The sequence below is a fragment of the Spermophilus citellus genome (genome assembly GCF_964194105.1).
Source record: "Spermophilus citellus genome assembly, chromosome: 12".
Classification (NCBI taxonomy): domain Eukaryota; kingdom Metazoa; phylum Chordata; class Mammalia; order Rodentia; family Sciuridae; genus Spermophilus; species Spermophilus citellus.
Window position 1 is genome coordinate 116996571 of NC_138198.1, and position 288358 is coordinate 117284928.

At 35.1% G+C, this 288358-nt stretch overlaps 3 protein-coding genes across 12 annotated transcripts in view; 2 read left to right on the forward strand and 1 right to left on the reverse strand.

The window, feature by feature from the left end:
- Window positions 1–2804: 2804 nt before the first annotated feature.
- On the reverse strand, window positions 2805–130232 carry PIGN (phosphatidylinositol glycan anchor biosynthesis class N). 3 transcript variants are annotated; one of them, XM_081263668.1, is made up of 31 exons: window positions 130055–130232; window positions 127424–127545; window positions 124931–125042; window positions 122786–123038; window positions 118678–118799; window positions 118127–118225; window positions 115587–115693; window positions 103768–103892; window positions 102242–102372; window positions 101244–101360; window positions 98000–98040; window positions 91434–91493; window positions 89432–89524; window positions 88732–88787; window positions 71485–71563; window positions 70127–70309; window positions 65473–65612; window positions 62573–62672; window positions 62373–62465; window positions 61127–61218; window positions 60082–60190; window positions 57500–57608; window positions 41963–42065; window positions 36149–36251; window positions 34102–34188; window positions 29719–29774; window positions 29159–29234; window positions 27063–27136; window positions 22058–22100; window positions 19802–19854; window positions 2805–3658 (listed from the first exon to the last, which is right to left on the reverse strand). In XM_081263668.1, the coding sequence occupies exons 4-31, from the start codon at window positions 123004–123006 to the stop codon at window positions 3535–3537; spliced, it is 2796 nt and encodes a 931-aa protein (XP_081119794.1). In that variant the 5' UTR covers window positions 123007–123038; window positions 124931–125042; window positions 127424–127545; window positions 130055–130232; the 3' UTR covers window positions 2805–3534. The 3 variants fall into 3 exon arrangements, with proteins under 3 accessions (XP_081119794.1, XP_081119795.1, XP_081119796.1); XM_081263669.1 differs by lacking the exon at window positions 127424–127545; XM_081263670.1 differs by lacking the exons at window positions 124931–125042; window positions 127424–127545.
- A 201-nt stretch (window positions 130233–130433) lies between these two features.
- RELCH (RAB11 binding and LisH domain, coiled-coil and HEAT repeat containing) lies at window positions 130434–243376 on the forward strand. Of its 7 annotated transcripts, none has more exons than XM_081263662.1 (30): window positions 130434–131197; window positions 143994–144083; window positions 169827–169898; window positions 170010–170065; window positions 170169–170282; window positions 174479–174682; window positions 174779–174870; window positions 175505–175798; window positions 178285–178360; window positions 180165–180260; window positions 180410–180433; window positions 188587–188699; window positions 194240–194330; window positions 197126–197197; window positions 202198–202338; window positions 202927–203091; window positions 204847–204994; window positions 208855–209011; window positions 209816–209939; window positions 212235–212283; window positions 213904–213983; window positions 216520–216626; window positions 217940–218039; window positions 223425–223507; window positions 223706–223769; window positions 225140–225278; window positions 229460–229576; window positions 233210–233298; window positions 234575–234645; window positions 241603–243376. In XM_081263662.1, the coding sequence occupies exons 1-30, from the start codon at window positions 130669–130671 to the stop codon at window positions 241721–241723; spliced, it is 3678 nt and encodes a 1225-aa protein (XP_081119788.1). In that variant the 5' UTR covers window positions 130434–130668; the 3' UTR covers window positions 241724–243376. The 7 variants fall into 7 exon arrangements, with proteins under 7 accessions (XP_081119788.1, XP_081119789.1, XP_081119787.1 ...); XM_081263663.1 differs by lacking the exon at window positions 223425–223507 and adding an exon at window positions 222620–222702 and having other exon boundaries at window positions 213913–213983; window positions 241603–243370; XM_081263661.1 differs by lacking the exon at window positions 223425–223507 and adding an exon at window positions 222620–222702 and having other exon boundaries at window positions 241603–243368.
- Window positions 243377–267808: 24432 nt separating this feature from the next.
- Window positions 267809–288358, forward strand: part of TNFRSF11A (TNF receptor superfamily member 11a) — a 53724-nt gene continuing 33174 nt past the window's right edge. For both annotated transcript variants that reach the window (XM_081263766.1, XM_081263767.1), the window contains exon 1: window positions 267809–267951. In XM_081263766.1, coding sequence (XP_081119892.1) covers window positions 267877–267951 — 75 coding nt within the window. In that variant the 5' untranslated portion in view covers window positions 267809–267876. The remainder of the gene's footprint in view (window positions 267952–288358) is intronic.

Below are 288358 nucleotides of genomic sequence, written 5' to 3' on the forward strand. Positions count from 1 at the left end.
CCAGTAGTAGTAAATGTTCCCACATGAAAAACTAAATGATACTAAACAATTTAAACAGAGGCAGGCAGTACATTTTGAAGTTTTCCCACATTAAAGGCTAAAGTAAGTATGATTTTGCTGTCTTCAGGAAAAACTATTCAATTAAACATACAACACCCTATTTTTCAAAACAGTGTGACAAATTGAGTATGAGAGTTTATGAGGACATTTCTATAGTATGTCATCAAATGGGAGGGAGACTCTCACATGGGGTCTGCGATCAGGTAAGCAGAAAGTCTGGCATATGGCTATCTTCTACTCTTCACAATACACATAAATTAAGCTTCCTTAATAAAGAAATGTACCTATTTAACTTTGATTGACTATGTGTTTCTCAAGTATATTTCATCAAGGAACGCTTCTTATTATGACTTACATTTGTATACAAAGGAACTGATGTTCTATGGGACATGTTTTCAGAAATGCTAGTTGGTGGCTCACAAATACTATAATTCTATTGGTGAGTAATCTACAACTGTAATACATTTTAATATGTGATACATCTCAAATGATTTTTTATTTCTTCATAGAAATACCCACTTTTACTCTCTTTAAAAACCATGCTGATGTGTGTTGGGGATGTAGCTCAGTGGCAGAGCACCTGCTTGGCATGGGTGAGGCCCTGGGTTCAATCCCTGGTACCAAAAAAAAAAAAAAAGTATATAAAAAAATCCCAAAACATGTTGATGAAAAAAATGGAAAAATGCTATAAAGATATTACTCTAGTACTGAAAGCATAACAATAATAAATGCTTTAAAGCATCTTACAGAGGACAGGAGGACTGTCAACAAGAATGACTGTGAAAAGGAAGGAAATTACTGAGTTATCTCTAAATATACTGTCATTTACATTATTTTCCTAAAAAAATGAAAAAGAGGCTGGGCGTGGTAGCACATGTGTGTAATCCCAGGCATCAGGAGGCTGAGGCAAGAGGATTACAAATTCAAGGCTAACCTCAGCAATTTAGTGAGACCCTTTCTCAAAAGAAACACAAAACAAAACCAAAAACCAAAAAGGGGTAGGGATATAGCTAAGTGGTTAAGAACATCTGGGTTCAATCCCCAGTACCATAAAAGAATCCCAAGTACCATAGAATAAAAAGAACTTTAAATAACTTTGTGTTCTCAATGTTGCACACTAAATGTAATAATATAGAAAATTAGTCTATTGGTAAATTATTCACAGGCTGCAGTTCATTTCCTAAAGCCTTAGTGTTCCCTCCCAAATTTAATCTTCATCCATGAGATACAGCATGTTTTTTTTTTTGTTGTTCAAGATTTTTCTACTTGATATGTCCACTTTACTTTATATAGCATTTTCTAATTTAAACCATGTGATTAGCAAATATCTTTAAGTCCTGATTCAGAAATCTAGTACATTATAGATAGAATGAAAAAATATATGTCTTAAACATAAATACATTTTGCCTAAATATCATTTCTTTTTTGGTTATTCAATACAAAAATATATATTTCAAACACTTTAAGATATCTGAGAAAATGTACCATAGAGAGGTTCATTTCTCAGTGAGTCTGAGGGATCCAATTATAGTGCAGCAACATAAGCCTGGGGCTGTGGGTGCACTTTCCTCTTCTGCCAACTCACACTGACCCCAAAAGGCAATGTGAAGAAAAAAGCAGGCTTCAAAGAACATAATAATTAAAGATAAGGCACTGAACACCTTTTACAATGTTGTAATAAAATATCCATTAATTTTTCTGTATGAAAATCTGGGAAAAAAACAAAAGGCAAAACTAAATATAAAAAGAGTTAAGTGATAAGTCTTTATGTAATGAATCTTATCTGATTAGTGAAAAAACTGATAAAAAGCTGGGCATAGCCTCCCAGAGACTAGAGGCTGAGGCAGGAGGAATGCAAGTTCTAGGCCAGCCTGGGTAATTTAGTGAGACCTTGTCTCAAAAAAAAAAAAAAAAAAAAAAAAAAAAAGGACTGGGGATGTAGCTCAGTGGTAAGCGCCCCTGGGTTCAATCTGCAGTTCCACAAAAAAAAAAAAAAAAAAAAAGAAAAAAAAAAGATATAAAACTCTCTTATGAAAGCTCATGGATTCTCTTTCTGCCAATAGCATTGTTTGCTATGGTAGCTTCTCAGATGTTCACCTTAATTTCATATTATAGACTGATGCATGCGGTCTTATATTAACATCAATAACTCTCTATTAGTATACTGATACTGCTGTATTCAGTGTCATGTCATCACAGTAAATTATATTTCATCATAAATAAAAATACAGAAAATATATTTTATCAAATTGAGTTTTGAGCTTTTAAAAATCATATCTAATCACCTTCAAATGTGAAAAATCTAGTAATTTGTAAAGGGTTTTCTTGTCACTAATATGAATTAATAATGCTATAACTTATTTCAAAAGCAATTATTTTTTAAAAATGGGACATATACCAATAAAGGTTACCATCAGCCAAATGCTTCTGGCATACCATGGCCAACTCTTCAGTGATATGTAAAGGTCACTTTAAGAAAAATCTGAATAAAAAATTACTCTCAAAAATATCTTGTCCATTAGAATTAGTTTACAAATGAAAAAAAGAATTAGTTTACAAATGGAAATCTAAATTTAATGAGATGAATTTAGGCCCTTGGATTAGAATCTCACAACCAGAAGAACAGTTTTAACAAGAATTCTTATGATATTGTTTTAACCATTGATTTGAAAAATTCTGTTGAAACAATATATGAAAAAAAAAACACTACAGAGGTAACAGATGTTGCATCTACAATTAAAAACTATTCCTTTTAAAAAGACACAAATACCAAGTATTCTACTTTTCCACCCCTAGAAATTCCATGATAAACCATAAATGGAGGAAAAAATGTCAAGGTTAAACTTGCATCTAACTATTGACTATGACACCCCTGGCAATAGCACTACGTGTAAGACAGTAAACTGCATACCGAAGAAAAATGACAAGAACTTGCAAGTATTTTTCCAGTAGAGCTTCAGTCAATTTGAAATAAGATACCCTAATTGTCTTATAAGTGATATTATTGAGCAGTTAGAATTGCTACAAAACCAGCGCTGAGATCGGATATATATTTACAGTGCCATGTGGTGAGTCCTTCAAGTTCAGCCACACCAGTGATTTTGATGCCACCACTACCGCCCTCATAGAAGCATGATCTTCTTCGGGCATATGGGGAGTGGTACCTTGATGATCAGATTGTGACAAGTGCTCTGAAACATCACTGAGACGAGCAGCTAGCTAAAAGAAAACAAAATGAGAACGGAGAATGCTTTTCTATAGACATCATTACTGTTTCACAATGATTGAACAATCTTAAAAAGAAAGAAAAGGAAGCTCCTTTATCCCAGATATCCTATAAGTTCAGAATTCAAAATATTATTTTTTCTACAGAAATATACAATGCATCAAAATGCATTTTCCTATTGAATCCTTAATGGGATTTTAGATGAGCAGGAGAGAGAATCCAGATGCTAAATGAAGGTGTCCATAACATCATATGAGATGGCTTTTGGGTTTGCGATACAGTCTGAGTTTCTTTGTTGTGAGCAGCTGTGCCAGGCCATTGAGAAACACCAGAAAGATGGTCATGGACATGACAATCACATAGTGGCTAATGCTGTAAAAGGAGAAAAACATGCAATCATCAGAGAAAAGAACACATGAGGAAGAGCACAAGATTCCTAAAAACGTTTTAAAACGGATATATCAATACATGGAATTACAAAGGTACCAATGATTTCAAAATAGAGGCCAAAATATTTTTTTTAACTCCAAACTTGTTATATGGTAATATGAGTACTGTATATACTTATTATTAACAATAATAAACTATATAATAAGATCAGATTATGATTTCCAACCTATATTAATGTACCTATTTCACTGACATAGTCTCAGAATTGCAAACTTGGGACTTAATGGGTTAATTTCTACTGGTGACAAAGTCACAGGAACTTGGTAATGTATACTGGACATTAATAATGCATACTGATTACATATTAATTTTAATTCCAATAACACAAACTACCATTATGCTAAAATAGTGATGAAGATATTTTGATATATCTGTAACAATTGTAATGTTATAAAAATGTCTGTTATATGTTATAAAAATTATATTATATAACATATAAAATAAAAAAATTTTATTATTTAAATTTATTATAAAAAATAACATATAAAATTAAAAAATTTTATATTACATAACATAATATAAAAATATATTATATAACATAATATAAAAATATATTATATAACATATAACAAAGATAAAATTTATATAACAGAAAAAAATTATTTATAACATATAACATATAAAATTTAGCAGTTCCTGTGACTTTGTCACCAGTATAAATTAACCCATTAAATCCCAAGTTTTCAATTCTGAGACTATTTCAGTGAAATAGGTGCATTAATATAGGTTGGAAATCATAATCTTATTATATAATTTATTATTGTTAATAATATTTTAATGAATATTATCACTAATAAATTCACTTATTACTTTTTGTAAAAGAATAAAACTCTAAGACCATAAATACTTATTTTGAAGTTACCATAAGTGATGTATTTGTTGCTCAATTTAAATTTTTTAGGTGTTCCATAAGTGGGACAATAGGACATCTGGGTTAAATTTCGAAAACTTGTAGAAAAACGAAAACGATTTTTTTCCCAATTCTTGAACCCTCTGGATTCTATCTTGAATCCCCAAAGATGTCCCTAGGTTAAGTATTCTGACGTTTTAGAGCATGCCATCTTATGCTCTGAAGTAAGTTTGGAAGTACTTTGTCAAAACTAATAGTCACTGTAAGTAAAATTTATAACACAAAAATCCCGTTATTATGTACAATTATAATGCACCAATAAAAAAAATGTGGGGAAAAAACCTTTTAAACTACCAGTCACTAAGAAAGAAAAACATTATCCAAGCTCAAGTTTTAGTCAAGAAATTTTAGCAAAGGGGAAACAGACACATCTCTTCATTAATCTCATAATCAAAAGCTATTATTATCTTCCAGACTATCAGAAAAAGAAGAGTGATACTATTAGAATTTCTTCATTCTTATCTATCAACAATAGCACATTCTGTTTTCCTTTTTAAGCACAGTACTTATACACCGCATAGAACATATTAAAAATTTTTCAAAGAATGGAAAGAAATGTAGGTTACAGATCTGACAAAGGTACAGTAGGGGGGAGAGGCTTCATGAAGTGACACTAGTACAGTACTGCCCATACTAAGCTAAGGTGTATATTGTAAAGTTATTTCTTTTCAATGCCTATCAGTTACATTTAACTATTTACCTTTACAATGGATTTGCATATATATATATATATATGTATGTATATATATATATTTTTTTTTAACACTGTTCAACAAAGAGAGGGGAACAATATTTTAGCAGGCCTACAACACAGCTAGTGAGGAAGGGATTCATATTTTCTTTCCCTTCTCTCATCTACCCCCAGCAAATGGGAGAATAGTTTCCTTCCTACTTTCCCAACCACTTCAACTTCATAGCTAAGCAGCCCCCAATGTGCCAAATTGCTGGTTTTAGGTCAGCTTTACCATGTTGTCATGTCTTTGCTCATTGGTAAGACTCTCAAGACCGAGAAAGAAGGGCTTTCTACTTCGTGCAATTTTTTTTTTTTAAGTAATGTTACAGTTTTTAAGAGCCTCCAATGGTAAAGTTTTAGTCTGACAAAACTGTCTTTGGAAAGGCTGAAGATCCTTATATAGAATTTCTCTAGGCTTACCCTGTAAAGTAAATATGAAACAAAAAAGGAAGAGCTGGAAAATGAAACAGCAAGGATTATAACCAGTTACATTAGAAATCTGGCTCTTGTCTAGGATAGACACCATACCCAAGAAGAAAACAATAAAATTAGATCCTTAATTGATGAACAAATATTAACACTAAAGGCAGTTTTTAAAAACTGTTGTTTTCACTATAAAAGTGATGTAATAGGTATTAGACATGAATTTTTCTACTTAAATTTATCTTAGTGTATGTGCATATTGTTTTTTTTTTTTTACCTAGAATGAATATGATTCGGATCTTATCTTCTATTTAATTAAATTACTGATAATTATTCAAAAATAAAAACAACTATAAGACTATTATTATCTAGATGTGCTGGGAATAAAATTATATAGAAATTTATTTTAACATAATACTTTGGAAAAACTCATGCCAAAATAAACAAGATCGTTAAAATTAAGTGAGCCATGCTGACATTTCATTACACAGAATTTGGTATGTTGGTAAATGGATCTTACTTTAAAAGTTTTCCAAAGCAAGGTAACTTAAGTTCATCAAGGCACATGGATGCTGGGAAAATGAGATGAAGTAGGTGTGCTATCCCCTACTCCTCCTGCTAAGTACAACTAAACATTTTGGACATTATATAAAACGAACACAAGAAGACTCCAAATGGCAGAAAGAAGGTGGCAGACTGGCTAGGGCTCCTAGAACCCATGGAATCCACCACTGTGGGTTTTCTTTTTGTCTCATATGTATCAGCTTGCAGAAAGTATAAGCCCTTGGGGTTGGGGCTGTGGCTCAGTGGTGGAGTGCCTGCCTTGCACCCATGAGGCACTGAGTTCGATCCTCAACACCACATAAAAACATAAATAAATAAAGATTAAAAAAAGAAAGAAAGAAAGTATAAGCCCTATGGAACTAGGAGCCATCAACTTTTATCTTTTTTCCCCATTGCATCTCTAAGGCCCTTTGGACATTCAATTGATGTCTATTATATGAAGAGGATAATTTGTAATTAAAATAAATAATAAAATATTCTTTTGTTTTCTATTACCTCAGCAGATTTAATAAATCAGACTTCCATAAAATAGTAGTCATAATCAAAATTAAATGTTTAAAAAAATTTAAAGAAACAAAAGAATCTCTAGTAAAATGAGTCTTATGAGATATTAAAACATGAAGTGAGGGCTGGGGTTATGGATCATCGGTAGAGTGCTCGCCTAGCACGTGCAAGGCCCTGGGTTCGATCCTCAGCACCACATAAAAATAAATAAAATAAAGGTATTGTGTCCAACTACAATTGAAAAATAAATATTTAAAAAAAACCATGAAGTGAAGTGTATTGCTGGTATTAGAATCATTACTTAGAACAATGGATGAGAACAGAAAGCCTTGTCACACTATAAGACAATAAGATAAAGGAATAACTGTGAAAACCCAAAACTGCTCTGACGGGACTCACTTTAAATTTGTAAGCAAGACTAGGATTTTTTTTTTTTTTTCTCATCAGTGGCAGAGAACTCTAAGGCTGACTTCATAATTACTACAGAAATCTTCAACTCTATTGTATCTCTCAGACCTAACAGGACATTTAAAATTTGTTGACCAGTTCCTGAGGTCAAAATCTTCAACTCAATAAACTGCCTAAAAAGTCACAATTTCGTGCTATAAAAATGTTTATTTCCCAGGCCGGGGACCTAAGTCTATATTCAAGTGGTGAGATGACTAAGTTAAGGGAGTACAAAGTGCTCATTAGAGAGCCTAAAAGATCAAATCCAGGAAAGCTCCATTTGATTTTGGAAACCAGGCAAGAAGGCTGGGATCTAGGTAAATGAAGAAAAGTACAAGGAATATAATGTAAAATACTACATTATGGAATGGATAAACAAAATATCAGCAAAATGGATCACTATTTAGCAAAGGAAAGGAACAAAGTATTGATATAAGCTACATTATAGATTAATGTCCCCCACCCCCCAATCATTACACAAAGTGAAAAAAATCAGGTGCTTATATAAATTGTCAAATCCCTGAGGACAGAAAATAGATCAGTGTGGATGGGTATATATATGTTTCAGTGGTAAAGCATGGGCTTCACATACAGGAGGCCCTGGGTTTAATTCCCAGCACTATGAAGGAAAAAGAGAGAAGGAGAGACAGAGGGAGGGGAAGATACAAGGCTGATTAGTGGTTGTCTAGGGCTGGGTATAGGAAAGGGGATAGATTGTAAACAGGTTCAAGGGAATGTTTTGGGTGATGAAAATGTTCAAAGACTAGATTACAGTGATGGTTGTATAACTCTAATAAACTGCTAAAAATTACTGAAATGATTTTAAAATCATTTGAGTAAGTCAAAACTTTAAACTGGATGAATTGATGGTATATAAATTATATCACAATAAAATTTCTAAGAGATAGAAAGAAAAAGCTACATGCCAGCAGATTTTTGTTCTGTTAAATTTTGTTACTATTTTAAGTAACAAAAAGGTCAAAATGTTATGACTATCTCTTTTAACAAAAATATTTTTTAAAACCAGTAAGTGACCCATTCTCAAATTTAATGAAAGTCTATCTATGGAAGGCATTCATACCACAGATCACTTATCTTCTTACAATGGCCTGAAATTACTGACTCTTGGCTCATTTAAACTAACATCATTGGCAGAAGACAGCTGTAAAGCTCATCAGCATCATGTCATTGAGCTGTTAAGGCATCCAGCTCGTGATATTTTGCATCAGTCAAGTCTTAGTGTCATCTAAGCATTAGCAGAGTTAAAGGAACATGAAGTCTCAACTTGAAATGAATTCAGCTGTTTCCACTCTCCCCCAACTACACAAACATCATTTAAGTCAGCAGTTCTCAAGGTGTAATATGTGATGGAAGAGAAGGACAGTGTACCAGTGGAGGGGCACATAGAACTGCCAGGCAGGTCTTTTTAGCCCACACAATAAGTGATATAAGCTTGACTATATTCTTCTCAGTCAGGGTGATGGGTTATAGAAGCAGGTCATATCTGTCAGATGTACTGCAGCAAAAAAAGGTTGAGAACCACTGATTTGAATATAGCTTGATATTTATTCAAAGAACAAAGACACTTCATTGTTCACTTATTAATTATATTTAGGACATTCAAGAATAATCGAACAGAATCATGAATTTTCATTATATCTAAAGAGAAATGATAAATACTTTAGCTGTCATTTGTATTTTAATAAGATATAACAATAGAGCATGTAGGAAACAATTAAAGACCAAATGAACACTGCTATCAAATCAAACTGCAGCTCAATCAAACTGATGATCCTGACTCTATTCACCTCACTACAAACACATTTAGAGCGTAAATTTAAATGTAGATTTTTATAGTTGTGAATATTACCTCACAGGAATTTTTCTCTAGTTTTAAAAATGCACTTTCAGTATGCCATATAAAAGGCAATACTCTGTAAAGTTTATGACCTGCAATAAATGAAGATAAAGTGTAAAGCTCAAAAGAAGAAAATACTAAATTAGCTCTGTCAGCTGAACACAACTTTATGGCCTGGGCAGGATATTTTTCACATGGTTGTTAAATGAATACCTGGATGCCACAGGTTCTCCAGAGGAAGGCTGCACTTAACCTGGGGCTTCAGCTGAATATATGGACTGCAGTGTATTCTCTTCAGAGTTCCAATTAAATTTTGGAAAAAATCTGCTCTGAAGACGCACTGTAAACAGAGAGTACTATACCTATAAATGGATACATTGTCTCATGTACTGGTAAGGTGTCTTTATTGTTAAAGAAAGTACTACTTATTGATTAACCAAAAATTAAAAGCGGAAGAATCTCAAAAGCATTGGAAATCTACTGCAGTCATTTCAACAACTCTATAAACATTCCAGACACATGCCAGGCTGCATTCACAGGGCTCCAACTCCTCTCTAAAATTCTGGGATAGATTCTCACCACTTCAGTATTCATAACACAATACAATACTGAGGATAAAAGGACAACATTCTATTCCTATGAATAACAGGCATGAAATGGCTGCAGTTATTAACTATATTACTAACAAAAAGGAGCTTGAAAATAAAATGTCACAAAGGGAAACCACTGCAGGAACACATCTCAAATAACCTTGGTTCCCACTAAGGGAACACTACCAGTAAGTTTAATAATAATGGGAGCAAGACAAGAAAAATCTCTGCTTTTCAAATATACTTTCACTTAGGAATAATTAGAAACCCCCAATCTTAAAAGCAACAGTCTCACAAATAAAAAGCAGAAAAAGTATGATAATGAAATTCTGACATGTGAACCCTATTAACTGGTGTTTTACTTTTTAATCTGGAAGTATATCTTCCCCCACTACCCAAGCCTTTTCCTGGCAATAAATTAGATGTTTATGAAAATGCATGAACCGCTCCTGCCATTAGACCAACACCACATGGTTCACTGAGGCAGAATATGCTATTAATGGTGTACAGGGTAAAAAGGAAAGATTTTAGGATTCTAACTTGCCAACAAGAGCAGGGGGGAGGGCTGGGGTTGTGGCTCAGTGGTACAGCACTTGCTTAGCATGTGTGAGGCACTGGGTTTGATTCTTAGCACCAAATAAAAATAAAGATCCACCAACAACAAGAGTAGGGGGAAACAAAACCAAAACCAAACAAAACCCTCACATTGAAGTATTTTTCAGGGACAATGCCATTTAGAAAGCCTAATTTCCCTAACTCGGATTTCATTTTGTCCCTTCAATCACATTCTCTTAAATTGGGCATTTTTTGGATGATACAATAAGAAGAAAAATAGAACTGGGAGATATTTCAATAGAATAATTTATATAGTTTAGTCCAAAGCCCTTACCCTGATGAACAGAACTGTGATCTGTGGTTCTTTACTGTATCTGCCTTCAAGAAGTTTTTGAGAACAAGCACCTATGATATGATATGATAATGAGATTTTGACATGTGAACCCTATTATATGGTGTTTTACTTTTTAATCTGGAAGCTAGATCTGGGAGTTAGATCCCTGAGGATAAAGCACTAAGGATGAAGCACTGAGAATGAGATAAACTAGGCTCTACCATTAACAGGTTTGCCCTTTATCCTCTTCCCATCCATTTTGGGCCTTTATTATTGTATAGACAAGGCCATCCTAGGTAAACCAGGGAATATGATCACCATATGTATAGTGCAGTTACCATTATTTTTAAAAAAAGAACATACACACATAAGATACTTTGATAGCATATTGTGCTCTGTATGCCATTAGTTAACTATGGAATATTTTAATGTGTATACATAATTTACTTAGAATACTAAAACATGGAGTTAACATCCATGTTTATGACTAGTACTGCAGAGAGGAGGGTCATCAAAACATTTTCAGTCTACATGTGCTAATATGCCATTCTGTTTCACTTGGTTTGGATGATGCTCACTATTTTATGCCTTGTATTTTCTCTTTTTGCTATATTTTATGCTCTGATGAATGTTTTATTTCCATAATGACTACATAAAAGAATGCAAGGAATAGGGTGGAAGTGTCACACACATGCCAGGAAGAATGTCATGCTAGATGTTAAATGCAAGTTTTGCAACAGCTCTTTTAAAAATGTATCAAGCAAACACACGTAACAAAAGCAAAATTAATAAATTGTACATCAAAATGAAAAACTTGTGAATCAAAGAATATAATAAATGAGTAAAAAGTCAACTACAGAATGGAAGGAAACATTTGCAAATAATATCTGATAAGGAGTTAATATCCAGAATATATAAAAAATTCCTAAAACTTAACAACAAAAAACGACTAACCCAAATTGAAAATGGGAAAGTGACTTGTGTAGACATTTCCCTAAAGAAGATATACAGATGTCCAACAGGCATATGAAAAGATGCTCAATAGGAGGAGTTATAGTAGTCAAATTCACAGAAGCAGAAAGTAGAATGGTGGTTGCCAGGTGCTGGGAAGAGAAAAATGAGGAGTTGTTTAATGAGCATATAGTTTCAGTTATGCAAGATGAAATGGAAATGGAAATCTGTTGTACAACTGTTATGGTTTAGATGTGGTGTCCCCGAGAAGCTCACATGTGAGATAACGCAACAAGGTTTGGAGGAGAAATGATTGGATTACAGCCCTAGCCTAATCAGTGAGTTGATCCCTGACAGGATTAACTAAAGTGGTAGGGTGTGGCTGGAGGAGGTGGGAATTGGGGCGTGACTTTGGTGTACATATTTGTACCTGGAAAGTGGAGTCAGTCTTTCTGCTTCTTGATCACCATGATGTGAGCTGCTTCCCTCTGCCACACCCTCTGCCATGATGTTCAGTCTCATCTTGAGCCCCAAGAAATGGAGCCAGCCTTCTCTGGACTAAGGCCTCTGAAACTGTGAGCCCTAAAATAAACTTTTCCTCCTTAGAGTTGTTCTGGTTAGATCCTTTAGTCACAGCAGCAAAAAAGCTGACTAATATATTTTCTCTTTGAAGACAGGACTTATACTCTGTACTTTAAACAAAGGTCTCTGGCCAACTTTTCTCACCTAAGATAACCTCATTCTTGGCTCACTTCCTCCTAAACAATATTTCTTTCTCCTTTACTTCCAAATTTACATTATTCAAAACTTTCTAGGGGCTGGGGATGTGGCTCAAGCAGTAGCGCGCTCTCCTGGCATGCGTGCGGCCCGGGTTTGATCCTCAGCACCACATACCAACAAAGATGTTGTGTCCGCCAAGAACTAAAAAATAAATATTAAAAATTCTCTCTCTCTCTCTCCTCTCTCACTCTCTCTTTAAAAAAAAAAAAAAACAACTTTCCAGTTAATAATTCCTTTGCAACAATAACAAATATAAGATTAGATACAAAGCCACTTTTTTAAAAAGAATTAATTAGATTACAATATATAGTCTTTGGGAAATTCTCTGTATGTAGAAGCAATGAAGGGCAGTTGGAACACTAGAACCTCAGTTACAGAAGTTTTACCTTTAACACCAATTGAACAACCGGGTATAATGGCATACACCTATAATCCCAGCCACTTGGAAGGCTGAGGCAGAAGGATCTCAAGTTCAAGGCCAGCCTTGAAACTTGGTGAGAACCTGTCTCAAAATAAAAAAATAAAAATAAAAATAAAGAAAGAAGAAGAAAAAAGAAAAATCCAGCTAAAATTTTTCAAGACCTGTGACATGAGCAAGTCAAAATCTCCATAGGGCCAACGTCCTCACCTGTCAAGTGGAGAGAGTAAATATATCTAATGTGAAAGATAATATCTATCTCACTGTCTTGTGATGAGGATGATATGAAATAATGTGTTGGAACATATTATAAATGGTATAGCACAAAACATTTTTGGCAGAGGTGTGACTGATGGCCATCCTTTGACTGACATCCTGGACTCCTACTCAAGTTGAGCTTCTGTCTTTGCCTTTTGCCTAATATAAATTGATTCTCTTGTCTCTGAACTTCCATTGTCATGCCTTTTCAGGACTTATATCTCGAACACCCAACTGTTGGGTATATGGATTCTGCAAGCACAACTTTACTCTTATCTTGAGGGCAGTTCTCTGTCTAATCTGTGAACAATCTTCCTCCACTTGGGTCCCATATATTACCTCCAATTAAGATCAATGAAACTAGTGACATTCACTCCTTCCACCTATAATTTTCTTCATGCTCATTAGTAATAAGAAATGAAAATAACATCTCCCTCATAGAAAGGTGGGAAGGTACACTCATGTGAACACTGCCCTATATTTCTTTCCCTTTCTAATTAAGCTTGAAAAGAATGATCTAAACTTAAAATTCTACTTCCTGACTTCCAATTCCATTTGTGACTTTTCCCTTTAATTTTTAGTGGAGTTGTACATGCAGTACCAAAAAAGCAATATAATGGAGAAAGATTTATAACGAAAAGTAACAATCTCTCCTTCCTTTTCACCCACTTCTCAGAGCATCCACTCTACTTCTTTTTTGGAACATCTGCTAGTTTTCTCCCTAACATGAATTAGTATCTTTATGTTGCTGTTTATTGAGCATCAATTTAAAGCATTATTTACAAGGAAAGAGGAGGATTCCTGCCCTCCTACTCATTTCAATTTTAGATACTTATCTTAGTTCTTCTGTTTTTCTTTATACATCAATTTTGAGGTATAATTTACATAAGAGAAAATGGAATTATTTGAAGCATCCAGTTAGCTGAGTACTGACAAATGGCATACCCATGTAACCATCATTACTGTCAAGATATAGAACATTTTTAGTCCCATAAAATCTCCCAATGAGCCTCCCCTTTAAAAAAAATTTAGTTGTAGATGGACACAATACCTTTATTTTATTTATTTTTTAGGTGGTGCTGAGGATTGAACTCAGTGCCTCACACATGCTAGGTAAGCACTCTACCACCAAGCCACAACCCCAGCCTCCATAAGCCCTTTTGTAGTCAAGTCTACCCTTGCCCCAGCCCCAGAAACTACCATTCAGTTTTCAGTGACTACAGATTAGTTTTGTTTATTCTAGACTTTTTTTTTCTTGGTGGGGGGGATTAAACCCAGAGGGTTTAACAACTGAGCCACACCCCCACCTCTTTTTTCTATTTTATTTATAGAAACAGGGTCTTGCTGAGTTGCTTTTAGGGTCTAGGTTGTTAAGGCTAAATTTGAACTCAGGGTCCTCCTGCCTCAGCCTCTTGAGCCACTGGGATTATAGGTATGTGCCACCACACCTAGACTATTCTAGAATTTTTTTTTTGGAGGGGTACTGGGGATTGAACCCAGGGGTGCTTAACCACTGAGCCACATCACCCCTTTTTTTCTGTCTTACTAAATATACCTCTGACTTCTAACACTTATTAGTTATATAAAAATTGCAATGCGTAGGGCTGGGGATGTGGCTCAGCGGTAGAGCACTCGCCTTGCACGTGCAAGACCCTGGGTTCAATCCTCAGCACTACATAAAAATAAATAAATAAAATAAAGGTATTATGTCCAACCTCAACAAAAAAAATAAATATATAAAAAATTTTTACAATGTATAGCCTTAAGCAACTTAGTGAAATCCTGTCTCATAATAAAAAATAAAAGAAGGGCTAGGGATGTGGCTCAGTGGTTAAGCATCCCTGAATTCAATCCCTCATAACCCCCCAAATACAATGTGTATACAAATATATGTGTGTGTATATATACATGTGTGTGTGTGTATGTACTTTATCTTTCCTAAAGCACTCCTCATATATAATCTCATTTTAATGTTATCACCAAATTTTCTCCTTTTGCTGTCATCAGTAAAGGAAGTAAAGTAAAGTCTAGCAAGATTAAGTGATTTGTTCTTAGTCACAAAATCAAGGTTAGAGGTGAAAGATAGCTAGGTTTCAAGATGAGCTAGAAGTACTTGATAGAAATAAGGTTGGGAATGTAGCTCAGTGGAATAGAGTGCTCACCTATCACGGTAAGACCAAAAAAAAAAAAAAAAAAAAAAAAAAAGCTGTCACTTACTAAGAACCTGTGTCTGTATCATAATCTACCAGGCTGACTTCAATATGAGGTTAAATTTATTTCATCAAAAAGCTACTAAATAGAAGTTAAGTTCCCAGAAAGAAGTAAGGAAATGCCCAAATAATCCTGTTCTTGTATTCACTCCTTGCTCCAGTTAAATTATTATCCTAAGAGGAATGTGAAGATGCCCAGGCAAAGCCAGGTGAACCCCCCTACCAACTGGGTGGCCATGTAGAAGGCTTGGATGATGATCTGGGGGTGAAAACCCTCTTCTATGTATGATTTCACTTGCTTCAGAAACTCTGAAGCCAGCAAGGTCACTGAAGTGGTACCATCAACAGCCTCAGCATCTTGGGACTTGGCAATGTCCACTAAAGGCTTTGCTGCAGGAAGGACAACATCAAGCAGTTTCAGAATAGTGGCCCCATCATTAGAAACTGTTGCTTTGCCTCAGCTGTCTACAATAAGTTTGTCCATGCTATGAGGACCCAGGGTGGTTCTTACAACCTTGGCCATCATCTGGCAGGCACTGCTATTGCTTACAAACTAAGGGATACCTTGGGAGCTATCAGTTCCCTCTTTCGACAGGATAATTGGTGTGGGCATCATTTTGGAAGCTTGATCAATGGCCCGTTAGTCCTCTGTTCTTCCTGTTAGGGCTACCCAGTAAACCCAACCGTACCTCTTTTTTTATATTTTATTATAGACAGGGTTTCATTGAGTTGCTAAGTGCCTTGCTAAGTTGCTGAGACTGGCTTTTTATGAACTCATGATCCTCCTGCCTTAGCCTCCTGAGCCACTGGGATTTAATAGGTGCATGCCACCATGCCCAGCTATAATTTTATACAAATGTAGTAATACATTATATACTCTTACATACCTGGCTTCTTTCACTCAATATAGTTTCTGAGATTAATCCATGTAGTTGAGTGCATCAGTCATCAATTTGTTTTTATCAATAAGTAGTATTCCAGTACATGGATGTAGAACAATTTGTTTAGCCATAGTTATGTGGTGAACATTTGGGTTGTTTCTGGATTTGGGCTATTATGAATAAAGACACAATAAAAATTCCTGTACAAGTTTTTCTGTGTACATGTTTTTCCTTCTTTTGGATAAATACATAGGCATGAAATGACTAGGTCACAACATGGTGTGTATTTAACTTTTTAAGAAAGTCTCTTCCCTCTAGGTGTCAGCCAGAAATAGAATGGCTACCAGTAAGTTCTATGTATGTGATAGAAATTGCTATGTCATGTTTTAGGCTGAGCAGTAGGGGTGCTTTGCTCTTTGGGTTATAGAGGGGAGGAAGCTATGAATGAATGGGGAAGAGATTTATTTTGAGTAGGCAGCACATATAACAAAGCAGTGAAATTCTCCCCAGACTTTTTTCAGTCTCTTTAGAGGCATCCTCTGGTTTTCTCCTGATGGTAAAACGCCTGTAACACTTTTTGCCCAGGAATGGAGGTAGAGACTATGGAGAGCTTGTTAATACCATTATTTGGTATTTGGTAGACAAGCATTCAATTAATCCCCTCTGGTTCCCTTTTATCACCCTTACTTCTACATTATGGAGTCTGGAGCCTTCTAAGTGTCTTACTTTCCTTTGACATTTCCTGCCTGTAGATTCTGGGGTGTTCCTTCTCTGATTATCCTTCTTCTGGAATTTGTTTAACTCACATTTGTGGATATTCCTTCTCTTGTCCTCTTCGCTTTTCCTAGTTATCCTAGTTTTTTTTTTTTTTTTTTTAAACTGGGGTCTTGGCAGAGAAGAAAAAACAATAACCTTTGGTCTGCAGCACTCGTCCAGAAATTGGTGGTCTAACTCAGTGTAGCAATCTAATACCAGATCATACCAGTAAACCTGTTCTAGCCAAGCTCATCAATGACCACTGCTGCTTACTCTAATGCTCACTTTCATGTCTTTCCTTAATCTCTCTGTAACACTTGACACTGTGTGACTTCCCTCCTTCCTGAAATACTTAAAAAAATCTTTATTTTACTTATTTCTTTTTATGTGGTGCTGAGGATCGAAAGGGCCTTGCACATGCTAAGCGAGTGCTCTACCACTGAGCCACAATCCCAGTCTCTGAAATACTTTTTGATCTCCACAATACTACTCCCTCCTGGGTTTCTCCTGCTGTGTGGCTTCTTTCAGTTTCAATTCCACACTTCTGTTCTCTGCTCTTCATCTTCTCTCACTTTACATGTTTTCCCTCAGTTCTGTGACTCAATATACTCTTCAAAACCTTGTACTTGCCATGTTCAGACAGCCCCTCACCTAAGAAGCCTTTTGTTACCCTGCAAGGCTGAGAAAGGCACTCTGTATGCCCCCACAGGACATAACAGACTGGTCTAGAACTTCTCCCATGGTCCCAGATTGCCTGGTTAGGGATGTTTCTTTCTCTAGTTATCAGCTCCCTGAGGCCCAGGACTGTGTTTTTATCCCCAATTCCTCTGACATACAGTTGATACTTAACACACAGTTGGTACTCAATAAATATTTGCAGAATTGAATTGAAATCATGGATATCAAAAGGTGCTTTGTATTTTATACATGTTATTATTGATGGTAAAAATTAGGTTTTGTACTGTGAAGAAAAAATATGCCAGGTAAAGATAAGCCTCAAGCCAATCAGAGAAAAATCTAAAATTCTTAATTAGTGTAATATAAATTAGTAATGCACATTTTAATGTGAAAATCAAATCCACTTCATTCCTTGGTACCTCTTTAACATCAAACCAATACAGATTTCTCCCATATAAAAGTCTTACTTCTATATCCATAGCACCATTCTTTACAATAACCAAGATGGTTTGTATGTCCACTGACAGATAAATGGATAATCAAAATGCTATACATACATATAATGAAATATTATTCAGCTTTAAAGGAATGAAATTCTGATACATATCACAACATGGAAGAACCTTAAGGATATTACACTAAGTAAAATAATCCAGTCACAAAAAGACAAATAAACAATAGAGGCTCTTGAGTAGTCAAATTCCTAGAAATAGAAAGTAGAATAGTGGCTGCTAAGGGCTAGGGAGAGGAAGAATGGGGAGTTGCTGCTTAGTGGGTTCAAAAGTTCAGTTTTGTAAGATGGAAAGAGATCAGGAGATGGTTTAAAATATGATTATGATGGTAAATGGTGTACATTTATCACCATTAAAGATAAAAAGTTAAAAAGAAGATAAAGAGTTTCACACAAAAATGCTATATTTTATCATAATATTTGTCAAACAAATAAAATTCTGACCTATGTCAAAATGAAAATAAATTAATTAAATTGTGGAGGGAGTAAGGAGAGGTACATTAAATACCAAAAATACTGTACAGTATTAAAAACAAACACAGAATAACAGTAATAATAGTGGACATCTATTGAAATGTATTAGATGCCAAGAAAATGCTTTAACATGAATTCATTCCTTCAAAATGACTATGCCAGAAATGCGAGCTTTGAAAGATTAAGTCACTTAATAGTGGCCTCACAGATAAAAAGTGGTCAAAGAGGGACTCAAACCCAGGCACTCCAGTCTAAGCCCATGCTCTGGCCTACTATCTGCCTGGGCACCTTGGGATAAGAAGAAGACATCAAAATGTTCCCTCTGCTTTTGTTGATGAGACAAAAGAAGATAAAGTTAGTGATCTAATAAGTACCTTCTATGTGTCAAGTACATATGGCATATCAGAGATTCATATCAGATGCCGATCTGAGGGAATCCACAGTGTATTGAGAAAGGTGAATATACATACGTGTGTGTGTGTGTGTGTGTGTGTGTGTGTGTGTGTGTATAAAACAAGTCAAGGCTATATAAGCCGTGAGCTGGCCAGAAAGGCAAAATGTCTAATGAAGTGTCTCATGCAAACATACACAATTCCTAGCAACACAAAATGAGACTAAATATAAACTAAAGCAAATAAAATCAGTCTATTAAAACATACTCTAAAATAATAATAATAAAAAGAAGAAAACCTCATACTCTGTCTCAGAATGTTTTGGGGGAAAGAAAGAAAAAAAGGTCAAGTTTGTGTTCTTTTCAAAGAGAAAAACTTAACAGATTCTGGTGACTGACATTCATATCATAATAAAGAGGAAAAAGATATTTTGTTCAGATTACACTTTCAGAAACAATTTTACAGGTATACATGTTAAAATATTCCCACATTAAAGATTCTAAAAGTCACAAAATATTTTTTTCCAAAGGTAGATTAAGAGAACACACCAGGACACTGTAGTGATCCACTATTAACCCTCCAATTCAAGCAGTTTCTTCTATATCTTTCCATTGCCCTTTAGTCCTCTCTAGACATAACATTCCCCCTGCCCACAGCATCCGAAGAAAACACTTGCTAATATGTTAATGACAAGAGTTAGATGTACCTTGCTTCCAGAGGCTTAAAATAATTGCTATTTTCTATGTTTAATGCAAAATCACATTGGTGCCTTCTGTACTAACATATAAGTTTTACTTTTTTACTACACTGGTAAGAACTATGGGAATATATACTATACCTTGTTCCAATATCAAGCCAGCTGCCATAGTCCTTAACCAGGAAAAAAAAATGCTGTAAAATAAAACAAAATGTGACTTCATTAAAAAAAATCTAAAAATAAAATTGTTTTAGAATCATATGTATCATATTTCTTTTGATCTTTCAGAATAACTATCTGTCTAGAATCAATAAGAATACACCTTTTACTGAAACTTTTGCTTGGACTAAAATGATCAATAGTCTAAAGCCAGAAACAGAATTGTCATCCAATCAAATAAACATAAAAGTGACATTTTTGAATAACTAGAAATAAAAAACCAGCCAACTTATATAAGACAAACTAAATATCAAAAATATATATGAAAAGAAGCCATATCATCTATTTATCAACTCCATTCACTTAAACTGCTTACTGTGTATTAAAAATCACTGTGTTAGTTCCTAGAGATAACTTCCCCTCATGAGACACATAATCTAGTGAATGATTCAAATTATCAGGTGTACCAGCATGTGAGGGAGGGAGGAAGGAAGGGAGGGAGAGAGGGAGAGGGAAAGGAGGAGAGGGAAGGGAGCAGGGAGGGGGGAGTGAGTTAGTTAATTACTAGAAAATACAAGCAATTACAGAATCACAGAAGGAGGGGTATAAGTCAAGGCTTCTCACTGAAAGGTGAAATCTGAGTGAAAAGTAGGAGTCAAATGAAATAGAGGATGAAGGGGAGACAGATGGAGAAGCATGTTTCCAGCGGAGGGAAAAGCCTACATAGGCATCAAACATTCAGATAGTTTTATAGGTTCAAAGTGAAAACCTGGTGTAAAGAGAAAACAAACATGGAGGGGTGAGAAGCAGAAGCAGATCACAAATGGTTTTGCAAGTTAAATTACACAATCTGACTCTTCATGTAGAACTAATCAGGGAATTTCAGCTCTCTTTTATTACCATGTCTTGCCCATTTCTTACTTGGTGAGCAAAACTAAAAGCTGTTTTTGAGATGCTGGGTATTGGCCCCAGAGCTTCATGTATACTAGGCAAGTACTCTACCCCTGAGCTACACTCCCAGCTCTGAAAGATGCTTTTTGTTCTAAAACTATGTATGATCAATTTCCACAGAACACAAAATGCTCCACAGAACACAAAATGCTCTCAACTAAATCTATTGACAAGGAAACCTGATTTGGAAGGTACTCAAATCTGTGTCTCTAGACACTTCTGACGTGGGATATTATATAGAAAAACATTAATCTTACTCCAAAAGAGGTATGGCCTTTGTTCTCAAATTACTGGAAGGTCATTTCTAGGCCTTAGGATGTCAATTCTGACAGAAGTATTTTGCTTGGGGCACTGGTCACCAGATAGTCTAACAATAGGATTTATGATGGGAGTTTTGGGCCACATAGTACCAGTTTTACCCTGGAAAGACAGAAATTAAAGATCAGTCTTGTGGGTAGTATGTGATCAAGCTCTGATAAAAGACCTGGACATCAAAGCTAAGGTAAGCCTGTCTGGCAATGGTGACATGTACTGTCATGCCTGAATGCTGAAAGAATAATGTTATCCTGATTCCACAGGAAAAAAAAAACAACAAAAGCTTTGCATCTGCTGTCTTCCTGGACTCTGCTCTATGCATCCTTTCCCTTGGATGATTTTAATCTATGATTTCACTGCTGTCAACCATAACTGAATATAATCCCGATCAGGGATGCTTCTAGTGAATTATCAGACCTACAAGGGTTTTGGGGGAATCCTCAAACTTATAGCTATAAAATAGATTCCTCTTTGTGTTAATACACTATACAGAAGCTCCTCACTCAGAACTCATTTATTATAATTATTATCTTGATAACTCTTCCTAATGGAAAAACTCTATTTCCTTTTTCCTTCCTACAACTCTTCCCTTTTTTCCTTTCTTCTTTTAATCTGAAAGAAGGGGGGGGAAGTCTACATTTTAAATTGGAGAATGATGTGTTACCTAAATCAAACACTAACTTCTGTTAACTTCCTGTGGAAGGTTCATTTCGGAAACATAGCAATATGGAAGAATAGCTATAAAATGACAGGCTTGAATAAATCAAGTAATGAGACTTTTGACACCTTAAGAAGAGTGCTTTTACTACACACATAGTTTAGAAAAAATAATTTATCTGTGTCAGTTATGTCAGCACTTGGAACTCAGTAACGATTTCATTTGCAGAAATACATTCACATGTCTCTTGATTAAATTATCTCAGCACTTAAATTCTCAATTTTATTTATACCAAATATACAAAAATGCCTTACCAAAGCCATAATGTCTGATATCACCAGGACAATGAGAAAAAGGCTGGGAATTAAAAGACAGAGAGAGAGAGACAGAGAGAGAGAGAGAATTTATTTATTTATTTTTGGAATAGTTGTCTTTTTTTTAATTGGTTGTTCACAACATTACAAAGCTCTTGACATATCATATTTCATACATCAGATTGAAGTGGGTTATGAACTCCCAATTTTACCCCAAATGCAGATTGCAGAATCACGTCGGTTACACATCCACAATTTTACATAATGCCCTATTAGTAATTGTTGTATTCTGCTACCTTTCCTATCCCCTACTATCCCCCCTCCCCTTCCCTCACATCTTCTCTCTCTACCCCATCTACTGTAATTCATTTCTCTCCTTGTTTATTTTCCCATTCCCCTCACAACCTCTTATATGTAATTTTGTATAGCAATGAGGGTCTCCCTTCATTTCCATGCAATTTCCCTTTTCTCTCCCTTTCCCTCCCATCTCATGTCTCTGTTTAAAGTTAATCTTTTCTTCCCCCTCTTCCTCCCTGCTCTGTTCATATTTGCTCTCATTATATCAAAGAAGACATTTGGTATTTGTTTTTTAGGGATTGGCTAGCTTCACTAAGCATAATCTGCTCTAGTGCCATCCATTTCCCTGCAAATTCCATGATTTTGTCATTTTTTAGTGCTGCGTAATATTCCATGGTGTATAAATGCCACATTTTTTTTTTATCCATTCATCTATTGAAGGGCATCTGGGTTGGTTCCACAGTCTAGCTATTGTGAATTGTGCTGCTATGAACATCGATGTGGCAGTATCCCTGTAGCATGCTCTTTTAAGGTCTTCAGGGAATAGTCCGAGAAGGGCAATAGCAGGGTCAAATGGTGGTTCCATTCCCAGCTTTCCCAGGAATCTCCAAACTGCTTTCCAAATTGGCCGCACCAATTTGCAGTCCCACCAGCAATGTACAAGTGTACCCTTTTCTCCACATCCTCGCCAGCACTTGTTGTTGTTTGACTTCAGAGTGGCTGCCAATCTTACTGGAGTGAGATGGTATCTTAGGGTGGTTTTGATTTGCATTTCTCTGACTGCTAGAGATGGAGAGCATTTTTTCATGTACTTGTTGACTGATTGTATATCCTCCTCTGAGAAGTGTCTGTTCAGGTCCTTGGCCCATTTGTTGATTGGGTTATTTGTTATCTTATTGTCTAATTTTTTGAGTTCTTTGCATACTCTGGATATTAGGGCTCTATCTGAAGTGTGAGGAGTAAAGATTTGTTCCCAGGATGTGGGCTCCCTATTTACCTCTCTTATTGTTTCTCCTGCTGAGAAAAAACTTTTAAGTTTAATTAAGTCCCATTTGTTGATTCTTGTTATTAACTCTTGTGCTATGGGTGTCCTATTAAGGAATTTGGAGCCTGACCCCACAATATGTAGATCGGAGCCAACTTTTTCTTCTATCAGATGCAGAGTCTCTGATTTGATATCAAGCTCCTTGATCCATTTTGAGTTAACTTTTGTGCATGGCGAGAGAAAGGGATTCAGTTTCATTTTGTTGCATATGGATTTCCAGTTTTCCCAACACCATTTGTTGAAGATGCTATCCTTCCTCCATTGCATGCTTTTAGCCCCTTTATCAACTATAAGATAGTTGTAACTTTGTGGATTAGTCTCTGTGTCCTCTATTCTACACCATTGGTCCACCCGCCTGTTTTGGTACCAGTACCATGCTGTTTTTGTCACTATTGCTCTGTAATATAGTTTGAAATCTGGTATCGCTATACCGCCTGATTCACACTTCCTGCTTAGAATTGCTTTTGCTATTCTGGGTCTTTTATTTTTCCATATGAATTTCATGATTGCTTTATCTATTTCTACAAGAAATGCCGTTGGGATTTCGATTGGCATTGCATTAAACCTATATAGAACTTTTGGTAATATCGCCATTTTGATAATGTTAGTTCTGCCTATCCATGAACAGGGTATATTTTTCCATCTTCTAAGATCTTCTTCTACTTCTCTCTTTAGGGTTCTGTAGTTTTCATTGTATAAATCTTTCACCTCTTTTGTTAGGTTGATTCCCAAGTATTTTATTTTTTTTGAGGATATTGTGAATGGAGTGTTTTTCCTCATTTCTGTTTCAGAAGTTTTGTCACTGATATACAGAAATGCCTTTGATTTATGCATGTTGATTTTATATCCTGCCACTTTGCTGAATTCATTTATTAGTTCTAGTAGTTTCTTTGTAGACCCTTTTGGGTCTTCTAGGTATAGAATCATGTCATCTGCAAATAGTGATAATTTAAGTTCTTCTTTTCCTATTTTTATGCCTTTAATTTCTTTCGTCTGTCTAATTGCTCTGGCCAGTGTTTTGAGAACTATATTGAATAGAAGTGGTGATAGAGGGCATCCCTGTCTTGTTCCGGATTTTAGAGGGAATGCCTTTAACTTTTGTCCATTCAGAATGATGCTAGCCTGAGGCTTAGCATAGATAGCTTTTACAATGTCAAGGTAAGTTCCTGTTATCCCTAGTTTTTCTAATGTTTTGAACATAAAGGAATGCTGTACTTTGTCGAATGCTTTCTCTGCATCTATCGAGATGATCATATGGTTCTTATTTTTAAGTCTATTGATGTGGTGAATAACATTTATTGATTTCCGTATATTGAACCATCCTTGCATCCCAGGGATGAATCCTACTTGATCATGGTGCACAATTTTTTTGATGTGTTTTTGTATTCGATTCGCCAGAATTTTATTGAGGATTTTTGCATCTAGGTTCATTAGAGATATTGGTCTGTAGTTTTCTTTCTTTGAGGTGTCTGGTTTCGGAATCAGGGTGATGTTGGCCTCATAGAATGAATTTGGAAGAGGAGACACAATTTATAGTTAATACAACAGGCACAGTCAGGTACGTTAAGATCCAAATGAAAATAATTAAATAACCCTTTAGGAAAAGCAATGCCCTAAAAATGGGAGAGTGAAAGGTAGGGTTACTCATGGCGCCACCCTAGCTCTGCGTGACTGACCTCTGGACTCCCTTTTACAGGAGACACATCTACCACCAGTTAGATTTTTGTTACAGCCAAAAACATTCCCAACAGATCATCCATCCGGTACTTTTCATGCCCCACACTCCTTCTTTTGGGCCTCTACCCAAAATATACAAAGCTTTGTTGATGAATCCAGTTACTAAGAGAAACTGGTATTTAGAAAAGTTAATTTTAAGTCATGAAAAATAAAAAAATGCTAATAAAGCTTTTCTTTCCTTTTTTCTTTCTTTCTTTCTTTTTTTTTTTTTTTTTTTTTTGGTGATGCTGGGGATTCAACCCAGGGCCTTGTGTTTGTGCAGCAAGCACTCTGCCAACTGAGCTATATCCCCAGCCCCCTAACAGAGCTTTTCTACTTTACCTTTGTTCAATACATATTTTAAGGAATCAGAAGAGTATAATTAGAATCATCTCAGTGGTTTGATGAACTCAGCCTTGGAATTATGGAACTAATAACCAGGTTATTAATAGTATAAGCTACACTCTTACATTAATCTCTATCCTTTCAAGAGCTATAAGAAAATGTTTAGCAACAAAAACCCCAGGAAAATGTGCAAATGAAGGAGTGATGGTATCACTGATATTTAAAAAGTGAATATGGCAGTAAAGGATAGATGGACTTAGGCTTGTGTGAAAAAGGAAACAAGAAAGGAAACTGCTAGGTTTAATATGTGATATTCAATCTTAGAAGTCTGTGTGAAATCCTGGGAGAAATGTCAATGTCTTGGAAGAATTTAATGGGTAAAAGAGAGTATTTTTATAAAACCTTAGTTTGGCTACCTTTTGCGTCAGTTCTCTCTCTCCCTTGGTGTTCGGTTTTTCATTGCATCAATATCAAGATATAATTACTATACACACAGGCATGCATACACACAAATATATACACACACACACACATCCTGACAAGCCTTTGACTTTTCATTCCACGTGTCCCAGTTTTCAATCAAGTCTTAATTAAAACCCTCTGTAAAAACGTTTATTCACGGAAATGGAGGGCAGTACTTGTCATTCATTTTTTTTATTGCATCTGAATAACACTTCCATGTGATATTGACAAAAGTGTAAATGCTTTCAATATGATATTCATATAGACATCCTGCAAAAGTATACTAACATTTCAAACTACAAACAAAATTTTTACTATTCTTACATATTAGAAAAACATGTTTTAAAAAAATTATGGCACAATAGTGTGCTAAACTAGTTTTAGGTTAAGCTCATCAAGAGCAACATTTATATTTATGTTAACGCTAGTTGTTTCTTTCAACATTTAGTATGCCATTGTGATTCAAGAATAACAAATTACGAAGAACCTTTATATTTATATCAAGTGTTTTTTGGAGAATGCCTATGCTGATAATGCAATTGTACTAGTTAAAAAAAAAATAAACAGATGACTTGACAGCTTCTCTCCCAGAATCTTGATTAAGACTGATTGCTCTAGAAATGCATCAAAACCCAGAAAGAATACTTTCTACCCCTTTCCTCAAATGTGTAAAAATCAAGACTAGAAACTCAATTACTGATATTTAGAAAAGTCAGTTTCAAGCCATGGAAAATGAAATGTTAAAAAATTTGTCTAATACATATTTAAGAAAAAAGCCAAAAGAAGTTAGAATGATATCCCTTGTTTTAGTAGGCACAGTTATATGTAAAAGAAACAATTAATTAATTATAATATTTAACATTAATATTTCACCCTTTGCTAGGGAAGTTCCTCACTAGTTAAATAATATTCTAATAACATTTTATTGCTTAGAAAGCATATCTGTCTGCTAGAGGATCTAATCAATTAATTTCCTCTGGCAACAATTGAACTCTGATTAGAAGGGTGAAATATTTTTCATTTTTGTAAGTAACAATCTATGTAGCAGGGTCTTAATAGCAATACATGAAATATCTTCAAATGTTTACTCTCACTTATTAAAAATGGGAAAACCCAATACTTCTCAATCATTAACCTTACCTTTTTGATGATAACTGTGTAGTTAACTGAACTGCTTCAAAAGCACACATGACAAGAACAAAAGGAATTAGAATCTGTTTAAAAGAACAAATGATGCCACTGGTAACTGAAGCATTTGAAACACTCTTTTAAACAAATACTTTCTCAAATAACTTTCACATATACTAGTGGGGAGCAAACACTGAAGTAAAAACATGATTCCAAGGACACAGAACAGTGATAAAATTGATTTAAAAATCTACATTAATATACACAGCATAGAAGATAACAAACATCAATACATACTCCAAATAAAAACCTATTATAAAATTTGCCGTGTTTAACTCATTTTAATAATTAGTATCAATTTTCAAACCATTCCAAGCAGCTGTGAAAAGCATAGAATGCCCAAATAAAATAGATTAAGCACCTGGTAACTTGATTTACAGATCTCTAAACTCATCTGGCTATTTGATACTGTAACACTATAAATATGATTCATGCTTTATCAGTGCCTTTTGTTTTTTAAAAGATACATATTTATTTCTGGTTATAAAATTCTTATTAATTGTAATACATTTGAAAATATATAGAGAAAGGTATAAGAAAATTTATACTACTTGAAAATTCATAATACAGAGCCAAGACTTTTAATGTTTTGAGGTATTACTTTTCAATGACCAATTAAAAAATATGTATATGTGTATATATGCATACACACACACACACACACAAACACACATGCCACACCACAGTGAGCACGACTGTAATCCCAGTGGCTCAGGAGGCTGAGGCAAGAGGATAGCAAGTTCAAAGCCAGCCTTAGAAACTAAGCAAGGCCTTAAGCAATTTAATGAGACCCTGTCTCAAAAAATATTTTTTTAAAAGATGGGGGAGCAGGAGATGTGACTCAGTTTGTGGCTCAGGGGTTAAGTGCCCCCCTGGGTTCAGTCTCTAGTTAAAAAAAAAAAAGACTTCATAAGTTTATTTTCCAAGTGAAGGACATATGAATAAAACAAGGGGGCCCTCACTGATGACGGATAAGTCAACAAAAGTCATCTTATGTATATGCTGTTAAAACTCACTGAATTATGCTGGAGATTACAGATCAGTATTCTAATGTGAACCAGTTTGCCAGCTTCTCTGTCTGTCTTTGTTTCTGTCTTATTTTTAATTAGGCCTATGGTCTTTTAATAGAGAAAAGAACAACCACCATTTAAAGAATGTGAATGAAAATTAAGAAAGCAATAACATGTTCTCAAATAATTCAATAGAGAATAGACATAAGAAAATCCAGAATATCTTTTCAACATTTCCTAAACTTAACTTTTGTATTAGTACATTAATGAAACTCCTTAAGAGAATATATACCTTTAATAATTGCTACTTATATGATCTGAAGAGAAGGTAATAATTTTAGGTAGGCATTAATTACTTTATTTAAGTAAATATGTACTAACTACATAAAATGTGCCAGAGACTATGGTAGAGGAAATTTGTTAGTGGGAACAAGAAAAGTAAAATGACCTTGGAGAAGAAAAGGATGAACATAAATTATACTCCACTGGAGAGTCTATACCCGTGGAAATCTGAGAATATGTCATTTTTCTACTGCCAGAACTCAGGTTGTGTCTGCCACATCCATGGATGAAGCACTCAATGACATATCTGTTGAGGGAGTGAGTCAATTCTAGGTACTTGGATTATGAGGAAAGATTGTAACATGCTGTCTGTCTCAAGGTGGGGATCAGAGGTTCAGGGGACTTTAGAATCCTGAACAGCACTGCAGTTTTGATCACAGCTTCTCCATAGGCTTTAATAACCTTTGATAGGCCTTTATGAAACTAGCATGGAATCCTCTTTTGGAATCAAATACTCTTTCAGAGTAGAGCAAGAAAATTAACTGTATTTAGAAGTAAAGGGAAGAATGTACTACCTCCAGTTTAGTATTGGTGTCAATGCCAAGTCTTAAAGGTACCTTCTTTCTATGGCTACTTAACTCTATTACAATGACTTTACAATTTTAATGTCAAATTTTATATAATCTTAACATCACAATGAATTCATAATCTTAGTCAACCAACAGCTTAATACAAACAATGAAAAAGAAAACTAACCTTCCACATCATCAGGGATCCCATCATGAAAGGACTAAATACAGTCAGAAAGCAATAGACAGAGGCAAGATCAAAGCTAGGGAATCATAAAAAAAAAAGAGGAATTTAGAATTCATATTGTAACTTTTAAAATAATATTCTGCTTAAATGATGTTTAAATTAATTCTCTATAACCTACTCTTATTAAAGCACAAGCAGGGGCTGGAGTTGTGGCTCAGTGGTAGAGTGCTTGCCTAGCCTGTGTGAGGCACTGGGTTCGATCCTCAGCACCACATAAAAATAAATGAAGGCATTGTGTCCCTATACAACTGAAAAAAAAAAAAAACCTACAAGCATACATTATACAGAGGAATATTGTAAAGCCACTGAAAATAAACAAGATAGGTCTGTGTGTGATGATACACACTAATCCCTAAAAGATATCACTGAGTATGAAAAACAAGGTACAGAACAAAAATTAGGGAAGTTCTAATTTGTATTATTCTTTTGGTTATGCATGCACACACACACACACACACACACACACACACACGCAAACACATACTTTCATTTAAAATTACCTGTTAATAGAGGCTATATTTCCAGTTCCAAAAAATGCTGTCACTAAAAAGAAAACCTAAAAAAGAGGTAAGGAAATGCCAAAGCAAGTTGGAATTCATACCAATTTCATTTAGAAAAGACACGCCCATTCAACATGAGGGGAATTTACTTTTTGACTTGTACACTGATCATAATTGTTTTAACTGAATGTTTAATCATATTCCTCATATATATATATATTGAAATAACCAGCAGAAGAAGCAACATACTGAGAACTGAGGCCTGGTAAGTCATTTTGGTCACTAGTCACTTTGGGAAGATTAGTTTCCTCTTCTTGAACATGAACAAGTTGGACCTTATCTGTAGTTAGCTGTTAATGACTTTTTATTTTTTTATTTTTATTTTTTTTAAAGAGAGAGTGAGAGAGGGAGGAGAGAGAGAGAGAGAGAGAGAGAGAGAGAGAGAGAGAGAGAGAGAGAGAGAATTTTTAATATTTATTTTTTAGTTCTCGGCGGACACAACATCTTTGTTGGTATGTGGTGCTGAGGATCGAACCCGGGCCGCACGCATGCGAGGTGAGCGCGCTACCGCTTGAGCCACATCCCCAGCCCTGTTAATGACTTTTTAAAAAGAAAAATACAGACCTAGAACATACAACAGACACCTTCAGATGCAAGACAATTTTAGTTCTTAACCACCTGCTATGTGCCCACAACATGTGAAACACATGCTAGACTCCTTGAAAGGCTCAGAAAGAAACAAGGATGTTTCAGAATAATTCAATTAGAGAATGAGACTACAGAAAATTTTGAGCATCTTCTTGGCATTTCTTAAAGTTAGATGTATATTAGTACAGTAATCAAAAAGAGGTATTAATCTTATAGGTGCCCAGAGTTTACTGCTAGTAACATTCTCAAAATAATGCCTCACCTATGAAAGAGCTCAATAAATGCTAGTTATCTTATTATTATATATGTAAAAATTGGTACAGAAACCCTAAATAAGAAATATGAATCACAAAAACTTTCAGTGAAATAGTGGCATATGAGTTGGTGAGTTGAGCTTTAAATAGATTCATGCATCCATTCATTTAACCAATTATCTAACCAACTAACATTTATTGTCTAGTATATGTCAGAGACAAAGCAAGGCACTACGACTATCTAAACAGACTGATACGGTAACTAAAATCAGTAAAGAAACAGTGGAAAAAAATGACACAGTCAAGAAATAGAAAGATATGATAGAAACTTAAAAAAAGAGTTTACTGAAGGATAGAGTAAAAAATGAAATATGAAATACAGATTGGAGACATATTATTAAAAACCCTGAACTTTACTGTAGAAAGAATGAAAAGTAGCAAGTATTTATGTGAGTCACATAATCAAGAAATATCAGTGATTGTATAAAATTCTGATCAGAAAAACAAACAACTGTAGGCAAGAAATCCACTAAGGGAGTTATTTCAATAGTCCATGTCAGAGATAAGGAAGTCTGAATCAGTGCAGTGACAGTGGACATAGAGAGACTGTGGGGAGGCAATGGGACTTTAGAAATAGGCAAGGAGCAGTTTGAAAAATTTGTGTGGTTGTGAACATGGTGATGGCATTAAATGAGAGGAGGCCTGTCACAGAATAATTCTGGAGAGGAGTAGAGCTGATAGGTTAGAATCTATATTTGGTGATGCCCAGGAGAATGTTGGACACGTGACACCTGACGTCAGGAGAGAAGTCAAAGCTAGATTAGCAGAGGTGAAGCTGTTAGCACAGAGGTGTCTGTCACCACTATAGGAGACGATGGCAATAACCCAGCCTCACAGAAAAAGGTTAATGGTGTATCTTGGAGAAAACATATGGTTCAAGGTCAGGGAAAGGAAGGGGTTTTAGAGAGGAATCATGATATAAAAAGTTAAAAGGAGAACTTGTATAGAGTCCTAATAGTCAAGGGAAAAGAGAAAAGAAAATCAATAGAATTAAATGTTACAGCATGGTCAAGTAAATAGATGAAACTTTGAAGTCAGGAAACCCCTATATACCATTCAGAGTACAGTTTCAGCAGAGACATTTGACGAATATTGATAGAGCACTACTATGTGCCAGGCACTGTTCTAAGGCTTGTGGATATAGTGAATAGATTATAAGGAAATAATGGCAATTACTACGGATTTTTCTTTGAAGAAGTTTGGTAGCAAACAGGACAAAATACAACTGTAACTTAGGGGGATGTAGTATTGTGGGGGAAAAGTTTTTTTCGTTAGCATTGACCGAGTGGAAAGAATCTGTGAAGACAGAGAAAAGTGAAATTAAGAATGAAAACCAGGGGGCCGGGGATGTGGCTCAAGTGGTAGCGCGCTCGCCTGGCATGCGTGCAGCCCGGGTTCGATCCTCAGCACCACATACCAACAAAGATGTTGTGTCCGCCGAGAACTAACAAATAAATATTAAAAATTCTCTCTCTCTCTCTCTCACTCTCTCTCCTCTCTCTTAAAAAAAAAAAAAGAATGAAAACCAGGGGTAGAGAGGGGAAAATGAGAGTATTTATTTTTTTGGAAGTAAGTTCAAAGGAAATATTTGTTTATTTTATAGTAAGTTCAAAGGAAATACCTCTGATACTTACAAGCCATATATATAATAAGGGGTAGATATCCAAAATATATAAAGAACTTGCACAGCTCAAAATCAACAACAGCAACAACCCCCACAAATAATTCAATGGAAAAATGGGCAAAAGATCTGAAGATATTTCTTAAAACAGACAACACACACACACACACACACACACAAAATGCCCAACAAATATATTAAAAAATATTCAACATCACTAATGATCAGGGAAATGAAAATCAAAACCATAATAAGATATCACCTCATACCTGTTAGAATGGCTACACTAAAAAAGAACTGTTGGCAAAGATGTGGAGAAAAGAAAATCCTTATAAACTGCTGGCAGAAACATAAACTGGTATAGCCATTATGGAAAACATTATGAAGATTCCTCAAAAAATTAAAATACACCTACCACATGACGCAGCAATTCCACTTCTGGTATATATCTAAAGAAAATGAAAGTATCTTCAAGAGATATCTATACTCCCATGTTCACTACATGATTATTCATAATAGCTAAAACATGTAAAAAACCTAAATGTCTACTGGTGGATGAATGGAGAAAGAAAAAAAACTATATATATATATATACATGCATGCAATGGAATATTACTTATCCTTAAAAAAAGGCAACCCTGCCATTTGTGACAACTTGCATGATCCTGGAGGACATGATGCTCAGAGAAGACATAGAAAGACTACTACTATAAGATTTTACTTAGATGTGTAAACTAAAATAGCTTTAGAAACAATGAGTAGAATCAAGGTCAGTAGGGGCTGGGAGGAGGGGGAAAAAGAAGGTGTTGCTCAAAGTGTATGAAGTCTTAGTTACCTAAAATAAATAATGTCTAGAGATCTAATGTATGGCATAGTGATGACAGTTAACAATGTATTAGCTATTATATTATATATTAGCTATTATACACTTGAAATCTGCCAGAAGAGTTGATCTTAAACGTTCTCACCAAAAAGGAAGGAGGGAAGGAAGTCAAGAAGGAAGGAAAGAAAATGATAACTATGAGAAGCAAGAGGTATTTATTTAGTTTGTGATGATCATTTTAGAATGTATATGTATATCTAAGCATCGAGTCAAGTTAAAAATTGTAAATATATATATATATGTAAAATTTTTGTCAATTATACTTCAATGAAGATGAAAAACATTAAATTTTAAAAAAGGCATAACTCCCTATGAGTTTCTTGGAGCTGGTCAGCCAGTCTTCCCAAAGTGACGCTTTATCATACTGACTTTTCTTTTTTTTTTTTTTTTTAATGAGTGATAAGATTTTAATTTACATTGTGATAACAATGCCTTCTTCTCTGACTTTTCTTTTTTACTGTATATACTTCAACAACATTGCCTCTGATGTGACCCCAAAACCCTTATGAGACAGATGTTATATAATATAAATTTCATGTGAAACACATATAAAAAGATACAAACCCATAACAGTGATGGCTTCCAGGGTGAGAGAAATTAGACTGGACTTAGGAGTTGAAAGGAGACTCCAGCTTTACTGTAACATTTTAATTTTTTGTAAAAAAAAAAAAATATGGCTGTGTGATAAAATCTTAATTGTTGATATCTTGAATGATGGAAAATATACACATTTATTTATTACATTATTCTTTATACTTTTCTGTATTAAAAAAACTTTAAAAATGTGAACTATATATATGAGAAAGCTATGGTTGAGATGAGTTAATACACTAAGAGCTATTACATTAATACCTTCCAAATATTCTCACACCATTAAATGGGAGGTAGCAGGTCTTAAAACTTCCAACAAAGGATACAAGGAAAAAAGCTCTACGGATGTCATCCAGACAGAGATGTCGAAACTGAATTATATCAGTATTATAGGAGAACTGGATACTTGTGAGCTGTGAGATAATAAGAAACACATTAATGCACATTAACAATTGGCTTACTTCCACCTTCAAAGGTTAAACTTACAATGGCCAAGTTACCACGGCAGAAATATACCATGTGCTAGCAAAATGATGGACAAAATTTTTTTTCTACAGCAAAATTACACCTTTAAAAAAATCTGCAAAGGCTGGGCATGGTGGTGCACACCTGTAATACTGGCAGCTTTGGAGGCTGAGATAGGAGGATCGTGAGTTCAAAGCCAGTCTCAGCAATGGTGAGGTGCTAAGCAACTTAGTGAGACCCTGTCTTTATTCATTTATTACTTTTATATGTAATAAAAGTGGGAATTCCCTTTTTTTTCAAAGGTAAGAAGGGGTTCTTCAGAGAAAGTCCTGATCATCTTCTTCTTCTTTTTTTTAATAGTTTTTAATTGTCAATGGACCATTATTTTAGTTGTTTATATGCGGTGCTGAGAATCAAAGCCAGTGCATCATGAGTGCTAGGCAAGCGCTCTACCACTGAGCTACAACCCCAGCCCAAGTCCTGATCTTCTTAAACCCAAGTACGGTATGATATTAAATGGCATGGTAAAATTAAATGTTTCTCTGTTTCTTTGTTCTGTTAATTCTATTGCACTCAAAATGTTATTTTTTTCTCTAAGAAAGCAAAACATCCCTGGTCTTGGTAAAATGGAGAGTCACTCATTTACAACAAGCTGGGTGTACTTTTGCTTAACTCCTCTGCCCAGGTTGACTTTACAAAAAGACCACCCTCACCACTACTTCCTCTTTAAGTTCCTGGAGTGCTTTAATACTATTTTCTAGAAAAAGACAGATTTGCTTTCAGTTAAAAATAGAATTTAAAAAGTGACAATGACCCTCAGTTAGTCTGTCAAAATATATAACTCTTACCATTTACATTATTCTGATCAAAACGGCTTTTTATGTATTAATATTCCAAGGCTGAGAGTTAAACACAAGAAATTATTTAATATACGTTCAATTAGGAGTCTTTGGTACTTAAATTAGTTATTCTAAATTATCAATGCTTCTCTATAAACTCAATTGAAACCATTTAAGGATGGATCAACTGTCAAAGTATTTTTCTGCAATATTCATTTATCTGACCTCAGTAAAACTGTAAATATTCTATCATCAATTTCTCAAGACCTTCAGTTCTAAAAAAGGCAACAAACATCAATTTAGTTCTCTAACTCAGCATGATCAAGGTGTCCTTAAAATGTGGTTGGCTTTTAGCCAATTCCAAGTATACTGTGTTGCATAAGCAGTCTAAGATGTGTGCTAAGGCCAAAACCACTAAGATGACAGAATAAACATCTTGGATTAGAATGTGGAGAAAAAACAACAGTGGGAACTTAAATGGTAACTTATGATCAAATTTATAAATTAATTTATGACAGCATGAAAATTCTTTTGACTAAAATATATTGACAAAAGGAAATGTTGGATGTGAAAACAAGGAAAAATAAAATGAAGGGCATTTTTCTCTATTCACTCACCTATGTTAATTTTTTATATCAATGATTAAGAAAAACTCAATGGAAGGCTGAGGCTGTAGCTAAGTGGCAGAGTGCTTGCCTTGCATGTGTGAGGCACTGGGTTTGATCCTCAGTACCACATAAAATGAACAAATAAAATAAAGGCATGCTGTCCATCTATAACTACAACAACAACAACAACAAAAACTCAACCTATCCATTGCTTTTAAAACTGTTAAATTGTGTTTTTCTGTGATAAGTGAAACTTTTTCTTGCAAATTATTTAACTTAATTGCTTATGTTAAATAAAATTTACTAAATAAATTTTAAATACTAAAATTTATTTTAGTAAATTAACTACTAAATTAAATACTAAAATTTCAAGTAGATAGAATTTTCGATGAAATATCATGACTTCCTTATGGTACACAGAATATTTCAACGTTCTCAGATAAATGCAATTGACAAGTCACCTTTTGTTTATAGCAAACACCAGATTGTTGTAGGGTTTCTTGTTCCATATGTATCCAGATGAACATCAAACATGATAACACTAATGGAAAGAGAGCTTCATACCTAAGTAGTGAGAAGTAGGGGGAGGAAGCGTAGAAACGAGAAGAAAAATACATGAACAAATAAAAACTCAAATTATACTGGAGGTCTCTCTTTAAATAATTTTGATAATACTCCTCAGCCACACTGTCACAAATTTAAATTTTCTAGGTTTTCTAGTAGAAAATAGGAAAAGAAAATAATATTTAAAATTTAACTCTAACATTATCATCTTTTAAATTTATTAAATCTTGAGATAATTACGTTTTAAAATAGTAAAGATATTTAAAAATAATTAATAAAATAAGTTATTCATAAAAGAGAAAGAAAGCATTAAGACAAAAGTAAAAAGATAATTTCTAATGCAAAATTATTTATATATATATATATATATATATATATATATAGAGAGAGAGAGAGAGAGAGAGAGAGAGAGAGAAGAAAAAGATGAACTTTCCAAATTTCCTAAAAAAATGACTGCAATACAGGAACACAAACTTCTTGAAAAAAAATAAAAGATCCAATAAACACATAAAAATGTTTGGCCTCATCAATAACTAATATGGGGCTGGGGATGTGGCTCAAGCGGTAGCGCGCTCGCCTGGCATGCGTGCGGCCCGGGTTCAATCCTCAGCACCACATACAAACAAAGATGTTGTGTCCGCCGAAAACCATAAAATAAATATTAAAATTCTCAAAAAAAAAACTAATATGGAAATCAAAACAATAATGAGATACTATACACTTATTTATCAGCATTAAAAAATATTCTTGACAAGAGTGCAATGAAAATGAACTCTTGTGTTCTCTTTATAGAAATATACACTTCTGGAAGGCCATATGGCATTAGACATAAATCTCAAAAATATTCATAATGTATAATACCATTTCTAGAAATGTACTCTGAGAAAATTCCAATTATAAAGATTTTGGATGTAATATTGTTTACAGAACAGAGAGTTCAGAGAAAACTACATGCCCAAGAGAATGATTAAATATATTTGTAGGCTGGATGTAACGTGGCCACAAAAAAGAAAAGTGCCCACAAGGTAACATGGTGACAGAAACTTTTTTAAGCAGCTTCTGCTGTAGTTTGGGATAAGTGTTCCACCTTTGCAATTACAAAATGCTTTATTATAGTACTTACACAGTTTTAATCACATGTCTATATGAAGACAGCACCTATTAGTTTATAAAGTCTTTGAAAAACAAACTCTGTTTTGTCACTATGGCAGGTCCAGCTCACCAGAAGTGGTTTTGAATGAGCTATTAACCTAATTGGAAGTTACAAGATAAAAGAAGGTAAACAAAGCTTATTTTTCTTTTAACTTTTCAACTACTGAGTTCTAGGCCATATGGCACCATTTTCTAAGCATGAGACACCATAAGAAACAAAATACTTTTAATTCTACCACAATCATAAAATGAAAACACTGAAGCTTGGGCAGGAACGCCTTTGAAAAAGCAAGCACAAATCTCTTGGTATGTAAGATTTAGAACATCCATGGATGTGAACAGATATTACATACATGAGAAAATATCATTAGTAAAGCAGGTATAGAAAACTGTACAAAGCAGTACCATTTGTGGCCTACTAAAATAGTATTTAATATTAGTTTGTTGGCAACCTCATGAAATGGCACTGTTGTTAAGACAAATGCAAGTTTCTAGAAAAGTATATATTCAAAGGCCATCTATGCTATATTGAGAATGAAAATAATTAAACTATGTAAAAAGCTTATGTATAATACTATAGCTCAAAATATTATTTATAATAACAAAAAGTATAAATAAATAAAATGATTAAAAACAGAGGAACTTGGGTGCATTCATATCATGAAATATTAAATATCTATCAAAATGAAGGGTAGTGAACTATGAGCCATTCAGGGAAAAAAATGCTTGTAAAATAATGTTAAATAGAAAAAAAAATGATACAAAGTAGTACATGTACTATGACAAATTCTATGTTAAAAAAAGATAAATACAGAGTTAGGGCTAGAAAGAAATATAGCAGAATATCAAAAGGAACATGTAATAATAAATTTTTCCCTTATCATTCTTTTCTAAAATATGGCAATACTACTTTTATAATGTCAGAAAAAAAGGAAGGAAGACAAAATTTAGAATGCCATTCAAGTTCAACTTCTACATGAGAGCTTGATGGCCCTAACTCAGTCCCCCTACTCAAATTCCTTCCTAGTCACTCTTCACATCATACAATCACAACTTAACTCAAAATAATTTGTTCCATTTTATAGTTTACCTAACAATGTAAAATACAGTCCTCATTATATAGCACTTTTTAACTCTGTTGAATGCCTATACTACAGTAATAATTCTCTCTTTATGACTTCCTAGTGCTCAGGACGTTGGAGATATGAAAGAAAAAACAATTGTTGGTTAGTTAATCAAGAAGGTACATATCTAAGCAAAAGGGGACTGTAATTTTTAAAATACTTGCAGTTATATATGAAGTTATTCCTTCCTAATGTATAAAAACAAATCCCTTAGTTCTACAAAAGGTGCTACAGATTTATTTCCTTTCAAAAAAGTATATACTATAATCACTTTTTTGGGGGGAGGGGGTAAAATGTAGATGAATAAAATCAGATCAAGACAATCTTCCTATGGTATATTATCTCATAAGACAATGATAATTTTGTGTAAAGTCTGCAAATATGAATTAAAAACTGAAATATCAATAAAATGTCATCATGGGTTTGAAGAGAACATAATAAAACCTTACTAAACTAGGATCTGCCGATTTGGTCTCTGTGCAAACTAAATAGGGCTGATAAAGTATTTAGGTTTATATTATAGTTTGCTATACAATGTGATAAGGTAAATAATATTTCAGAGGAAAATATTTAATCAACTTACAAGACGAACTATTTTCAAGCATTACCATATCTTTCATTTGCATAAAATAAATCTTCACTAAATAAAGGATTGCATTGTTAGGATTATTACAACTGTATTAAAGCTGCATTTCTTTCAAGTATCCTACATTTCTGAAAATTCCTTAATTTACATAGAGAAACCTCTAGGTTATCTAAAATAGTGATGCTGAACCCTAACAGGTAAAATAAATTTTGCAAAATTGATCTGACACTGAAAAAAATGTACTAACCTAACTGATTGGACTGCACTATTTCAAGATATTTTTTATTCTTTTGCAAAGCTAAATATAGGTTCTGATCTTGAATACTATATCTCTTAATGCATTCATTAATAAGGTCATATTTGGCCTTAATATTTTGATTTTAGACATGGACTCTGACATTTTTTTCTTCTTAAAATAAACATCCTTCTGATGATCTGTTTTATTATCTCTCATGACCACTAAATTGATGATTTAAAACCTTTAATATGCACCCCCAAGGTAAGTTATATGCTTAATTAATGCTACATTATAAAAGTTTTTCCACTCAAAATTAAACTTAAGTATCGTTCCTTTTTTCCTTCCCTCCTTCATTTCTAACCCAACAAACCAGATCTATTTCTGGGTTTGTTCCTATTTTTTAATTTACTACATATTTATTTGAACATATACTGCTTTAGAATTTAAAGGTCCAAAAAGGAAATGAATTTATTCATAATTAAGTGACTATATAGAAGCTAGCCCGTTATTTCTGGACCCACTCAAATATTTATTTCCTTAAGTCAACTTCTGGGTAAAAATCTAGGGCTGGGGTTGTAGCTCAATGGTAGAATGCCTGCCTAGAATGTGAAGGCATTGGGTTTGATTCTCAGCACCACATATAAATACATGTCCATTGACAACTAAAAAAAAAAATTAAAAAGAAAGATCTCTTAATAAAATTTGTATGTCATACCAAAATGGTGGGTTAGAAATTATTTTATTTTTTTGCTTTCTTGTTTAGATTAAAAATGTGTGCATATTCTAATTCATTTCTACCTTGAAGGGTGCTAATATAACAAAATTATTTATTTTAAAATTTCATTAAAAAGGAGGAAAACGTGAAGGGGTTTAAGGTCCTATGATGGTTAACACTCTTGAATATATGGTCACATACTTCAAATTTTATTTGAAAGTTCAAAGTTCTAAATCTCAAAGCAAGTCCATCTTAAGATCTTGTTAGGTAACTGGTAGAAATTTCTGTCATGCTCATATTATATCTTCATAGATGTGGCCCACATCTGGTTAGGCAGGGAAAAAAAGAGAAGTTAGAAGGTGTGGAAAGCTTTGAGGAGAAAAGAAGATTTAGAATCCTACTTCATTTCCTATCTGGGTCTACAAGAACTCTCAAGGTCACTTAGGATGTTAAGGGCAACTATGAAAAGATTTTGAGAACTTGTCTCTATTTTTATTTATTTATTTATTTATTTATTTGTATTGTTGGTTGTTCAAAACCTTACATAGTTCTTGATATATCATATTTCACACTTTGATTCAAGTAAATCCTGAATTAGAACAAGCAAGTTTCCCAAAGATTTAACCCAGGTTTTGGACCCAAATGGCTTTTAAAACTTATCTACAAGGGTAAATCCCTTGGTTTAGTCTAGTTTGAATCAAAAAACACTATTTGGGCCAAAATTTGAACTTCGAGTAGTATTTATTCAATTTGTCTGTACTACTGATCAATTTGTCTGTTCTATTGTTTGTTAAATGTAAATATTTCTCACTCTCATAAGGATGAAATTTGAAAGCAAGTGAAGTGAAGAATTCTTTCCTTCAAAGTAATTAGGGAGTGTACATAATTAAGTTCTAAAGAATGCTTCAGAATTCATGTTAAATCAAGCTACTGAAGACTTTATTTTATTTTGTAAAAAAAAAAATTTCAATAATAAATAAAATGAATTATTTAACTTTTGGGAAAATATTTTGAAATTTCCTTGAAAGAATATTTGACTGTAAAACATGTAAGAATAAGAATAAAACCAAAATATTATACTCAAATAACAACAAATAAATTAGACCATATATATATTTTCTTTTTTTGCAATACTGTGAATTAAACTCAGAGACCACATGTGCTGGATAAGGGCACGAGCTATACCCCAGCTCTAAAGCATCATTTAAAAAGCATGAGCCAGTATAGTAGCCCACACTTGTAATGTCAGTGACTTGGGAGGCTGAGGCAGGAAGACTGCAAGTTCAAGCCAGCCTGGACAACTAAGTGAGACCCTATCTCAAAATAAAAAATAAAAAAGGGATGGGGATGTGGCTCAGTGGTAAAGTGCCTCTGGGTAAATTCTCTAGTACCCAAAATAAACCAAAATAATAAAATAAAATGCATGAAAAAATGCAACAAAAATGAAATCCTTTTTTAAAAACAATATCTTTATTTTATTTATTTATTTTTATGTGGTGCTGAGGATGGAACCCAGTACCTCACAAATGCGAGGCAAGCGCTTTACCACTGAGCTATAACCTCAGCCCCCCCAAATGAAAATCCTTCTAAGTCTTTGAGACATTGTTTAGATTAAACATTTAGAGATGGAATGAATTTTCTAACACTGTAGTTGAATGAAAATTTAGCAACTTCAGTACAAAAAATAGAAAAAGACAACAGACAAGGTATGAAAATAATAAAGAAAATAGGAGATTATGGATCAGGTCACATACAGAGTAGAAAATATTTATAATTTAGACTTCAAGATTTACAAAACACTCTTTATCTCCACAGCTTAAATACTAATAGAGAAAATATCAATATGTCACTTAAAATTTGCTATTATGGAATTAAAAAATGTGTCTATGTTTATACCCTGTGCTTAGGAGCAAGTAGGTTGACATCAAGGAAAGAAGTATGCTAATCAATCGCTGAAAGAGAACTGGAGAACTCAGCAGTGGCACCACCAAGGAAGAGGCTGCAATAAAACAAAGCAGGCCATCTGTCAGCACGGAAGACACACACATTGCAAATTTAGAAGTTCTAAATCATCTATTGTCATTTATGGTGCTTAATATTTGTGTGACCTTTATCGTGGAAATATTTGCCTTACAGATTTCTCTAAGAAACCAGAGGCTTCACATTTTTAATTAGAATTACATTTTATTGTTTTAGCTATATTTTAAATAACTGAGATTTTCTCAATTTATATTCAGAATAAATGTACTATAATGATATTAACTCCTCAATGCCTAATTTGTTATTTTCTAATGAAGTAAGAAATATCACTCAAGATTCAGCAACTCATCTCTTAATTAGGCACTTATATCTCAGTTCAAGACAACTTACTGTCCAGAAACTGACTTTCCCTAATCCCTCCTCCTACCAAGTTTCCCACTATAAAGTATGCTTTGACAGCTGTAGTGGGCCACTTGGAAAATTGGAAATAGGAAAGAATGACTTCACTGTGCATGAGACTTATAATAAGAGTCCTTTTCCCCATAGGATAGGAAAAGCAACTACTTCAATGGAGACCAGGCAGATGTAAGAGGGTGAGGACAGCAAAATATATACTCTTTCCATCTCTGTTTGGAAAGAAAATGTACATAACTTCCTAATTTCACTCCAGAGTATGGAGATGGGATGAAATGCCTCTGAATCACTCATCAACTGTTTAATTGTAGGGCAAGTTTGTCAACATATAGAAGTTTACCCATGTCAAACAGGGATAACACTAAAAAGTTGTGAGATTTAAATACAATTTCACCTACTAATGCTCTCCAAGCATAGTTCCTGACACATAGTGCTTAGTAACTCTCAGCTGAGGGTGTTACTAATCAACACCTTGTAAGTTAATTTAAACGTAAAGACAATTTCATTCAAAGTCAAATTCCTGAAAGATTTAAATATGCAAGTTATATCTCTAACACCCTCAGATGAATAGTTTCTGAATTTCATAATGTTATTATCTGATACATACTTTAACTGGAGGAAATAACATATCAATATTTCTTATTTTAAAAGTCATTTCAAATGAAACTTATTCTATAAATTGTACTTTGTCCTTGTTTTATTTTTGCCTAAAAGCTAAGGTGCTAGGGGGGATTAAGAGTCCCCATTCTGAGTAACAAAAATTAAACCCAGTTTTATAACTTATCACCCATTTATAGTATATTAGCAAAAAATGCTTATTGTAGCTGGACATGAAGTGTGGTGTATTTTTTGGAGATGCTGATGACTTACCTATGATAAACATTTTATGTCTCACTTCATTTGGTAGTTACCTAATACCTACCTCTACCAGTTCTGAGGTAGAAATTTCTCACTTAAAATATATGCTTTTATATTGGGAAAACGACAGCAATATGTTGATTCTGCATTTTCTCCCCACCGTTCAAAAAATAACAATAAAGAATAAAGACAACGAATAAAAGTTTATAAGATATTCCAAATAGGGAAAAAGAAGCATAGAAAATATTATATAATATGTACATATGTTCTACAATGTAAGACAGTATGACAAAATAGAGATCAAGCTTAAGAGGTAAAGGTAATTCAAAGATTATAAGCAGAGATTACAAATAACCCCATCTGAGATTCAAGATGGTAGGCTAGAGGGAGGCTGCATTCCTTGTTGCTCTGTGATCTGGGATTCAAGCAGTGGGAATACTGTTCTCTGTGAGTTATTAGAGGGTCCCCAGCTGCTGAGCCTGTGCAGACCTCCCTCTACCAACTTGCAGCTCCCTGAATCATCTCCATCTTGGGACACTGCAACCGATGCCCTCCACATGGGAGCCTGCACCTGGGGACACGGGAAAGGGTCTGGAGACAGCTGTCCAATACAGCACTGCATGCCACAGAGCAGCATCTCCAAATACGCAGCCCCATGCCACAGCCTGGCCTACCCTGATGCCCCATCTCTGAAAGTGGTCTCCTCCATCTTGGGATACCTTCATTGCCATCTTGGGTTATCCTCGCTACTGCCATCACCATCTTTAGTTGGGGCAACTCCCATCTTGGGACACTGGCTGGGGCCTAGTAGCAATATCAAGGTGCCTCTAGTCCCCCAAATCCTCCCCACACCCAGCCACTAACCTGGCACAGCAATTGCAACTACATGGCTGGCCATAGCTTGCAAAGCCTGGTCCTGATCTGACAGATTCAAAATAGCTCTCCATGACAGATGCTTAGGTCCCAGAGTGCAGCCCATAGGACCTCCAGAGAGAGAGGTTCCTGACTGAGAAGTAGAAAGGGAGGGGGTGAGTGAGACACAGTTTAGAGACTAAATTAAAGATCAGGAATTGTGAGGTCTACAGGCAATATAAGAGGATAAGACCAGGTGCCCACATCACATGAACGGGCCCCAGAGGAGATCCTTGGGATGCAGTCTTCCACTGGAGACCGGAAAGTGCTATACCCCACCTCTAGGAGTTCCGCCTCCAAGACCAACCCTTCCACCCTAATAACCCTCACCATGCTGAGATGGAGATACCAGCAAAGAATAGACAACTCCACCTGCCAGATGAGAAGGGAAGCAGGAAGGATACTGGGCTCCAATAGAAACAATCCTTTAACTTTCCTTTGAGATTCATGCTACTGAGGACTGGGGTGTCTAAATAGTATATTAAAGTTGTGCTGCATATTCTTCTATCTTTTATTTTTACATTTTCTTTTTCTTAATAATTTTTTGTTTGTTTTTTGTATTCTCTCTACTTTCTTCCCACTCACCTGTCTCCCTAAAGTCTTTTTCTTTCTCTCTATTCTCCTGCTAGCAGCCAACTTATTTTGATTCTTCTTTCACGCTTCCGAAGATCTAATAACTCTATATTCTCACCTCCTATCTCCATAACAGCTCATCTTACACCTCCCCCTGTGTTCTTTCTGTCCACCATAAGAAACTGTTGACACTTTTGGAAACCTACTGTTTATACTGTGTAGATAATAATCGAATTTACCATTTCTGTCTATTGCGACAAAACTGTAACATCTTAATAGGAGCTATTTGATTTAAGGCTGCATATTGTTGCAATTGGGATCTGTCAATATTGATCTCACCCTTAAAAAAGAGGTATTGGAATCCTCCAGGGACACTCTAAGCCTACAGGGTAAAAACTGTAACACCTCAGATCTGCACTCCTAGAGGACTAGACACATAAACAATATGAAAAAACAAGAGAAGAAAGTGCCCCAAACAAACAAAGATACTACATTATTAGAATCCCTGGCCGGCAGAGCAGAAAAAATATCAAAGAAGGAGTACAAGATGTACATAATTAAATGTTCTATGAATTAAAGGGTGATATAAAAGAGTAAACACAGTCAACAAAAGATCATTTTGATAAAGAGCTACATAAGCAAATATGGGACACAAAAGATTAATTCAACAAGGAGACAGAGATTCTGAAACAAACAAACAAAAAACCCCAGAAATCCTTGCAATGAAGGAAACGATAAACCAAATTAAAACTCAATAGAAAGCATCAACAGATTAGATCACTTGGAAAACACAACCTCAGACAATGAAGATAAAATATATAATCTTGAAAAGAATGTTGACCACAATGAGCAGAACATTCAAGAATCATGGGATAGCCTGAAAAGACCAAATTTAAAAATTATTGGGGTAGAGGAAGGCATAGAGTTACAAACTAAAGGAATGAACTATCTATTCAATGAAATAATATCAGAAAATCTTCCAAACATGAAAAATGAATTGGAAAATCAAAACAAGAGGCTTACAGGACACCAAATTATAAAATCACAACAGATTTATAATTTATACAGAATAAGGAGAAAAATTTAAAAGTCACAAGAGAAGGAATCAGATTACATATAGGGGGAAACCAATTAGGATCTCTGCCAATTTCTCAACCCTGACCCTCAAAGCTCAGAGGACCTGGAACAATATATACTAGGCTCTGAAAGAAAATGGATGCCAACCAGAATCATATCCAGCAAAATTAAGCTTTAGATTTGATGATGAAATAAAAACATTCCATTATAAACAAAAGTTAAAAGAACTTACAACTAGAAAGCCTGTATTACAAAACATCCTTGGCAAAACATTCCATGAGGAAGAAATGAAAATGATTAAAGGGGGGAACTATACTAAAGGAAAAGCCAATCAAAGGAGAAACCAAGTCCAGTTAAAAACCAAAAACAAACAAAATGACTGAGAATACAAACCATGCCTCAATAATAACTCTGAATGCTAATAGCCTGAACTCATCAATCAAAAGACACAGACTGGCAGATTGGATTATAAAAAGGGTGCCCAATAATATGTTGCTTTCAAGAGACTCATCTCATAGGAAAAGAATCCACAGACTGAAGGTGGAAGGTTGGGAAAAAGCATACCACTTAACATGGATTGCATAAACAAGAAGGGGCTTCTATCCTCATATCAGATAAAATAGACTTTAAGCCAGTTAGTCAAAAGGGATAAAGAAGGACATTTCATACTGCTTAAGGGAACCATACATCAATAGGACAGAACAATTATAAACATATATGCCCCCAAATATGGAGCATCTATGTTCATCAAACAATCTCTTCTTGAAATAGAGTCAAATAGACTACAACACAATTATACTGGGTGACATTAACATACATGTTTCACCACTGGATAGATCTTCCAAACAAAAACTAAACAAAGAAATTATAGAACTCAATAATACTGAATAACTCAATAAATAATTTAGACTTAACAGACATATAGAATATTGCATCAATCAATGAGTGAATGTGCTTCTCAGCAGCACATGGATCCTTCTCTAAAATAGACCATGTATCTTTCCACAAAGCAACTCTTAGCAAATACCAAAGAGAGAGAAAGAGAGAGAGAGAGAGAGAGAGAGAGAGAGAGAGAGAGAGAGAGAGATATCCTGCATTCTATCACATCATAATGAAATGAGAATAGATGTCAATGATGAAATAAAAAACAAAAGCTACTCCAACAACTGGTTAACCACTTCTATTTAATGTAGTCCTTGAAACTCTAGCTAGAGCAATTAGACAGACAAAAGAAATTAAAGGAATATGAATAAGAAAAGAAGAACTCAAACTATCACTATTTGCTGATGACATGATTCTATACTAAGAGGATCCAAAAAATTCCACAGAAAACTTCTAGAATTAATAAATGAATTCAGCAAAGTAGCTGGATATAAAATCAACACTCATAAATAAAATGCATTTCTGTACATCAGTGACAAATCCTCTGAAAGAGAAATTAGGAAAACTACCCCATTCATAATTGCCTAAAAGAAAATAAAATACTTGGGAATTAACCAAACAAAAGATGTGAAAGACCTCTCCCATGAAAACTACAGAACCCCAAAGAAAGAAATTAAAGAAGACCTTAGAAGATAGAAAGATCTCCCTTGTTCTTCGACAGGCAGAATTAATATTGTCAAAATGACCATACTACCAAAAGTGTTATACAGATTTTAATGCAATTCCAATCAAAATCCCAATGACATTCCTCATAGAAATAGAAAAAGCAATCATGAAATTAATCTGGAAAAATAAGAGACCCAGAATAGGCAAAGCAATCCTTAGCAAGAAAAGTGAAGCAGGAAGCATCACAATAAAACCAGACCTTAAACTATACTACTGAGCTAAAACAGCATGGTATTGGCACCATAATAGACATGAAGACCAATGGTACAGAATAGAGGACATAGTGGAGCAGGGGAGTAGAGAATGAAGGATCTTTGATGGGCAAAGTGGAGGGAGGCGCGGGGAGAGGACACAGGGCAGGAAAGATGATAGAATGAGATGAACATGATTACCGTAGGTACATGTATGACTGCACATACAATGCAACTCTTCATCGTGTACAACCAGAGAAATGAAAAGTTATGCTCCATTTGTGTACAATGAATTGAAATACATTCTTCTGTCATGTATAACTAATTAGAATAAAAAATAATCTCATCCCTACAATATTTTTATCCTAAGACTTTTATTCTTTCAATACCTATATATCCACTTTTTGTTCCTTCTATACTTATATATTATCACTGGAAGAATGTTACCTCTTTCAATATAAGTATAGATATAAACATGGAATGAGAGAAGGCAGAATAGAACTGTGTGACTAGAATTTGAGGTATCAGTGTGAATGATGATTTCTAAGATACATACATATATGTACATGATATATATATATGTGTGAATGTATATGTGTATATATTTATATGTAATTGCAAATATATGCATATATACTACATACATGAGTATAATTTCTAGTTCTGTCCATTAGAAGGACAAGGAAGCAAGGATATCCCAGTAGTGAAGTGTACATTCAAAGGCTAGATCTTGGTTTCTAATATCATTTCCCTACTAAAAAGAAGCACAGTACTCAAAAAGTAGATGCCAGAACTGGGATAGATAGACAAAAGGTAAGCCTAACACATTATCTTAATACTAGAAAACAGGAAAATGCTAACAACAATTTTGGAGTGCTATTACAACACAAAATTAACTACAGTAATACATTTACAATCTTTGAAAAAAAAAGGAAGTCATGAGTCCACATCAATATTAAACAAAAAAGAGAAAAAATGAATAGGAAATAAGAGAAAACTTGAATACTTAAATATTGAGAGCCTTATGGTATTTGCAGAGGGAGCATCAGAGTTGGAAAAATCACCATTTTGTAGCCATCACTGCAAAGATTGGATCAGGAAAGAATTATGAATGGATGCTACATCTAGGGGAAATTTTGATAAGAATACTTGATGATCTTAAAGAGTGTCTGTCCCAGACAGCTCATTAGTAAGTCTGTAACGGAAAAATGGCAAAACCTTGATAGAGTGACCGAATTGACATTACCAATAAGGGACAGATCATGTACCAGATCTGACCCAAAGAAGGATATACCATTATTACACAGTACTCTGGCCAATAAGGCAAAATCTCAATTTAATTATAAGGGAACATTCAATAAACATAAATTGAGTGACAATCTATGGAGTGAGGTGCCATATATATTAAAAATGTCAATGTCATAAAATCAAAGGAAGGAAAATGCCATAAAGGTCATTACTAGGCAGCTGAAAAAATAAGAATGACAGGATAGAAAAAAAATTTAATCAATAAAACACTTAAAATTTTTATACACACAGATAAATGAAAAGCACAAGAAATGAGTGATAGCTTTCTATAATTCTTGTAATGTTCTGTTTTCTTGGTCTTTTTATAGATTTAAAATGAGATATAATGATATATGGATAAAGTCTAGGATTTTAATTTTATTTTGTCTTCTTCCTTGTGATTTATTCCTAGGTAGATAAGAAAACTAAGGAACTGAGTAAGGCTACACTGTAAGGACATGAGGTTATGCAGCAAGCAGGAGGTGGGCAGCTGCTTAAGAACACCTGATCTCCAATTATTATTTGCCATGTGCTATTTATAGCTGATATGTGTCCTATAGGACTGAATATTTGTGAAGTTACATGATATAAGAGAAAGACTTCTCTTTAATATTATAATTCCTATTGACAATTTTGGGGTTTTCTGTGTATTTCAAAACATGTCACATGAGAGATTATTATATATTCTCCTCACTAGAATATTAGCTCCTCTGTTCCTGCAAATATAAGCTCCAACAAAGCAGAAATTTGGTCAATCTTTATACATCTTAGGGACCAGAACAGTGCCAGAATACAGTACATACTGAGCACAATGTTTTTAATATGAAAGAGCAGTCCTTTATATTGCTTATGCAGAATAAACGCAAATATTAATCAAGATTATTTAAAAGTAAAGGTAACCTGTAGAATGCTTTTAATGAAATTTTCCATAAGTATTATGTATTCTTAAATATAGATAAATAGGTAGATAACTATTATTGTACAATAATAACTTTCATTTGAATACTAACCTGTGGGGAGCCATTCTGACACGTGATTGGGTGACTCCCGTTAAGGGCCTGAGGCGCTCTGGCTGTGTCGGAGCTATCCCGACCCTTTCCTGATGAGAGAGCCCATCCGTGTGGGGGTGTGCCTGACCACTGACCCTGGAGACCCAATCACTGACCCTGACCTTGGAGTACAGCCCCCCCCTCAACCTTCATTGGATGGAATTCTCCCCTGAATCTCTTGTCCCCCCAAATAAAAGGCTACTCCCCGGTGTGTTCGCTCTCTCTCTCTCCTGCTAGCCCAGAGTAATCCTCGCTGCCCTGCTGGGCGGCTTGAGGCGGGGACCAGGGAGGCGAGCCGTCTCGGACCTAGCAATATAAAATAAGGTACTGTCTGTGTGTTTTATTTTGATCTCTTCTAACTAACTTAATGCCAGAACCTCATTAATGAAACCACTGCGCAGGCCGCGTGGTAGAATTGGCGCCCAACGTGGGGCATTCTGAATTAGTTAGATTGAGTGGGAGCGCGCGCTAAAAAGATTAAGGGAAAAAATAAAAAGGAAGATAAGGAAAAGAAATAAAGAGAAAATAAAGGAAAGTAAGGAATAAAGAATAAAGAAAAGGAAGAAGTGACATTTGGGTCACAAAAGTAATAAAGAGGATAAAGAAAATAAGAAATAAGATAAGAGAAAGGAAGAAGTGACATTTGGGTCACAAAAGTACCGGGAGATATTGAAGGAAAGAGACGTTAATTTACTTAAAATGGGAAATTCTACTTCTTCGGATAAGGAAATGTATCTAACTATTTTAGACAGTATAATTAATCAGAAAGGAAAACAGATAAAGAAAACTCACTTATTGCAATTCTTAAAGATTATAAGTAAATATTGTCCTTGGTTTTGTGACCAAGAGTCTCCAAATTTACTTACTTGGGAGAAATTAAGAAGAAAGTTACAGAGAGTTTGTCTTTCTACTGAAATACCTGGAGGTATAGAGAATATACAGAAAACTTGGACAGCCCTAGAAGTCTGTCTCTTTGAATACATAGGCCAGAGTTCCCAACCCCCTGAAGACCTTATAAAAGCCATTCAAGGAGCTGTTAAGTCTATTCAAATGGAAAATCAGCCTGAGGCTAAGTTAATTACCTTTCCCTTGAGAACAAAAGCACTAGGGACCAAGGTTAGAAATGTGAACTTAAAATCGCAGCCCCATGCGGAGAATTCAGATGGCACGGATCAGCCCGCTTTCTCGCCGCCGCCGGCATTTCCTCCTGGCGGGAGCCCGGGAATTCCAAGAACGGTCGCACAGTGTGACGTCATCGCGCCGGCCATGGGGGCCACCATCTTTAGATTTACCGGAGCAAAACAAACAGTTTCCATGCCGACCATGGGGGCCGCCATCTTTAATTTTACCGGAGCGGAACCACAGTTTCCGTACAAACCCCTAATGATTTTCAAGGCTTTTAAGAGAGATAATTTAGCCTATGGGATCATTACAGCCAGGACTTCCCTCCCCCACAGCCATTCCTTTAGATTATAGCTTGATGGTAATAGATTTAAAAGACTGTTTTTTCTCTATAAGGTTACATCCTAAAGATTGTGAAAAATTTGCTTTCACTGTCCCAACAATTAATTTTAAGGAACCTGTTAAAAGATACTGCTGGAAAGTTCTTCCTCAGGGAATGCGTAATAGTCCTACACTGTGTCAAAAATATGTTGATCAGGCAATAGATCCCATTAGAAATAACTTCCCTGATGCATATATTATTCATTTTATGGATGATATACTATTGGCTCATATTAATCCACAAGTACTTTCAGAAATTTTTACTCAGTTAGAGACCTCACTTACTGCAATGGGTTTATGTATAGCTCCTCAAAAAATTCAAAAGGTATCTCCTTTTCAATATCTAGGTCAGATAATTCAAGGGAGTACAATCCGTCCTCAAAATCTTCAGATAAGAGTTAAGGAGTTACGTACCCTTAATGATTTTCAAAAACTATTAGGAGATATTAACTGGCTAAGACCATCCTTAAAGTTAACTACTTCTGAGTTAAGTCCTTTATTTCAGATATTACAAGGAAATCCTTCTCCAACCTCTCCACGTCAACTAACTTTGGAGGCCAAAACAGCCTTAAGGAAAGTGGAAATTGCAATTAAAAATACACAGCTTACTAGAATAGATCCTAAAGAAATAATGTATTTATTAATATTTCCAACTGAGCATACCCCAACAGGAGCCATATGGCAAAGATTAAGAGTTATTGAATGGATTTACTTATCTCACTCCCCTCAAAAAACATTAATTCCTTTTCATGATTCTATAGCTCAATTAGTTATTAAAGGTAGAACTAGGATTTTACAATTAATTGGATCTGAGCCTGATATCATAATTATTCCATTTTCTGTTCAACAGACTAATTGGCTTTTTCAAACTTCTAGCTCCTGGCAGATAGCTTTTGCAGATTTTCCTGGCCAGATAGATAGCCATTATCCTCGTGATAAGATTGTACAATTTACATCATTAACATCACTTATTTTTCCAAAGATTGTACGTTCTCATCCAATAGAGGAAGCTTTATCGGTGTTCACAGATGGTTCCAACTCTGGTAAGGCAGGTTTCTTCAGCCGTGTTCACACAGAGGTAATACAAACTTCTTATACTTCTGCCCAAAGGGCAGAGCTTCAAGCTCTGATTTGTGCCTTAGATTATTTTTCAAATGAGCCTATTAATATTTATTCTGACAGCTTATGCAGTCGGAGTTACCAAAAATATTGAAACCTCAGTTATTGGGTTTACTTCATCACAGGAGTTATTTAAATTATTTCATAATTTACAAAAGACAGTGCTAATGAGGAAGTACCCATGTTTTATTGGACACATCCGAGCGCATACTGGCCTTCCTGGATCTTTAATTACAGGTAATGACAAAATTGATAAATTAGTAGCTTTTTGTCAACAGATGTCTTCATATGACTGTGCCCTAGCTTCCCATTCCTTGCATCATCAAAATGCTTCTAGCTTACGTAAAAAATTTAGTATTACCAGACAACAAGCTCGTCAGATTGTAAGCCAATGTCCTAAATGTGTTATTCACACTCCATCTCTGCCATCAGAGGTAAATCCCCGTGGATTAAAACCAAATCAGATATGGCAAATGGATGTAACTCATATTCCTCAATTTGGTAAGCAATGTTATGTGCATGTCATAGTGGACACTTATTCTAGATTTATTTTTGCAACAGCACGTACTAAGGAAAATACTCAACATGTAATTTCTCATTGCTTAGCAGCCTTTTCCGTTTTAGGGTGTCCTATGCAGATTAAAACAGATAATGCTCCAGCTTATGTAAGCTCTGCTTTTCAACAATTTTGCCAAGAGTTTAAAATTAATCATAAAACAGGAATTCCTTATAACCCCCAAGGTCAAGCCATTGTAGAACGAGCTCATTTATCTATTAAGCTTCAATTACAAAAATTGAAAAGGGGGAATAAGATAATGACTCCCCAAAATAGCCTTAATCATGCCTTGTTTGTTTTAAATTTTTTAAACTGTGACACAGAAGGTCACACTGCTGCTGGGAGGCAAATGTCTCCCTCGGTGACAGGCCCTTCAGGCAGAGTTCTGTGGAAAGATTTACAGACTGGTCAATGGAAGGGCCTGGATCCGGTAATATCATGGGGCCGAGGGCATGCTTGTATTTTTCCAGAAGGTGCTTTTTGTCCTATTTGGGTGCCTGAACGTGCTATCAGACATGGAGGAAATAGAACCCAGACTCAAGCGACTGAGGATCGACCCAGAGGAGCCACAACCCAGAAGGAGGAGATATCGGAAAAGGATGAAGAAAAACCAGATTGAACCAGCCGAGAAGCTAATTTCGTGGAAAGATGTGAAGAAGCTGACAACCCAGGCTTCCCAAATACTTCGACGCCTAGGAAAGAACAGGACCCCAGTCTTGATGGTAGCGACAGTAATTGCCCTACTGGGCTGTCAGGTAAAAGGGAATCAAGTAGACACTTATTGGACATATTTCCCAGATCCACCCCTGGTACACCCAGCTGTGTGGACTGGAGAATCTATTCCAGTATTTACTAATGACTCATTTATGATGGGAGGATTTACAGATACTCATATTACTCCCAATCATGTGACTAGATTTAATTATTCTGGCTACAGTGCCCAATTACCTTTATGTTGGTCACATGATAAACATGCTGGCTGTCTGAAAGTATCATTTGAAGAAAAGACAGCAATTGGTAAACCTAGACTGACAAATAATTCTATTTATGGGGACTTAAAACCTAATACTAGATCAGTAATTAAGATGGGACTTTCCCATAACAAGCCAGTCATTTCTGCAAAACCTCCACCAGTACCCCACTGTCCAAATAGTTCTATAATTGAAATTGGCACCTTTCCTAAATGGATAGATTATGTAAATACCTTTCCTGTACTACATAAGGTGTCTAAAGCTAGTGGGTATATTTTAGACTGGTCTCCAAAAATTGATAAGAGACAATTACGAAGAAATTCTGCTATGACACCTGCAGGATTTGTTAGTAATATTTTGACTTATAGTGAAGGAGATGTTCAAAAAGATATTTGGCGTTTAATTGCTGCCTCAGAAAATTTACATTTTACAGATAAACCTTTACCAAAATTTGTTGGCAAGAACTGTAAAGAGGGATCTTGCTATGGCTTAAGAGCCTATATCCAATCTCCTTATGTTTTAATTATTGAAAATGTAAAAGTTAAATGGATAGATGACAGATATTTTGTTACTTGTAATAAGTGCAACCTAACTAATTGTATTTCTAGGTATAATGGAGGAAAAGGAGTGCTGATACTTCATCAGCCCTCTTTTGTTTTATTACCTGCTAATATTTCAGAGCCATGGTATGCTGATGCTGGTTTACAAGTTTTGCAGCAAATTCATGCCCAGCTAACAAGACCTAAACGTGCTATTGGAGTCATAATTGTTGGTGTTTTAGCACTGGTCTCATTTATTGCCTCAACTGTCTCTGCATCTCTGACATTGTCTCAGAATATTCAGCATACAAAATTTCTTAATAATTTAGCTCAAAATACTTCCAAGGCTCTGCATAATCAAGTAAATATTGATGAAAGGATTGAGACTAAGTTAAACGCCTTAGAGGCGACTGTTATAAACATTGGTAATGAACTTTCAGCCTTAAAATTTAAGGAAAGGCTTAAATGCCATTCTAATTATAAGTATGTATGTGTTACAGCTGCCAAGTACAATGCTTCTCTCTGGGATTGGGAGAAGGTTAAAAACCATTTATTAGGCATTTGGCAAAATAGTAATAATAGCTTGGATATTCTGGAACTTCATCACCATATCCAAGACATTCAGAATAATAGAGCTGATTTTTCAGATCCTTCTTCTTTGGCTAACCAAATATTGAAGGAATTAAATGGATTCAACCCTGGAAATATTCTTAAACACTCCGCTTGGTACATTATTGGATTATTCTCTTTGCTGTTAATTCTCTTTTGTATTGTAACTATAGGATGGCGAATCTTCCAATCAAGAATCCGGGGACTCCAGAGAGTGAACCGCCGCCTCATTGTTAAGAATAGAAAGGGGGAATATGTGGGGAGCCATTCTGACACGTGATTGGGTGACTCCCGTTAAGGGCCTGAGGCGCTCTGGCTGTGTCGGAGCTATCCCGACCCTTTCCTGATGAGAGAGCCCATCCGTGTGGGGGTGTGCCTGACCACTGACCCTGGAGACCCAATCACTGACCCTGACCTTGGAGTACAGCCCCCCCTCAACCTTCATTGGATGGAATTCTCCCCTGAATCTCTTGTCCCCCCAAATAAAAGGCTACTCCCTGGCGTGTTCGCTCTCTCTCTCTCCTGCTAGCCCAGAGTAATCCTCGCTGCCCTGCTGGGCGGCTTGAGGCGGGGACCAGGGAGGCGAGCCGTCTCGGACCTAGCAATATAAAATAAGGTACTGTCTGTGTGTTTTATTTTGATCTCTTCTAACTAACTTAATGCCAGAACCTCATTAATGAAACCACTGCGCAGGCCGCGTGGTAGACTAACCAAGGTATCTAAAAAAATGAGCAAAACAAAAATTTAGGAGGGATCATGTCTGATTCCTATTGTTACATTTTTAAGCCTCTGTTGGACTTTAAAAACAATCCAAGGAGGGCTGGGGATGTGGCTCAAGCGGTAGCGCGCTCGCCTGGCATGCGTGCGGCCCGGGTTCGATCCTCAGCACCACATACCAACAAAGATGTTGTGTCCGCCGAGAACTAAGAAATGAATATTAAAAATTCTCTCTCTCTCTCTCCTCTCTCACTCTCTCTTAAAAAAAAAATAACAATTAAAAAAAAAAAAAAACAATCCAAGGAGATGTGAGGAGTGCCACCTGCCTATATTCCCAGTGACCTGGGGACTGAAACAAGAGAATCACAAGTTCAAGGCGGCTTAGCAACTTAGTGAGGCCCTAAGCAACTCAGTGAGACCCTGTCTCAAAATAAAAAAATAAAAGGGGTCTGTTGGTTAAATCCCTAGTACAACAAAACAAAACAACAATAAAAACAATCCAAGGAAAAACATTGGTATCTCTTAATCTTCTTTTCAATGTAAAGTCCCAAAGATCTTTTCCTTTTTAAAGGATAGACAATAGAAATCATTTTTTTTAAAGTTAAATTGTATGCCAAATCATTCACAGACATAACAATGTCTTTTTAAAAAAAAATTCCTCTCCCTCTCTCTCTCTCTCCTTAAAAGAGAGAGAAAGAGAGAGAGAGACGAAAGAGGAGAGAGAGAGAATTATTTTTAATATTTATTTTTCAGTTTTCGGTGGACACAACATCTTTACTTTATTTTTATGTGGTGCTGAGGATTGAACCCAGCGCCCCACGCATGTCAGGTGAGCGCGTTACGGCTTGAGCCACATCCCCAGCCCACAAAATGTCTTTTTTCAGTGAAAAACCTGGACTTAAGTGCTTGTTCTTGTCTTATAGTTGGAAGGGAAAGTGTACATCCTTAAATTACAGATTTGCTTCATACATACATTCCAATGTTCTTACATAAGAGCACTAGAGAAATATGCTTTAAAACATTTAACTGGCTTTGTAAAATGTTTAATATGTTGGAAGGTTATCAATCTGTTATTTTCACGAAGGAAACACATAAAATTTAACTGTTTCCTGGTTTCTATATAAGAACTCAGAATTTATGAATTGACATGAAAATTAAACACAAAACCCCCTTCAAGAAACTCTCTTCTGGAATGACTCAGTAGATTTTATCAAATGTTAGTAATAAACAATCTTACTATTAGGTCTTAAATATTCTATCAAGTAATTCTTACCAACACATGGGTTCATAAGAGTTCCATCTTTCTTTGTCAAATTCCAGAAAGAAACAAAAGTAATAGCTGGTTATTTATTATTATTTTCCTGCAACAAAATTGTTTCTTTAAATAACAATAATATGGACATAAATGGATCATTTTGAGATAAGGGACTTGATGTAAAGTTATCTCATTTGGTTTGAGTGGCTGCTTACCCAGTATTGCCCAGCTCACAACCTGATTCATAAGAGGCAGTCCTTGTTTCTTGAGTAGACTATTGTGGGTACTATACACAACATACATGGAAAGCACTGTGCTCAGCATCTGAAAACACAAACAAAACAGGTCAATAAAAGAGAAGGTAGTGAAAGTCTATCTACCAGGAAAAAAAAAATGCTTAGGAAAGCGCCGAGAACAACCGGAACTGGCCAAAATACTACTAATGTTGGACAAGGTATTGAAATTGGATGAGGGCACCTTCTTGTGGCCAAGGCTAAGCATTAGCATTCCTATATTAAACAAAGGTCCTCCTTAGTAAGTATGACATGAAACACTTTACATATTCAAGAGCATTTTTTATATATATCATTACAATTTCTATTTGGAAGTATTTGTTATAAATACTTCTTAAAAGTATGGAAACAAAGATGGTGATATGTACATAACTTAGTGCCTTCTCCTTCTGGACCTCTCCTATAGTACTACTGATTTATTCAGTCAACTGTGGTCTGAATATTGATGACAGAGGGAATATACAAAGTATAAATACTCTTCAGAGAATATTTATAAATTAGTATAGAAGTTGACAAACTATAACTCATAGGCTGGTGTCCTATTTTTATAAATACTGTTTTGGTGGAACATAATTACTCCCACCTGTTGTTTTTCTTTGCATTAAAATAGAAGAGTTGAACATCTGTTAAGACTCCATATTACCCATCAATCTAAAAATATTTACTATCTGGTTCTTTAGAAAAATGTTTGCTGAACCTGAACTAGTAGCTTAATTGCCCCCTAAGAAATGAGCTAAATTTTGACTATGAACAAACTAAATTCTCTTATTAGAGTTTGGATTAACGGTCTCACTACCAATGTTTCCTAGAGAAACATTTAATTTACTCTCATATTTTCAGTGTTAAGAAGCAAAACAGAAAACAATGCTATTGTTAAAGCTATAACATAGTCCTACAATCCTTTTAACCGGAAGATACATTTTGGGGTATTGGGACAGTGCTGGAGATTAAACCCAGGGCCTCATCATGTAAGCCAGGTAAGTGCTCTATCTCTGACCTACAGTCCAGTTTTCTTTTCTTTCTTTTTTTTTTTTTTTTTAATTTTTGAGACAGGGTCTTTTAAAGTTGCCCAGGCTGGGCTCAAACTTGGAATCTTCCTCCTGCCTTAGCCTCTTGAACAATTAGTATTACAGGCATACACCACTGCATTTGGCTTCTAAGACACATTCTAATTTCAGAGATGTTAAAATAGGATAAAAATGTGTCTTGGAGTCAATAAAGTATGGCAGGCAATACAGGAATTAATGCAAGCTAATAAAATGAATGCAAAAAGGAACACTGTAATGGAGTTACCTAACATTTGGGTCTTTCTAACAAAGCATATAACAATTTTAGCAAGACATTCATTCTTTGCTCCTTTAGAATAATAGTCAGAAACATTCATTTCTGTCAAAGTTCTGGTGAAATGATAGGTGAATGCTGTCAAAGCTACTCTGGCTTTGGTGTAAAGCCAGCAAGTGCACCATTTCAAATGAAACATGTTTCAATGGCTTGACAGGATCTTTTCTTTTCTTTCTTTCTTTTTCTTTTTCTTTTTTTTTTTTTTTTTTTTTTTTGGTGCTGGGGATTGAACCCAGGGCCTTGTGTATGCAAGGCAAACAATCTACCAACTGAGCTATGTCCCCAGACCTTGTCAGGATCTTTGACAAAGCATTTCTTCTCTTTATATAAGTTCTCTAAGAATGCATTTAACTTATCATCTTTTATGTGGCATATTTTTATTTTTGACTGTTTTTGGAAATATTTTCTATTATTCCAACTCTGTTCTGAGGAAATTTGAAAAGACTCATATGAGTTTTGTTTCTTGTCACTGTTCTAGATGTGGTTATTTATTCACTTAAAAAGAAAAAAAGTAGTTTTAATCTTGATTTCCAACAACCAAAAAGATAAAACTATATAAAATATTACATTATATAATCTCTAAAATTCTCACAGCCCTATTAGATATTATGTCTACTTACAGGTTAAAAACAAACTAAAGTCAAAGTTCTGAAAATTATATATGTAGAATACAGTGCAACTGGGAATTGACTCAATTTTGAAACATGGAGTTTAAAGTTCTTTTCACTACACTAAGGCCACCAACCAAGATGAAGTTTATATTCTCCTAGGGTATCATCTGAGGTCTTAACCTAAGGCTTTTCTTCATATAAATATACTACAGGTTGCTTTCACTTCAAAGAATCTTGTCTCAAATGAGGACAAAAGAGAAATTCGGTCCAGAGGAAGCTCTTCTCAGCTCACGTTTTGGTCAGTCCAGATACCTTTTAAATCACTACAAATTCTTTGCTCTCTGTGTATCTTTCAGTTGCCTCTTGTTGACCTTTTTGCTATTTCAGACCTTTGGGAGAACCTATTTCTATCTTAGAAATCTTTCTTCTTAGCTGGAGGATATTGAATGACATAAACATCATGGCACATTAAGAACATAATTAAATATGACTGTAAGACATATTTTGCTATATCATTGGTATAACACATAGTATTGAAAATCTGCAACTCACCTGTAATAGATGTACCAATAACTCTTCCTTGATAAAACTATTTTTTCTTTTGATGAGAGATGTTATAACAAACAGGGATAGTAGAAGAACCAGCAAGCCTGCACTCATTCTGTTTCAAAATACAATTCACAATTTAAATTTTCTTAAGACATTTCCTGAACACATCATATGATAACATGATGCATTTTATTCTAATATAGAATTTCTCAATCATCTGATTTAATCAAGAAGAAGCAACAAAATGGACACAGAAGTTTAGCAGGAAATATTAAAAATGTTAGTATAAAATATTTTAAGGATATATTTATTATTTCCACAATTTTTAGTAGCTTTACCTGATTTTTTTAATTCAACTTAAAAATTACTTTACATATACCAACTACTATAATTCTTAGCCTGAATTGAACAAATTTAAAGTAAACAATATAAAGATAGCTAAATAAATATAATATTTGCATCTATAACATACATTTTTCAACTATGAGCACTTACTTATTCACATAAAAGTATCACATTTAAAATCTAAATTATTTCTAGTAGGGACAAACAGTTTCTTTCTAGTATTGACCCTGGTGCTTTCCTCAGTTGCCCTGACTAAAGGAAGAGTAGGACAATGGTCACAAAGGTGGCATGCAGGTGAGTAAATTATTATACATTCTTTTTAAAAAAATATTTCAGTTGTAGATGGACACAATATCTTTATTTATTTATTTTATGTGGTGCTAAGAATTGAACATAGGGCCTCACACAGGCAAGGCAAATGTTCAACCCCAGTAATGAAATAACAGATTATACTTTTCATGACTAATAATTTGATATTAATATTTTAATGTCTAGTTTGCTTATTTATTATTTTTACGTGGTGCTGAGGATCAAACCCAGTGTCTCACATGTATGAGGCAAGCGCTTTGCTACTGAGCCACAACCCCTAATGCCTAGTTTGTTCATATGATTTTAAACTCATAATCAAGATTGGGTTCAAATTTCATAGTATTGACTGAGGGGAAAAAACTGTATTGAAAAGAAAAGAAGATACTGTTCATACACCAAAGAGAGATCTGGCTTTCGACCTACAACAGGCATCAGTGGGAACACTGCCAGGAGCAAAGAGAAGAAAGTCCAACTCAAGGAGGTGACCTAAAATCAAGGGAAAAAAAAGTCATCTTTAGACAAATATTGTTTATCTTCAGACAAATATAGTGAAACCTGCTTTCAGTGTTTCAGGCTATCCAACTGTGAAACTAAAAAGAAAATGCAAAGCCTTAGAGCCATTTGCTTTATTTTTTATTTTAAATATCTTTTTTAGTTGTAGGTGGACATAATACCTTTATTTTATTTATTTACTTATTTTTATGTAGTGCTGAGGGTCAAATCCAGTACCCACGCGTACCAAGCAAGTGCTCTACCACTGAGCTACAACCCCAGCCCCCAGCCATTACTTTAAAAAGTAATAGAATAACTGTTGGTGAAGGACCTGATCCATAGCGGGTGCTGAATTCAGTACAATATGAGCATTATCTCACACAACAAGTAAATAAAATAGGATTTAAGCTTGGGCCTGATATTTTAAAACAAGTGTTTTCTTAATGTTATACCATATATTGATAATGGCATGTACAAGAAAACTACTACTACTACTGCTGCTGCTGCGGTGGCTGCTGCTGCTACTAATATTACTAAATTTTAATTGAGTCCAGAAGAGAAGTAAGTATAAATACTATTATAATTAATTAAGACAAAAACTGATCAATAATTTCATTAATTAGAGATTTTTGTAAATTCTCCAAGGTAGAAAGAAGATATGTTTATCCTCTGTAAAAAGTATCAAAGTGGAAACATAAGAGTGTTCTTTGTAGAAATACACTATAATTCTCTACCTAGCTAAAGGAAGAGTATATAATGAATATATATTTCTCTGGTGAAAAATTGAGTGGTTCAGGCCCAAGAAGGAGGTGATTTCTCAAGACTCACTTTCAGAGTACAGTCCCCTAAGCCATTGCCCTGTTCTGAGTAGCTTTCTCCATCATTTAGATATTTAAAGCTGAAGGAATCCAGGAAATGCTTCACAGAAGGGCAAACCAGTTCTGCTTCTTCAGCATTTCAATTACCACATAATTGGCTCATTCTGATATGCAAGTCTAAGTGAATCACTGAAACCTAAAGCCAACATGAGGCCTCCTGTCAAAAGGACCAGACTCTTTAAGGACACATGCTACCTTCTGGTTTAAAAACAAACAATTCCTTGAGTTAAATACATATAATCTGTTCTATGTCAAAATGAGTACTTATACCTTTGCTCGCGTCCACAGCTGAGTGAGAAATGGCCAGCCCGCAAATATAACAAGTCCAGCTGTAAGCATATAACGGTAGAAAAAACTGAGAACCTGGTAATGCATTCCAAAAAGAATGGAAAATGAGGTCATTGAATCATTGAATACCAGTTACATACATATGAAAGAAATCTGAAAATGTAATCTGGTAAATTACTTACTAATACTTCAATTCCCAAGGTACAGATTAACAGGTGCCCAACAAAATGGCTCAGAGGAAAGGTCAATAGTGATGCAACAAGGTCTTGAATAACTTGAAATCTGTTTTAAGAGATTATTTATGAAGAATATTTATACTCTGCATTGAACTAAAAAAGTCAAATAGCAAAAAATTAAAAAAAAAAAACTTTGCACAAATCTAAAAATCAGGAAATTTTCCACTCATAGATTATTTTAAAAGTAAGATAAATTCCAACAGATATATTTCAATGGCTTTGGCTCATACAATTTGGGTGGAGGGCAATCCACAAGTATTTTAGAAAAAATGTAATTTTTGAATTAATTTGAAATGATCACAAAAGTTTGCCTGGTTTCTTTTTTTAATTCTTTTTTTAAACATTTTTTAAAATTGTTGTTAACCTTTACTTTATTTATTAATTTACTTATATGTGGTGCTGAGAATCAAACCCAGTGCCTCAAACATGCAAGGCAAGTACTCTACCACTGAGCCACAATCCCAGCCCAGTTTGCCTGGTTTCTATAAACATTAATGACAATAAATGAGCCTTATCTTATTTAAGTTTAAACACAGGTACATATAATTACAGATATAATACCAGAAGTAAAATATAATGAACCCACACCTAGGCAATCTTATATTAAAATCTCAATCATCTTCATGAAATAAAGGTAGGTTTTTCCTCACCTAGATAAGGGAAAATCCCAATTGCACTTTATGATTGAGCTAAATAACCTTTTCCAAACTCAATTTAAGATGTCATTAATTGTACAATAATTGTATTTTGGAATTTATAACCATAAAAATGTATTACATACTCAATAACTTTTATATTTTATTGCTGGCAAGAAAAACTTTTAACATTTGTAGTACACTAAGTGGGTAATTATAAAAGGTCAGTATCATTTACTTTATGACCTTTTTCTGATTGAAAACAATGGCTGCAGAATGTTATCAAACTATTGATAGGAAAGGAAAGGAAATACCAGTCAAAAGATTATTTTTTGTTTCCAATAGTGAATAAGTACAGAGTAGAAAGAGATTATTCTATATAATCAATTTGAAGATTATTTTCTAGGAGGAAAATGAATTTTTATGTTTCATTTTCCATATAATCTATCAAAAATATAAAGATGGAATATAAAATACTTTCAAAATCATAGCTTCCATTAAAATTTAAACATACATGTTATCTTCATCATTAGGAAATTTATAGAAAAAAAATGTAAAACTCTTGTAAAACATGTTTTCAAAATGTGTTATCTTCATTTAATAATTCAGAGGCATTCTATAGCAGAATAGAATTTTCTTCTTTTTGTTTTTTTGGTACCAGGGATTGAACTCACAGGTGCTTAACCACAGAGCCACATCCCTAACCCTTTTTTGTATTGTTTTCAATAGTGAATAAGTACAGAGTAAAAAGAGATTATAATGAATTATACAGGGTCTTGCTGAGTTGCTTAGGGCCTTGGTAGGTTACTAAGGCTGGCTTTGAACACGCAATTCCCCTATAGGTGCGCCACTGTGCCTGGCTAGAATAAAATTTTCCACAAGGATAAAAAAACCTCTCAAAAATTATAAAATCAGGGGAAAAAGACATTAGAAAAAAATCTGAACTAAATAAGCATATCCAACAACCCTATCCTTTCAAATGGAGAAGTAACAGTATATTCTTTGGTCAATGTCTTTATGCCTATGTTTAAAAATAGTTACTAATGTAAACATTTTAATACTATTTTTATTTTTATATTTAAAAACTAAAACATTTTTAATACTTCATGTTTTAAAATAATGGAAGAGCTATCAAAGCTAGTCATCAAAAATTAGAATAGTCAGGCCTTGTGGTATACACTGTAATTCCAGCTACTTATGAGGCTGAAGCAGGAGGATCACAAGTTCGAGGTTAGCCTAAGCAACTAAGGGAGGTTCTGTTTCAAAATAAAAGAAATAAAAAGGGTTGGGGTGTAGCTCAGTGGTAAAACAACACTTGGTTCAATTCTTAGTACTACAAAAGAAAAAAATTAGAATAAAAATATGCATAGTGTTATGATGTACAGGTAAGGCAATCTTGAGGATATCCTTATTTTAGGTTCTCACCCCCTGGTCAGCTTTAAGGGTGTAGTTTTCTGAGAGGATATTTTGATAAGCAAGACTAAGTTTAAGATCCACTTTGCTTATGTAAATATAGAAATCCACAAGATCTGCAACATGATTCTGGCTGTCTTTGAACATGAATCAGCTTCGTTTTAGTGGTTTTACTTAAAAGTGCTTAAAACTCACCTTACATCCTTCCTTTTGAAGCTTTCTAGAATGGTGACAATCCATTTTAAGTCCAACTTGTAAGGAAGTACTATAAAGTACTTAAAGTACTGACAGAACATGTGAATGATAAGGACTAATCTGTCAGTATACCTTACTGTAATAGACTTAACTACAAAGTTTCACTTATCTAGGCTGAAAGGATGAGCAGGAAAGGAGGGGCAGAAATTTATAGGAAAAAAAATGTAAATTTCTTTGTAAAACATGAAGATATTCTGGACTCTGAGATGGTGAAACATGTTCAAATATGTTATTTTATGCCCAGTACAATCAATGTTAATTATGTTACTTTTATTCCACAATTTTTCTTATAAAAGATACACGAAAAAGGAAATAGGGTAACTGCTATCTCAGTGTAATAAAGATGAAGTCAAAAGGGAAAGGTAAAATAAAAAGAATGTTTATATGCAACATTTACATAGTTATCAATAAAGTAAGAGAGTTTAGAGATTTGAGAATATTATAAATATCTTTGATGATGTACGCCTCAGAAATCCAATGCATTTTAAATGTAGATTTAGCTGTCAATGAAGTGAAAAACAAGGCAGCAAGATAGTTACTTACTCTTTTAGAACTGCATACCATATTGGCACTGGCAACAAACAATATACATAGTAAGTCCAGGGACAGGCTTGAATCAGCAGGAAGAATGTTACTAAAATGCCAATAGCTACAAAACTACATGGCAGGAGATGGCTTGCTTTCTGAAAATCAAACATAATATTGAAATACTTCCAACAACCTGTGCTAATTGATAGGCTTTTAAGAGATTTTATAAAATGAAGAAAACATTTTACTGTCTTTCAATAGTTCTACAATTAGATGATAAATAAAAGAGCTACATTAAAAAACAAAAAGAAAACAATCTGTCATTTGAGGAACATATTATAGAAGAAAAAACTGGATATTGTGGGATTGTTACAGTTAGACAATTCTGAAGTCACAAGTGATCATGGTCCTAAAGTCTGTTTATAATAATAACTTGTTCAAAACTTAATGTATTCTCTCAATTTTATAAATGTTTACAGAATTTTCTAGATAACTCACAAAAGCCTATTTAATCCATAATACATTTTAAGACTTAATGTTCATTTAGAACAATGTTTCTATTTATTCAAACTACAATTTGACATGCTACCCAGGCTACTCCACTGCCCAACTACCACAGGTCCTTTCAGTCATATCTACTCTTCCCAACAACCTGCCAAACAAGGGAGTTCCTTCAAAGTATGTCACCATTGATAATCTCCATGGGTCAGGCAGGCCAATGGATGCTCTGGGCCAGTTACATCAATAAGTATAATAAAGACTTTCAGAAGAGTTAAACACAGCTGTAGAGAAGAAGGGGTGGAAAGGAAACATGGTATTCCTCTGCTTCCATTTCATGGTTTTTCTGTTTTGCTTTTTTAGCCAAAGCTAAATGAGGCAACAATAAACAACTACTTTCTGAAAGTAGGGAATTTCAAGGAGGAAAAGGAAGAGATTCTTTTCCTTTTTATAGTTCTTCCCTGCTGCACAAAATGTTTTCAAAAACAAGTCAGAATTAAGCATAAACTAGGACATAGTTGTAAAATGGGGGGGGGGCTAACTCACAATATTGTAACTAAGAGTTTGGAGCTGGGTAGATCAGATTTCATACCCTGGCTCCCTTACTTTCTCACAGTGGGAATCATAAGTATTAAAGATTTCTGAGACTTAGTTTTATCCCATCTATAAAATGGGAATAATTTCATACCTACTTAGCAATGCTTATAATGCTTACATGAGATTATATAAAGAGCTTAAAAAATGCCTATATTACTACTGCTTAGTAAATGATGGCTACTGTTATTACTTTTATTTTTATTCTCTTTCCTCTCCTACTTCTCTTTTGCGTTAGTCCCAGGTCATTATAAAAATCTGTTAGTGATAGCACTGGAAAGAGAGAAGTGAGAGACAGTAGTGGTCCAAGGGAAAGGAAAGCAAGAGTAGTCATGGGATGAAATAAGAATATTTGGTTATAAAGCAAAAGACATCTGAACCAGCAAGGGATAAGGAGAAGGTAAGCATATATCAAAATTAAATACAGAACTTAATTAAGGAGACGTAGAAAATTACATTTCAAGGAAAAAAGATTACTCACTGCATTTGCCTATAATAGTAAATAAATCAGAAATGACTCTAGGATCTGGGGAACACTGTCTTGTAGAAGTGACATAAGCTTTAGAGTCACACCTAAATTTAATTCTGATGCTACCATTCTATTTGCTTGTCAATTTGACTAAACCATTTAGCTTGTCTGAAACTGTTCCCTCATCAAACAATGGATGATAATATCTGTTGCAAAGTCATCTCTCATTTTGCTACAGGTGCTCTATACACTTAAAGTTCTTCCAACAGACCATTCTAGCTTACCTCTCTCCGGGCACAGGCTGAGAACATCCTTTTTCTTGTTGGGTTACTCCACCCACTCTTTAAGATTCTTCTTTGGCAATCACCTCTTCTGCAAAGCTTCCCTACACCCCATTCTAATCTGAACACAGCTGCAACTATCTGACATTCTAACTGCTTTCCACACTTCCCTTCAGCTAATGCTATACACTATGATATATTATTCCTCCTATGAAACTGTTGAGGTTGTATCACTTCTCAACACTGTAAACTCTACACTAAAGGGAAATAAAAATATTTTTGCAAACAGAACCAAAGGATTCAAAATACTTGAAATGATCTCAATTGTAATGGTCAGTTTTATGTGTCCACTTGACTGGCTATCATCTCCAATTATTCGAACACTATCCTAGCTGTTACTGTAAAAAGTATCTTGAAGCCATGGTTAAAATCCATAATCAATTGACTTCAAGTATTCCAGATTTAGTCTACATAAATGGGTGGGTCTGATTCAATCAGCTGAAAGACTTTAAGGGTAGAATTGAAGCTTCCCTAAAATACAAATTTCATCCACTGGTTGCAGCTTTAGTTGCTGTCTGCTTGTCCAGCCTGCCATCCTGATAGCCTGACCTATGGATTTAGGACTTAGTTAACCAATCCCCACAATTGAAAAGCCACCTCCTACACTAAATGCTTAATATATATCTCCTACTGATCTCCCAATTTTCCACTTAAGTGAAAATGTTATAGTTCAGCATTTAAAGCCTTTGACTTCCTTGGCCTGTACTGTCAGTATATCTCTTATCAGTCACTTGAACGAACCTACTACATTCCACCCAAATTTATTTTGAAGTTACTATAGCGTTGAAACAATGAGAATTTAAGTGTTAGAAAATATGAATTTTGTCATTTAGAACACTCAGGACAGTCTTGGGTAGTAGGGCTCAATAAAATTGTTTACCATCCCCAGCATAATAGTCCATTTTCCCAGCTTTGCCTATTTTCATCATTGAATTTGCTTTAATTCTCATCCTCTCCCTACAGTCTATTAAACTTTTACCAAGACTTACTTCTTCCTTGCTATCATCACCTTAGTTAAGTGAGTTCGCCTTTATTTAAAATGATAGTCTTAATAGGAAAGACAGTAGAATGAATTGGACATAACTTTCTTATGTTCACATATGAATATATGACCAGTAAAACTCTACATCACGTACAACCACAAGAATGGGATCCTAATTAGAATAAGTTATACTCCATGTATGTATAATATGTCAAAATATACTCCTCTGTCATGGATATCTAAAAAGAACAAATTAAGAAATGACAGTCTTTATATCATCTCACTTAACTTATATTAAGGTTGTTTTTTGTAATGGAGTATAGTGTACCAATATCTGGTAAGTTGGTTATGTGTGCACATATCTTACCTACTTTACTTAATTCTAAGATCCTTAATGTCAAAATCTGAACTATGTATCTCTTTGCATAGTCCACATATTATCTAGCATTGTACTATACACTCAATGAATATTGGATACATTCTCTAGATGAATAAACAACTATCAGGTATAAATCTTGCTGACACATCAATGTAAAAACATCATTTCCTTTCCCAAGGACCTGAACATCAGGATAAAGATAAAAAGCAATATTTGGCACAAAACTGTGTGGGATTAAAATCTTAGTTCTTCACATTATAGCTGAGTGGTCTTTAGCAATGCTAGTCACTTAGTTACCCTCAGCTTCAGGTTCTTCTTTTGTAAACAGAAATTATAATGTTTACCTCAGCACTGTTATGAGTCTTGGTTAGTAGAATATATTTAAAGTACCCAGTAGACTTCCTAGATATACCCATTACTAAAACACAGTAATTTCTGTGTTTTTTCCTACCATGCACAGGAAATTATTCCTATTTTACTCAACATCACATATATTCAAATAATTAAAATTACTTTCGGGAAATTATATAAGATACGCAAGCATTATGACAAATTGAAATAAACACTAATGTTCTGCCCTCCATTACAGAAAAATAAAATGTAAAATTAGAAAAGTTATCATCGGAAATGTTTGCAGACTACTATTATCAAAAATATAACATGAAAATATGTTACTCTTTAGAGGATTTGGGCACTGTAATTATTATTAGAATGAAGAAAAGGAAATATAAGTGGCATATTTTCACTGGTAAATCCTGATTAGCAATTTATTTTAAATAAGAGAAGTGTTTCAATGCAGTAAAACTATACATGTACTATTATATTTTCTGTGTTAAAGAGGTTTTTTAAATGTTTTTCATTGAAATTACAGTAAACTAGGGTACATTCTTAAAATAAACAGAAAGTTCTATTAGAATTTGGTATTTGAGTAATTTCAGAAAGTTGAAGGAGAAATAAATTACAGAAAAATATACATTACTCAGAAATATTTGGAGCAAGTGATCATAATTTTTCAGCTCCTAAACTTTTAATAGCAGATAAGGTTAATTACATTGCTTTGAAGTAGTTCTCTGATTACCTATACTAGAAAGATATAGAATACTTATATTAAATAGTTACAACAAAGAGCAGAAATCAATATCATTAACTATAGAATTTAAATTATTTATGTAGATTATAGCCTTCATATGTTATAGGGCCAATATTAATACATCTTCTTACCAAATAAAGAACTAGAGATAACAAAAGAGATCCAATATACCAATACAAACAAAGAAAAATAAAGAGTTGACTTAGCACAAAGACTTACACATTATATGAACTCACTACACATAATCTGGTTAAATTTCTTTCGTTAGTGATTGTTATACCATCATGTAAATCTTCATTATATCTCCTGAACCTACCTTAACTTCTTTACTAATACTTCTTGTTAGGTTGGAATGAGACTTGATGATCAGCAAAGAAACATAAGAAGTCCAACCCACAAAACCAATAGCAACACTGATGCCCAAGAAGAATCTGTCATAAGTGTGATAATAGGACAATCCTTTTAATGCAAGATGAATCAGTTCTGTGCAAAGGGAAACCTATAGAGGAAAAAAACATATAACTTGCACCTGGAAAGAATAAGAAAATCTAAATTTCAAAGAAAGAAAAAAAGTTTCTAACAGCTAAACCACGATAGTAAATCAGAGTGAGCTTATAGATGACAAATTTAAGAATAGATTTTGTCTAAGAATCTTCTTGCAAGTACAAAAAAAAATTCCAGAATACAATTAACTTTTAAGTCTTGATGAAAAGGGGCATTTTAATGTAAATCATTTAAGATATATGTAGTATTCTAAAATAATTCTTTTTGCAGAAATGATCTTCAGATGACACATAGAAGAAATGAAGGTTCTCTACTAAAGGTGCCAAATAATGGAGATTCCCACAATGTGTGAATGTATGTATGTGTACATGTACACCCCCACACATCCTTTTATATCTTTTCATATCAAATGACTCAAGACCATTATAAAACATCACTAAAATAGCTTACTATTGCAGAGGAAAAGAAAAGCTTATCATTTAAAATCACAATAAAAACAAACATTGGAAATGCATTTCCAATTACTTGGGCACTTTTATAAAATGCAAACAGAATTCTTTCTTACTTTAAAAGTATATGAACATTTAGTTAAGAAAAAAACTAAAGAAAAACATGGGGAAGGAGTTGGGAAGAGTCAAAACTTCAGTATGACTCATTAGATCTTCATCTTTTTTTTTTTTTTTTTTACCTGGCACTGGGGATTGAACCCAGGAACTCAAACATTCAGGGTAAGTGCTCTATCACTAAGTTACAGCCCAGTCCTTTTTCACTTTATTTGTCCAGGCTGATCTCAAACTTGCCATCTCTGTCTCAGGCTCCTGAGTAGCTGTGATTTGAGCCTCGCACCCAGCATTATTAGACTTCTGATGGTGCAATGACACATGCATGGCATTCTAAAATATTTTACACAAGAAAGTGACAGTAACTTGAAATTTATTTTCTCATTTTAAAAAATGGGAATAAGGTTCATTTCTAATGCTAAGCCAGAAAAGTGTGCCCATAATATTATCTGAAATAAAGAGAAGTATGTCCATGGCCAAAGCAGATCCTCAGGAAAGTTCCCTGGCCTGCCCAATGTGCTACTGCTCTTCATCACCATACCTTGCCCTTCTCCAACTCTGAAATGCTAATCAGCTATTTATGTCCACAACACCTGGATACTTTACTTACCGCTTCATCAAACTTTCCCTGTTTTATGTACAATCTTGCTTTTCTTAAAACGTCTACCTGTTTAGAATCAGAGAGCAACCTACAAAAGAAAAAGAATACGTTTAAAATGTTTTCTCATTTCAGTTACATTTGCTCTTGATTTTTATTTTTGCTTGAAAAAAAAAGGATAGTGAAAATTGAGAAAATAAAAAACAAAACAAAGCAAAAATGCAAGAAAGAAATCTTAAACTAAATTGTATTACTTCTGGCTGTTTGAACTCTTCTAAGAAATAGCTTATAGGTAGATCTAGTTTTCTTGACCCAAAGTTTTAACTATAAAACTACACTATGAAAATCACATAAGCCATCTTTATGAAGAAATGTCAAGACCCTGACAAAGATATTCTGGTTAAATCAAAGTAATTAATGGAATACAGAGTAAATGGCATAAGTTCTATCACTAAGCCCTCATGTATTTATGGCAGACGTGAAACACAAGGCAGGACCATCAATGCATTTTTCGCTCCCAACCCAGACAGAACCTAACCAACAATGCAAGTCAGTGAATAACCTGAACCTATTATACTATGCAATATATGGGGAAATACTAAAATATACAGCATTGCCTGAAACTATAGAAACTGAGGAAACATAATAATGAAACAAGTATATACATTTAAACACAAAATTGCAATACAGACCTTAACTAAACCTACACTCCTAAACTTAATATATTAATGTTTTAAAAATTATAGGAAGTAAATATTTTAAGCAATCATTCTAGTTTCAGGTGGGAGGGTCAGACACTTATTTCAGAATCTGAGATTCTTGTCTAGAAAACACACACCATTTAAAATTTTATGTTTTTTCAGAAAATTTATTAACCTTAGGTGCCTATCTATTACTTCCCTTAGAGATTTATGGGAGACTCTGATAAAGAATCTGTGCCTATTTCTAAGAGCTATCAGATAGTCCAATCTAATCAGCAGGTTCTCATTTTTTAAACTCCAGGAAAATTCTCCTCCCCGCTTATATTATTGGAAATTGGAAGGAAAAAGTACCAGGAAGCAGGAATACATGAAAGAAGAACAAGTGACTTCAAAATGTTGCCTTGATCCATTCTCTATCCCTTCAGACACCAAACATCCTTTGGGAATATTTTCCTGGAAGTTTTAGAAATTAAATTAATGAGCCAAAGTGAACAGACATTTTTTGAAGATGGTAAGTTGAATTTCCCAAATTTCTAAAAAAGACTTCTAGTTGATCTTTTTCCTTTTGCTTTGATCCACTCAGATTCTTAAATTACTGAGTACACCGTCAACTTCCTTGTAACTGATACAGGGTTATTGTGTATTTCATCGATTCTGATCTTGCTAGACTATTGATGACACTCTCCTTCTATTCAACTTAATTTCCCATTATCCAAAATGTATACCATCTGCTAAATAATGGTTAAACTCTCTGTTCTTCATCTATCATGTATTTACATCTGAGTTCTTAAATCTTCATCATTCATTATGGTCCACTCCAAATCTCACCTCATACCACTAACACTTTTGTGTGGTCTAATGATCAGTTTATTTTCTTTCAACTAAATTATAACCTCTACATGGATCAAGATAATAATATTCATTAATTTGCCCAGTAATACTTAGCCAAGTGCTAAGCACATACAATAAATCAATAAATCTTTTTTTTTAAATTTTTATTGGTTGTTCACAACATTACAAAGCTCTTGACATATCATACTTCATACATTAGATTGAAGTGGGTTATGAACCCCCAATTTTACCCCAAATGCAGATTGCAGAATCACGTCAGTTACACATCCACAATTTTACATAATGCCCTATTAGTAATTGTTGTATTCTGCTACCTTACCTATCCCCTACTATCCCCCCTCCCCTCCCCTCCCTTCTTCTCTCTCTACCCCATCTACTGTAATTCATTTCTCTCCTTGTTTATTTTCCCATTCCCCTCACAACCTCTTATATGTAATTTTGTATAGCAATGAGGGTCTCCCTTTATTTCCATGCAATTTTCCTCATCTCTCCCTTTCCCTCCCATCTCATGTCACTGATTAATGTTACTCTTTTCTTCCCCCTCTTCCTCCCTGCTCTGTTCATATTTGCTCTCATTATATCAAAGAAGACATTTGGTATTTGTTTTTTAGGGATTGGCTAGCTTCACTAAGCATAATCTGCTCTAGTGCCGTCCATTTCCCTGCAAATTCTATGATTTTGTCATTTTTTATTGCTGCATAGTACTCCATTGTGTATAGATGCCACATTTTTTTTATCCATTCATCTGTTGAGGGGCATCTGGGTTGGTTCCACAGTCTAGCAATTGTGAATTGTGCTGCTATGAACATCGATGTGGCAGTATCCCTGTAGCATGCTCTTTTAAGGTCTTCAGGGAATAGTCCGAGAAGGGCAATAGCAGGGTCAAATGGTGGTTCCATTCCCAGCTTTCCCAGGAATCTCCAAACTGCTTTCCAAATTGGCCGCACCAATTTGCAGTCCCACCAGCAATGTACAAGTGTACCCTTTTCTCCACATCCTCGCCAGCACTTGTTGTTGTTTGACTTCATAGTGGCTGCCAATCTTATTGGAGTGAGATGGTATCTTAGGGTGGTTTTGATTTGCATTTCTCTGACTGCTAGAGATGGTGAGCATTTTTTCATGTACTTGTTGATTGATTGTATATCCTCCTCTGAGAAGTGTCTGTTCAGGTCCTTGGCCCATTTGTTGATTGGGTTATTTGTTATCTTATTGTCTAATTTTTTGAGTTCTTTGTATACTCTGGATATTAGGGCTCTATCTGAAGTGTGAGAAGTAAAAATTTGTTCCCAGGATGTGGGCTCCCTATTTACCTCTCTTATTGTTTCTCTTGCTGAGAAAAAACTTTTAAGTTTAATTAAGTCCCATTTGTTGATTAATAAATCTTAATTGGTTAAAATGTTATCAAAATTCTGTAGACCTAAGAAAGGAAAAAAATAAGAGAATGGAATACATTGCCATTCTTAAAGTATCTAAGGATTTGCTAAATTAAATAAAAAGATGAAAAGGAAGATTTTCTGAAACCAATTACTTATGCTAACTTAAGAGGACTTCTCAAGTATTAAGAACGAAAGAAGAAACATTTATGCTATATTATATTAAGAGTACTCACATAAAGAAACAAGTCAGGCTAATTTATAATTTTTCATAAATGGACTATTCATAAATCTTGAGACATATCAAAATAGACCAAAAGCCTGCAATATATCTGAAAATCATCAAAATATTCTGTATAAACCTCACTATGGCTCCATGACACTTAAGACTCATAAAACTTGTCCCCAATATAAATTTTTTAAAGTTTCATATGAAGTTGAGAAGGGATATGAAATAAATATTTTTATTTATAACATATTTTAAACATAAAGAACTTTTTGAAAAACAAAAAAAATAATAACAAGTAAAGGGAACTGGGAGGGGAGTAGGGAAAAGAATATCATGTACAAATGAAAATAAATAAGGGAGCTCTGATACATAATTATAAATAAATCTTGAAAGCCACATGAATAGAAAAAAATTGAAAAAAACTGTATTTTAAAAATAGGGATTCAACTATGTCACATCATTTAATATCCTATTTTTAAAAAGAATCTAAAGAAACATGGCAAAGTATTAACCTCTGTTATGGGTAGAAGAATTTTTGTTATAATCTATATTCTTTTCAACAAGCTTGAAATATTTCTTAATTAAATCTTAAAATATGTTAATAAGGGATATGTTCATACACATAAACATGTACACATGAGCTATATTGGCAATGCAAAAAACAACTATGTAAGATTGGGATATGAGAGGAAAGGTAAATTTTTATTGCTGTGCAATTTTTATTGTGTGCACATATTATTTTTCATGAATATTTTACCAACCAGTTTTTTAAAATAAAATATTTAAAACACTAAAATTTAGTCATAGCTTCTGGCTATAACAGAGAAGCTTGGGCATATCAACACTCTCACTAGGACAACTAGAAAGCCTAATAAAATAAATTAAATATCAATCTGAAAGTACCAAGACAAATAAGAATTGAAGGGCTAACATCCCAAAGGGAAAGAAATCATAAAGAAGGAACTCAATTTTCTAATCAAGACATCTGCCATTTGTATCTTGGCCTAATGCAAAAGGCTGAGAATTTGGGCAGATAGATGCAGCCCAGAGGTAAATAATACAATAGAGGCTTTGGCAATCTTGCACCACTGGAGTGATAAAAAATAAAGTTTGTAGCTGCCGATGCAGGCAGGAATTAGGACCTAAAAGGCAAGAAAAATAAGAAAACAATTCTGGGTTTCAAAAAAACAGATTTCCTAGAATTATTTTCTAGAAGAATTACTTAAACAATTTTAATAGATTCTGAGGTGACGTGGGGGTTTGTTGTTTGTTTGGTAATGGTGCGCTTGGAACCAGTGGCCTCACACAATTCTAAGCCAGTGCCCTTCCACTAAGCTACATCCCCAGCAAAAGAAGTCAAGTGAAAATGAGAATATACTGTGTGAATATAAAGCTCAGAAATAGGGATAACTGTTGAGAGCCACAGCTGCCAGCAAACTTCCAGCTGCCAGCTGATGATTGGCTCACAGTGGCCCCAGCAACTTCTAGCTGCCAACTGATTGGCTCCTCTGCAGTGATGCTCATTGGGCTGTTTCCCTGCCCTTTCAGACCACGGAGCTGCTCATTGGGGGGCTTTTTTGGCTCCGCCCACGGAACCCAGCCAATGGGCCTCAAGAGCAGGAGGAGTGGGGGAGGTGGAGAGGCTTGTGGGAAACCGGTGGTGGCAGTTGGGCTCTGAAGGTTTTTCCTGAGGAGCTGTTTTGTTTGGAGTGTGTGGTTCTAAAAATAAAGTTCGTTTCTTTTGACAAGTGGCTCCTGAATTGTGCCCAGCCAGACTGCGGCAGATAACTACTTGGTGGTATTTATAAATCAAGGTTTAGATCTGGAGGGGGCATAAAAGAAACTTTTATGATGTACTTTTTTATATAGACGCTGGTTACAAGAGTGAATATTTTGTACAAATCCACACTATAAACTTAAAATTTATGTACTCTGTTCACATGCTTTAATAAAATTTACATTAAAATTTGATCAGTTTTGAAACAGCCTAGATAGAAGGAAGATAAGCTATTTTCTTTCACATACTGTAATAAAGAGACTAAGGTAATACTGAGAATGATTTAAAGTACAATTGAAAGTCAGAGGTATTTTTGAGGAAAAAATGGCTACAATGACAGCCAACAGTGCCATCTCGCTTGACGAAGTTCTTTCAGTAAGTTTCACAGAGAGGACACAGTTCCTTGTGCCTAGACCTCCTCAGAATTCAACCATCAATCCATAAAGGTCAAAATGTCCACTCTAAATCTATTAACAGACACTTTACCAAATCCAAGCACTTTACCATTTTATTATTAAAAGTTATGCCTGATGTATAGTATTTTATTATATATAATGAACATAACACATAGATTATTTGTTCCATGGTACAGATAAAGTATCTACTTCTCAAAGTCACAACTTTTAGGGGTAATTCTATTTATTTGAATGGATAGTCAGAAATTTTTCAATCTAAAATTCCTAGATGGCACATAAAGTTAAATTACTTAAAAACTATGTATTATTCTTATTTCAACTAATACTTCTTTTATAATACTCTTAGAATTCAATAACAGACTTTTTATCATTTTCCTCTTAATGAATACATCTGCTTAGCACTTCCTTTCTTCTAGACTGATGGCACAAAACAGTGACATGGACATTTGGAGAGAATTCAGAATAGTAGCAAGATCAATTAAAGGGCTGAAAATTAACTTTCTTTAAGGGAAGGTTGAAGACACCACCTAACCTAATATGGGAAAGAGAAGGTTTCAGGAATAAAAATATATTCTCAGATGCTAATAAGGAAGAAATTGATCACCTGTTCTACCTTTTGGAAAGTGAACTGACATACTTGGTCTAAGAATTGTTGTTCAGAGACTGTTTTCATTTTTAAAAAGCAGTTTAAACATTGACATTTAAGAGTTTAGGCAATGATATACTAAATTAATTTCGCTCTATATCTGTGTTTGTACTTTTCCTGAAATAATACAAGTTTTAGATATGATGTCATATACTGATAAATTATTCATCTATACTTTAAATAAAGCCTCTGGAATATTTGCAGCATAATTAGCTCTCATGCCCTTATAAAAAATAAGACAGTGATGGAATACACATTTTTTATGCAGAGAATAACAAAAAACCTTGATAATTGCTGAGTGATAAAAATATACTGTCAGATGGAGGACACTGTGGTAAACAAACAAACTGTCTTGGATGAAAGAAAAAGCACATTACAAACTAAACAGCAGAAAAGCCTATCATAATATTAATTTATTGATAAAGACTTTCCAAGAAAATTTCCATTTATTCCATAAGCCAAATGGAGTTTCCAAAATCAGGATGAAAATAAGAGTTAGGAAACGGAGGGATATTTGAAAGCAAGCAAATTTAACAAGAAATATGATAATATGACATTATTCAAATCTATTCAGTTTTTTAGTTTTAGATATAAAGAAGGGAGAGTGCGGATTGTAAGGGATAACTAAAACAATTTTAACTGAGTGTCCTACGTTAACATGAGTTGGGTGGTGAGATTTGAGATAAGAAAAGACACTTGAATGGAGACAGCAGGAAACTTGGAAGGACACAGAACCTAATGTTTTGCTGCACACTGAAATTCATCACATTTGGGCCTGGGCTGTGGCTCAGTGGTAGAGGGCTCGCCTAGGACATGCAAGGCACTGGGTTTGATACTCAGCATCATATAAAAATAAATAAATAAAATAAAGGTATTGTGTCCAACTACAACTAAAAAATAAATATTTTTAAAAAATTCATCATATCTTTTGTGACTATAAAAATGGGGGTGGGAGGAGTAAGCCAAAACTCTAGAAAAAGATTTTTCAAATTATCTTGTAAACTAAGTAGGAACTCTAACACATGGAATGTTATAGAGATTTAAGCATTCAAAAAAAAAAAACATTATTTCCATAAAGCTCAGGGTACAGTTCAATAGAAATGTATAGCTCAGTAGAACATCACTTGCTGAGCATGCATGAGATAGACCTCTGTTTGATCCCACAATTGCAAACAAAAAATTTTTTACGAAGTTATGATATAAAATTTGCTGGCTTATCTCACTAACAATTATTTATTCAGAGACAGAATAAGTTCTTCCCATAAATATTACTATCCACATTATGATGTGAATATTATATTATTTACTGTCACTAAGATCAGACTTTAATAAAATGTGTTTATATTTATTTTGGTACCTGGGATTGAACCCAAGGGTTCTTGACTCCTGAGCCACATTCCAGGTCTTTTTATGATGGTTTATTTATTTATTGTTTGTTTTGATACAGGGTCTCACTAAGTTTCTTGCTAAGTTGCTGAGGCTGGCTTTGAATATAAGGTTTCATTGAGCTTATGTTTCAGCCTCCCGAGTCTCTAGAACTATAGGTGTGCCTGGCTAAGGAAAATTATTAAGTATATCACAGCAAAATCAGCCATGGTAGATTGACATTCTAAAGACCAAACATTCCACAAAACTGTACTGACACTAATTTATTTACTGAACTACTAATGTATTCGAGACCTAAGTATGCTTTTAAAAATTTTATTAAATTTGATTAATTTACTAAAAAAAAACCTGATAGCACTGCCTTAAAAAAATAATTTACTGTTGAGTATAGCATTTGAGACGGAAGAAAAAATGCAAAATAGCACAGTTAGAAGTTAGAATATCTGGGTTCAAGTTCCAGTTCTACATCTTACTAGCAGTGACGAAGGACTGGAAGGACTCAGTTTTATCACCCATGTAGTAAAGAAAATCTCGTTTTATTCAATTAGTTGGTTTCTCTGAATGGTTTCTGTAAAATGCAAATCTGACCATGCCTTAAAATACATTATTTTAAGAACAAAGTACAACCCTTCATCTACCCACCAGGACAAGTCTGGCCCCCACTTAATGTTCTCTTTTGCTCTTCCTACATTCCTTCAAATGCCAAACATAAGTTTAGTGAATTCTTCTCCAATCTTTGAACATTTTGTTGTGTTTTCCCATAGTCTTGTGTCCCACAAACAAGTCTATGTTCCAAATAGGCAAAGTATATTCCTTTTCTTTACTTTTGCCAGGTGCAGTAGTGCATACCTGTGATCCCAGCAACTCAGGAGGCTAAGGCAGGATGATCTCAAGTTTGAGGTCGGCCTCGGCAATTTAGCCAGGCCTTAAGCAACTTAGACCTGTCTCAAAATAAAAAATAAAAAGGGCTGGGGATGCAGCTCAGTGGTAAAGTATCCACTTTAAAAATTCCCAGTACTCAACCTCCAAAAAAATCCACACAAAAACTTGACTTCTCTTTATGCATCTTCACATAGGATATGTTCCAAAAAAACTAGGAACTACAGAAATGCTTCCCATATAAAAAAGTTTTCTCTATCAAAATACATATAATTTCTAATAATTGATAAATTAAAATTAGTAAAAAACTAAAATTACAGACCACAAATCTCACTCATGTTGCATTTTTGGTTCAATTTCCTTCTTTCTCTCACTAATTTTTAATGTAGTTGTAATCACACCAAATGTTAACTTCATAACTTGTATTTTATGATTTTGTTAAAAACATACTAAGACATATTATACATGAAAACAGAATGTTTAGTGGTTATTTTACAACCTATATAGTACATACATTACTGTTATTCAATTATATGGTTTTCCTTTTTTTTACTATAATCCTTTGATGAATACATTGGGGAAAAGACCTGAAAATACTGATCACACAATGGAATCACTTGGTTAAAGATGATAAACATTTTAAGGTTCTTCAAGTGTGAAGTTTAGTCTCTAAACGAGTGTCTATACAAATTTAGAATGCCAATAGCAATTTGTGGAAATGTTCAGTTAGCCGCACTATCTTCAAAAAATTTGGTAATTTAAAAAGTAGAAAACAGAAGCCCCATGCAGTGATACATGCTTGTAATCCCAGCAACCTGGGAGGCAGAGGCAGGAGGATCACAAGTCCAAGGCTAGCCTCAGCAACTTAGCAAGTAGCAAGACCTTGTCTCAAAATACAAATTTTCAAAAAGGGCTGGGAGTGTAGTTGTAATCACACCAAATGTTAACTTCATAACTTGTATTTGGTTATGATGGTAAAGCACTCCTGGTTTCAACCCCTAGTACCAAAAATAAAATAAAATAAAAGTGAAAAATAATATTTTCAATTTGAATTTATTTTTTTGACCATTAGTGAGGTTAAGTTTTATAACTTTTTCTATTATAAATTTTTGAGCTAAGGCCTTAAAATGGATATTTAACAAAGCTGTAGAATTAAAATTGCTTTAATTATTTTAAAATAGGATAAACCCACCTTTCTGATAATCATGTTATAACCTGGATTCATTTGATCCAATCATGGTATAAATCATATAATGGTGAAATCATTCTTTATAATAAATGCTTAATCTAATCTCAAATTAAAGATGATTAATAAAGTCCATCTTTATATAATTATACAATAGAATGATGGACTAATTGTACTTACGAATGTTCCCTAGTAAGATTTTTTTTTTAAAGAGAGAGAGAATTTTTTATTTTTTTTAAATATTTTTTTTGTATGTTTTAGTTTTCGGCGGACACAACATCTTTGTTTGTATGTGGTGCTGAGGATCGAACCCAGGCCGCATGCATTCCGGGTGAGCGCGCTACCGCTTGAGCCACATCCCCAGCCGGAGAGAGAATTTTTTAATATTTATTTTTTAGTTTTCGGCGGACACAACATCTTTGTTTGTATGTGGTGCTGAGGATCAAACCCAGGCTGCACGCATGCCAGGCGAGCGCGCTACCGCTTGAGCCACATCCTCAGCCCGTAAGATTCTTTTTGTTCATTTATTTTGTGGTGCTAAGGATTAAACCCAGGGCCTTGGAGGCAGGCACTCTACCACTGAATTATACCCCTACCCCAAAAAGATACTAATACTCTTGAGTATTTAAAAAATCAGTGTTTTATTCCCATGATAAAAAACTAAGAAAGAACGGTTTAGAAAATCTAGATTTTATATATATATTTTTTTCTTTTTATTTTCTTTCTTTTTTTTTTTCCTTTTTTTTTTTTTTTTTTGGCAGTATTAGGGATTGAACCCAGGGGTAGTCTACCACTGAGCTAGTCCTTTATTACTATTATTTTAAATTTTGAGACAGGGTCTTAATAGGTTGCCAAGGCTGGCCTTGAACTTGACATCCTTCTGCTTTAGCCTCCCTAGTCACTGAAATTATAGACTTGGGCCACCAAGCCTGGCTTTTAATAACAATTCTTAAACATAAAGATGTTACAAAATTTGTAGAACTTACTAGTTGGTGATTACTAACACACATACAAATATACACACATGTGTAGATATATTTATTTATTTGTAGTTGTTGTTTGTTTTTGAGACAGTGTCTTGCTATGTTGCCCAGGTTGGCCCTCAACTCCTGGGCTTAAGCGATCCTCCTGCCTCAACTTCCTAAGTAGATGGGGCTACAAGTACAGCCACAACATCCAGCAAGAACTATATATTTTTAAAGTTTGCAATTAAAATAGTATGAGAAGCTTCAGCAACAGCAAGGTGCTAAGTAACTGAGACCTTGTCTCTAAATAAAATACAAAATAGGGCTTGGGATGTAAGTTCCCCTGAGTTCAATCCCCAGTACCTCCCTCTGACCCAAAAAAAAAAAAAAAAAAATAGTATGAGAAGGCGTGGGAGTACAGCTCAGTGACAGAACACTTGCCTAGCACACATGAGGCCCTGGGTTTGATCCCAACGACAACAGCAACAACAACAAATTGTTATACTGTTCACAACATCACAATAAAACTTTTAAAATTTCCTTATTTCAAAATTTGTGGAGATGGGAGGTGGATGGTAGATTTGATTATTTTCTTTCACTCTCATTCTATAAGATACTTGTTAATCTTGTGGCAAAATGAGGGAGAGAAATCATCTCCTGAAAGCCAGCCAGGTGGAATGCCCAAAGAACTCCTAAGTGACTAGACTACAGAGCTAGAAACAATTAAAATCACTGAGCCACACAAGGTTTTACATTTAAAAAAGGAATTTTGGAACAGATGGGGTCCCTAAGAGATCACCAAGAGAAAAAAGTGACAATTCAAGAATCACTGCATAGATAATCCTTAGAAAACACTGTGTGGCTCAGGGTACAGCTGAAGGCTCACATGTGGCCTTTGAGATAAAAAAGACAGGGAGAAGAGCTTATTCAGGCCAACAGGGGAAAGAATTCCCCTTGGTTTTGGGGTCTTGAGTCATTAAAATAGCTTAGTAAAAATTTTAAATATGCACTAAATTCTACAAACCCCATTATTTCTAGCTAAATCCTTCTGCTTCAGCCTCTTGAGGTAGCTTACAGCATGTGTCACCATCCCCAGCAAGTTTACTGAATTTATACAGTAATTTTCAAATAAAAGATATCAGACGTTCTTGCTTCTATTAGTTAGATACATCGCTTTCTTAATTCCATTTTCCCCCTAAAAATTGTCTCTAAGAGACCTTTTGATATTTTTATCATTTCATGCTTTTTTTAATTTTAATTATTTTCCTTATCTTATTTTGGGATCTACAATGTGTACTTTTGGAATATAAAAATGTTTTTCTTTCCTTTTTTAAGGTACTTTCACATTTACACAAACCTTTTTTGCTTTTCCTAGTCATTTAGCTCCACCTGCTGGTCATGCCTTAGCATACCATTAGAGTCCACAGGACCCAATTTGAGGTTCTTTTCTATTTGTTAGAACAAATATTTCATGACTTTTATTCTTTTTAGTGATATAATATGTAAGATATAATAAATTTTACTTATTTTAAAAAATAGGATACAATAGCATATGAAATTACAATATGTATCTACTGGATCCTTCTATAAATCTAAGATAGATAATCTTAGTGATCTTATTTATTTTTCCTGCATCTTAAAATATTTGCTATTTCATTCCTTAGAAATTATTTCAATATTTGGACTGGGGCTGTAGCTCAGTGGTAGAGCACTTGCCTTGCACGTGTGTGACGCACCGGGTTGGATCCTCAGCACCACATAAAAATAAATAAAGATAGTGTGTCTATCTATAACTAAAAATAAAATTTTAAAAAAAGAAATTATTTCAATATTCATCAAATGTTCATAACTATGCTAGAAAGGACCAAACAAGGTAATAGCAGAAATACTATTACACTAAAATCTAGTAATGCTGATAAAATTAATCATGTAAGTAAAACCAATTTCGGATGTTAATATTCTAAGACGAATTTTCTTAAATTTAAGAACAGATGAGGACTGGGGTTGTTCGGTACAGCACTCGCCCAGCATGTGCGAGGCCCTGGGTTCGATCCTCAGCATCACATAAAAATAAATAAAATAAAGGTAATGTGTCCAATTACAACTAAAAAATAAATATTAAAAAAAAAGAAGAACAGATGAAAGAACAGCAATTTTCTAAGAACAAAAAGTAGTATGGGTGGGCTGGGGATATAGATATCCAATAGAAGAGTGCTTGCTTAGCATTCATAGAGTCCTGAATTCTATCCCCAGCACTGCAAAAACAAATAAAAAGAAGTACAGTATTCATTCAAGAAGAAAAGATTTCCTCACACAATGGTTTGTGACAAGAACATGTGTTGTTTTTCTGAAAGAATGTATCACAACAGTATTACTTCATCTTGTTTGTTTCTGGGCCCACATTTACTTGACAAAGTCAGAGTAAGGGAAAGGGATTGGGAATGGGAAAAACAGTATAACGAATTGGACTTAACTTTCTTTTGTTCATACATGAATACACGACCACTGTTACTCCACATCATATACAACTACAAAAATGGGAAGTTATACTCCATGTACATACGTTATGTCAAAATACATTCTACTATCATGTATAACTAAAAAGGACAAATAAAAACATTTTCAAAAATAGGCAAGACAACCAGTTGAACAGAATAGAAGACACAGAGACAAATCCACATACCTACTACAGCCATCTGATATTTGACAAAAGTGACAAAAATATATCTTGGAGAAAACATAGCTTTTTAAACAAATCATGCTAGGAAAACTGGGAAACTATATGTAGAAAAATGAAATTAGATCTCTCTCCCTCACAATGCACAAAACTCAAATCAAAATCTATCAAAGACTTAGTAATTAGATTAGAAATGGCAAATGCTAGAAGACAAAAGAGGGTCAACACTCCATCATACAGGTGCTAGTACTGACTTCCTTAACTGACTTCCCCAAAGCACAAGAAGTAAAACCAAGAATCAGTAGATGGGATGCCATCAAACTAAAAAGCTTCTGTACAGCAAAGGATATAATTAAGAGTGTGCAGAGAAAGCCTATAAAATGGGAGAAAATCTTGGTTAGCTACTCTTCCAATAGGAAATTAATATCTAGAATATTCAAAGAACTCAAAAAACTTAACACTAAAATCATAAATAACCCAAACAATAAATGGCAAAAGAATTAAATAGAACATTCTCAAAAGAAACACAAACAGCCAACGAAAATATGGAAAAAATGTTCACCATTTTTAGGAATCGGGGAAGTACAAATGAAAACCACACTAAGATTTCGTCTCACTCCAGTCAGCATGGCAATGATCAAGAATATGAACAACAATAAATGCTGATGAGGTTGTGTGAGAAAAAGTACACTTGTACACTGTTGGTAAGACTGCAGATAGTACAAAGATCTGGAGAGCAGTATGGAGATTCCTCAAATGAATAGGAATAAAACCACCAAATGACCCAGCTATCCCACTGTTTGGTATTTTCCCAGAAGAGCTAAAATCAGCACACTACAGTGATAGTCACCTCAATGTTTATAACAGCACAATCCACAATAGCTAAATTATGGAATCAACCTGGATACCTGTCAACAGATAAATGAATTATGAAACTATGATACACACACACACACATGCACACACAAAATGGAGTTCTGCTCAGCCACTTCATTCAGAAAAGAATAAAATTATAGCATTTGCCAGTAAACGGATAGAAATGGAGAATATCATACTAAGCAAAATAAGCCAAACTCAGAAAGTCAAAATTGAATATTTTCTCTTAAATGTGAAAGCTAGATTAAAATAAAGGAAAGGGGAAGGGAGGGACAGGATAATACAAAGAACTAATCAAATATAAATTAATAGAGGAGCGAAAGGAAGTCAAGTAGAGTATAGGAAGGACAATGGGAGAGGGAAAGGAGGTTGGGAAGGAAAAGGAGGAAGATCATGAACTGATATTAATTTCCAGGTGTGTATGAGTTTGTTGGGATGAACCCAACTATTACATACAACTATAAATCTCTAATTTAAAAAAAAAGTTAGAAAAAGCATTATCAAAGCAATATATGCATATAATTTTAAAAATCAAACAGTTCAAAAGGGCACCATGACAATCAATCAATAATTCCTGCTTCATTCTTCTCATTTCTCAGTTTGCCAAACTGGACACAAAACTTTCCACATGTGTTTATATTTAGTTATTCTGGTAGTTAACAACACTTTTCTCATAAGTTTTCCTTAGTATTTCTTTGCTTGTTGACCTGAGGCACTTTCTGTTGACTCCTGACTATTTCCAGCCTTTCTCCTCTCTCAACAAAGCCATCTCACCATTTTAACCTACTTGTTGGTTATCTTGGTTACTTTAATAATATTAAAACCTGTATTTTATTCTGTTAATCACAGGAAGAATTCTCCACTTGCTGATTTATGAGGATGGTAGCACCACTGCCACTTTATGTACATTTCTTTTCCCCTCTGCCTCCCAAACTTTTAACTGCCTTTGTATATTGTCAAGGTTGCTAACATTTGCATTCTATTCTGTAATCATAATTATTTCTTCCATGCTTTAACTAAAGATCCACTCTGAAAGCTGAAAACCAATATGTACATTAGTATGACTAATATTTAAATACAGTTCAGTGAATAGCAAAGTTTTATGCTGTGATTAGATTTTTCTCATTTATTTCTTAAAAGGCTTCACCCATAAGCAAGGTAGAATTCCCTTTGTCCTACTCCCAGCAATTGCTCAAAATCATGGCACAACCTAGAGTGCTTCATATTTGAAACATGCTTACTTTTTTTCTAGTTTGAAATATTTCATTTTCCCCTAAAATTTCTGTCACTGCTGTTTTTGAAAAGAGTGGGGAATTAAGAAGTGTATTCTTCCCATGCAACCATCCTGTTGCTAATCTCCCCCTCCTTTTTGCTCAATCCATCTATTACTTAAAATATATTTCATTTAGCTTCAGGCCTACTCAGTTCCTATTCTAATTTAGAGGATCTGCCTTCCATCTGCACCATCAAAGAAAGATAAATTTTCTAAAAGTTTTTAGTTGCATTTCCCATCCTTATTTTTTTTAATGCATTCTATATTCTTTTTCATCTTGTAAAGTTCATGCTTGTTTTTATGGACATAATAGTTTCTTAACTATTTGAGTATTTTAATACCTTTAGGTTCTCTTCATTGAATTATATATCTTGAAGAGTTAGTTTTTCATTATTTCTTAGGGTTTTCTGCTAATATTGCAGGCCATTAACAAGTGGCAAATTTTTTGCCAGAAAAAAAATCTGTAGGCAGGGCTAGTCACTTTGCTCAAGGATGGGTGAGCCAGTAGTTGGGCCATGCAGTAGATGACAAAAAGTCCGCAGTGATTCTAACTATGTACAGCAATGTTCAGGCAGAGGTTGAACATCAATGTAGGTGAAGTTTAGGATCATCCTGGCAGCCAAGCAGAAGAAGGTAGATAGTGTGTAAGAATGCTTCCCCGACTAGCCTTTCTAAGGTGGCTGAACTAAAGTAACCCTCAAGTATTCTCACTCTCAGCATTCAATGCGTTTTCTTCATGCAGGAATTGATAATGTATTTCTTGTTCTGTTGTTTATTTTGTTATGGTCTGTATGTACTGCTACAGTGTAGAAAACTCTACGAAGGTAAAGCCTTTGCCTATCCTGTTCACTGCTACGTCTACAATACACATAGTAGTAAATGAATAAATGTTTTCTAAGAAAGAAAGGGATAAACACATATTCCTCAGAATCAATTCCATTAACAAATCTCAACTCTACTATAATAAAAAGAAAATTCAAATCGGCATAATAGATGTATATGCTATAATATACTAATGATATTGCAAAGTCCTAATTTTGCTTTATGTTTACTCTTCTATACATCCATATGTATATACATACATACACACACACACACACACAAGTATACAAGCACATTATTGTGAAGGCAATACAACATTTCTTTCTAGATTATGAAGAAAACACTAGTGTATATAAGTTGTCCAAAACAATTCCAAAAAAGTCATTCAATTACATCCCCAAGACTCATAAATGGAAAAATTTCAATGTTATTTAGTCATTAGCAAAATCATTGATAACTGAATGTGAACCTCAGAAGGTTCAGTAAACCTGCCAAGCGTGCACTGATAGTCAGTAGTACCAAACAAGATCTGTGACTCGGAAACTGCCCATTGCTGATTCAAGGAAAACATGTTTTCCTGGGATCTAAGAAAATGAAATCTGGTGCCACCAAAGTGGGCTATCTTCTTTGTCTACATGGTAGAAATTTCTCAGAATGCAAACCTTCACCTTTTATTGTCATTTTCTATATTCTCCCTAGAGCTTCCTACATGTTTAACAATTTTCACCACCATCTTCATTCCGACAGCTACAAAGTCTTCAAAACCAATCCACATCTCCTGAGATCCAAACCCTCATTTCTAAGGAATTAACTGATGTAATCAAACTAATAACATTAATCCTTGCTTCTCAAATCAGCTCTTCCTTCTATAAACTATAATGGTATCAGCATCTTCTCAATCAAGCAGGCCAAGAGCCAGGAAGTGACTCCCTCTCCTCTTTCTTACTGATCCAACACCTTCCCAATCAACTAGGCAAGCCCAATTGAAGTCATCTCCTTAAAATTCCTCATCTATCGCTCTATTTCCCCATCCCCTCTTCTAGACATTCAAAGGCATCTGGATTATTATTTAACAAAAGTAAAAGAAAGGAATTTAACTTTAAAGGAGTTTGCACTAATATACACAAAAAGACAAAGTTCATAAGTAAACTAATCTATCCTATCAACATCAATCTCAGCTAATTTTAAAAAAGGGACTTACTTAAAAGGTGTAAACAAAAATGGTAAAGTAGCTTCTTTTTTCTGAGTCATTTTCACCTGGGAACCAAGCACAAAAATATTTTTATTACATTATAAATATTAAAAAATTAACTAATTTCATTTGGAATACATATATCTATTAAAATGGTTCTTCAGAGATGGTTAACTACTTTGAAATAAATGGAATTTTGTGTTACTATATTGTTTCAGGCATATTTTAAAAAATTTGACACTATCTTACCTATCTCAATATGCTGAGAATCATATTAATCCTGAAAACATAATATGCTGTAATGTAATTAAAATTGTATTTATTAACTTTTTGAAAATAAAACCTGCCAAAGTTTTAATCTGAATCACCTCATTAGGTTGTAAGGTATCTAACAATGTATGTGAAATGACAAGAAATGTTACATCTTTAATACTACTTCTGTGGGGCAAATTCTAGTCATAAAGATCAACTTGTAGTTGTTACAAGTGTAGGTGGTAATTTATAATTAGGGACACTCCTCAAAGGCAATTCTACACCCTTTGACTCATGGAACTGGCACCTCAGAAATGACACTAGGCAAATACAGAAAATTTAAAGATAATGAGTTGTAGGAAATATTTAAAACAACATGAAATACCTCACTTAATATGTTGAATTTTTAAATAACAGTATTATGCATTTTTGTTTCTTTCTTTCTTTTTTTTTTTACCTTGAACTGTTCAAGAATCTGTACTGCATTTGTAAACATGCTTTCTGCTTTGAAGAGATCAGTATTATTAAGATATTCCACAGGAAGGATTCCCTGCAAATAATAAATATAGGCTTAATATTAGTATTAGTAAAACTCAGGCTACTCTTATAAAAACAAAACAGACTTAAGAGGGAAGCAAATATAGACAAGATATACAGTCAAATAAATCACTAATGAAGAATCTTTTATAAAACCATAATCGAAATATGTTGTCATTTTTCTCACAAATTACATGTTATTTTTCTCACAAATTATTGAATTAAAGTCAATATAACCTAACACTAAGTTATTACTGCTATGGTTTAGATCCTAAATGTCTCCTAAAGGCCCATGTTTTAAATGCTTGGTCCCTGATGCTATTGGGAGGTGATAAAAACATTTAAAGGTGGGGTCTAGTGGAGGGTCTTTGGATTTACTGGGGGTATAATCTCAAAAGAGGATTGTGAAACCTCAGTCTTTCCCTTCCTCTCTCTCTCTCTCTTTTTCAAATATTTTGTTTTAGTTGTAGTTGGACACAATACTTTTATTTTATTTTTATGTGGTGCTGAGGATCAAACCCAGCACCCGGCATGTGCTAGGCAAGCACTCTAGCTCTGAGCCACAATCCCAGCCCCTCCTTCCTCTTTTTGTTTCCTGGCCACGTGGAAACATTTTGCTCTGCCATGTATTTCTAATATTATACCACCATGGACTGAAACCTCTAAAACTGGAAGTCAAAAAAATACATAAAACAAGAAAGAAAATTAATTAATATAAATTTGAAACAAAATAAATTGTTTTCTCTTTATAGGCTGACTACCTCAGGTATTAGAATGAAAAAAAGAAGACTAATACAATTACTATACACTAGGCAGTGAATTAAATGTCTTATACACAAAAACAAATCAATATGGTGGGCCACAGCTTGCATACTTAAAAATAATAATAATAAGACATACCAGAGTATACCGTACATTTTAGAAGTAAAGACTGTTTTATACAATCTTATTTCATTTATATACATCCACACACTCATGACTGTCAGGGTCATATTACTCAAGAGTTTTGAGTTATATGACATTATTTTTAAAGTAAATTTGATTTTTTAGAGCTAATAAAAGTAAATGGAATGAGTATTCTTGGTTTCTTTTGGCTTTTCAACATACATGCACATTAATAACAGAATTATTAAGTAATTAAATTAAAATTACTTAAGTATTACTAAGTAATTTTCCTCAAGGGATATAACATGGTGGTTCTATAATCAGTAGGGAAACTCAAGAATTAGGCAAATAACTTGGGCCGGATCATGTATAGTTCAAATCTTGAGCATCAAGCAACAGAAACTAAAACAGGTATAATGCTACCCATTCTCTACCTTCCTCTAGTATTGGCACCATAAGCAGAACAGTCCTGCCATGGGACTGTGGTTGTGGTTCCTTCTTGTAAGTCTCCAGAGCTCCCTTGGTTCTCAGTAATTTTAAAGCCTGGTGTTTGAGCATCCCTGCGATTCAGCAAGCCATCAAGACATTTTTTAAAATTTCCTTTTAAATGGACTCAGTCTCTGCTGCTTATTACCAAAAAGTTATTCATATATTTTTATCACTTGTAACTAGAGTACACAGATATAAATCATATGTATTTTAGAATATGAAAAATGTTAAAGCTATTGAGTGTGTCCTCCATGTTATAAAATACTATAAACACACAATTGTAAAGTATTACATGTTTAGAAATAAATATATAAAAATGCACAGTTTTTAAATCTAATTAAAGATTACACAAATGGAAAATACTGGGGAATGATATTGGTCATATTACATGGTTGTATTGTGTGTCTACAAATGTGTAACAAATCTTAATATTATGTACAATTATTACAAATATGGAAAAAATAAAGATTATAAAAAATACAGAAGAGTAAATTTTACTGTGCAATTTTTTAAATGCTGAGTATTGATAATAAAATCTTATTTCCTACCACTGAATTAAGGGGAAAGGGAACTCCAATAAGAGAAGCCATCAATGGTGCAATATCAGCCTACAAATAGAAAAAAAAAATCAGTTCTAAGAAGTCTATGGATGTAAACATAGAAATAATTTAATCCAACTATATTGTTAAAAATAATCATGATTGTCATAACCAATTACCTTTAAACATTCAGTTAATACACAAAAGATGTTAATCCCTTAAAATGTCATTTGCTAAAAATGAACTTCTGAAATAATAAATTTGAAAAGTAAACATTAAGTCCTCAGTGCAAACACATGAAAACAACAATCACTTATTCTATTAGCTAAGATAACCTGATCATTTTACATCAGTTTTTCAATATTATGCAAAAGAATGCCTTAACTAGTAAGAAAATATACAGCAAAGACAATAACTACAGAAAAGTGTACAGAACTAAAGAAAGTAAGTATCTTACTTACTATTCAACTGTCTTTAATAAATACCATCTTCCCCAAACTGGAAATCTCTAAAGTCCTCCTAATTTCCCTTTTGTCCTCTCCCAGAATCTACTATTGGCCTCCTCTAATCTGTTCATACAGCACCTAGAGGAATTCTTTCACATAAATTTGAATCATTTCATTCTCAAGGGCTTCAAACATTTCTAGAACTTCCCCAACTTTCTATATCCACAGTACCCATAAGGTGCCACAGGATCTGTGCCTATCTTCCTCTGCTCCATACCACACTGCCATCTATGGCTCTGCACACTAGCCTTAACAATTTCTTACACACCAAGTACCTTCTTACAGAGGTCTGTGCAAATGTTTCCCCTTTGCCTAGAAAGTCTTCCTGCTATGCCTTGAACTCATAATTCCTACTTATTCTTTAACCTCAACTCAATCCTCAATTTGAAACTTTTGCTGACCAACACAGTTGATCACATCCATCCACTATTTGTTATTATGGCTTTATAGGTCTCTTCTATAGTATTTAATACAGCTATAATTCACATTTATTTGTATACTAGTTTGATTAGTATCAGTTCTCATCTCTGACATATAATTTTCCCATGGAGAGATTGTGTTCACTTTTACTTATCATTATATCCTTGCAATTAGCATAAAATGTAAAACACTGCAGGCATGTGACAGTGGTGATTAAAGGAATGAACAGATTCTTCTAAGTAGATAAATGAAGCAAGAGTTTGACAGCAGACTGAGTATTTAGATAGCAGTAACTGAATATATGTTCAATTTCAGTTATGATCCAGTCTGGCTATAAGAAAAATATGTTCTAGTTTTGTGTTTTTCCAACTTTGACAATGGTTTTCAAGTGTGTGTACATGCACACGCGCATTTGTGTATTTATTTATCAATGGACCTTTATTAATTTATATGTGGTGCTGGGAATCAAACCCAGTGCCTCACACTTGCTAGACAAGCGCTCTACCACTGAACTATAACCCCAGCCCAACAATGGGTTTTTAATTGTAAATTAATGAATAGATATTCTGATTTCATAATTGTCATTTACTTAGTTAATGTGCATCTATCTTGAGATCATAAAATAAGAAACCTTCTTGTTATGCTGACAAGAGGCCTGAAAGTGGGAGCCCAGACCTTGGTTTGTCTACCACAGTAAGGAATGTAAACTTATGCATGATATGGAAGGCAAGATACTCCTGCCACTTTGGAAGCCACATCATTATATCCCATGTCTTCTACAAATAGTGAAAATGGCTCTCTAAGTAGCATATCCTAAACAATGACAACTGTGTGTTTCATATTTACAGATGCCACAAGTCTAACTTTATTAGGTTGTCCACACACTTTCCTATAACAGAAAATTCATAGTTGAGTAATTTATACTCTCATTATTTTTTCTGATTACATTTGTAAGGATGGTGGTTAAGTAAAAAATCAAAATATAGTTAAAGGCAAAATATATGTTAAAAAAAGAAATGGTAACAAACACAATACAGAAAAGAAATCCCTAATAGATCTGTATTCAGAGAAAACAATGAAACTATAATAAGTCATCACAGAAATATAACAATCACGAAAATTCTAACTGATATAACATGAATTATCCAGTGTTATTTGGAGTGAGCTTTCTTTTATTGTCACTTGGGATTTTTAAATATTTTGCCAAGGAGAGATTAGTTGGGCTAAAATATTTGCATTGAAAGTATTCTCTTTAGTTTGGAAATGTTTTTGGAAAATCTTTTTTCATTCTTATTAATAGGCCTACTTTTCATATTTTTCCCCTTTCCCTTACCTGCTTGATCCCTGGTCTACTTATCTTTCTTTGATTCCTCCCCACCCCCACCCCTTTTATTATCCTTTCTCCTCTCCAGCTTCCACATGAGAGAAAATATACAACCCTTGACCTTCTGAGTTTGGCTTGGTTTGCTTAACCTAATCTCAAATTCCATTGTTTTCCTGCAAATGACAATTCCATTCTTCTTCATGGCTGAATAAAATTCACTGTGCATATATATGCCAATTTCTTTATCCATTCATCTACTGACCTACAGTAGTTCTACAGTTTGGCTAATATGAATCGTGCTGCTATAAACATGGGTATGCAGGTATCACTATAGTATGATGGCTTTAATTCATTAGGATAAATACCACCAAGTGGTATAGCTGGGACTATACTATTTTATTCTAGTTCTAGTTTCTATTTCTAGACTTTTTTTCTGGTTCGGCGAAGAACATCAATGGTATCTGATGGGGACTGCATTGAATCTGTTTATTTCTTTTGGTAGGATGGACATTTTAACAATATTAATTCTGCCTATTCATGACCATGGAAGGTCTATTCACTTTCTTGTGTCTTCTTTAATTTCTTTCCTCAGTGCTCTAGGTTTTCATTATAAAGGCCTTTCTCTTTCTTGGCTAGATTTATTCCTAGTTTTTGTTTTTGAGACTACTGTAAATGGAATTATTTTCCTAATTTCTTTCTCAGCATTTTAATTATTAGTATATAGGAAAGCAACTGGTTTTTATATGTTGGTTTTGTAACCTGCTACTTTGCTGAATTTCTTTATTAGCTTGAGCAGTCTTTTGGGGAAGTTTTTTTCAGTATTATAAGTATAGGATCATATCATCTGCAAACAATGACAATTTGACTCTTTTCTTTTCTATTTTTATCCCTTTTATTTCCTTCCATTGCCTAACTGCTCTGGCTAGAATTTCTGGTACTGTATTAAATAGAAATGGTTACAGTAGTCTTGTTCCAAATTTTAAAAGAAATGCTTTCAGTTTTTCCACATTTACTACAATGTTGGCTTTCAGTTTTTTACATAGAGCCTTTATGATGTGGAAGTAGATTCCTTCTATCCCTAGTTTCTTCAGTGTTTTTGTCATGAATGGGTGCTGAAATTTGTACGTTTTTTTCTGCATCTATTAAGAAGACCAAGTGATTATTGTCCTTAATTCTATTTATGTGATGGATTACACCTAGCTTTGCATATGTTAAACCATTCTTGCATCACTGACAAAGAATTTGGTCAGGATATACTTTCCTCTTAATATGTTGTTGAATATAATTTGATAATGTTTTATTAAGGATTTCTTTATCTAAGTTCAATAGGAATATTGGTCTGTAGTCTCCTTGATATGTCCTTCTCTGGTTTTGGTATAAGTGTGTGTGTGTGTATATATATATATAGAGAGAGGGGGGGGGAATATGAGTTGTTGGTAGACCTCTTTTTTATTCATTTATCTGCAGTGCTGAGAATCAAACCCAATGCCTCACACATGCCAGGCAAGTGCGCTACCCTAAGCCACAGCCACAGCTCCTGTTGGCAGGCTTTTTATTTACTGCTTCTATCTTATTGCTAGCTATTGTTCTGTTAAGGTTTTATATGATGTCTGGATTCAATATGGGCAGGCTGTATGTGTCTAGGAATGTATCCATTTCTTGATTTTCCAATTTATTAGTGTAAGTTTTCAAAACAGTCCTTAAAGATATTCTGGATTTCTGTGATGTCTATGGTGATTTCTCCTTTTTCATGTCTAATCTTATTAATTTGAAAGTCTCCTGTCTTCATTTTTGGCTTATCAACCTTGTTTATCTTTTCAAAGAATCAGTTCATTTCCTTGATCCTTTGTATGTTTTTTATTCTCTATTTCACTGATTTTGGTAATGATCTGAATTATTTCCTTCCTTCTACTGATTTTGGAACTGGTTAATTATTTTTCAAGGCCAATGAGATGTATCACTCAGTCATTTTTATTTGGGATCTGATTTTTCTGAAGTAGGCATTCATAGCTATAAACTTTCCTCTTAGAATTGCTTTCACAGTGTCTCAGAGATTCTAGTATATTGTACCACTACTCTGATTTGATTCTAAGAATTTTTAAATCTCTCCTCTGATCTCTTCTATCAGCCACTCATCATTCAAACATGTATTTTCAATATCCATGTGTTTATATTGTTTCTATAGGGTTTTATTGTGTTGATTTCTAATTTCATTTCATTCCATTATTATCTATAGAAGAAATTATATCAATTTTTTTATTCTTTTTAAGTGCTTTGTGACCTAAAATACAGTCTGTTTTAAAGAAGGTTCCATGAGTTGCTAAGAAGAAAGCATATTTGACTGTTGTTGGATTAAATGTTCTATAGATGTCTGTTGTCCATTTAATTTATAATATTTTTAAGGCCTGAGGAATCTTAACTGAGTTTATAACTAGATAACCTATCTATTCATGAGAAAGGTATGTTGAAACCACCTAGTATTATTGTATTGGGGTCTATATGAGGCTTTAATTCAAGTAGTTTCTTTTATGTTAATAGGTACACCACCATTTGGGGCATAAATATTTACTATTGTTGTACCTGCTTGTTGGAGTATGTCCTTTACCAGTATAAAGTGACCATCTTTGTCTCTTCTGATTAATATTTGGATTGAAGTCTGCTTTGGCAAAAACCAGAGAGTTTTAGGATTCATGTGCATGGTATATCAATTTCCATCCTTTCACTTTCAGTGTAGGCCAGTCTTTGCTTGTAAGGTGAGTCTTATGCAAACAACACATACTTGGGTCTTGTTTTTTAATGCCTTTTGCCAGCCTATACCTTTAATTCGAGAGCTGAGATATTCAATGCTACCATAGTGAGATATTTATTACTTCATACAATTTTGATTTATTTCCATGTTTAATTTGGTCTTGTTTATCATTTGCTGAGCTGTTCTTCAAATGAGATTTGTTCATTTGTGAGCTCTGGAGTTTGTTTTTGATTTCTTCTGTGTGCAATACTTCCTTCAGTATTTTTGTGGTGGCTTAGTAGCCATAGATTCCTTTAGTTTCTGCTTAATGTGGAATGTTTTTATTTCTTATTCAATTTTGAAGGATATCTTTGCTGGATATAGCAATCTTGGTTGACAGCAATTTTCTCTTGAATCTAGAACATAAGTTCTGGCTTTTAGAGTCTGTGCCAAGAAATCAGGAGTAATTCTGATTGACTTGCCTCTATGACCTGATGATTTACTGTGCTTTTCATTTCTTTGGGGCCTTTAAAATTCTATCCTTGTTTTGTAAGTTAGGCATTTTCATTATAATATATTATGGAGAAGTTCTTTTCTGATCTTGTCTATTTTGAGTTCTGAATGCATCCTCTATCTGGATGCTCATCTCAATCAAAAGGTCAGAAAAATTTCTGTATTATTATTTCCCTGCAGAGGTTACCCATTTTGTTAGCCTGCATCTCACAACTCTCTTCGATTGCCATAATTTATTTTTTTAGTTACTATAGTTTTCTTCTTGATTTTGCTTATTTATTTTTATTTTTAATTATACATGAGAATAGAATGTATTTTGATAGAATATATACACATAAATAACCTATTCTATTTGGTTCCCACTCTTCTGTTTGTACATAATGTACAGTTACCCTGGTTATGTATACAAATACAAGGCTAGGAAAGTTATGACCAATTAATTCCAATAATTCTTAAACTTGGCATCTTAATATGATCTCAGAGTTCTTGTACATTATGATCAGCTACTTCTTTTCTTTTCTTTAATTGTCTGAATGTTCAAGGCCACCCACTTTGTCTTCCAGCTCTGAGATTTTGACTTCAGCATGAGCTCCTCTATTAGAAAAACTTAACTGAGTATTTTATTTGATTTACTGTGCTTTTCATTTCCTAGATTTCTGTATTGTTTTTTCAATAAATATCTTTATCTTCTTACTGAAATTCTCATATGTACTGACATTATTGATTCAGTTGTTTTTCCTGTGTTCTCTTGGACCTCATGAATCATTCTCTTGAATTCTTTATCTGACATTTCACCCACTTCAATATCTTTACAGTCATTTGCTGTAAAGTCAATTCCTATTTTTGTGTTTTTCACTGAGCTGCCAGTTGGAGTGGATGAAATAGCTCTTAGCTTCCCTTCTCACCAGTGAAAGATAGGACAAAGTGGTAATTACTGTCAGTTGGAGTTTTGTCTGCACAGATCACATCATTGCATTCCCAAGATGAGGCTACTGCAAAGTTCTATTTTTCATATTTTTAATCCAAATTTCTTATAGGAGATAAAATTAAATTCAAACATGATTAAATTGAAATAGACACCTACCTGATTGACATCTTGCCTCTTCCAGGACTCCAGTCTCCATTCTGAAAGACACAATCAGACACAAGATAAGATTCAAAAAAGAATAAACCACTTGATTTTTAGGAGTGTTCAATACTTCATGGAAAAACACAGATACTGGAAATAACTCTCTTTTAAGACAAGTATGAATAAAAAAAGTTGCTTAAAAGGCAGAGGAACATGTTTCTTAAAAAGAATTTTAAAAGAAACCAGGCGTGGTGGCGCATGCCTGTAATCCCAGAGGTGTGGGAGGCTGAGGCAGAAAGATTACAAGTTCAAAGCCAGTCTCAATAAAAGCAAGGTGGTAAGCAACTCAGGAGACCCTATCTCTAAATAAAATACAAAATAGGACTGGGGATATGGCTCGGTGATTGAGTGCCTCTGAGTTCAATTCCCGATACCAAATAAAAACAAAACAAAACAAAGCAAAAGAATAACCAAAAAGCAAATATTTGATGTTTTCTGTGATTTATTAAGCTTTTTAGATGCTCATTTAGAAAAAATTGTTTTAAAACACTGTCTAATGAAGGAAACACAGAATTTAAAAAGTACAATGATGACTATCTGTATGACCACAACTCATTACAATCTTGTTTCAGAGAGTTATTAAGGCAACTGATAGCACAGTAGTCAATACAAGTTTCTTTTTATTCGTTTTCTTTCTGTGATGGCAGTGGCTTACAAAATATTTTTACATTGTAGCTGTGAAATTCCTATGATTACTAACCCCAAATGTTTAAGATAGTATACTGACTTACTATTTAAAATCTTCAAGGATGACCCAAAAGGTTCTACTAAGAAACTTCTAGAACTAGTAAATGAATTCAGCAAAGTGGCAGGATATAAGATATAAAATCAACACCCATAAATCAAAGGCATTTCTGTATATCAGTGACAAATCCTCTGAAATGGAAATGAGGAAAACTACCCCATTCACAATATCCTCAAAAAAATAAAAAATAAAATAAAATACTTGGGAATCAACCTAACAAAAGAGGTGAAAGATCTATACAATGAAAACTACAGAACCCTAAAGAAAGAAATAGAAGACCTTAGAAAATGGAAAGATATACCTTGCTCATAGATAGACAGAATTAATATTAATAAAATGGCCATATTACCAAAAGCACTTTACAGATTCAATGCAATTCCAATCAAAATCCCAATGGCATTCCTTGCAGAAATAGAAAAAGCAATCATAAAATTCATCTGGAAAAATAAGAGACCCAGAATAGCTAAAGCAATTCTAAGCAGGAAAAGTGAAACAGGCAGTATAGCGATACCAGATTTTAAACTATACTACAGAGCAATAGTAACAAAAACAGCATGGTACTGGCACCAAAACAGGCTGGTAGACCAATGGTACAGAATAGAGGACATAGAGACCAACCCACAAAATTACAACTACCTTATATTAGACAAAGGTGCTAAAAGCATGCAATGGAGAAAGGATAGCATCTTCAACAAATGGTGCTGGGAGATCTGGAACTCCATATGCAACAAAATGAAATTGAATCCCTTTCTCTCACCATGTACAAAAGTTAACTCAAAATGGATCAAGGAGCTAGGAATCAAACCAGAGACTCTGCGTCTAATAGAAGAAAAAGTTGGCCCTAATCTCCATCACGTGGGGTCAGGCCTCAAATTCCTTAATAAGACACCTATAGCACAAGAGTTAAAACCAAGAATCAACAAATGGGACGAATTCAAACTAAAAAGTTTTTTCTCAGCAAGAGAAATAATATGTGAGGTACACAGGGAGCCTACATCCTGGGAACAAATTTTTACCCCTCACACATCAGATAGAGCTCTAATAATCTCTAGAGTATAGAAAGAACTCAAAAAATTAAACACCAAAAAAATAAATAACCCAATCAACAAATGGGCCAAGGACCTGAACAGACACTTCTCAGAAGAGGATATATAATCAATCAACAAATACACGAAAAAATGCTCACCATCTCTAGCAATTAGAGAAATGCAAATTAAAACTACTCTAAGATACCATCTCACTCCAGTAAGAATGGCAGTCATTATGAAGTCAAACGATAATAAGTGCTGGCGAGGATGTGGGGAAAAGGGTACACTTGTACATTGCTGGTGGGACTGCAAATTGGTGCAGCCAATTTGGAAAGCAGTATGGAGATTCCTTGGAAAGCCGGGAATGGAACCACCATTTGACCCAGTTATTCCTTCTCGGACTATACCCAAAAGACCTAAAGAGAGCATACTACAGGGACACAGCCACATCAATGTTTATAGCAGTTCAAATCACAATAGATAGACTGTGGAACCAATCTAGATGCCCTTCAATAGATGAATGGATAAAAAATAAATGTGGCATTTGTACACAATGGAATATTACTCAGCACTAAAAATAACAAGATCATGGCATTTGCAGGGAAATGGAGGGCATTAGAGCAGATTATGCTAAGTGAAGTTAGCCAATCCCTAAAAAACAAATGCTGAATGTCTTCTCTGATATAAGGGGGGTGACTGAAAATGGGATAGGGAGAAGAGCATGAGAAGAAGATTACCACTAAATAGGGAAGAGAGGTAGGAGAGAAAGGGAGGGAGAAGGGGAATTGCACAGAAGATGGAAGGAGACCCTCATCATTATACAGAATACATGTATGATGATGTGAGGGGAAAAAAAAAAGAAGTGTGTCACATTAGATTGGGTAGAGAGACGTTATGGGAGGGGAGGGAAGGGGAAGGGAGGAAGGGAAGGACAGCAGAATAAAATAGACACTAGTATTGCTGAATGTATACACGTGACTGTATGACCAATGTGATTCTGCAACCTGTACACTCAGAAAAATGAGAAATTATACCTCATTTGATTCAAATGTATGATATGTCAAGATCATTGTACTGTCATGTGTAACTAATTAAAAAAAAACAGGGCTGGGGATGTGGCTCAAGCAGTAACGCGCTCGCCTGGCATGCGCAGGGCACTGGGTTTGATCCTCAGCACCACATAAAATAAAAAATAAAAAAATAAAGATGTTCTGTCCACCAAAAACTGAAAAATAAATATTAAAAAAATTCTCTCTCTCTTTAATAAAAAACATATTATTTATAATAAAGTTTTCTCAAAATCATTTGGATATAGAAAAAAACCTATAATTTGAAAAGTGATTATTAAAAAATTATTTTAAAATGTTAATTTTAGTTTTACTTTCAAATATAATGTTTATAAAATGATAGAAACAAATACTTATACCTTTCAAAAACTCATCGTCAAATTGTTGAGCTGATACTTTTTGGGGATACTTGATTCCAGCTCCCCAAGTGACTAAAGGAGTCAAAGTCTCTGAAGGATGACCAGCCCCATGGGAACCTATAAATAAGGCATCAAGAGTAATAAGACACATATAAGAACTTATCACTATTTTAAAAATACCTTGTTTTAAAGAGTTAATCCATATATCACTAATTCTAGCCACCGCATTCTAAATGCTTGTAGATTTTCAAAACAATTAGTTTGAAATATTCCCATAAGTCAGAGCATCAAAACAAACAAGCAAAAACAAAAACAATAATAAAACAAGAATGTCTGCTGAGTAACTTATTGAAAGAAGAAAAATTAAAATAATAACAGGAAATGATGGAGAAGCTGTTCCTATTACCAGAGTAGTATGGAGAAGAAAGAACATGGGAGGGCTCCTTGAGGGAGTAACCACTCAGACTTGGAGCAAGCAGTACAGGCTTCTGCAGAGAACAGCAAGGTATATGGATAAAGCTGGTATAGCTAAAAGAAATCCTTCATAAAGTAGACCCAGCCACTAGGATTCTTTCATGTGATCTGGAGGTCCACACCTCATCTTGACATTCATTATTTCATTCTCTTGAGTACATAGTACTTTTGCCTTGGGAGTCTAACAGGCAACACAGGCTTATTTCAGATAGAATTTTAGCAGTTCTAGGCCCCTCAGTAATACTGTCCTAATATCACCCCTTTATCATCACATATGGTAAATTCTAGGCAGACAGATATTTCTTCTCCATACTTTTTTTTCCTAGTTTTTCATTTGTAAATACTTCTTACAATTAGAAAAAAAAGATTCTTTACATAAGATCATTCTTTTTCCACTAACATTTTAAGAGTATGACTACTCTGTGCTAGCCACTTTACATGAAATAAGACATTATAAGATACCTACAAACTACATTATTCACTATTTTACCTGTAAGGTACATATCACTTAAAGAGATACTAACCCCAGTCTGTCATTCCATGGTCAGAGGTAAAAATAAATGCTGTTTTTCCATCATTTCCATAAAAATGTTGAAACATGGAGACAATTTCTTTTACTCTATCATCAACTATTTTAATGTTGTCTTTATACTCCCTGTTTATAAAGAAGCAGAAGAGCAAATTAAATTAACTTGAAGAGAAAACATTTATTCAAAAATGGACTCTTTACATTCAATGTTAGGAATTCATAAAATCCTTTTAGTCTTTAATAAAATTCAGAGCTCTTTAGATTATGAAAAATAATTTTTTCTCCTTTAAAGAACAAAAGAACCTGAAACAGCTTTAAAAGATGGTTTAAAAGGAGGTACTGATTAGCACATATATTTTAATGAACTCTTTAGGTCCCAAATGAGATAACGATGACTTCATATTCTCTGATAATATAAACTCTGCTGTTCTGATTATCTGAATAGATAAGTGTCACTGTTTCAAGGACAGAATGTCTTCATCCTAAAAAGAGTCTGATATGTCTTGAGCAAATTATATTTAACCTTTCCAAGCAGTTGAACAAAGATGTTCTCATTTGAATATATCAATCAAACAAACAATACTGGCAGTTATTTCAATATACTTTATATTTGTATTAGATGTATCAATACAAATACAAAATAAGGAATAAAAGAGATTTCTTTCTCTTATGCTCTGCCAAAGTGAGAAAAAAATTTGCTACTATATATAAAGACTGCCATGAAAATATATAGAAAACTTAATATATTATTTGCTAGATACAATGCAATGAAACACACAAGGAATTACATCTTTTTTGTGATGTCAAAATTAACATGATAAAAATACTTTTTATTTCAAGACTAATTGATAAATTTCTAAAATATAGATATTTCAAATGAAATATTTTTCTTTGCCTTGATAATGAAAAGAATATGGAATATATGTACAGGAGATGTTATTTTAATAAGTAACACAACTATAACACATGTAATTTTAACTACTCTACAATTTTTTAATTTTTTGGTATTGGGGATTGAACCCAGGGGTGCCTTACCATTAAGTAACATCTCTTATGCTTTTTATTTTTTTTTATTTTTATTTTTTAGAGAGAGAGAGAGAGAGAGAGAGAGAGAGAGAGAGAGAGAATTTTTAATATTTATTTTTTAGTTCTCGGCGGACACAACATCTTTGTTGGTATGTGGTGCTGAGGATCGAACCCGGGCCGCACGCATGCCAGGCGAGCGCGCTACCGCTTGAGCCACATCCCCAGCCCTGCTTTTTATTTTTTGAGACCGGGTCTTGCTAAGCTGCCTAGGCTGGCCTTGAATTTGTGATACTCCTGCCTTAGTCTCCCAAACTTCTGGGATTACCACCCACCTTATATCTCATATAATTAAGAATTTGCTGTATATTCTACTAGTTCTTTAAAATATTAGCTCTTTGTTTTAATACGAAGAAAATGGCATAATAATTTAGAAGTTCAAGGGGCATAGCGATTTCCCTCAAACAAAAAAAATCAAATTGAACACATTAAAATTACCTTGATGATGGTCGGTGGGCATGTCCATTTGTATCCAGTCCTAATAAATGTAAGAAAAAAACTACCTTTTCTTCATTTACTTTAGAAAGCAAAGATTGATTGTTTCTGGAAGCATGAAAGAAGTCCTATGTGTAACAAATCAGTTTAAAAATTAGTTCATTTATTTTATTTAAAAGGTAACAGAAAGGAGATCTTAATTTTATGAAAACTTAATATCACTGTTATGACACACCTAACTTAATAAAATATAACAGGTTGAAGAAAAATTTCAGCGAGAACCAAAAATAGAACTGATTTATTATTTTTAAATATATTCAGAGCTGAACCTGTTCTCTTTCTCCTGTCCGCTACCATTCTAGTCCAACCATAATCTCTCATTAAGAACATTGTGAGTAGATTCCTAAATACTTTTTTACCTCAGCAAGAATCTGTTCTTCACACTATAATAGAAAAATATCTACTTAATGAAATAAAATTCAAAAGTTATTTATTGCATAATGAAAAATTGGATTCCTGACCCCTTCCAAGACAAATGATTCATCTTATACACATGAACATATATGCAAATACCCATGGAAAGTACTTTTAAGTAATTTTAAATAAGCCAACTGGCTATACCAAAATATATCATTGTTGTTTATATAAATGCCTCCAACTGTAGAAAATGTTAATTTTTTTTTTTGTATCAAGGATTTAACCCAGGGCATTTAACCACCGAGCAACATCTCCAGCCCTTTACTAAGTTGCTGAGGCTAGCCTCAAATTTCCAATCCTCCTACCTTAGCCTCTTAAGTCTCTGGGATTACAGGAATGTGCACCACACCTGGTTAGAATATGTTAACTTTCAACAAGCAATGTTTAATTTTTCAACAAAGCTTTGAAGCATTGAAGTTTTTTTTTCTCAAATAATTCTTCATTATTATAAATGTTAAAAATATAAATGGGAACATGAGAGTAAGATGGCAGTGGGAAGGGAGTGAGCCGCTCTGTGCTCCGCGCCGCCGCGCCCGCAGCGTGTGTTGCCGAGTCTTAAAAGAAAAAGTAAAGATCATTAAAGGAGATCTGTCGACAAAGACTAAGCACTGTGTCAAGAAAGGGGCCTAGGTGAAGTGAATCCGTCACGACTCCAGCCAAGGTGGAGTGAGTCCGTCACAACTCCAGCGTGAGCAGTAAGGCTGCAGCCCCTGAGCTGCCCGGCTCTCTCGGCCCCTTTTCCTTCTGCTCTCCGCCTTTCCGCTTTGCTTCTCCCCAGCCATCTATCCTCCCACGCTCACTCCCTAAATCTGGACCTCAATTTCTTTCCCCCGCCCGCCCACGCTCTCATGTGTCCAGTCACCCAGCCCGCACGGGCCCGCGGCGCTGCCTCCCCTCCCCCAGCCCGCACCACCTCCCCGGGCGTCCCATCTGCCGCAGCTGGGCGCTGCCGCTGCCGCCACTTCCAGAGGAACACCTTAGAGCAGACTCTTCACCGCGCGAGTGAGACGCCGACCCACTGAGTAAAATGGAACAGCTGATAAGATGAGTGACAATTTAAAATCTAAGTGATCCAACATGGCGGCGGACGAGGAGAGATCAAGTCTCTAACCCCTTCAGCTGTGCGGGCATAGGGAGAAGTAAACTATCAAAATGCTGTTTGCTCAGGACCACTAGGCAATGTTGAGCTGAAGTAGATCCGGGGCGAATAGTCTGGCCTTCTCAGAACACACCGAGCCCGGATCGGCTACATTCTAGCTCCGGTTAGCCTGCTTCTCGGGACTCAGCACTGACGATCCCGCTGAAATAACTAGTCAGCCGGCCTGAACTCACAGAGGTAAAAGCCAACCGAGCACGGTAGCCAGACCGAGAGAATCAGGTGTGACGCGGGACTAGCGGCGCAGAACTCCCGGCTACCGCTCCCACCAGTGCTGACAACTGAGGTCCCTTGCACCAGCTACCAGGGGAGTTGCTACCAGAGGGCAAACAAATTCGCTGGGGGTTCTCAGCCCCAAGCTCTACAAACTTAGGCTATGAGGGAGGCAAACAGGGAGAGTGTGCCCAGGCATCCATGAAAACAGGGCTCCCAGGAGCAGCAGACCTGGCGTGTAGCCAGTATTGTGGTGAGCGTCACAGGTGAGCAGGGCCTGGCTTGAGGAAACACAAGAGAAGGCCCTAGGCACTCAGGATTGGAGACCCGCACAGTCTGGGAGGAAGAGCTGCTACACAGTGATTGGTTCCCACCTATCGAGAAGAGAAGCTGGGCCCAGTGGGCACAGCTCCACCTACTGGAAAAGAAGTTAATCGAGCTGTATGACTGCATTTATTATTATTATTATTTTTTTAATGATGATTATTATTATTATTTTATTATTTTATTTTCATTTTTTTTGTTGTTGATGTTCTTTAACTTTTTTATTAATGGTTTCAATTTTTTTTTAATTCTTTTTATTTTATTATTATTACTATTATTTTTTAAACTTTAATTTCCATTTTTTATTATCATTATAATTTTTTTTTGGTTTTAAATTTTTATTTCTTTGTTTTTTCTTTCTTTCTTTATTTTCACTTTTTTCTTTTGTCTTTTCATTTCTTTTCAATTTTCTTATTCCCCCTTCCTTGAATTCTACGTGCCTACACTCATTCTCTTTAGTGACTTCGTCCCTTCCCTTCTAATATCTTTCCTCCCAAGCATCAAATAAATTTATAAGAGTAAACAGTAACTCAGCAGTCAAACAGAACAAGAAGTAACATGAGCATAAAAAAGCAAGGAAGAAAAGGAGTACAAACAATGAAAGACAGCCTAAATATTCAGGAGGACCTAGAGTCATCAGAAAAATGGCCATATAAAGAACTCAAGGAATACCTTAGACAGATGGAAAGGAACCTTAAACAGGATACAAGACAGAAAATCCAAACAGCGAAAGATCACATTGAAAATGAATTACATAAACAGATAAAAGAAGAAGTTAAGCATCTTTATCGGGAGATAGAGATTATAAAAAAAATCAAACAATAATTCTAGAAATGAAGGAAACGATAAACCAAATTAAAAACTCAATCGAGAGTGTCACTAACAGAGTGGAGCAAGTAGAAGCCAGAACGTCAGATAATGAAGACAAAATATATCATCTTGAAAAGAGTCTAGCCAACTCACATAGGCTGGTAAAAAAATCACGAGAAAAACATCCAAGAGATTCGGGATAACATAAAAAAACCAAACTTACGAGTCATCGGGATAGAGGAAGGTACAGAGATTCATACCAAGGGAATGAGTAACCTGCTGAATGAAATAATTACAGAAAACTTTCCAGAAATAAAAAAGGAAACAGATATACAAATTGTAGATGCATACAGGACACCGAGCACACAAAATCACAGTAGACCAACGCCAAGACACATTGTTATGAAGATATCCAATATACAGAACAAAGAGAAAATATTAAAAGCTACAAGAAAAAGGAGGCAGATTACATTTAGGGGTAAACCAATAAGGTGAACAACGGATTTTTCATCACAGACGCTGAAAGAGAGAAGATCCTGGAACAACGTATTTTAAACACTGAAAGACAATGGATGCCAACCAAGAATTCTGTATCCAGCAAAATTAAGCTTCAGGTACGACAATGAAATAAAAATCTTTCATGATAAACAAAAGCTAAAAGAACTTGTAGCCAGAAAACCAGCATTGCAAAGCATCTTGAGCCAAACACTACACAAGGAAGAAATGAAAAACAATAACCAAAACCATCAGTGGGAAGTGCCTCGGTAAAGACAGAGGACGGGGGGAAAGCTAATCATGGAGAAACAAACTAAATTAGAAAAAAAAAAGATAAATAATCAAACATGACAGGAAGTACAAACCATATATCAATAGTAACTCTAAACATTAATGGTTTAAACTCTCCAATAAAGCAACATAGGCTGGTAACATGGATTAAAAAAAACAAATCCAACAATATGCTTCCTCCAGGAGACACATCTGATTGGAAAAGACATACACAGGCTCAAGGTGAAAGGTTGGGAAAAAATATACCACGCACATGGTCCTCATAAGCAACCGGGGGTGGCCATTCTCATATCGAATAAAATCAACTTCAAGACTAAGTTAATCAAAAGGGATAAGGAAGGACATTATATACTGTTAAAAGGAACCATTGACCAACAAGACATAACAATTATCAATATTTATGCACCAAATAATGGTGCTGCGATGTTCATAAAACAAACTCTCCTCAAGTTCAAGAATCAAATAGACCACAACACAATAATTATGGGTGACTTCAACACACCTCTCTCACCATTGGACAGATCCTCCAAACAAAAGTTGAACAAAGAAACTATTGACCTCAATATCACAATCAATAACCTAGACTTAACTGACATATATAGAATATATCAACCATCATCAAGTGGATATACTTTTTTCTCAGCAGCACATAGATCCTTCTCAAAAATAGACCGTATATTATGCCATAGGGCAACCCTCAGTAAATATAAAGGGGTGGAGATAATACCATGCATTGTATTGGATCATAATGGAATGAAACTGGAAATCAATGATAAAAGAAGGAAGGAAAAATCCTACATCACATGGAAAATGAACAATCTGTTACTGAATGATCAATGAGTTACAGAAGACATAAAGGAGGAAATCAAAAAATTCTTAGAGATAAATGAAAATACAGACACAACATATCGGAATCTATGGGACACAATGAAAGCAGTTTTAAGAGGGAAATTCATCGCCTGGAGGTCATTCCTCAAAAAAAGGAAAAACCAACAAATAATGAGCTCACACTTCATCTCAAAGCCCTAGAAAAGGAAGAGCAAAACAACAGCAAATGTAGCAGAAGGCAAGAAATAATTAAAATCAGAGCAGAAATCAACGAAACTGAAACAAAAGAAACTATTGAAAAAAATTAACAAAACTAAAAGTTGGTTCTTTGAAAAAATAAATAAGATCGACAGACCCTTAGCCATGCTAACGAAGAGAAGAGAGAGAACTCAAATTACTAACATACGGGATGAAAAAGGCAATATCAACAGATGCTAAAGAAATACAGAAGACAATTAGAAATTATTTTGAAAACCTATATTCCAATAAAATAGAAGATAGTGAAGACATTGATAAATTTCTTAGGTCATATGATTTGCCCAGACTAAGTCAGGAGGATACACACAATTTAAACAGACCAATATCAATGGATGAAATAGAAGAAGCCATCAAAAGACTACCAACCAAGAAAAGCCCAGGACTGGATGGGTACACAGCGGAGTTTTACAAAACCTTTAAAGAAGAATTAATACCAATACTTTTCAAGTTATTTCAGGAAATAGAAAAAGAGGGAGCTCTGCCAAATTCATTCTATGAGGCCAACATCACCCTGATTCCGAAACCAGACAAAGACACCTCAAAGAAAGAAAACTACAGACCAATATCTCTGATGAACCTAGATGCAAAAATCCTCAATAAAATTCTGGCGAATCGGATACAAAGGCACATCAAAAAAATTGTGCACCATGATCAAGTAGGATTCATCCCTGGGATGCAAGGATGGTTCAATATATGAAAATCAATAAATGTTATTCACCACATCAATAGACTTAAAGATAAGAACCATATGATCATCTCGATAGACGCAGAAAAAGCATTTGACAAAGTACAGCATCCTTTTATGTTGGAACAAGACAGGGATGCCCCCTATCACCACTTCTATTCAATATAGTTCTTGAAACACTGGCCAGAGCAATTAGACAGACGAAAGAAATTAAAGGCATAAAAAAGGAAAAGAAGAACTTACATTATCACTATTTGCAGATGACATGATTCTATACATAGAAGACCCAAAAGGGTCTACAAAAAAACTACTAGAACTAATAAATGAATTCAGCAAAGTGGCAGGATATAAAATCAACACACATAAATCAAAGGCATTTCTGTATATCAGCGACAAAACTTCTGAAACGGAAATGAGGAAAAACACTCCATTCACAATATCCTCCAAAAAAATAAAATACTTGGGAATCAACCTAACAAAAGAGGTGAAAGACTTATACAATGAAAACTACAGAACCCTAAAGAGAGAAATAGGAGAAGATCTTAGAAGATGGAAAAATATACCCTGTTCATGGATAGGCAGAACTAACATCATCAAAATGGCGATATTACCAAAAGTTCTCTATAGGTTTAATGCAATGCCAATCAAAATCCCAACGACATTTCTTGTAGAAATAGATAAAGCAATCATGAAATTCATATGGAAAAATAAAAGACCCAGATAGCAAAAACAATTCTAAGCAGGAAGTGTGAATCAGGTGGTATAGCAATACCAGACTTCAAACTGCACTACAGAGCAATAGTAACAAAAACAGCATGGTACTGGTACCAAAACAGGCGGGTGGACCAATGGTACAGAATAGAGGACACAGAGACCAACCCACAAAATTACAACTACCTTATATTAGACAAAGGAGCTAAAAGCATGCAATGGAGGAAGGATAGCATCTTCAACAAATGGTGTTGGGAAAACTGGAAATCCATATGCAACAAAATGAAACTGAATCCCCTCCTCTCGCCATGCACAAAAGTCAACTCAAAGTGGATCAAGGAGCTAGATATCAAATCAGAGACTCTGCGCCTGATAGAAGAAAAAGTTGGCTCCGATCTACATATTGTGGGGTCGGGCTCCAAATTCCTTAATAGGACACCCATAGCACAAGAGTTAATAACAAGAATCAACAAATGGGACTTCCTTAAACTGAAAAGTTTTTTCTCAGCAAGAGAAACAATAAGAGAGGTAAATAGGGAGCCTACATCATGGGAACAAATTTTTACTCCTCACACTTCAGATAGAGCCCTAATATCCAGAGTATACAAAGAACTCAAAAAAATTAGACAATAAGAAAACAAATAACCCAATCAACAAATGGGCCAAGGACATGAACAAACACTTCACAGAGGAGGACATACAAACAATCAACAAGTACATGAAAAAATGCTCACCATCTCTAGCAGTCAAGGAAATGCAAATCAAAACCACCCTAAGATACCATCTCACCCCAGTAAGACTGGCAGCCATTATGAAGTCAAACAACAACAAGTGCTGGTGAGGATGTGGGGAAAAGGGTACTCTTGTACATTGCTGGTGGGACTGCAAATTGGTGCAGCCAATTTGGAAAGCAGTATGGAGATTCCTGGGAAAGCTGGGAATGGAACCACCATTTGACCCAGCTATTGCCCTTCTCGGACTATTCCCTGAAGACCTTAAAAGAGCATGCTACAGGGAAACTCCACATCGATGTTCATAGCAGCACAATTCACAATTGCTAGACTGTGGAATCAACCCAGATGCCCTTCAATAGATGAATGGGTAAAAAAAATGTGGCATTTATACACCATGGAGTATTACGCAGCACTAAAAATTGACAAAATCATGGAATTTGCAGGGAAATGGATGGCATTAGAGCAGATTATGCTTAGTGAAGCTAGCCAATCCCTAAAAAACAAATACCAAATGTCTTCTTTGATATAATGAGAGCAACTAAGAACAGAGCAGGGAGGAAGAGCAGGAAGAAAAGATTAACATTAAACAGAGACATGACGTGAGAGGGAATGGGAGAAAAAAGGGAAATTGCATGGAAATGGAGGGAGACCCTCATTGTTATACAAAATTACATATAAGAGGTTGTGAGGGGAATGGGATAATAAACAAGGAGGGAAATGAATTACAGTAGATGGGGTAGAGAGAGAAGATGGGAGGGGAGGGGGGGGGGATAGTAGAGGATAGGAAAGGTAGCAGAATACAACAGTCACTAATATGGCAGTATGTAAAAATGTGGATGTGCAACCGATGTGATTCTGCAATCTGTATTTGGGGTAAAAATGGGAGTTCATAACCCACTTGATTCTAATGTATGAAATATGATATGTCAAGAGCTTTGTAATGTTGTGAACAACCAATAAAAAAAAATAAAAATAAAAAAATATATAAATGGGGGTTGGGGTTGTAGCTCAATTGGTAAGAGCATTTGCCTTGCACGTGTGAGGCACTGGGTTCGATCCTCAGCACCATATAAAAACAAATAAATAAAATAAAGATTTTATGTCTGTCTACAACTAAACAAGTATTAAATATATATATGTGTGTGTGTATATATATATAGTGCTATTAGAGAAATTGATCAAAAGTAGGAATAATTTTTTTTTTAACCAGGCTTACACCTATATAATCCTAGCAACGTGAGAGGAGGAGGTAGGAAGAGTGCAAGTTCAAGACAAACCTTCAGTAACTTAGCCAGACACTCTTATCAAAATTTTTAAAATAATATAAAGAACTAGGATGTAACTATTGGTAAAGTGCCCCTGGTTTATATCACAATTAAGAAAATAAATAGGAAAGGCTGTCTTAAAAAATAAATTTTTAAAATATGTAAATTTCTACCATACTCCTCAAAAGTATACAGCTATTTCCCATCTTTCCTATACATTCTTCCTAAACCCTAAGAACTTTTAAATCTAGATGGGAATAACAAGTTTTTTTTAAAAAAGGAGTTAAATTCTAAACTTATAATTGAAAGCTAACAAGCAAAAACTGAGCAACTAACTTGAATTAAATTTCTAATTTTATGACTAGTAAAAAGTAATCAGCTATGTAAAAAGTGCTGTTCATTCATACACAGATAGAAGATTTGGGAAGCTATGAGATATGAATCTCGTAGAGCTCAACCTGTTTCTTAGTGCTCGATTCCCATTGTCTTTTAAAAAGTTGATCTGCTGGATATAATTAGTAAAATGTGCTCCTAGCTTCTTTCCCCTCAATATAATCTCTTAAGCCCATCAGCCTCTACTTTGGCTTTTTTTTTTAATACTCATAAGTAAAACTATTTTAATTATTTATATTTTTATTGCTGTATTATTATTGTACATAATGGTGGGATTTGTTGTTACATAGTCATATATATTCATGATATAACAATATAATTTGAATAATATCATTCCCCAATATTTTCCTTTACCTTCCCCTCCTCCCTCCTCCTGGTCCTTTGCTTCTATTGAGGTCCCTTTGATTTTTCTTCAGAACTCTCCCCACACTTTTATTTATTTATTTTTTTATTGGTTGCTCAAAACATTACAATGATCTTGACATATCATATATCATACATTTAATTCAAATGGGGTATGAATTCTTACTTTTACCACATGTAGAAATTGCAGGATCAACTGGTCCATTTTGCTTCTAAAGCATTCATTCATTTCTGTACCCAACTAGTACTTACTATGCATTGAGGGAGACTCCTTAAGACTCGTCCAACATATAGTCTCCCTGTTTACTTGTGTCAAAACCTTTGATTTTCATGGGACACGGCAATTCTCAAAACTTAAAACCTACACATTTTCTCCTTTTTTACAGTTAGATGTGCCTTGTGGTTGTGACCCATGAGATATGAATCAAACATTTCAAATAGCTATGTGAACCTTAGGTTCTTTGAAATAAATATAATTCAGTAGGAGAGAAGGTCCTTTTTGATTCCTTAGACTGATGACCTAAACACTGAAATAACAGTTGGAACTCCAACATTACCTTAGATCATGAGATGACCTTGAAGATAACTTGCACTCTAGGAATGGAGAATTTTCAGAGACTGGATCTTATTGATACTGTGTAGCATCCTAGAGGGCTTCAATCCCTCACTGCTGACTTCTGTCTTATAGAGATAGAAGTAAACTTTTAAATTATTTTTTTCCTATTACACCTGACTGAATATAACCTAAGTTAATGCATGTAACTATGTACCAAACAATTTCCTGATAGGTAATAATAATATATATAAAATGCAATGTATATTTTATATATTACTATATATTATATAGCACATATAATACAAAGAGAGAATTGAAGGGGAATATGTAACATATCAACAATCTCAGTATAGCATGATAAAATAGAGAATAGAGGATATAGAGGATTGTTACCTAAGTCAATGTAGGAGTAGGATCAAGCAAGAGAAGTTACAAAAGATCTAACAAGAGATGATGTATAAACTGAGTTTTAAAGTGAGTAGATTCAACATGGATGAACTAATGAAGGACACTATTCTACTTATAAAAAGACAAATGCAATATGATTCCTCTTTTTATGAAATGAAATATCTAGAGTGGTCATATCATAATGTATAATAACAAAATGGTGTTTGCCAAGAATTGAGAGAAGAAGGAAAAAGGTCATTTAATGGCTAGAGAGTCTCAGTTTTGCAAGATGAAAACGTTCTGAAGGTTGCTTGCACAACATGAATGTACTTAACACAACTAAATTGTATATTTAAAATGGTTAGGATAAAAAAAAATGGTTAGGATGGTATGTTTTATGTTACGTGTATTTTTGCCACAATTTAAAAACAAAGTGAGAGCTGGGTGCAGTGATGCATACCTGTAATCCCAGAGGCTTGGGAGGTTGAGACAGGAGGATCACGAGTTCAAAGCCAGCCTCAGCAATAGCAAGGCGCTAAGCAACTCAGTGAGACCCTATATTTAAATTAAACACAAAATAGGGCTGGGGACGTGGTTGAGTGGTCCTGAGTTCAATCCTCAGTCAAAAAAAAAAAAAATAAATAAAACCAAAGTGAGTAGAAAATAGAATGGATTTGAAAACATTTTGACTTGATAAGACCCTGCTTCTTGCTCTAGCCTCACCTGAGACCTCACTTCCAATCAGTGCTTCTGATGCACTAACCTTCTTTCTTTCAGGTCCTTAAACCCTTTCTGCTGGCTCTTACTTTAGGGCCCAAGATTTATATAAATTGTTAGCCTTAAGTCCTCTGTTCCACACTAATCTTTCCTTCCTTCCCATCCATTTCTTTGCTTCCTATATCTCTTCAAAGGATATCTCAAAACTCTCCAGAAAGGCATTCCCAAAACTGTCCAGTCTCAATTAAAATGTTATAAAAATTTATTCTTTATCTTTATTTTTCCTTCTCACCATTTACCACAGTTGATGATTGCACATTATCTGGTTAATATATATCTACCATATTTTATGAAGAAGTCATGGGCAAATTCTTTTTTTCTGATTACTATCATATCACCAACACTAGCAGCATAGGAAAGTGCCAATAAAGCCAATCAAATAGAGCTTCTAATCCATCTGAAGTTGTTATTTGGATATAAAGAACAATGGACTAATAGGAAGGAGAGAACTAACAATACAACTGAAATTTTTTCACATAATTTTTGAGAATATAAAGTCTATAGTATTATTGGCAAAACTAACAATTATCACTATCAAATAGTTTTTAAACTTTATTACTTAAAGAAACTCAAAGGTATTTAATAATTCATAAATTGCTATCTTTGCTGTATTTCTGTCTTTGCTTACCTTCCTTTAAAATACAAATTTTTAAAAACATACCACCTGCTTTGTTATTATCAATGCTTTACATTTGAACAGCAGTTTTCAAAATGCTTTTGCAAATCTCACATGATCCACCACCTTAAGAGATAACTTTCTAAGGTTGACACAAGATCAAGAAGATTTAGCTAGGATGATTCCCCAAACTAGAAATAGAAGGCACATTTTTCTGAATCATAATCTAGCACTCATATTACCTTCAGAAAGAAACACAGAATTTTAAAGGGGTATATTTTTAAATTAGTTTTTAAAAACTTCTTGGTTATTATAGAATGTGTAATTTCCTAAAATTCAGTCTTTTTAAAGTAGTGTGCTGTAATATAGAACTTTCAACTTCACACTAGCAAAAAACAAACAAACAAAAAAGATATATTCTAACAAGTTTCTGGTATCTTTGGTTAATATGTATTTAGTAAATTAATCACTTAATAACATTACCTTAACTTTATCAAAAACCCATGTATCCAGTTTTGTTGCATCATCAGCACCAAAATCCTCTCTTTCAGCATCATAGCTGTAAGTATAAACATGGTCTCCACTAGCACCTAAAAAATAAATTGGGAAAAAATAAATTTTTTAATAAATCTCATAAAAATCGATAATCATTTAAAGAATTTAAATTTTTTTTATTTTTTATTTTTGGAGACTAGACCTCATTATGTTACCCAGGCTGACCTAAAACTCCTGGACTCAAATGATCCTCCTGCCTGGGCATTCCAAGGGCTGGGATTAAAGGTATGCACATCGATATCCAGTTCCATTTAAAGATTTTTATGAGTAACCAGAAATATTTTATAAAGCACTTTGTTTATGGTAAATACAGAAGGGAGGAATAATTAGCATGTAGTTTTGTTATGTGCCCTGGAATACACTATATACTTTTACATTTTTTGTCCTCCTACTAATTTATTCTAATTTTACAGATACATTACTTGTAAGTAGTCAATTTGTCAAAGTCAACATTTTAATATGCAATAAAACAACAACAAAAAGCAACAGTTTCTCTCTCTTTAAGGGTTAAACTATTCAAAAAATATGTGCCTCTTAGGATTTAAAATCTAAAATAGATGAAGAACCTTTCTAACACAAGAAAAAGTTCAAATATTTCAATTTTCTTATTAATAGACTGTATTTTCTCAATAAAAGGGAATAAATAACTGCTTATTGCCAGTTTGAAGAGATCAACAAATTATTAATCATATAGACTTGCAAGATTTTATTAAGAATCTAAAACTAATTTCTGGGATAGACAGGCTCTTGCAGATCATAAGGGAGAGAAGTAACAAAGTAATGACAATATCTACAATATCAGTTCAGGTATAATGACTCTCTTCCTCTGCTTAGTCATTCTACTTCACACATCCCAAATAAAGAGACTTGAATGGGTTAGCTAGTTATCATAAGAGAAATGGAACATTTCTCATAGACTATGCTTGATACAGGCACTGGTCCTCCCTATCAACTGTAACCAGGGTAATGGCTTAACTTTGTAAAGCATATCAACTTAATCTGCTCTCACCACTGCTAGCTCCTCTAAAACCTAAACTGCTTCCCAACAAGGGAAATATATTAATGGCTGAACTATTTTGGCCTGCTCAGTATAATATTCTATGAATATCATATATTAAATTCTGAATATAGATTTTTGCTTTCTGAACACAAAATAATCTTCAGTAGTTCCAAATATTATAATTATATCTATGGCTAAGTATCATGTTATAAATCTTTCCATTAAGTGAAATAATTAATCATTCTGCTTTCCATAAAAGATAATGATACAGCCGGGTGTGGTGGCACTCGCCTGTAACCCCAGTGGCTCAGGAGGCTGAGAAAGGAGAATCACGAGTTCAAAGCCAGCCTCAGGAATGGTGAGGCACTAAGCAATTCTGTGAGATCCTGTCTCTAAATTAAATACAAAATAGGGCTGGGGATGTGGCTCAATGGTCGAGTGCCCTCGAGTTCAATCCCCAGTACCAAAAAGAAAGTAATGACATAAAGTTCATCCAACTGATTTTAGAAAATAATAATACTACGATCAAGAGATATTGTAGTACTTGCAGATTTGTGCACAAGAACAAATGCAACAAATCCAAAGTCATATTTCAAGTTAGCAAATCGAATATATGGCATTCCAAAAGGCTAAAAGCCATTAATGCCATATATATCAAATGTCAACACATATGGCATAATTAATATATTAAAATAGGAATAATAAATTTTAACCCTTAAATCTTTATTTGAATATCTATTAATTTCTTTTAACAATTTATTGAAATTTAATAAACCATATATCAACATTATCATAATGAAGCTATGTGACAAATATGTGGCTAAATGTCTCACATGAATTATCTAATTTAATCCTAAAAACAAACATATGAGGTAGAAATTATTGAGATTACAGGCCAAAAGTGGTGGTGCACACTTATAATCCTAGCAACTTGGGAGACTGAGGCAAGAGGACCTTGAGTTCAAAACCAGCCTCAGCAACTTAGCAAGGCCCTAAGCAATTCAGCAAGATTGATCTTTAAATAAAATACAAAAAAAAAAAAAAAAACTAAAAAAACAAACAAACCAACAAAAAAACAGGCTGGGGATGTGGCTCAGTGGTTAAGTGACTCAGGTTTAATCCCCAGTACCAAAAAAAAAAAAAAAAAAAGATTACATATAAAGGAAAATAAGCTTACAAAGTTTATCTAACTTACCCAAGATTAGAGAGTTGTTAAATAACAGGCATCTATACCATTTCACTGAATTCAAACTACTATATAACAGTATCATGTGCCAATATTTCAAATATAAGAAAGATCACTGTCAATGAAACTGGCATATCTATCCAATGTAATATAAATCCCTATTTCAGAGAGATTTAAAATAAGAAAACATGTCTGAAAACCAATAAATGCAGAAATATATTTAAAAACATACTGTTTTATTATTTATTTGTCACCTGAAAATATAATCAATGGCTCTCTTACCTTTGGCAAACATAGGTAAAATATCTGGGCTTCCCCAGCTCCATGTGTACTTGCTTTCATTAAAAAGAGAATCAAATTCTACAGGATTTTCCTTCCATCCTTAGGTAATGGAGAAAAAAGGCAAGCAATAAGGGTAATAACTACATGGTAAAAGAAGCCCCCAAAGATGTAGTCTTCAAATAATACCATTAATTGAAGAACAAATAGAAAACTAAAATAGATTTTATATTATGCATATTGTATCACTATTTTAAAAAATCTAACAATAGATAATCAACTTTTTTCTAAAACATAAAAGCACTTTTGAACTCTTAAAAGTTAACTCTAGAAAAACCACACATTCATCCAACTACTCAGAATGATGAAAAACTAAAGTTTAATTCCAGAATCAATATCAGTGTGTGTTCATGTGAATAAAGCATGCTAAAAAACACTTATCAAAAGTATCTGAAAATAAGACTTTTCACTTTATGACATAATTCAGTGATTAAAAAAAGGAATGTTTATATGATAAGTGTTTCATTTAATAAAACTGTCTAAACAGACAATACCTTTGGCAACTGCACTGACATCTTCATAAAACCCAGCTATCATGGCTACATGACCCGGCCGAGATTCTGTTGGCACACGTGTATGAGATATACCCCAGCTGCCCTCATGCATTATGATACTCCTAAAAGATAGGGAGACAAACAGTTAACATGGACTATCATTAATTACACTCATAAGTCATTATAAAAATAAGACAAATACAGAAGGAATCAAACAAAAAGTAGTGGTAGGGTGCTGACCTTGGTTTGATCCCTACTACCATGAAAACACCAAGAGTTGAGATTTAAGAAGGAAAGGAATCTTTCAAAACCCAGCCAAGCCTAGTTCTAGCCCTCCCACCAGCTCATTGCAGTAGCATGAGTCACCCCAGGAGAGACAAAGAAACACTCAATAACAGAACACAATCACAAGAAAAAATATACCACTAATGTTTTATGCCACAAAATACTATGATGGTTTGTTACATACAAATAAATGATAAAAAATAGTATTATTATTTCAATGTTAAATTTTATTTAATGTTATGATAGTATTGTGGTTATTTGAGAGTAAGTCCTTGTTCTTTTATTTATTTATTTTTGTACCAGGGATTAAATCCATGGCACTTAACTACTGAACCATGTCCCCAGCCCTTTTTAAATTTTTTTTTTTTTTTTTTTTTTTTGAGACAGGGTCTTGCTAAGTTGCTTAGTGCATTACTAAGTTTCTGAGCCTGGCCTTGAATTTGGAATCCTCCTGCCTCAGCCTCCCAAGTCACTGGGATTATAGGTATACATCACTACACTCAGCTGTTCTTATTCTTAAGAGATGGATGTTGAAGTGTTAAGGAATGAAGTATCACAATATATTACTTTCAAATTGCTCAGGAAAAAATATTTAAAAATTGGGCATATGCAAATGCATATCTCTGCCTGAATATGTTAGAAGACAATGCAATATTTTTTTTTATTGTTGGTTGTTCAAAACATTACATAGTTCTTGACATATCATATTTCACATTTTGATTCTAGTGGGTTATGAACTCCCATTTTTACCCCGTATACAGATTGCAGAATCACATCAGTTACACTTCCATTGATTTACATATTGCCATACTAGTGTATGTTGTATTCTGCTGCCTTTCCTATCCTCTGCTATCTCCCCTCCCCTCTCCTCCCCTCTTCTCTCTCTACCCCCTCTACTATAATTCATTTCTCCCCCTTGTATTATTTTTCCCTTTCCCCTCACTTCCTCTTGTATGTAATTTTGTATAACCATGAGGGTCTCCTTCCATTTCCATGCAATTTCCCTTCCCTCTCGCTTTCCCTCCCACCTCTCATCCCTGTTTAATGTTAATCTTCTTCTCATGCTCTTCGTCCTTACTCTGTTCTTAGTTACTCTCCTTATATCAAAGAAGACATTTGGCAATATTTAAAAAGTTAAAAACAATATTAAACTAACTTAAAGATATACAGTTGTCCATCATATAAACTTTTTTTTTTCTTTTTGAGGCTCAAACCCAGGACCTTGCACATGTTAGACAAGCACTCTGACACTGAGCTACAACCTTTATTTTCATTCTTATTTTTATTTTTAGACAGGGTATTGGTAAGTTGCCAGGCTGGCTTCAAACTTGCATCCTCCTGCGTTAGTCTCCCAAATAGGTGGGGATACAGGTGTGTGCCACCACACTTGATCCAATATGTAATCCTTTAACTTCTGTACATTTAAAAATTTGTTAAAAAAAAATTAAGGGGAGAAGAAATGTGATAATCCTAATTAGGAGTTAAATTATATTCCTATTTAAGATTAAAACAAGAAATTCTTTTGCTAAAATGTATCAATATTATTTAAGTTGTATCACAGTGATTAACAAAATGTGAGAAGAAAGCAAAACCACCCTAGATGCTATTACTGGTAGAAGGCCGGCAGAGCAACAAATTATATAACAGTAAACATACCAATAACACACTTGATAATGTTTTAAAATCATTATATTCTGAAGAACAATACTTATAATTATTGGTTTATGTTATTTAAACATTGACTAATCTCACAATAAAACCAGAAACCATACATAATAAGGAAATGGTTTAAAAACCACTGGATTGAATATAATATGAGAAATAGTCTGGGCTGGGGATGTGGCTCAAGCGGTAGCGCGCTCGCCTGGCATGCGTGCGGCCCGGGTTCGATCCTCAGCACCACATACCAACAAAGATGTTGTGTCCGCCGAGAACTAAAAAATAAATATTAAAAATTCTCTCTCTCTCTCTCCTCTCTCACTCTCTCTTTAAAAAAAAAAAAAAAAAAAAAGAAATAGTCTTTCACTTCTTGAGTTATACAAGGAAAACTAGAATAAAACAAATGGGTTAGTATCAAGAAATCTGGATATTTCTATTCAAGAACATTAATTAGATTTTTCACTAGATCATTTTATACCTTCTCCACCCCCTACTCCTGCCCAACTAGGGATTGAATCCTGGGCACTTTACGATTGAGTTACATCTGCAGCCTCCCCCCCTTTTTTTGAGACAGTGATGCATTAGGTTGCCAAGGCTGGCCTCAACTTGTGATTGTCCAGTCTCAGCCTCCTGAGTGAGTGGGATTACTGGTATGTACTACCATGCAGGGTTTATATCAGATTTTCAAAAAATAAAATCTTTCAAAAACCATTTTAGAAGAAGTTACAAGATTTCTGAAGTTATAAATATACAATGGCATGCAATGCAGAATTCATAAACTGTTTGAGCCTTTGACTTTAAGCGTTTCCTTTAATAAGACCCAAACCAGAAACAAGTGCTACCAGAAAAAAAAACTTTTTTCTTATCGACCAGTATATATGTATCTTAAGAATCTTAGGAAATGGATATAGCTCAGTGATAGAGTATATGCTTAGCATGTGGGAGGTACTGCATTCAATCCCCAGGACCACGGGGAAAAAATGAAATAAGTTATATATCTCTTTTCTTTGGAAACTAGGAAATTCACACAAATACATTATCCAAATGTTACACATTTTTGTATACTGTAACCATAGTCTGCTCTTATTTTCCTATTACTATTTCCTTGTTGACCTAAGTGGCTCATTTATGTGTTTTTATTCTTTATCATATTATGCATTTCCCTGAGCCACTATACATTTGTTTCTGGAAATTCAACAAAGCATTCAAGATCATTCCTTCTTTCAGGAGTCAAAAAATAATTACCTGTTTATATTCTAAAAACTGGAGATAAAATGGCATGTAATCCTGGCCCTCATAGAACTTGCACAATTATAAGTACTATAATAAAAATAAAATAAAACAGGGTAAAGGGATAGAAAATAATGATGACAGTTAGGGATGGGTGAAGGTAGAGTATTTTAAGAGAAATTTCTTCTTGACTTTGATTTTTAATCTATCCACAACAGCATTAGGAAGGGTTATTGAGGGGTTTGCCACTAATCAGAAAAAGAAAAAATATTTATTAGGAGCCTCATAGATCAAAAAATTAAAATATATTTCAAAACCACTCAATAATTAATAATTCATTAATATTTATACCTGTCATTATTTTAAAAATGAAAACAAAAACCTGCAGTCTTATTTTTTGAAGAAAAAGATAATACCATGAGCTATGAGCCAGGTTTAGGAAATAAAGACACATTAACAAAAGCAACTAAGGCCACATTTTTTTTTTTTAAGACAGTATCTTGCTTTATTGCCCAAACTGGCCTCCAACTCTTGAGCTTAAAGCCATCCTCATACCTCAGTCTTTTAAGTAGTTAGTACTACAGGTGTGAACCACCATGCCTGAGGTGCCTGCCTAAGGCACATGTGTCAATTCACATGACATCAGCTTCTACAATAGTAAACATAACACCTACAAAGAATTGGCAAAGCTAACCTTGGTTAATATAAAAACATCGGAAAAAAAAAAGAATTGGCATTATAGTGATAATCTATAAGACATTACAGATAAAACCGGCATTATAGTGAACAAGTGCTCTATTCTCTTTCTATTCTCTTACTGTTTATCTCACTACCTTTGCACCCAATGTAAGATAAACAGTAAGATATTTTACTGTTTAATAAAACTCAGGATAATATTTCTAAGAGATATCACTGTACCAGTTGACAAATTTACCTAATAAATGGTGCTCTTGAATTTCCATTTTCATCTAATTCATAAAGTGAATCTGCTCGCAGGCCATCAGCAACAAACAGCACTAATCTTCTTGCTGGAGGTGGCAATGGTGTAAACTGAGGAGTCATTCCATGAACCAAAGGAGATGTAAAATAAATGTCAAAGATGGAGGCAAAGAACACAAAATGTACAAGCAATCCCAAAGTAAAGAACAGCAGCATATCTGGTGTAACTAATTAATCTTCAAGAAAAACTGAAAGAGAACAAAATTAACTAGTGTAAGTCTTAATGCAATCATAGGTATTTACACATATTTTAATGACTATGAACAAATCAAACATATATCTTACAATATTATTTATATAACTCACAACTTCCTTTCATTTATGCTGGTAACAATAAACATTAATGAGAAATAATACTGAAATAAAATATATGATAAAGTACACCTAAGCAAAAAGAAAAAGTTCAAGTATAATAAGTAATTAAGACTAATAAACTATTTATAATAAATTTAAGTACATTCTAAAACACAAAATTTAACATAGGATCAAAGAACAAAGAATTAAATCAATCCTAAAATAAGTTAGGATTCAGTCAAATAAAATCCTACATAATACGAAACAACTCATGCTCCTTTTGGTTGTCCATATGACAACTGTTGCTATTCTGAGAATTTTATTTTAATTAATCCATAAATATTTAAATGTTTTGAGTTTAATTTTTTTTAACTTTGGTAATTAGCTCAGGGTCCCCTGGCTCTCTTGACTATCAAGAAATTGGGCAAAAAACATGGATTTTATTCATTTAGATGAGTCATTTGTAGGAAGTAAAAAAAATGTGCTTCACTAATCTCTAGAATATCTAGAGAACTCAAAAATCTTAACACCAAAAAAACAAATAACCCAATCAATAAATGGGCCAAGGAACCGAACAGAAACTTCACAGAAGAAATACAATTGATCAACAAATATATGAGAAAGTGTTCAACATCTCTAGCAATTAGAGAAATGCAAATCAAAACTAAGATTTCATCTCACTCCTGTCAGAATGGCAACAATCAAGAATACAGGACATGATAAACGTTGGCAAGGATGTGGTGAAAAAGGCACACTCATACATTGCTGGTGGAACTGCAAATTGGTGCATCCAATATGGAAAGCAGTATGGAGATTCCTTGGAAAACTGGGAATGGAACCACCATTTGACCCAGCTATCCCACTCCTTAGTTTATATCCAAAAAACTTAAAAAGAGTGATGCAGCCACATCAATGGCAGTACAATTCACAACAGCTAAAATGTGGAACCAACCCAGATACCTTTCAGTAGATGAATGGATAAAGAAACTGTGGAATAAATAATACACAATGGAATATAACTCAGCATTAAAAGAGAATAAAATCATGGCATTTACATGTAAGTGGATGGAGTTACAGAATATAATGCTAAGTGCAGTAAGCCCATCCCAAAAAACCAAATGCCAAATGTTTCTCTAATATAAGGAAGGGTGGGCAGCATGGGAGGAACAGACTACTTTAGATAGGGCAAAGTGGAGCAAGGGGAAGGGAGAGGGTATGGGCATAGGAAAAATGGTGGAATGAGATAAACATCATTACCTTAAGTACATGTATGAAAACACAAATGCTGTGACTCTACTTTGTGTACAACCAGAGACAAAAAATTGTGCTCTATTTGTATAATATGAATTGAATTACATTCTGCTGTCTATATAACAAATTAGAATAAATAAAATTTTAAAAAAATATATAACACAAATTTAAAAAAAGAAGAAAAATATGCCTCAGAAACTTTGCATTTATTAAGGAACACTTTTAGTTCCCCAAATTAATTAAAAAAAAGTTACATGATTCATTCAATAAAAATGTTCTGTGTACACAGTGTCTGCACAATTGTGTGTTGGGGTACTGCAGAGAAGAGGAAAAAGGTCAAATGTTTGATGAATTTACAAATACTAAGGAAAGAAAAGTCAGCAAAGTGAAACATTTAAACAATACTGTAAGACAATATGCCATTACACTGCCAAGATCAAACCATCTGTAGGAATATTTTTCAAACTTGTCCATAATTTGTTTTTGTTGATGAATCTCTGCATATTAAGAAAAAAATCACTTAAATTTGTCTTACTTGCAGCAAGCAGCACTAGTCACATATAGTGAGCCTGGGCTGAAAGACAAGATCTTATTCTTCCTGGCCTGAATAATCGTCACATCATGGAAAAAAATGATGGCAAAATATCCTGCAAAAACAAAAGAGACACTGGAAAAGGACTTATCAAAGACAAACACCTCAAAAAATAAAATGTAAGAAAAAAGAGTCCAACTACCAGCTACTTTTTTTCCTGAGAGAACAATTAAACATCAAAGGTAATCTGCAAAGTATAAAAAGTATAAATACCATCGTATTTTGCCATGTATGACAATACTCTTTTGAGTAAATGTTTTCTTCTTTCCTAGTATATATGAGCTTCAACTATATTGTAAGCACCATGTTTTAATGTTATTCTAAATATTTATAAGATAAAATCATTGCAGTAAGTTTAGAAAATTACATAAAATTATCTGATTCTACCATCTGAAAAAAATCTGTTTTCTTATAATTTTTATCCTATCCACATTTTTACAGAGGCACATAATTTTAATGGAAGATTTTTCCTGGTATACACTTAGCATATCTTTTATTGGTATATTATGATTATATATAATAGTGGAATTTATTGTGACATATTCACACATGCACATAATTTGATCAATTTAATTCCCTAGCCTTTTCCTTCCCCTCTTCCCTCCTCCTGATCCCCTTCCTCAATTCTACTGGTCTCCTTCGTAATTTCATTAGGTCCCTTTTTAAAAAAAATTTTTTTCTAACTTCCACAAAAGAAAACATATGATCCTTGACTTTCTGAGTCTGGCTTATTTCTTCAACATCATGCTCTCCAGTTCCATTCACTTTACTGCAAATGACTCAATTTCATTCTTCTTTATGGCCGAATAAAACTCCATTGTATATACATACACCACATTTTGTAAATTCACCTGCTGACAGACAAAGAGTCTGGTTCCATAACTTGGCTATTGTGAACTGAACTGTTATAAATATGGGTGTATGCATTTATTACTATAGTAACATAAGTATATCCTAAAAATCAAACTCTTACAACATATTAATTACCCTCAACATTCTCCATTGAATGGGGGCTTATTCATTTTATTAATTACTCCTATATGGATAAGCACTGAAATGTTTTTCCCATTTTTCACTATTAAAAATTATCAATGTGATTAATTTAAATTTATATGTAATTTTTATGTCCTAATGTTTGATATATGTCAGATTAAGTGTTAAGATACTACCTATACATATAGTCACTGAGTCAAAAACCTATGAGCAGGGCTGGGGTTGAGGCTCAGTGGCAGAGCACTTGCTTAGCATGTGTGAGGCACTGGGTTTGATTCTCAGCACCACATATAAATAAATAAATAAATAAATAAATGTCCATGAACAACTAAAAATATATTTTTAAAAAAACCTATGTGCATCTTTAAGGCTATTGATATACTAAATATGGGAAAATTTTTTTCAGTTGAATATCGATTTTCCTAATGGTAAATTAAGCAACTCATCGATATCTACTTCATTTGCTTATCTGACAGCTTCCTAAAGAAAAAGCTATCACTCCAAGTATACCATCTCTCACCTGAACCACACTAAAAATGCTCCCAGAGCTCTCCCCATAGAGACTGACTCTTTTCTTATCTATTTCTTGCCATTAGCCATAGTATTACTTTTTAAATGCAAATCTGTACATCTCACCCCTTGTATAAACCCTGTAGTCTCTCCCCCTACTAATCAACACTATAAAGGTTTTACAGGGACTGGTCTTTGCTTCATTTTCTAACCTTGCTTCAGAGCACTTTCCATTGCTCTAGGGTTATCTCACCTCACTAGTCTTCTTTAGTTTCTTCAAACATTCCATGTTCCCCAATGCTGTGAGACCTTCATAGATAAAATTTCTCTTCATAGAATGACCAACCTATCCTCCACCCTCTCTCACTCCACTGTCTCCTAATATCTTCTTTCAAGGCTTACTTCCTCAGGGATTGTGCAGGCTTAAGTCAGAAGTCAAAACCTTGTTAGTAATTATATAACTGTGTCTTTGACTATTTGGATTAATGTCTATCTCTGCCACTTAACTATAATTCCATGACAGCAGGTCCAGGCTTCATTAGCATCCATCACAGTCCTAAATACTTAGTAAGGACTCAGAGGGTTGCTGAATAAATTGTTTAGGATTACCATTTCAAAGCTAAGTGCAATATGCTGTATATCCACTAGAGGATGCCTTGCTCCTCTTTTTGAGCCTCCCAAACAGGACCTGTGAAGGTTCTTCCAAAACAAAAAGCTCAACATTTTATGTTTAAGTAATTTATTATACATAAAAGTGAAGCGACTGAAAAATATTCACATACTACTTATTTTATTATTGCAATATTATTACACAATATTTCTCTTTAGAGAGGATCACATTTGATTCAGACTTTTTGAAATATAAAGCTGTTTGCCATGAATTGTTTGGAAACCTCCAAAATGAATATATAATTATTATTTAAAAGGACATACCCAGCTAGAGAGGATGGCACATGCCTATAATCCCAGAAGCTTTGGAGGCTTAGGCAGGAAAACTGCAAGTTCGAAGCCAGTCTCAGCAATTTAGAGAAGCCCTAAGCAAACTTAGGGAGATCCTGTCTCAAAATAAAAAAGGGCTGGAGATGTTGCTCAATGGTTAAGTGGCCCTGGGTTCAATCTCTGGTACCAAAAACTTAAACAAATAAGATAAAAGGACATATCCATGTAACAGTAAAGTTACCTAGCTTATACTTGTGGAATGCAAACAATAAAACTTTTGATATTACTAAAACTTTAAATCAACCAAAACTTGCATTCAGAATGTTACTTGTGGTTATTGTAGGACATTTAAAACCAAAACATCATTTTTAACATTAAATGACTGAAGTACTTAGAAATTTTCACTGCTAATGTACAAATTTCAATGATTAATCTTATTATTCAAGTGAAACATCAGCTGTAAAATCCTAGATTAATGCAAATCTAAGTAGAGAGAAAATTTTCCAACAGTATTAATAATAAGTTATGATAGCAATCAGAAATTAATATTCCAGTGTGTGCTAATTATACATTTTCAGTTTATCAGTAAACCTCTATATGTGGTAAGAGGGAAAATGTACCTACTGTAAAATTGGCTAGTTGATTCGTGAAGGGCTTATACAGTCATATAAACAAATCCATGATTACAAGATAGGAATCAGAAGCGGGAAACCAGATTTGTATGGGAAATCAGTCATGAAAGAATTTCTATATTCACCTTCTTATAACTCTCTTAGGAAACATTTCAAATCTATTTTTAACTTGTGCTTTAAAAACTCAGACCTGAAATTAAAACTATTCCTTCTTTTAGTCCTACTGACTTAATTACTTTTCCAAGTTTTAGTTGCCAAAAATTGTTTGTTTTTAAAAAACTTTCAAATGCCCACATTTAACAATTGTTGGTATTTACTAATATTTCATTAATTAATAACTGACCAAAGTAACAACATTTACTGAAAACCAGTGACAAGAGCATTCACAATTCTCCATACATATTTTCAATATTTATCTTGATAGATATGTGAGTCAGGCTGAGAGAAGTTTGGTTTAACTTTTTTGAAGGTCCCACGTTAAATAATGGGTGGAATTGAGATTTAAATTTAGGATCTTCTATTTGATAAACACAATTCTCTTCAGGAACCCTGAGTGTAGAAAATTTCTAAAATTCCCCCTTATAGAAATGGAAATATTGTATGTGAACAGTTTCTAATCAGGCCCTTCCCACACCATTGACTAATTCTCCATTCCTACATTCCGGAAATTGGTTCAAATTTTAATCTCTCTGGCAAATGCAATTAAAATAAGAATCAATCCTAATAAGTAACAGGATACAATACTGGCCATTTTTATACTGTGTTCCTGATATCAGTGATTTTTTTTTCAGTATATGGCTCAGAAAAATATTTAGTATTAGGAAATCAGGAGCTAATATCTTAAAAAAATACTTGAAATTCTTAGTACTAAACTATTCTTAAAGCTTCTAGCCAAAAACAAAGGGAAAAAAAAAATCCCAAAGTCTCATTCAAATGAAAAGGTTAGTTTACTGAGCCTGGGTAAACTGAAATTAAATCCTACACTTAAGGGTTGGCATACCTTCTTCACATGTAAACCAATAACCTGAGCTAAGGTTATATACGAATGCTCTATTTTTATTTTTCCACAGGGCTAAAGGAGATGCTTTACTGTTTCAATGTAACAGGTAACCTACCTGATAGTCATAATTACTGTTGCCTATTTATTTTGGTGAAATAAATATTTTGCTGGAAGCTGTACAGCAAGAAATCTAAAACCTGCAAAATGACAATTTGTGTGTGAAGGAAATAGAAGCTACCAGGAATATCAGTCTAATACAGTTGACTGGAAAACATTCCTTTACCATCTCAGACTGTAACCAAGGAATGACAGAAAAGATAAAACACTAGTCTTTCAAACTTAGGAATATACATGAAGTAGTAACGCTTCACAAAGGAAATCAAAACTCTCTACTACATACAACTGTCAAAACCTTGATTCTAGCCTACACGAAGGAGTCAGAAAGGATAAAGGGCATTGTGAGAGAAAAGCTTTGGACATAAGACAAAGGCTCTTAGCTATTTTGAAGATCTATTAATGAAGCTTGAATATTAATAGAAGACCATTGACCCTCTGGGCTTAAGTTTATTCATTGCTCTATTGAAGCGACAGCACTGGATATTCTGAGGAGTCCCTGTTGTACACTTTATGTATGAAATCCTAAATGTTTACTGAGCACTAACAGTTCGTTGTCCAAGCCCAGGCTGTTCACAGATGCAGGCAGGTGCAATCCTCTGCGTTCCGTTTTCCCTTCAGTCCCTGCACCCCACACCTTTACAGGGCGACGGGAGAAGACTGCGGCTGCTGGCCCAGGTGAACACGTTGGGGAACGTAAGCAACAGGAAGGAAGGCAAAATCTGACTACACCTGGGTTCTTTCTGTCCATGCAGAGATGCCACCGACTGCCAGTAAACGGCGGGAAGAAGTGAACCCACTAAGCGAACAGCGGTCCGCGGGCAAGAGGACCCCGTTTCAGCGCCGCCGCACCTCGGCGCCCTGAACCCGGGACTTTACCTGGGGCTTATCCGGGTCGGACCTGAACTCAGGAACGAGGCCTCCTCGGCGCGAAGGCAGGACCCAGAGTCCTTAAAGCCCTCGCGCAGGGTTTCCCACAGCCCCTTCAAACGATAGCCAAGTGGATACCCCGCTACCACCTCCACGTTCGCCCCTGAAGCACGGAACGCCCAACACTTCCCGGGCCGCAGCTGTTCTCGCGATAACTCCTGGGCAGCCCTATAAATCCAACCAATCATGGAGAAGTTGTGGGAGGAGTTTTGCTTTTGAGCCGGGAGCGGGTCCTTGGATCTTCGAGTTCTGGCGCCGAGAATGGGCGGGGCTGAGGGGTTCTGGGGCGGGGAGAGGGCAGGGCACGAACCAGTTCTCGCGAGACTGGGGACCAGGAAGACGCCTGCAGAGCCGGCTGCTGGTGCAGCGGCTGCTGAAGCAGCGAGTGCTGCTGCATCCGGATTGCTTATCTCCGAGGCTACGCCTGGTCTCTAAGTAGGGAGGACGGACGTAGTCAGGCCCGGGCTGTGTAGGTGCTCAGTGCCTGCCGAGCTTTAGGAGGGATTCAAGCTGCGGCCTGTCGGAGCCAGTCAGGGAGGCGCCCACACTCCTGACAGGATAAAATGGCGGCGATGGCGCCTGGAGGTAGTGGCAGTGGCGGCGGCGGCGTGAATCCATTCCTTAGCGATTCGGATGAGGACGACGACGAGGTAGCTGCGACCGAAGAACGGCGGGCAGGACTTCGGCTGGGTGCCGGCGGTGACCTAGATCCTGGGTCTGCGGGCTCGCTGTCGCCACAGGATCCCGTGGCCTTAGGGAGCAGTACGCGGCCAGGGCTCCCTGGGGAGGCGTCGGTGCCTGCGATGGCCCTGGGGGGCACAGGGGAGACCCCAGCCCGCTTGTCAATCGATGCCATCGCGGCTCAGCTGCTGCGCGACCAATACTTGCTGACTGCTCTGGAGCTGCACACCGAGCTGTTAGAGAGCGGCCGCGAGCTGCCTCGGCTGCGCGACTACTTCTCAAACCCGGGCAACTTCGAGAGGCAGAGTGGGACCCCGCCCGGGATGGGGCCGCCTGGGATCCCGGGAGCAGCCGGCGTCGGAGGCGCTGGAGGTCGGGAGCCGAGTACGACGTCGGGCGGGGGACAGCTTAGTAAGTGGACTCAGCCTGTCACAGGCCCGCAGGGTTGTGGGATTGTGAAGACTTACTGCAGGGAGACGGGTGTTTCTAGGCTGGTGCCAGGTTGAGGATATGGACGTTTTAGGGAGCGAGAGAATGTTGGGCGACCTGAGCGGAGAGGGTTCCTTTTGTGTTGGAAGCAATGGGATCCAGCAATGACTGTTCCCTTTGACTGCCTCCAATCTTTGTCTGGTGTGGTGTCACAATCTGTAAAATATCAAGAGTTTCCAGTTAACTGGCTATTGCGACACTCCAGAGAAGGCTACCTTGTAAACTGTCTTAATTGTTCTAAGTGTTTTTCCTTTTTCTCCAGTCTCTGGAATCACGCCTATCAGGAAATAGTGTTTCTCAAATTGCCTGCAGCAATTCTTTGGTTCAAAGTCAAAAGAGAATAGGAAATACTGTTGCTGTCTCAGTGAAGTCAGATAAATGTAAGACCTGTTATCATTGAGATAGTTATCTTTCTCAAAAATTGGTTTTTCTGCTGCATAAAATTTGTTCTGTTTAATTAAAGTCAATATAATTCAATTTCAGTGCCTTCATTTCAGTGATGATTAGTGTTCAGAATTACAGGAAAACTGAGAAGCTGGACGCCTGCAGTCTGTCTCACCATCCTACCACCACGCGGGCTTTTTTTCACTGCTTTAAATAGGAATTCACTTTTTTATCTTGGAGTCATTTTAGTAGCATTTAGTCCTATACCCACTTCATCACTTATTTGTAAGCATTTTTGATAGCTTGAAAACTTTACTATCAAGGATGTACATTAAGATTACCAATATCCTCCTTTTGAGAAGCATCTTCAATTTTTTACCCCCCACTGATACTGTGAGCTATTGTAGTGTTTTATGTGAAGCCATCTGGAATTTACTAGCAAATGCAGGTGTGTGTCTGTGTGTGTGTGTGTGTGTGTGTATGTGTACACACATATATTTTCTAATGTAATATTCAATTTTAAAACTGTAGCCTGTTTTATTTTTTTATTTATTCTGATTTTTTATACATGATGGCAGATTGATTTTTATCTGTATACTTTTGAATGATTCCAGAGACTTTAATTTCTAAACTTAGTGGAAAGGCAGAGTGCATTTTCTATCAAGGTAAACAAACACATTTCCCTTTTGGATAAGTAGTTTTCTCAGTAGGTGTAACTTCCTTACTTGAAAGAATAACCCACTTCCATGGAGAGATTTTCTTTTCCTTTTCTTCTCTTTCCTTTCCAGATTGAACCCAGGGACACTCTATACCTGAGCTATATCCCCTGACCTTTTTAAATTTTTATATTTTGAAACAGGGTTTCACCCAAATACCAAGGATAGCCTCAAACTTGTGATCCTCCTGCCTCAGTAGTTGGGATCACAGGCAGGTACCAGGAAGAGATTTTCTTATTGCCAACTTTTCTTTTAAGACTATAAAATGTGACAAACAGCAGTGTAACAAAATAGTTATGTAGCTATTTTTTCTTTTACATTTCTAAATTATCTAATGATTCTTAACCTGACAAACTCTTGCTCCTTCATCAAGACCCAGCTCAGGTATCACCTTCATAAATGCTTCATACACTCCTCAGACTTAGTTGCTTGATTCTTTAATTGTACCACTTCCCCCATAGCCTTTAGCTCTTTTTATTCAACTTGATGACTATCATAACAATGTAATAATTTCACTTGTGAGCTTGGAGCTTTCTTAAATCATCTTCCTCATTTATATTTTCTCTCTCATGAGCTTATCTTTTTCAGCTCTTTCAGAGTACATATCTCACTATAATCAGCATTACTTTCCTTAATATCCCCAATGCTGAGATGTCATGATTACTTTTTTTCCAGGGTTCCCATCTTTTCCATTTTACAAAGATATTCCTCTGTGTTAGGTTGAGATGAGTTTAGTGCTGCTTCTACCTTCTAAGAGAAAATATCAACAGAATATTTCTAAAATTATTAGGTTCACTTGTATTAGCTGAATGAGAGTTTCCACTATTGCCTATACCATTGACATTTCTAAATATGTTTATTGCATAACTGTCATTTTTTTTTGCCTGTGACTTTCTAGTGTTTTTAAAACTATTATTTTCTATGAAAATTTAGTTCAATATTTTCCTTGTCTAGCACAGTGACACAATTTTACATTGGCTTATTTATTAAACTGTGATCATTTTAAGGTTATAGGGATCTAAAAGTTTAATGCACATCGGAGCTAAGAGGCAAAACTCATACAAGAAAGAATTATAGAGTAGACTTCTATGGTAATGTTTACATTCTTAAAGAAAAATAATTGGTGATTGTAGAAATGAAATGACCCTCGTAGAGAAATTAAAATTTAAGTTTGACCCTCAAAGAGAGTGAAATTTTGAATAAATAGTAACTCTATTATTTATTTTAAACTTCTTATTCTAAGAAAAGGAAAAGGAAGTGAGTGTAAAGGAAAGATAGTATTTTCTATTTTTCCTTGTATAAAACATGGGGGAGGGTTGTGGCTCAGTGGTAGAGTGCTCACCTAGCATGTTTGAGGACCTGGGTTCAATCCTCAGCATGACATATAAATAAGATAAATAAAATAAAGGTATTGTATCCAACTGCAACAAATACTTAAAAAAAAAATCATCTGGGAACATGAAGCTCTCTGCTGTTACTTGGCTCACACATTGTAAGGTGGTTCCATTTGGGTAGTTAAAAAATGCAGTAAGACATTTCAAGCCATTGTGACACTATACAAGGAAGCAAAATAGGGGTATTAATCTAGGAACACAGACCTTATTACTCTCAAAAATTAAAATTGCACTATTTTCCAAACAAGAATGTTAGGGATGATCTCTAAAATGTTTGTTGATGCCTTTATTGAAAGTATTGATTAGGGCTGGGGTTGTGGCTCAGTGGTAAAGCACTTGTGAGGTGCTGGGTTTGATCCTCAATGCCACATAAAAATAAATAAATAAAATAAAGGTATTGTGTCTGTCTACAACTAAAAATAATTTTTTTAAAAAGTCTTGATTGATACTGTAGTATTTTTAGGTTAGAACTAAATTTGATGAACTGAAAAATTGAGAAAGATCTTAAATATTGTGTGTGAGACTTGATGATAAAATGTGGGTTTTGAAATTACACTGAAAACATGCTCATTGATATAATGTTTGTTATTTGACTATACTTTGAATGCAGTGCCTCTTTGAGGTGGAGAGGATTGATTTATGTTGGGGTTGATCTACTTCAGTTGTCTTACAAGTTTTCATTTCAGTAACGTAAACATAACTTTTATTTATTTATTTTTTGGGGGGGTGTCAGTGATTGAACCCAGTGGTGCTTAACCAGTAAGCCACATCCCCAGTCCTTTTTTATCTTTTATTTAAAGACAGGGTATTTGCAAAGTTGCTTAGGGCCTTGTGAAGTTACTGAGGCTGGCTTTGAATTTGTGATCCACCTGCCTCAGCCTCCTGAGCCATTGGGATTACAGGCATGCGCCACTGCATTGGGCATAGTAAGACACTTTTCTGAGGTAATTTGACAATGTCTGCCACATTCACAAATATACATTCTTTAATCTTCAATTTCATTTCTTTAATTTTTATAGACATTTTCATAAACACAAATAAATTTTAATTTTTAAATTTTTACAAATAAGGGTATTAAAGTCTGAAAACAAAATGTCCAATAGTAGGAGATGGATTAATTAAAGCATAATGATCCATATATGCCAATATAGAATGATCACTAAGATACATTTAAATTGAATAAATTAGGGTGCGGCCATTATTTATGAGATGATTTCATTTATGTATGAAAAGAGAAATTTGCATATGCCTAGCATACTATTAAAAGGATATGGAGGAAGATTGTTCCGGCAGAGTAAGATTGCTAGTTGGAAGATGGGGATGGGAACTTTTCTTTGGAAAAGAAAAGTATGTGGTAAAATATCCTTTTATATTTTACCACATACTATGTCTTAAGTGGCAAGACTGGGATTCCAACCCAGATCACTAATTTCAAAGTCTATGCTCTTTCTGTTTTATCACAACTATTGCTATATGTCTGCTTTAAAACACAGTTCAGCAAATTTTAGGTCATTACAGCATATCAAACAAAGTCGATTTTAGTTATCTTAGTAACTCAGAGTATGTTTTATTTACCCATCATGGTCAATCTTTTATTTAATTTATTTTTTATTTGTTCTGATCAGTTATACATGACAGGAGAATGCTCTTCGATTGATTGTACACAAATGGAGCATAATTTTTCACTTCTGGTTGTATATGAACGAAGTAGGGTCATACCATTCATGCAATCATACATGTACCTAGGGTATAATGGTCAATCTTAACACAGAAAGCAAGCCAGGTGATACAAAACCAATTATTTTAAAAAATAAAGTGACAAACTGTAGTATCATATCAATTTTATTCTAGGCAACCATAAGATACAACATTTAACTTAATTAAAATCAGGACATTCACATTGTAAGTAATTGTAGAATATACCAGCCATGAACTGGGATCATCAACCAATCTTATACTGAAAACCAAGTATATTCATTGGTGGTTCTGAATGAAAAAGTCTAACAAGGCCAAATTGGCTTACACTTTTTTTAATCTAAAATTTGATGTTAAGATTTAAGTTTCCAGTCTAGTAATGGAGCATGGCTAAGTCTCAAGGAGGAGCAGAACACAGTTGAAATTATAAATATAGTCTTCCAGATTTTCTCACCTATTATCTCACAAATTCTCAGAAGTCAGAAATGATGTTCATTTGTTTTTGAAACCAGATGGTCTTGTTGTGGGTAGACAGTATTGTTCAAGGTAGTATCAGATTTTTATATTGTTTCTAACCATCTCAGTTCTGTGCTGTGTGCTGCCTTAGTTAAGGCCTTTAGTTCAAATCTGGATCATCAGTTTTAGGATTATCCTGTGACTTTAATGTCTTCCTCCATCTTGATTTTCAAAGCTATTCTTCATGTCACTAAAGCTAAAACCTTTGAAAATTGCTTCCTCATGTCCCAAACAACTCTTTTCAGTCGCTTTTTAATTAGTGAAATATATATTGCAGAAAGAGGATTTACAAACCTGTTTAGGAAATTTGCGTCCTTGTCTTTCACATATAAAATCTTTATTCTAATCACATGGTTTCTTCAGTGTCCCTGGAACATACATGATATTTTCCTGAACTGGTACTTGGAAACTTCTTGATATATTCCCTTGAAATGCTTTTCTTCCTTCCTCCTTTTTCTCATAACAAGTGCATCCTGAAAAGAAGATCCTATTTATATTTATTCCTTTCCCTAAAGCTTCTTCAGTCTGTAATGATCTTGAAATCCTTTAAAGTATTTTATTTTCTCTATTCTACTTAGGGAAATTTACTAGATATAGACTTGTGAATTTATATGTGTCTCTAATTAACTCTAATGGTACTATTAACTTTTAGGTATATTTAGTTGATTTTTTTTTAAGATATTAGTGTGAAGGAGGCTGTGGTTGTGGCTCAGTGGTAGAGTGCTCGCCTAGTACCCGTGAGGCACTGGGTTCAAACCTCAGCACCACATAAACATGAAATAAAGATTTTAAAAAAGCAAAAGAGGAAGAAGAGGAATCTGTTTAAAAAAAAAAAAAAAGATATTAGTGTGAAGCTTTTTTGGGCAAGGGATACCAGGGATTGAATTCAGGGGTACTCGGCTGCTGAGCCACTTCCCCAGCCCTATTTTGTATTTTATTTAGAAACAGGATCTCACTGAGTGGTTTAGCGCCTCACTGTTGCTGAGGCTGGCTTTGAACTCAAGATCCTCCTGTCTCAGCCTCCTGAGCTGCTGAGATTACAGGGTGTGCCACTGCGCCCAGCGAGTGTGAAGCTTTTATATGTCTCTCTTTTTTTTTTTACATATAGCATAAATGCTTAATGTAGGCAATTTACAAATGATTATTTAATGTGAGTATAGAGAAGAGATCATGTTTTATTTTTCTATGCTTTACCAGTGTTTAACACTAGGCCTGGTATACAAGCTTTCAATAAATGTTGAAGTTTGGTTAAATAATTAATTTTAGATAGTTGTATTTTATAATCTTGTTAGTTTGTAATGTAGTCTGTTTCCCTAACCCTACCAAAGCAAGATTGTGTCAATGATGCACTTTTCACTTTTCTGAGACCATGCAGAGTATTACCTGGAATATAAAAGATCAAAACCTGGATACTCTTACATATTGTTCAAGAAAACTAATGTTTAAAGCTTAGGTTTTGGTGTTGTAGAGCTTAAGGTTCACAGTTCTATTCTTCTACTACCTAGTTGCATGACTCTCAGTAGTCTGTGCCTTTACTGTAAAATACTGATGATAATGACTATTCTTATGTACATGGAGTTATCTTAACGCAGTTAAATAAGGTTGTCTGTATAAGCACAGAGTACATAGTCAGGAAAAATGTTAATTATTTCTATTGTTGTTATTGCTAGTTATCATCCTCTTAATCTAATAGCCTTTCATATTGCAGAATCATCTGTCATTATAGAAATTTTAACCTACGTGAATAGCTTGTCAATAAAGTTTCAGCTTTTAAATCTCTTCCTAAGTTTAAATATTTTGACTTTGGAATTTAGCTTATAGTAGAATCCTCTTTCTTCAGAGTAAAAAATAGTGGACTGCAAGCTAAAAGATTTGAATTCTCTTCCTAGCTTGATCACTGTATAGGTAGTATCAATGTATTATTATTTGTGTGCATGACTTAATTCCGATGGCTTACGGAGTTTATTTAAAGTAAGGACCAAGTCTTACTGAGTTTTATATGTAGCAGCATGGATTAGTAAATATCAGTTGAATAAAAACAGCCTTTAGTTTCCCAAATGAGGGCATTGGACTCTCTAAAAATTTGTTTTAGCTCTCAAATATTTTGAAAATATTTGAATGGCCAATGAAAAATGAACCCCAGCATTGGAAAATAATTGAGGATTCAAAGATATACATGTGAGTTTTGCAACTCATAGATTATAGAAGTAAAAGGCTCCCCTCTGTCCTGCTTCCCCCAACCCCCAAGGAACAATATCTGGATTCTGGTATATCCAGACATTAACTTTTTAATACATAGGCATTTCAAATAATTTCAAAACTGACCTTGAGTTGTAGGAAGCAGAGTACTATTGTGGTTTTACTTTGGCATTCATAAATACACTATTCACCTAAAAGAAAATATTCCCTCTGTATTGAAAGCAGTTTTATATTACTTCCAAAGTAGAAAATTTACAGTTAGTCATACTCTTTTAGCTTTCATATTTTAGAGTAACTTTATAGGTTTTTTTCTCTTGAACATTAATCTTTGAGTTTCATCCTTAAGTATAATATATTAAAATGCTTATACATAACCTCATATATAAATGCAATTACTTTTCAGGTAAATTTTTATTAGTAGTATCTTTTTTTTCTTTTTCTTTTTTTTTTTTTTTTTTTTTTTTTTTGGTACCGGGGATTGAACTCAGGGGTACTGAACCACATCCCTAGCCCTTTTTTGTATTTAGAGACGGGGTCTCATTGATTTGCTTAATGCATTGCATTTTTGCTTAGGCTGGCTTTGAACTCAAGATCCTCCTGCCTTAGTCTCCTAAGCCACTGTAGTATCTTTTTGTTTGTTGAATATATGTATCTTATTATATATGTTTATGTCTGTGTTATTTATCATGACATGCTTTTTAGGCATGTTTTCAGTAAGTAACCTTTGCTGAAATAATCATAATTTAAAGCTAGCCACTCTATTTTTCCCCCTAAAATTTAACTGTGGATCGGATACTTTCAGGACTTTTTCAGTTATAAACTGCTTATCGTAAAGAGTAAATGTATGGAGAAAATGTCAACTACAAACAAAAACGTTCAAATAGTATAGTGAGGAGTATGCACTGAAAAACTAAAATTTTACTCCAAGTAGTCAGTTATTATTAATAACCTGAGTGTGTTTAAAAAAACATTTGGGCTAGGGTTGTAGCTCGTGGTAGAGTTCTTGTCTAGCACATGTAAAGCCCTGGGTTCAATCCTCAATACTGCATAAAAATTTTTAAAAATACAAATATTGGGTCTATCTACAACTAAAAAGATTTTAAAAGAAAAACATATACAAGCATACACAATACACTATACGGACTGTATATCCATAATCTTTAAAAAATTATATTTTGATGATGTATCTTTCCTTCACTAACCTGTATGTAGTAGTTAAACAAATGTTTATTGAATTAATCAATACTCTATTAGCAGCTGGTGAGTATTTTCGATATATTTAGTTCTTAAAGTACTGTGTAATTCCTACAAGATACCTTTTCAAGGATTTGGGGCTAATTTTTTTAAACTATAATAAAAGTGCATTCCTTCATCAATAGTAAGATATTAAATGTAAATATAAACAAAGCTGTTTTGTATGTGACTTATGAAATCATACTGCATATCTTATAGTCACACTGTGTATAATGAATTTAGTTCTCAAACTTGATAAACTTATAAACAAGTTTTACCAGTTTTCCAACTATGATGAAAGTTTCTAATCATTAATTTCTGAGTTATAAAATGAATTATCAGGAAGTTACACAAGCATCCTAGTATTAAAGAATATGTTTTGTGGTTAAATTACTTCATATGGTAGCTTCTTGCCTTTTCCTTTTTTTTTCTTCTATTATTATTATTGTTGTTTTGTGTGTGAGGCAGGGAATAATGTCCCTATGATTTTTTTTTGTCATAGATGGACACAATTCCTTTATTTTATTTGTTTATTTTTATGTGATGCTGAGGATAAAACCCATTGCTTCACATTTCTAGGCAAGTGCTGTACCAGTGAGCTACAATCCTAGATTTCCCAGGTTGATCTTGAATTCCTGGGCTCAAGTTATCCTCCGACCTCCATCTTCAGGTGGTATTGGGACACTTAAGGCATCTGGTTGTGCCATAAAAGAGTTGTGGCTGAATTAAAAGAAGCATTACCAAAGTAAAATCACTTTGTTCCATAAATAATATTTTTCTGATAAGGTGGAATAGATTTTAATGAATTAGATTTTTTTGTAACAATTATTATTTTAAAAGATATAAGAGCTTTTTTTATTCTTATAGATTATAAACTTGTTGACTTGAAACTAAAAAAATTTTAGAAAATATTTTTTAGTAGTCATAATAATACCAAGTTGAAAATTAAACTGCCTTTACCTTCCCCATAGATCCTACTTATTGCATAGAAGAGTTCTTTAAAACTTAAAAGGGAAATATTAACAGTATAAAGGAAGAATAATGTATCATGACCAAAGATATTCTAATCTAAACATGTATGTATAATTAAAAATATTTGAAGATAAAAGGAGGAAGAAAAAGACTTAATAAGCTAGTAAGAGATGAGAACATTAAAAAAGTTTATCTGAAATCAGCAGCCACATCATTCTTACAATTTCATTGACATCAGGAATAATACACATACCAGAATGTTGGTTTTTAAAAGTTTATCCTATTGAGTGTACATGTATTCATATATAGGTTGGAAGCAGAATAGCTAGTGAGGAAACAAGACTTGTGACTAAAAGCAGAGTATAATACTCAAGTGGACTTAATGGTAGGGATAGTGATAGCCAGATGAACTCATATATCAGGAAAATGTTAGATACATGAACCAAGAATGTGACTAGAAAATTCATTCACATATCCATAAAAGGTAATGGCCAGTGTATTTGTCAAAAGAAAAAAATGTTCAAGTTCATTAGGAATCAGAGATGTATTATTAAACAAGATATAATTTTACATTATGTTCAATTAATGGAATATTTAAAAATAATACCAAGCATTGACAAATACAGTTATATACTACAGGGGGATTCAAATTGCTATGTATACTTATGTTGGAAAGCAGTTTAGTAATATGTATCAATAGTTTTAATAGTATGGGAAAATCACACTGTACAAACTTCATTTAATAAAAAACAAGATAATCGTGTATGTGATTTCATTCTATTCCTACAAAAACATACATATTTAGGGCTGGGGTTGTGGCTCAAAGGAATAGCGCTCACCTAGCGTGCATGAGGCACCGAGTTTGATCCTCAGCATCACATTAAAATAAAATAAAAGTATTATGTGTCTACCTCCAACTAAAAAATAAATGTTTAAAAAAATACATGTTTAGACTTGGAAAAAAGGTCAAAACTGAATATTTAGAAATTCAGTGGAAAAAATTAACTCATTCCTAGTTCTAGTGGGATTGGGATGATTTATCATGTATACATATTCTTTGATATTCATAATTATTTATAATATGTGTTTTTTTAATTGGAGTGAAAAATATAATTGTGGTATGACATAAAACATTGGAGAACAGTGTTTAAGTTGAATTTTTTTTTTTTTTTTTTTGTACCAAATATTGAACCCAATGGTGCTTTACTACTTGGCTAAGTCCCTAGCCCTTGTTTTATTTTGAGACAGGTTCTCACTAAGTTGCTGAGACTGGTCTTTAATTTGGATTCTCCTGCTTCCGCCTCTTGAGTCTCTAGGATTATAGGCATGTGCCACCATGTCTGGCATAAAGTTGGAAATTTAACTCCTATATATATTTTGACCCAGGAACTTTGTTTTATAATGTGTCAAATTAATTATTTACCAGGCAAGTATATTTATAATGGTTTACATTTTCACCTATTTTAATAAGTCTATAAGTAAAACTCCTCACTAGGTTTATATTGTGAAATTTATTTTTCTTTTAGTTACAACATAGTCTTACTTTGGTTCAATAAATGTGATTATACCACATTTATCCATTTATTAGTTGATGGACATTTGGTTTATTTGTATTTTGTGATCATTGTAAATAAAATAAGACAGTTAATAAACACTTGCAAACCAGATTTTGCATGAACCTGTTTCCATTTCTCTTGGAAAAACTTCTTACCCCATTGAATTATCTTGGTGTCTTTGTCAAAAATCAATTGACCATAAATATAAGGGTTTATTTTTGGATTCTTAGATTTATTGCATTTAAACTTATGCTAGTATAATGCTGTCTTGAGTACTTTGGCTTTGTACTGAGTTTAAAATAAAAAAGCATGAGTCTTTCATTCTTATACATTTTATGGATTTTTTTTTTTTTTTTTTTTTTTTTTTTTTTTTTTTGCCTGGGTTGGGGGAAGGAGACTCTTTTGTTCCCATAGGAATTTTAGAATTGTTCCCAAAATTTGCAAGAAAGCCAGATGGAGTTTTTAGTAGGAATCATTTTGAATTTAAAGATTAATTATGGAATATTATCATCCTGACTCTGATCTTCTGGTCCATGATCTTGGGTGTGTTTCCATTTATTTAGATCATTTTTAAGTTCTTTCAATAAGGTATTGGCTTTTTGTAGGGGGGCAGGAGATGGGGAGGGAACCCAGGTGTGATTGACTAATAAGGTACATCTCAGCCCTTTTTTATTTTTTCACTTTGATACAGTTTTTCCAAATTGGCCAAGCTGGCTTCAAACTTCCAATCCTGCTTCAGCCTCTTTCATTGTACAGTTTTACACTTTTTTTGTTAAATTTATTCTTAATTTTTTTCTTTTTTGGTGTTATTGGAAATAAAAATAATTTCTAAATTTTACTTCTGAATTGTTCCTTTAGCATATAAACATCTGGAATATTTTTATTTATTGGTTCTTATGTTCTGTAACCCTGAGAAACTCATTTATTAGGTTTGTTTTTTAGTAAAATTGTTAGAATTTCCTCTATACAAAATCATGTCATCAGTAAATAGAAATAGTTTACTTCTTCCTTTCCAATCTGGATGCTTTTGTATACGAAATCAGTAGTTATTCGAATCATTGTTCCTCTATATGAATGTATTTTTTTTTCTGTTTGCTTTTAGTATTTCTTCTTCAATTTTGGTTTTGAGCAGTTTGATTATATATATCTAAGTTTCTGCTCTCTTTACATATCTTCTTTGATGTTCTCTGATCTTGAATCTATATCTCTCCCACCTTTTGTCTCACATGTTGCTGATTCCAATCCTGCATATATTAGACATTTTTATGTTGTCCCGCAGGTCCCTGAGTCTGTGTTAAATTTTTCCAATCTTTTTTTCCTCTACCCTTCAGATTTAATTAATGTATCTTTGAGGTCATTGACACTTTCCTGTCTCCTTTACATTCTGTTTTTAGAACTCTGCAGTAAAATTTAATTTCAGAAATTTTTCAGGTCTAGAATTTCTATTGGTATTTTTTTATATTCTGTATTTTCTAAGATTTCCACTCCTTCCACTCATTGTTTACATATGTTCCCTTACTTAGATTTATATGTATAGCTAGGTTTAAAGTTTTTTTGTCTACTGATTTCAGCATCTGGTTTATCTTGGGGTTGGTCCTGGTTGATGGTGTTTTTCTCTTGACACTAGATCACATTTTATCAGTTCTTGCATGTTGAGTATTTTGGACAGTATGATGGACAATGTGTCTGGTAGGTTGTGAAGTCTAGATTCTATTTTTTCAGAACATTGTTTGTTTTTTAGTAGGCAATTATCTTGTTTAGAATAACTCTGCAAAATCTTTCTCTCTGATGGAAACTCAAATTTCTGTTCTGCTTTTTTCTGTAGCTAGGCTGCTTTGCAGTGTATGTACATTATTCAGGCATTGGCCAGAGATTTGGGGAGGGAAACTTGGTTATTTTGAAGTAGTTCACTTGGTTTGAACTTTTTACCTTTTTTTGTTTCCATGGTTTTATTAACTGGAAATATTTGTTGGTATTTGAATTCCAATCCCTTATTTTGACAATTAAATAAGATACTGGTTATCTAATGCTTTTATTTTTCTCTTTATTACAGACCGAGCTGGAAGCATCAGTACTCTGGATTCTTTAGACTTTGCAAGATATTCAGATGATGGTAACAGGGAAACAGATGAGAGAGTGGCAGGTAAGATTGTGAAGACAGACTGAATTCTTGACTTTGCAGAAATAATGAAATGGCTTGAAGAATTATCTTTCTTCTACAATATGGTATGTTAATATAATATGCATAGTTATTATATAAAATTGTGCCAATAATTTATTGTTATTAAATTCTAATTTATTGTAAGTTTGGGGTACCCCAACCAGGGTGCTAAGAGTTTCTGGATATACATACCTGAATTTGGCCTGTAGCCAGCAACTTACAACCAAGTAGTATTAAAACCGGTGTTAAACAGACTTAACTCAGCCACTGGGTAATACAAAGTTAGTTGAACCTTTGCCTCATTACTTTGATTCTCCAAACCAAGGTTCATATTCGGGTATGTGTATCACTGTAATTCTATTGATTGTTCAAAACTGATTCCAGTCTCATTGGTGAGTAAAATTTTATCTTGAATTCCCTGGGTGCTCCTGAGCCATCATAACATATCTCTAGAAACTTTTGACTTTCCCCTGATTCAGAAAATAGAGGTTAATGATTGGTTCGCAAGGTCCTCCAGGACCCCACCTATATCAGTAACAAGGACAGCATCTTTCTTATCTGTTTCTCAGTCAGTCTACTTACCTGCCATAGATCACTCCTCTCCCTAGAGCCCTGCCCTCTAAGTATCACCACTATATTTGCAAGTACTTCAGAGGACCAGATGAGCCCAGTGGAATCTGCTGAGGGTCCACCGTGAATTTGCCTAGCTCCTTAAATATAAATATGTGGTACTTTCTGGTGCCTCTAGGCTGAGGCTCCCTGCCCTTGAAGGCATTCTAGATTGTTTTGCAGGCATTGTAGTTTGTATAAGACTTTGTCACTGAGAAACATGAGAAAAGCAGGCAGGTACCGCTTGGGTATTTTGAGCTCCACTGGAATGTAGGTACTCCTGAAATAGGAGGGATGCCATATGGATAGATAGAACCTATGAAGGAAATATGAGGTTAGAAAATAACCATAATTTGGATTCCTCTCTTGCCCAGCTCTTGAATTTTTATTTGATTTACTGGAATAAGTTTGATAAAACCTACCAAAGATGATATTACCTGAAATTGTCACTATGAATGAAAATGAGTACTAAAGAAGGCGCAAACACCATCCTGGATACTCTAAATGTTGATTAACTCATTGAATAATAAAATTATCTTCATTGTCTCCTCCCCAGAAAACTGAGGCACTCAAAGGATTATATAAGAAGAGAGCTAGGATTCAAATTTAGATAGTCAGGCAACACGAGCCCACAATTAACTATACCACAGTCTATCTCCTTTCATAAAAGATTAGGTTTGACCTAATTAAAAATAACATTTCAATATATACTTTTTCATTCTTTGCCCAAGAATAGATATTGAACATTCTAATAACTCAGACATTGATATAAGTTAGGGAAAAACAAGATTTGTTTTTCAACAAAAGCTGAGACAAGATTTAATAGTCTAAACAATAGCATTATCAATTAATGGGGAAATCCCTAGAAGAGTTTAATGTGACTTCCCTATATCAAATTACAGTTTAGTGATAAGCATCACCTATTGGTAGTCATAACCAAACAGCAAACTGAATACGTCAGTAATATCTAAAAATTAGTAAATCAACTGGAAATTACTTAAATAATTTTGGGATTATTTTATCCTATTGTATCATTTGTAAAGTAGAATTGTTACATGTAGTTACATATTAGGTATTAGCTGTAGGTTATATATTAAATATGTGAAATTTTAGTTGATTTAGACTAAATATATCCCAATTGTTTTACTGTATATATTGTTAAATATTAGAAAAAAACTCCTACCCAGAAGTTGGCCACATAATTATGTTCTTTTCCTCAACTTACATTTGAAAACTTACCTTTTTGATTGAGACAAATTAAAGGGTTCATCATTATTCTCACTATGTAGGTATTTAATACCTCTTATTAAAGAAAAAGAAGCATTATAGATGAAAAAGCAAAATGTTTAGATTAAATTTATAATCACAAATTCCTTGGGATAATCTATTCACAGCAATGTAGGTAGAAAAGAAAATTAAAGTTTCTCTAACCAAATTTCAAGGTGTATGTACATTTTCATTCCTTGCCTAACTTTTTATCAGAACTCTGAGTAAGAAGGTTAAAAACCTCATTCAGCCAAGTGTGGTAGCACACACCTGTAATCGCTTATCAAATTGTAATTTGGTATAAAACCCAGTAAATATAGTTCTGATGGTTAACAAATATATTTCATTATTGTGATAACCTAATATATGTTAAACTGCACATATTTTGATATGATACAACACTAATTTTCTACTAGGTTGCAAGAACTACATTAAATGTTAAGAATGCACCCTTGACCTTTGAGGGTCTTTGTGTACTTGAAATAAACTGATACATGACACTTTCTGATTTATAAAAGTTGCCAAATATAACTGTTTGGATATGTATTATTAAAGATAGAGATGACAATTGTTTGGTAGCCACTCAGTTTTTTTCCCTTTTTTTAAATTTTTACATCTCAGTTTTGCAGAATGATGGGTATCATTGTGGCATATTCCCACATAGATGAAAACTCTGTTTGATCAGTTTCATTCTCTAGGAACGACCAACCCTCTCTTTGTGCTTTCCCCCATGCCCACTCATCCAAATGCTAGACAGTGAACAAAGAAGTAGTAGATCTGGATGCCCTAGAGACTTATATAACCAACAGTGAAATGTATTAAATATGTGATAGTTTAGACCTTACATTTTTTTTTCTTGGTGCACTGTTATCATTTATTTAAATAGTTATCCTAAATCATCATTATAGACCTTACATTTTTATCTAAAAAATATATCTCTAAGTTTGGAGAGATAAAGTAACTTTTAATTATTACATTGTGCTTGTTTTAAAATAAATGCTTTCATCTTCAGTAGAAAAAGGAGAAAGAACATATATTATCCTAAGAGAATAGCTTTCAATCTTTTAATGGTCTTCTACTATAGCCTCTTATTGAATAAAATGTATTAATATATGGGTGAGACTTCACAACAATTTCAATTAATCACAGTTACCACTTTCCAAAAGATTTTTTTTTATTGGTTGTTCAAAACATTACATAGTTCTTGATATATCATGTTTCACACTTTGATTAACTCCCACTTTTACCCCGTATACAGATTGCAGAGTCACATCAGTTACACTTCCACTGATTTACATATTGACATACTCATGTCTGTTGTATTCTGCTGCCTTTCCTATCCTCTACTATCCCCCCTCCCCTCCCCTCCCCTCTTCTCTCTCTACCCCCTCTACTGTAATTCATTTCTCCCCCTTGTATTATTTTTCCCTTTCCCCTCACTTCCTCTTATATGTAATTTTGTATAACCCTAAGGGTCTCCTTCCATTTCCAAGCAGTTTCCCTTCTCTCTCCCTGTCCCTCCCACCTCTCATCCCTGTTTAATGTTAGTCATCTTCTCATGCTCTTCTTCCCTACTCTGTTCTTAGTTACTCTCCTTATATCAAAGAAGACATTTGGCATTTGTTTTTTAGGTATTGGCTAGCTTCACTTAGCATAATCTGCTCTAATGCCATCCATTTCCCTCCAAATTCTATAATTTTGTCATTTTTTAATGCAGAGTAATACTCCATTGTGTATAAATGCCACATTTTTTTTATCCATTCGTCTATTGAAGGGCATCTAGGTTGCTTCCACAGTCTTGCTATTGTGAATTGTACTGCTGTGAACATCGATGTAGCAGTGTCCCTGTAGCATGCTGTTTTTAGGTCTTTAGGGAATAGACCCAGAAGGGGAATAGCTGGGTCAAATGGTGGTTCCATTCCCAGCTTTCCAAGAAATTTCCATACTGCTTTCCAAATTGGTTGCACCAATTTGCAGTCCCACCAACAATGTACAAGTGTACCCTTTTCCCCACATCCTCGCCAGCACTTGTTGTTGTTTGACTTCATAATGGCTGCCAATCTTACTGGAGTGAGATGATATCTTAGGGTGGTTTTGATTTGCATTTCTCTGACTGCTAGCGATGGTGAGCATTTTTTCATGTACTTGTTGATTGATTGTATGTCCTCCTCTGAGAAGTGTCTGTTTAGGTCCTTGGCCCATTTGTTGATTGGGTTATTTGTTATCTTATTGTCTAATTTTTTGAGTTCTTTATATACTCTGGATATTAGGGCTCTATCTGAAGTGTGAGGAGTAAAGATTTGTTCCCATGATGTAGGCTCCCTATTTACCTCTCTTATTCTTTCTTTTGCTGAGAAAAAACTTTTTAGTTTGAGCAAGTCCCATTTGTTGATTCTAGATATTAATTCTTGTGCTATGGGTGTCCTATTGAGGAATTTGGAGCCTGACCCCACAGTATGTAGGTCGTAGCCAACTTTTTTTCTATCAGATGCCTTGTCTCTGGTTTGATATCAAGCTCCTTGATCCATTTTGAGTTAACTTTTGTGCATGGCGAGAGAAAGGGATTCAGTTTCATTTTGTTGCATATGGATTTCCAGTTTTCCCAGCACCATTTGTTGAAGATGCTATCCTTCCTCCATTGCATGCTTTTAGCCCCTTTATCAAATATAAGAAAGTTGTAGTTTTGTGGGTTGGTTTCTGTGTCCTCTATTCTGTACCATTGGTCCACCCGCCTGTTTTGGTACCAATACCATGCTGTTTTTGTTACTATTGCTCTGTAGTGCAGTTTGAAGTCTGGTATTGCTATACCACCTGATTCACACTTCCTGCTTAGCATTGTTTTTGCTATTCTGGGTCTTTTATTTTTCCATATGAATTTCATGATTGCTTTATCTATTTCTACAAGAAATGCCATTGAGATTTTGACTGGCATTGCATTAAACCTATAGAGAACTTTTGGTAATATCGCCATTTTGATGATGTTAGTTCTGCCTATCCATGAACAGGGTATATTTTTCCATCTTCTAAGATCTTCTTCAATTTCTCTCTTTAGGTTTCTGTAGTTTTCATTGTATAAGTCTTTTACCTCTTTTCTTAGGTTGATTCCCAAGTATTTTATTATTTTTGAGGATATTGTGAATGGAGTGGTTGTCCTCATTTCCATTTCAGAGGGTTTGTCGCTGATATACAGGAATGCCTTTGATTTGTGCGTGTTGATTTTATATCCTGCCACTTTGCTGAATTCATTTATTAGCTCTAATAGTTTCTTTGTAGACCCTTTTGGGTCTGCTAGGTATAGAATCATGTCATCTGCAAATAGTGATAATTTAAGTTCTTCTTTTTCTGTTTTTATGCCTTTAATTTCTTTCGTCTGTCTAATTGCTCTGGCCAGTGTTTCGAGAACTATGTTGAACAGAAGTGGTGAGAGAGGGCATCCCTGTCTTGTTCCAGATTTTAGAGGGAGTGCCTTCAATTTTTCTCCATTCAGAATGATGCTAGCCTGGGGCTTAGCATAGATTGCTTTTACAATGTTGAGGTATGTTCCTGTTATCCCTATTTTTTCGAGAGTTTTGAACAAAAAAGGGATGCTGTACTTTGTCGAATGCTTTTTCCGCATCTATCGAGATGATCATATGGTTCTTATTTTTAAGTCTATTGATGTGGTGAATAACATTTATTGATTTCCGTATATTGAACCAGCCTTGCATCCCAGGGATGAATCCTACTTGATCATGGTGTACAATTTTTTTGATATGATTTTGTATTCGATTCGCCAGAATTTTATTGAGGATTTTTGCGTCTAGGTTCATTAGAGATATAGGTCTGTAGTTTTCTTTCTTTGAAGTGTCTTTGTCTGGTTTAGGAATCAGGGTGATGTTGGCCTCGTAGAATGAATTTGGAAGTTCTCCCTCTTTTTCTATTTCCTGAAATAGCTTGAAAAGTATTGGTATTAGTTCCTCTTTAAAGGTTTTGTAAAACTCTGCTGTATACCCATCCAGTCCTGGGCTTTTCTTAGTTGGTAATCTTTTGATGGTTTCTTCTATTTCCTCAATTGATATTGGTCTGTTTAGGTTGTCTATATCCTCCTGTCTCAATCTGGGCAGATCATATGACTTAAGAAATTTATCGATGCCTTCACTATCTTCTATTTTATTGGAGTATAAGGATTCAAAATAATTTCTGATTATCTTCTGTATTTCTGAAGTGTCTGTTGTGATATTGCCTTTTTCATCCTGTATGCTAGTAATTTGAGTTCTCTCTCTTCTTCTCTTCGTTAGCATGGCTAAGGGTCTGTCGAACTTATTTATTTTTTCAAAGAACCAACTTTTAGTTTTATCAGTTTTTTCAATTGTTTCTTTTGTTTCAATTTCATTAATTTCAGCTCTGATTTTAATTATTTCTTGCCTTCTACTTCTTTTGCTGTTATTTTGCTCTTCTTTTTCTAGGATTTTGAGATGAAGTATGAGATCATTTATTTGTTGGTTTTTTCTTTTTTTAAGGAATGAACTCCATGCAATGAATTTTCCTCTTAGAACTGCTTTCAATGTGTCCCATCGATTCCGATATGTTGTGTCTGTGTTTTCATTTATCTCTAAGAATTTTTAAATTTCCTCCTTAATGTCTTCTATAACCCATTGATCATTCAGTAACCTATTGTTCATTCTCCAAGTGATGCATGATTTTTCCTTCCTTCTTTTATCGTTGATTTTCAGTTTCATTCCATTATGGTCAGATAAGATGCATGGTATTATCTCTACTCCTTTATATTGTCTAAGAGTTGCCCTGTGACATAATATATGATCTATTTTTGAGAAGGATCCATGTGCTGCTGAGAAAAAAGTGTAACTGCTTGATGTTGGGTGGTATATTCTATATATGTCAATTAAGTCTAGGTTGTTAATTGTGTTATTGAGTTCTATAGTTTCCTTATTCAACTTTTGTTTGGAAGATCTGTGCAGTGGTGAGAGAGGTGTGTTGAAGTCTCCCATGATTATTGTATGGTGGTCTATTAGACTCTTGAACTTGAGAAGAGTTTGTTTGATGAACATAGCTGCACCACTGTTTGGGGCATATATATTTATGATTGTTATGTCTTGTTGGTGTATGGTTCCCTTGAGCAGTATGTAGTGTCCCTCTTTATCCCTTTTGATTAACTTTGGCTTGAAATCTATTTTATTTGATATGAGTATGGACACTCCTGCTTGTTTCCGAAGTCCATATGAGTGATATAATTTTTCCCAACCTTTCACCTTCAGTCTATGTATGTCTTTTCCTATCAAATGTGTCTCCTGTAGGCAGCATATTGTTGGGTCATGTTTTGTGATCCATTCTAGTAGCCTGTGTCTCTTAATTGGTGAGTTTAAACCATTAACATTTAGGGTTATTATTGAGATATGGGTTATCCTTCCAGCCATATTTGTTTATTTATTGTTACTAAATATGGTTTGTTTTCCTCTTTGATTATTTTCCCCCCTTTACTGTCCTACCTCCCACTGTTGGTTTTCATTGTTATTTTCCATTTCCTCTTCCTGTAATGTTTTGCTGAGGATTTTTTGGAGAGATGGTTTTCTAGCTGCGAATTCTTTTAACTTTTGTTTATCGTGGAAGGTTTTAATTTCATCTTCCATCTTGAAGCTTAATTTTGCTGGATACACAATTCTTGGTTGGAACCCATTTTCTTTCAGTGTTTGAAATATGTTATTCCAGGATCTTCTAGCTTTCAAAGTCTGTGTTGAGAGATCAGCTGTTATCCTGATTGGTTTACCCCTAAATGTGATCTGCTTCCTTTCTCTTGTAGCTTTTAAGATTCTCTCCTTATTCTGTATGTTGGGCATCTTCATTGTAATGTGTGTAGGTGTGGATCTCTTATGATTATGCACATTCGGCGTCCTGTAGGCTTCTAGGATTTGGGATTCTGTCTCGTTCTTCAAGTCTGGGAACTTTTCTCGAATTATTTCATTGAATAGGTTGCTCATTCCTTTGGTTTGGAGCTCTGTGCCTTCCTGTATCCCAATGAGTCTTAAGTGTGGTCTTTTAATGTTATCCCTTATTTCTTGGATGTTCTGCTCATGGTTTCTTAACAGTCTTGCTGAGGTGTCTATGTTCTTTTCAAGTTGAAATACTTTGTGTTCATTGTCTGATGTTCTATCTTCTAAGTGTTCTACTCTGCTGGCAGTATTCTCAATTGAGTTTTTAAGTTGGTTTATTGCTTCCTGCCTTTCTAGGATTTCTGTTTGTTTGTTTTTTATAACCTCTATCTCCCTGTATAGTTGATCTTTTGCTTCCTGGATTTGTTTATGTATTTCATTGTTGAAGAGATCTTTCATTGTCTGATTTTGCTGTCTAATGTCTTCCTTGAGACTCCAGATCATCTGAAGCATGTATCTCCTGAATTCTTTATCTGACATTCCATCTGCTGCAGATATTACCTCTTCTAACGTTGAGTTGACCTGCATTGCTTGTGGTCCTTTCTTTCCCTGTCTCTTCATACTGTTCGCGTTTCTTTCTGCTTACTGAGACTGTTGTGTTATTGAATTTTCCCCCTATATATTTGTATTACTCTTGTATAGTTGCAAAGTCTCCCGCGCAGGTGCGGGCAGGGGCTCTGCTCCTCCTCCAATTGGGGCACTGTGCCTACCACATCGGCAGGCTGCTGGGCCTGTTCTGCTGGTTGGTAGCAGGTGCGCCTACCTTGCAGGCGTGTGGGGCGGCTCTGCCACTCCCAGGTTGCTGGGCCTGACCTGCTGGTGGGTTGCAGGTCCAGCTACCTTGCAAGCGCGGGGGGAGGGCGCACACCTATTTGTATTTAGACAGTTACTCGAAATGGAGGACGTAATGCTTGGGATGAAAGTTGGGGGGAAGGGGGAGGTAGGTGCTCTTGAAAAGAAAGAAGGAGAGGGAGATAGATAGCATAGAGGAGAATGGAAAGAGCAGTAAACCTTGGAAGGGGAGAGAGAGAGGGAAAAGGGAGAGAAAATTAAAATGAAATAGGAAATAAAATTAGGTCTTAGAGATCCATTTTCTTCTCTTCCTGTAGGCAAAGCTGTGCCCTCCGGGCTGAGTTTTGCCCTCAGTGTGTCAACAGCAATCCCTGTAAGGCGGTTCCTGGGAGTCTCTCAATCCTGTTGGTCCAGAGCCGTTTCACTTCTACGTCCCCTCCTCCCCTTCCTCCTGCCAGCCAGCCAGGTCCTGCTCACCGGAGACAGTTCCCCAAGGATTTGGTTACACTTTCAGCCCCACCGAGTGCTCTATTTCCCTAACTACTGAGCACTCTCACTGTCATTCATCTAAGCCCCAGTGCTGTGGAGCTGTGGTCTGGGAGTCAATTGTTTAATTTTTCTGGACCCCTTTGGTGGGCACACCTTCGGAATCTGGCAGCTAAGACCATTGGTGTCGCTGCTGGTAGTAATAGGAGTTAGGGGTCGAGGATCCCCTCTACTTCCCTCAGCCCCTACCGTCACAACCACACTGCTGGCAGTAGGAGGAGTTGGGTGTCTGGAGTGTCCTCTGTTTCCCTCCGCCCCTACCGTCACACCCTCTCAGTTCGCGGTTGGGGGATTTGGGGGTGGGGAGTCTTCTCTGCTTCCCTCTGCCCCTACAGTCACGCCCTCGTCACTGGCAGTAGGGGGAGTTGGGGGTCGAGAGTCCTTTGGCCCTTACGGTCACGCCCACGGAGAGATTTTGAAGTTTCCCGGTTTTTTGTATCTGGTATGGGTGGGAGTCACACTCCTGCTAAAGTAGATTCCGCTGGGAAGGAATCTCTTTGGCCGAACTTTGGTGACTTCCCCTCTCTGCTATGGCGGGCCCCTGGCTCCTTGCCGGAGTGTCCGAAGGGAGGAGTAGAACTGGCTTGTCTCTGGTCTGACACAATCTCTGGTTTTAGTTCCCAGTTCGCTATTTCGTAAAGGGTTGGTTAGATTCCCTTCACGCTGTCTGTGGGGGGGGAGCCGTTCGCCGGGTGGGCGGGGCTGTTAGTAGAGCCGGGAGGGCACGGGCTGTCTGCTGGGCCAGGTGGGGACACTTCTCGCTGGGCCGGGCCACCGGGGGCTGCCTGTAGAGCCGGGCAGCTGCGGCCGCGTGGCTAAGATCCGTGCGGGTGGGGTGGCCGTTCGCTGAGCGAGAGCGGGGCGTCCCGGGACGGCGGGATGGCGGGTGCCGTCTGCAGGTTCGGGTGGGCCGCGCCCCTCGGGGCCACCGGCCGCTTGCAGAAGCGGCTGGTGGCCGCGGGATTGTACCTCTGCACCCGCCAGGGGCCACCTGTAGAGCCGGGCAGCTGCGGCCGCGTGGCTACGAGCCTGGCAGGCGTGGTGGCCGTTCGCAGAGCAAGAGCAGGGCCTCCCCGGGACGGCGGGTGCCGTCTGCGGGTTCGGGCGGGCCGCACCGCTCTGGGCCGCCGGCCGCTTGCAGAAGCGGCTGGTGGCTGCGGGACTGGACCTCCGCGCCCGCGTGGCCGGCCAAGATCCACTTGTCTGGGACAAACTGACACTTCTAATAAACCTACCAATTCCCGGCAGGTCCCCTCTTAACGTAATTTTTCTAGAAGTTCCTCAGTAGGTAGACTGCAGCTGTTCCAGTGGGTCTTTCTGATCCCGTTAATGTGGAGACATTGGAATCGCTGGTTCCTCGCCGGCGGCCATGTTGGATCCCAAAAGATTTTGAGTCTGCTAACCATTGGTAGTAATTTAAAAATTATGAAAAGACAATAATTCAGAAAAGATCCTTGTCATCTGTCATTGGATCAAAGGCTTACCTCACTAAGAATACAGAAAGTTTTATTACATTTGTGTGCCAGTCTTGTGTAAAAGGAGGGTATAGATAATACAGATAATGAGCCCATGGTCCTCCCAGGCAAATATAAGGTCTTTTCCAATCTTCAAATTACCTGTCAATATTTATGAAATAGGGGCTGGGGTTGTGGCTCAGTGGTAGAGCGCCTCGCACGTGCAGGACCCTGGGTTCGATTCTCAGCACTACATAAAGATAAATAAGTGAAATAAAGGTATTGTGTCCAACTACAACTAAAAAGTAATATTTAAAAATATATTTATGAAATAGATATTACATTTGTTTTTAGCATCATTTTTATTACCATTCCCCTAAATTCAGTGATTGGGTTAATACTCTAATAACCCAATCATTTCTTCTTTAAATCTTCTTGCATTGTCTCACACATGAGCTCTGGGGGGACACCTAATATCAAAACCATAACAAATATGGAAGTATACATTTTCACATAAAAGTGATTTAAGTAGTGAAGAAATCAAACCAAAATGAGCTTAATTTAATTGATTTTTAAGTAAAAGACTTAAGTTTTCTTAGAAGTATCAAGAGAGATCCACGTTCTAAGTATTGGGATTGCCATTATTTAAATTTTTTTTTTTTTTGTAATTTGAGCATCTGCTATGTTCATCACAATGTTAGACCCTCAGTATGGAAGTACAAAAGTGATTAAGTTTCTACCCTAGAGAAATGTGTTCTGAAATATGTCTGTGTCTGTAATAAAAATGTATTCAGTGCTTTGGAAACAGCAACAAGGATCTGATTGCTTTTAGAACCACCAGTATTCCTATTTGAGTTCATAAGATTTCATTTTAGTATTGGCAAGGACGTGGGGGAAAATGTACATTTATACATATCTGGTGGGACTGCATATTGGTGCAATCACTCTGGAAAGCAGTATGGAGATTCCTCAGAAAACTTAGAATGGAACCACCATTTGACTCAGCTATCCCACTCCTCAGTATATATCCTAAGTACTTAAAATGAGCATACTATAGTGATGTTGCCACTTCAATGTGCATAGCAGCTCAATTCCCACTAGCTAAGCTATGGAAACAACCTAGGTACCCTTCAATAGATGGATGGATGAAGAAAATGTGGTACATATACACAATGGAATATTACTCAGCCATACAGAAGAACGAAATTAAGGCATTTACCAGTAAATTGACAGAACTGGAGACTATCATGCTGAGTGAAATAAGCCAATCCCCAAAAAACCAAAGGCCAAATGCTCTCTCTGTTATGTGGGTGCTGATTCACAATGGGATGTGGGGAGTGCAGATTCACTAGATTGGACAGGGGAATGGGAAAGACAGTAGAATGAATTACATATAACTTTACAATGTTAAAAAATGAATGCACGACTAGTGTAACTTCACATCATGTACAACCACAAGAATGTATGTATGTCAGAATATATCCTACTGTCATGTATAACTAAAAAGAACAAATTAAAAAAATATATATTTCCCTTAGCATCAGAGTCCTTGACTTTGTTCTCATATCTCTACCTGTTACTAGATAACCTCTCTAGTTTGTTGTACCTCAACTCTTGTAGGATCTAGAGAAATAAAAACTATCCTTTCTAGCCAGGTATGATGGTGCACACCTGTAGTACCACCTACTCGGTTGGCTGAAATATGAGAATTGCAAGTTTAAAGTCAACCTGGGCCATTTTTTTTTTTAATTTTTTATTGATTATTTAAAGCATTACATAGCTCATGATATATCATCTTTCATACATTAGACTCAAATTGTGTTTTGAACTCCCATTTTCACCCCAAATATAGATTGCAGAATCACATCTGTTACATATTCACATTTTTACATAATGCCATATTAGTGTCTGTTGTATTCTGCTACCTTTCCTAACCCCTACTATCACCCCTCCCCTCCCCTCCCCTCCCATCTTCCCTCTCTATCTCCCCTGCTGTTGTTCAATTCTCTCCCTTTTTTTTCCCTCCCCCTTGCCCCTCATAGCCTCTTGTAATTTTATGTATCCTTGAAGGTCTCCTACCATTTCCATATGCTTTCCCTTCTCTCTCCGTTTCTCTCCCCCCATTCGTCTTTGTTATCTGTAGTCTTTTCCACATGCTCTTCCTTCCTGTTCTGTTCTTAGTTGTTCTCTTTATATCAAAGCAGACATTTGGCATTTGTTTTTTAGGGCTTGGCTAGCTTCACTTAGCATAATCTGCTCTAATGCCATCCATTTCCCTGCAAATTCTATGATTTTGTCATTTCTTAGTGCTGCATAATATTCCATTGTGTATAGATGCCACATTTTCTTTATCCATTCATCTATTGAAGGGCATCTAGGTTGGTTCCACAGTCTAGCTATTGTGAATTGTGCCGCTATAATCATTGATGCAGCCGTATCCCTATAGTGCGCTCTTTTAAGATCCTCAGGGAATAGTCCGAGAAGGGCAATAGCTGGGTCAAATGGTGGTTCCATTCCCAGCTTTCCCAGGAATCTCCATACTGCTTTCCAAATTGGCCTCACCATTTTGCAGCCCCACCAGCAGTGTACAAGTGTACCTTTTTCCCCACATCCCCGCCAACACTTGTTGTTGTTTGACTTCATAATGGCTGCCAATCTTACTGGAGTGAGATGGTATCTTAGGGTGGTTTTGATTTGCATTTCTCTGATTGCTAGAGATGGTGAGCATTTTTTCATGAACTTGTTGATTGATTGTATGTCCTCCTCTGAGAAGTGTCTGTTGAGGTCCTTGGCCCATTTGTTAATTGGGTTATTTGTTATCTTATTATTTAATTTTTTGAGTTCTTTGTACATTCTGGATATTAGGGCTCTATCAGAGGTGTGGGGGGTAAAGATTTGTTCCCAGGATGTAGGCTCTCTATTTACCTCTTTTATTGTTTCTCTTGCTGAGAAAAAACTTTTTAGTTTAAGTAAGTCCCATTTGTTTATTCTGGTTGTTAACTCTTGGGCTATGGGTGTCCTATTAAGGAATTTGGAGCCCGACCCCACAATTTGTAGATCGTAGCCAACTTTTTCTTCTATCAGACGCAGTGTCTCTGATTTGATATCTAGCTCCCTGATCCATTTTGAGTTAATTTTTGTGGATGGCGAGAGAAAGGGATTCAATTTCATTTTGTTGCATATGGATTTCCAATTTTCCCAGCACCATTTGTTGAAGATGCTATCCTTCCTCCATTGCATGCTTTTAGCCCCTTTATCAAATATAAGATAGTTGTAACTTTGTGGATTAGTCTCTGTGTCTTCTATTCTGTACCATTGGTCCACCCGCCTGTTTTGGTACCAGTACCATGCTGTTTTTGTTACTATTGCTTTGTAGTACAGTTTGACCTCTGGTATCGCTATACCTCCAGATTCACACTTCCTGCTTAGAATTGCTTTTGCTATTCTGGGTCTTTTGTTTTTCCATATGAATTTCATGATTGCTTTGTCTATTTCTACAAGAAATGCCATTGGGATTTTGATTGGCATCGCATTAAACCTGTAGAGAAGTTTGGGTAATATCGCCATTTTGATGATGTTAGTTCTGCCTATCCATGAACAGGGTACATTTTTCCATCTTCTGAGATCTTCTTCTATCTCTCTCTTTAGGGTTCTGTAGTTTTCATTGTATAAATCTTTCACCTCTTTTGTTAGGTTGATACCCAAGTATCTTCTTTTCTTTGAGGATATTGTGAATGGAGTGGTTTTCCTTATTTCCATTTCAGAAGTTTTGTTGCTGATATATAGGAATGCCTTTGATTTATGCGTGTTGATTTTATAACCTGCCACTTTGCTGAATTCATTTATTAACTCTAGCAGCTTCTTTGTAGACTCTTTTGGGTCTGTTAAGTATATTATCATGTCATCCGCAAATAGCGATAGTTTAATTTCTTCTTTTCCTATTTTTATGCCTTTAATTTCTTTTGTCTGTCTAATTGCTCTGGCTAGTACTTCGAGAACTAAATTGAATAGAAGTGGTGATAGAGGGCATCCCTGTCTTGTTCCAGATTTTAGAGGGAATGCCTTCAATTTTTCTCCATTCAGAATTATGCTAGCCTGAGGCTTAGCATAGATAGCTTTTACAATGTTGAGGTAAGTTATATATAAAGGAATGGGCAAGTAGTTCAGTGGTGGAACACGCTCAGGTTCAATCCCCAATATCACCAAAAAAATAAATAAACTATGTTTTCTAATTTATATGATTTATCACATAATAGCATCAAACATTGCAATGTCCACTCACAAATATTTGTGGAATAAGTTTATTTTCTAGATATTATACTGTCTTAGGACCTGCTGTCAACAGAAACATGTGGCCTTTGTTATGTTTACGAGTTCTACCAGGCATTCTAAAATGGCATTCAGATTTTTGCCTATAGAATATTCTGCCACTTTCTCCTGCTAGGATCAAATTCATAGAGGAGGCATCAGTAACGCTCTCATTCTTTTGGAAGTAGCTTGGCAGCATTCATATCCAGCTTTCTCAGGATTAGGAGGGAAAAAGCCCCCTGTTGCACATATATCATTTCCTTCCTATCAGTAATATGATTTGATTTTCTTATTTTAAAGTATTATATAAATCTCATTATTTTATATCATTTAAAATAGAATAGGTGTTTCAACAAGGCTGAAAAGAAGATAGGTAGCATTTTCAAAATAGACTTGTCTTCATATGTTACCATGAAATTAATAAGATAAGACTCAAAAAAATACATCATTGTTGTAGGTGGTTATATTTAAACTAAAAATTATATAGTCATAAATTTTTGTGGATTTGGGTTTCTATTTTCTTTAACATTTCCTAAAATGTATTTCATGATGATATAAGTTTCATAGAGGAAGAACAAAAACAGAAGAAAAAAAATCAGAGAATTTCATATATATGATTAGAAATTCACCCAGTTTTTTGCAGAAATTGTCAGAACTTTTAATATGATTATAGGTTATTATAGTAATTTATATGACAAGTCATAAAGATCTTAACTATATAACAGTTATGGGAACAGATTAATGTATATTTAGAGAGTGATTAAAGGGTTAAAAATCAATATGGGGCGGAGGAGATAACTTCATTGAAACCTGCAGCTACAGGTGTGTGATCCCCTAGCCTTCCCACTCCACACATCGGGGAAACCTTAAGGGCCCCTCCCAGCTCTCCTGTGAGTGCTACAGCCAGCCCGAGGGAATCAGAGGTCGTGCAGGACCCGTGGCGCGGGACTACTGCTCCCACCAGGGCTGACTGCTGAGGTCTCTTGCACCAGCTACGGGGAAGTGGATACCGGAGGGCAAGTAAAATCCGCTGAGGATTCTCAGCCCCAAGCTCTACAAACTTAGGGTCTGAGGGAATGGCAAACTGGAAGAGTTTGCCCAGTCGTTCATGAAAACAGGGCTTCCGGGAGCAGCAGACCTGGCGTGTAGCCAGTATTGTGGTGAGAGGGGCCTGGCTAGAGTAAAAGTGGGAAGTGACTAGACACAAGAGGAGGCCCTAGACACTCAGGATTGGTGACTCGCCCAGTCTGGGAGGAGCTGCTGCACAGTGATTGGTTCCCGCGTATTGACAGGAGAAACTTGACCTGGTGGGCACAGCGGCAACTACTGGAAGAGAAGTTAATCAAACTCTAAGACAGCATTTATTAGGTTTTTTTTTTTCTTTTCTTTTCTTTTTCTTTTTTTCTTTTCTCTTTTTTTTTTTTGATTTGGGTTTCTCTTTCATTTTCATTTTTCTTTCCTGTTGTTTTATTAATTTTTTTTTTACAAAATATTTTTTTAATTTTTTTTCTTCTAATTTTAATTTTAACTTTTTTTAATTATTATTATTTTTTTAATTTTTTTCTTTTTTTAGTTCCTATTTTTTTCTTCTTTAGACTTTTCATTTTTCTTATCCCCCTTTCCTTGAATTCTACCTGCCTACTCTCATTCTCTTTAGCGACTTCTTCCCTTCCCTTCTAATACCTTTCCTCCCAAGCATCAAATTAAATTATAGGAGTAAACAGTAACTCAGCAGTCAAACAGAACAAGAAGTAACATGAGCAGCTTCAAAAAACAAGGAAGAAAAGGAGTACAAACAATGCAGGACACCCTAAATATTCAGGAGGACCTAGAGTCATCAGAAAAATGGTCATATAAAGAACTCAAGGAACACCTTAGACAGATGGAATGGAACCTTAAAGAAGATACAAGACAGCAAATTCAAGCAGCGAAAGAACACATTGAGAATGAATTTCATAAACAGATAAAAGAAGAAGTTAAGCATCTTTATCAGGAGATAGAGATTATAAAAAATAATCAAACAATAATTCTAGAAATGAAGGAAACGATAAACCAAATTAAAAACTCAATTGAGAGTATCACTAACAGAGTGGAGCAAGTCGAAGCCAGAACGTCAGATAATGAAGACAAAATATATCATCTTGAAAAGAGTCTAGCCAACTCAGAAAGGCTGGTAAAAAAATCATGAGAAAAACATCCAAGAGTTATGGGATAACATAAAAAAACCAAACTTACGAGTCATCGGGATAGAAGAAGGTACAGAGATTCAAACCAAGGGAATGAGTAACCTGCTGAATGAAATAATTACAGAAAACTTTCCAGAAATAAAAAAGGAAACAGATATACAAATTGAAGATGCATACAGGACACCGAGCACACAAAATCACAGTAGACCAACACCAAGACACATTGTTATGAAGATATCCAATATACAGAACAAAGAGAAAATATTAAAAGCTACAAGAGAAAAGAGACAGATTACATTCAGGGGTAAACCAATAAGGTTAATAACGGATTTTTCATCACAGACACTGAAAGCAAGAAGGTCATGAAACAATGTATTTCAAACATTGAAAGACAATGGATGCCAACCAAGAATTCTATATCCAGCAAAATTAAGCTTCAGGTATGACAACGAAATAAAAATCTTTCATGATAAACAAAATCTAAAAGAATTTGTAGCCAGAAAACCAGCATTGCAAAGCATTTTGAGCAAAACACTACACGAGGAAGAAATGAAAAACAATAACCAAAACCATCAGTGGGAAGTGCCTCAGTAAAGACAGAGGGCGAGGGGAAAGATAATCATGGAGAAACAAACTAAATTTTTTTAAAAAAAGGATAAACAATCAAACATGGATGGAAGTTCAAACCATGTATCAATAGTAACTCTGAATGTTAATGGCTTAAACTCTCCAATAAAGCGACATAGGCTGGTATCATGGATTAAAAAAACAAATCCAACAATATGCTGCCTCCAGGAGACACATCTGATTGGAAAAGACATACACAGGCTGAAGGTGAAAGGATGGGAAAAAATATACCATGCACACGGTCCTCGTAAGCAAGCAGGGGTGGCCATCCTCATATCGAATAAAATCGACTTTAAGACTAAGTTAATCAAAAGGGATAAAGAAGGTCATTATATACTGTTAAAAGGAACCATTCACCAACAAGACATAACAATTATCAATATTTACGCATCAAATAATGGTGCTGCGACATTCATAAAACAAATTCTCCTCAAGTTCAAGAATCAAATAGACCACAACACAATAATTATGGGTGACTTCAACACACTTCTCTCACCATTGGACAGATCCTCCAAACAAAAGTTGAATAAAGAAACTATAGAACTCAATACCACAATCAATAACCTAGACTTAACTGACTTATATAGAATATATCAACCATCATCAAATGGATATACTTTTTTCTCAGCAGCACATGGATCCTTCTCAAAAATAGACCATATATTATGCCATAGGGCAACCCTCAGTAAATATAAAGGGGTGGAGATAATACCATGCATTTTATCTGATCATAATGGAATGAAACTGGAAATCAATGATAAAAGAAGGAAGGAAAAATCCTACATCACATGGAAAATGAACAATCTGTTACTGAATGATCAATGGGTTACAGAAGACATAAAGGAGGAAATCAAAAAATTCTTAGAGATAAATGAAAATACAGACACAACATATCGGAATCTATGGGACACAATGAAAGCAGTTTTAAGAGGAAAGTTCATCGCCTGGTGGTCATTCCTCAAAAAAAGAAAAAACCAACAAATAAATGAGCTCACACTCCAACTCAAAGCCCTAGAAAAGGAAGAGCAAAACAACAGCAAATGTAGTAGAAGGCAAGAAATAATTAAAATCAGAGCGGAAATCAATGAAATTGAAACAAAAGAAACTATTGAAAAAATTAACAAAACTAAAAGTTGGTTCTTCGAAAAATAAATAAGATCGACAGACCTTTAGCCATGCTAACGAAGAGAAGAAGAGAGAGAACTCAAATTACTAACATACGGGATGAAAAAGGCCATATCACAACAGATGCTACAGAAATACAGAAGACAATTAGAAATTATTTTGAAAACCTATATTCCAATAAAATAGAAGATAGTGAAGACATCGATAAATTTCTGAAGTCATATGATTTGCCCAGACTGAGTCAGGAGGATACACACAATCTGAACAGACCAATATCAATGGATGAAATTGAAGAAGCCATCAAAAGACTACCAACCAAGAAAAGCCCAGGACTGGATGGGTACACAGCGGAGTTTTACAAAACCTTTAAAGAAGAATTAATACCAATACTTTTCAAGTTATTTCAGGAAATAGAAAAAGAGGGAGCTCTGCCAAATTCATTCTATGAGGCCAACATCACCCTGATTCCGAAACCAGACAAAGACACCTCAAAGAAAGAAAACTACAGACCAATATCTCTGATGAACCTAGATGCAAAAATCCTCAATAAAATTCTGGCGAATCGGATACAAAGGCACATCAAAAAAATTGTGCACCATGATCAAGTAGGATTCATCCCTGGGATGCAAGGATGGTTCAACATACGGAAATCAATAAATGTTATTCACCACATCAATAGACTTAAAGATAAGAACCATATGATCATCTCGATAGATGCAGAGAAAGCATTCGACAAAGCACAGCATCCCTTTTTGTTCAAAACTCTCGAAAAAATAGGGATAACAGGAACATACCTCAACATTGTAAAAGCAATCTATGCTAAGCCCCAGGCTAGCATCATTCTGAATGGAGAAAAATTGAAGGCACTCCCTCTAAAATCTGGAACAAGACAGGGATGCCCTCTCTCACCACTTCTGTTCAACATAGTTCTCGAAACACTGGCCAGAGCAATTAGACAGACGAAAGAAATTAAAGGCATAAAGATAGAAAAAGAAGAACTTAAATTATCACTATTTGCAGATGACATGATTCTATACCTAGCAGACCCAAAAGGGTCTACAAAGAAACTATTAGAGCTAATAAATGAATTCAGCAAAGTGGCAGGATATAAAATCAACACGCATAAATCAAAGGCATTCCTGTATATCAGCGACAAACCCTCTGAAATGGAAATGAGGACAACCACTCCATTCACAATATCCTCAAAAATAATAAAATACTTGGGAATCAACCTAAGAAAAGAGGTAAAAGACTTATACAATGAAAACTACAGAACCCTAAAGAGAGAAATTGAAGATCTTAGAAGATGGAAAAATATACCCTGTTCATGGATAGGCAGAACTAACATCATCAAAATGGCGATATTACCAAAAGTTCTCTATAGATTTAATGCAATGGCAATCAAAATCCCAACGACATTTCTTGTAGAAATAGATAAAGCAATCATGAAATTCATATGGAAAAATAAAAGACCCAGAATAGCAAAAGCAATTCTAAGCGGGAAGTGTGAATCAGGCGGTATAGCAATACCAGATTTCAAACTATATTAAAGAGCAATAGTGACAAAAACAGCATGGTACTGGTACCAAAACAGGCGGGTGCACCAATGGTATAGAATAGACGACACAGAGACTAATCCACAAAGTTACAACTATCTTATATTTGATAAATGGGCTAAAAGCATGCAATGGAGGAAGGATAGCATCTTCAACAAATGGTGTTGGGAAAACTGGAAATCCATATGCAACAAAATGAAACTAAATCCCCTTCTCTCTCCATGCACAAAAGTTAACTCAAAATGGATCAAGGACCTTGATATCAAATCAGAGACTATGCGTCTGATAGAAGAAAAGGTTGGCTCTGATCTTCAGATTGTGGTGTCGGGCTCCAAATTCCTTAATAGGACACCCATAGCACAAGAGTTAACAACTAGAATCAACAAATGGGACTTAATTAAACTTAAAAGATTTTTCTCAGCAAAAGAAACAATAAGAGAGGTAAATAGGGAGCCTACATCCTGGGAACAAATTTTTACTCCTCACACTTCAGATAGAGCCCTAATATCCAGAGTATACAAAGAACTCAAAAAATTAGACAATAAGATAACAAATAACCCAATCAACAAATGGGCCAAGGACCTGAACAGACACTTCTCAGAGGAGGATATACAATCAATCAACAAGTACATGAAAAAATGCTCTCCATCTCTAGCAGTCAAGGAAATGCAAATCAAAACCACCCTAAGATACCATCTCACTCCAGTAAGATTGGCAGCCACTATGAAGTCAAACAACAACAAGTGCTGGCGAGGATGTGGAGAAAAGGGTACACTTGTACATTGCTGGTGGGACTGCAAATTGGTGCGGCCAATTTGGAAAGCAGTTTGGAGATTCCTGAGAAAGCTGGGAATGGAACCACCATTTGACCCTGCTATTGCCCTTCTCGGACTATTCCCTGAAGACCTTAAAAGAGCATGCTACAGGGATACTGCCACATCGATGTTCATAGCAGCACAATTCACAATAACTAGACTGTGGAACCAACCCAGATGCCCTTCAATAGATGAATGGATAAAAAAAATGTGGCATCTATACACAATGGAGTACTATGCAGCAATAAAAAATGACAAAATCATAGAATTTGCAGGGAAATGGATGGCACTAGAGCAGATTATGCTTAGTGAAGCTAGCCAATCCCTAAAAAACAAATACCAAATGTCTTCTTTGATATAATGAGAGCAACTATGAACAGAGCAGGGAGGAAGAGTAGGAAGAAAAGATTAACATTAAACAGAGACATGAGATGGGAGGGAAAGGGAGAGAAAAGGGAAATTGCATCAAATGAAGGGAGACCCTCATTGCTATACAAAATTACATATAAGAGGTTGTGAGGGGAATGGGAAAATAAGCAAGGAGAGAAATGAATTACAGTAGATGGGGTAGAGAGAGAAGTTGGGAGGGGAGGGGAGGGGGGATAGTAGGGGATAGGAAAGGTAGCAGAATACAACAATTACTAATAGGGCATTATGTAAAATTGTGGATGTGTAACCGACGTGATTCTGCAATCTGCATTTGGGGTAAAATTGGGGGTTCATAACCCACTTCAATCTAATGTATGAAATATGATATGTCAAGAGCTTTGTAATGTTGTGAACAACCAATAAAAAAAAATCAATATGGTATGGACATTTAATTTATAGGATAAGAGTAAGAGTGAGGGATAAATATAAGTAACCTCTAGGCTTCCCGTTTGGCCAACTGGGTAGATAGTGGTGCCATTAAGGGAGTCAGACAGCGGGAAGAAAATCAGATTTGAAAAGAAGATAATGAAATTCATTTAATTAGGATCAAATACAAAACTTAGAAGACTCTCAGGCGGCCATGTCCAGAAGATAAGTAGGTAAGATTATATCGTAGGAAGAGAATTTAAGGATTTCTGAGTCATCAAAGGAATTTGATAGTTAAAACCACAGTATCATCTCAGTGACTAGGTAGAATATGAAGAGAAAGGGGCTAAGGATGACACACTGAGAAACACACTGAGAAACATTTGAAATGAGTGACAGAGGAACAGAAATGTAAACAGGAAGAACAACAACAGGAAGCTGTTTTTTCTTTAAAGGTTACAGGATAAAGGATGCCTTTTGCCTACTAAGATACCTATAGAAAAGGGGATGTTTACAAATTATGGAGATTACACCATGCTTTAATTCATTTACTTATCATTCTCTAAGTCATATCTAATGGTATGTTTCTTAAATCCACAGTGGGCATGAGAATTTTCTAAACTCAGTAGAGGGTAGAGATTGTACTGTGTTAATATTTTTGTATTATTTTAAAAATAGAGGCTGCACACATTTGCACACGCCTGTGATCCCAGTGGCTCAGGAAGCTGAGGCAGGAGGATCGTGAGTTCAAAGCCAGCCTCAGCAAGTTAGCAAGGCCTAAGCAACTCATCGAGACCCTCTCTCTAAATAAAATATGAAAAAGGGCTGGAGATGTAGCTCAGTGGTTAAGTTTTTCTGGATTTAACCCCAGGACCTATTCCCCACCGCCAAAAAAAAAAAAAAAAAAGAAATGGATTTTTATTCTAGCATATTAAGAAAATTGGAGAGAATTTTTCTTTTCATGGGACTATTGTTAGTATACTTAAATAAGTGTTAAAGATTCAGAAGTATTATTTTCAATCACCTTATATTAAGAAAAAGAAATCCAGATAATCCAACTTAGAAGAAAACAATTGTACATTTACTATGAGATGGCAAAGTCCTGATGCTAATATATTAATTTGAACTGTTCTTCAGTGGTGAGCTGGAATGAGAATGAAAAAATACTTAGACCAGTGTTACAGAAAAGGTCTTCCAAGATAATATTTTGAGTTTCATGCCAAAAAGTATTAAGTTTAGTGAGTATTTCAAGATAATATTAGTGATAAATTGATTGGGGCCACAAAGGATTATTATTTCTGTTTTGATCTCTAGCACTTCACCTTTGATGTTTTCACATAGTTGTATATCTCCTAAGTCATGAAAGAGCGACCTTTAAGTACTCAAGTACCTCTAATATCCTTGTAATATCCAGCACAGGCTGAGAAATATTTCAACTATAACTTAGAGTTGCTTTCCAGACTTAATCATTAATTATTTTGACAAATTATAGTATGAATTATTGATATACCTGAATATTTGCAGTTATTTTGAGCTGAAATCCAATGATTTAATAAAGAAGAGATATACTCATATAACATTGCCATAAAGAGCCTTTCTTGAGAAATTCTCATATAACTGCAATTTCCTGATTATATCCCTTATATAGATGTGCTATAGCCTCAAAGATATGTATTTGTGTTTTAAAATCAATATTGTATACTAAGAAACATGCAGCAGAGTGAATTCATATTGATAGTCACTGTCTTTTCAAAGTATTGGTAATTTCTGATGACATTTGCAATCATATATGATATATATATATATATATCAAGAGGTGCTAAAAATATAAATTCTTGCCGTCTGACATGGGTTTTTCTGGCTTTCTGTGCCTTTATCATTCAGTGTTTTGCTCTTGGTCACCTAAACTTTCACCAATGCAATTTTGAGTTTTTGTAGTTTGTGTTTTAACCAGCCACCCTCCCTTCCCCTTTTTTTCCCCCACATTTCTATCATTGTGGTGTAGGGCATTTCTGATCTGCAATTGTTCTGTATTATGTCTTAGTAAATTTTAAGTGATATTGAAAGCATAATGTATATACTTTTAAGGTACAAGCTAGATATTTTTAAATCAAAATCGATTACTTAGAATTTTCAAATTAAAAAAAGGTAAACCAATATTCTACATAAACCCATTCTGTAATGTGTATAGTCTCACTGTAACACATGTGCTTAGAGTTTGCAAAATTTGATTTAGAGAAAATGTTTTCACTTTGTTGCACAGAAATCTTTGCAGATCAGCATTGCTGACTACCGGAAAACATATAGTAACATACAGTGTCATCTGATTTTTAGTTTTGCTTCCATGTTGCTGCAGTTAAATTCTGTGCATCAAAATAATTGGCCATTATGTACTAGATGTGATTGAACAACATTTTAAGTTTTTATTGAACATATGCAAACTGAGTGAATCCTAATTTTTCCATATATTTTTATACCTTTATTTTCTCTGATATTTTCTGATGTGACATCTTTTTTCTATGGTCAATCAGAAAAAAATGCATCTTTAAGATAGAACCTTAAATTTCCTAATTTATATGCAGGGCTATTAACCACTATGGTTTTAACATGCATTTGTATCAAAGATCGATTAAATTTCTCAGAGCTTTACTTAACAGAAATGTCCTTTTTTCAAGTCTAAGTTTGCTTTTTCAACACAGTATTCATCAATTTTAAGAAAATTTTTCATTTAAGACAATTTAATTTTATGATGAAGCATTTTAAAGAGTTTATTAAAAAGCTTCCCTAGTATTCATATTTATTGTAGGAGAAATCTTTGAGTTTCATTAATCTTTCATAACATGAACAGATTTGTTTACTATTAAATTTCAAAGATTCTGTTTACTTGATACTAAGTAATAGTATATACAATCATTTTAAAAATGATTGAAGTGTACATAGTCATTTGTTTTAGAATTATTTTCGATAGATATTAAAAGAAAAACCATTTATTTTTTGGCTTTAAATGAAAACTAAAATAAAACCTTTAGAACTTTTTTTAAGGATATGTGCTTAACATATCTATGCTTGTTTTTAGAAAACATGCTTGTTTGTAGAAAAATTCACAGGCATTCCAACGTTTGTTAAATATTTAAGCTATAGTCTTTCAACATCTTAATAAAGGGATCTCTATTCAGTAATGTTTCTATATATTGATTTATAGCATTGTTCTAGACAATGTGTTTAAAAATAACTTTTAAAAATTTTTTAAATGGATATTTGCTTGAATTTATCTATTTTTTACCTTGGATATTTGCTTGAACTAATCTATTTTTTACCTTTTCTCCTAAAATTGCATCACCCAAAAAACATGTCATTACATTTTCTCTCCTAGACTGAGTGAAACAGAAGTACCCAGATTGCTGATATTTTTATTTAACTAAATGAAAGTATGCCGTAGATTTTTATTTTTAAATAGAGCTATTCCTTGTCAGACAGCTAGAACATTTGATTTGATAATAGCCCCCTGAATTCTACAAAAACTATGGAAAACATTCACCAGTTTGCTTGCAAATCAACTCTGCTGCATGCGTTCACAAGTTTCATAAAGATTGCATGCTTTCTGTTTTCAATACAAATTGTATTTTTTTTCATACCCATCTTTGCTTTTTATTTTTTTATTTTTGTTTCCCTTTTCTTGGTTGGATGCCTGTGTGTGTTTATTCCAAATCCCTGTCCAGTCCTGGAGTTTGAACTACGGAAAGCCAAGGAGACCATTCAGGCCCTCCGAGCCAACCTGACAAAGGCTGCAGGTGGTGTACATAAAACTTTTTTGAGACTTTTTCTACTTTGACAATGTAGAAGTAGCTGGGATATTTTAAAATATAAAATAGTAAAACATTATTTATATTTTTTTCCACCAGAACATGAAGTTCCTTTACAGGAACGAAAAAATTACAAATCAAGTCCTGAAATTCAGGTGGGTGAATGACAGATCTAAATGTATCTTCCACATAAAATGGTAGTACAAGTATTGAGGAGCTAAACTTGCAGTTTACATCTGTCTTTTATTTTGTTTCCAGGAGCCAATCAAACCTCTTGAAAAGAGAGCTCTAAACTTCTTAGTCAATGAATTTTTATTGAAGAATAACTATAAGCTTACATCAATAACTTTTTCAGATGAAAATGATGATCAGGTAAAGTCACTTTATTTTAAAGTAATTTGTTTCCTTTTTTGACTTAGTTTACTTTATCTTTTATCTGTTTTTTTTTGTTGTTGTTGTTGTTGTTTGTTTGTTTTAAGTTACTATACCTGTAGTAAATTTTAGTACCATTCTACTGGTTAGCAAAAACCACAATCCCTAACCTTCTCAGTTTTGTATTCCATTGGTTTACAGAGTATTTTGTTTTCCTGTGGCTTCTACATAAAGACTTTTTGTTCTTTCCAGATAGCTTTTTATAACTTCCCAGTAATTTATAATCCATCCATAGTTGCCTGTATTCATAAAGTGTGCTGTTTGTTTTTAATTTAAAATGTTTACTCAGTAATATAGATTAATTTACACTTAGAAATTCAGTTTAGGGTTGGAATTATAGCTCACTGGTAGAGCGCCTGCCTAGCATGTGTGAGTCACTGAGTTCAAGCCTTAGTACCAGATAAAAATTAATTAATTAATTAATTAATTAAAGGTTTCCTGTTCATCTACAACTAAAAATATTTTTATTGAAAATAAATTCATCATAGATAACAAATTAGACTAAAAAGTAATAAAAAAGAAATTCAGTTTAACTGTAAAAATTTCAGTAGCGTTATGACAATTAAATGTTAGGTAACACAATAATTAAGATGGTGTTTCAAATGAAAGTGAAAATAGTAGCTGTACTTCTGAATAGGGACCAATTTTAGATGTTCATTCTTATTTTCCTGATAAAATCTTCTAAGTAAAGAAATGATGGCTAAATTTAGTGTTATCTTTTAGCTCTGGAAATCTTGGCTACTTAGTATTAATGGATCTGTTTGAATTATATACCTTAAAAAGCTGAATTCCAGAGAGTTCATTAGGTGGAAATAAGGAGCCCATCATTTCTTGGTTTTTTTTTTATGATATTTTATTTATGTTTTTGGTTGTGCATGGAGATTGAACCCCGGACCTGTACATGCTGGGCAAAGACCATACCTCTAAGCAATACTTTCATCCCCAGGAGATCATCATTTTAAATTACATTTATTTCATTGGTTCATAAAATCTTACATGGATCTTTTTGCATCTCTTTAAGGGAGATAGCATTTCAATAGCCTCTTAGTTATTGCAAAGGGCTAGACTTAAATATACTACAGTAATGCATTGCTTAAGAGAATAGATATTTTCTGAGAACCACATCATTAGGCAATTTCATCATTGTACAGACGTTATAGAATAAACTTAAACAAACTAAAATGGTTATAACATTGTTAAGTGATATAACCTTATGGGACCACCATCTTACATGAAAGCTGTAAATATCTAGTTACTTTTTAAATAGTGGCTTTACTGAACATATACTAAGTAGAAGACATTGAACTGGTATTTTGCTAACATAAATGCTTACTTTACTATGATTATAGCTTAAGTGAATTGTGTTTATAAATGATGACTAACCAAAGAACAAGAAAAATTTTGACTGTGGGAAAGACTAAGAGGCTAAAACAAATGCAGAAAGGGGAAAAGAAAAACAAAGAATATTTAGGACACATATAATAAATAGCAAGATTATAGGTTTAAACTTCTGATGAAGGCCCAGACACTATAAACAAATTTGTTGAGAGAAATTAAAGAATACTTAAATGAAGAAATATATTGTTCTCTTTGATAGTTAACATTGTGCTCAATGTTGTCTGTTAATTTTGATTTGTATTTTTAATGCAATTCTAATCTGTATGTCCCTCGCATTTTTTATTCCTATGGAAAAGGTAAGGAACTAGTATAGCCAAAACAACTTTAATAAAGAACAGAGCACTTAAACTAAAGCTACCTGATGTCAAGTCTTAAAAAATTTTACAAAACAAGACAGTATCATTTTTAAACAGACAAGTTAATAAATGAAACAGATTGGAGTCCAGAGATAGACTCACATATGGAAGGTTCTTTGATCCCCCACAAATGCAAAGTAAATTCCATACATAAAGAACAGCATTTTGGCCTTGGGGTTGTGGCTCAGTGGTAGAGTGCTCGCCTAGTACATGTGAGGCACTAGATTCGATCCTCAGCACCACATTAAAAAAAAAAAAAATGAAATAAAGATAAAAAAATGAAATAAATTCAAAAAAGAATAGCATTTTCAAATGATCCTAAAACAATTTGATATCCATATGTTCTCCAAAATGAAAACCAAACCATATTCCATAACATATACAAAAAATCAGCTCAAAATGAATCATAGACTTTAGTGTAGATCCTGAAAAGCTGTGAGGCTTCTAGAGGAAAACAGGGAGAAAATCATTGCTATTTTGAAAGGTAGGCTAACATTCCTTAGATCTGACTACATGTTTGTTCTCCATCAGATATGCTGTTATACAAATTAATAGCTTTTGCTCTTTGGAAATCATTGACAAGTAAACAAAAAGACAAGTCAGTGTATGTAAAAAAAAAATCTGTTTATATTCATTTTTTAGCTTTAGGTGGACACAGTTATCTTTATTTTATTTTTATGTGATGCTGAGGATCGTTTGAACCTAGTGCCTTATGCATGTTAGGCGAGTACTCTACCACTGAGCCACAACCCCATCCCCTGTAAAAGTATTTTTAGTGTAACAATATTTATAAGTAGTATATTTCAAACGAATTTGTTAGAGTGCTCTAACCTCAATAATAAGAAGTTAACCCAATTTTTAAAAGAGATTTATGCAGGTACTTCACCAAAGAAGATATAAGAAGATATTGTCATGGCAAATAAGTGCATAAAAAAAGATACTCAACCCCTTTATTCATTAGAGATATGCAAATTAAATTACATTGAGATACCACAACACATTTCTTAGACTAAGATTGTACAAGTCTTGACAAAGATGTAGAAAGTCTTACGGTTGCTGGTTCTAAGCACAATTTAGAAATATAATAAGTTTTGGGTTAATAATAGATAAAAGGACATTTGAATAATACATGTAATAATCATTTAATATTTTTTACAAGTTCAAATTTGTTTAATTCTTGTTGTGGGCCAAGCACTATAGTAAGTCTTTTAAAATTATTGCATTTATCCTAAGAGCTAATAAGTAATATATCCATTTTACAGATGACTCATTTAAGCCTCGAATTAATTTATAACAACAATGAGTGGTAACTAACAGAAATTTCATATGTGGGTTTGGTTTTCTCCAAAGCTCCCACTCTGACTATGCATATTCATGTCAAATTAATCCTTAATAATAGCAGTCTAATTATTCAAATAAGCCTTTTCTAATGTATTAGGGAGAGATGGGTTTATAAGAAAGTATATTGAATGTTGATTACTCAAGAACTTCTAAAGCTCTTCTAAAAATATTTGCCCATAGAAGTTGAAATGCTATGCCTTTTTTAGTTTTAATAAAGTTATGTTAGATTGAATAAAAGAATGTTTCAAAATGCAACAAATCAAAAAGCAGATATTTGGATTTTGAAAATTGCCAGAAGCATTTTTTTTTTGATAACGTACGTTAGATTCAAAGAGCTACAGCAAAAAGACAAGCAAATTAAATTAGCTATTTATCCACTTGAGTTTATACTAATCATATATAGATTGGATAATGAAAGAAGAAAACAGTGCTATCATTGAGTTTACTTGTAATGTGCAACATTAAGTACAATTTATGAACTATGACTTTCTTAATCTAAAAATGTTGAATGACTTCATGCTGTTATTTCAGCACGTTTTTGAAGCTGTTAGAGTTTACATTTAAGACAATTAAACCTACTTACCTAGAATGTCAGAAAACTTACGAATAATATGATAATTCTTATCACTTGGAACATATTTTGACATTACAGCAAACTTATGGTTATATTTTATTTTTCAGATGTTATCAACAGTAATTTTAAAAATGCAAGATAGGGCTGGGGTTGTTGCTCAGTGGTAGAGCGCTCTTGCCTTACATATCTGAGGCACTGGGTTCAATGCTCAGCACTACATAAAAACAAATAAAGATATTGTGTCCATCTGCAACTAAAAATATATTTTTAAAAAATGCCAGATAAGGACCTGAGGTTGTGGCTCAGAGATAGAGCGCTCCCTTGGCATTTGTGGGGCACTGGATTCAATCCTCAGCACCACATAAAAATAAAATAAAGGTATTGTGTCCACCTACAACTAAAATAATAACAATAATAAAATGCCAGATAAAAATTGTCTCTACGATTTTTTTGTTATTACTTTTTAGGATTTTGAATTATGGGATGATGTAGGATTAAATATTCCAAAACCTCCAGACTTACTACAGCTTTACCGAGATTTTGGAAATCATCAAGTGACTGGTAAAGATCTTGTGGATGTTGCCAGTGGAGTAGAAGAAGATGAATTAGAGGCTCTTACACCAGTTTTGGGCAGTCTTCCTCCATCCCTTGAAATGCCTCAACCTGTAGAGGTAAGAAATACAAACTCAAGTTCATAAAAAATACTTAAACTGTGTAAAAACATATGATGAGATATTGAATTACTTTTTCTCCTTTTTTGATTTTAGAACTCTTTGCTAATACAAAAATTAGAAGATAAAATTAGTTTATTAAATAGTGAGAAATGGTCATTGATGGAACAAATCAGAAGACTTGAAAGGTTAGTACTTAGTCATTATTTGTGAAAATTCTCTGAACTTTGTAAAGACAGTGGTAGATTATATACATATATGAAACAACTTTTCAATTGTAAAGCATACTTTTTCATGTTTTAGTAATTCTGAAAGAATTATAATGGATTTATGTATGTAAAATTAAAAATCCTTTATTCCCCCAAAAAAGTTCTTAAATCACTGTGGTGGTATTATAATTGCTTACGTCTTTAAACTAAGAAATAAGGTATTTTGATCTCCCGTGTTGTGTCAGTATTGATAAGACAACTCTTCCACATTGGTGTTGTACATTTTTCCCATTATTTTATTTTGTTCTTATAATATACCATAATAATCTTATAATAATCTGATGTCTCCCACTTTGCGCATGAAGAAAGGAAAAGTAAGTGCCAATCAAAAACTAAGTGTATAAGGCCATTTTTATGACTCATTGTTCAAGAGTTTATAGCTGTGCCTTTATGTATATGAAACATTTGTGAATATTGTAGAGCAAAAGATTATTATTTGCCAAACCATTTGCTATTAATGTTACATTTTTTAAAACATTGAACCCATTATGGGGTTTATGCTATTAACAAAGTTTTCAAGTTGTTCTATGGTAATTTCTCTCTTGTTCTGCAGTGAAATGGACTGCCTCAAAAATGAACACTTTGCTATCCCAGCAGTTTTTGAATCTATTCAACCTTCCTTAGATCCATCTCCCCACAAAGACTCTGAAGACAGTGGACAAAGTCAAGTTGTAAATAATTTAGAGAAGGGAAAAAATAAGGATATCCATCCTTCAATAACAGATAAAACTGATTCCATTATTCTTAAAGAGAATTCTTCAGATTCTTTCCCCAGGATAGAAAGGGAAGGAATGCCATCTTCTTCTCCAGCAAGTAAAACCACAGTTCATTTTGATAAACCCAACAGGTTAGTATGCATCCTATATTTTAAAATGTACCTTTTATTTTATTGAACTGGTAGAACTTCAGTTATTATTTGTACTCATTTTTCTTATTTGCAGATCAAATGTGTGAATTTCTTTACATTTTACAGGAACATGGCATATAGCAAAGTTTATGACACCAAGGAGAAATAAATAATAAAGGGGCTAGGTTTTGAAGTGCATAAATAATATGTATGTTACTATGCTGTATAGACTTAGCCAGTGTGTTTTACCTTTTCTTTGTTCAGTCAGTATCAAATTCTGAAGGTTTTAGTGCTGCACAGTTGCTCATGTACTAAAAAGGGAATAATCTTTGCTCCCAGTCATTTTTCCTATACCTACTTCTATTGCTGATATTGTATTATAAATATTCTCTTAATCTCTTTATTTAATTTTGGGGGGTTACAGTGCTTGAACTCAAAGAAATGAAAAAAACATGGTCCCTGTCCTTCATGATCTACTTGAGAAGGCAAAATATAATTTTGAAATCTTTTAGGATATAATTTGAAAAAATATTTTAAGATAGGAATATTCACTAGGCTGTATTTATATGTTTTGGGCATATAATTTAGTTCATAGTGCTTTATGTATACTGACTCTTTTAATCCTTATAAATATAATGTGGTGTACTTTTATCCACAAACCTTTTTCTTCTATTAAATAGAGAAATATTGTACCTACTACTAGGATGCAATAGCAAAGCATTACTAAATTTGCTTTAGGTTCAAAAGTCCTTTTTATTAGTGGGAAGTATTGGATTTTTTTTATACCTATTAAATTTTTTTTTCTTTAGGTAATTATGGGGGTTAATGAGATGAAATAGATGTTGTACAGTCCTCAAAATGTATTTTTTCAAAGTTCCAATATGGAAAAGATATTTTAAAAATCTATTGTAATACTCAATTGTAACAGCATTATAAGTTCTTTAGTTTTTAGAAGAACTACTGTATTTATTTATTTTTTTATTCTAAAACAATCCAAAGGAGATATATTAAATTCGTTCAACTAAATTTCTTTTAGTTTTTACTGTGTTCCCCTCAGTGTTACAAGGATTGCAGTAGTAAGCAAGACATATAGGAATTCCTTCAGTTACAAATTTATAGTATGAGAGAGACAATCAAGCAATTACATTAAAGTATCAAAAGTGGTAGTATAATTGTTGCTTTGGAAACACACAATTAAGTCCCCTAACCTTGTTATCTAAGCAGGAAAGATTTCATGTATCATCAAAGTGTCATCTAACCTGGGACTGAAAGACTTAAGTTACAGGAAAAGAGATGAGTGTTCCATTAAGAAAGATTACTTTGTACAAAGAAAGCAGTGTGCTTTTTGAAAAATAGGATTTAGTAAGATTTGGTCAATAAATATAAATTAAAGGAATAATTGAAAGCATCCTGCAGGGTAAAGATAATTAGAAGGTAGCAAGGCTGAAAGAGAGGAGACTAATATAAGATGTATATATTGGAAGAATCCAAATAAGAAATGAGTAAGACCTGTTAGAGCTTTGAGAATGAGGATTGAGAGATTTTTGGTAGATTTGCAAGATAATTGAAAGTTAAATGATTGATTGGATTTGGGGTTAAAAGAAAGAATCAAAGCTGATATGTGTTTTCTGGCTTAAGCAAGTGGGTAGATTATGGCCCCTTTCTTTGATAAAATATAGGAGGAACATAAAAGAACAAAAGACTCAAATATTGGCACACCACTTGAACTCTGCAATCATAGAGATTACTGGGTACCACTTTGTGGCATATATTAAATAAGCATTATTATATAAGTTTTGGTGTTAGCCTTTTCTTTATAAGTTGAGCACAGAATGTATAACTTAATCATAATTTTTGAATGCACTATAATAGAGATCAGTGTTGTGTTAGAACTGTAAATGGGTCTAACCTTCTGTATTAAATATAAATAGGTTAATATTTTCTATTACTAAAAGACTTTTTCCTCTAAAATGTATTATAAACATTGGTTTATCTTTAAATTTTGCCACTTTGTTCAATCCCACAACACCACATGTGGGTCTCTAACATGAAAGTTTGTTATTGTGATACATATTAGCACAACTTCAGTTGCTCTTAGCAATATACTATGTCAACCTTTGTATCTACTTTACCTTCATTAATCTTTTTGGAACCATGGAGAATTGGAGGTGAGAAAAGTCCTCATTTTAGAATTTGCAAATATTTTCTATAGTCATTGCCACTATACTATTTCAGATTTGATCCAATAACTTAAGGGCCATTTGTTCATTCACATAACATCAAGCTACTTCAGGATCATTGGTTTGTGTTTTCTCCCCTGTATTTTTCTTCAGTAAAGTGTTCTCTAAGTAACTGATGGTTGAGAAATTTGGTTAACGTTTATAAGTTAGAAATAATGCAGAAATAGTAATATGCACTACTTTTGCCTTAAATGTCAGTGATAATTCTTTTGTATTGTCTCCTTTTCATCCATTGTTTTCTTCTAGGAAATTGTCTCCTGCTTTCCACCAAGCACTACTTTCTTTTTGTCGAATGTCAGCCGATAGTCGTTTAGGATCAGAGGTAATTGACACCAGATGTTCTTATTAACTTCCTTAAAGTATTCTACTATTTTCTTCTTCATGTCTCATATAAAAGCATATATGATAACATTGTAGTTCAAATGAAAGTCTGTTATTAAGAAATAGTACCTTAAATTTTAAACTTATAAGGAAATTAGTTGATTATTTCTGCTTTTGAATGATGTTTTTTAAGTATTTTTAGTAGTAGTTGACACAATATCTTTATTTTATTTATTTATTTTTATGTGGTGCTGAGGATCAAACCCAGAGCCTTGCACGTGCTAGCGAAGCGCGCTACTGCTAATCCCCAGCCCCAGCCCAGATGATTATGTTTATTAATATTAAAGTAATCTCTTGTCTCTGTTTTTAAAATGGTATTCTAATGATAGCATCTTTTGGGCACAATTCGAAAACTAACTTAGGTGTATACTGTTTTATGTTTCAGGCATTTTTAGATAGTGATTATTTTCATTCAAGGTGATTGTTTTTGATAGCTGAGTTTGTTAACTATCATAACTGTTTTTCTCTTATAATTGTTGTGGACTCATTTTGAGAGCTTTCCCCCCTATTCCCCATCTTTGTATTCACTTCTTTTCTAGCTGTTTTTTAGTTGATTCCACTTGTCCTTTCATGGGCTGTATCTTAGATTATCTCTGGGAATATCAAACAGCTAGAGGATGGTTTGGTTGCACTCTGGAAATCTTCATTATAAGATTATGTCTGCTTCCTTGGGCTGGGTTTGTGGCTTAGTGGTAGAATGCTTATCTAACATGTGGGAGACGATGGGTTCGATCCTCAGCACCACATAAAAATAAATAAATAAAATACAGGTATTGTCCAAATACAACTAAAAAATAGTATTTTTTAAAAAAGATTATATCAGCTTCCTTGGACCACCTTTTATATGCAGCTTTATTGTACAAACTTCCTGGATAGTGATTGCAGTCGTATATTTCAGGGATAAAAACATAAACAACCCCAAACCTATGCAATCCCTACATGTTCCCAGAATTAAAGCCTGATGGGCCTCCGTGGCTTCACCCTAATTTTTTTACTACTATTTTATTTTATCTTTTAAACATTTTTATTTTTAATTGGCACATAGTAATTACACATATTTATGGAGTATGTTGTGACATTTCAGTACATTAATACCGGGTAATGATAAGATTAGTGTAGTTGATATGTCTCTCACTTCAGACATTTATATTTATTTGTATTAGAACATGCAAAATCATAGCTATTTGAAATATTCAGTTAATCGTTGTCCACCATACTGATCCTATCGTGCTATAGAACATTAAAAGTTCTTCCTTGGGCTAGGGATAGAGCTCAGTTGATAGAGTGCTTGCCTTACATGCACAAGGCCCTAGGTTCAATCCCCAGCAACACGAACAAAAAGAAGAAAAAAAACTCTTCCTTCTAGCACTGTAAAATAAATAAAGTTATTCCTTCTATCCAATGTGCCCCCCTTTAATTCATCTCTGGCCCAAAAAACGTTAATGCCATTTGGGGTCAATGTTGTTGTGGTCTTTATTACCATAAGTTATAATATTGGAATGTGTGTTCAGAACAGAGGTGGCAGGATCCAAATCATTTTTAACCTACTCTTTTTTTATTAATATTACTTTTAGTTGTAGATGGACACCATAACTTTAGTTCATTTATTTATTTTTATGTAGTGGTGAGGATTGAACCCAGTGCCTCATACATGTGAGGCAAGCGTTTTACCACTGAACCACAACCGCAGCCCTTTGCACAGAATTCTTCCACTGTCAACATTTTTTAATTATTTGGTTTTGTAGGTGTCTCGGATTGCAGACAGTGAAAAAAGTGTTATGTTAATGCTGGGACGCTGCCTGCCACACATTGTTCCTAATGTACTGTTGGCAAAGAGAGAGGTAAAACACATCAAGTATTTTCACCTTAATAATGCCATCATGTTGTCCATTTTTTGTCATTTTTGAAGTTTAGTGTTATATTTTTATTTTGTTAAAGTCTGTTACTTGCAATCATATTCTTACTTTTGTGCATGCATCTCTGCTCCTAGAGAATGGTTTTACACCTCTGTCAGGTGAGTTCAGTAAAACTGCATGGTATTCGTGTTTTTCCAATTTTGCTTAACGCATTATTAGCTTCTGCAACACTAACTATTACTGTAGGTCCATTTATGTGTCATGAACACTTTTTATATATATATTACCAGTTGACTAATTTGTTTCTGCTATTATAATGTACTTGTTAAGTATTGAAAATTAACAGGGGCTAATAATTATGTAATTCTTTCCTCAGATGTACTTGTAGTTACTTATTATAAATGTTAGTTTTATTATGTGTTTTTGCCAGTAACACATGATAGTGATAGAATAATGATAGTGATAGGATAGATAGAATAGATACTGACTGTAATAACTTAAATACCTTTAGATTTTACCTTGTGGATAACTTGTTGATAGATTCCTTAAATAAATAAGGTACAATTACAGGTATATATTTTATTCCATATAGTCAAAAAACTTTCTAGGAAGTTATTTTCATAGTTACATTTATAAATCATATTTAGCCAATAAAAGATTAATGAGAATTATCTGTAATCTTATTTAAATGACAGTAGATTATTTATTTGCTAATAAATTGTGTCTTGAAATTATTCAGTTTAAGAGATAAATTTCCAGTTCACAAATTTTTTATTATAAATGGATTGACTATTTTAGAATATAAGTTTCTTAATATTTACCTCTAATTTTACTTATAATTCATGGGACCTACAGTATGATAGGTACATGATGCATTGGCAAAACCCATTTAAAGCTCATCCTTAGTTATCCATTTAGCAGAAGAAATTTGTACTGATCCTTAAGAAAATTTAAATGTAGAGTATTAAAAGCTTTTATTCTTATAGTTATTTTTTAATTCCAAGAGGTTAAAAAACTATTTGTGCTGGTCATTTTATTTTTATCTAATCATTTAAAAGCAGTAAGAATAAGAATTACGGATGTTTTCTATGTCTTGAAGGATCAGTGTCCAATTTCAGATTGTTTTGCAGTTCTGCCTGGCAGAATGATGTTTGAGCTTCTTTTTCTTTTTCAGCTTGTAACATAACCATGCATTAATATTTGCATCCCTTTTACTATATTTTCTTAATATATCTTTAAATGTCACAGAAACCTAATTATGAGATGAAGTTTTAGCTTTTTTATTTTAGTTTTCCATATTATCATAAAAGACTAGCACTAAATTCTGATTGAACTGCATGAAATATTTATAAATTTGCATCATTGGTAATCAGACACATTATAATTTATATAATATATATATATAGATGGATATATACTCACATACACATACATATATCTACTTTGAGATATGTTTACTTTTCTGGCTGATTGTTAAATTTTTAATGTTTAAAAAATACATAATTATAATTTCATGAAGGACTGATAATTTTTATTTATATAGTTATTTGTTTCTTGTCCTGTTTATCTTAAAATTAGCCATTTGTAATAAAACAAAGTTATCTTCTCTCAAAATTAAATTGCTAAACAAGGAAATTTATCTTGGTCTGGTTTAAAACCTGTCCCTGGGCATAAAAAGACAAAACCAGGAGCTGGGGTTGTGGCTCAGCAGTAGAGCACTTGCCTAGCATGCGTGAGGCACTGAGTTCGATCCTCAGCACCACATAAAAATAAATAAAATAAAGGTATATTGTGTCCAACTACAACTAAAAAAAGAAGAAGAAGAAAAGAAAAAAGTTAAAAAAAAAAAAAGAGAGACCTTATGTGTTTAGCACATACAAAGCCCTGGGGGGTTCAGTTCCCAGCACTACAAAAAAAAAAAAAGAGTGGAAGTTTTGTTTCATTACATTCCTTGAATTACTTTTTAATATTCGACCCCAACTTCTTAAATCTACATTTTTTAAAAAGCTCGTCTTGGGGCTGGGGATGTGGCTCAAGCGGTAGGATGCTCGCCTGGCAAGCGTGCGGCCCAGGTTCGATCCTCAGCACCACATACAAACAAAGATGTTGTGTCCGCCGAAAACTAAAAAATAAATATTAACAAAATTCTCTCTCTCTCTCAAAAAAAAAAAAGCTCGTCTTGTGTTGAAGGATTAATATTTTAGATTTTTTCTTATTACGTTTCATATACCCCCTGTCAGCATAAGCCTTTTTATTGATATGTTAGTATGGTTAAAATGTTTCCTGTTTTTTGTTGTTGTTTTTAAGGTTTATCAGCAAACTAAAGAGCATAATAGTATCCTAGCTGATTACATAAAGCATTAGAAACAGTGTATATGGTTTTGATTAAGTAATATATTCACTTCATGTAACTCAATGAAAGCTTTTCTGTTTCCCCTGTCCTTTCACAACTGTTCCAAACAAAATATTACTGACTTCTAGAAGGTGTATTTTTTCAAGTCCTTTGATAATTTTATTAATTGGATTCTTTGTTCAAGGGGTGGAGGTTACTGGGGATTGAATCCAGGGACACTAACCAGTGAGCCACAACCTCAGCCCTTTTTATTTTTTATTTTGAGACATGTCTAGATAAGTTTTTCAGGCTGGCTTTGAACTTGCAATCCTCCTACCTCATCCTCCCAAGATGCTGGGATTACAGGCATGCATATCATGCTGGGCTTTTGTCTTATTTTTGAGTTATAAAAATTCTTTTTTCTGGATATGAAACCCTTATTACATATATGATTTGCAAATATTTGCAAATATTTTCTCCTATTTTTACATTCTTGATAATATTCTTTGATGGGCAAATGTTTATTTTTATGAAGTCTGATTTATATATGTTCTCTTCTATTGTTTTTTCTCTTGGTGTCAAATCTAAGAATTCACTGCAAAATCTAGGGCCAAGAATACATACTTCTGTGCTTTCTTCTAATAATTATATAGTTTTAGTTTTAGATCATTTGTCCACTTTGTGTTAATTTTTATATAGAGAGTAAGGATACAGGTTTATTCTTTTTTAATATTAGCTATCCAGTTGTTGTTTCTGTATTCAACAGAAATAAATTTTTCCCTGTTGAGTTCTTGCCACTTTTTTCAAAAATCAGTTTGCTATATATTGTTTATTTCTGGACTTTCAGTTTGTTCCATTGGTCTGTATATCTATCCTTGTGCTACTCCTATACTTTCTTGATTGCTGTAGTTGTTAGTTAGTTTTAAAATTAGGAAGTATGAATTTCTCCAATTTTTTCTTTCTTTCAATATTGTTTGTGTGAGGATTCTTCAGTTCTGTATAAATTTAAAGCTCAACTTTGCATTTTTGCAAAATGGATCATTGGACATTTCCAAAGCAAAGGGGGGGGGGGGGAGTGCAAATTTTTCACTTGATTAAATTTATTCCTGGTTATTTATTCTTTTGGGTGATACTGTATATGACGTTGGTTTCATAATCTCCTTTTCAGGTTATTCATTGCTGGTGTATAAGAAATATAGTAGATATTTGTGTATTATAAGATTCACACACTTTGAAGATTTGCTGAATTTTTTATCTACTCTAGAGGTTTTTATAGTGGTTTGTTTCAAAAGGATTTTGTGGTGTTTTCTATATGTAGAATTATGGTGTCTACAAACAGATCCTTTTACTTGTTTCTTTTTCAATTTGAATAGCTTTTTTTCCCCCCTTGCTTTTTATTGTACCAGTACATTGTTGAATAGCCTTGATTTCGGAAAGCAGATATCCTTTTCTATTTCTGATCTGAGGGGAGGAATACTTTTTGTGTGTGTGTGGGTTTTTTTTTTTTTTAACCATTCAGTATGATGTTAATTCTAGAATTTTTATAAATGCCTTTATGGAACTAAGGAAGTTCCCTTCTTTTCCTGGTTTATTGATTGTTTTTGTCATGGAAAAGGCATTGAATTTTGCCACATGCTTTTTCAGGATCTGTTGAGAAGTTAATAATATTTTGATTAAATCTTATTATGTTGAGCCACCTTTGCATTGTTGGGATATCCATCCATGTAGTCAAGATTTATAAATTTTTTTATATGCTTTTGGATTTGATGTTAGTATTTTGTTGATCCATTTTGATTATATGTAAGAGTTATGTATATGTAAGAGATACTGATTTATAGTTTACTTGTTGGATTTTTGTCTAGCTTTGTTATAAGGTTCAGATTATCTTCATAGGATGTGGAGGAATTGTTCTGTCCTCTTCCAGTTTTATCAGTTTGAGTAGAATTGGTGTTACTACTTCTTGGAATGTTTTTTGAAAGTCACCACTGAAGCCATCTGATCAGACTGACTTTGTTGGGAAAGCTGATCATTGATTTGATCTATTTACTTCATTTCTCCCCTGCCCCTTAATATTTAATCATTCGTTTTGTTTTACATGCTTTTTTCCTCCTGCTTTTGTGTTAGAAACACACACCAATCTTATATTCTTAGGTGACTTTTTTTCCTAACTTTAAAACCCTCAAATAATAATATCTTGGGAAAATAGACTGTACATAGGAAATATTTTGGAAGTTTGTTACGAGAGTAAGGAAGTTAAATAAAAATAGTTATACAATCATGTAAATATTTCTAAAGAGATTTGCTATATCTAAAGACATTTCATTAGAAATTGTTTCACTCATAAGATTAATATTAATATGCTAGAGGGCTTTCCTACTGACTGTAAAATTCAGTGGGTAACTTGGGACTTGAGAGGCAGGAGATCCTTCAAGTAGAGAAAAATAGATTTGTTATTAAAATTGCAAAACCCAAATGAATTACAACTAATGTTATTTACTTAAATAAAGTGCAAAATCCTAATAATCCCATTAATTAATTCTAAAAGTCTTAGAAAACATATAATAGGATTATCACACTGATTTCTTCTGTAATTATCAGAGGGCAGTCAGTTTTGTATTTCACTTCTGTACACACTATTGATTACTATCCAGATGGGAAAAACTCATTTTAAAATATTTAAGATTCTTATTACCTCTAAATGTGGACATACGACTTTTCATATGTGAGAGAAAAAATTACCTTTGGATCTAATGTTACCATTAGAGTATTATTGTTATTGTTTAATATTACATGGGGCATTAAATCTAATAAGCTTAAGGATTTTTGTCATTAAAAAGGATTTAGATATATCTTAAATAGATATTAAAAAGGATCAGATATATCTTACATTGCTCTAGTTTCAATATGTTTCTTTTATATTTAATGTCACAGAGGCATTTTTAAAACACTTATCAGTTGTCTTGAAGAAAATTCAGGGACCATTTTTTAATTGTTGCATCAGAATTGTAAGAAAAGTTTTTAAAAGATGATGGAGCTGGGGCCATAGCTCAGTGGTAGAGCACTTGCCTTACATGTGTGAGGCACTGGGTTCGATCCTCAGCACCACATATAAATAAATAAATAAATAAATAAATATCGTGGCTCAGCAGTAGATTGCTTGGCTAGCACATGTGAGGTCCTGGGTTCAATCCTCAGCACCACATACAAATAAAATAAAAATATTGTGTCCAACTACAACTAAAAAAATAAATATTAAAAAAAATTTTTTAAAAGATGATAGATTGTTTCTAATGGAGAGACGAAACCAAAGGAAACGGATTGATTCAAATCCATAAATTTATAAATAGAGTGAAAATGATAAAAATGGATTGTTGAGAAAGGCTTTGGTAAGTGCTATGTTGAGGAGGCTTTTTGAGGCCAACTTTAATTTCATAAGGAAAAATTAACAGCAGTAGATTAAGAAAATTGCTGCATGTGTTTGAAATATTTTTCATTTCTACACTAATCTTAATTCCTACATGTTTCGCATGAGGAAACTAAGAAGTTTTTGCATTTCCTTACATTCTCAGATTCTAAGTAGTGTACCAAGACAGAAGCTCTTCTAGTTCCTGGGCCAGTGATCTCAATTTTGCACATGTGTAGCCATATTCCAGTTACAAGATTGTCGGTATTAACACAGGACACTAAACCTTCCTTTTGAGTAAGGATTACTGAGCCTCATGATAAAATAAAATGTAAGACGTACAGAATAAACAACAATAAAATTATTTTGTTATGCTTATTTTTTAGATAAAGCTAAAACACTACTACTACATGTTTTGAACTGTGTATGTGCAATTATAGTAAATATCTTTTATTTATAATTTTACCTTTAAAGAATAATGAACTAGGGGAGAATGAAAAAATATTTTAAGTATACATGTAGGGATAATAAGAAAGTAGAGAGATTAGGAGGAAACAAGAAAATTATCAGGAGAGAAAGATCTGACATAAAGAGTAAATATAAGTAAAACTTTTACATCCCTTTTGATTTTCAGGCATCAGAATAATTTCTCCTTTAGTTGGTGCTTCCAGAATAACTCCCTTTCATCCTTAAGGTTAATACTCTAACCACACCCTTTTAATACTTTGTGTTAGTTCTCATTAGTGACATTGGGTCTCAGCAGCCTAAATGGAATCAACTAAGAATAGTCCTTGGTATTAATGGTCTTAACCCTAATATTGTTAAACTTACAAATCAGACAAAATATTTAATATGTTATAAAAGTTTTATTTTACCCTACAATATCAGGACTAATCCAGCAAGCATCACATGAAGTGTCTAGTGAAAATATTAAGTGGTGGTGGTGGTTGTTTGTGGGGTGTTGGTTGGTTGGTTGGTTGGTAGGTAGGTATTGGGAGTTGAACCCAGGGAGCATTTAACCACTGAGCCACATCCTAGCCCTTTTTATATTTTATTTACAGACAGGGTCTTGGTGAGTTGCTTAGGGCCTTACTAGTTGGTGAGGCTGGCTTTGGACTTGTGATCTTCCTGCCTTAGCCTCCAAGCCACTGGGATTGCAGGTGTGCACCTCCACACCCAGCAAAAATATTAGTTTTAACATATCCATATACTCTTCCTCATTTCAGTCCAAAATTATTTTCCCTATTTTTTTTTCCTTTTTCAGTTACTTTGTAATCAGGAACCTACAAAGGCTTACAAATAGGAAGATTGAAAATGACAAAACAATAGTTTTCAATTTCTTCTACTACTCGTGTATCTCCTCTTTTGTACCATAAATTTAAGATTTAAACCATATAGTTATAACATAATATATAAAGGCTTCAGAAACAATGGAAAGGGCCTTGTAGTCATGCCTTTAGGATTAATAATCAACTTGAAAAATTATATCATCTATCTAAGCAAGCATCTTCAAAATGAGGAAATACTTCTTAAAGTATAAACTTTTATCATATTTTTCTTGGGTTTATATCATTCTCTCCTTAGTACATTATAGTGTTTACTTTAAAATAGCTTCAAAGTATTATTTTTAGAGTATTTGTTTCCAAAAATATTTTATCACTTTTGGACTTTTATTCCCATTAGATTTGAAAATCCACTCCAAAATTAAAAGTATTAATACACTTTAATGTATTCAGTGTTCAGAATTTTATCTTAATTTGATTAAAACGTAAAATAACCTTAGTTTCAAATATTTGTGTGAAAGAGAGAAGTAAACTTTTGGCTATTACATTCTTACAAAATGTTGAATTTACCTCTGCACGTTGAACATATGGTACAATGTACAAAATATGTTTAAAAATTTATAGTTTAACTTATTTCTACTGATATTCTGTGCTATTAAATGCTGAGAAGATTTAACAACCTGTGGCGGTGTTTTGTTTTGATTTTTGTTTTTTCCTGTGCTAGGTATGGAACCAGAGCCTCTAGCATGCTAGGCAAGCACTCTGCCCCTGAGCCAGCTACCCCTCCAACTCAGAAATTATGTTTATAATTAGCCATTGGATTAGATGCCATTGGATTAGATGTGAAGGGTTTAAAATTGTTAGATTCTGTTTAATCCTAAGGAAGATACATTATATTTGTGGATGCAGGGAGGGTTGTTTTTATTTTCTGTTATCTTTTTAAGTTTTGAAATATAGTGAATTTCTGCAAGTTTCACTTAAAAACAGTTTCACAATTAAAATTACTATATCTGCTTGTCAAATGATGGAAAGTTATTTAGTGTAAAGAACTAGTGGAACCTTGGGAATTACTGGATAAAATAACAAGGTTAGTTGACTCTTATGTAACTTTATTACATTATTATTTATGCTTTCCAAAACCAGCATAAGTATGTTTTAATGTTTTCAGTGTTTCAAATTATCAAACTTAGAAAATTAAAATTTACTCTTTTTTATGTTGATGTTTAAACATCCTTTAAGAACATTTTGCAGTGTATTTTCATTTTGAAATTTTCCACCTTCATATTTCTTCAGGAGTTGATCCCCCTCATATTGTGTACAGCATGTCTGCATCCTGAGCCTAAAGAGAGAGATCAGCTTCTCCACATACTTTTCAATTTGATCAAGAGACCAGATGATGAGCAAAGGTGGGTGTGACTACTTCTTTGGGAAATAAATACAGTATTGATCTATTCACTTTTCTAATTTGTCGACAAGATGGGCATTTTAATCTAAATGCCTTTTTTCCTTCCCTCTATCTGTTCTAGTGGCATTGGAGCTTTCACTATCCTGGTATCACTCATTGATAGTTTCAAATTCTAAAAAATGCATTTCAAAGCATAATGTCCAATATCAAGTTACCTTCCCTTCCCATTTTCTTTTTTAAGGAAATCTGGAATTTATGACAACAAACAAAAAGATAATGCAGAATTCTCTGAGAAATTTATCCTACATATAATAAATAAAACCTAAAGCAAAAATAACTTTTTAAAGTTAAAGTTTCTAAAAGTCACTAGACAGGTACAGGTTCTGATGGATATTATCTAAATTATCTTGTATTTTTGAGGACTAATTCACATTGAAATTGTCCTAAATTTTAGTGAAATTTTATTTTAAAAATATAAATGTTTATTTTAAAAATATAAATATTTTCCCTTGAACACTGCAGGATATTTATTTTTTTTATCTGAAAATTCTGTCTTCTACTAAAACACTTTGCTGTTTTCTAGTAGAGTTTCCTAGTAGTTAGTGATTAGATTATTCTCTAAACCCTCAGTATAAGGAAAAGGGAGCAAACAGGCATTAGGGTCTTAATAGGGGCCTTACAAGTGGTATAGATAAGTTGCATATTGCCCAGAAAACTACTGTTCTTTTTTCCCTTCCAAATGCAACAAGCCATAGTTAGGTGACATAGCATAAAATTGGACATACCAAATGATCTCTCAGGCATTGTAATATTCCACAGATAGAAAACTAACCTTCCTCCAGGAAAGAGATTTTCAAAGAAGCCTGACTTTATCTGCCTACATATGTTCTTGGCACTGTTTTTAATGAGTACTAAGACCTATAAAAGCAAGCAATAAAACCTTTATAGATTCTAAGCTACTTCTTATGATAAGGAAATGCTCTCAACGGAAAGCAAGGTTTGCTTTTGTTTTCTTTTGTTTTGGGTTTAAGGTTGACATTTCTTTATTTTGTTTCCAATTTGGAATTTGCTAGGAAGACGTGAAAATGTATTTTTAAAAACTAAGATATAAATACTAAGCATTTGTGAGAAAAAAGTTTAACAGACAACCATTTAAAGGATCTGAGAAATTTTTCTGTTACTCTAGTGTCACTGAGTGAGGCTGGATTAAGGAGACCAATCTAAGATCCTTAGTTTTTATTTTGATGAAAGTATTTTTTATTTGAGTGAAAGGTAGAAGGGCCTCAGTCATTTGTTCTTTTATGTAAGGCAGCCTGTTACTTCTACCTTCCTTTATTGCCCAGACCTCTGTATCTAATCAGATGAATATTTCCAATAAACATGAAATATAAGGAAATGGACAGAGGGTGCCTTTCATCCTGGAATATATGGTCTTTTGCAAAACCCTAAAAGCCAGGTAAAGACCAGAAGTTGCCCTAGAAGTACACAGCAGGTGTTAATTATTCATACATTATATTTGGTTGAATAAAAGCTCCAGATTGTCTCATCTTTTACAATATAAATTCCCATCCTTGTCAAGAAATACAGATATTGAGAAAAGAGAAAAGCAAACCTAGATTCTGCAGAACCAAATTAAATTATCTTGTTTCATGTACCTGAGCTATCTTGGTAGTAAAGCTGTTAGTCATACTCTCTCCCTCCCTTTCAAAATAAACTGGAGCTGGATCAATTTCTTTTGAAGACTAGTAAACAGAATTGACATGAGCCCTATAAAGTTCTATATAATGAAAATAGCAATTCTTCTAAAAATTCAGATTAAAAGCATTTCCTGAAAATTGATTACAAAAAAGAAACATTATTTGGAATCCTAAAACTCTAGAGGCAAGAGCTCATGGTTGTTATAAAACAGGAGACGGGAACAAAAAGAAATGTAAACTTAGATGGAAAAGACTGTTTAAAGAATAAGAGAAGATAACAAGGAGAAAAAATATACAATATTTTCAAATTTATATTGAAGACAAATTAATAGATTGGACATTACTGAAAATTGAATCCGTGTTGTAAATCATAAATTTCAAATTATTGGTATACCGCTGTATCCACTGGCCACTTGAAGGGTTGAAGAATTGTTTGCCCAAATGTCCATGGTTTTAGTAATTTCCAGGAATTCTTTAACACTTGCTGTTTATTCATGATGATGGACAAAATGTAATGTATATGTTCCCAAGATATTATGCCTTATTTTTCTGTAAAATGTTTTGAAAAACTGCCTTTACAAGGCATGAGTTATATTATATCAATAGATTAATAGCCTTGAAAGCATGTTGACATGAACTACTGCTTCATCCGATAGAAGTTTATAAAAATGCATGCATAAAGCTTAAATTTTCCTTCATAAACTTCTGTACAGCCATTTAAAATTTTCCCTTATAATGACATTTTCACAAACTTAACCACCATATATTTTATCCAAGTCTTTCTGTTTTAAAATGAGCAAGTTTGTTAATCCTCTGAAATATGTCTGCAGTCACTACCTCAACAGTGAGATCCTAGTTCCTCTTTAATTATGAATGAAGTTTGAAGGTACATGTAAATTAACAGTAAACATTTCTTGTATTTTTTTAATTAACAGAGGAAACACTTGTTCCATTCACAAGGTTCTACAGTGTTTTCATTCTTATTCTAATTCTCATTTTGAATTTGTACACTTTTGTATTAATTACCTATGGGCTTCTAATTTGAATATTTCTTTGCCTTCATTTTTCATGCTCCATTTCTCCCAGGCATCTCACAGATGAACCTGGTAGAACATGATCATAATAGTTATGCTTTATAAGAAATAACATATGAATTTCTGTGTCATAGAGTTATCCATAAACCATTTACATTGTGTCTAGAAGGATAGTGTTTTGTTTTGATTATTCTTGAGACCATTTGCTCATATGGAAAGACAGGTCTGAGTGATGAGTTATCCTTAAGCTAGTGAGAGGGAAGGGCACAGATCACAATGATTCATCAGAATAAAAAGACATGAGTTTTGATCAAGCAACAATACTCTCTACTTCAGAGAGTAAAAACCTTTAAATATTAAGGAAAGTTGTGCAAATGAGGGCTTGCACAAATATTTTTTTAATTATGGTTGGACACAACACCTTTGTTTTATTTATTTATTTTTATGTGGTGCTGAGGATCAAACCCAGGGCCTTGCACACGCTAGGCAAGCACTCTACCGCTGAGCCATAACCCCAGCCCTCTTAATGAGAAAAAAATGCTTTTTTGTTTATAATAATAAACAAATTGTATCATTTGGTAGGTTTATGCACCTTTAGGACTAGGTTTTTGGACTTAAAATTTTTATGTCTTCTGAGAATTTGAGAGAATCATGAATAAGTGAACCATGAGACAAATCAAGCTCAAAATTTAAAATACAAGGAACTCTTCAACAGCGAGTACAGAAACAGTCTTGTTGACTTTGAAACTCTTATAGTAGATATCTCTCCTGCTCTTAAAATATGTGAAAGCAAGTGGAGAGGGTCAAGTGTAATTTATACCAGCAGCCTTCACATGCTAGTCAAGTAAGAATAAGATAAATTAAATCACCATATTAGTGTCAATCATTGTGATCTGAAATTTTTCTAAGAACAGTTTGGTGGTACTGTATAGGAAAATTAGAATTTTATTTTTTCCTTTAAAAATATCATTCTCTAGCTTGGTAACTGAGCCCATTATGCCCTAGTATCCCATATGTAGGACAACTATAAAAACCTTAACAGGGCAAATAGTTTGTCTTTTTTTTTCCTAATATTTTATTAGTTGTTGGTGGACCTTTATTTATTTTTATGTGGTGCTGAGAATCAAACCCAGTGCCTCACACATGCTAGGCAAAGCTCTACCACTGAGCTACAACCCCAGTAAATAGTTTGTCTTAATGCAAGGACATAATGATGTATATATGTAATTATGTATATATGTAATGAAATACATATATTATGTTTTTCTTCCTAGATTTTCAAGGCAAAACCCCAAGTCTTTTAGAATCCATTTTTAGACTTTGCATGTAAAATTTATAGGTGCCACCTAGTGGCCAAAAGTACTACTAGCTTTACTTCAGGTTAAGCTACATCAGGAATTAAGCACTGATTTCCATTCTTTATCTGCTTTCACCTTTCAGAAATATATGACTGTTTACTAAAATAGACTAATAAATTAACAATAACCTCTCTAAAACAAATAACAAATGAACAAAGCAAAAAATATAAGATAGCATAGTATATTTGACATGATCTGTTGTTATTTTTCATTAATGACTCTTAGGCTTCTTTGATAGTATCCTAAGAAAAATTTTTATGTTAAATATGCTTTTGCCAGTTCTTGTTTTTTTATCTTTATTTTATTTTATTTTTTTATACCTTTATTTTATGTACTTATTTTTACGTGGTGCTGAGGATCGAACCCAGTGCCTTACACGTGCTAGGCAAGTACACTACCACTGAGATACAACCCCAGCCCCTTGCCAATTCTTTTTTAACCACTATAACTGACGCCATATTTCTTCTACCTGTGTTATTTACTAATCATGCAATCTTGGTTTTCTTTGTCATAGGGGGCCATTTTCTTCTAGTGCTAATAGTGATCTGTAGGCCATCTGACCTCTTCTATTTTAACTATATTTCAAAACTAAAATATTTTCTAGAATGTTGAATATTTACTTTGCTAATAAGAAGTTTGTTTTGAAGGACCTAATGTTTTTTCCTATTGAGATTTATGTGTATTTATGATAGTGATGATTTGAAGTCTCTGATAAGTATTCAACATACTTAAATCCTAAGAAAATTGATTACAGCCACGTGGGGTGGCACACCTATAATCCCAGCAACCCAGGAGGCTGAGGCAAGAAGATAGTGAGTTCAAAGCCAGCCTCAGCCACTTTAATGAGACCCTGTCTCAAAACATTTTTAAAAGGCTGGAGATGTGGCTTGGTGGTTAAGCACCTTGATTTCAATCCTTTGTACCAAAAAGAAAGAAAGAAAAGAAAAAGAAAATTGATTAAATTATCAAATATTTCTGAAACATACATTACATATATATAGTGGGGGAAATATTGGTCATATATTAGGAAATTTTCATGAAGGAGTAGGCATCTAAAGTGGCTTGAAATTTTCTTGTCACATTTTCTTTCTATTCACTTCAATTTATTTGCCCTCCTAAAGTGGAAGGGAATAAAAAAAGTTAAAAAAGCATATATAGAGAGAGAGAAATAGACACATCAGGTATTATAAGTATTAAGGAGAAGCATGTAGATAAAAGTAACAAGGATTAGGCTGCAAGTGTAGCTCACTGGTGTTTGAAGGCCCCAAGTTTAGTCTCCACCACTGGAGGTGGAGGGGTGGGTTGCAGGCATTGTGGTAAATGAGTAGCTGTTTCAGTATACAACAAAGATTTAGGAGTAACTCTTTTTAATTCTTGGTCCTGTTTGTGTTTTCTAATGTAAATACAAGGTTGTTGGTTTTGTTATTGTTTTTGTTTTGTACTATTTTTCAGGCAAATGATACTGACAGGTTGTGTGGCATTTGCACGTCATGTTGGACCAACACGTGTAGAGGCTGAACTCTTACCACAGTGTTGGGAACAGGTAAATTAACTATACTAGATTTTGCCTTAGCTGTTAGATTCTAATTTCTTATAAAGGTTTATATTGTTTTTAAATGCCATTAGGAAATTTATGGAATGTAAATTATGCAGCTATTTCTATATCTCAACATAGTGATTTACAATTGCTAAAGGATGCTCTGCAATATTGTCCTTTATGCACTCATTCAACAAATACTTATGAAACACTAATTTCAGTGCTAAGTATTTGTGTAGTGACTAGGGATATAGTGGTGAACAGAAGAGACATCCTAGTAGGAGATTAGAGTTAACAAATAATATGCTATCTTGTAGTGAATATACCATGAAAAATGATAAAGCAGAAGAAGGGTTAGATAAACATGAAAAATGCTTTCCTAGAATGGACGGTAAGAGAAGGGATATCTGAGAAAGTGATGGTTAAGCAAGAATCTGAATGAAGTAAGATGAAAGAAGTACAAAGGGCCTGAGATGGGAATATGCTTGATGCATTCAAGGACAAACAAAAAGAAAATGTGTGTGTGTGTGTGTGTGTGTGTGTGTGTGTGTGTGTAAATAGAAATGTATCTTGTATATACTGTATACTTGTATATAATATAGATACATTTGTATAAAGAGTAGACCTTTTATATGGGAGGTTTTTGTATTTATAATTTAACTCATTATTTTATTAGCAGTACTTTAATTTTGTATTGAATTTTGGCATTTCCATTCTACTTTAGAACCTGGAATTACTGACTTTTTAGATGATGTTTAGATCATTAAGCACCTTATTTTTCCACCTTAAAAAAAGATAGATTTCTCATTTATGGAGACAGATTTTATGGCCTTGTTTACAATAGTACAGTGAGTTTCTTAAGAAAAATAATGATCTCTGGAATATCACTAATGTATGTAGTCATTTAGAGCTCTAGTCCTAATTTCTTTGGTCATTTTTCCCCCCATTAAATATGGTGGATCCACTAGGTTCAGTATGTTAAGTGAACAAAACATATAGCAATAATTACCTCTAACAGAGTCATACATCTATATATTATAGTGAATACTAATATAGGCTGAGGTCTAATCAAAGTCAAAATTAACTTGGATATATAATATATGCAACTTTGAATTTATAATTATATATACAGTTATAAATGTGTACATTTTAACAGTTTTTTTTATTGTTTTCTTTTTTTGAGAGAGAGAATTTTTCAATATTTATTTTTTAGTTTTCGGTGGACATAACATCTTTATTTTATTTTTATGTGGTGCTGAGGATCGATCCCAATGCCCCGCGCAAGCCAAGCGAACGCTCTACCACTTGAGCCACATCCCCAGCCCAACACAGTTTTTTAAAGTTAATTCTAATAACATATAGCTAGCCCATTTAAAGTATACAAATTAGTGGTTTTTGTATATTCACAGTTATATATTCACCACCACAGTCAATTTTAAAATACTTTTATTATCCTAAAACAAACACTGACCCCTGAATTTGGTTCTCAGTGAGGACTATTTTATGGTTTCCTTAGAATTCCATATGAATTTTAGGATTAACTTGTAGATTTTTTATAAAGAGCCTATCTGGAACTTTTATAAGAAACTCATTGAATCTATAAATTAATCTGGAAAGTATTTCCATTCTAGTAAGTCTTCTAGCCTATGAATTAAGGTAACCTTTTTATTTATTTGGGTCTTTTAAATTTTCTTTCAATAATGGCTTGTAGTTTTCAAAATGTAGTTCTTTTTTAAATTTATTCCTAAGTATTTTATTATTTTTGTTACTATTATAAAAAGAATTATTTTCTTAATTCTATTTTCAGTTTGTTCATTTCTAATATGTAAATTACAATTGATTTTCGTATGTTCATTTAACTTGGAGACAAAAGAAAAACAAATTGAAACTTTATATGTACCATATTCTGACATTCAAAGCATTCTTGTTTTTGAGGTAACTGTATCTGGATTAAATTTAATTTAGACATGTCAGTTATAAACATCTCTACCACCACCTCTTCTGTAACATGAATAAACATGGATATCAGGGATCTGTCTAGCCATCTACCTCAAGTTTGTTGCCCAGTAGATTACTATATAATTTCTTTTCTTAATTTTAGGCATCCAATACATTATTGAATTATGTCACCTTTTCATATGGGAATATGAGAACAGATATACTTCTTTTCCAGTCAAAGAAAGATTTATATTCTATGAAGAAGACATACGGGAACAAAACCCAGTATGTGTCCTTTCTTTTGTTATTTTTTGTTATGGTTCAGTGTAGTCATAACAATAGCAAAACCCCATCAGTTTGCATATGCAAACAAAAAATAAAGTCTTCTTCCTTTAAAAAGAAAATCATGATTCTAGTCCATCTGGTTAAATCATTGATTAACTTATGTCCTAACTCTTTAGCTAAAAAGACTGGCATATATTATGGACCATATCTATATGATCTAGAAGCTGGATTTTGCAGATTAAAAATCTATGACGCTATTGCTAGAGAAAGGTTCTGATTTCTCCTGACATCCTAAGGAAAGTCTAGTCTTAGGGAAACACATAATTTCTAGACACCTTGCCAAATTTTCATCTTTGGTTTTCCCTTTTTTCTTTAACAGATGACCCCTGTGACCTCATGTTTAGGCTCTCCTTGATTCCCTTATTCCTGATCCAGGTATAGCCACACAGGGATTCCCAGAAGTGGAAAAGGAAGAAGCTTGATTGCGTTCTTAACAGGATTTGTGGTGAAAAGTAATTCTCTGTTGGAAGAAGAGAGGGTATGTTATTTATGCTTGATTTATTTATTTTTTGCTCTAGATTAATCACAAATACCCAGAAAGACGACTACTTGTGGCGGAATCCTGTGGAGCATTGGCACCTTACCTTCCTGTAAGAATTGTCACTGTTTTTTTAAAAAGTCTTTTCTTTTATAATAATAGAGAAATATACTTTCAAGTGTCTTATACATTTTAATCCAAATTCTTTTAGGCATGCTGTCTTAAAAAGAGAAGGAAACAAAAATGGAAAGGCTCATATTAATATTGTGTGGTGGACAGATAGGTATATTACTGCTGGTTTTGCATGAGTATAAATATATTAAACTGTATTACCAGAGTGGGCTGGGAAACCTGGATACCTGATCCTTTCAAAAAGAGGATCATGAAATGAAACTATTTTCATCATAATAAAACTTTTCTTAAAAATTTTTATCACATGTTGACGTTTATAGTGTTGGTACCAAAGCAGTATTGGGCAAAAAGTGTTCATGCATCAGCACTATCAAAACAACGCTCCCCCAAATGTATACTAATAATGATTGTATTCTTCATGGCCATACTTTGGCACAATAAGCCAATTTCACTTAAAAGGGAGCTGCTCAATCAGTAAAATTATTTTTACTAAATTTTGAACCTTTCCTCTTTAATACTCTATAAGACAAATACAGGGTATTTGTAGAAAACCCATTTACTGTGTACTGAAATCTAATAGCTGTTTCCAGAAAAGTACTTGTGAAGTTGTTTGGGCTGTGAATTCAACTAACCCCTTTTTCCCATAGGTCACCAATTTTTTTTTTTTTTTTTTTTTTTTTTTTTTTTTTTTTTTTTTTTTGGTGGAACCACTGACAGTTAAGTTGTAGCTATTCAGACTTAGGTACGTGGCAGATATTTTCATTTTTGTGAAGTGAGCCTGTCACTTCAAGGAAAACAGTCAGATAACATTTGTTACAAATGATGAAATTGGAGCTTTTAGATGAGTTCTAGAATTTTAGAAAACTTGTGTCTGCCACTGTGAGCTTGACAACTTCTAAATATATATAGACTCTTTGATGAGATTGTGGAATTTTTTTGGTTATATAATTAAATGTGTCAGTATTTTTAAAGTCTGCATAATGTTATGGTCCATTTTTTTTCCCAAATAAACAATGAAAAGTGTAGAGACAATAAAAATCAGATTGACAATGGAATTTAGTGCATAAAAAAGTGTTTGTTATCATGGAGACATTTTTATCTGAAAAGCCTAGTAATATACTTCTCTTCCTTTTTAATGACACCTTCTGTGAGGTCATCTTTTCTTTAAATACTTCAACCAAAACAATGTATCACAACAAACAGAGTGCAGAGCAAATAAGAGAACTGTCCTTAATCAGACATGAGAGAGGCTTGGGATAATATATAAAACATTCTTCTCACTGATTTTTGTTTTGTATTGTTTTATAAACTGTCATTTTAATGAAATATTATTTACTATTTATTCATTTAATGAGTTCTTACTTTTTAAATTAATTGATATATTAAAATCTTTCAGTTTTAATTTCTAATCATGGTACTATAAATGAATATTACCCACCCAAAAAAAGCTACCAGAGGTTCTTACTAATTTTAAATAAATAAATGCTTTCTGCCACCAAAAATATTGAGAACCACTGGATTGTTATGCTTTTATTGGATTTACTGGACTCGTATACCTTCTCATAGGTCCTTGTTCCTTTAAAAGGGAACAAGGTGGCATCACAATTATTTTAATTTAAATACTTGACACACTGTAGCTTGTATACCAAATCTAACCCATTGCTTGTTTTAGAAGTAAAGTTTTCTTGGAACACAGCCACACCCATTTCTTTATGTATCGATCTTTGGTTGCTTTCTTGAGAGTTTGATTGGAAGTTCAAGCAGAGGAGCACTACAGTTACTTACATACTTAGTACCAAACAATGGTCCTCTTCTGGTGTGGCAGGGAAGCCAATCCTACACACTTCAGTGCCTAGGAACACAAGCTTTCCAGGCTTAGTCACTGAGCATATTCACACCCACATGTTCAGACCCCTGGACTGCTTTAGCTGGTCTCATGAGCTACCATATTCAAAGGAGAAGCCAGTTGGGCTCCCTTTTCACTTTTTAGGCCTGAACCCCCTGGGCCCCATTGTCTCTAGATGAAGATCTTACCTCTGAAGGGAGAGAGAATTATGAGGAAGGGCTAGTCCTGGAGGAAAATGCCTCACTGGATAGGAAGAAGGAGCAGGAAGCTGAAAATTAAGGAACATGAGCAGATGGAATCCCAGAGGCAGCTGTCGGAGGCAGAACAGAAACTGGAGTTGACTATTGAGGAATTAGGAAGCTGCAACAGAAAAGTGAAGAAATGGAGAATCTACAGAAGCAAATTGAGTCCCCCTCCAAATTCCAGTTCTGTATGGCTACAAGAAGACACAACCCCCAGCTCTCACCCCGCAGCTCCTTTCCCAGAGTGGGCCTACATGCTCTACTCCATATATGACTATTTATCATCATTCCTGGGCCATGGGCCACCTCTTCTGCCCTACTGGCCTTTGGGACCTCAGCCATCACCCCTGCCTCCAACATTTGTATAACCATTTTGAAATGTGAAGAGGACATTGAGCTATGGTATACATGCTGTGGCTATGATGTAATTGAGAACATTGAGATCTGGGTGTTTTTCCCTGTCCAGTTCTACTCCTCTCTCTTTGATCTATCACAATGCAATTTCTAACAAACGTTTTGCAGCCATTAGGGGGGGGGGGGGTTGTCCTATTCTATCAGGGAAAGTCTTCTTCTCTGATGGAGCACCCCACTTTGGGAAGGGTGCACATCAGTAGTAAGGGAGGAAGGAGACTCCTGCCTAGTCAACCAGATTAGCCAAATCAACCCTAGTGATCAGTGAGAGGACATGTTGCAGCCAGCAGCTGTCATATCCAAGTTTATTTCTTACTACAACTGCAAAGTTGAATAGTTACAACAGAGATCTTTTTTTATTCTCAAAAACCAAAAGTATATACAATCTAGCCTTTTATAAAAAGTTTGACAACCCCTGCTTTATAGGGACATTTTTGTAAGATTGTTCTTTTAAAAGGCTACAAGAATTGTACCCTAGTGCATGGGCTATTTAGTTGCATTTACTCAAAATTTCTGGGTTGTTTTTTGGGGATTTTGCTTTTTGTTTTGATTTTTTGCTTGTTTTGGGGTTTTTTGGTGGTTTTTTTGGGGGTGGGGTTATGAGGATCTGACCCAGGAGTGCTTTAACACTGAGCCCCTTTTATTTTTCATTTTGAGGTAGGGTCTCACTGAGTGGCTAAGGCTGGCCTCAGACTTGCAGTCCTCCTGACTAAGCCTCCAGAGTAACTGGGATTATAGGTGTGTGCCTTCACAGCCAGCTCTCTGTGCGTTTTAAAAATTACTTATATTGCTAGTTGTCTCTGCCTCTTGCTTCTTCCATCATTTGCATTTTTTATTTGTGACAGTTTCATATTTATCCTAACCAAAATAGCATGGATTTATAATCCTATTAATAATACATTGGAGTTCTTCATTTCTCATACCTTCACCAGAGACAGGAATGATGGATTTTTTTTTTTTATCCTTCATTTAATGGGAGAAAACTGGTATCTTATTGTTGGGATAATAACAATAGGAGCATACAAATGCTTAGATGAGTTGGACTACCCTATTATGTATTGTTCCAGATCACATGAGCATCACTTTTTTTGGAAAGGGTAAGTAAACTGTTCCACTCTTGATACTGGAATACTTAGTGGTCTTAATAGACATAATATTTCCTCACTGGATCTTGTACTGGAGCAAAAACTACAGCAGTTCCTTGGTGCAATCATGCCTTAAATAGAGTAATCCTACTGATCTGTCCCCTAGACGAGGGTCCCTATAGCATACTAAAACTTATAATCATTGTTGACTTCAGCCCAGATCAATGTAAAACTGAAGTTTGCTTACCTCCCTTTCTTGCCTTGTGCTAACGCCAACCAAGAATCCCTTTGAGATCCTTTGCATTGTTTTTAGGGCAGTTTTTAGCCTAAAAGGTAAATTCAAAGATTGTGCTAAAAGGCATTTTCTAAAAGTGTTCAAAATTTACTAAAATTTACTCTTGTTTCTAAAAATTCAAAACAAAAAACAACCTTTAAAAAAATGTCAAGCACTGGTCTGCATACCTAATCAAGCTATAAATGTATGAAAATTGTCACCTCCTCCACCTGTAATCTTGTTTTATTCTGTTACTCACAGAACTGATCTACATTAGTTTAGGTTTAAAGAATTTTATGAATCAACCAAATTGTAATAATAGTCCAAAGTAGGGTGGGAGGGGCATGCATTTGAATTTTGATAACTCTTTATCTTAACCTCAGCCATTAATTACCCTAAAAGATTTCTTAATATAACTGGAAAAAAAAATTGTGTGGGGGCTGGTGGTATAGCTCAGTGGCAGAGTGTTTACACAGCATGCATGAGGCCCTGGGTTCTCTGTGCAGCACTGCAAACGAAGAAAAAAAAGAACCTGTGTGACATCAAGACATTATGTTTGACCTTATATTAAATATTAAAATAGCAGTGCCTTGCTATTCTATATTTTAATTTTTTCTTTACTTCTTCAAAACAGTAAGAATGCCAGGATTTTGTATTTCTTCATCCTATCTCAGGCAGATGTTCCAATTTCCAGAGTAGTTGTCTCCTATTATAATTCTCAGCACTCTTCTCTGAATTGAACGAATAGTGGTAAGAGAATCATGGTCCATTTGCAACAGAGTGTTGACTTTGTTGATTTGTTAAACATGTCTGATAGAATGTCCTATAAGGATTTAAAGAATTTTTATATTTAGTAAAGGTATAAAAACATGCTGAAAGACAATGCTGAATTCAAGATAGGTGTTTTTACCTCTAAAGAGAAAGGGTAGAGAGAAGGACCAGGGAGAGAACAATATTTTGGATATATCTATAATGTTTTATCTTTGAAAAATAAAAATTTGAAGCAAATACAGAAAAATGATAATGTCTTTTTATCTAGATTTCAAACACATAAGTGTCTGTTATTACTTCCTTTTGTGTTTTAATGGAAATAAATAGTAAAAACATTTTGTTTATTTTCAGAAAGAAATTCGTAGCTCCTTGGTTCTTTCAATGTTGCAACAGATGTTAATGGAAGATAAAGCAGATTTAGTAAGAGAAGCAGTGATCAAAAGCCTTGGAATCATTATGGGATACATTGATGATCCAGACAAATATCAACAAGTATGTGTTTTTTATAATGAACCTCTTTTACCCCATTATAAAATTCCAAATAATACAATTTTGCAAATCTCTGATTCAGATACTTAATCTATAGTACGAATGATAGGTGTGTCAACTTTAATCAATTGGGAATAACTTATCAATCTTGCAACTCAGAGGAAAGACTGCTGTGATTCATTTATACTCTGTCAGCACTTTGTCGAGAAGTCAGCAACATGTATGCCGTGTTTTCCATACCTTCTTTTTGGTTTGGTCATCAATAGATATGTAACATTTAAAAAAATCGGGAGGAGGTAATATTATGAATAGCTTTCTGTCTTGTTTAAAGCATTTTCTAAGTTTCTTAAAATCTGTATTTCTTATTTTTATTAAGCTTTTTGGAAAGTTTATTATTTATTCATTTTTTAGTTGTAGATGGACACAATATCTTTATTTCATTTTATGTGGTGCTGAGGATCGAACCCAGGGCGTCACACGTGCTAGGCAAGAGCCCTACTGCTGAGCCACAATTCCAGCTCCAAGAAAGTTATTCTTTTAAAAAATCTCCTTTTTCTTTTTTTTTTCTTTTTTTGTTTGTTTCTTTGGCAGGGTTTTGAATTGTTGCTGTCAGCCTTAGGCGATCCCTCAGAGAGAGTAGTTAGTGCAACACATCAAGTATTTTTACCAGCTTATGCTGCCTGGACTACAGAACTTGGAAATTTACAGTCTCATCTTATACCTACACTACTGAACAAGATTGAAAAGCTTCTTAGGGTGAGTTCTTCCTTTGCTTATATAGTTTATAACAATTTAAAAGATCTGTTGTAAGCCATGTTAGGGCACTAATAATTGCCACTTAGTTGAATATTTTGATACATTACCAGTTAAAGATTCTCTTAGACTGGACCCAAAAGAGATTTGAGGTGGTTTTGCTTTGCCAAAGCTATAAAAGAAAAAAACAGCATGGTCTCTGTTTCTCAGCTCAAAGAGCACCTTTATGGAAGTAACTCACAAACATTAATCAGAAAGCTAGCTCTACTTAACCTTCTGACAACTAAATTATTTTACAAAGCATCAGCTTCCAGTTCCAGAATACAGAGATAACTAAAATCTGAGTCTGTATGGCTTTTGTTTATATGATGTCAATATTGCTTTGCCTCTGCTTATTATTCCAATTATTGCAGTTATTCATTTCCTCACTTTGTAAAGTGAGCTTTTTCTGCTCATATTAAGAGAACTGAAGTTGGGAAGGAAAAAAAAAATGATAGCAACTTCTTGACTAATTTTTGTTCTGAAAAGTTCTTTTAGATTCTAGAAGAAAAATTTAACATTTCCTGAACATCCATTACATGCCATTAAGATAGATGCTTTAGATATAAAAATCCTTTTTCATTCTCGTAACCCTTTCAATTTATTTGTTTTATGTGGAGTCTGTGACTTGTTGTTTAAGTAACTTGCCAGTATCCCACAACTGTCACATGACAGAACCAGGATCTGATATAAGTCTATGACTCCAAATTTTCACCATTTCTGCTTCAAAATATTAAAAGACAATGCTCTTAATCATAAATCATTGCAACTTTTCAATAGATGTATCATACGTGTTCACATGTATTTATTTAATTTAAATATTGGGCTGTTCTATCTACAAATTTAAGAATGTATTTTTTAGAAACCTTAAGTAGATAACCAGACTAAAGTATACTGTTCTGTGAAACTTAAGGAATGTTTTTTCAAATGTTTTGCATTCTTAGAATAATTCATAACTGGTTTTTCTTGTTCCATTTTATACCACAACTAATTCCACATTACTATTAAAAAAAATCTGTAATATGCAGCATAGATAGTAATTCTTCCATGAATAAATTAACTAAATTAGAACTTGATAGTAGATAATTCTTATTTCTGGTTCTGACAAGAGTTGCTATTTATTAATATGGTAATGTCATCTCAAGTGGATTTGAGCAGCAAAAATGCTTTCATCTCTGGTGATTCTTTTTTCACTTTGTTTTCTGATCCCTTTAAACTTTTTTGTCATCTTTCTTCTGTTTCCTTTTGGAATATCTTCTCCTACATTTTATTTATGCATAGGATTATTTTAAAGTGCTTTTAGTACTTGCAGATACAAGTATCACCAAATGTATAAAAGGACCAGAGAGGAATCAGCAAGCACTGTTGCTAATTTGGCCATTGAGTATTTAAAATTATTCCTCTGGCTCACTTTAATTTCTTTACCCTAACTTATAAATTTTCACAAAATAAGACCCTCCCTAAATAAAAAGAGAACCTATACAAAATGTCCCAACTTTGGAAATGACTGTTGTGTTTACCCTTAATGTTTCCGTATGAAACACTATTACTTCTGCAATGCCTTATTTTGAATGGACATCTCCATTAAGTGTTATGTTTTGAATCCAACATACAGGTCCTTAAGTGTTTTATTTGCCTCAGAAAGGAAAAACATCATAAATCAAATTAGCAATGTAATTTCAGAAAACTAAAATTAGCTTCCACCTCCTTATATTTCAGGAAGGAGAACACGGGCTGGATGAACATAAGCTCCACATGTATCTTTCTGCCTTGCAGTCTTTGATCCCATCTCTCTTTGCATTAGTGCTACAAAATGCACCTTTCTCCAGCAAAGCCAAGCTTCATGGTGAAGTGCCACAGATAGAAGGTACTGAACTTAAATTCTGAAAGGAAGATGTAGAATATTAGCAGTTTAGCTTCCCAGAGACTTGTTTTTGATGAAAATTCTAAAAGCCACTGTATAACGGCATAATTACTAAAATGTATTTTATGGGTAGGATTTTGTCTTTGTAGACTATATGTCTAAAGTAAGCTATATGGCTTCATCTTTTATGGATAAGCCTCATGATATTTATACTTTTCATTCTTAAGACTTTCTTATAGCCTTCATTGGGAGGCTAGAATAAATGCTTGTGAATAAATCTGAATCAATGAAAAAATTTACTTAATACTTTCTAGTTTAGTATTTAAAACTGGTCATTTACACTTTCTTTATGCATTTTTTCCTCCCCACTTTTTCGTTTTCTTTTAATAGGGGAAGGTAAATATTATTTTTTCCCCACTCTGAGTTCTTAATAGAAAGGAATATAAGAATATGTGGCAGAATTTTCTTTTTTTCCTTGGAAGAAATATCTTATTTTCAGAAATACATGAAATTGACACAGAGGCCAGATAGTTCCTGTCTCACTTTCCAGGTAGCCAGTAAGTGATCTTTGATAAGTGACAACTCCACTGCACCTAAGCCCCAAGATAAATGCCCATAAAAAAAGCTATTGCTATGTGTGAGATACCTTTGCAACTTTTTCAGATTTGTGCAGTTACCTATGTTACTGGCTTCTGATTTCTGATTAACAAATAATTATGACATTGAAACATCAAGAGTTAATGTTTTCATAATTATACCTTTTCTATAAAGTAAGCGTGGGCTACCTGTAATCTTTGGAGATAAGAAGCACTATATTCCAAGGTACATGAAGCCACAGACTAAAAGTAATGTGCGCTATTTGGATGCCAGTTTTGTTTGGAAAATTAAGAGTGGATGGAGTAAATTTAGTTTGATATTTTTTAATGATATTATTGAGGATAATAAAAAATCAAACTTCATAAGATAAAGACTTTGAAGATAAGACTTTAATATAACTGGTCAATTCTGATTCTGCCATTTTACTCATTAAAGCACTTATTCTGCCTGGAGATTTTCCTGTCTTTCCAATTCCCCCTCCTCTTCTTTCTGTTTGGCTGTATTAGTTTGGTATGGCTGTATTAAGAAAGTACCATAGACTAAATTTATTATCTCATAACTCTGGAGGCTGGAATTCTGAGATCAAAGTGTTGGCAGAGTAGGTCTTTCTGAAAACTATGAGGGAGAAGGTATCATTTGCCTCTCCCCTAGCTTCTAGCAGTTTGCAGACAGTCTTTGGTGTGTGTTAGCTTTTGGATGTATGATCTCATTTTTCTGCTGTTATCTTCAGATGGCTCACTGTCAGTATGCTTCTTTCTGTGTCCAAATTTCCCCTTTTTATGAGAACATCAGTCATATTGGTAAGGGGCCTACTACTTCATCCAGTATATGACCTCATCTAATGTATCTTCAATGGTACTGATTCCAAACATAAGACTCCGGAGGGGTGGAGAGAACCCATTTCAACCTGTAATGCTTGTTATTTCTTCATATACTTAACAAATAGTCCTTTAATATCAGCTGTTGGGAAGTTTTTATTAGAGATTAGGTAGAACAATTTCAAAACAATTTCTTTACCATTCTGAACATAGTCTTTCTAACATTTATGTGACTTGTGATTGTCATTATACCAAAAATAAACTTTTGTTTTCAGTTCTTGTTGACTTACTTTGTGGCTTTTAACAGTAGGTATAAATATTAATATTATTATATCCTTATAAGGTTATAATGTCTTCACTATATGTAACGATTTATTATATCTTCATTTAAGGGATAATTTATTTCTTTCACAATTTAATCAATATATCAGGCACTGTTTTGGACATTTGAAATAACCAAATTAATAATAGGTAGCATTCTCTGCCATCATAGAGTTTATATTCTTATGGCAGGGGATACATCAAAGATTCATAACAGCTGTTGGGCAGAATCATTAAAAATAAAATGCTAGTGTTTTGCCAGCTAATTTAAATAATGTCTGGGAATCTTTCTGTATTATCATGATGTTAGATACTCAATTTTTTTTTAATCACAGTTAAATAGAACAATATTTTGAGTCTTCTGAATCATTCTAATTTTTTTAGAGGGAAAATTGTAATTTTATTTTTTTTATTATTTTTATTTGTTTTACTTAATTGTACATGACAGCACCATTCTAATTTCTTGCCTATAACTATTCACAAAATTACTTATTTTCAATCATTAGACTTATCTTTAAACCTTTCAACCCTACTCTTTTTTACCATAAATTCCAACATATCTATTTTACTTTTAATTAATTCATTTCATCATACTATAGCAAATATAATAGAATGTGTCTGAAATTATATGAGATATGTTTTGACAAATATTAAATACAAAAATCCCTTATCCCAATCTGTTTGATTTCCGGGTTGGGGTAGTGAGGGATACCATATCATCTAAATTTCTTCCTCCTTTTCTTTCTTCCTGTTTAATGATAACAAATGGAAGAGTTCAGATAGAAAGAATAACCATTGTCTATACTTAATATATTATTATATATCTGGTGCCACATAGGAATACAGTAATATTTTAATGTTGTCTTGGAGCATTTTTTAAATTGCTTCAAATTTTCTTAAGTTCAATAATTATTATTAAATATGTTTTGAGAAAATGTTGCCTCGTGTGTCTTTTTAAGGTAATTGATGCCTTTGTATAGGAGTTGCCTCCAGTCCAAGTTACTGACCTACAGCTAATGAGCTGTGGGCATGAATTATTCACTTAATAGTTATCCAGGAAGTATTCCCTTAATAAACTGGGATCTGATTACTGTCTGTAGGATTATAGATGTTATTGATGTTTAAACTTTTAAAATATAATAGTATAGCCAGGCATGGGGTGGCACATGCCTATATCAGCCATTTGAGAAGCTGAGACAGGAGGATCACAATTCAAGACCAGCCTCAGCAACTTAGCAAACCCTGTCTCAAAAATAAGAAGAGCTGGGGATAGAGCTCAGTGGTAAAGCACCTTTGTGTTCAATCCCCAGTACCCAAAGAAAATAAATGAATAAATTAAAAGTAAAATAAAATATATTAGTATGTATATGAATATGCATATGTGTAAACATATATGTATACATGTGTACATTCATGTTTTATTTACACAATTTTAAAAGTTTTTTAGTTTTCCCTCAAAATTGTGAAAAGCACATGATATGGAACCTTGGTTTTAATGTCCATAGTACACTGTGCTTTATCTTACCAGACCTTGACTTCAACATTTCTTACTAACTTTCTGTTTATCAAATGCTGAAAAAAAAATTTTTTTTAAAGATACAATGTTGGGGAATGAACACTGAAGAAATGCACTCAGTTCAAGCTTTAGTGTATTTTATGTTATTGTTCTTTGCTATTAAATGGTATTTTCCTACTCTTATTAGTTTCTTACTCCCTGAAGGAAACATTTTATTATTTATTATTTTATGGACATAAACAGTATAGTGGAATTATAAGTATTTTTATATTTTTAAACTAATTTCAAATTCACATTTTATGTAGGAGCCTTATCTTTGGCTCAATTTTAATTTAATCAAAAATATGTTTTTATTAAACTTTCATTACAATATTCATTTATTAACTATATAGTCCCATAAAATCTCAATTTTTTGAGATTTGTTCAAGTGACAAGAATTTTTTTCATTTATTTTCCATCAATGACTTGATGAATATGTTCCAGTTTTACAGTTAAAGTTTATAATAAGCAAATTAAGTATTAGGGGAAGGACCTTATTTTTCTTTTGACTGAATAGCTAAATTCCCAAATTATTGTTTTTTGTGTAATTAGTATACTTCTGTTATTTTTAGTGACTAGGTTTCCTCGGCCTATGTCACCTCTTCAAGATGTGTCTACTATTATTGGAAGTCGTGAGCAATTGGCAGTGCTCCTACAACTTTACGATTACCAGCTAGAACATGAGGGTACAACAGGCTGGGAGAGTTTGCTATGGGTGGTCAATCAATTGTAAGTTACTGTCTCCATATTTATTTGCTATACCTAATCAGTTCAATGGAAGATAGCTCATATTTATCCTTGAAACTGAGGGACAAAATAATTTTTAAAACATAAAAAAAAATAATTAACTTGGCATCATCAATGATAAATTTTGTTAGATTTACCCACCCCCCAAATATGTAATTAATTATCTTTGAAGAAGTTGCTTTTGTATTATATCAGAGCAACCAGTCTGCTTCCTTATTTGTGTATTAATGGTGATGGATTTTAAACCATATCCAGACTTCTAATTTTTTTGTTTAAAATGGATGCTGTGTTAGCCAATCTCTTCTTGGATTTGAATCTCATTATCTCCGTACTCAGAACTCTACCATTAAGATTTTATATATTTTATGCCAAGCTGTTTTATCTTAAAAAGTTTTTTCAGTAGAATGTAATCTTTTTCACAAGGTTCCAAGCAATTCCTTTGTTTTCAGAAAACAAAACAACAGCCAGGCATGGTGCACACGCCTATAATCCCAGTAATTCAGGAAGCTGAGGCAGGAGGATCAAAAGTTCAAAGCCAACCTCAGCACTGTTGGAAGGCCCTAAGCAATTTAGTGAGATCCTGTCTCAAAATTTAAAGAAAAAAAAAAAAATTTTTAAGGGGTTGGGGATGTAACTCAGTGGTTCAGTGCTCCTGGGTTCAATCCCTGGTACCAAAAAAAGAAAGAAAGAGAGTTTTTGAATTTGGATTGCATTGTTCCAGAAATTGTCAAGGAAGTAGTAATTTATATGTATCCCCTGCCTGTTTTTCTTTCCTTTCATATTCAGGTTGCCACAACTTATAGAAATAGTTGGCAAAATTAATGTTACTTCAACTGCCTGTGTCCATGAATTCTCCAGATTTTTTTGGCGCCTTTGCCGGACATTCGGCAAAATTTTTACGAACACTAAGGTAAAAACTTGAATTTCATATTTTCTTCTATGCAAAAAACATAGAAATATAATATGTTAATGCTGTAACAGTAATCGAATATAGAGTAAGAAAATGAGCCCTTCCTGATAACTTAGAATATTATGATAATAAAAGAAATTCTAGTTGATAGTAGTCTTATCTTTATTAATGTTCAGAAAATGGCTTACCTAAGTTTAGTTTGTATCCACACTAGTAAGATTTACTCACTGCAGATATCTCAAAGGTTTTCAGCATAGGAAGTATCAATTAAGGAACTCAACCCAATTCTATGAATATACTTTTTGTACTTACTACCATCTACCACAGGATCTGGAAGCAATTGTTTGTTCAGCACACTTGGATAAAAAATCTGAGGTGATTGTGGAACTGCAAAACTTTCTATTTCGAATGTGCTATAAGGATCCTACCTCTTCGGAATAGCATGGACACTTGAGATGTATTTTAATCATTACCCAAAGTATAATTTTTTACATAGGCCTATATGGGTTATTCTGTAGGTTTAGGTATTAAAGTCAAAATGTTCTAAGATCCCAATTTCTTCTTTAATACTATTACCCCATTTTTCTTTATAGCATATTGTTTAGTTGTTTGGAGATCTAATAAAAACATTAAAAGTGTATTTGTTCTAATCAAATATTAAAGAAGACATTTAAAAGTTAACATTTAAATATTGCATTTATTTTAGTGCAGCTCTTTATTATTAAATCTGTAGTTGCAACGTTTAAAGCAAAAGAGTATTTAGGTTTTGTTCTATTATCTGCTGACTAATGGTCTGTGACCTTTTTTTTATTAAAGGTCAAATAATCTGAGTTTAGTCTTTTCATGTGTGAAAGGAAGATGTTTCACCGTCTTTTAATTCTATAAGTATGATTTAGTAGATTAATCTTTAACAATGGTATTTCTCTCAGTTTAATTTGAAGTATATGTAAATTAATATGTTGGCCTGTTGTACTCTAATCAGAAAGCAAAAACCAGGTCTTGATATTAATGTAGGAAAATCATTTTACATTTCTCATTAACATCTAATTGTCAAATATAATTTGATTTCGCTGTTATCAGTATTGGCAAAAATTGTTCAACATGTCCCAAACAAGAAGCTGTTTTTTCTTTTAGAAAACCAAGTGGGAGTCATTTTAGCACTTAACACTAATTGATTGTCTTCAGTAGTCTAAAATCTTGTGGTAATTCTAATAATAAAAAATTGAAACAAGCATTTGCTCTAACTTAATATACTTAAGTTAAATTCTTTACTTGATATTTAAATGTTAAGGAGTGCAATAAAAGATTAAGATGGATTTCACACGATAAATATGTTAGCTGTGAAAGTACCTCAAATAAATTATTTCTTTTTTTTTTTTTTTTTTTTTAAAGAGAGAGTGAGAGAGGAGAGAGAGAGAGAGAGAGAAGAGAATTTTTAATATTTATTTTTTTTTAGTTCTCGGCGGACACAACATCTTTGTTGGTATGTGGTGCTGAGGATTGAACCCGGGCCGCACGCATACCAGGCGAGCGCGCTACCGCTTGAGCCACATCCCCAGCCCAAATTATTTCTTTTAAACATAATCAAATGCTATTTTTTAGTAATTCTAATCAGATAATAGCAATCTAAGTAAAGCTTTTTATCACTATGTTCACTTTTTAGGAGGCAGTAATTTTGAGCATTTAAAATGATTTTGGGACTTGGCGCCATGGCACACACCTGTAATCCCAGCAGCTTGGGAGGCTAAGGGAGGAAGATTTCAATTTCAAAGTCAGCCTCAGCAAAAAGCCAGGCACTAAGCATTTCAGGGGGACCCTGTCTCTAAATAAAATACAAAATAGGGTTGGAGATATGGTTCAGTGGTCAAGTGCCCCTGAGTTCCATCCCTGGTACCAAAAAAAAAAAAAAAAAATCATTTGGGGGCCTGGAAATGGAACTTGGTGGTAGACTACTTGCCTCACATGTGTGAGAAGGCCTTTTCTTTGATCCCAATACCACAAAAAATAATAAATGAAATTATCTTTGAAATAATTTTAATTTAAGGAATAAAACCAAAGGCCATCAGAAAATACTTGTTAACCAAAATTGATTTTTATTCTTAAAGGTGTTATTTTTAGTAACTTGATTCTTGTATTTAATATATTTCTGACTACTTAAATAGTCTATAAGCAAAATAAATTAATAATAAAGAGTAGTAGCAGCAGTGGTAGTAGAAGCAGTAGTAAACATTTTATTAGTCATTAACTAATCCATTGAACTTGAGACTTTTTGGATCTTCTCTTTGGGCTGCTTAGGTCAAACCTCAATTCCAAGAGATCTTAAGACTGTCTGAAGAAAATATTGGTAAGTTTGTTCATTACTATTTCTAAAAACAGTTGAATCTCTTTATTCAGAGAAAATGCTATATTCAGTATATTTAAATTATATAAACCAAAAAATACAATTTGAAAATGCAAATTTTTATTATGGAAAATTTTTATTATGCAATTTTTTATTATGGAAAATGATCACTTAGTTTTACAATTGGTTACATCTAATATATTCTTCCAATGTGTGGTGTCATGAAATTAATCTTTGTTCAGATTGATTTTAAATATCTACCTTTATTGTAACCAAATTGAACTAAGGCTGAGCTTCTCAAACTGGATACTTGTTAACTTGTGGGAAATGGTAGAAGGAAAGTATAACATGCCCCCCCACACCCATTTTATCTTGTTTTTTTTAAGGTTTGGGGGCTTCTTTGTTTTGTTTTTTTCTTGTTGTTTTTGTTTGACACATGCTCCCCAAAGGTTATTTTTAATAGCTTTTTAAATGATTGGTGTTTGAAATTCATATTTGTTAATATTACATGTTTAATTATGAACTCTGGTGATAAATTAGTGAAGAAAAAATTAAAATATTTTGGAAACTGACATTTTTTGGAATTATTAACTGAATGTTTGCTTGTTCAGATAGCTGGTGATTAGCCTCTGTGTATACAGTTCACATCTATGAATAAAATTTACACTTATGTTCCTAGCCTCAGATTTCTCTCTCAACTAACTCTGTCATCTTATATCAGTACACTTGTCAAGAACAAGTTATTTTTATCAAGAATAAACAAAGCTTAATACTAAATTCATGTGAAAATGAAGCTTTCTGTTTTTTTGCTAAAGTTTCTTCAGAACAGTAGATAAATACGTCTTTTCAACTCAATTTCTTTATGACTTTGAAAATAATTTAAAGCCATATAAAAATATAAATATAATAAGAAGAAAATTATATGAGCATTGAAGCAAATGTAAATCACGTAAAACAGTACCTGATGATCACTAAATGAGAGCTATTAGCACTGTAAATAACTCACCTCATTATCTTCTTTGGAACTTTTCTTTGAAATTGTCCACAAGTACAGTAAAAGAAATTTTTTTTATTAAAGTCACTGGGCACACCTCAGAGGCTGTTTTAGTTAACCTGATTCTTCCTTGCTCTATGAAAATGATAAGGGTGCTGAAAACTCTACTGAGGGTGCAATAAGTGCTCTCCAGTTATGGTAGTACTGGAAACTAGGGAGAATCTCATATCTGAAAGCCGATTAAATAATATAGATCTAGGATCCTGCTTTTAGCTGAGTGACTCTACATTTTACAAGCACTGCAAATGGAAAGCATTAATGTTTTGGAAGAAAGACCTAGCTATATGGGTAATTGAGATACTTTTTTATAAGTTCTAATTTCTGATTTGGGAAATAGGAATATAACATCTCATTTTGGTTATTAAATTTCTTTACCATCTATCAGAAATTTTTACTCTAATGGTCCTTCAAGAAGCATTATGTTGTATTTTATAATAACCAGTGGAAATATGCTTTTACTACAGTGTTTTCCAAATGTGTAACCTTGCTAAAAATTTTTAAGTATTATGACTTTTTTTGTTTACATCTAAAACATACTTGGACTTTTAAAAATATTTTAATAATTTTAGATTCCTCAGCAGGAAATGGGGTCCTCACTAAAGCTACAGTCCCCATTTATGCAACAGGAGTCCTTACGTGTTATATTCAGGTAAGGGAATAATTCTTATTCTCCAACAAAAGTACCTTCAAGGAGTTGCGAGTAGAGTGTTTACCTAGCATACACAAGGTCCTGGGTTCAATCCCCAGAACCACCCAACAAATAAAAACAAAGAATCTTCAGTTTAGAAAAATACCTAGTATTATGTTTTCTCTATGTGAAGACATAAATTATAAATCTGAACCCAAAAGAAAAACAAAATTTTAAAGAATGTGTAATGGAGAACATATTTAAATAATATGACTGAGTAAAATATCAGTTAAACAGTAAGTTTAGAGATTATGGGCTCTTTGATATTTTGTTAATGTTAGATTGTACTTATTTAGTAGAGTTTCTTTGTGTTTCATAAGAAAATCATAAGATTTTCATAAATAAATGACAGCACATGTGTTAGGTGATACAAATTACAAAATGTTGTAGAATACTTTGTCATTGTTTTCATCACAGTACTTTTTAGTAATACTTTATTATTTTTTGTAACTACATAATATCTGCCCCTAAACGTAATACCTTATAATTGTTACAAACCATTTTATTTGTTCATTACTCTTCTATCTGGGCTTTGTTCAGCTGGCTTCTCTTCTGTTGCCTTGGTTTGGTTGCTCATATTGCTGCATTAAACTAGTCTGTTGGTAGGGTCTCAGGGAGGTTGGCTGATCTCCACAATCCATGTAGTTTCAGGGCCTCTCTTTACTCCATGGCCTCTGGAGCAGCAGAGCCAGGACTTAATACCTAGTGGCTGAAGGCTTCCCAGAGTGCAAAAGCAGAATTTGCTAGGCTAAGGCTCGGGCCTAGAATTAGTATATCACTTCTACAGTATGTTGGTTAAATAAAGTCTCAAGCCTAACCCAGATTTAGAAGACAGGAACTAAGCCAGAATGTATATTAAGAGATGTGGCTCATTGATTGCCACCAACTGAACAGACTACCTAACTATCCTTAGCATTGTTTTAGGTAAATAGCACATGATATAGCTGAAGGCATATTAGTAGGCAACTAAAAATGGGTGGAATCTCTATTGCAGCTTTGCTTTGATACTGATTTGTTACTCTCTACCTTTTCACTAAATGCACTGCTGTCTTTTTAAATTGTTATATCCTTCCTTTTTCATTTTAATCATTGATTTTTGCCAATCCTTTATCTTAACCTCATTCAAAACTAACCTATATAGGGGAAAAAAAGATAAATAGTAATATAGTCTTTCTTATGTTTCTTTTTTAGAAAATATTGTTAGTTGTAGATGGACACAAAACCTTTTATTTTATTTATTTCTATGTGGTGCTAAGGATCGAGCCAAATGCCTCTCATATGCTTGGCAAATGCTCTACCACTAAGCCACAAGCCCAGCCCTTCTCATGGTTCTTTTGAGATATTTAGAAGCTATTAATTGTTGACCTCTTATGTCTTCTGACAACTTAACTTCATTATATATTTATTTTCTGATAGAATATCGGATTCCCCTTTTTTCCAGGTCAGGTTAATATATAACATACAAAGTTTTTAGTTTTTTATTTTTTTAACTCCCCTAATTTAGTAGGTTTGCTTTATCTAATATTTCCTTTTTAAAAAATTTTTTCTAATTAGTTATACATTACAATTTTGATATACTGTAAACAAATGGAGCATAACTTCTCATTCCTCTGGCTGTATATAGTGGATAGACACTTCAGTAGTGTATAACATTTCTTAATAAAAAATTTCCTGATTATGAAAATAATAATAGCTCATTGAAGAAAGCTTTGAAAATTATAGATTTATTTTTAATCAAGGGAGAGCAGCTGTTTCTCTTCAGAACACATTAGTCTATATTTCAATATGCAGTTTTTCTCCACTAGAATATTACAAAGATAATTTCTTGGAAATCAAATTTCTACTACTAGGAAGATAACTATTTTAATAGTTTATATTTAACTATGTAGCTCCAAAATTCATGGGAACTAAATTTGACAAATTTTAATGAATTTTTTTTTAATGTTCTAAATCACGACCATTCAAAAGAACTTTCTGCAGTGACAGAAACAATGTATATATGTGTTGTCCAGTAAGGTAGGCACTAACTACATGTGGCTATTAAGCCTTTGAATTAATTATAGCTAGCGCAACTGTAAGCTACTGAATCTTTTGTTTTATTTAATCTTTCATTCAAATTTAAATAAAAATAATCACATTTGACTAGTGAATGCCATATTGACAGCACAGGTCTAAACCAAATAAGATAGCTTTTGTCCTTATGATCATACATATGCTTAAAAAGTATCTGTATTTTGTTTAAAAATAGATGGGTAGGGGCTGGGGATGTGGCTCAAGCGTTGGCGCGCTCACTTGGCATGCGTGGGGCACTGGGTTCCATCCTCAGCACCACATAAAAATAAAATAAAGATGTTGAGTCCACCGAAAACTAAAAAATAAATATTGAAAAAAAATTCTCTCTCGCTCTCTCTAAAAAAAAAAAAAAAAGATGGGTAATTATGGTATGTAGTCCTACTTGATTGCTTGAAAATTCATCATCAATATTTTTCCTCTATAGGAAGAAGACCGAAAACTGTTGGTTGGATTCTTAGAAGATGTAATGACCCTGCTTTCACTATCTCATGCTCCTCTTGATAGCCTGAAGGCTTCTTTTGTGGAACTGGGGTAAAAAATAAATTGTAGTTTACAGTTTTTTAAAAGGTACATAAAAGAAAGAGATAAAAGATCCAGGTAACTGAGAACCAAGCAAGGAAGGGAAGCCCCAGGATGATGGCTAAGGGAAGTCCCACTCTAATAGTTTTAAAGCAGACCAAAGGAGCGCCTACCCAAATTGGAACAGGACTAGTTTGAAGAAATAGGGGAGGAGAGGGACTATTATATGTTTCAACTATTGCAAAAAACAAGTAATAACAGGCTTTTGAAAAAAAGACAAGTTAACATTCTCAAATTAGATTTATGGAGTGCAAATTTTGTCTCATTACACAATAATTCTCTTGGTTTTGAGACCTAATTTTTTTGTTTTGTTTCGTTTATTTAGATATTCTTAATACTTTTTAAAATCAATTCATTGTAGTTTTAAATGGAAAGGGTGCAGATAGGTTTTCTTTGAAGCAATTGGAATAATAAAACAACAAATTTGAAAAAAATGTAGTTTCCCAGAACTGAAAAAGCACCTCAACTAAAAGCCAGCCCCCTAGACTCCTTTTTCCATTATGTTTGATTTGCTTAGTTGTACTCATGATCTCATTATCTGGCTGCTAAAGTAGCTTTGTCTCAGTCTTTACTGAAAACAAGCTTATGCATTTATTAATTATACCATATTATATTTGAATATTTTCATAGCCAACATAGTTCTCCATACAGGTGGTTTTAGTTGATCTTATTTGATCCTACAGTACAACCATATAACATAAACAGGACATGTATTGCTTCCCCAAGTTTTATAGGTGTAGAAACCAAGACTCACAGAGGCTGTAACTTACCCATCTGATTCTTATTAATGCTCTTTCCTGTTTTCTCCTAGAGAAATCTTTCTTTATTTATAATTTTAGTTTTCATTCTATTAAAATGTTAAGGTTTCTGGGCTGGGGTTGTGGCTCAGTGGCAGAGTGCTTTGCCTAGCATGTGTGAGGCACTGGGTTCGTTTCTCGGCACCACGTATCAATAAATTTAAAAAAAAAATAAAGGTTCATTGAAAACTAAAAAAATATATATATTTTTTTAAATGTTAAGGTTTAAAAAAAATGTTAAGGTTTCTGTTGCAATTGCAGATGCTTAGAGAAGCTGAAAGAATGATTTCTGAATGTGGTTTATGGTTTTATTAGATGACTTTATTTTTTAAAGAACCTTAGCTATACAGCATTATGCCATATGTTCTGCCAATATTTTTATAATTAATATTTTTTATACATAGTGTATTTCAGTACATCAGTAAGGCACTGTGGCTTTTAATTTTAACAATGGTAATTTTTTTCCAGTGCGAATCCAGCTTACCATGAGTTGCTGTTAACTGTTTTGTGGTATGGTGTTGTCCATACTTCAGCACTTGTAAGGTGTACTGCTGCTAGAATGTTTGAGGTATGTTAATATGTGTCTCTGTTGATTCCAAGTAGAGGGAGAGGGGGAAAAAATTTTTAAGTGCTTTGTATACCATGTTGATATATATTTTATGGCATTGAACACTGTCTAGTTGTGTACTGTGTGATGGGGCAGAACTTTAGCTTTGACATATTTTCTAGCCTTATTGGTTCCTTAAATGTTATTCTCAGTTCTAGTTCTCAAATTCTTGTAAATCTTATTTTAATTTCAGTCTTATATAAATCTTTCTGATTCTACTTTTCTACTTACTGAAGTAAATGACTAGTTAAATAAACTAAAATAACCTGGGTATCTTTTAAGTTATGGATTCATTAGTAGCATTAAAAAATCAATTATTACAATTATGGAAATATTTGATTTATTCATTACTTCAACTTGACTATTCCTTCTTCACATGTTTTATCTGGAATAATATCCCTATACATTAACTGCCAATAGACTTAAAAATAAAGAGGAGATTGTTCACGTAATTTACCTTGATTTTATGAAATTGCCACCTACTCAAGTTTGAAAATTGAAATATCTATCTGTTGTACCCATCAGGTAGCAAATTACAACATAGCCAAGTATATTCTTATAGAGAGACATTTTTAGAACTTCAGTCAAGCACTCAAGTTGGTTTAGTCTTTCTTGATGCTTTTGTCTTACCATAGTCAGGCTTCCTGGGTTCAGCTTCCACCTCTGCCACCTGGTGATCTTATAAATTACTTTGGCAAATTTGAACTTCTTCATATCTGAATTTCGTGATCTACACAATGAAGACAGTAATAAAAGTGTTCATCTCAAAGGACCGTTGTTAATATTAAATGAGTTAATGCTTGAAAGCTACTAATACAGTGTCTGGAATATAAGAGCATATAATAAATGTTAACCATCATTATAGTTTTTATATTCACACTATTACTTCACAAAATAATATAATAGTGCAGGGAATAAATATATGCTTATCCAGACTTATCTCTAATGTTCATGGGATTCTTTAAGCATTTATTTCCATAAGAATTAAATATTTTTGAATTTCATAATTTCACCACAATTTAAGACAAATTGCAGTCAAAAGTATAGAATACGGATATACTTAAAATATTTTCCTTCTAAATTTTTTAAGATATACTATTGCCTTCTAAAAAATTTAGGGCTGGGATTGTAGCTTAGTGGCAGAGCACTTGCCTAGCACGTGCGAGCACTTGCCTCAGCAGCACCACATAAAATAAATAAATAAAATAAAAGTATTCTGTTTAAAATAAATAAATAAAATGAATAAGAATTTTAATATATCAATTAGATCCATGACATCTAAAGAAAATCCCATTGTATGAGGAAGTTGAAAATTCTCTCTTCATATTATTCCGTCAGTTGTTTTACATATTTGATTAAAAATCTGTAATCCAGGGCTCTTTGTCCAGGTGAATGCTAAAATAACTATTTGGTTTTATGTCTAGTACAAGTTGGTTCTGGTTACAAGGAATTTTGATCTTTCAGCATGCTGAAAGATCATTGTAGAAAAATGAAAGACATTGTAGAAAAGTCTCTCTTCACTCTCATCTTCCCCCTCTAAAGAAAAAAGAAGTAACCTTTTAAATGAAGAGCTCTCTTTAATATGTTCCCCTCATGGGATTTTATTCTAAGACCAAAAAAGCTAATTGTTTTTCTTAAACCCTTGCTTTCTAAAATGTATGTAGGCACTATTGAAACATTTATATATAAATATAAATAAAATATTTTATACATATATTATATATATAAATAAAAATAATTTAAATAAATAAACTGAAACATCCCTTGTTTTTGTTTTGTTTTTCAGCCTTGTTTCTTATATGTAGCTATTGTCTGATCTGTGTCAGTACTGGTCTGAAAACTATATCCAAACTTAAGCAGTTTTCAGTGTCTTAGGTTGATTATGAACTTCTCAGTCTAGTTTGAGAGACTTTCAAAATTCATTTATGAGGGCTGGGGCTATAGCTCAGTTTTACAGCACTTGCCTTGTATGTGTGAGGCACTGGGTTCAATCCTCAGGACCACATAAAAATAAATAAAGATATTGTGTCCATCCACAATTTAAAAAAATTATTTAATAAATTCATGATAAAGATTTTACAGGGCATGGTAATACACCTATCAGTAGGAGAAATTAAAGGTCCTTTTTCTTTAGTGATCCTTATTTTAAACAAAATTGTATTAAATACAGTTCATGAGACTTCTTTTGATATTAATGCTTTATAATGAGAGTTATGGCTGATTCCCCTCAAAATGAATTATATCAAGATGACAACATAAAAGGAGACTTAAAATAACTAAAAAATACGTGAGAGCAAAAACTCTTGAGGAGAAGGTGAAAAATGGATATATCTGGAACCTAGTATAAAGTACTGAAGTCAAACAAGAAATTAGCCTAGTTTTTAGATGGTAAGGCACAAGGGGAAACCTAATCAGTTATATTGTTCTCATTGTTAAATAAGAGTCCATGTCTTACCTTTTTAAAAGGGGAGCGTGGCGTCTGGGATTGTGGCTTAGTGGTAGAGTGCTCGCCTACCATGCACGGGGCCCTGGGTTCGATCCTTAGCACCACATAAAAATAAATGAATGGAATAAAGGTATTGTTTCCAACTATAACTAAAAAAAAATAAATATTAAAAAATGGGGGAACATACTGTGTGAGTCTTACTGTGATGCATTAGCTTTTCTAAATGATGCAGTAAAAAACTTCTTTCATATAAGTGTTTTTATTGTATCAATCATAAGGAAATCAAGAAGAAGGCATGGACATTAAGTCAGATAAGACAGAATCCATTTTCTAGTTCCACTATTTATTGGCTCTAAATGCCTGGATAAATAACTTCTCCAAGCCTCAATTTCTTCAACTGCTAATATGCTGCTAATAATGTACTTGCCTTATATAAAAATCAAATGGTATATTGCTTGTGAAGTGCATAATAATAATTGATAACTCTTTACTTTCTGATTTTCTAGTTTAAGAAATTGAACTTAATCTCAGAGCAGCACAAAGTTAAACTTGTCCCCTAGATTATCCTCTTTTTTAATATTTTTAGTGGGCACAAAAGTAGATATTTGAAGATATACTTTATGGATTCAAAATCTGAGCTATCTTAGTTATAAGATGATACAGAGAGAAGGTTTTCTTTAATAGTATTTGAACTTTCTTCTCCTGTTCCTTTATACCTGACATCTATAACTAAGGTAATAACGAAAGTTCCTTTGTGGTTTATTCCTAATCATCTGTGGTTTTATATAAAAATTACTTCAGAATTTGGAAGTAGATTCTAAAATGAATTCAGTTGGTAAGTGGAAACAGATTATTCAAAATTAAGTATCTTCACATAAAGTGAGGTATGTTCTCATGTGTTGCATAGGGATGTTCACATATGCACATAATGATTTCTGTTATTAAAAATTCCATGGCATCTTGATCTTCTGTGAGGACTAGTTCCATTATTAGGTGAACAGACTGATTCGCATTTAGGATTAAAAATGCTTACACTCTGAAGTTGAAAAGAGGGTTTCCCGTCTGTATTTACCTCAAATTTAGTAATCTTTATAAAACAATAAATGCATACTGCTCAATATGGTTCTGTTTTGCAAATTAGTGTTATCTAATAAATGAATTATTTTAATATATTCTGATTATGTTTATTTGAAAATTTATTCAAGATTTTAGGGAAATATAAAACAAAGAACTGATTAAAAGTTAGCTACCAAACTTTTAAAAATTAATTTCATTTTCCAAATACATCACAAATCATATTATTGAAATAGTTATAATAATTAAGTTCTCGTTTGTTTCTTGAATGCAAATTCTTTATCATATAAGTATATTATGTGAAAATCAATAGTCAATGGTCCTTTGAGTTAAATATTGCCATTTTCAGATAATAAAACTGAGTTTCAAGAGATAATGTAATATATCTACAACTACAAGCTAACAAATGGAGAACTGGAGTCTGAACCCAGAGCTGATTCTCAAGTATATTACTCTAGAAGTATTATGTTGCATTATGCTCTATACCTCTAAAGAGAAAGCTCTGTGATTTAAAAGGTTGAAAATTTCCCTATGTGTTTTTTAAATTTACTTACTATAGAACAATCATAAGCAGTTTAGTCATGTCTGTTAGACATTTCAGTTTGGTTTAAAAACAGTTCAATTTGTACCATGTTGGTCATAATTAAACCACACCAGATTTCCTTTGAGAATTTAACCATAACACCTTGTGTGTGTCCTCTAAGTTCAATTTTCTTTTCCTCTTACATTATATTTTAATTGAACATGGAAGTTACATAGACTATTTGACCAAAAGTACACTGCCATTCAATCAGTGATGAAATTTCTTTTCATAGCTGCTAGGCTGTTTAAGCTTTTATTTTCTTGCTAAGCATTCTCTGCCTTTGTAAAGCACTCTAGTAGCTATATTTGCTTAGCTTCTAATTTTGGTTTTGCTTTATGTTTTCTCTCTTTCTCTTGGTTGTCCCTTTCTTCTTCCCATGACACTGTATTTGCTCTTTTCGTGCATCACCTGTGAATACCCCCTGTGCTGACCAATCAGCTGTTGGTGAAGGGGGTGAATGAAACTCTGGTAGCTCAGAGGGTTGTTCCTGCTCTCATTACACTCTCCAGTGACCCTGAAATGTAAGTGTCATCCCTGCCTTTTACGTTCAGCATCCCTTTCAAAAATGTGCCTGTCAGGAAATAGCCATCAGCTTTAGAATTCATTGTAGAAGCTCTTTGAAATAATAATACTGGCTGGGCTTGGTGGCTCAGGCCTATAATCCCAGCAACTCAGAGGCTGAGGTAGGCTGAAGAAGGAGAATTACAAGTTCAAGGCCAGTCTTTGAAATTTAGTGAAATTGTGTCTCAAAAAAATACTGTTTTTAAAGGCTAGGGGTGTAGATTAGTGGTAGAACACCCCTTGATTTAATTCTCAGTACCACAAAAATAATAATAGTAGTAACATTACTGGATTATGCTTATTTGATTTTTAAGCTTTATCATGTTACTGTTCATACATCGTTTTTTTAAAAGCGAACCCTCACAGTAAGACTAATTTGGAGGCCGCGTATTGGCAAAAAAACATATCAGTAGTATTAGTATTCAGTTAACATTTTCAAACGTAAAATGTGCTGATGGACTATTTCTTCCAAGCCAAGAAAGGATGCTCTGCTAATCTCACTAACAGGTTGTTACCAGTAAGTGTAGTGGCATGAACCAAAGGCTTAACATTTTAATGTCTCATGTGAATGACTAAACCAAGAAAGGCCAGTGAGTCTGCCTGCCCATCCTCAGTCACAGCTAACCCAGTTCTCATTCCAGTTTACCAAACCATTTTTTATTGCATGTTGACTGGTTTACAGCTGACTCTTCGAGGCATGAGTGAAGCGTTAGTTGACAAGCGGGTTGCTCCGGCCCTTGTTACCTTGTCCAGTGATCCTGAATTGTGAGTTTCACAGACTGCGACCTTAAGTTATCCTGCCTATCTTTTTGAGCATTCTTCTTGGTCTGCTTTTTAAAATTTTTAATTTGTCATTGCTAGAGACTAATACAGTATTTTTACCTACTATGATTCACATTTTATTAATACTTACTTTGTATGTCAAAGAAAGTTTCAGTTTCTTTCTTTTTTAATTTCTAACAGCTCTGTCAGGATTGCCACAATTCCAGCTTTTGGCACTATTATGGAAACAGTTATCCAAAGAGAGGTAGGAAATCACCAAAATGTATTTATATATGTGTATCTCATTGAGGTGATGGTGACACATTACCACATGTGTCCCCATTGATAGGGGCAGAAGGATTATATCTTTTGTTATTTCTTAGTTGTGGGCAGAGGAGTATCTCATATTTGAAAGCAAGATAGCCTAACTTAATAATAGGCATATCCCCATATCCTAAGGAACTAGTCCATATTCCATATGTCCAGTCTTCTCAACTAATTAATTAATTAATAGGCCAACCTCAGGTCTTCTAAGTCTAACTGGATATTGGAGTTTTGAGTAAGCTTTCAAATCAAGCCTAACTCCAAAGTCTTATATTTTCTAGTAGACTTTTAGCCAAACTGTGTAAATTCTTGATTGCAAGTTTGCACAGATTTGAAAATTATTTTACAAGGTAACAGTAGGAACACAAATCTATTTTACAAATGAACAACAGAAAGCACCTGTATTCTGATAACTATGTCATTGATGCTACCAATCTGGTATCATCTTAATACTACATCTGTCACTAGTGATTCAAGAGAATACCAAAGCTTTCCTCCCTAAAGGTGTATTTTGAAACTGTGATTCCATTTCAAGTTTTTTAGATTCTGTCTGTAACATTAACTGTAAGACACATCTCAAAATTAGTATCAGAGGTTTATTATTTGTTATCATATTGGACATGTCTTTACACAAATGAAAAGCCCTCTGGATTAGAAAATAAATTACTTGTGGATATAGTCCCTGGTCACTTAAATGTAAATAATGCTTTTCATTTAATGACATTTTACCAAAAAAAGAAAAATTTAATATAATTTCTTTGTCATAAAGATTAAAATTAAGTAAATTAGTTAGAAACATTTTAAATTTTTCTTGGTGAAGCAACAGAAAAAAAAAAACATCATTCTGCAACACTTGCAGTCTTGGCAGAATTTCAACATATTCTTAAATCCTAAAATAAAAATGTCTTAGGGAAATATGAGTAAGATATAAGTCATTAATGACTCATTGCTTTCAGAAGGTGGATGATTGGGTAACTCATACTGTGACTTAAGAGTTATCATTTTGATACAAAATCATAAATTTAACCATCTTTGCCCTAGTTACAGGGTTTTTTCCTTTTGATTTTACATTTTGTCAGGGAATATTTTTATTTAAAAAAGAAAGAATTAATAAGAATAAAAAATGTGAAAGCTTTTCTGAGCTAAAAGACTACATAAGTATTTTATTATATCCAAATGTCTAATTTCGTGGGGTTATGAATTGTTTGAACTTACTGCTGTAAGCTATGTTTAGTATGTATATCTTTCATTTTAACAACAGTATTCATTTTTAATATTCTATAAAATGACAATATAATATCCAATTTTAAGTTACTAGAAAGAGTGAAAATGCAGTTGGCTTCTTTCCTGGAAGATCCTCAGTATCAAGACCAACATTCTTTGCATACAGAGATCATAAAAACATTTGGTAGAGTTGGGCCTAATGCAGAACCCAGGTTCCGAGATGAGTGTAAGTTGCATTTTTCTACCTTTTTTCCTGAATTGTCAGATCCTCAGAAGCTTCTCTGAGGATTTGTCACATGTTAAATAAAGCCTTGACTGCATTTTATCTTTTGTATGTTGAAAACTGAACTCAAAACAAGTTATTTATTATGAATCCAATGTGGTAATTTGACATCATAAGGTGCTAATTTATCCATGTTTGAGGAATATAGAAAATTTCAGTACATATTTAGACAGAAAGACATACACATATCCACACATGTGTATATGCATACCATTCAAGTTCTGTTAACTATTAACTGCATGAATGCTTTATTCCACAAAACCCCCCACACCCCTATTCCTTACTACATGTTATATTATCATATATTCAGTACATAGTATCTATTTGGTATACTATATATCAGTTGCTCTAATACATATGAAAAGTTACTCTAAACTTCATTATTATAGAATCATTTCTTAATAACAGCTAATTGCAAAATACTGTGCTGCCTTGTATTTTGATAGTTTTTATTATTCATAGGGAAATTTTGTATTTCTAGATAAATTTTTTATTTTTAGTTTTAGGTGGATGTAACATCTTTATTTTATTTTTATGTGGTGCTGAGGATCAAACCCAGTGCCTCAACAATGCTTGATGAGCACTCTACCACTGAGCCACAACCCCAGCCCCTCTAGACATGATCTTATGAAAGCTATGCATTTCTCCAACTAGCATGTTGTCAGCATGACACACCACTTTGTTTTAATGCAGTTTGTTGATCCGCTAAATGATCTGCATGATTATCTGCTAACACATTTTCTCCAGTTTCTCTTTTTTTTACTGTGGTCCTCAACCTTTATGACAACAGTTTCTTTTGGTAGCTTTAGTCCATCTAGAAATTATTTCTCCAGAAACACATCAGTTATCATTGTTATACTTCAGCCCTTAATTTTAGCAGTTTGTCATGATTTAGAAAGGGCCACAGGTTCAACCACTTAATAATCAACTTGGTTTCTAATACAGAGTTGGATTCTCCAGTAAACTAGTTTTTGCAAATCCAGCCTGATATTATTTCTTACCATTTTTAAGATAAGAGTAATCAAAAAGTATTAAGTCAGTATTGAGGCTGCAGGGTCCAAAACATATGTTGAGGGAGGACACCACACTTCAGAAATGGTCTTTTCACTGTGCAAGTGTATTCATAGTTAACCGACCAACAGAAAAAGCATTGGTATTTTAGTTTTGCAATAGGGCTAGACCCACATGTGGTAACATCAAATTGACAGATGATTTTAGTAGGAGCTCTGAGGTACTTTGACTTCATGGAGGCTGTAATTACTCTTAGGCAAAGAGAAATTCCTGTCTTCTGGACTAAGGGGATAGTATAAATGTATTGGGTCTTTAGGTTATACTGAGTTAAAAACCTCTCGAGCATGATCTAACCTTTGTATGTACATTCAAAAGAAACACTGTTGATCATCTATGAAGGATCAGTCTGGATTCCTATACTTTTGTTAGATCATTGGAGTCTTTTTTCTCAGTCATTCTAGGTCTACAATTATTTCTCAAAGCAAACATAGTGTCTGTATCTTAATTTTGAGGAACTTTTAAAAATAATCATACTACTTCATATGACAGATTATTTATAGAGTAGATACATACCTATTATATTTGTAGGATTTGCATAACAAGGAACTTTCTTCTCATAGTAGCCCTAAATTAACAGTTAAAAATGGGCTGAAGAAAAAAAATGAGTTTAAGAGAAGATTTAGGATAGAAATTCCCACTGCTTGGGGCTGGGACTGGGGCTCATCTAGCGCTCATCTAGCGAGGCGCTGGGTTCGATCCTCAGCACCACATAAAAATAAATAAAATAAAGTTATTGTGTCCAACTACAACTAAAAATATATGTATTTAAAAAAAAAAAGAAATTCCCACTGCTTTAGTAGATCTAGTAAACCATTGTCCCTGACATCTCCTTTAACTTATCATATACCTGCAAATACATTTTCATACAACCTTTCACGTTTTAATATAATCAGAATGGTTTTTAAGATAAAAATCTCTCCCCACCTTCACTGGATTTATTGTCCAGTGAAGTGGCTTATTTAACTGTACTCAAGCAATTCCCTTTTGGAGTTTAGAGGAAGAATAGAGAATTTGGGAGTGGTAATGTCTTCCTTGGAGAGTAGCATTTTAGGTATGTAGATTATTTGTCCCTCTACTTCTTAACTAATAGAGGACATTAGTGCTTTCATTAGCCATTGTTTTTCTAACTTTTCGTTATCTCAGGAACTTTGGTTCTGATTTTTAAGAACCAGTTTTTTGGTTTTTTTTTTTTGTTGTTGTTGTTGTTTTTTTTTTAGAGAGAGTGAGAGAGAGAGAATTTTTTTTTAATCTTTATTTTTTAGTTTTCGGCGGACACAACATCTTTGTTTGTATGTGGTGCTGAGGATCGAACCCAGGCCGCACGCATGCCAGGCGAGCGCACTACCACTTGAGCCACATCCCCAGTCCCAGAACCAGTTTTTTTTTATCTGAAACCCTATGGAGTTAGTTTGTTTTTAGTTATTTTACTTTGTAAGGTTTTCTAAAAATATTCAGTGATATCCTGGAAATTTGCTAGAGGGTCAATTTTCCATTACAAATTAGTTTTTTTTTTCTTGGTTCCTTATTTCACATCTGAGCACATTTATTTAAAAAGAGGAAAAGATTTCCTTTACTTTTACTGCCAGATCTACCCTAGAATATTTTTTGAAAGTTTTCTGAAATATAGTTTTATGAATTCTGTTGTTGATTTATCTTTATTTTAGTTGTGATTTTTAAATCTTTGTCCAATCTGCCCTGAAGATTTCCTATTCTTTTTCCCTGTGAAGATTAATTTTAGAATTATGCTCACCTAGGCTACTAAACCTTTTCTTAGTCTTTAGTATCCTACTGCTTTTAACCATTTAAATCCATCTGATGTATTAAAATTAAGTAATTAGAACAGATGAGGTAGCCCAGGATAATACAAGTACAGTGAAATCTTGGATTCTATAGTACATTTTTATGTTCCTGAGAATTAAGGGGATCCTTATGTAAAGCCTTTAACTACCTCTACTTTAAAGTTTAAATTAACTTCTATAGATTTATCTTTTAGTCAAGCATTTTTAAGGAATATTATACAGTATGATCATTGTATTTTTTAGAAAAACTGAGGAAAGGTCAAAGACTAGGAACAATAAAAGGGCTATGCATGATTAGATCAAATGGCAAGAAAGGTAAGTTTCAGAAGGTTGGGTTAGAAGAGAACTATAACCTTTGGGAGAACCTAAGCCATCTCTCCTAAGAATCCTAGTTTTAGTGGGAAATGTTATTCAGAAAACACAGTCTTGGGCACTAGGGATTGCTCATTGCAACTGCATAGGTTATTATTTCTTCAGTCATTGCTTTTACTTTATTTTTTTTTAATTTTTAGTTGTAGTTGGACATAATACGTTTATTTTATTTATTTTTATGTAGTGCTAAGGATTGAACCCAGGGCCTTACGTACTAGGCAAGCACTCTACCGCTGAGCTACAACCCCAGCCCTCCCCACCATTGCTTTTACTTTAGTAGTAGGCTAACTGTATTTATGAAGCTTTACATTATTCTATAAGGGTATTGAACCCTCAGAACTTAAAAATTCAGGCACCAGTGCCATTTGACATTATTTTTTATGAAGCATTTTAGAAACTAAAGGTAATAATATTATTAGGGAGTAAAATAATATTATTGAAAAAACATTGTGAGTTATTGAGAAAATAATAAGTATATTATAACAATAATATTTTTATTAAAAAGCTTGTTTGTAAGGACAAATAACACAAGATATAGGTTGTTCATATTTGTGTGTGTGTGTGTGTGTGTGTGTGTTTCTTTTTTCAAAATTGGGAAAATGAATTACAGTGAGCCAAAATCACCCATGTGCATCCCCATAACTAGTTAATAATTACAGTAGTAAATAATCTATTTCTCCCAAATCCCAGATCACTTTTTGTTTTGAAAAACATACTTTCTTCCTAGTAAAGAAAAGAAAGCATAGAATGTTGGTAATCTTTTGAAAGCATCCAGCAGTAAATAAAATTTTAGAAATTAAAATGGTAAATCTTTTGTAAAGTATGAGGGTTTCATATGCGTGTTTGGGATAAAAATGTAACAATTTCTTTTTTCTTTTTCAGTCGTTATACCACATTTGCATAAGTTAGCCTTGGTGAACAACTTACAAATTGTGGATTCTAAAAGACTGGACATTGCCACCCATCTTTTTGAAGCCTACAGTGCACTTTCATGTTGTTGTATCCTTGCTTTATCAAAGTATATCTACCTTTTTGTAACCAATTTTACAATGAACCTTAGCTTCAACTTATTAATATGTAGAAAATTGAAATTTTTATTTTCCTTTGTCCACTTCTTTTTTACAGTTGTTTTATAATTTTAAAAATAACTTAAAATTCTGTTTATATTTCTACCTTTTTAAAATAATAAGTTTCTTAGACCGAATTTTATTATGTTAATCAGCTGTGTAACAGAGCAGAAAATAAAGCCAGAATGAATTATAGTCGAGAGACTTCCATTTATCAAAAGACTGCCTTATATATGTCCTGGCAGTTAAGTTTTTCAGTGAATATTTAATTGTTGGTATCCGGTGAATTTCTTTTACAGAGGTATCACTCATTAGAAAAGTACAGGGACAACTAGGAGAAAACTTAGATCATATAAGCCCACATCAACTCTATATTGTAAATAAATAAGCTAAGGCTTAAAGATGATAGTGACTTATTCTGTTTTTATAGTTAAAAGCAAAACTGTGACCAGAACAAAGAACTTTAGTCATTCTCCCCCAATTCCCATTAAATATTCTCTTTACTATCCTATGCCTAGTAAAATAAAAACTAAGAGGAAGTAAAGATGGGCAAAATGAATACTAACTTCCTGGCTCTTATTGAAAGGCAGAAGAGTTCAAAAAAGGAAATAAGAGATTGAAAAAAGAGTGGAATGTTGAATATTCAAATAGAACAAATCTGCACACTAGACACAGAATCAGAGAATTATGATATAGAGGAATCGGAAAAATGATAAGAGGTTCCTGGAAAAAACAGCAAAAAGGAAGTTTCAGGTTTATGATTTCTGATACTGAGTATATAATGTTCTTAGATTTTTACATTTTTCCCAATTGTTTACACATGGTTGCTTATTACTATTGGTGCATTTGAATTTATATAAAATAGTGAGATTCATTGTGAAATATTGTACAGCATTTAATAACAAAGTAAGCAGGTACTTTTAAATAAGATAAATGCACAACACTATTGGCACTGGATTTTTGACCAGAAAGTATCGTGGGAGATTGTTTTTACTCAGAATAAAACAGAAAAAGTAGAAAAATAGAGCTATCTATTAAGGAGCTGCATGTCCTTTTGAAACTATTAAAACTTTTAGATAATTGGATTCATTATTGAGTGTATTTTATTTTTGGAATCTACTACAAATTACCAAATCATATGGATGATATAAATCATGTTCTTTGGAATATAGATTATGAAGTGGGCATAAGTACCCTGTTTTAGTAATATTGTACCTCAATTATGTGTGTCATCTGTAAATTTAATTCCACTAAAAGGAGAACTTGCTATCATTCCTGATTTATCTTTTTGGCTCTTTAAACTTAGAGAAAATAGAGGAAGCAAAAAGAGGAACTGATATTCTGAATTAGCAAGGAAGAATTTTTTAACAATGGAGAAGCGACAGGATCCCTGCAAGAAAGTAGTAATAACACGTCAGAGTTTTATCACAAAAGAAGGAAAATATTGTTTCATTCATTAGACTTAAGCAGAACTCATGTATAATATTAGTAGAAAGTTTCTAAAGGAATGTGCCAAAAAGAAAATGATCAAAAAGATCAAAATTTTTATCTTTATAAAATCCAAAAATAAAAATTTTTATCTTTATAAAATAAAATTTTCCAAGTGGGAAAGACATTGGTTTCTGAAGAGTATAGAAGTCTGTATAGAAAAATATTATCATGCATTTCAATACACAGATTGTTCCAAAAATAAACACAATAAAAAGTTTTTATAGCAATATGGTATAAGAAAAAACCATCCTAACAATAGTGCTTAAGAAGTCATGTTTAGGAAAAGCTAGAAGGAATTTAGAAATCTTTAACCTGGAGAAGAGATAACTTGAGGATAGAAAGATATTTTGACAATTGCAAGTACCTAAAGGTTAGAAGGAAGGGTAGGTACTGTGTAGCTAAAGATACAGAGCTAACACTAAACAAGCTGAGGTTCCAGAGAGACCAGTTTTGTTTATGGGGAAAACTTTATAATTGGTCTATCTAAAACTGCAGTGATCTCGCTTATGAAATTATAAATATGCTATCATTATGAACAATTAGAACCCTTTTGACCATCATTCATCAATGAGGTAGAGACTATTTCAAACATGAGTAAATGATCTGTATATTTGCAGAGCTTGAAAGACTATGATTCTTTGGGGAAAAGGTGAACTGAAAGGAGGAAAGTATCTTTCCTCTTTTCTCTAAATAAAGCCATCTTAAGCTTCTCAATCTATGCCCATATTTCTGACATCACAGGCTGCTAATCCAAAGGTCACTCACAGCTTTATCTTGGTGGTACTTTCCCCATATCTAGAGAAGAAAACTACATAATCATTAGGTTGCAGCCCTCTGTATTTCTATATTTTTAGTGACTATGAATTTATAAGCCACTAATTATAGGAGCTTTGTGCACAATTTTTATTTAAAACTGTATTTTCAAGGAAATATTTATATATTATGCTGATTTTTCTTGATAATTTTTATTAAAAATTATTTTAAAATTTATTATAATTTATAAAAATTTTATTTTAATTTTTTTTCAAAAATAATTAAGCCATCTTTCTAAGGAAATTTATTTAGTGGCATTTTTTACTTTAATATGGTATAATCTTTTTAAAGAACTATTTTAAATAGATAACAGCTAGAATAAGGTAAGAATGTGCCAGAATTGATGTGAATGAACAAGATGAATTATTTTCTTGACAAATATATCTGCTTTCCTAATTCTTTAGAATGTCAAGATAATCAACAGAAATTAAGATGAGCAGGAACTATAAGTAATACTACACTGATAGCAAAATCTCTTATTACATCAAAAACTCTGTTATCCAAGTCTATCAGAACCAGTAGAAGGTCAGTTCAATAGGATGATTAAAATAAGAAACCAGGAAAATGATATAAACCTTAAATAACTTATTTTAACTTAAAAATATACTTGTATTTTTATCAATCTTGATATAAAACTGAGGCATCTCTTTTGTGTGAATAATTATAGTTAAATATCTTTCTTAGATAAACCACATCCATGGTGCATTTGTGTATAATTTTAAGATTAAGGTTCTCTTAACAGGATACAGAAACATTTCTGATACTGAGTATATAATGTTCTTAGATTTTTACATTTTTCCCAATTGTTTACACATGGTTGTTTGTTACTGTTGGTGAATTTGAATTTATATAAAATAGAGGGATTCAGTGTGAAATATTATACAACACTTAATAACAATGCTTTAAGCAGTTTGCCCTTTTTTTCCAAAACTTTCAACTTAATTATCATAGAAACATTGATTTTCTTTTCATACTCATTTAAATCTGATTAAGTTTCATGATTTAGTTGTCATCCTTTTTTCACACATTTACACAGCATATTATTGAATTATGGGATACCAGAATGAATGCCACTAGCATGAATAGATTGTGAGAATAAACACAGTAACCTGCTCCAAATAAAGAATCATACAAGACTGTTTACTTACTCTGAGCATCAATAGAACATAGTCCTCCTTTCAGAGGGCTTCTTTATATATAACCTCTACTGTTTGGTTGAACATTTGGTTTATTAAATTTTTCTTAACTACCTTCTCTCAAGTCATTTCAGAGGATTTAATGGTAAATCATTTTTTACCTGGCCTCAGGTGTTTACGCACTGACATGGAACATCTCTCTCCAGAACATGAGGTAAGCCACTGTGATTATCACTGTTATCACTGTGATAACACTGTTATTATTTGATATGTTTCAATATCTCCAATATGTTTCAATATCTCCTGTGCAAGCTTTCATTACTCTTTATGTAAGGCTTGATTGTGATATGCTGTGTTTAATTTTTTTCTAATTTAGCTCAGTGTTATTATTTGATTTATTTACTAGTTGTGATATTTCAAGCAACTGCTTTAACATCTTGAATCCTCTGCTTAATTCTGTGAAGTAGATATAACATGCTCACCTTCATTTTAATTAATAAGAATTTAATAAGATTTACATGGGTGAAATGTTTTATAACTATAAAATGTTAATTATCTCTATCAACTTTCTTAAAAGCCAAGTTTCTATTTTCTATCTCCATTTCTTCATAACTCTTTCATTTCTTGCTCTTTGCCTCCTGCTTCCTCTATCATTTGTATCCTCAAGCTATTTTTCTGCCAGCTTTTCCTATTATGTTTGACTTTTTTCTCCTAAGTGAAACAAAAGCTTCCCTTCATTGTTTCCCATATCTCTTTTTCTTCTCAATGTCTCTACCCACTCTTTTCTTTTCAACTTTCACACTGTCTATTGGTACATATGCCTACTTGCAAATCAGTTCCTTAATTCATCTTCTTTTTGTTGTTGTTGTTCAAAAAACTAAGAAGCATTGAGTTTATTTACATCTATGAATTTTTTTTAAATTAGACACAAACTCAACAAAAGACTTGTTCTTCAGTAATATTAACTTTTGAATTATTTTTTCATGTCTTTATACATGTAGTATTTTTTTTGCATTAAAATTCTTATTACACATATATACCACAATTTTTCATATCACTGTTTGTATATAAAGTAGGTTGACACCCAATTTGTGTCTTCATACATGTACTTTAGATAATGATGTCCATCACATTTAATTCAGCTTCTTGCCGGTCTTCAAAACATTCCTTTATTTCCTTCAAGTTTTTGCTTAAATCTCAACTTTACCTCAGTGCCTACCCTGAACTAAAGAAACCTAAAAAAAATAAATACTATTAAGTGATTGAGATTTGGGAGTGGGATAGGCAAGGAATGCTGGGGAATTGACTCAGGGCCTTGCACTATACCCAGCCCCCAGATTGAGATCTTATATGAATCCTTTAACAAAGTAACTGCTATATTTTTAAAATTTTAATCAATGTGTTAGTTTATGAGATACTCAATATTTAGTTAAAAGTTTAGATAAAACCATCGTGTTGTGCTCTTCATTAAAGTAATTTTTCTTAATCAGGTTATTTTAAGTTCTATGATCAAAGAATGTGAACAAAAAGTAGAAAACAAGACTGTCCAAGAGCCTCAAGGGTAAGACATTTTTTCTTTAAGGCTTCATATTTACCTTAATTTTTCTATCTAAATATTGTTTATAATGTTTCATGTTGTATTATTTTGTAGTCATTTATTTAGAAGACAAGAAAATTATTCAGTTCAGCTGTTCTTTCAATGCTAGTCCATAAACCATCTCATCAGAAGTATCCCGGGAATTTAAAACTCGGATCTTGTCCTCATTCTTTGTACCCTCCTCTCAATATTGTGATTCACTTTAGGAATCTTTACATTTAACAGTCTCCAAAGAGATTTTGCTGTGGAGCTGGATCAGGAACTCACTGATCAAAACAATATCTAGAAATTTGTGTCAGAAATTTGTTAGCTAGGTGGCACATGCCTGTAATCTCAGCTGCTTGGAAAGCTGAGAAAGGAGAATCATGAGGTTAAAACCAGCCTCAGCAATGGCAAAGCCCTAAGCAACTCAGATCCAAAATAGGGCTGGGGCTGTGGTTCAGTGGTCAAATGCCCCTGAGTTCAATCCCCAGTATCAAAAAGAAAGGAAGAAAGAAAGAAAGAAAGAAAGAAAGAAAGAGAGAGAGAGAGAGAGAGAGAGAGAGAGAAAGAGAGAGAGAGAGAATTTTGTCAGAAGTTTGAAGATATAGCTGTTTGCTTCATAAACAATTGTAAATTTGGGAATGTCATAGCCAAACTAATGCTTCTAAACAAGCTAATTAGAATTCAGAGAGTCAATGAAATTAAAATGTGACAAGCCAGGCAAGGCTTGGTGGCCATTACATATAATACCAACTACTCTGGAGACTAATGCAGTTAGAGACCAAGTTAGGCAACTTAGTGAGACCCTGTGTAAAAATAAAATAAAAAGGCTGGAAATATAACTTAGTGGTAGAATGCTTGCCTAGCATGCATGAGGCCCTGAGTTCAATCCCCAGTACTGGGGGAACAAAAAATAGTGAACACAGATGAGGAAGAATAATTAATGTTAGGAATTCAGAAAAGGAATAATTTACAAATAGACTTTGTGTACTTTAATTCTTATTGAAGTAATCTTCAATGATTAATTTTAAGTGGATTCAAACATTAAAAAAAAAAAAACCCTCAGAGTGTTTTCTTTAAGTATAACTATTAGGAGTACGTTTCATCCTAGCTACTCTTTCATACACACAGAGTCTCTTAGTCTTTGATGTAACAGAACTTTTTTTTTTTTTCTAATTAAGCTTACTAGGATAAAAGGAGCTCTTCTTCATACATACCTGCTATTTCAGCATTGGAGGATTCAAACAATAAGAAGAGCTAACTAGGCACAGTGGCACATGCCTGTAGTCCTAGCAACTCAAGAGGCTAAGGCAAGAGTGTTGCAAGTTTGAGGCCAACCTCAGCAACTTAGCAAGACCCTGTTTCAAAATTACAAAATAAATTTTAAAAGACTAGGAATATAGCTAAGTGCTAAAGCAGTCCTGGATTTGATCTCCAGTACCCAAAAATAATAAAACAATAGTAATGTAATGAAACAAAAATTTCTGATCTAAACTAAATCTCCAAAATAAACACCAAAACAAATACTTACATTTATTTATTATATGTTAAATATCAAGATTATTTGGTGTCTTCAGATTATTGTTTTAAAACATGAAAATCTTTGGAACAAAATTCATTTTAAATGAAATTTCATGGATCTAAATGTAGGAATTAAAATAGAGAAAAATATCTTTGCAAAAGATTGCTTTTTCTATATGTGACCCTTTTTTAAAAAATTTTTTTAAAAAAGCTTTACTTGTGTAATCATGTTTTTTCATGTCATTCAGATCATCTGTATTGTTACTGATTTTTAGAGAATTTCAAATAAACACAAGAATGAATTCCCATGTTTTAATCACCCAGCTTCAACTCAGTTTTATTCCACTATTATACCATTTACTTCCCTTTCCTATATATACAGTGCTATTTATCTTTAAAAGATAACAAGTATTTTGGGGGCTGGGATTGTAGCTCAGTGGAAGAGCACTTGTAGCATGTATGAGGCACTGGGTTCAATTCTCAACACCACATATAAATAAATAAAATGAAAAAGGTCCATCGACAACTAAAAAATACTTCTTTTAAGAAAAGGTAAGGGGAGGCTGGGGTTGTGGCTCAGCAGTAGAGCACTCGCCTAACACAGGCGAGGCCCTGGGCTCGATCCCCAACACCACATAAAAATGAATAAATAAAGATATTGTGTCCAACTACAACTAAAAAATAAATATTTTTAAAAATCTCAGCCTCTCAGGAGGTAACAAGTATTTTTTAAAAACATAAGCAATAACAGTAACTCCTTAATGTTGTCGATTCTTTTGTCCCCATTTAAATTTTGAATTTTTTTCATGAATATTATCTGATTTGTTATTTAATGTTTTTATTATAGTTTGTTCTTTGAGTCAAGATCCAGATAAGTTCTGTACATTATATCTGGCTGATATGTTAAGTCTCTTACTCCATAGGTACAAGGTTCCACTCCTCTTTTATTCTTCATAAAATTTGCTTGTAAAAGAAACTGGGTCATTTGTCCTTGAGAGTTTTTCACAGTTTGAATTTTGCTGACTACATTTCCCTTGTATTGTTTAACATGTACTTCTGTATTTCCTGTAAATTTGGTAGTTGGGTCTAGATCTAGAGACTTAATCAGATTCGGGGCGTCTTTGTTTCTTTGGGCAAGACTACTACTTTTTTCCTCATAAGGCAGATAATGTCTGCTTCTTTCCTTTTTTGGGGATGTTAACAAGCTGTTAGTGACTAAAACCTAGTTCCACTAATTCATTACAGGTTACAAAATACAATACTCTCTAATTCTGTCATTTCTATATCATTTATGAGCCAGAATACTTCAGAAAAGAAAATTTTTACCCCGTATGTACTACCGTGACCCAGTGTATATTGTTTGCATAGTAAAGATAAAATAAATGTTTGGGTTTTTTTTTTACCAATTTTCAAAAAAACTGATTCACTCTCTGGTGAACACCACAGTTGTTTTTAAGTATCATTATGAACTCGTGTATTTAAATACAGTTGTTATTCATTGCATCGAATTATTCTAATTGAATCACAAATTATCCCATCTTTAGCCAATTTGAGCCCTTTCAAGTTGACATGTTAGTCCTGTTGACATGGCCCTTCTTCGCAATCTGATATGACAATATCATAAACATACTTTGAGAGTAAGGGTCAGAGAGTAATATGGTTACAACTTTGTATATAAATTGTTCCAAGTAATTTTAAAAAAAATTTTTTTCATCATTAAGATTTGCAAAACTGCCAGGCATGGTAGTACATTCCTATAATCCCAGCCGCTCAGGAGGTTGAAGCAGGAGGATCTCGAGTTCAAAGCCATTTTCAGCAAAAGCAAGGTGCTAAGCAACTCAGTGAAACCCTGTCTCTAAACAAAATACAAAATAGGACTAGGGGTGTGGCTCTTTGGTTTAGTACCCCTGAATTCAATCCCCAGTATCCCCCCCCCAAAAAAAAAGCTTAATGACATGGATTTGTTGTTGTTGTTGTTGTTGTTGTTGTACTCTAAAAGTATGTTTTGAAATATTTTGTACTTGGTAAGAGAGTTTTCTATAAACACCAAATGAAGTAGGAAAAATATTATATGTTAATCTTTAACTTAACTCATTTTGTAACAAAAAAAAATGTGTGAAAACATTAACCATATTATCAGTCAGTAGATATACAAGAGAGAAACAATAGAATTTGGGCATGATTCCTTCTACCAGGAAGCTCACATCCTATAGTTAATCAAGACATTTACATAATTTTAGCAGAACAGAGACTTAAAAATACCAAATAAATAATACAGGAAGTAATACACTGAAGAAATGAGAGGAAATCTGATACAGTTTTTCATGTGCAAAAATTTCTTCATTTTGGGCAGTGTACTCAGGATTGGAAATAAATAAATAAAAATAAGTAGATAGCTTTGCCCTTCAGTAATTTATTTTAGAGCAAGCCTAGACAAGATATGGAAATGGCATTGTGGTCCCTATTGTAAGTAATATAATAAATCCATGATGAAATTATACTGGTTATGTAAGTAAGAAAATGGTCTTAACTACCAAGGACAGCCAAGAGAGGTTCAGTGGAAGGCTTGGGAGCCTCAGCTCTACCATACCTGTGCTCCCTCAGATCTTCACACAGATAAGTCCATCTGCTAGGAATATTCTTACTCTGTCTTAGCTACTTCCTATTGATCCTTCAGGCCAAAGCTTAGATGTCACCTCTTCAAGGAAGGCTTCCTTCACTATCTCCTCCTCTGAAGTCTATTATAGATCAAAAATACAAGAGGAAAACCTTGAACGGTAAAGAGAACTGCTTCTAAGTTCTAAGTGAGAATTGGGGCAGATAAATGTTGCGTTCCTCACGACTAAAACACTCAAGGTCACTCCAGGTGAACTGGGCTGCACGAAATAACCACACAAGAGACAGAGATACCTTTTTCTTTGGGGTCCTGTGACAGCTCCTCTGACTTTAAGGGTCTGCAGAAAGAAAGAGTGCATGCTGAACCCTTTTATTGAGGAGAATGCAAATGAGGCAAGGGGAAAAGTTTCAGGGATTGAGTCTAGCTTCGAGATGTCTGTTGTCAGTAGGTTGACTGACATCTAGGAAGGCCACACCCAAAGGCAGAGCAAGAGAAGGGGACACACAAAGGGCGTTTCCATGGAACATTCTATCCCAAATAGGGCAAAGGGGTAATTTCACAAAGGAACTGATGAGCGTAGCTCAGTCCATGGGGCGACACGCCTACATCAGAAGACGCGTCCTCAAACTTCCAGGACCCGGGCAATGTCCAGGTCACTATGAGATGTAGTGACGGTCAAAGCCTCTCTGCTCAGGGAAGGAGAATGCAAATCATTCAGAGTGACTACCTCCCACAGATAAAGGTATTAATATATGCGCTGATATTTGCTGTGACCCAGTAGGATAGCATTAAATTAATTGATTATGATAAACATTTTTCCCCAAGAAATAGAATCAAATAGAAAATATAGAGTATGTCTATTTTACTTAGTAAGGATGAGTATTTCTTTATAGATACAGTAGGTATCTCTTACTGGGAATCTTTTTCAGAAAGTTTAAAAGCCCTCATCTACAAGAAGGAAATATAGTGCATAATTATTTTAATATCCTTTTTGTATTCATTAAATATTTAGTAAAATTCACTGAACACTTACCTTGAGCTATTGAGCAAGCCATAGTGCCTTTCCTCAGAGTGTTTGCAAATGAAGTGGAAAAAAGAAGCAGTTAAAAGCATAGATTAAAATAATGTTAAAAGACCAAAAAACAAAAATCAGTACTGTGTACAATGATAAAAGTTATAGAAGACCATGTGCTGGGAATGGTAGGTAAAGTATAAGTGGGTGAAGATGGGCAGGTACAGAACTTTGTATTGCTACACTAAGAGGTTAGGACTTCATAGATCAGGAGTTAGCAAGCTTCTATAGACAGCAAATACTATTTTAAGCTTTGAAGACCATACTACCTCTGTCACAACAACTCACTAGACTATTGTTATAACAAGAAAGCAGCTATTGACAAAATGTATATAAATAGGCATGATCCAGTTCCAGTGAAACTTTACAGTAGTAGGCAGAAGACTAGATTTGGCCCGCTACCTGGAGTTTCCAGCTCTTAGGAACTCTGGGTCTCAAGCTTTAGGGTTTGTTAGAATTAACTAGAGATTGCTGGGTGCCATCTCCAGAGATTTTGATTCAGAAGATGTAGGGTGGATAGGGTTGTGGCTCAACAGTAAAGCACTCACCTAGCACGTTCAAGGCACTGGGTTCCATCCTCAGCACCAAATATATAAATAAATAAAATAAAGGTATTGTGTCCAACTACAACTAAAATTATATATATATATATATATATATATATAAGATCTAGTGTGGAGTCTGAGAATTTGCATGGCTGACAAGTTCCCAGGTGATGTTGATGCTCCAAGTCCAGGAACCACACTTTGAGAAACACTGCTTTTTAGAAGTTGGATTCTGATTAAGAAAAGCAGGTGGAACAGATTGGAACGCTATCATGGGATCCATGTTGAGATCAAGTGTGAGTGTGGATGCAAAGGTAATAGGAAGTGACACTTTCAACCAGATAACACTCCAAGCGGTTTTAACATCCTTGATAACAATTGTCTTAATAACCCTACAAAGTGGATACTATTCCTATTTTCATTTTATAGATGACACAGAGGTAGGTAACTTCCTCAAAAGTCATCAGGCTTCTAAATGGAGGAGCCAGAATTCCAACCCAAGCATTGAGGTTCTTAAGACCATGATCTTATTTCACTGCCTGGGGCAGTGAGTTTGAGAAGATAGATTACAGATGTACCTCAAAAAAAAAAAAAAAAACAGATGTACCTCAAATGTGAACTCAGTTTAGCAACAGATTTAGATTGAAGGAGAACAGATATAAGAATTCCCAGATCTCTGATTTGAACATTTAAGTGGATAATACACAGTGCAACAAAACAGAACTATATGAAGAACAGTTCTGAAGAGGAATATTAAAATTTGAGGTAGAGCTAGGGAAACACTACAGGCATTTATTTCGTTGAGATTTAAGAACTATTAATATACAGGTGGTAGTTAAAGGCTTAGGTTCAGGGAAGTGACAGAAAGCTAATAGCCCTATGGGGAAGGTACTAGATTGTCTCCCTTTTACAGATTAAATAAAACTTTTTCAAAGTCACGCAGCTAGTAAATAGCCAAGATTTGGACTCATCCCAGACTTGCTCCTAACTATTATTCTTTAATATAAATGATGAACATGAAAGGGCCAACTTAGTACAATACACAAAAACTCCCTTTTTAAATAGTAGTTTCCCTTTTGTGACACCAATTTAGAATGTATTGATAATATGTTACTAAAGAAATGAAAAGTGGATAATTTTGTTTTTTTAATTGCTTTACATGAATTTTTAAATTTCTTTCTTAGCTCAATGTCAATTGCTGCAAGCTTAGTGAGTGAAGATACAAAGACGAAGTTTTTAAACAAAATGGGTCAGTTGACAACATCAGGTGCCATGCTGGCCAATGTGTTTCAGAGAAAGAAGTAGAAGGAAGAAGGAAACCCCCAATAAACACTAAGATGGACCTCAAGCAGACTGGCTCCTTGTACTTGAAGTACTTGCCTTTTTTAATTTCCTCAGTTTTGTGTTCTTACGTTATATTTTTATCCTAACCTCCAAAAATATTTGCACTGCTTTTGAGTATTGCTGTATATCTTCTGTTGATTTGGGAATTACAACTGTGGTAATAGAAAATTGATTGGTTGGTCTGTACCAAGTCCCTCTTCTATGTTCTTATCTTTGAGAATAATTTTATATATATATATATATATATGTATATATATAGTGAAGAGGTTTTTGTTTTGTTTTTGTTTTTTATTTTTGGATGGGATATTAGCAAATATCTGTATTATACTCTAAGCTATTACAATGGTACTTAAAATAATGTAAATTTGAAGTCATTGTTATAAAGTAATAAAAGTGGAGATTACTTAAGTATTTAAATTATGAAAGAATAATGAAGACTTTTTATTGTTTCCTAACTGACTAGAAAGAGCCACCAGCATTACTCTGTGCCTTTTGGACTTCAGTTTGTGTGTTCTGTAGGAATTATGTGCATTCCATTCACACAGTATTTCTTTAGGCTGCTGTGATGAATTTGAATTACAAATCCTACAGCAAATAGATAGTGACGAAACTTTCAACATTTCAGAGCTCTCATGAATATTCCTTAAGTAACTATTTAAACCTCCCCAGCACTTACATGCATGTAATGGACTCACCTGAGAAAAGACAGCACATAAGCATGGGGAGTAATGACCAAGGTAAACTTTGCAAAGAGTGTAGTAGATTTTAATGCTCAGAAAAAAATGTAACTGAGAAGAGCTAATACTTGTGAATTTTTTCCCAAATCAAAATACAAAAAAAAAAATATGGTTCGGATCTGAAATTTAATATCTTATTTATGTAAAACATTTTCTTGAAGATGTTTTCTGATGATTTTAATTCCATAGGTCACCTTTTCATTCTGTGTGTTACAGAGAAGTATTGAAAAGTTAAGGACATTTGGGAAGTGCTTTTTTCCCTCTAAACTAAAAGTGACATTGGCTAAATTATTATTGGTTAGTTACCACCTTAAAGTCTATTCTTAAAGTGACTATTCTTGTGTTTGGTGTATTTAAGTTAATATATAGTTCCACTGGGATTTGACTATTGTCTCTACAGTAATAGAGCTTGAAGTAGAAAAGGATGCTGGACACAGAAAAAGGGTGATTGGTTTGAGGGGTTAATGTGAGGCTTTTTTGAAAAATGAATATTTTGATAAAAGAAAATCATCATTTGAGCACGGTTGATACTCATAGGTGATTCTCATATTTGTTGTATAAACTGGTTTAATATTCTTGGAACATAGTTGGACTATATTCACTTCCTGGGAAAGCTAGCTTACCATACATTCAAACTTACAAAATAAGTTGCAATAGGCAAAGCCATTTAAAATTTTCATTCTAAAATTATTTCTTTTACCTACAGTGAAATAATTGTTGACAAACTAGTTCTTCTGAAAACTGTTGGATTGTAGGCATTCCTGAGAAATTGAAAGTGGCTACCTTTCATGTCAAAAATGTTGATCTATTATAAATAAAATGTTTTGCATACTTGTTTTGTTTGGGGCTATATGTTTTGTTTTCATTTGGAAACTATGTCCAGTCAAAAAAAAAAAGAGCATATATTCATAAAAATGTACTTATATTTTAGAAATTTAATCTATATAAGTTACTAATATATTTCAGGGATGACTCAAAAGAAAAATATTTAAATTCTCCCTTGCTTTGAACTATAATAGAATACATCTATGTTACTAAACAAATAGATATACTGTTCCTCCATATCCATTGAAATTGATTCCAATCCTTTGCAGATACCAGAGTCCACAGATGTTTCAATCTTTATAAAATGGTATATTATTTGTATATGACCCAAGCATATTTTCACATGTACTTTAAATTATCTTTAGATTACTGACAGTATCTAATACAATATAAGTGCTATGCAAATAATTGTTTTACTGTATTGTTTAAGAAATATTAACAAGAAAAGAAAGGCTGGAGATATTTGAAATAGAAGCAGTTTTTTCTTTCTGGAATATTTTTAATCCATGGTTATGAAATACGTGAATGGAGAGAGCTGGCTGTAATGCATTTCTGTTGTGATAATTTTTATTAATTAATGAATTCATGTACCTAAATGCTATCAGCAAAAGCAGTCAAGCCATCCAATATATCTCAAGTGAGTCTTCCTTAGTTCGCTTTCGTATATCTTAATATCATTAAGATTTCACATGTTTGGGGGGTGGTGGTTGTTGTTGTTTTGGTAAAATATGGATTTTTTTTACAGATAGACGCTAATTATTGATTCTAAGTATGTTCTTCTAAAGCAGGGAATAAAACACTGATACTATTTCTTTTTAGACAGAAATTTAGGGTTTAAGTATTCGACTTAATAAAAAGCTAATTCAAAATTATTTCTATATTTCTAAAACAATCCAAAGATTTTTTTTTCAGAAATTTGAAAGTGCCATAGTTAATAATTTAGCCAAATTCTTTCAGGTACATACTTGAATGGTAGCCATATATATCTGCATACACAGGAGTTCTTGACATTCATTTCCATCAAGCACCCCTCTTGAAAGATTACTAAACATCAAATTGACTTCCAACCTGAATGAAATTGTTGTTGTTTTTTTTTTTATTGGTTGTTCAAAACATTACAAAGATTGCAGAATCACATCGGTTACACATCCACATTTTTACATAATGCCATATTAGTAACTGTTGTATTCTGCTACCTTTCCTATCCTCTACTATCCCCCCTCCTCTCCCCTCCCATCTTCTCTCTCTACCCCATCTACTGTAATTCATTTCTCTCCTTGTTTTTTTTTCCCATTCCCCTCACAACCTCTTATATGTAATTTTGTATAACAATGAGGGTCTCCTTCCATTTCCATGCAATTTCCCTTTTCTCTCCCTTTCCCTCCCACCTCATGTCTCTGTTTAATGTTAATCTTTTCCTCCTGCTCTTCCTCCCTGCTCTGATCTTAGTTGCTCTCATTATATCAAAGAAGACATTTGGCATTTGTATTTTAGGGATTGGCTAGCTTCACTTAGCATAATCTGCTCTAATGCCATCCATTTCCCTGCAAATTCCATGATTTTGTCATTTTTTAGTGCTGCGTAGTACTCCATTGTGTATAAATGCCACATTTTTTTTAACCATTCATCTATTGAAGGGCATCTGGGTTGGTTCCACAGTCTAGCTATTGTGAATTGTGCTGGTATGAACATCGATGTGGCAGTATCCCTGTAGTATGCTCTTTTAAGGTCTTCAGGGAATAGTCCGAGAAGGGCAATAGCTGGGTCAAATGGTGGTTCCATTCCCAGCTTTCCCAGGAATCTCCATACTGCTTTCCAAATTGGCCGCACCAATTTGCAGTCCCACCAGCAATGTACAAGAGTACCCTTTTCCCCACATCCTCGCCAGCACTTGTTGTTGTTTGACTTCATAATGGCTGCCAATCTTACTGGAGTGAGATGGTATCTTAGGGTAGTTTTGATTTGCATTTCTCTGACTGCTAGAGATGGTGAGCATTTTTTCATGTACTTGTTGATTGATTGTATGTCCTCCTCTGAGAAGTGTCTGTTCAGGTCTTTGGCCCATTTGTTGATTGGGTTATTTGTTTTCTTATTATTTAATTTTTTGAGTTCTTTGTATATTCTGGATATTAGGGCTCTATCTGAAGTGTGAGGAGTAAAAATTTGTTCCCATGATGTAGGCTCCCTGTTTACCTCTTATTGTTTCTCTTGCTGAGAAAAAACTTTTCAGTTTAAGTAAGTCCCATTTGTTGATTCTTGTTATTAACTCTTGTGCTATGGGTGTCCTATTAAGGAATTTGGAGCCCGACCCCACAATATGTAGATCATAGCCAACCTTTTCTTCTATCAGACGCATAGTCTCTGATTTGATATCAAGGTCCTTGATCCATTTTGAGTTAACTTTTGTGCATGGCGAGAGAAGGGGATTTAGTTTCATTTTGTTGCATATGGATTTCCAGTTTTCCCAGCACCATTTGTTGAAGATGCTATCCATCCTCCATTGCATGCTTTTAGCCCCTTTATCGAATATAAGATAGTTGTAATTTTGTGGATTGGTTTCTGTGTCCTCTATTCTATACCATTGGTCCACCCGCCTGTTTTGGTACCAGTACCATGCTGTTTTTGTTACTATTGCTCTGTAGTACAGTTTGAAATCTGGTATTGCTACACCTCCTGATTCACACTTCCTGCTTAGAATTGCTTTTGCTATTCTGGGTCTTTTATTTTTCCATATGAATTTCATGATTGCTTTATCTATTTCTACAAGAAATGCCATTGGGATTTTGATTGGCATTGCATTGAACCTATAGAGAACTTTTGGTAATATCGCCATTTTGATGATGTTAGTTCTGCCTATCCATGAACAGGGTATATTTTTCCATCTTCTAAGATCTTCTTCTATTTCTCTCTTTAGGGTTCTGTAGTTTTCATTGTATAAATCTTTCACCTCTTTTGTTAGGTTGATTCCCAAGTATTTTATTTTTTTGAGGATATTGTGAATGGGGTGCTTTTTTGAAATTGTTGTTTAAGTCAAGCCATATTCATTATAGATTATCACTGGACTATAGCTACTACTGTACTCTACTTTATACTTTTAATGGGATTCTCAGTTTATGGTGTCATCAAATTTCTCTTTCTTAAAAGACTCTGATAAATTTCAAGATGGTGAAACCAATATTACTGAATTGTTTTCTCATTACTCCATTTTTCAAGACTACCAGTTTGGGTCATTATTCGAACTTTAAGGACATAACTTCCCCCAGATACCACCTTGTTGGTCTTTAAATTAGAATAGCTAACTATAGCTATATAACATTTTGTACCAGTTACCACTTTCTTAACTATCCTTTGTGTAAAGAACGTATCCTTAAAGAGCTTTGAATTAGCAGTTCTAATTTCTAAAATTCTCCAGCATTGCCAGGTAATAAAGTTCCAACTTTAATGTTGGATATTAACTTTTATAAGCCAACTGCATATAAAGTTAGCCTTTTATCTCAATACATGTGTTTGAAAGTTCTATGTACTTTACCTATTTTTGCCACTATTTCAGTACATTTTAAAATAATAAAGAAATATAATCAAAAATAATAAATATATCTGGTAAATTTCTGCATATTGACAAAATAATTAGATTGTAAACTTTTCATACTACATGAGGATGTGAATTTTGTCTATTGAATCAGCACTGTAATTACAATCTGAAGAGGGCCACATCTTATCATTCTTACTGCCCCTTCAGGACCAATTATGGGAAGCTTTTGATTGCCTTCTTATGATTTACTTTGTTTACATGTTTAAGAAAAATCAACGTAAAAAATTCTATTCTCTGTAAGACCACAAAAGTTCATGTAAACTTAACACAATATAAAAATCTAATGTAGGGGCTGGGGCTGTGCCTCAATGGTAAAGTACTCGCTATGCACATGTGAGGCACTGAGTTCGATCCTTGGCACCACATAAAAATAAAAGGTATTGTGTCCATCTACAACTAAAAAAATACATAGTAAAAAAAATCTAATTTATTAAGTTTATTCCTTAAATAATTCCTTCAATTCAGTACTGTGAGAAATGTAAAGTATTTCTCTTCTCCAACAAAGAACAAATCTGAAAAATTTTGTCCAAAGTATACTTTTATAGAAAGGGCTATATTACTAATTTAATTCCTTTTATCCCATTAAAGACTAATTCATTATATTCTTTTCAAGTAAATTACTGCATGAATAGATAAGATATTTTAATGCAGTAAAATTTATATTGTCTACAAACTGGCATATTGTGGTATAGGTATTAAATTCTTTATCAGTAATGTTTTTTAGGGTGTCATTTGTTGATAGCATCTTTTTATAATTTTAACAAATTACTTTCTTACTAGAAAAGTAACCTTTTCTTGAACTCTTGCCATTTTCAATCTTAAATATTTTTAGGATATGCATTTTCAGTGAAGCAAAAAATGTTACAAATATTTTTATGTATTGCTGAGTAATGTCAGTCTAGTAGTTTGTCACTGGCTATGACTTATAGATGCTTTAACTTTATTTCTGGTTATTTTTTGATAGCTTTTTAAATTATTAGTTTTCTCTATTCATAAGCCTTTCCATCATGTATTTAAAAAGAAGCCTTATAGTGATTACTTTCATAATGTAAATTGTTTTCTAATTTAATTTTATATGAATTTTATAAATATAGTTAATTTCTTTTTTTATATATATATTTTTTAAACAGAGAGAGAGGGAGAGAGAGAGAACTTTAAAGTTTATTTTTCAGTTATTGGCGGACACAACATCTTTGTTTGTACGTGGTGGGTGCTGAGGACTGAACCCTGGCCGCATGCATGCCAGGCGAGCGCGCTACTGCTTGAGCTACATCCCCAGCCCAATATAGTTAATTTCTAACAGATTCCTATCACCAAACAATATGAAAATGTTTTTTATTCATCATAGGACTTTTGTGAAAATTATATAATAGTAAACCTTAATGTCTTTTACTATCACAAATGTGTTAGTTCACGGTGAAATTAAAAATTTTAGTTTTCTGAATAATTAAAGAATGGATAAACCCCCCTTTCATATTTTTGTTAGATATTGTTTTCCAGTAAGTGAATGGGTGCCCAGGACAAGTATAATTCAGCTAAAATCACAGTAGAAGGTAGAAGCCGCTTTTGATTGCTACTTGTGTGTACTTTAGCCATCCCAAGAATTTCAAACCTAGTGATAATCAGCAAGCCTATTTTACTTTTAATTTACCAAAAGCTGTGATTAAACTGAGTAGCCAACTTAAAATTTTCCATTACGTGATTTATTGAGGCTTATGAAAAAATATTTTATCCATTGTAATTTTATTTGTCTGTTAGTACACATCTTATAGAATTTACTGGTTTCTCATTTTTAAATCATTTTTTGATTTTTGAAATTTTTCAAAATTTCCCTTCTCAAGTCTTCTGTCTTCATTTCTTGAGGATAATAATTATATTACAGTGACATCGGGTTTTAGTAGTGTAACAGAGAGAACAAAATGGTCTCCAAATTTGATATATCACATTTACCTCCCAAGACCTGAAGATTTTCATGGCTTCAGCAAGAAAATTGGATTCTAACATTTTTCATTATGGATCAATGGTTAGCTGAAGAGATTCTTTCTTTTAGAAAACACTAGCAGTCAGTTATTTTCAAGAAATGTCTGTTCTTATTTTTCTTCCACTCATATGAAAGGTGTAATTACAAGATTTTTAAAAAGGAGCCTAAAGATTCAAATCAAGTATCAAAGGGACCAAGTTCCCAGAAGAATCAAATGTGTACTAACACACGTGAATGAAATTACCACTTAGTTTCAGTCTAAATAATGCTTCCAGGTTGGCCTTTTCTGACCATCCAAACTAAAGTAACTCCCTGTAATTCCTTTATAGCATGCGTGGTTTATCATAATTACTCATATCAGTCCTAATTTTCTTGTTTTTATAAGAAGCCTTTTTTTTTCTCTAGACCCATCTCCATGAGATAAAATGTCTGTCCTTTTCAAACTGTCCACTACTTGAAAAATGCCTGCCATATGATAGGTACTCAACAAACAGTAAAGAATTGGTGAGTCATTGAACTTGTTGGCAGTTCACGCAAGTTTACCAATTAAATTAAAAGAGTGGTTAATAGGTATAATTAAAAGTTCCCCAGAGCAGTATGAGTTTGCTAAAACTACATGCCAAACTAATTCTTTTTTTTCATATTTTTTATTGGTGGATTATAGTTGTACATTATGATGTAATTTGTTGTTACGTATTTGCACATGCCCAAAAAATAACAAAATAATTGGGTTATATTATTCCATTGTTAGTTCCCTTTCCCTCTCCCTGGTCCCTTTCCTTTGTTCTACTGATCTCTCTTCAATTTTCATGAGATCCCACTCCCACCTTTCTTTTCCTTTTTCCTCTCTAGTTTCCAAATGTAAGAGAAACATGCAGCCCTTAACCTTCTGAGTTTAGCTTATTTCATTTAACATAGTGTTCCATCCATATTCCTACAAATAATATAATTTTATTATTCTTTATGGATGACTAAAACTCCATTATGTATATATACCACATTTTCGTTATTCTTTCATCCATTGATGGACACCTAGGCTGATTCCATAGTTTGGCCATTGTGTGCATGTATCACTGTAATATGATGACTTCAGTTCTTAAGGATAAATGCTTAGGAGTGGTATAGCTGTTCATATGGTGGTTTCATCCCTAGTCTTTTGAGGAACCTCCATACTGATTTCATAGTGGTTGTACTAATTTATAGTCACCAACAGTGTAAAAGTCTTCCTTTTTCTCCACTCATCTCCTGCATTTGTTATTGTTTGTATTCAGATGGCTGCCATTCTGACTGGAAATGAGATGAAATCTCTGTAGTTTTGACTTGCATTTCTCTAAATTGCTAACGATGGTTATCATTTTTTCATGTATTTGTTAACCATTTCTATTTCTTCATTTACCTATTTATTAATTGGGTTATTTGGGGGGTTTTGTTTTGTTTTTTAATTTTTATTCTAATTTGTTATATATGACAGCAAAATACATTACAATTTATTACACATATTGAGCACAATTTTTCATATCTCTAGTTGTATACAAAGTATATTCACACCATTCGTGTCTTCATACATGTACATAGGGCAATGATGTCCATCTCATTCCACCATCTTTTTACCCCTTGCCCTCACCCTTCCTCTCCCTCCCTGTTGCCCATCTAGAGTTCGTCTAATCTTCCCATGCTCCCTGTCCCAACCCCACTATGAATCAGCCTCATTATATCAGAGAAAACATTCAGCATTTGGTTTTGGGGGATTGACTAACTTTGTTCTCCAACTCTACCCATTTACTGCAAATGCCATGATTTTATTCTCATTTTTTTCAGTTGTTTCTTTTGTTTCAATTTCATTGATTTCAGCTCTGATTTTAATTATTTCCTGTCTTCTACTTTTGGTGTAGGTTTGTTCTTCTTTTTCTAGGGCTCCGAGATGTAATGTTAAGTAATTTATTTATTGACTTTTTCTTCTTTTAAGGAATGAACTCCATGCAGTGAACTTTCCTCTTCATAGTATCCCAGAGATTTCAATACATTGTATCTGTGTTCTCATTCCCCTCTAAAAATTTTTTAATCTCTTCCTTAATGTCTTCTGCAACCCATTGTTCATTCAGTAGCATATTGTTTAGTCTCCAGGTGTTGGAGTAACTTTTATGTCTTATTTTATCATTGATTTCTAATTTCATTTCTTTATGATCTGATAAAATGCTGGTAGTATCTCTACTTTTTTATATTTGTGGCATAATATATGGTCTATTTTGGAGAAGGATCCATGTGCTGCTGAGAAGAAAATGCATTCTCTCGTTGAAGGATGAAGTATTCTATATATGTCAGTTAAGTCTAAGTTATTTATTATATTATTGAGTTCTATAGTTTCAGCTTTTCTTTGAATGATCTATCCCATGGTGAAAGAGGTGTGTTTAAGTCACCCAGAATTATTGTGTTACAGTCTGACTCTTGGACTTGAGAAGAGTTTGTTTGATGCACGTAGATGCTCCATTGTTTGGGGCATATAAATTTTTAATTGTTATGTCTTATTGATGAAAGTTTCCCTTGAATAGTATGTAGTGTCCTTCTTTATCCCTTTTGATTAACTTTGAATTGAAGTATACTTTATTTGATATGAGGATGGAAACCCCTACTTACTTCCGCAGTCCATGTGAGTGGTATGATTTTTCATCTTCAGTCTGTGGATGTCTTTTCCTATAAGTCTCTTGGAGGCTGCATATTGTTGGGCCTTTTCTTTTTTTTTAATCGAATCTGCCAGTCTGTCTTTTGATTGGCAAGTTGAGACATGACTTGTATTCCCAGCCATTTTTGTTTATTTTTGGTATTTAACTTGGTTTCTCCTTTGATTAGTTTTTCCTTTAGTGTAATACCTCCCTTTTGCTGATTTTCATTGTCATTTTTCATTTCTTCTTCATGGAATATTTTGCCAAGGATGTTCTGTGGTGCAGGTTTTCTAGTTGTAAATTCTTTTAATTTTTGTTTATCATGGAAGGTTTTTATTTCATCATCAGATCTAAAGTTTAATTTTGCTGGATATAAGATTCTTGGTTGGCATCCATTTTCTTTCAGAGCTTGATACATGTTGTTCCAGGATCTTCTAGCTTTCAGGGTCTGGATTGAAAAATCTGTACGTAATCTAATTGATCTCCCCCTATATGTAATCTGATTCCTTTCTCTCATGGCCTTTAATATTTTCTCCTTATTCTGTATGTTAGGCATTTTCATTATAATGTGTGTTGGTGTGGATCTGTTGTGATTTTGTACATTTGGCATCCTGTTAGCCTCTTGAACTTGATTTTCCAATTCATTCTTCACGTTTGGAAAATTTTCTGATATTATTTCATTGAATGGATTGCTCATTCCTTTGATTTGAAACTCTGTGCCTTCCTCTATCCCAATAACTCCTAAATTTGGTCTTTTTATGCTATCCTCTTGAATATTCTGCTCATGGTTTCTTATCATTTTCACTGTGTGATCTACATTATTTTCAAGATTATATATTTTGTCTTCATTGTCTGAGGTCCTGTCTTCCAAGTGGTCTCATCTGTTGGTGATGCTTTCAATTGAACTTTTGATTTGATTTATTGTTTTTTTCATTTCAAGGATTTCTGTTTTTTTTTTTTTTTTGAACCTCTATCTCCCTGTTGAAGCATCTTTTGCTTCCTGTATTTGTTTATGTAACTCTTTGTCAAAATAATCTTTTGCTGCCTATATTTTCTCTCTTATATCATCCTTTAATTCATAGAACATTTTAATTATGTACATCCTGAACTCCTTCTCTGTCATTTCTTCTGCTGTGCTGGCCATGATTCTAATAATGTGGTATTTGTTTGGTGTCACTTTCTTCTCTTGTCTTTTTATATTGCTTGTGTGTCTTCCCTTCTAGCACTGTGGATCCTAGGGATTACCGATTTTACCCTATAGGCTTAGAGTGACCCTGTAAGGTTCTAATACCTCTCCTTTGAAGTCAAGGACAGTGTTATCAGATCCCAATATAAACAGTATACACTCTCAAAACAAATGTTTGCTAATAACGCATTTACAGTTTGGTCACAATGTACAGAAATGGTGAACTCGATTATTATCTACAGTATACTCAGTAGGTTTGTAAAAGGGTTTACGGTTTCTGATGGTGGACAAAGAACTGGGGGTGAAAAGTAGGATGATATGCTGAGGAAGTAGGAGGTGAGATTATAGAGTTATTATATCTCAGGGAATGTGGAAGAGAAATCTAAAGAGGAAGATTAGTAGCCGGAGAAGGAGAGGAAGTAATTTTGGGTAGGCAAGTAAGTGGGAACACAGTAGAGTACATAAAACAAACACATATATATAAAGAAAAAAAATGTTAAAATAGTAGAAATTGGGGGGGGGGGGAGAATATACAACACAACTGTAATATACTATTCTGATGTCCCAGTCCTCAAAATCATAATTTATGCAAAGTACTTGGTTTCACATATGTTGGGGATGTGAGGGCAGGAGAATAGAGAGGGAGAGGAGAAAAAAAAGAAATCTTGAAGGAAGAAACAGGGACTGTTTTGGTTAGAAATCAAAATTATCTTTTCTGCTTCCCTTCTCATCCAATAGGTGGGGTCGTCTACTGTTAGCTGGTATCTCCACCGTCAGGATGGTGAAGGTAACCAGGGTGTCACTGTGCCTGGTTAGTGGCTGCTGGGGAGAGGGGGGAGTTAGAAACTGGGTACCTGGCCAACCGGAGTTCCAAACTGGGAGTTGCCCCGCTGAAGATGGTGATGAAGGTGACCCAAGATGGAGGCACCTGCTTTCAGCGGTGGGGTGTCAGGTTGGGTGGGGGGAGCCGGGCAATGGTGTTGGACAATGAGCTCAGAAACAAGCTCTGTGGCATGCATTGTGTGGCTGTTGCTGACTTCAGAACCTGTGTGAGGTTCCCGGGTGCAGGCAGGCTACTGCGCGTAGGCGCCTATCTCTGCTGCTGCAGAGTCCCAAGATGGTGGCGACCAGGGGAGCCCCAGGTTGGTAGATGGGGGTCCACAAGGAGTGGTGGCCAGAGTTCCTACGTGTGGGAAGCTGCTGGGTGTCCTGTGTGGGAGTGGTATCTATTTTCTGCTTGGGTGGGTGGCTGAGAGTTCTCTGCGGCTGCTGATGGTCCTACTGAGGTACCTGATAGTCCTGTGTGGGTGAGTAGTTGGAGACCTACTCTGAGGCTGAGGCCTGGAGCCCTGCATGGGCACAGTGGCCGTGGCTCGCAGAGAAGCAGTATTCTCAGTACTTGAGTCCCATGTAATTGAGCGACACAGAATACTGCCTCCCTCTGGCCCTCCATCTTGGATCTCCTCAGGTTATTTGTTGTTTAGGTATTATGTTTTTTGAGTTCTTTATATACTCAAGATATTAATTCTTTGTCCAAAAAGTGGCTAAAAAAGATTTTCTCCCATTCTGTACATCTCTCTCTTTACATTCCTGTTTCCTTTGCTGTGCAGAAGCTTTTTACTTTGATGTCATCCCATTTATAAACTCAGCATTATTTTTAAGCTTTAGAGGGTCTATTGAGAAAACTCATCGCCTGTGCCTGTATGTTGGAGTGTTGACTCTACCTTGTCTTCTAGAAGAAGTTGCATAGTTTCTGATCTAATTCTACTAACATAATTTTTATTGACATAAGAGCTATTATGTCAATCAGCAGAATGTTTTAGTATTGTGCATCTTGATCTCAGCAAAATATTTGACTGTTTCTCGTAGCATCCTTATTTACATTCAAGATAGGAAATATGGGCTTAGTAAAAGTGAGAATAAGGAGCTGTGCTATGTTTGTATGACCAGGAAAGTCATAGAGTTTATATTCTTATCTGGCTCTCAGCAACAGCCCTTATCAATACACCTCATCAAGTTGACAAAGTGGTTTGTAAATGTGGAGATGTCATCCTTTCTGAAGATCATTCATCATTGTGTGCCTATTTTATACTCAGCACACAGAAATAGGGAATAAGACTGACACAGAACCCACCTTCACAGAGCTTACAGCCAGACTAGTAAAAGTAGCTAGTAAAAGAAGGGCTAAGTATTTACTCTGGTTACAGTGATTCTTGTTTACTTTGGCTTCTCTAAAATGACATTGTATGTTTGACTAAGAAGAATAGGTTTTAACCTGTGGAAACAGGAAATTTAAAAAAAAAAAAAGTCTGTGCATAGGCTTTGTATGCTATGGCTAGATATTAGAAAGGGAACCTTTGAACAGCTCATCACCTACTTTTCTGGCAAGAATAAGTGCATAAATAATGAGTGATGATAAAAGTGAGGAAGTAAAGAACACGCTTGGAAAGTTAGTTTATAATTTTGTTTCAGATGTGTTAAATTCAAGATGACCCACAGTTGCCTATGGAAATGTCTTGCAAGAAATTATCTAGCCAAACCTTGAGGTCAAGCTTGAAGATAAAAGTCATTGATATTGATATTTGAATAACACCATGGGATGAGATGAAATGGCCTGGGGAATCAGTAACAGTGAAAAAGAGGCTCTAAATCCACCCTGGGATGCTCATACTTGGAAATTTCCACAGAACAAAAGGGGTTACTAGAGTCAGAAGGAGTGGACAATGAGGCAGGAGGGAAACAAGGAGACTATGGAATGAAGGAAGCAAAAACAAGAGTGTTCCAAGGCAGGCTGACTAACTAAATCATTTGCTACCATCAGTCAAAATGAGGATGGATCTACATCCCATTGGAGGATTAGTCAGTTATGACTACAGTAGAGTTTCAGTGGACTGGTGGATGGAAAAGCATGATTGGGTTGAATTAATGAGGAATGGCTTAGCTTGTCTTTCAAGAAATTTAATTATGAAGGAAAGCAGATAGACTATTATTTCAGATATACCATTACTTATGGTAGCTAGAAGAGACATGGAGTCAAGGAAGGGTTTTACTTAGTTTTGTGATGAGAGAAATCATGATCATACACTGTTGAGAATTTGGCAGTAAAGTGACAGATAGTGAGAATATAGCAGCAGCAATAACTGAAATGGAATCCTTGAGAAGGCAAGAAGGGGTGAGACTCAGAACCCAAGTGAAAGTACTAGCAGCCATTGTAATAGGAGAGAAGGAAGAGGGTAGACATGCTTGCAGGTAATTGGTGTAATTAATGGTGGGAAGATTAGGGGGTTTCCACTTAATTTCACCCATTTTTTCAGTGAAGTATGAAGCAAAGATATTAGCTTGGCTAGCATGTAGGCAGTATTGGAGGCTTGAGGAAAAAGAAGTTAAAAATGGTAACTTCAAGAATGGCAGAGTGAATTGTGGGGGGAATTGTACGACTGCCAAAAAGAGCTCACTTGAAATTTTTAACTATGAATTTGAAGAGTGGTCAGTTAGCACAATTATTTGCTTTTCGTTTCTCCAGTCAAGATAAACTGTTCTGGGCTGGGATTGTGGCTCAGTGGTAGAGCGCTTGCCTCGCACATATGAGGCATTGGGTTCAATCCTCGACACCACGTAAAAATAAATAAATAAAATAAAGAATAAAGGTATTGTGTCCAACTACAACTAAAAAAAAAAATATTAAAAAAAAAAGATCAATAGTTCTGGAGCAAATATGCTCTCAAAGGAATGATCATAGTGATGGCCCACACAATCTAAACAAGGTAAAAGGAAAATAAGATATTGGGGTGAATTTGGAGGAAGAAAAAATTCGAGGACTGGGTCTCAATAAAGCAAAAAAAAGAAAAATGTGTTATAATGAGAATTTCCAAGTGTACTGAAAGGATACTTCCTTGGATGTAGAAACCAGAAACAATACAGTATCTATTCTGCCTTCAAGCTCTTAGACAGGGTTTATGAGAAGGAAAATTAAAATCCTCCCCTGAAAATATCACAGGGGCAATGTCCTGGGGGCTCCAGGATTCAGTTAGCATGTGATGCAGCAGATCCTGTAAAGAGGCTGTGGGGAAAAGTGAGATCTCCAAACACCCCTGTGGGTTCCCACTGCCAGTGTCTAGGGAAGAGGGAGAGATTAAATTACTTTTAGGAATGTTCAGAGTGGCTCAGGAATAAGAACTCAGGTTAAAAAAAAAAAAAAAAACTATTGACTTCACTCACTGGTAACCAGGTTTGTGTCAAGATTACACTTGATAATCTGAGAAACTGGATGGCTCCTCTAAACTAGAAGTATAGGTGTGTTGGGCCTCCCTGGAGTCCCAAGATCCTGTTTCCTTTCTGTGTTTTTCCTGTGTAAATGTCTTGGTTGTTTTCCTTTGGAAGTTTAGGATCTTTAATCTTTGTGTTCTGAAATATCAAAATAATGTAGTACTAATAAGGCTATTTTTAACTCAATCTGAAACTTGTCTTTATTCCTGTAAGCTTTGTGCCCAGTTAATAAGGTGTTTGATAAGAAATTGTGTATTTATGCACGCACGAGCGCGCGCGCGCACACACACACGAATGCATACATTGGGGAGAAACTAGCTGTTCCACAGTGTCACTTTTTATCTTTAATATTTTCTACTTTTATTTTCTGAAACAGTTTCTCAACTTTATCTTCCCACTCTTACATTTTTACAGGGGGGAGTCTTTTTGGCATATTTATATTTATTCCAAGAGCTCTTTTGTGTTCTCTGATCCTTTTTGTTAGGATTGCATTCTTGTGTCAGTGATGCAAAAGCTTCTTTAATCTTGGGAATACTAATTAAATTATTTCAAATTTTCTACTTTATTACATTATTCATTTGCTTCAGGCTTCAGTGTGATTTTTCTGTTTGTTCATATTTTCTGTCTTATATTGAATAGTCCCTCAAACATCTAGTCACCTTTAGTTATTTGTTCATATTTAAGAGTCAAATAAGAAGCAAACTAGGACCTTTGTGTATTCGATGTCAGAAGAAAACTGCAGGTCTAAAAACAGAGACCCCCAACTGCTTTAGTTTTTTAGACAACACTGCAAGATTCAGTATCTCTCTCTTGAACAAAAGAAATCATTTATTTTCTGCCCACTCTAATATCTCCTTCCAGGTCATGCAGATTGACCACCTATTTTTAACAACTCAGCGTCTCTAAGCTCAGGACTCCTCTAAGGCAATTTCAGTTGTACAATTTCAGGTGTCATGTGCCTCTATTTGCATCACCCTCTGCAGACTAGAGTTCAGGGAACTGAAGAAAATGTCAATAGTCTGGTTATTGCTATTGAAATGAATATCAGACTATCCTTTTTCTTCATCCTTAGAAGCCTTGAGTTTTCTGCTAGCACTCATGAATCAGGCCAACTTGCCAGCTTGCAAGCAGGGTGAAACTTGTGGTCCTGATAGCCTTCATTGATACTGAAACCCAACAGAATTTTTTCCCATGAGTCTTCTAGAAATGGAGTAATCATATTCGTCTCAGTCTACCTGTGAATCATTTCAGTCCCTATTAACATGATCTTCTCTTGATCCTACTCACTGTCTGCCAGAAACAATGCATATCTTCTTTCAGGGAAGAAAACATCATTCCAGGCTCAATTCAGGTTTTTGTACTGAACATCTTCAGTCAGTGAAGAATTGCCAATTATGCCACAAGATAAAATCAATTAACTGAAAACTATTAGAGGAGGGAAAACATAGAAACCAACTTACACAGGAGCCAGATGCTCGAATTATATACAAACTTTAATATGATTATATGTTCAGGGAAATAAAGTGAAAAATTTAAACAAAAAGCAGAAAACTAAAAATGAATCAATGGAAATTCTTTAAATGAAAAACACAGTAACTGAAAAATCAGAACTAAGTGAGAGGTTTACAGCAGATTGAATATAACTGAAGAGAGAGTTGATCAACTGGCACGATAGATCCAAGGAAAATACCAAGAATTAAGACAGTCTCAAATTCTATATTCAGAAAATAATACCTTTTAAAATGAAGGAAATTAAGATAATTTTAGACCAAAAAAAATCCCCCAAACAAAACAGCATGTATCACTAGCTAAATGAAAGACCACACTAAATGAAGAAACAAAAGAAGTTATTTAAGGAAAAGGATCCTAGATTGTCACCTAGGTAAAGGAATAAGGAGCAATGGAAGGGTTAATTAGAATATACATACTCTAGAATATACATACTCACCCAAAATAGCACACAAGGTGGGGATGGATGTGACTGAATTAAAATAGCCTAAAGTTCTTGGTTGCCCTAAGAAGTAATAAAAATAATACTTTGTGTAAGGCCTTACTAAGTTAAGGATATATGTTAGAGTAGGTAACCAGTAGAAGAATGAGAATCTTCTAGAGGGGGAAAATACAATTTTAAAAAAACTCAATATTTTTGCACTTAATTAGCTTCAGAATATATTGAAACAAAAATTGACAACTGAAAGGAAGAATCATCATGCATTTTTGAGTCTTAATTTTAACCCACTCAGAAATCAAAAAACAGCAGGTTAAAAATCAGTAATGATATAAAGTATTTGCACAACAGTTTTAAATTTGACATGATTTTCTTATAAAGAATTATGTAGAGGCTGAGGCTCCTAGCTGAGTGGCAGAGCACTTGCCTAGCATGTATGAGGCACTGGGTTCAAGCCTTAGCACCAAATAAAAATAAACAAAGGCATTCTGTTTATCTACCACTACAAAAAAAAAATTTTTTTAAAGAATTGTGTACCCAACAACTGCAAAATATATACTATTTTCAAATGAATATGGACTATTTACTAAAACTAACTATATGCTGGGCCACCAAATAAATTTCAATGGCTTTCAAAGTATTGATATCCTACTAAATATGTTCTCTGACCACAGGTTAATTAAATCAATAACAAATATTAGAAATGTAAACAATGTATTTCTTTTTTAATTCTGTTTAGATATACATGGCAGTAGAGTATATTTTGACATATTATTATGCATGAAATATAACTTAGGATCCCATTCTTGTGGTTATACATAATGTAGAATTTCACTGGTGTGTATTCATATATGAACATATGAAAGTCACGTCCGATTTATTCTACTTTCTTATTCCCATCCTCCTCTTCCCTTCATTCCCCTTTGTCTCATCCAATGAACTTCTGTTCTCCACCCCGCCCCTTATTTGTGTGTGTGTGTGTTAGCATCCACATATCAGAACATTCAGCCTTTGTTTCACTGTATATCAGTGACAAAGCCTCTGAGAAGGAAATGAGGAAAACTACCCCATTCACAATAACCTCAAAAAAAAAAAAAGATACTTGGGAATCAACTTAATGAAAGAAGTGAAATATCTATACAATGAAAACTACAGAACCCTAAAGAGAGAAATCAAAGAAGACCTTAAAAGGTGGAAAGATCTACCTTGCTCTTGGATAGACAGAATTAATATTATTAAAATGACCATACTACCAAAAGCACTATACAGATTTATTGCAATTTTGATCAAAATTCCAATGGCATTCCTCCTAGAAATAGAAAAAGCAATCATGAAACTCATCTGGAAAAATAAGAGACCCAGAATAGCTAAAGCGATCCTTAGCAGGAAAAGTGAAGCAGGTGGCATCGCTATACCAGACCTTAAACTATGCTATAGAGCAATAGTAATAAAAAGAGGATGGTATTGGCACCAAAACAGAATGGTAGACCAATGATACAGAATAGAGGACACGGAGACTAACCCACAAAATTACAATTATATTAGACAGAGATGCCAGAAACATGCACTGGAGAAAAGATAGCCTCTTCAACAAATGGTGCTGGGAAAACTGGAAATCCATATGCAACAAAATGAAATTAAACCCCTATCTCTCACCATGCACAAAACTTATCTCAAAATGGATCAAGGACCTAGGAATTAAATAGAAACTCTGCATCTAATAGAAGAAAAAGTAGGCCCTAATCTTCATCATGTGGAATTAGGCCCCAACTTCCTTAATAAGACTCCTGTAGCGCAAGAGATGTAATGTTAAGTCATTTATTTGTTGACTCTTTTCTTCTTTTAAGGAATGAACTTCATGCAATTAACTTTCCTCTTAGTACTGCCTTCATAGTGTCCCAAAGATTTCAGTACGTTGTATTTGATTTCTCATTCACCTCTAAAAATTTTTTAATCTCCTCCTTGATGTCTTCTGCAACCCATTGTTCATTCAGTGGCATATTATTTAGTCTTCAGGTGTTGGAGTAGCTTTTATGTCTTATTTTATCACTGTGATAAAATAAGACACCATTGTGATCTGAAAGAATGCTGGGTAGTATCTCTACTTTTTTATATTTGCTAAGAGTTGCTTTGTGGCATAGTATATGGTCTATTTTGGAGAAGGATCCATATGCTGTGGAGAAGAAAGTGCATTCTCTCATTGAAGGATGAAGTATTCTATATATGTCAGTTAAGTCTAAATTATTGATTGTATTATTGAGTAGTATCCTTCTTTATCCCTTTTGATTAACTTTGCCTTGAAATATATTTTATTTGATATGAGGATGGAAACTCCTGCTTGTTTCTATAGTCCATGTGAGTGGTATGATTTTTTACATATAAATAGATAAAATGGAAGTGTGTCCAACTACAACTAACAAATAAATATTTGTTTAAAATATTTTAAAAGTCAATAAATAAATTTTTTAAATTACACAAGAAATTAATAAATACAAAGTTGCCAGATATAAAGTTGATTTGGAAACATTAGTTGTATTCATATATAACAGCAATAAACTGCTAGTTGTATGTGAGACTATTCATATGAGAAATACCATTTAAAATTTCTTAAATCCTAGAATAAATCTAATGAAAGATGAGGAAAAACCTCTGCACAGAGAACCCCAAGACTTAAGAGAATTTAGAGGTCTACATTGATGGAAGATACCATGTTATTACACTGAGAGACTCCATTTGATCTAATTATAGATCAAGTTGTACAATCCAATCCCAAACAAAATCCCATTCATGTTTTTGTGGAAATTATCAAAATGTTTCAAGATATATTTGGAAGTTCAAAGGGCCAATAAAAACAAACAAAAATGAAAAACAAACTTTTAGTGAGATTTCTTACAAAGCTACACAAAATAGTGTGGTAAGATATAAACAAATAGATAAAAGGGACAGACAAAATAATCCAGAAACAGACCCACATGTGAATGGACACTTATGGCAGAAACAGCAAAGTGGTCAGAAAGGAACGGTCTTTTTCAATAAACATTACTCTGTCAAATAATATACATATGGAGAAAAAATGGACCCTGGTGGATTGTGAATGTAAATTCCAACAGCACAGCAGTCAAGATTCTAAAATGATAACATGGGACAATATCTTTATTCTTAGGTTAAGGATATAACATTTACATAACAGAAAAAGTCATTGATTATAAGGGAAACTATTGATAAATTGGAGACGTTATCCTCAAAAGACACTATTCAGAGATTTAAAAGAAAATCCACAAAGCAGGAGAATGTATTTCTAAAACACATGAGCAACAAAGGAGTCATATCCACACTCTATGCAGAATTCCCACAGACCCATAGGAAGACAAGAACAAATGGAAAAAGGGGCCACAGACTTGAACAAGCACCCCCCAGAAAAGTATCCAAAGGCCAGTAAATTAATCATTAGTCATCAGGAAATAAAAAGATACTAATGATACATCATTAGATGTGATGGCTTGTCATTAAGATGATGCATCACTTAATAATAAATAATCAAAATGAACTGACACTACGATAACACTAAACACCTAGAAGAGCCAAAATTTAAAGGCTGATAAAACCATGTGCTGACAAGGATGTGGAGCAGATGGAACTCAGCACACCCGCCTGTTAAGAGTCAACCACTTTGTACCACACTCTGGAAAAGTAGTACCTACTAAAATTGAACATAAGCCTCCTATGACCTAACAATTTTCATTCTGACAGAAATTGTAGGACTATTCCTGTATTCACCAAAAGACACCCATGAATGTTCATTAGCAGCATGATTCTTAAGAGCCCCAAACTGAAGTTAACCTTAATACCCCTCAATAGTAAAATGATGAATAAATTGTGCCATATTCATACAGTGCAGCACCAGAGAGTAATAACAGGCATGTAGTCCACAAACATGACACTGAACAACAGTTGTACACAAAATAATAGTTTTGAAAGTAAACTAGTTTGTCTCCTTTTGAGCTTTCTATAAATGGAGTCTCTGTTGTAAAAATGATATTATAAATTTAAATCTAATCTAGAAAAATGAGGAGTAATAACTAAAGTAAGCATAAACAGGTTTGGGTGCTAGTAATATTGTACTACATGATTTGTGTGTTGGCTACATGTATATTTTCACTTTCTGGTAATTCTCAGCTCTATATTTTGTTGTACGTCAATAAAAATATTATTAAAAATGGTCACTCTCTCTCAACCTGGATAGGAACATCAGTCATTCATTGAGGCCAGCGTTAGCCTGACCATTCTGGAAGTAGAACTTTGCCATCAACTTATAGGGTAACACAAGTGCTTCTGTACATGGGTAAGGGATGCACAGCCACCTTCTCCAAATGCAGCATCTAATCATTAAAGAGTTAAGGGGGAGGGGGAATAGAGAAGATGCAAATTATATTTATCACGTGCAACCAAAATTTAATTGTGTATATGCTTATAAATGTGGGTCTCTTTAATCATAAATAACATTTAAAGTAGTATCTGTAAATGATTATTTGATTGATTCCATTGGAAGTTATGTTATCTGTAACAAGATAACCAAAAAGTATGTCATAACTACTGGTTTTACTCATAATTTCAAAACTCATTTATGTTGAATACCAAATCTATAGAACTAAAAGTTTTTTAAAAAAAAAAAATTCGTACCAAAGTAAGCAAGAAAGGACCCTATGTATGCAATTCAAAAGTTTTCCTCTTACGTTTGGGTTTCATTGTGCACCTTGATTTATCTCTGGGTCAACACTGATTTATCAATGGTTTGCTTTCATTTGAAAATTGTTCCAGAGCCGGGAGCAGTAGCACACACCTGTAATCCTAGCAACTCATAAGGCTGAGACAGAAGGACTGCGAGTTCAAAGCCAGCCTTAGCAAAAATGAGGCACTAAGCAACTTATTGAAACGCTGTCTCTTAATAAAATACAAAATTGGGCAGGGGGTGTGGCTTGAGTGCCCCTGAGTTCAACCCCCGGTGCCCCCAAAAAATAAAAAAAGTGTCCCAGAGGAGCTATGAAAGGAAGAGTAAAACATTACAGAGTGGGTAGAAAAAACAATTCACTATATGGAAAACTTATGAAGTCCTATGTTTATTTAATAACGTTGTCTTTTATGTATTCTCTTTAGCTTTGTGCCCAATAACAACTCTTAAGTATTGTCATGTGAAAAAATATATAAACTGATTACTTCTTATCCAGCTTGACATTATATAAACATTTCATTTACAAGACTGTGCCTGTTTTCAGGTGCTTCAATAAGACCTGTGAAAATGTAATATAATACATGCAAGCCATCCACCAGAAACAAAAAAAATGATAACCACATTCTTATTTTACCTTTTTAATTCTGAAAACTAGAATTAATGCAGAAGTGAGGATAAATGGGGATTTCCAGGTTGAGGTGCACACTGTCCTTAAGTCCTTTTCAGTATAAATCTGTGATTCTTCTATAGGCATACTGTGCTTTGTTTCTCCCCAGTACAAATAAGAAAGTTCATTGTCAACTGATTACTCTTTAAAAATTGGAAATGCTTTAATTTTAATAAACATTAAAGCATTTATCACATGCAACCAAAATTTAATTGTGTATATGGTTATAAGTGTGGGTCTCTTTAATCATAAATAACATTTATAGTAGTATCTGTAAATGATGAGCAACCACCTGAGCTGTAATTGTGTGCATTCTTCAGTTCATACAGAGAAGTAATATTGGAGATGATCTGCTTCCATGTTTCCCATAATAATCTAACATGTATAGGAAAGAGGATACCTTCATGCCCATTTAATGAATGTTATTAACAAGTGGTATTCTACATTATATTTGTAAAATATTTGAATCATTTGATAGAATGATACAGATAGAATCTTTAAAAAGTAATTTAGTTCTACTGTTCAAAAGTGCTTCCAAAACCAGTACACTCACCTCTGGGACTTTCCAAGCAGAAGTTTTAAGTACTCTAATCTCTTTTGAAAACAGAAGGGGGTAATATTGGAAAAGCGCCAGAAGTAAGCCTTGGTACTTCTCATGAAGTGCCACAGTGAAAGTACCTTCTCTCTCAAGTCAGTTCCTTTTAGCAAAATCACATCTCCTCCAGCTCTCCTAACCACTGCTTTTCCCAGCAAGCCTGTCTCCACAGAACATAGGCCAGATAACCCCATGCTATTTCATCTGTACTTAGGATCTTTCCTATACGTTCTTCACCTAGAGGTTTTTGGTTGTTTGCAGTGCTGAGGCTCATGCATGGCAGGCAGGGGATCAACCTCTGAACCACATCCCCAACCCCTTTGTTGAGAGTTTTAACATTCACTTACTTAGTACACAACTCTTAATTAAAAGTGCAAAAGTATTGGGCTGGGGATATGGCTCAAGTGGTAGCCTGCTCGCCTGGCATGCACGGGGCGCTGGGTTCGATCCCCAGCACCACATAAAAAATAAAATAAAGATGTGTCCACCGAAAACTAAAAAAATAAATAAATAAATATTAAAAAATTCTCTCTCTCTCTCTCTCTCTCAAAAAAAAAAAAGAATGCAAAAGTACTTTTTCCTCAATGTAGACCTTCCTGACTTAAAATGGTTAGGCTTATGAACTTTTAGCTTCATCATGGTGTAAAAGTGTCAGCATTCAATATAAACTGTACTGGGAATTTTGAATTTTGTTCTTTTCTACAGTTTCTACAGCTAGCAGTATACAATACAATCTTCTCTTGCTGTGCTGGGCAGAGGCATCAAGCTGCAGCTCCCAGTGAGCCACCAGATCAAGAAGGTAAACAACCAACACTCTGCAGTGTACTTCGTTGCTTAACTATGACATTCAGTGGATTAGGTACAGTCAATGCATTTCAACTTACACTATTCCTAACTTAGGTATATTTTGATGTAACCACAGCATGCCTCAAGGAGCATTTACAATTTAGAAACATCAAAAATAAGAACAGCACCTTCTTTTTTTCCTTCTGCAACTTACCCAGTGTTAAAATTTGGGTGCTTAGTGAGGCAGGACTGACCCTCTAGAGTCAGACAACCAAGACGTGAGTGCCAGCTCTGCCATTCATTGATAAGTGACCCTTGGCAAGTTATCAACCTCTCAGTGCCTCAGTCTTTATCTGTTAAATGAGAGTAACATCTTCTTCACAAAGTTGTGATGGTCATATGTGACTCTTAAATATGCTATTAGTCTTTGCTATTATTCTTTCCAGAAACTTCTTTATTATTTGCATAATAAAATCACATTTATGGTTGTTGTTTACAAACATGGGATGATACTGTTCTGTAACTTGCTTCTTTTACTTACTATATATATCATCTTTCCAAAATGACTTAATTTTCTTCAATAGTTGCATTCTATTCTAATATTATGATGAACCATATTTTCAACCATTTCTCTATTAACAGACAAGCACATTATTTTCCTTTTGTAGTTTTATAAAAATCTGACAGTAAACATCCTTGTGCTTCTCCCTTTAGAGACTGACATGTTAGATTCCAAGATATGGAATTGCTTCACAAAGGATATTGGCATTTTAAATTTTTTAAGTCAACACTCCCAGATTAGTTTCCAAAAAGCTTTTGGAAACTGGGCAGTGCACCAGCCAACCTACACAGTAAGGAGCTGAAAAGCCAGCAGTGGTGTGACCACGGTGACACAGGTGGAGGGGGCAGAGATGGAAAGATGCTGTTGTAAGTTCTTACAGCACACATAAAGTGGCAGATAACTTTTATATGCAGATTGTGAATCCAGAGCTACCACTAAAACACAAAAGCAAGACAAGATATGGATAAAATGGGCCACCAGTGGAGAGAAAATGGAATCCTAAATAATAATCCAAAACAAAATAGGAAAAAAAGAAAAGGAGCAAAAGATGAAAGAGAAAAAAAGCAATATGGTAGACTTAAATTTCACCATATAGAATCACATTAAATGTGAATGGTATAAATAAATGCTCCAATAAAATCGGAAAACTGGACAAAATGAAAAGCAAGACCCAATTATATGCTGTCACTGTAAACAGGCATAAATTAAAAAGAGAATCAGATATACCACGTAAGTGTTATTCATAAGAAAGATGATGCGACTATACAATTAATAGACTTCAGAACCTGACATCTGAGTAGTTCTACATCAGAAAGGAATGCCCTGGCTGCAGACCCAAGAGAAGTTGTCTAGACTGGTGCCTGGGACCCACCTGAGCTAGGAGGAGGCGGGGCCGAGGCAGGTGTGGTGACTGACAGCCAGAGAAGGAGAGGCGGGAGAGGCAAGAGGAAGTGGCTCTGGACAAAGCCACTGTGAAGGGAAGACCAGCTAGGTGAAGGAGGGCTTTATGAAGCTTTGTGGACGGTGCATGGTGTTGATCCGTTAACCGTAGTCACTGAAATCTCGTGCCTCGGTGGTGGTGCGCCCACCTTCGCAAAGCTTAGCCAGGAAGGGATGGGCGCTCTGGACCGGACCCAGCCCGCAAGGCGGGGGGCGCAGGCAGGCAGGGTCTGATAAAGGTGAAAGACGATTAGGGCGGATGGCCAGGTCAACGCGCCACCAGGAGAGCCGAGGGTAGGGGTTTCCTGGGCTAACTCAAGCACTCTCGGCGACTGACCACCTGGGCCATCAGCGAAGGAACCAAAGGAGACATTGAGCACGGTCATCACTCCCAGGGCGCCCTCCTTCCCTGCCCTCCCCTGCCAGCGCCCTGGGTGTCGCCGCACACGCCCCGCGCTCGGGCGCCACTGACCCGCACCGCTCCGCGCGGCCGGTGGAGGGCGCAGGGCCAGCGGCGGCGCCGGGCAGGTGCGGAGCGGGGCGGGGCGCGGCGGGGCGTGCCGACTGGAGCTGAGGACCGAAGCGCCGTGGGGCCTCAGAGGCCGCAGAGGCCGCGGCGCCCAGCCCGCCTGCACCGCGCCATGGCCCCGCGCGCCCGGCGGCGCGGCCCGCTGCCTGCGCTGCTGGCGCTCTGCGCGCTGTTCACCGCGCTGCAGGTAAGGAGCCGCGCCGCGCTCGCGCGGCCCCACGCCCTCATGGGAGCTCAGGGCAAGAACCAGGAGCCGGGCGGCGACACCGCTGAGACCAGGGGATCGTGCGTGGCACTCTGGCTCCTCTGCCTCCAGAAGCAAGAGTTAAGGCTTTTGGGGGTGGAGACTTGGGTTTTCCTGGAGGTTAATGGAGGTGGACGGTGGAAGGAGGGAAGGCGAGTGGAGACAACTGGGGCGCAGAAGGAGGAGGTGTCCCGGACCCAAACACTAGGGCACCAGCTCTTCCGGACGCCTCACTAAATCTCAGACTTTGATGGTTCCTTTTGATGCCATCCAAACTCTTCTTGAGCACCTACTAAGCGCCTAGGGCAAATAGATCCTGCAGAGACACATAGGTATAGAAAGACACCCAGTGGGAACAGAGAATGAGCGTGAGGAAAATCCAGGGTCCAGACAACCACCGCGTCTGATATTAAAGAGGGCATCTCTCAGGGTTCTGCTTTCAGACTCTTTGAGCCCTTCAGGACTACTGGGTCACTAACTTGGGTTACACACCCTTCCTTATCTCAGTTTCCTTTACACTAAAGAGCAGAGCAGTCCCCTCCTCCGTAGCCTGTCCTGAGTGTACAGGGACAGAATTTAGAAGGTTCTTCAGGAAAACTGGCGAATTTACTTTTTTGTGTCCTGCAAACATTGGGTCCACCAGTTTAGTTTCTGGTCCTGAATAACCATAGAATCACTTGTTCTCGGAAACTCTCTGACCAAGTTTAGGCAAAATCCTTTTTGCAATTGGAGAAATCAGGGTACCACGATATGCTTCAAGACAATATTGGTGCCAGAAACAGGGAGCCCCGCTCTCCATGATCTCAATCTGGGACTGGGCTGGAACTGCGCAGGAATGCATTGAGGCCCACAGAGGCTAATCTCACGGTGGCCAAGGCCCTTCTGAGATTCCCAAGTCCAAGATGCACAGGGCCTTCCGGATGTCCAACTGCAGCTCGGTGGAGTAGGCAAATCAGTTCTGAAGAACCCACCCACCACGCAGCCAGATATGAATTCAGAAAGAACCCTGAATCCTTTGATCCTTGAATCCAGGGGTGGGTTGCCTTTTGTGGGAACCCCCTAGGACCACCCTTACCCCCATACTTAGGAGCACCTCATGACTGATAAAGAGCTTCAGTCCCTTGGGCTGGGGCTGGGGCTCAGTGGCAGAGCTCTTGCCTAGCATGTGTGAGGCACTGGGTTTGATCCTTAGCAGCATATAAAGATAAATAAAATAAAGGCATGCTGTCCACCTAAAACTACCAAAAAAAAAAAAAAAAAAAAACCCCTTCAGCTGCTTGATATTGAGTAGCAGCTTCCCAGACGTTTTCTGCCATCCAGGATTTTCAGAAGATTTCTCCCTACAGTTATCAAGTAGGTACTGATTTTCTGTCCTGGAGGAGAGCTCTATAGTGCAGAAAATCTGGCACACCAAATACTGTACTAGAAAAATCATTTATTCCTGAAAGTTACTCAGAAGGAAGGGTGAATGTTGGTGGTTTTCTTGGTTTCAGCAGTTTGAGATTTCCCTTCTTGATTCAAATTGGCTTAGGCTTCTGTTAACATCTCTCCATAGCAGGGCACTGAGTCCTGCGTACTTGGAGACCTACGTTTGGAGTGAGAAGAGAGGAAAAAGCCAGTTTAGGTGAAAGCCTTGGCAAAAATAGTGGGAATGTGGTGAAGACGGAAGCAGAAAGTTCTAAGGATGATTCATTGTCATTTCCAATCATATGGGTCTCTTAGGATGGTTGAAGGAAAAGGAGGAGGAAAAACCTAATGGATTTTTTTCATTTTAAGCCTTTCAGGTGTTGCTTAATTAAGTGTTCAACAGGTTGAACAGGGTGCTACCTTATGTGAACTAAAGGACTAGGGCTTCAGTGAACAGCTACCACCTAAGAAAAACTCGCCTGACCACGCAGCCAAAAGGCATCTCCTATTGCTTTTGAAAAACTACGTTGGTACCTAAGCATATGACATGCTCTAGGTTCTAATGTTAATAGCAAGTTCTATCAACAGAAGTTTAATTTTCAGAGTGAATTTTCAACAAGTGCTGTTTACCCTGTGTTTTCCTTTAAGCTGTTTAATTATGTACACTTTCTTGTAACAGGAGGCATATTTTATTAAGACTCCCAAGAAATCAATTGGGAACATGTGCTGCTAAAATGCAGGTTATAACTCAGATGATTCCATAGATAATTAGGATACGCATTTGTAAGCATACCTAAACTTGGGCATTGGTCAGTCCCAATCAAACAACACAGGGATGCTTTTCCGCTTTTTTAAGTTTGTACACAAGGTCACCTGGGGAAATGCATTCTCTCTGGAAAGTGGGGCTAGATACAGCGTTACAATATTATCCCCCAAAGACCCTGTTGGTTACAGGCATTCCCTGTGTTCAATTACTGCACTTTGGTCAACCTGTTCTTTTAATCCCAAGACTTAGGAACTTCACTAGCAATCCAGGGAAGTTGTTAGTGATCACACCCTGGGTAGGTCTTGAGGAACTGCTTAGTTGGGGAATTGATTGTACAAAGTAAAGCTGGCAAAAACAGCCTCTGGAAAGTGAATTATGCTGGGCACAGTGGCATGCACCTGTGATTCCAGCTCTTCAGGGGGCTAAGGCAGGAGAATCAAAAGTTCAAGGCCAGCCTTAGCAACTTAGCAAGACCCTGTTTCAAAATAAAAAATAAGGACTGAGGTTGTAGCTCTGTGGAAGAGTGCTTGCCTAGCACGTGTGAGGCACTGGGTTCGAGTCTCAACACCACATATAAATAAATAAAATAAAGGTCCTTCAACAACTAAGAACTATTTTTAAAAATAAAAAATATAAAGGGCTGGGGATGTGAATCAGTGGTAAAGCACCCCTGAGATCAATCTCCAGTACCAAAAAAAAAGTGCATTTTGTACAAACATTGTACATTTATGTTACATTAGATTCAAACCTACCTAGAAGGTTTTAAGTTTTACCTTTTAAAACATTTTTATAGGGCTGGGTTTGTGGCTCAGTGGTAGAGCACTTGCCTAGCACATGTGAGGTACTGTTTGATTCTTAGCACCACATATAATCAATTAGTTAATTAATTAAAGGTCCATCAACAACTAGAAAAATATTTCCAAAAAAATCCTGTAATCATATCTCTGTCGGATTGTATTTATGACTAAGATTTTTTTTAGATATAATAAGAGTATTTACCTTTAATTGGTTTTTACGTCGATCTTTCCGATGGGTTTCAAGTAAGGCCATACAGACACACACTCTTCCTTAAGATAATTGACGATGCACAGACCTAAGGGCAGATGCCCACGTTCCCGGGACATTTAAAGAGTGTAAAACACTGCGCTGGTGAGAAACAGGACAAAGACATCGTTGTGTCTTCGCAGGTGCCACATGCCATAGTGTAGTGGAGAGCACAAGGAGAGGGAAACTGCCAATGTAATAAAGCAGCCTGCGGTGACAGGAAGGCAGAGGGCAGGGCGGGAAGTCCCAGGGTGTGCAGATGGAGGACCCCAGAGGACTTGCTCGAGTGAAGGGTGGGTGGGAGTCAGGGTCAGGGAAGAAGTGGTTGAAGAGGTGGCCGAGGAGGAAGGCTTTCCAGGTGGGGAGGACAGTGAGAGTGGTCCAGGGGTCCTGATTCCAAGGGAATCCTGCTAGAAGGAAGCCACTTATGTTCTGACCTCTGGGTTACACAGAGCTCTTCATTCAGGGGCTCCCAGCAAACAGATGGGGCGTTACACTTTTACAGTTCTGCGATAACTCTTGATAACTCTTGTATGGTCCTTATTGAGGTGGTAGGGGAGACAAATAAAAAGCAGATAGGCTAAGGGCTCTGGCAAAGCCCGTGGGGCAAGCCCTGGAGGAAATCCCCTAGGGTGGGGCTGGGCTGCAGGCAGGTGGGTGCTGCAGGCCAATTTTCTTCCTGCTGCCCAGCCCATCCCAGAGGTGGCTTGGATACGGATGAATTCCCGCTTGAGAACACACAGGCTTAAATGTGGGATTTTAGTGCATTTGGCTGATAAATATTTCAGATGCCTCCCCTGTTATTTCCTTTCCACCACCTCCCCCCAAATGGCCAGTCTGTGATAGGAGGAGCTCCCTCTCTGTGATGATAAGGAACTATGAGTCTGCCTTTTCAGTTATCTATACCAGTCCTTACACCAGGAAAACTGAAACAATAAATATGTGTCCCTGAAGGTCAATAAATCAGTGTTTTATGGGGCCATGGAAAGGGGAGTTCCAAACCTGGGCCTCCTTTGCAGAATGTTGTTCTAAGAAGATGTAGTGAGAACTTTATCTGCCATGGAGTAGTAAAAACATTTTCCTCATTCTATTTGCCTATTTGGGGAGTGCATGAGGAAAAAAGAAATAGTGTTAATCTCACCTGGTGTGTCCAGTGGATTCTAGGATGTGTCTGGGCTCCCCCACACCCCCTGTGGATCTGTATCCTGCCCTGATGGTCCTCAGCTCTCCAGGTGATTCACACCCTGGGGCATCTATCCACTGGCCAGGTGGCCACCCCAGCAGAGCTGATGGCCTGTCTGCTGTCTCCTGCCCCCATCCACAAGGGCATCATACGGGCTCCTGGCTTGGTGTGCCCCAGACCTGGATGGGTAAGCTTCTGCTCCGTGGGTAGTTTTTCCCTGAGCACCATTCTGTCCTCTCCCTGATTATAGGAAGGCCTTTCTCTGTTTCCCACTAGGGCGATGTGTGGACTTTCTTGAATATCCACTGCTAGACACAGTTTAGGTTTTTGCTTCCAAGCACAGAGCCTGAGGAGACCAGGATGGAGCATGGCTTCACCCAACAGGCTTGGTCCCTCTGAAGTTCTTTCTTCTGAGGTTGGAAGCTGCGTGGGTGTTCAGGGAGGTTCCGCACAGCTGTGTTTTCTGTCCTGATTCTGAGAGATTCTCTGAGTCTGTTTCCTGCCAGTGTTCCCCAGGCAGCTCCCTGTCTGTGTCTGTCACCGGAGGGCTGGCCCCGGGCCGCTGTTCTCACAGCAGCGCGCTCCAATTGCAATGTGCTTTCAGACTAGAAGCCCAAAGGGGCCCCTGTCAGCAGGCGGAAATCACGTCCTTTTTAGCTGTGATGATAACTTTATATTTCTATTTGTTTCGTTGGCCACCATTAACCTTCAACCTTTGATTGTTGGGGGTTGCCACATGCAAGACATGGCTTTCAGTTCAGAGCTGTAAGACTGCAGGTGTGTTCAATGCAACAAGTTCAACACCCTCTGCCTACGTGACACTCTGCAAAAGTCTAGGAGACACAGACTAAGGACCACATCCCCTGTCCCCAGGAGATTCAGAGTGCAGACAGTGAATACATAGGACACTGTTCCTGGGAGCACATCAAAGTGTGGTGGGCACACAGGACGAGGAACGGTGACCTGAAGTGTCGCAGATCTCCCAGTCCTCCTTCCTCGTAGTTGCGCGTGTCCAAAGCACTGCAGAAAGTGCAGAAGAGCGACAGCTGGGCTGGACTTCCACGGTGCTTCACGTGGTGGTGGGAATGGCGGAGTGTTTTCAGGGAGCTTTAGAGAATGCAGCAGAGGAAGGCAGAAGCCTGCGCTCAAGGCTTCATGTGCAAGCAAAATAGTTCAGATGTAATCTTGCTGCACCTCGGGCCCAGGAGGGACACGATCAGATTTGTGTGTTATGGGGAGGAGCACCGAGGGTGGGGCCCGAGGCCAGTAAGGAGGCCACTGCCTTGGTTTGTGGAAGGGCTAGAAAAGGCTCAAATCAGGTCAGGGCCATGGTGTGAGAAGAAGCTGAGGGCAGGGTGACTTCAGAGGTGCTAGGTGCCCACAGCCCGGGTACAAGAATGTGGCTCTTTAGACCTATTTAGGGGAAAAAAAAAAGACATAACATTTGCTAGGACAGAATAGGTGACATTTGGATTATGTTTTTCATAGCTTATTAAGGAAGCTGCTCTCTTGGTCCAGATCACAGTGTTGTTCAGGTTCAAGTGAAGGAGGACTTCCTCTGCCGGCACACAGAAGAGGGTGAAGCCACCTCTGCAGCCCCTCCTGACCATCTTGCTGGGAGGCAAAGGCAGAGTTCCTTAATGTCAAGGAAAACAAGCTAAAAGCCACCCCAGGTACTGGACACACAGGATATTTGTGTGTTCTGGAATTCAGAGAGCCGTTTCCTGGCCCAGGGTGCCTCAGCATGAGGACTTCAGGATGGAAGCCAGAGCTAAAACTGTCACTGAACAGAGATAAGCAGCCAGTGATCCCCACCGGGCCCAGCGTTACAGCAGGTGTGACCTGACCCCTGGTCTCCCTGCTCTGGCTTCAGATAGGTCACCTGCCCCCGTAGGAAGCAGTGTTTGTGTTGGACCCACAGCTTGGCAAAAACTCCTGGCTTGTGAGTCTGTTTTCCTGGAGGTCACTGTTGCCCAAGTGAGTGTTTCCCTTCCTCGTGGACCAGCCCCTGTTAGACTCCCCACCACACAGAGTCCTAACCCAGCAGGTGACACGGAGGCCTGTCTGGTACAAGCAAAAACAGAGCTGCCAGGTTTCCAAGTGGCCGGAAGAAAGACTGCCCAAACTATACTTTCAGTTCATCAGAGTAATAATAACTTATTACATTTCCTGTGCAGAGCATGGAGAGTGCAAGAGCCACTTCCTTATGCCATCAGAAATTTGAAGACTTTCCATTAAAAATGAGGAAGAAAAACTCTAGCTTTTGGTGAATGTGACAGCTAAACAGGGCGAGTGAGGAAGAGGTGTGTGGTATTGCCGAGGGTCCCGTGAGTGCCGCAGTGCCCGCTGGCCTGGGTTCTGGCACATCTCCCAGGAGGGGAATGAATACATATGTATATATATGTTAGTGTACATACACAAATATGTATAAAATATATTAGTATGTAATCCGTATTTATTACTTCATCCACTGTAATTAGCATCTCACTTGAAAGAGTGCCACTTGGTAGCTCAAGCAGCTGCCAAACCCATGTGCCACTTAGACCCAAGATAGATCCTAAAACTTACAGGGACTGACAATCTGTTTGAAAGAGATTATTCACATCCGCCCTTGCTAACCCATGTCATTGTCTAATAATTCCTAATGTCAGGAACTTCCTCAAAGCAGACCTGAATCTAACATGTCACAATTTGACCTCGTTTCCTCAAATTTGTTCTTTAATAGGATAAAGACTAGTTGATCAATGTCTTCTTTACTTTAGTATTTCTATTGCTGAAGATTGTTAACCCACAACTTCCCTTTCTCCAGGGTTATTCATGCCAGTTCCTTTAACATCTTTGTGAGATTTTTCTCCTTCCAACACAGGGGATAGTGATTTTATATGTACTGGCAAAATATAATCTTAATCAAATAAGACCCCACAGGGCATGGTGGAAAGCATCAGGGTCAGGACCTGCCCTCTCTGGCGCGGGGGCTTGGGATCTCCCATTCTTCTTTCCTTCCTAAGCTCTGCTAAAGACAGGAATGCAAGATGTGGCGAACAGGTGGGACAATGACCTTGAAGGAGAGGGTCGGTGGGTGGTGTTCCACCTGGTCCGCGAAGGGTAGATTCTGAGGGGCAGCGAGCTCGGGGAGAGAAGAGGCAGAGGTGGGGCAAGCAGAGCAAACCTGAGAAGACCCTGAGCTGCCTGACACCAGGGCCAGTGGGAGGGCCTGGGCAGGAGGAGGCCAGCTGGGGAAGAACTGCAGCTCTGAGCCCAAAGGGCTGGGCAAACAGCCCAGGAAGCGGGACTCTGCCGTAGGTCAGCAGCTCTCCTGCTGTGGTCCCTGGGCAGAGCATCAGCACCGTCAGGAACCCACACCTACTGAATCAGAAGCACTGGGGGTGGGCATTAGCAATCTGTGCTTTAATACCTTCTCTGGGCAATTCCAAATAAGCTCAGAACTGCTGCCAGAGACCTTGGGACTCTATGGAAAGGTTTTGACCCCAGCTCTAAGTTAACAAGGAATATAGTTAATATATTTAAAGTCCCTTCCATTTATTGAACCCCTCCTGTGTGCTAGGATGTGCTAGGTGCTTTCTCTCTCATGCTCATGTCACCGCGCGGGGAAGACAAGGACACAAAGGCAGGGGGGCCACATAACCTGCCTGAGTTGGCACAGCTAGCAGGAGAGAGATGGAACTCCTCCCAAGCGCCTGCGCTAGTGGCCATGGTCTTAACCCCTGTGCTTTGTGTATTTGTTCAGCATGTGCTGCACTGAGCCAAGCCCCCAGCCCCGGGCCTTAACCCCTCTGTAGAAATGCTTGCACAGTTGCTCTGTGATGGAGCCGACCTGGTACAGAAAGGGACTTCTTGGAATGGTGGCGGGGAGCAAGATAACCTGTCTGCATTTGTGCTGTCCATGAGGGGACATATCCATCGAGGGCTTTCTACAGCCATTGTTAGGCAGAAAAGAAAATGTTGTGTCTTTAAGGCTACTAGAGATAAAGGACGGACCCCAGGAGCATCTCCAGCACAGGCTGTGTGTGCCAGCGATCCCTGACTCAGGAGGAAAACAAGTGTGACACGCTGAATCATTCCTGCCACTTCCCGAAGCAAGGCACCTCAGCTCCTCTCTGCCCCCACCCCCACTAGCAACAAAGGGCCCAGACTTGAGTGCCTCAGCCTGGACCTCAGCTGCCCACAGAGGCCCAGGTTCCCTCCGCTGGCACTTACCCCACTCCTGTCCTGCCAGCTGCCTGCCAGGCTTGGGGGCGGGATCCAGGGCAGCCGAGCAGCCTAGAGTCAGTTTGGTCTCATAAGCTTTGGGAGATAGTTCCATGACATTTTTCAAGGTTCTTGATGTCGTAGTTTTACTATAATTACAGTGAATCTGGAGGCACCAGCTTGACCCAAATGTCCTAGACTCTTATTTTTGATGTCTTTGCCATGGTACCTATCAAAACCATTTTCTGTTATTGATATTTTTTTTCCAATTCCTTAAGAGCTGTACCCTAAATAGTAGGGGACAGGTCAAATAAGAAAAGGGTCAGAACACACTGAGCCTTCTGGGTCCACTGTCAGCCTAGAGCTTTGGCTTGCATTGAGATAGGGGGATGCCCCAAGGACGGGCTGAGGACAACCTGGTGCTGCTCAGGCACAGTGCCCAGAAATCTAGAAACGGAACCCAGACCTACGGCAATGGAAGGTGAGACAGGGCAACTAAGTGTTCAGTGGGGACATGTGTGCGCTGGAACACATCTTCATCTTGAATCCTGATATCTTCCTTCCTTTCTTTGTATTTTCTTTGTTCTTCCTAGTGATTGAATGCAGGGGATACTGCATTACCACTGAGATACATCTCTAGTCCTTAAAAAAAAAAAAAAAAAATATATATATATATTAGTTGCAGTTGGACACAATACCTTTATTTTATTTATTTATTTTTATGTGGTGCTGAGGATCGAACCCAGTGCCACACACGTGCTAGGCAAGCATTCTACCGCTGAGCCACAGCCTCAGCCCCCCCATCTCCAGTCCTTTTATTTTTTTGTTTTGAGACAGGGTCTCACTAAGTTGCCTAGGCTGTCCTTGAACTTGCAATCCTCCTGCCTCAGCCTCCCGAGTTGTGGGGACTACAGGCCTGTGCACAATACCCAGCAAACCCACTAATTTCTAATGGGCACCAGGTTTAAAAGTGAAAAGGTGGGATCATAAAAAGTCACCCTCTTTTGATGGCCAGGTTTCCCATGTTCCAGTCAGAGTCCCTGTGACCAGGCCATGGGGGTCCACTTCATGTGTAAAATTACAAATGACCAAAGCACCAAGATGCACACCCATCCTCTTAGCTGTGCAGAGCAATCCTCAGGTGTGGGAGTGCAGAAGTGATGGTACTTGACAACTCTGTGCCCGGAATGGATCCAGGGCAAGAGCCACCTCCAGAGAGATGTCCTCAGAGGGTCAGGCACCGAGAGGCCAGTGCAGCTGCACTGTGGGTGGGCAGCTCTGTGTTGCGTCCCCATTAAAAGCGAGACTTGAAGCCCTGGAAGAGATTTTGCATCTTGAGGTTGTGATCCCCTCTCCACGGGGTATCTGATTTTGCCCCCAGTTGGCACAGTCTTTCCACGTCATGCTTGGGAATGTGAATTTGATTCAAAACTAGTTGGAAACTGTTAGCATCTCCTGTAAAGGGAAGTAGTGAGGTCACATGGTCCTTTGGGGAAAAGCACTCACTCACTTGGTTCTGGAGCTCTGCTGCCCGCCCAGCACTGCTCCAGTCTGCTCAGTGCTGTCCTCCTCCTGAGCACGTCACTCCCTCCCTCTGGTGAGGATGCAGGAAAGCCAAGTCTCCGACCTGGTGCCTGGCACATAGTAGGTGTTTCCTAAGGGTCCATGGTGTCTGTATTCAGTGATGGGAGGAGTGATTCTCAGTGCTTATTATTGAGAATGTGATAGTGTTTGAGATTGTGAGAAGGTTCTGGCTCTGGTCTTTGACATCAGCAGGCACACACAGAGCCAAGTGCCAGGGCCTTGGTATGCCATTGAGCATAGGGTGACTGGGCACACTGAGCCTGAAGTACCCAGTGGGAGCACTTTAGAGATATCTTACTGCAAACATTGGGGAAGATGGGGAGGGTGTGCTAAGGACCCGGTCACAACTCTCAATCTACCAAGAAGAGCAAACGAATACAAAATTATTATGGAGTGTCAAAGTGACTGGGGTAGGAGAAAGTTCAAGCAGTATGAGACCCCGTAGCCCCACAGTCTGGGGCTGCGTGAGGGGGGTCTTGGGTTAAACCAAGACAGGCAAAATCAGTATTTCGCATTTCAGCTTAATAGTTGACATGAGCCTCAGAGGTTGAGCAGCAGGGCAGGAGCCACTGGAGCAGTGGGCTGCAGGGTGTCCAGGGCACGGAGCCTGGGCCCAGCAGCTGAGGAGAAAGCAGGAAAAGTGGCAGGAGGTGAAACTGAGGTGTGCGGGGCCTTGTGCACCTTGCACTGCAGCCGGACCACAGGTTGGCCTTCCACATAATCTCTGACCTTGCTACTCAAAGACTGGCAGCCCGTGGGAGCCCGTTAGAAATGCAGAGTCTCCGGCCCCTCCCCAGGCCCCCAACTGAATCAGAATCTGCTGAATCAGAATCTGCATTTTATAAGACGTCCTTGTGATTCTGTGGCCCATGAGAGAAGCAGTGGATTAGGAGACGTGATGGAAGGGGAGGTGCAGATAAGAGGGGTAATTCCTTCTTTGGCCACTTTAGGGGCTCGTGGCCTTAGCGGTTGGCATCCACAGAATGGAGGAGCAGCCTGGAAGGGTCCTGGGCCTCCGGCACACCAGTGTGCTCTTGGAAGACGTGCACAGAGAGGGCTGACTTTTACTACAGGAAAGAGATAGATCTTATCTCGAATGAGTAAGAACTTAAAAAAAAAAAAAAGGGCTTTCATCAGGGAGAAAAAAGGAGCACTAGGCAGAGCCTGTGGAGGCCATGCAGAGCAGCAGTGGGCGGTCAGAGCCATCCTGACAATTGTGTTCCGGGAAACAAACCTTCCCTGCACTTTTTTTTCAAGTAGCTCACAGCTGCAAGCTTTTTCACTTTCTCTCTCTAGAAAACAAAGAAATTTGCCATGAAACTTTTGAAATGCAAAGTGGTTTCTCCATTTTCACTTGGGCCACATGTTTTCTTTTCAAGGAGTGGAGCATAATATCAATGCATCGATGTAGCAGTGTCCCTGTAGCATGCTCTTATTAGGTCTTTAGGGAATAGACCGAGAAGGGGAATAGCTGGGTCAAATGGTGGTTCCATTCCCAGCTTTCCAAGAAATCTCCATACTGCTTTCCAAATTGGCTGCACCAATTTGCAGTCCCACCAACAATGAACAAGTGTGCCCTTTTCCCCGCATCCTCTCCAGCACTTGTTGTTGTTGGACTTCATAATGGCTGCCAATCTTACTGGAGTGAGATGGTATCTTAGGGTGGTTTTGATTTGCATTTCTCTGACTGCTAGTGATGGTGAGCATTTTTTCATGTACTTATTAATTGATTGTATGTCCTCCTCTGAGAAGTGTCTGTTCAGGTCCTTGGCCCATTTGTTGATTGGGTTATTTGTTATCTTATTGTCTAATTTTTTGAGTTCTTTGATGTTCATAGCAGCACAATTCACGATAGCAAGATTGTGGAACCAACCTAGATGCCCTTCAATAGATGAATGGATAAAAAAAATGTGGCATTTATACACAATGGAGTATTACTCTGCATTAAAAAAATGACAAAATCATAGAATTTGGAGGGAAATGGATGGCATTAGAGCAGATTATGCTAAGTGAAGCTAGCCAATCCTTAAAAAACAAATGCCAAATGACTGCTTTGATATAAGGGGAGTAACCAAGGACAGGGTAGGGACGAAGAGCTTGAGAAGAAGATTAACATTAAACAGGGATGAGAGGTGGGAGGGAAAGGAGTGAGAAGGGAAATCGCATGGAAATGGAAGGTGATCCTCAGGGTTTTACAAAATTACATATAAGAGGAAATGAGGGGTAAGAGAAGAATAATACAAGTGGAAGAAATGATTTACAGTAGAGGGGGTAGAGAGAGAAATGGGGAGGGGAGGGGAGGGGAGGGGGGATAGTAGAGAATAGGATAGACAGCAGAATACATCAGACACTAGAATGGCAATATGTAAATCAATGGAAGTGTAACTGATGTGATACAGCAATCTGTATACGGGGTAAAAATGGGAGTTCATAACCCACTTGAATCAAACTGTGAAATATGATATATTAAGAACTATGTAATGTTTTGAACGACCAACAATAAAAAAAATAATAATATCAATGCATTGTGAGGAAAAGGGTGGGCAAAAAGCAAAGAGCTTTTTTTTTTTTAAAGAGAGAGAGAGAGAGATAGAGAGAGAGAATTTTTTTAATACTTATTTTTTAGTTTTCGGCGGACACAACATCTTTGTTTGTATGTGGTGCTGAGGATCTAACCCTGGCAGCACGCATGCCAGGCGAGTGCGCTACCGCTTGAGCCACATCCCCAGCCCAAGCAAAGAGCTTTGATAAGTCCGAAGCGGATCTTTCTCTTTCTTCTTTAAGGAGCATATCTGGAATCAAGGTGGTCAGGGGAAAAAATGCAGATGGGCCCATCAGCTTTGGAAGTAAAAAGCAACTTCTAAGGCAGTATATAAAGTTAGTTATCTAATGTTTGCTAAATAAAGGTGAATATGTCAAAACTTCTAATAGACTACCATTGCTCCATATTTTTAAGGGTATTTTTTTGTTTAGTCAAACCTGACCAAGTCATCTTTTTCTGTGTGTGATATCTATTTCAAAACATATCATTTTAAAAAATGGTTAAGATAACAAGTTTTATGTTATGTGTGTTTTATCACAATGATAATTTTTAAAAGTCTTGTGGCAAATTGTCTTAGTCTGTTTCATATTGCTATGACAAAACACCTGAAACTGGAAACTTTATAAAGAAAAAAAAAAAGGTTTATTTGGTTCACAATTCTGATGGCTACAAAGACCAAACAACATGGTGCTGGCATCTGGTGAGGGCTCTCTGGCTGTGTTACATGGCAGGTGGCATTACATGACCAGAGTGTTCCCAAGAACTGCAAGCATCAAATGAGTTTGGAAGAAGTTATGTGTTCAGAGATGAAGCAAAAGACCCAGGAGGGGCCAGGATCACTCCTTTATAATGACCTGCTCTCTGGTGAACTAATCCACTCCTCTGAGACCCAGTGCACTCAGGAGATCAGCACCGGTTGCTTCACAAGGGCAGTCATGACTCGATCACTCCCCACTGAACCGCATCTTTCAATACCACCGCATTAGGGAATTACACCTCCACTCCAATTTTGGTGGGGACAAGCCACATTCAAACCACAGGCATTCCTCCGTGGTGATGAAAACATAATGAAGTATTATTCAGCCATAAAGAAGAGGGAAGACATTTTGCCCAGTGACATAAACCAGACACAAAAGCACAGATGCTGTGTGACTCCACTCAGATGGGGCACACAAAGGAGTCAGTAAAATGGTGGTGGCCAGGGCTTGGAGGAGGAGGACTGGGAGTTATTACTTAATGGTGGCAGAGCTTCTGTTTGGAGTGACAGAACTGTTCTGGAAACAGAAGGCCGTAGGATACTGTTGAGTTGTACACTTAACATGGGTAAAACGGCAAATGGTGTCTTACATGTCTTTTACCACAGTAAACACTTTATTAAGTTTAATTACCCTAAAGTTAAGAAAAAATGGCAAAGGATAAGCACAAAAAGGAGATGAGGTTGGAATCTCCCAGCAGAAGGCAGCCTAAGGCTGGGCTGAGCCTCAAGAAGGGCCATCCTTCAGTCTTGCTCCCAGCCAATGCCTTGTGCAAGAAAATGAGAGGTAAAGATGACTTTGATGGTGTCTCTGTAGAAAAGCTTTTTAAAAAGATCCAGGCTCTCTATTTTTATGCCCTAAACTAGACCAAACCTTGTTTTCTGGTCCAAGTTACGAGACAGATTGTTTTTTGAGGTAAAGGTGAAGGAGTTTGGCAAAGGAATGACCGGCTTTATTATTTGCACAGTGAGTAAATTTACTCGCAAGCGCTGTGGGAGGCTGGTGTCGTGTAGGGAGGGGTTCATTCACAGTGCAGCTTTCAATGGCACCAGCAGGAGATGACCACCTGGGACTAGTGCCTTTGGGTGGGAGTTTTGAAAACTCGTTTATCACTAGACATGTTCACACTTCACAATGGCCCCACATCCTTTAGTGGCAGGCCAATTGTAGTTTTTGTGACAGTCAATTTTCTTCATAATCTTCTCAAACAAACTAAACTGATCTTTTTGAATCATACTAATCACTTGAGTCTCACTTTTGACAGATTTTTTTTCCCCCCTGAAATCAATTCTATTTTAATACTCAGGGAGTTTTCTGCTAAAGCTTCCGATTCTCTGTGTCCACTTCTGTCAGGCCTCAAACCACATACCCGGCTGGTGTAACCTGGGCTTTCCAAGTTTCCAATAGCTTCTTTAGTACACTGGTCTCCACGTGGAGTGAACACACCCCAGGGACTTTGCCAGGTGATACATTGGGGTGCACAGGTATCTCCCCAAAATGCTGCCCTTATTCTGTTTGTGTCTTTCACTTATAACATAGCATCCTGCTAGGTGCCTCTGCAATGTTCCGAAGTACGAAATGCAAAGTTTTGGTTTGTACAAAAGAAAAATGAGTCTGCTCTTTTCCTCTGGGTATCTGTAAGGTTGAAATTCTAACTTCATCTGAAATGAGACTGTCTAGGAGGACATTTGGTCATAACTTGGTTAACGTCTAATTTAACAGAAGTCACCCACAGATAACATCTAGCAGCAGCTTTATCAGCAGACACACTGAGAAGACTGTCCCTGCGTGCACCCAGGTGGCTCACACAACCGGCCGAACCCCAGACACAAAACCACGGAAGTGACTTGGATCACTTGTCAGTGATTCTGAGCAATGCTTCAAGTTTTTTATGCCATGAAAAAGCATTTTAAAATTTGAAACCCAACACGCTTTCCTAATGCATGCACTTCCCCCGAGTCATGCTGCAGTGCTGGGTCCTGAGCCTTGGTTTGCCAGGGCCACATTAAAAGTAAAGAAACATGGTATGCTCAGGGAAACCCAGCCTTTGGGATCTTTCTGAGCCTCTGATACAGTCTTCTTTCTCCTTCCTGTAACCCTCAGAGAGTGACTGACTGTAAGTGATTTCTACTTAATTCTGCTCAGGTGTGCACATGACTACCCCTCCAAATCCCCCCCTGGACTGCAGACCTCATACTGGGGGCATCCCTCACTTCTCCCAGCAACCCACTAGGAAGGTGTTCAGCTTCAAAGTGATGAAGCAGAGCCTTAATATTGGTGGAGTAGTGTCACATGCCAATGCAGAGTCATTTATATCAATTATCACATCTGATTCTCAGTGCAGGGAATGGGCCACAATTATCAGCCCCTTATACAGTGAGGGGACTAAAGATTAGAATTAGCTTTTTGTCTTTCGCCTTTTCGTCCTCAAAGAGTAGAAGTGTAGACAGTTGTGTTACAGAAATGCCAAGCATTCTTTTGTCTAATGCAAACTGGAAGCCCAATTGCAATCACAGACCCAAGTAGAAAAATCACCCTGCACTGAGGCCCACCCTGCCTGGCCTGTACAGCTGTCTGGCCAGACTTCATTCTGTCCTAGCAGGTCACCTGTATCATGTCCTCTCCTCCAACTGAGCTCTTTTGGGCGCTGTCCTTGCTCACTATAATTCCTATATTGTGTCTGATCCAACTTGACTTTAGTTAGCATTTAATCATGCTTTTTTTTTTTTTTCCTGGAGAAAACAATCCTATCTAGTTGGGTGCTGTGGCGCACAGCTGTAATCACAGTGACTTAGGAGGCTGAGGCAGGAGGATCACAGGTTCAGCAACATAGCAAGGCTAGAAGCAACCTAGTGAGAGCCTGTCTCAAAGTGAAGAAAAAAAAGAAAAGGAGCTGGGGAGGTGGTTCAGTGGTTAAGTGCCCTTAGGTTCAATCCCTGGTACCAAAAGAAAAAAAGAAAACGGCCCTAACTTCTGAGCCACCAATGATCCCTGTATCATTTCTACTCTCTGTTATAGAACCCAGAAGCATGATGTTGGACGCATTCTTTCCCTTCACAGACATGACTCTGCATATGCTCAGGAACAGGTAGCTAGAGCTGCTCAGTGGGGGAATGCTCCCTAGCATGCGCAAGGCCCTGGGTTCCATCCCCAGCACCACAAAACAAGTACCCCTACCCCAAAGCTTCAGGAGGATATCTGGAAACTTCTGCAGGAAAGCTGAAAAGCTCTCCCAGAATTCCCAATGGAAAGGGTGACTCTGTGACTCCCTGACTGTCACATTGGTGAGGGGAGAAACTTAGACCTTCTCTCTGACCTGTCTTCTCAACATTCAAAGGAGAAAAAACAAGGGCATGGGTTGCAGGTCACCTGGGTCTTTGATGCTACCCTTTGTTGGTTGGCTGTTTGTTTACTTCTAAGTCCTCGGAGAGTATTGACTTCTTAGCGTGAGACTCTCACGGAAAGGAAGCTGCCTTGGTGTTCTGGGGACCCAGGTCACTAGTAATTTTTTTGTAATCTCTCCTGGCTGGGGTCAGCTTCAGTAGTGATTTTCTTTTTTATTTTTTTTTAATTTTTATTGTTTTTAAGTTGCAGATGGACACAATACCTTTATTTTATTTTTTTATTTATTTTTATGTGGTGCTGAGGATCGAACCCAGTGCCTCACACATGCTAGGCAAGTGCTCTACCACTGAGCTACAACCTCAGCCCAAGTAGTGATTTTCTTGAAGGGGCTTTTTTTCAAGGGTGGCAGGACTATTAAGTAAAGTGCTATTTTCACATTTAATAGTCTCTCTTAACAAAACCACAGAGTTCAAATCTACTGTAACATTCAGAAATTTGATACCATCCTTTCTGAAATTATAGCCAAATTCTCAAATATAGTCATGAGTGATGTTTTATGAAATCTGTGGAAAATCCCTCACTTGTCCTTCTGGGTGAGGTTCTTTCCCTCTTGATTTGACAGAAGAGGCCAAGTCTCTCTGCTTTGTTCTGTGTCAGCATGAATTTTCAATGGAGCAAGAAAGTAATCTTAGTGTCCATAATGGCTTTCCCTACACTCAGGCTCATTAGCAGCATGAAAAATAGATGTTGAAGTCAACCTGCTCTACAGGACCCTGAGTACAGAGCCCCTGGTCCCTGTCGCTCCCCTGGCAGAAATCACGTGTTCCCCCAGCGTACGGTTTTTCAGAATGAGCTCCAACATGGCTTTGTGTAGTGAAATAAATCCACCGAGCTTTATAAGGAGAATTTAAATTTACAATTGGTCATCTCCCATCCCTCCTAAAGCCTCGCACAGACCGTGGACATGCTTATCTAGAAGATTCTGTCAGCCACTGAGATAAACCCCAGCCTTTATGTCCTGAAACAGAGGTCCCCCAGACACAAAAAGACACTTGAAAGGGAGGCCGAAAAGATCAAATAAATCAACTGCATCATTATCCAACTTTGTAGAAATCTGTAGGGGGGATTTGAATGTGTGGAAGATGTTTGCTATGAACAGACTAATATTACTCTTTGATTCAGGAGCAGTCTATTGGAGAACAAAGGTTAGTTGGTGTAAGTTCTGTGAGTCAAATTGAATTTATTTTTAATTTTTTTTTAGTTGTCAATGAACCTTTATTTTACTTATTTATATGCGGTGCTGAGAATTGAACCCAGTGCCTCACACATGCTAGGCAAGAGCTCTGCCACTGAGCTACAACCCCAGCCTCAAGTCAAATTGAATTTTTATAGTTTATTGATTAAAAACTATAGTAAGGCTCTGTCAGTACAGGGCTGCTTTGGATAAGACTTCTGATTTCCACGAGTCAACTTACATTTCCTCCAAACACAAGTCCTGGAAAGAGATTTGGTCCTCGCTGGCCTTTTGAGTCAATATTATGAAGAATGGTCTCCCAGGTGGATCCCAGATCAGTTCTCTTCACAGTTACATAAAGATACACAAGGGGAAAAAAAAAAAAAGGATGGTAACATTGGAACATAGCTTGGAGAAAGGTAGAGGGAGGTGTTCCTAAGTAGGCTGTGATGCCTTCTGAATTTTGTTATCATGTGACTGTATTCCCAAGAGAATAGTTGGTTCTACTTTATTTGCTTCATGAAGACAGCTAAGGTTCAGAAGCTTTGTCTCAGAAGGAAACAAGTCCATCGTAAAGAAGAGCCAGAAAAAATTCTAGATAATCAGAAATTTGTACATCTCATCTTGGCGATCCAGGGCCTTCTGTTGTACATCTTGGAGAAAGAGACCACTGCAGGTGGCTGACACCCTCACCCCAGGAGCTGAACACCTGCAGCCTTCCCTTCCCCTGCTGAGGCCCTTCAGAAGCCTGGGCAGGAACAGGATTTTGTTGGGTTTATCATTTTACTGTGATGGCTCTCAATGATCATAGCCATCACCTGGCAACCAGAGGGAGCTTGGTCTTAGAACGTGAAGCAGGTCCCAATTCTGGGCAGCTGGAGGGCAGGGCAGGGCTGCTTGAAGGTCTTGGGAGCCTGGGGGCTCTCAGCACCGGCTAGTGGGCAGGGCAGCCAAGGGTGAGCGGGTGACTTGAAAACTAGAAGAGGAGGAGTCTGGCTGTGTGGGGCAGGGACCCACCCATCTGGCTGAAGAACATCTGTTCATTCACACAAAAAGAAGACATCCAGAGGGTGTATCTAGGAGGCCATCTGGACACGGGGAGACCAGCCTAAGGAGATCCTGTGCAGAATAACAGGAAACCAAGCCCAAGCAGGTGGGACTCAGGAGACCATCTGGGACTTGGGAGCCAGGAGAGAGCCAATGTGACCTGCAGCATCCGGGCACAGGTCCCTCAGTGCCCTGGACCCACAAAGATCTGTTGGAGGGTGAGAACCAGTTTCCTAGTCGTCACCAACACAGAATCTGTCGTGCAGAGAGCAACGGCGAGCCTGTTTCTGGGCCGGAGCCAGGGATCTGACTGAGGCCAGCCCAGGACAGGCTGCAGACGCTGCACGGGGCTTGGGAGCCTGCAGGTCCTCTAAGAAGGGGTCCTTCTAGAACAGGTCACTAGAGTGCAGGGAAGGAAAGTTGGAGGCAGAGAGCCAGGAAGGGAGAGGAGAAGGGACAGTAAAGGCACAGGAGGATGTGTGGCATCATTGAGAGTTCTCCAGATTTTTAAAAATTCTCAAAAATTTATCCCCAAACCGCATTTCCTTAAATATATGGATGTACAAATGTTGCCTTTTAAGTTGTGTGTGTGTGACTGGTGTGAAGGTTGGAAGGTGTGCTTCAAAGCGCATCGTGTAACTAGAGAGCAGAGTAGGTTTCTGCTGAAGCCATTGCTTAAGAGAGATTAAAACCACCATTTTCTGCTTCACCGTCCCAAATTTTCCCAATGCAAAATTTCTGCTGTTCCTTAAAAGATCTGTAACCCTATAGCTCTGTCAGGTCAACGAGTTGGCTTTGGGATGGTGAAAATGTTCTGGAAGTAGAGAACGGTGCCGCTTGTACAATCACATGAATGTATTAAAGCCACTTAATGGCACTCTACTACATTTGTGGTATGTGAACTATATCTCAGTTTTTGTTGTTGTTGCTGTTTTTTTGGTGGGGAGAGACACGTCCGGATGTAAAGTCATGGTAAGAAGCTTGGGAGGGAGAAGTGGGTTTGAAGGCATAAAGCTGTGAACATCTGTTTGAGCCTTGAGACAGCTGGTCCATCTGGAAAGTGGTGAATCCTCACTTCTGTGGCTCCTGGGTCAGGCGCTGGATGGGTGCATGAATCACAGCCTCGATCCCGAAGGTGGAGGAGAAGTGTCCATGTGGTCAGTCAAAGGACGCTCAACAGGCACCAGGCCTGGAGCCCAGGACAGAGCCAGGGGCATCTGACACTGCTCCTGAG

Excerpts from the sequence above, each read along its gene's own strand:
- PIGN (XM_081263670.1), bottom strand. The coding sequence starts at position 123,006 with ATGCTGCTGTTCTTTACTTTGGGATTGCTTGTACATTTTGTGTTCTTT. Across the intron at positions 34,189-36,148 it reads GTGTTTGCTATAAACAAAAG|CTCACAAGTATCCAGTTCTC; the intron begins GTGACTTGTCAA and ends ATTATCTCACAG. Across the intron at positions 29,775-34,101 it reads TCCGTAGAGCTTTTTTCCTT|GTTTTCTTTTTAGTGACAGC; the intron begins GTATCCTTTGTT and ends CCTCTTTTTTAG.
- RELCH (XM_081263662.1), top strand. The coding sequence starts at position 130,669 with ATGGCGGCGATGGCGCCTGGAGGTAGTGGCAGTGGCGGCGGCGGCGTG. Across the intron at positions 170,283-174,478 it reads CAGATGAAAATGATGATCAG|GATTTTGAATTATGGGATGA; the intron begins GTAAAGTCACTT and ends ATTACTTTTTAG. Across the intron at positions 202,339-202,926 it reads ATCCAGACAAATATCAACAA|GGTTTTGAATTGTTGCTGTC; the intron begins GTATGTGTTTTT and ends TTTCTTTGGCAG.